The 240409-nt window shown below is 41.7% G+C and overlaps 8 protein-coding genes, 2 long non-coding RNA genes and 1 other non-coding gene across 18 annotated transcripts; 7 read left to right on the plus strand and 4 right to left on the minus strand.

The window, feature by feature from the left end:
- Positions 1-72302: 72302 nt before the first annotated feature.
- DUSP26 (dual specificity phosphatase 26) lies at positions 72303-83911 on the plus strand. Its single transcript, XM_039356582.1, has 4 exons — positions 72303-72459; positions 79294-79576; positions 80586-80800; positions 83285-83911. The coding sequence occupies exons 2-4, from the start codon at positions 79398-79400 to the stop codon at positions 83482-83484; spliced, it is 594 nt and encodes a 197-aa protein (XP_039212516.1). The 5' UTR covers positions 72303-72459; positions 79294-79397; the 3' UTR covers positions 83485-83911.
- Positions 83912-93824: 9913 nt separating this feature from the next.
- RNF122 (ring finger protein 122) lies at positions 93825-125276 on the plus strand. Of its 3 annotated transcripts, none has more exons than XM_039356439.1 (6): positions 93825-94204; positions 106687-106843; positions 114824-114869; positions 115943-115984; positions 118652-118731; positions 121888-125276. In XM_039356439.1, exons 1-6 carry the CDS (start codon positions 94180-94182, stop codon positions 122000-122002), a joined length of 465 nt encoding a protein of 154 aa, XP_039212373.1. In that variant the 5' UTR covers positions 93825-94179; the 3' UTR covers positions 122003-125276. The 3 variants fall into 3 exon arrangements, with proteins under 3 accessions (XP_039212373.1, XP_039212372.1, XP_039212374.1); XM_039356438.1 differs by having other exon boundaries at positions 93828-94204; positions 118649-118731; XM_039356440.1 differs by lacking the exon at positions 93825-94204 and adding an exon at positions 103037-103465 and having other exon boundaries at positions 118649-118731.
- A 302-nt stretch (positions 125277-125578) lies between these two features.
- Positions 125579-125676, minus strand: LOC120314028. Its single transcript, XR_005558320.1, has one exon. It is a non-coding gene; the product is annotated as a small nucleolar RNA U13 (small nucleolar RNA).
- Positions 125677-126355: 679 nt separating this feature from the next.
- Positions 126356-132798, plus strand: TTI2 (TELO2 interacting protein 2). Its single transcript, XM_039356434.1, has 7 exons — positions 126356-127307; positions 128432-128618; positions 129397-129489; positions 130972-131159; positions 131258-131401; positions 131865-132027; positions 132591-132798. Exons 1-7 carry the CDS (start codon positions 126646-126648, stop codon positions 132759-132761), a joined length of 1608 nt encoding a protein of 535 aa, XP_039212368.1. The 5' UTR covers positions 126356-126645; the 3' UTR covers positions 132762-132798.
- On the minus strand, positions 132793-140787 carry MAK16 (MAK16 homolog). Its single transcript, XM_039356437.1, has 10 exons — positions 140685-140787; positions 139467-139516; positions 138554-138663; positions 137529-137593; positions 137021-137172; positions 136820-136874; positions 136308-136382; positions 135456-135569; positions 134030-134086; positions 132793-133171 (listed from the first exon to the last, which is right to left on the minus strand). The coding sequence occupies exons 1-10, from the start codon at positions 140697-140699 to the stop codon at positions 132983-132985; spliced, it is 882 nt and encodes a 293-aa protein (XP_039212371.1). The 5' UTR covers positions 140700-140787; the 3' UTR covers positions 132793-132982.
- A 50-nt stretch (positions 140788-140837) lies between these two features.
- On the plus strand, positions 140838-154401 carry LOC120313932. Its single transcript, XR_005558295.1, has 4 exons — positions 140838-141185; positions 142391-142457; positions 149942-150061; positions 154160-154401. It is a non-coding gene; the product is annotated as an uncharacterized LOC120313932 (long non-coding RNA).
- On the minus strand, positions 143606-164547 carry SLC18A1 (solute carrier family 18 member A1). Of its 2 annotated transcripts, XM_039356435.1 has the most exons (18): positions 164443-164547; positions 162350-162521; positions 161572-161621; positions 160926-161116; positions 159411-159753; positions 158671-158729; positions 157288-157371; positions 155815-155907; positions 154467-154556; positions 154155-154198; positions 153824-153884; positions 152018-152113; positions 147974-148052; positions 147371-147422; positions 146626-146689; positions 146136-146255; positions 144985-145118; positions 143606-143912 (listed from the first exon to the last, which is right to left on the minus strand). In XM_039356435.1, the coding sequence occupies exons 4-18, from the start codon at positions 161065-161067 to the stop codon at positions 143799-143801; spliced, it is 1575 nt and encodes a 524-aa protein (XP_039212369.1). In that variant the 5' UTR covers positions 161068-161116; positions 161572-161621; positions 162350-162521; positions 164443-164547; the 3' UTR covers positions 143606-143798. The 2 variants fall into 2 exon arrangements, with proteins under 2 accessions (XP_039212369.1, XP_039212370.1); XM_039356436.1 differs by lacking the exons at positions 161572-161621; positions 162350-162521; positions 164443-164547 and having other exon boundaries at positions 160930-161059.
- Positions 164548-167243: 2696 nt separating this feature from the next.
- ATP6V1B2 (ATPase H+ transporting V1 subunit B2) lies at positions 167244-185463 on the plus strand. Its single transcript, XM_039356505.1, has 14 exons — positions 167244-167452; positions 175301-175356; positions 176236-176334; positions 177435-177528; positions 177680-177757; positions 178775-178914; positions 179669-179770; positions 180001-180098; positions 180626-180749; positions 181409-181559; positions 182069-182151; positions 182360-182464; positions 182823-182952; positions 183594-185463. The coding sequence occupies exons 1-14, from the start codon at positions 167269-167271 to the stop codon at positions 183734-183736; spliced, it is 1587 nt and encodes a 528-aa protein (XP_039212439.1). The 5' UTR covers positions 167244-167268; the 3' UTR covers positions 183737-185463.
- Positions 185464-185949: 486 nt separating this feature from the next.
- LOC120313980 lies at positions 185950-197454 on the plus strand. 2 transcript variants are annotated; one of them, XM_039356546.1, is made up of 11 exons: positions 185950-186045; positions 188434-188522; positions 190157-190247; positions 191654-191742; positions 192583-192715; positions 192939-193056; positions 193910-193974; positions 194481-194572; positions 195466-195544; positions 195622-195745; positions 196201-197454. In XM_039356546.1, the coding sequence occupies exons 3-11, from the start codon at positions 190202-190204 to the stop codon at positions 196826-196828; spliced, it is 1374 nt and encodes a 457-aa protein (XP_039212480.1). In that variant the 5' UTR covers positions 185950-186045; positions 188434-188522; positions 190157-190201; the 3' UTR covers positions 196829-197454. The 2 variants fall into 2 exon arrangements, with proteins under 2 accessions (XP_039212480.1, XP_039212478.1); XM_039356544.1 differs by having other exon boundaries at positions 185957-186917.
- Positions 196628-202362, minus strand: LOC120313981. Its single transcript, XR_005558309.1, has 3 exons — positions 202262-202362; positions 199502-199715; positions 196628-196750 (listed from the first exon to the last, which is right to left on the minus strand). It is a non-coding gene; the product is annotated as an uncharacterized LOC120313981 (long non-coding RNA).
- On the plus strand, positions 201931-238717 carry LZTS1 (leucine zipper tumor suppressor 1). Of its 4 annotated transcripts, XM_039356540.1 has the most exons (5): positions 205377-205421; positions 211148-211342; positions 228641-229128; positions 230384-231205; positions 232482-238717. In XM_039356540.1, exons 3-5 carry the CDS (start codon positions 228784-228786, stop codon positions 233148-233150), a joined length of 1836 nt encoding a protein of 611 aa, XP_039212474.1. In that variant the 5' UTR covers positions 205377-205421; positions 211148-211342; positions 228641-228783; the 3' UTR covers positions 233151-238717. The 4 variants fall into 4 exon arrangements, with proteins under 4 accessions (XP_039212475.1, XP_039212476.1, XP_039212474.1 ...); XM_039356541.1 differs by lacking the exons at positions 205377-205421; positions 211148-211342 and adding an exon at positions 201931-202541; XM_039356542.1 differs by lacking the exon at positions 211148-211342 and having other exon boundaries at positions 205294-205421.
- Positions 238718-240409: the final 1692 nt, after the last annotated feature.

Consider the following 240409-nt stretch of genomic DNA (forward strand, 5'->3'; position numbering starts at 1 on the left):
TTTCACTTCATGTAGAACAGATTATGAGAGCAGAGAGGAAATTTGAGAAGGGATTGTTAGATTTCCTCATTCTCACTCAACATGTTGGGTTATATTTCTCATTATCCCTGAGTACTGGCCATAAAAGCAAGTATTTAAGGAAATTATTAACTAAAACATCTGGAGAAGATCATGGATGGTAGGCATGGATGTTTGGGTTGCATAAACCTTCATACATGAATAATGCCATTGGGCAGAAAATTGAAATGGCTCTCAGGATATAAAAAGAAATCACGGATATATCAACAGGTAAAACTATCAATAAAATAGACTATAAAGAGTTTAGGGTTAGGGTTGTTAAACTTTGAAGAATCATCTGAGAGAGGAGAAAGAAGAAATGAAAAGAAATCAGGCTTTGTTATTTGGATGGATTAATTTTAAGTTTGTTAGACATAAAAGGAATATAAAGTTGATTTATTTGATCAAGGTTAAAATAGATATGTTATTAATTTTGGTAACCCTTAATGGACTTTTCCTGACATCAAGACTGAAATGATCACACTTTCTAGATTTGTGTCTAGAGATCAGATGGGCTATGAGAACAAGTGTTCATTTGTTATAATTTAAGAGAAGATGAAAAGTTACTAAAATTGTTTGTACTTGTGATAAAGGCTGAGTCACGTCTTTATACATTTCTTTTCTTTATTACGTTCATATTTTTCTTTTCTTTTTTCTTTCTATTTTTTACATCTTTCTTATTTTTTTCCCTTTGCATCTTTTACTTCTTTCTATTTTTCGATCTTTCTTTTAGTTTATATTAGTTTTTACTATGGCAATTATAATCTTTAATAAAAATTACTTGAAAAAAGAGAGAGAAGGGGAGAGGGAGAGGCAGTGTGTGATTTGGTGGCTAAGCTTGAAAACCTCCAAGAAAACAAACCTGTTGTAAAGTCTAGGTCAAAGCAAGCTCTAACAGAAGAGTGCCAGAAGAAGGGAAAAATCGTAACTAGCTAAATACACCAAGAAATATCATCCTAATACAGTGAGGCAGCAGTTAAAGCTAATGGTTTTATTAACAAAGTAATGGGGACATTCTTTCTTTCCTCAAGGCTGTTTTGAAGGGAACTAACATCAGGAACAATATCCAAAATGGGAACAAGGGCACTCATTGTTCACAGCAAAATCGTGATACTCATAAGAGGAAGAGGAGAAGGAAGAGTAGCAGTAGTATTTTGCCTCTCTGTCAAACATATAAAATGATTTAAAAAAAAATCTATCACCGGTATTTACAATCTTTCCCCAGACTGGTCATTTGTGAGAAAAGAAGGGGACTTTTGTTCCCCTGACAGCTGTACTACTTGTTTTCAACAAGATGCCATATTCCCATAATTGCTGAGAAGCTGCAGTTCTTTGCCCTGCAGGTACAGCCATTCTGACCTGGAGACATTTCTGAAATCATGAAATCTGTCTTCTGATTTCCCTCATATTTTCTTTCTACATAAAGGAGATCTTTGGTTTTTCAATCTTGCTGTCCAGGTGCTGTAGAATTTCTTTACAAATAGTTTGTGGAAGCTATTTATTTTTGTGAGATGATCAAGGTTGTTGATACAAGCTCTCTCTCTCTCTCTCTCTCTCTCTCTCTCTCTCTCTCTCTCTCTCTCTCTCTTTCCTTCTTCCTTCTTTCTTTTTTCCTTCTTTCTTTTCTTCTTTCCTTTTTCTTTCTTTCTTTTTCTTTCTCTCTTTTTCTTTCTTTCTTTCTTTCTCTCTCTCTTTCTATCAATCCGTATCGTTCCTAAACACTTATGGGAAGAGAGCCTTCATAACATTTTCCCTTGAGATTTAAAATAAAGGAAAGCCAAGAAAGCTAGAGACTGCCAAAACATTTGGACACAATTACACATATGCCTTACCTATCTCTTCACCAACATAAGGATGAAAACATCACACCCAATTCATATGAATTTCAGTTATTTTTCTTTTGGGGAACTATATTAAGCTTAGTTTCTTGTAAACAAGTTGAATGACAGCGTTATTTTTTAAAGCAATTTTTTTTTATCAATCCAAGGTTCCAGCTGTTAATGAATCAACACATTTGTTAAAGGCATTTGTTATTTAGTACTTTATGTATTAGATTTATCACCTTCCAGGAGCATTTCCTCCTCCTTAATTTTCTCAGCAATAATAATCCTGAAGTACAGCTTGACTGCTCTTTAGAAGGCCAGATCCTGAAGTTGAAACTCAAATACTTTGGCCACCTAATGAGGAGGAAGGACTCACTGGAGAAGGGCCTAATGCTGGGACAGATTGAGGGCAATAGAAGAAGACAGAGAATGAGATGGCTGGATGGAATCACTGAAGCAGTAGGTGTGAACTTAAATGGACTCCAGAAAATGGTAGAGGACAGGAAGACCTGGAGGAATGTTGTCCATGGGTTCGCGATGGGTCGGACACGACTTCGCAATTAACAACAACAATAGCTTGATACTGATTGACTATCCATGGCTGAGAATACACTTGAACCTGGGTCACTTAGCTAACCATTATCCTGGGTAGAGTTTCAAATGCTTCTTTCTACACCCATTTGGCTCGTTCTCCTAAACAGGGATGTTTTGGCACTGAAGGAATCTTATGTCTGATTATTCTGCTGCTTTAGCATTCCTCTAGCTGTCAGCAAAAAATGATAATTAGAAAGACACAAAAGCAGCTCTGGATTGGAAAGTCTGATGAAATCTAGCAATCACCATATTATGAACGTCAGTTTACTTGCTGTGAATGCCAAAATCTCTTCACAACGCTGTGCCAGAGCTTTAACCTTTGTAATGGGAGTAGACTGTTTTTCACTCAAAGTATGATTGATCCATTAGCCATAGCCTTCCAGTTACTGTAATATGGATGAATGCTAATTATAGAACCAGATCAGTCAAGGTGGAGCTTTGGGCAAGTGAAGTTGGCTCATTGTAAAGGCAACATTTCAGCCACAGTGATGTCTGGAGGCCCATCGCCTGTGTTAAAAACAACACCTTAAGTTGTCTTTAGTCCCCGTCTTCTTGTCTAAAGGGTTGAGCAGATCTCTCTGGCACTGCACATGAGGGAACGTATGTGTCTGTTGTTTGTAGATGATAGAACATATAATAACAGAGTTGGAAGGGACCTTGGAGGTCTTCTAGTCCAACCCCCTGCTCAAGCAGGAGAGTCTATACCATTTCAGACAAATGGCTGTCCAGTCTAATTTTGAAAGCTTCCAGTGATGGGGCACCCACAACGTCTGAAGGGAAGCCCTTCCACTGGTTGATTGTTCTCGCTGTTAGGAAATTTCTCCTTAGTTCTAGATTGCTTCTCTCCTTGATTAGTTTCCATCCGTTGTTTCTTGTCTTGCCTTGTGGTGCTTTGGAAAATAGTGTGCCTCCCTCATCTTTGTGGTAGCCCCTCAAAAACTGGAACACTGCTATCATGTCTGTCCCAGTCCTTCTTTTCACTAGACTAGACATACCAAATTCCTGCAACCATTCTTCATATGTTTATGAATAGACGGTTGTGTAGCTGTTACATTCATACATCTGCAAATTTTAATGTTCTGACTAGGGGAGCACTCAAACATCAAAGCACAGAACAGGAAGTTAGGACAACCAATCAGCACATAGGATGCACGCCTCCACACAGCACGCTGTTCAGATTTGGGAGGTGTGCACTTCAACCCACCTGCAGCCATTTGCAACCTACACTTCTGTCAACCCCTTCGAGGTGTAGGCATGTGGCAACTCCAAATCAGCCTTAACTGGGAAATGGAACCATCCAGCCAATAGCAAAGTGTAAGCAGCATGGGTCCATGCATGGGGCTTCCCTTTTGGAAGGCTCCAAAATAGCCATGATATAAGAGACTCAAGAATCTTTATATTCTAATTCAGGTATCCCTAATATGGTGTTTTCCAAGAGTCTTGGAAACTAATCAAGGAGAGAAACAATCTAGAACTAAGGAGAAATTTTCTGGTAGTGAGAACAATTAATCAGTGGAATGGCTTGCTTCCAGAAGTTGTGGGTGCTCCACCACTGGAGGTTTTTAAGAAGAGATTGGATGGCAATTTGTCTGAAAGGGTATAGAAGAGTGGTTCTCAACCTGTGTGTCACGACCCCATTTGGGGTCGAACGACCATTTCACGGGGGTCGCCAAACAACACAGTCCGCCATTTTTTCCCCCTTTTCCTTAGCTGTGCTACTCCCTTTTATTCTATTGGCTTTTGAAAGCCAATAGAATAGACTCTCTTGAATAGAGTCTAATTCTATTGGCTTTCAAAAGCCAATAGGAATTGTCCAGGCTGTCTCTGGCCTGCTGAGCCCGTCAAAAGTCCCATTCTGCAAACGGTGCTGCACCAGTTGAGTAGTCCTCGACTTACGACCAGTTGAGTAGTCCTCAACTTACGACCGGTTGGGGGGGGTCACGGCATTAAAAAGGTTGAGAACCACTGGTATAGAATCTTCTGCTGGAGCAGTGGGTTGGACTAGACTAGAAGACCTCCAGGATCCCTTCCACCTCTGTTATTCTGTTATTATTCTAGAATTCTGGGGGCTGCGTCCCAAAACACTTGGAAAGTGCTAGGCTGGGGAAGGATTAGAATTCAGTGTAGAGAGAAACTAAAATTAAGTAAACTATCTCCCCAAGGGCAACTGCATTACTGGATTTCAACAGTCCAACTGCAGAAAAGTCACACTGTGGTGACTCCGTGAAACCTAGAGGGAACACAGTATAAGCACTAAAATATGCACAGCTAAAAATGCAGAGAAACCCATCATAATCATACTTCTACTCTCCAAAATTCTGGACGAATAGAATATCTTACATGGTTTTATGTTGCACTTTTTATTATCAAATTTTCCAAAAATTATTATGTGCAACCTTAGGTAATTGTCTACCCTTAAGATAAATTACCATTATTAAGCAGCCCTCTTATTAGAGTTACAATTTTTTTAAAAAAAATCGGTGTGCTGAAAAATATGTTTTATGAACCCCTCAAGGGTTACTGTCACTTTGATGTGCGCTTCTAGTTAGCAGACCAAATAAAGTTTAAGAATTAGTTAAGAAGCTTTATATAGACTCTCAGAAGCCACTCTGATCCCTCAACTTTTTCTATATTACTTTCTCTGAGTTTTCATGTCCCCAGGGCATGTGGCTGAGAAAGCTTGTGATTCTTTTCTCACTAGCTACAAATAAAACTTGTTTCCCTCCACACCACAAGAAAGATGGAGAGATTGTTTCACTAAACAGATCTTGAGAAGCAAGCTATATTGTGGCCATTTTTCTAAGCATCCCAATAAGTCATTGCAATCAGATTTGCCTATGACAACTTTTAAAACTTGTGAAAATATTTTGAATGTGAAGTGCTGGAAGCTCGAGTTGATTCAATGGTTTTGGAATTGGTCCAGCCTTGAAATTCTGCCATCAAAACACATTTCTGAACTAGTTATTTGACCAGATGGAGACCCAATTCTTCCACCAAATTTAGCTTTTAATATTAGTATTATTTTTAAGCTTTCACTTTTCATTCTGTATCCTGTTTTAATTAATAGTTAGCAACCATGAGCACTCATTAGAAAAGCGAGATATAAATCAGACCACAAGAAGAGCAAGACAAATGTATATTCCATCAGCTTTATTGAATTTGGAATCCCACAACTGTATTTAACTTAAATTCTAAGATTCCAGTGATGCCACTCTAACACATGTTGAAGAGAGATCTATTGGGAAAGATTATGTTAGATCACAGATGTGAATTTCTGCTTGAGGTCTTTCTTTCTTGCCAAAGCAGTGGCTGGTTTAACCCACGCAAGTAAAATTCTTCCAATGTACTTACAAAATATCATATCTGTTCTTGGATCATTGCTCTTTCTATTAATTAGAAACACATAGCCAGCCATTACTGAATTTGATGTCCAAATCATTGGGCAAAGTTCTCTGAAGTTTAATTAGCATGCTACCTTCCTTTACATCTTCATATCATCTCTTATTTGAGTTCTGAGAACCATATTTCTATGCTGTTGCCGCGATCCAGAAAAACTTCAGATTTTAACTTCTTCAAAAGAGGTAAACAGATGTGTCTATAATGTTGTGTGTAAGATGCTTGCTCCCTCTAGCAGAGAGCAATGGAAACTAATGCTTCACTAGTTAATGAATTAACATCAATACTTCAGTGCAAATATGCACTTGACGCAGTGGCATTAAAGTCGAGTATGTTTATGCAGGATAATTTTTGATGGGGCAGGATACTTTGTGAGTTTTATTGGAGGTATCATTCTGAGCAAAACCAATAAAGTGGATGTGGCCAACCAGAAAGCTGTGCTTTCTCAAGCATAATTTTGTTTGCTATTTGTTTATTTTCATCTCTGTGTTCTCTACATCCAGCGCTAATATTTTAACTTATGGAAAATCCAAACAAGAGTAAAGATCTGAAGATCTGTAAAAGGATTTGGGGGAGTGTAGAACATATAATCATAAGGCTGGAAGGAACCTTGGAAGTCTTATAGTCCAAGCCCTTGCTCAAGGCAGGAGACTTTATACTATCCCAGTCAAATGGTTGTCCAGTCTATTTTTGATAACCTCTCATGATGGAGCACTCGCAGCTCCAGGAGGCAAGCTATGGTTGATTGTTCTCATGTCAGAAAATTTCGCCTTACTTCTATATTGGTTCTCCCTTTAACAAGCTTCACTCAGTACTTCCCATCCTGTCCACTAGTTGCTTTGGAGAATAAGTCAATTTCCTCTTTTCTGCGAAAGCCACTCAAGTACTGGAAGACAGTCATCATGACATCATGGACACTGATGTACCATTAGCTAGGAATTTAGGTTGCGTCCACCTACTGTAGATAGCTCTATTGGAAATAAGTGGACTATGTTGATGTGCGCATATCAGGTGCATACCTTATGCTCAAAATACTAACAAAAGGGGCAGCAGTGAGATATTTCAGTAGAACACTTATGCAAATACAAGACACTGCATGCCAGTAGGAACGGGTAGTAAGACAATCTCTCCCTCCCAACTTTATAACAATGGTAGTTTCATACTTCGTTACATCTTGTCTGTAAATAAGCAGATTTGGTTCTTCTTAGCCAATCAAATGCAGTAAAAATATACATAATTTTATCTTTCCAAATGTGTTCTAATTGATTACAGTAAAGACTTTCATATGTGAGATAAGATTGCTACACATATACATCATCATCATCATCATTATTATTATCATTATTCCTTGAGCCAATAACCAGTAATCGATAGATGACAGTATTAGACAACATTTTATTAATGATCTATCAATTCTTGACATTTTGTGAGTTCTCATTTCCTGTGGTTTTAGTGATGAATGTACTGTAATTATTCATTGATAATCTATGATCTTGGTGCAGAAATATCAAATCTTTCCTTATGATATAAGCCTTCCTATATCTCAGCCATGCTATTGATTTTTCATTGTCAATGCAATTATAATAGAGCCTGGTGGGCTATTTACCATGTTTCCTTGACATCTTTACATTTTGCCCATTTCAGTGAATAAAACAAGAATTCAATTAAGGTTAGGCTCTGTTAACAGCTCAATCCATAGTGCCTTACTAAAAGACAGAAGTTATTTGCAATAGAAATAACTTTCAGAAAGTCAATTGTTTGGACAAGTCGTTCCAACTTTTGGTTTTTCTGTCTCATGACCATGATGATGATATAAATGGATACTGCACATCACTGAGAATACTTGCCATTTCTGAGTTGTTTTCATCCCCAGGCCCCCCCCCAAAAAAAGGTTTTCATTTTTCTTCCTTATTTTCACATTTATCTTGGTGGTATTTTGATCTAATTTTGTGGGAAATGATGAAAAGTGCTACTTTTCCTGGATTTGGGGTGATTTTTTTTTTTTTTTTTTTTTTGCTACCCATCTATCACACTTCAGCCTTCCCTACCCAAAAAAAAAAAGCCCCAAAGGAAGGAATTTTCTTATGATGTCTTCCACTGGGATTTTTTCATATGGGAGAGATGCAGTACAGTGAAAGAATGAGCATTCATATACACATCCCTTAGGCGTCTTATAAATAAAACAGCACAAGAACTCCATATTCCACCCATGAGATTTTCACTAAATTTCTTTTCTCCTATCGGAGAAAAAATAATAATTCTTTTCAAAGGCAAATTGTCATCAGGTTGAAAGAGAACCAGAATAAATAAATTTGTCTGCCCCATTTTATGCTGGGCCTCAATTCTTGGGAATTCTTCTGAGCACAAAGCGATGGCTGCCACAGAGCTGACCTAAAATCTGGAGAGCTACTTCTGCTAGTCATTACTGACAATACTATTATTTATTCATGTATTGATTTATTCAGTTTGTATCCCACTGCAGCCCAGCAGCTTATGTGATATGATAGAGGAAACCTTAAAGCATCCGTGGTTCAGTCTTAAAATAAAACAATATAAAATGAACAAGGATCATAAAATCAAATAACTGGATAAGATACACTGTAAGACTAACTTGAAACTGTCTGGAATGGCTCACTTTTTAGCATCTTACTAAATGCCATCAAGAACAGTGGGAGTTTAATTTCTACTGGGAGATAGCAATGGCACTTAGACTTGTATACTACTTCATAGTGTTTTATAGCACTCTCTTAGTTGTTTATAGAGTCAGCATATTGCCCCCCGCCTCCAACAATCTGGATCTTAATTTTACTGACTTCGGGAGGATGGAAGGTATAGTAAACCTTGAGCAGTCAGGATCGATCCCCAGACTGTGGGCAGAGTTAGCCTGCAGTACTGCATTCTAACCACTGCACCACCGGGGCTCTTATAAATAAACCACTGTTTATGTTTATGTGTCAATAAACCAGTGCTAGCCCTGAAAAGCAGCTTTAACTCTATTCATTTCCTAGAAGTAATGAACTGAGACATGTTGCTTCCTAATCAATCTGGTAGGTTGGGACATCTAGTTGGAGTAAGCATGGGTGCTCAAGTTCCAATCCATAAAGATTTTTATAGGGCAAAAGTAGCACTTTAAGGGATGTATTTTCAGAATTGCAAGATTGATGTCAGCTTTATGAGGCACAAAGCACAGCTAGTTGAGCTAATTTTATTTTATTTTAAGACTACATTATCAGAATCTTACAATCTCCTTCACCTCTGTAGCTCAAGAAACTAGAGAAGGTCCTTTCTCAGATGCTTGCCCCATTCAAATTCCTTCTGTGGGCTAATTTGCCTTTTATCTGACAGTTTTCTTTGGCTGAAGCTCTTCTTCTCTTTCTCTCCCAAAATCATTCTCGCAGATCAACAACAAATCCTCAGTGTGAATTAAACCAACTATTTAGGTGAAGACTGCAGCCTTGCTAAACTATTCCCACAACTGACTTGGTTGAGGACATCCATGGGAGGAAGACACAAATGTTAAGAGCACCAGCGTGGTGTAAAGTTAAGATGTAGCTCTGGTCTACTCTGAGACACTTAGTGATTTGGGGTCCAATCTTTTTCTCTCAGCCCAACCTGAGAGAGGTTGGAATGCCATGTGTATTGGGGTCTAGGCCAACTAGCCATGGCCACCTTGCTGCAGGACAATTCAATGCTTGTATCAATCGTTTTGTTCAGGTACTTTTTTTATTGGTGACCATGTTTTTGTCAAAATTATTGTAACTTTTGTATTTCTGGATTGCCTTTCTTTATTTTATCACTATGGGCCCCAGTTCCGATGAAATTAATATAACCTTGTATTTGTTTATTCTTCCATGGCAAGTTGTCATGCAGTGAGATGGCCATGGCAAGTTAGCAGCAACAAGTTTGCCATGATGAGCTGGCCATGGTGAGTTGGCCATGGTGAGTCGTCCCATTCATTGTGTACTGCTAGGGACCCTTAATAAAAAGTAAAGATATAAATACTTGGAATACTGCATCCAGTTTTGGTCACCACGATGTAAAAAAGATGTTGAGACTCTAGAAAAGAGTGCAGAGAAGAACAACAAAGATGATCAGGGGACCGGAGGCTAAAACATATAAGGAACGGTTGCTGGAATTGGGTATGTCTAGTTTAACGAAGAGAAGGACGAGGGGGGACAGGATAGCAGTGTTCCAATATCTCAGGGGTTGCCCCCCAAAAGAGGGAGTCAAGCTATTCTCCAAAACGCCTGAAGGCAGGACAAGAAGCAACAGATGGAAACTAAGCAAGGAGAGAAGCAACCTAGAACTAAGGAGAAATTTTCTGACAGTTAGAACAATTAATCAGTGGAACAACCTGCCTCCAGAAGCTGTGAATGCTCCAGCACTGGAAGTTTTTAATGGACAACCATTTCTCTGAAATGGTGTAATGTTTCCTGCCTGAGCAGGGGTTGGAATAGATGATCTCCAAGGTTCCTTCCAACTTTATTATTATTAAATCTAACAAATAAGTGAAATATTTTAGCAGCTTCAAACACAGATGCACAGCCGTCGCAGTTGCTCCAAATGGGCTATTTTTCTTGCATTTCCTCAGGTTCTTTCTAACTCCTTTTTAGGATGTTCACCAAAAAAGCATTTCTTTATATTGACATTTTAAAACACAAAATTGATTATCTACAAAAGACTTTTTTTAAAAAAATACTTTTTTATGATGATAAACAGGGAGGTTATGAAAACTAAATACATCGGCTCTTTTTAGTTTGAGCCATATTAATTACACGACAAACCTCTATGAGAATAAGGCAGTGATTGTATCTCCAGGCCTAAATAGCACTTTATGAGGAGTTGGCGCTGAATGGATTTCAGCTGAGACTACAGCTGAAATTATACCCTTTGTGAAAGTAAACAGATTACAGTTTATTGGGAGAGGATTTGAATGATGATGCTGAAAAGCAGCATCATTTAAAAAGAAACAAAGTCTGGTGGTTGGAACCGCAGATAGAGAGTGACACCAGCAGATGGAGAAGTGGCTGGTGATCTTGGAAAAAAGCATCATTAGCCGATGTGAAGAATCGCATCAAATGTCAGCCCAGGAGGAGATGACACAGTCCAGGCAGCTTTCATAGATCCAGGAAAAGAATCGAGGCTTTCAATGGGACAGAAATATTTAGCAGAGTGGGTCTTCAGCAAAGAAATAAAAAGAAAGGAGGAAAAAAGAAATTGTCCAACTGTCTTGCAATTTCTCAAGTTCTCTTCCTTGCAAAAAAAAAAAAAAAAAGGATATTCTCTTTCATTAAATTCAGTGTTAACCAATAGCAATAGCAATAGCATTTAGACTTATATACCACTTCACACAGCCCTCTCTACGCAGTTTACACTGTCAGCATATTGCCCTCAACAATCTGGGTCCTTCTTTTACCAACCTTGGAAGGGTGGAAGGCTGAGTCAAGTTTGAGCTGGTGAGAATCAAACTACTGGCTGTCGGCAGAATTAGCCTGCCATACTGCCTTCTAACCACTGCGCCACCACGGCTCTGATAAGGGGGAAAATGCAGACCATTTCTCTGGATGGAATTCATCTGGAATGTGTTTTCATCTGCAATCGGTAAGATGTAATGGAAGTAAGTTTTGCACATTAAGCTGTATGTTATATTAAATACATAAGCTGTGTGGGTGAGTGGGGTATAAACTGCATGGGAGTTCCTCAGAGTCACACTAGAAGCCCACAATAAAGCTTTATCTTTTTTTATCTATACTGCAATTTTCATATATACATAAATGTACAATTTTTTAAAAAATGTTGACATTCTTCTCAGGAAGAAAACTTCCATCTGTGCCAGTGCTAGATTCCAAAGCAAACAAAAGCTGTGAGGCAGGTGGAAAGGTGTGGTGTGGGTTTTTTTAATTCACAGCAATATGATGAGTCCAAGCTTAACCAGCCTGTCCTGTCACTGCCAACAGAATTGAAAGGGACCTTGGAGGTCTTCTAGTCCAACCCCACCCCACCCCACCCCCGCCTCTGCTCAAGCAGAAAACCCTATATCATTTCAGACAACCTTCAGGGTTGGAGCAACGTCTGGAGGCAAGTCATTCCACTGCTTCATTGTTCTAACTATTTTTAAAGGAAAATATAAATATTAATAATGGCAAATCATCATTATGCTGCGATTCTATCCATGTTTTGTAGGCGATTAGTTTCCTGATCATTCGGTGTATACAATCATGCATAAGACTAGTTAAATTAAGATTGGATTAAACCAGTCACCCCAATCTGATATCATATCACATGTGTTGTTTTCAGAATTCGTGGTAGCACATAGTTGTTGTTGTTGTTGTTGTTAATTGCGAAGTCGTGTCCGACCCGTCGCGACCCCATGGACAATGTTCCTCCAGGTCTTCCTGTCCTCTACCATCTTCTGGAGTCCATTTAAATTCACACCTACTGCTTCAGTGACTCCATCCAGCCATCTCATTCTCTGTCGTCCCTTTCTTCTATTGCCCTCAATCTTTCCCAGCATTAGGCCCTTCTCTAGTGAGTCCTTCCTTCTCATTAGGTGGCCAAAGTACTTGAGTTTCCACTTCAGGATCTGGCCTTCTAAAGAGCAGTCGGGGTTGATCTCTTCTAGGACTGACCGGTTTGAACGCCTTGCAGTCCAAGGGACTCGCAGGAGTCTTCTCCAGCACCATAGTTCAAAGGCCTCAATTCTTTTGCACATAGTTAGCAATTCAATTTTCTCAAGATTTCTGGTTTCAAATAGGTCACATTTAGCTCATTCAAATAACATTCACAGGAGGAGGAGGAGGAGGAGGAGGAGGAGGAGGAGGAGGAGGAGGAGATGGATGGATGGATGGATGGATGGATGAAATATATGACGGGAAGGGAAGGGACTTAAGTGAGGAAGACACATACACAAAGAAAAATGTAAAGGAAAAGAAATGTGTTTTGAAAAGACATGTGCACATCACCCCCCTTGGGGAAAAATCTTGGCTTGTACAATGCAGAAGCATTTATTCATCACAGATGAACTTCTTCCTCCACATCTCTTGCATTGGAGGGAAATATATGCCCTCTGCACAAATATGTGAAAATTTCTCTAGCTAATTCTTTTGTTCTATAGGGGGATGATAGACGGATGATAGACAGGAAAAAAAATAATACATCACAAGGCCATACGTTAAGTTTCCAGAGGTCTCTAGAGAAACTTATAGAATGGCTGTTCACCTGCAAACTGACCAGGAGGAGTGAGCTGTTCCAGATCCTTACATCTTAATTGCTAACAGTATAACAAAGGAGAAGCAGGTCAGGAGACAGAGTGATTTGTCAGGCTTATTACTTACGCCGGGCAAGTTGAGCATGTAGACCTCTTGGGGAGCTAACATGTTCTGCACAGAGTGAAGGAGAGAGAATGGATGGAGCCAAACTGCAAATCTAAAGATAAATGACTTGTGAGCGAGCAGGCAGCCAAGATCTTTCCCTGAAAAATTACAGGAAAAACCTGGGAGTAAGTAAAGTGACAAGGATTGTCCAGGAGAAATTTTTTTTTTTAAAATGTAAAGAGGCAAGGCTGCTGTTTTCCTTTACGGGAGTCATTATTACCTAAAATCAAAGAAAGAACATCCCCAAAGAAGGAATCCGGCATTAAAGGAGGTGTGTTTTTCAATCACATCCAGCTAGAACGCTGTGGATGTTGTTCATCATTTCATTCAAGTTGAAGTCGCAAAGTGAAAGATGGATAAGTCTTCTGGTTGCTGGATTCAAGGGGTTAGTTATCACCTTTAAAGCCCTACGTGGCTTGAGCCCTCGTTATCTGAAGGACTGACCTTCCCTTATTATATCCACCTGGCCCATGAGGATGGGAAGGCGGTGCATGTTACAAGTCCCATCATTTAGGGACTGTCATCTGGTGGGACCATGAAAAGGGCCTTCCTGGTGGTGGCCCCTTCTGTAAGGAACATCATTCTCCCACAGGCATGGTTGGCCCCCATTCTGCTGTTTTTCTGAAAGGCCTTAAAACATGGCTTTGTCCACGGGCCTGGGAGCTATGAATGGAGCCGATCAAGTGGTGATTTGATTGTGTTGTTGCTGCCATGGGGAGTGAGGTGGATTTCTTTTAAATGGGTTTCATTATGGATTTTTTTTTTAATTTAAAGATGCCCAGAGTCACCTCTATGTGAATTGGGCAGCTACAGAAATTTGCTTAATAAAGAAGTAAGTTTCTCACCTTTAGGTTCATTCAGAAGACCTATGCACAAAAAAAAAAACAATTCAGCAACTTGGCCGTTAATTTTAGATATCCATTTCTTTCTGCACCTGGGTGTGGTTATTTTGGTAATATAAGATGGGAAATATGGCTTAGACCCACTTTAATAGACAACATTGTCCCAAAGACCAGTTCTAACCCCTTTTTTCTTTCAGGATCAGTTTAAAGGTAGAAACAATCTCTTTCCCTTCATCAAATGATTCTGACTGGGCGACAGAGGGACAGAATCAAGATCACATGAAGTATTAATACCACTTTACAATACCTTGGTAAGGTCACACTTGGAATACTGGATCCAGTTTTGGTCACCACGATGTAAAAAAGATGTTGAGACTCTAGAAAGAATACAGAGAAGAGCAACAAAGATGATTAGGGGACTGGAGGCTAAAACATATAAGGAACGGTTGCTGGAATTGGGTATGTCTAGTTTAATGAAGAGAAGGACAAGGAGGGACATGGTAGCTGTGTTCCAATATCTCAGGGGCTGCCACAAAGAAGAGGGAGTCAAGCTATTTTCCAAGGCGCCTAAAGGCAGGACAAGAAGCAACTGGTGGAAACTAAGCAAGGACAGAAGCGACCTAGAACTAAGGAGAAACTTCCTGACAGTTAGAACAATTTACCAGTGGAACAACCTGCCTCCAGAGGTGGTGATTGCTCCAACACTGGAAGTTTTGAAGAAGAGACTGGATAGCCATTTGTCTGAAATGGTATAGGGTTTTCTACCTGAGCAGGGGGTTGAACTAGATGATCTCCAAGATCCCTTCCAATTTATCATCATCATGGTCATCGTCATCATTATTGTTATTATTCTTATTGTTCTTATTATTATTGTTGTTCTTATTGTTATTATTATTACTTCTTCTTGCACAAGAGAAAATCCACTTTGTTGGCTTTCAAATCAGCTCTCACAAATCAGTTTCAATGTCCCCGGCGACATTAACAAGATATTATTAAAAGGTGGGCACTGCCAGCCTGCCTAGGCAATCATGAGTGTGAAGATGGACTATATGGCATAGTCTACAAACCTTAAAATAGCTTAATAAGGATCCTGCTTGGCCGCTGCCATTAAGGCTGGTATATTAAAACACAGATGAGGCAATGATAGGAAGGAATCATAATTGTTATACAGGAGCTATTAAAATGCACTATTACAATGAGTTTAATGAGCAGAAATTAATATCTGTTAGGGCCGTTCTGACCTCCTGTCATGCCGTTTCCATTTATGTCTTGTTTGGTGAAAGTTCTCAGAGGCCAGGAAGGGAAAGGCCAGCCCGATTTATGAACAAGACTTATTGTCATAGAGGCAGATTTCTATAATGAGAAATATATTAAATCTAATGAAGGGAGCGCGTGCTTACCAAACCAGTAAATCTCCATGATGATTAAAGGATTCTATATTCCCCAATGCTTTCGTTTAGGCAATATAAGGGAGGGTGGGCAGGGTCTAGGCACCGCTGGAGCCTTCTTCCATGGTGGCGACAAATGGTGACACATTAGCAACTCTTTGTGGTCAAGTCAGCTGAAGCTGAATGATGAGCTACCTCTTAAGATGACAAATGTCAGGAATGCTAATTCAGTGCTGACCAGAGAAAAGCCATCAAAAATCACCCTGTTCCATTTGCTCCAAGACACTTTCAGGACTGTGCACTTCATGGCCATTTGATTACTCTACACATTGTCCTCAATGTACAACTCTCCATGTAGTGAGCATTCGAATTTACAATGACACTGAAGAAAATGACTTCTAATCATTTTTCATACTTACGACCGTTGCATCCTCATGGTCACATGATCAAAATTCAGATGCTTAGCAACTGACTCATATTTGTGATGGTTGCAGTATCCCGGGGACATGTGGTGACCTTTTGTAACCTTCTATGCTGTCTCCCTTGGACGGCTTCCCAGACACCTCCTCAGAGCTCAGCTCAGTGGAGGACGAGCCCATTCCTGGCATGTCAGGAGCTGAGTTGATTGAAGGTTCTGAACAGCCATCTGGGAGAGATTTGGAGGAGGCTTCAGCTGGGGAAAGTGTGCAGTGGCAGACGGCCAACGAAGAGGCGGAGGAACTGCTTTCTGCACCTCATCCGAAAACACATAGGGCAGAGAACAGGCAAGAGCAGCGGATGTCAGACAGACTACTTGAAAGGAGAAAGCCCCACCCATCTTGACTGGCTGCACTGGAAGCTGGCTATTTATCACAGCAGACAGATGATGGCGTTGCTGGGAACAACGTGTCAGTTGTCTAGCTCTGTGGTTTTTGGCCATTGTGTTTCCTGCTTCACTCTGGATTGACACCGTGTTTGGAACTGGTTCATGCCTTGGGGACTCTGGACTCTTCTTGCCTTATGAGCTCACTTGCATGTGGATTTAAGTTTGTCTGGTGAAGTTATTCTGTTTGAGCAACTTTCAGTTGCTTTGGGGACTATTGGGCCATTGCTCTGTGGGCTAATCTTGGCCTGCTCGTGGCTGGGTTTAATGGGGACAATTCTGAGTTTTGGTGAAGGGAATTGCTGGGGAATATTAATAAACTCACTAAGCCACAGTTGGCTGTGTGCATGAGTGAGCGCGGCAGCACACCTTCTGACAAGCAAAGGTCAATGGGGAAGCCAGATTCATTTACAAGCCATGTTACTAACTTAACTACAGTGATTCACGTAACAACTCTGACAAGAGAGATTGTAAAATGGAGCAAAACTCGCTTGGCAACTGTCTCACTTAGCAATAGAAATTTGGGGCTTAATTGTAGTCGTATGTTGAGGATTAGCCATAACTGACTCAAAGTGGCTAGCAGTGTCTATAGCAGGCATGTCCCGCTTTTGGGCTTGCCTGGCCTCAGTGAGTGAAAAGGAATTGTCTTGGGCCACATATAATATGTATATAATATAGTTCATGTATATAAATAACAAAGTTTATTTTTCTTATATTTTTTTATTATGATTTTGTGGGACAGCATTACCAGCCGTCTGGGGCTGCACAAGCCCCATGGGGTCATGGGTTGAACATTTCTGGTCTATAACATGGAAAGTCCTCATAGATTCTGGATAATGTGTGTGTGTGTGTTTTATGGCAGAATTGTCACATCAAGGAGGTTAGTGAACAGCACTCAAAATTTAGTTTTACGAGAGAAAAGGCTGCACGTACCTTGGGCGTAAAACTGGATGACAAGTCAATTTATTCCTGTTGATAGGTAAATCACACTTTTTAAAGACTTCTGTGTCACTGTAAACACAAAGAAGCTTGTAAATGCTCATCTTGCGCAATGGATTAACTCAATCATGGAAAGCACCTTGTTGTTACAGCTAGTGAGGGATGACCTTCAGTGTGTATGCTGATCCTAGTCTCTACCCTTTCCAGTCAAAAGAGTCAAAGGAGACCTATACTCACTTTTCCAAGTGGGCACATGATCCAGAACCGTGCTAAGATGAGGCGATTTGTTGCACCACGAACGTCACTCATGTTCAAGTAAACAGGATGACAACCCTTCTTTGGATCTCATGGATGAACGCAATTAGTATGTTTGAAGAGTCTACCTGCAACTATTTCCAAGTCCTCACACCTATAGATGAATGCCCAAAGATAATTATTTTTGTTTAAGTAAGCCTTGACCTCCACTTCTGAACTGAATGTTCACCCTGAGATTATACATCTTTCACTATGGGGAAAACTCCCAACCGTACAAAAACAATTCCACAAAGGGTTGAGTTTTTTTCCAGAATTAAAATAGAGATGAAGTGGTGATTTAAGTCTTGCCAATTTCATTTCCTTAAATTCTGGGGGGGGGGGAATGGTTTCTTCCTTTTGATCCTGTCAGATTCTTAGAGATTACCTAAACAGATCTCTGCAGTTTCCTTGGCAAGATTTTTCAGAAGTGGTTTGCCATTGCTTCCTTCCTAGGGCTAAGAGAAAGTTACTGGCCCAAAGTCAGCCAGACAGCTTTCATACTTAAGGTGGAACTAGAACTCACAGTCTCCTAATTTCTAGCCTGATGCTTTAACCACTATACAAAACTGCCTCTCTTTACATTCTAAATTCTGTTAATTCTCTTTAAATATTCATTCATTCATTCAAAACTTTTGACACTGCCCTATGTAAAATAATCTCAGAGACAAACAGGTTAAACCTACAAACAACACACAGTCTAGCACCACATTAAAGACAAACACAATCAATAAAACCTCAGTTCAACAGCTCATGCTGAAAGATAAATAAGATCAATGCTTTCCTGTTTCCAGGAAGATATTCCATGACAGAGAGACATCACCCAAAATATCATCACTTCCCATTATTCCACAAGGAAGAACAAACATTTAGCAACCTCCTATGTCAGCTTCATAAACTTATATTGGCTGGTAAAAAGTAGCACCAAATAAATACCGTCACTGGCAATTAACAGCATTTAATTTTGAGGACGAGCTGGTATAATCAATTATGTCTTTTAATTTGCTAGATAGCATTTTACAGAGCTTAATTTTCTGCAACTACACCTTTCAAATTATCTTCAGGTGGTGTTCAGAATATAATCAAACATTTCTTCCAGAGCATTTGGCACCAAAAATGTAGCGTCTCCTTCCTCTAAACGAAGCCAGATTTATATGTACAGTTGTTACAGCTGGAGGCTAAGGGATTCTAGGAGTGATCTATTACATCCCTTTGTTTCGGATTTTTGCATGAACTTTGGATGGGTATTTTATCTGATCCTTATAGACTCCTGAAAGTTGTTTTGGCTGCAACGCTATGGATAGATCCACGACGTATTTAAAATATTATTTAAATTTCACTTGCCCTCCAATCAACTTTTCTATGTGTCAAAGTTATAATCAGACATCCTGTTGACTAGCCTGCTATTAAGGATTTTTAAATCTTTAGGAACTTAAGGTTTCCTCATGACCCCTGAGCTGTGGATTATTATCCATCCTGTTATCACTAATACCATTACTCCTATCATCTCCACATAAAGTGCTATTTGGGGAAGAGAAAGGCTGCATTAATTCATTCTTCAATACATTTAAAAGTGATTTATGAACTTGTTATACCGGATATACAGGCTTGAAAGAGGATTAACTGGTGCTTTAAAAACATTAGAGATATACATATGATTTTTACCTTGTCCACAATTAACTTCAGATCGTCCCAAGGTTATATCTGCTGCTTTTAAAGAAAGGGCTCACACTAGAGATCTGGTTGAGCACACAAGCCTAATGCTTTAATTATCACAGTGAGCATTCTTCTAGCCCAACGACACATAAATGTGCAAAGCTAATAAGTTTGCAGCCAGGAACATTGCTCATGCCCAACAACAGAATGAATGAATTGGCCCCTCTTAAAAGCATTCAGAACATTGGCACAAAGTTGAAAGTATGCATGGAAGTTAGTAGTTGGATGAAGTTAAATGGTAATATTTGAAGGGCTGAAGATCCGGAGAACAAGAAAAACAGTCCCATTGCTACAAGCTGTCCAATTGTAGAACAGATTGACTCTGAGTGGATTGAAAAGATGGTAAAAGTCTTTCTTTAAAGGGTTTAAACAGCCTAAATAGCTGCCTATCAGATATGCTTTTCCAACAAACCAAATTATCTTTGAAGATCATTCCAACTCTATTATGCTCTTACAGGAACTTGAATTGGGAGGCTGTTTTGCCCAAAGAGTAGGATGTATCTAATATCCATTAAGCCTCCTTGGTGACATATTTTAGCACTGTGATGGTATCTTTAACACTATCAAACAACGTCTGCCTATCTCAGATTGTTGAGAAGGACTCTATGGTTGGATTAAAATGCCAAATCCAATCTAAACATCTGGTTGACTAACCATAATAATAACAATACAAATAATATTGACAATCGCCAAGGTTAATTCTATTCTTCAGTGGGTTGAATAGAACAAATAGAGGCACAGAAGAAAATCAAATTTTAAAAAGTGTTTCTCAAACTTAGCAACTTTAAGATGTGTGAACTTCAAGTCCCAGAATTGCCCAGCAAGTACACCGAAAAGAAACTCTGGTCTAGCATGAATAGTTGCTTCAAGCCAACCGTTGACCAACCAAGTTTCATTTCTGTTTCCAGCCCTTTGTCTTGACGAGCTGCAAGGTTGCCCTTTATTGTCTGTCTCAGTCTTTTCAAATGTCCTGTTCTACTTGGGGAAACAGTTTACAGCATCAGGAACCTCACCAAGTTATTTATTTATTTAGTCCAAAAGAGAGAGAAATGCTGCTTTAGAACAATCCTGCTTATGTCAGGACATCAGAACCAATCGGGTAGTTCTAATCATTCTGAAAAGAGAATTTCAGAGCATTGCATCTTTGTCACACTGGCCATTAAACCTTGCAGTCTATACCACTTATTTTCTGTCTATCGATCAAATTTCTTTGCATTTTTATCTTCATGAAAACAAATGTGCCTCAGTGGATTTCTTACCTGCTCCTACACAATCTTTTGCAAAGAGACCAGAGCAGCCAAGATAAAAATGTTAGAAGTACTCAGAGCAAATTTACAAAAGTGATTTTCCCTTTTTTAACAGAGAATAAAAGAAGCTCTGCGTTTTTATAATAAAATCAGAGGTTTTTAGACATGTTCTATCTAGTGGCTCTAATGATCACACCCCAAGAAAAGGCTAGCTGTCTTTTCACTGACAAACTAACAAGTCAATCGTCCTTTGAAGATGAGGCAATGAATAAAGAGTGAAGAAGAAAGATGTTTAGCAGCTTTTCACTTCATATCAGATTGCTGAGAAGGACTACACAACAAATGTTCCTAAATGTTATAAAAAAAAAAAAAAGAACACAGAAGCTGTGGGGGGGGGAATTATATAGTCAGTATTGCTAAATTAGTTTACCTAAAATTGTATGTGTGAGTGATTTTAATCAAAATCTAATTTCCTCTCTTCTTAGAGCAACTGAAATGAGGATTTTTTTTTTTTCTAATTTGCTTTTTGCGGTTCAAGTTTCTCATAATTTTTCGAGGGGAGTGACGGGACCGTGAAAAAGTGTCTACCTTACAAAGCATTAAAAAAAATTAGATTTTCAAATTGATGTGCTAAATTAAAAATGTTTAATGTTTCTCATCAAAAGCTATCGAGTATGCATGAAGCCTTCAGTACAGTTAGAGGCACCAGCGTTTGTGTGCATGTGCACACATGTGAGTGTGTGTGTGTGTCTGTGTGTGTGTGCGCGCGCGCGCGCGTGTGTTCCTTTGGTTCTCCTCCCAAGGCAAGTCTGCTGTGAAAATTAACAAGTTGTAAGCAAAGAAAATGTTGTAAAGCAGCACCGTTGAGGAAACCACCTTTTTCTTCTGCCAGCGGTGTGAACTTTAAACATATGGAGGAGGAGGAGGAGGAGGAGGAGTCTGTGAAGAGCACTGGACAGTTGTCTGGTTTCATTCTTCCTTGCTATGATGAGAGACAATATTTAACATATAGTTAATTTTGTATCACCCATTGCCATTCCAGGGGATGCAAAAATGGGCTAAATTAACCAGGTATTCCCTAAGAACTTCCTGATTATTACAACTAAGATTAACTCTGGATTCTACATATCCCATGTTTCAAATCACTCTCATCTGTCCCATTCCTGGGTAATATATTTCCACTTTTTCTGATGCTGAGCAAGCAATTACCCAATTTGACAGGCCCTGGCGAAAAATTGCAGACTCTGGAGCTACATATAACATACGTCTCCCAATTTGCTTTCCACATTTCGCCTGGTAATCATTTTTTTTAAAATGTGAAAGCCATTCTCCTCTCAGTTTTGAAGCAGCCATACCTCCAGGCCGCTGCCTCACTGTCTAATTTGCTCTCTCGTCTCTCCATTTCAATCAACTAACATTCCACTTCAAAACACTTTTTTTTCCCCAGTTTTATTTTCCTACCGAGTTAGTCCAGGTAATCTTCGTCTTACAATTGTATGTGTAGTGACCGTTCAAAGTTACAATGGCATAGAAAAAAGCAACTGATGTCCCCTTTTCAAACTCATGACCGTTCCAGCATTTCCATGGTCACATGATCAAAATTACGTGACCTTGTTATTTTCACAAACCAAAACCATCCCTTGATCCCAGTAGATGGTGAAGGTGCTGATTGTACTTGCTACCTGTAGTAAACTGCTTCTTCACAGGATCAGGCCTGGAATGTGCACTCCTAGCAGAGGTCAGTCACCCAGGATAATTGCAGATTGGAGTTCCAGAATTAGAGTTCTTGAACTTCAGAATTATTTCGCCTAAAAAGGAAAAAAATAAAAGATAGGAAATGCCTGTCTCCAGCATCTCTGCTCTTATTTTTCTGAAACTGGGTAAGGATTCTTTCTCCTAAAAGGATCAGTTTGCCTGAAAATTTTATCCTATTCTTTGAACTATGGTGCTGGAGAAGACTCCTGCGAGTCCCTTGGACTGCAAGGCGTTCAAACCGGTCAGTCCTAGAAGAGGTCAACCCCGACTGCTCTTTAGAAGGCCAGATCCTGAAGTTGAAACTCAAATACTTTGGCCACCTAATGAGAAGGAAGGACTCACTGGAGAAGGGCCTAATGCTGGGAAAGATGGAGGGCAAGAGAAGAAGGGGACGACGAGGTGGCTGGATGGAGTCACTGAAGCAGTAGGCGTGAGCTTAAATGGACTCCAAAAGATGGTAGAGGACAGGAAGGCCTGGAGGAACGTTGTCCATGGGGTTGCGATGAGTCAGACACGACTTCGCAACTAACAACAATAACAACAAATTAAAACAAAAACCACAATCAAGTCTGGATTTTACATGCAAGCACACATTTAATTTTCCAAATCTCACTTCTGAATCTGGCTACAAATCCAGCCAATGAGTCTCTAATGTTCAGGTGAAAGAAGAGGCCACAGGAGGGTCCCCAAAAAATCAAAATGATAACCTCACCCCCTTTTTTATGTGTCTCAGAATGCACATTTTTAAAAAGCAGGGCTTTGCTCACTTGGTTGTGCCTGCCATATTGACTGTTTCACCCCCCTCCCTGTGGATACCCTTATGCGCAGACTATTTTCTGAACGATCAAACTGTGGCTCATGCCAGGTTTTAAGGCCAGTCTCCCTCTTAAAATTAACTAAGATAGTCATTTTTAGAAACAAGAGGCATCTGAAAAGGGAATTGTGAGTCACATTCCATGGAGGGTGAAATGCTTTCGGATGCAAACCAAGCACACTGGATGCCAAACATAAACGAGAACTAATAAAACATGGAATATACATCACCCATTTACATTTATTGCACATTAAACCTCAGCACACACAAAAGATAATGACAGATGCAAATTAAAAGCTCCTGAACAGTTCATTTGTCAATGGGGAACTGGCACAATGCCACAGACCTAGATTTTCAGCACAGCCAGGGAAGATCTGAGCTGTACAGACAGTTCTATTAGATCAAAGATTATTCCCACTAAGAAAATGCCAAGTGTCCCTCTTCTTATTAGCAATACAGAGATTTCTGGTAATCATTTATATGTTCTCAAAGGTAAGACTACAACTGTGTCCTGCCTGCAAATCGTGCTCATGACATCTCTGACTCATCTTCCAAATATACGTTAATTCTTTGAATTCTCCTCTATACAATACTAACTATAAAGTCAGTTATATAAATGTTTATCTTAGACAGACAGCCAGTATGGCATCGTTTATACACAAGTGGGGGGGGGGTAGTACCAGATCGGAGGGGGGAAGGTTTGCGGAGGTGTAAAAAAAGAGGAAAACTTAATGGGAGAGAAGAAAGAGAGAAAGGGAAGCTAGAGGAAGCCTCCAACATTCAATAGCCCAAGTTGCTTTATTATTATTATTATTATTATTATTATTATTATTATTATTTGGGGGGATTTGACAGAGGTGTTTATAAGAAGCAAAAACATGCACAGTTTAAATTGAGTACATTGAAGACCTACAATGCATTTGCAATATTGCTTTGTTTGCAAATGTTCAAGCAGAACATAAAAACACAAACATACTGATCACAATTTATTTTATTTATTTATTTATGAGACTTATATACCGTTTTAAGTGCAAGCACTCGAAGTGCCACAACTGAAGCATTGCTGGGAGCCACCAGAAGCCAAGAACACCCAGACGAATCTAAACATCAGAACCATTGCACCAAACCATTGGGGTTTTTTTTCACAGCTAAATGCTTTGGCCACAAAAAAAGTGTAACTCTTCTTTTTTAAGGCTTTCCTCTGTTTGGTTGCATCAGCCTCTCAAGTTATGCCAAAGACAAACAGCCCATCAACATACAGTTGGAAGGACAGTGAAAAGGGAGTGTAAGTTGTTTAATTACTGTATCTACTTGTTTTGGGAATTGCAATGAATGCTTCTTGTGACACATGACTCCTTTTCTATGTTTTCTCCATACATCAGGATATATTGCCCAGTGGATTAGATGAGTAAGGAAACTTTGCAACAACTCCTTTGGATGTCTATCAATCCCAATGGCTAGAGGAGAAAAATCCAATGAAAGTCAAGTGTGTATTCCCTGGAAATGTGTATGTCTTGCAATTCCTATGATATGTTTTATGATAAGATAAAAGACACCTTGTCAGTTCCTGACACTTCTTCTTGATCAATCTACCCTTTTTCCTTTTTTCTTGTTTAAAAAGTGCATATTTTTTTCACTGTTCTCACTCTCTTTTAATTGCTTTCTATTGGTTGCTTTTAGTGATTACATTTTCTTTTGTTGGTGTTTTTGGGATTTTTTCATCTTTTTAAACATTTGAAAAAAATATAAAATGTCTTGGGATTTTTTTCTTCTTTCTTTTAAAGACTGCCTGCGAATTCTTAACCATCAGTTATTAAGGAAAAGATATTTCCTTCGCTTCCCCTAAAAGAGAAGAATTAAATGGTCCTTGGACTTCAGTCTTTCACTGTGTCTTTCCATGGCCTTTTTTTCAGCTGGGAAATATGGATGGGCAAAGAAAGCTGAAACTACTGTTCAGAGATGCAACAAACAAGAAGGACAAGAAAAGAGAAATCCCTCCTCCTAATTTTCAAAAGGGAGGGCAAAAAGCAATGGATGGAAACTAATCAAGGAGAGAAGCAACCTACAACTAAGAAGAAATTTCCTGACAGTGAGAACAATTAATCAATGGAACAACTTCCCTCCAGAAGCTGGGAATGCTCCAACACTGGAGGTTTTTAAGAACAGACTGGACAACTGGACAACCCTCTGTCTGAAATGGTATAGGGTCTCCTGCTCGAGCAGGGGGTTGGACTAGATGACCTCCACAGTCCCTTCCAACTCTATTTACAGAATAATGGTGTTGTTATTATAGAATAACAGAGTTATTCTATTACTCTGTTATACACTTACAAGTTTAGTTTAAGAAAAATGAAGGTAGATAATAATGTATTACTAAAAAAAGCATAAAGAGGCATAAGCATAGCTTCCTTGAAATATATGGAGTATAAAATATGTACCATAGTAAGACATAGCTAGCTTAACCTTGGTTTTTTAAAGAAGCCATAACTGGCCTGACTCATGCTATGCAAAAGCAAGGTTCAGATACCACGCTAATTAGGTGACATGTGAATCTAGCCAAGGAGTGTGCTGACAACTAAACTTCACAGAAATTAATATACTGGGTTTACATATTATGCTATTTTGTGGTCTGTTTAAATTTGGCTTAGAGCAATATTGTTGTGGCGTATTTTTTTTTTATGGTTATGATTATGTGTGAACCAGTCCACAATAGCTTGTTTAGTGCCTTTCTCTCAACCCTAGGAAGAAGGCAGTGGAAAAACCACTTCTGAAAAAAACCCTGCCAAGAAAACTACAGGGATTTATCCAGGCAGTCTCCGACAATCAGACACAATTGAGCAGAAGAAGGAGAAACGTGATTCTGATGCCAAATTCTAATCACTGCTTGTTTTTCCAATTCTTTGCTCCTAACGAGCCTTAGCCAGTAAGATCCAAAGTAATCAGAGGAAAAGCAACTGGTCACTGGCTTCCAATTTTGCCTCAGTGTGTGCAAAAAAAAAGAGAGAGACAGTAAGTAGAGTTGCACTCTTTGCTCACTGTTTCAAGCGATCATCCCTGTTCATTGAGGAGACTGAGATGAGAGAACGATGTACAGACAAGTAACGTAACGAAGTGAAGTCAGAGCTAGTGCTAATCCAATTTGATGAAAGGGAATTTGCATTCAGCATTGGTGAATGGGTGGATTATGATTGTCTTGTACTTAATTACAAGATGGTCAAGGAGCACAAGAACTTAGGACTGTTAGCTTAACAACCATTCAGAGTTACAATAGATTTCCGCAAAGGTTCTTACAACCCAGTTCTGAGGTTGCAATGCCTGGTTCCCCCCTATCGTGAAATTGCATTCTAGGCCCTTGGCAAATGGCCCACATTTACAGATGTTTGCACTGACACAGGTTAACATAACTACGATGTACAACCAGCATTTACTTCTGATTTTCAGGGAAACCGCCCCATAGAAAAGAATGGGTTTGCATAACAGCCAAGGCACAGTCCCTTAGAATCCATGGTGATTCACCACCAAAAACAGCTCTCAAAATCAAGTCTGCCACATGATGACCTGCTTTACAGCCATCGCGACTTATGACCACAGTAGGTAGGGTCCGTTATAGCTGTAAATGACTTGCATGTCTGAATGTCCTGTCCTCTCTTTGATTCCATAATCCTATCTCGCTACTTTGTGAGCTGCTTGGCTTCTCACTCTTCCCTTAAAAGAAAAATCCCAGGGAAATATTTGAAATAAAATTTTGTTTGCAAACAAGACGTTTCATCCAAGAGACTATTATGTCTATATTTCCATGGGGGAGGAGGAAATTTTCATGGGCCAGGAGCAACATCGCCTTTTGAGCAGCCGGTGGTAGCTTCAGGGGTGGGATTCAAATACCTGAACAACCGGTTCTCTGCATGGATGCAGGCCTGGGGCCTCTGAGGCTAGAATTGACTTCCAGAAGTGACATCCATGCACTTCCTGTGGGGTGTTCTAGGCTTGGGAGGCCTCCTCCAGGCCTTGAACGGACTTCCGGAAGTGACATCCACGCACTTCCTATGACAAAATGGATCCTTATCTCTTTACATATCATTTCATTTCAAATGTCAGCTACATTCAGTAGATGGAGGGAAGGGCAGGCCACAAATCCATTCTCCAATAAATGAAGTCTACTTTTATGCAAAACACCTAACCAAATTGATTACAAACCTCGTGATTCAATTATCCGCTATATTAACTTTGACTCTTTGTGGCTGTAAGAACTCCGTGTATATGAAATCCGAGTAAGCTGGGTTTGTACTGACTCTTTAGAATGTAAATATAAATTCCAGAGATGAACACTGAAATGTCCCTCTATTTCAAACCAAGTTTATACATGGTACAGGAAGGCATAGCTGGTGCTCCAGAATAACACATCTAGACTTAAAACTAGCACCTAGTTCATTCGTTGCCTGGTACATAAATGGTGATTTGAGCAAAGCAACATCAACTCCTGCGCTGGCATCCCTGCCCAAAGAAGAATGAATTGCTAAACTGGGATGGTGGCCTAATAAGGAAACAGGCTCAGAATCTGATGGTAAAGATTAGGTTGCAAACTGTTTTAATCTACCAACTGCATGATTTGCTGCACACTTTGTTTTTAAGGCAATTATTATCCGCACTTAGTGACACTTTGACAATAAGTGCAATAGCGCCACCTAAGGCATCCAACGATGATTGCAGGACCAGCATGGTATTCCCTCCAGTTTTTCAAACGGAATAACATATTTTTTCTTCCTCGCCCATGTATAAAGTTAGACTTTTTCTCACGAGTGCAACCTAGAAATAATAGGTAAAATATATCAATAAGTTTTATACAATGCCTGATCATTGTTCCTTAAGTCCACAGTTATCTATGAAAAGAAGAAGAAGCTCTATAGAACTTCAGCCAGGAACCTTTCTTATGCCAATCTAGTTCACCTTAAAGACTGGATATGAATTTCAAACGTTCTGAATATCAAAATCTTCTTCCACACTTCAGCATTGCCCTTTCACCAGAAAGAAGAATAGTTAGTGAGCGAAGAGAGGCAAACATTATAAAAACACAGTTTAGGAATTAAAACCCAAATACATTTGCCAGAGATGTTTGTTTGAGTGTCCGGATTAGTGCAGGAGAATATTTATTTTTAACAAATGTCACTTTTTACCTTCTTAATTTGCAGAGGGTTACTTTCACCCTGTCTCATAATGTTTTTACCTGAGAAGGTAAAAAAATATCCTTTGATATATATATTTTCTTGATAGGTACATTAATGTTTTAAACACGATAGATGGATTCTATTATTTTTTTAAATATAATTTCCACTAGTCTTACACAATGTTAAGTCACTATGTCTTTCCCTTTGATTTCTTTCCTTTTGTTGAAAATATTACACCTTGGTAGCCTTCCAACAAAGGCTCTATTTTTAGACATAACTTCCACTATTTCTATACAACGTTTGGGTCATGTATCTTGTTTTAAACTTTTTTCTGATAAGTGTTGCTGAAAAATGACATCTAAGTTGCTGTGATAGTTAGAATCCTCTTTCTGCTGAATTCTGGAGAAATAAAGGAGCCTTTCTCAGCATTGTGATAGACTTCAAACAGAAACAGAAACTGGCATTTTTGGTATAAAACTGGAAAAGGAATATATTTCAAATGTACAAAGTTCTATTATTGCACAAATAACATTCCTTCCATAGTTTGTATTTTATTTATTTTTATCCCGCTTTTATTATTTTTACAAATAATTCAAGGCAGCAAGCATATTCAACACACCTTCTTTCTCTTCCTATTTTCTCCAAAATAACAACTCTATGAGGCAGGGAGAAGAGAGAAAATGTCTGGTCCAAAGTCATTCAGTTGGCTTTCCTATCTAAGGTGGAACTAGAACTCATGGTCTAGGCTGGTGCCTTAACCACTAGACCCAACTGTTTCTTGTGTTTCTTCCCTTTCTTAAAGGGGCTCCCATTTCTCAGGCATGTCAGCTCTTCTATCCCAATGTCATAACATCTTGGATCAGTCCCTGCACAAAATAACTACAGCTGTGAGCTGAATCTTCCAAGATCCCAATTGCTCCTTGGACTTGAAAGGCTGGGAAAATAAAGAGCGAAGCTAACTTCATCAAGAATTGGTGTCTGTTAGCAAGTGAAAGAATGAATGATAAAATGGACTAAAACATTGTTGTTGTGATATACAAATGAAACAATGGGAAATATTGTATGTGGCTGAGAAGACTGAAATTTACATTAGGTGGTAACCTTAAGGAGAATGTTTATAAAATGATGCAATATTAGTTTATGTAATGAGAGAAATTATAGCAATAGCCATAGCACTTAGATTTATATACCGCTTCACAGTGCTTTACAGCCCTCTCTAAACAGTTTGCAAGTTCGGCATATCGTCTCCAACAATTTGGGCCCTCATTTTACGAACCTCGGAAGGATGGAAGGCTGAGACACCCTTGAGCCAGTGAGGATCAAACTGTCGAACTGCTGGCAGTTGGCAGTCAGCAGAATTAGCCTGCACTACTGCATTCTAACCACTGCACCATCACACTTCAGTAGATTATAAAATATATAAAGGTGTCTCAGATTTATATTGGAAAAGTGAGTGACATGAAGGGACATTTATCATGTTTGGTGGACATGTAAAAAGCTAGAAAGTTTTGGATACAAATACATTTGCTAATTCAAAGGATCTTAAAGATTAATATAAAAATACAATCAGAGGATTTTTGTTTGTTTGATGGTCAATCAACTGAAAAAAAAATTATGGAACTTTGTTTTTATCTATAGGCCTTTGAACTTTTTCTTTGTTTATTTTTTCCTCTTTCTTTTATTTGCTTTATATTAGTTCTTGTTAGTGTTGTATTTCCTTTTTAAAATTCTTAATGCAAATTATATGAAACAAGAGTTGCTGTCTGTAATGGTCTCTAAAGGATCTACTAGTAACTGCTCAGCTGCCATTCTTTAAACCTCTCAAGGTCAGAACTCATAACACATCTCTTTTATTACAACCCCCCCCCCCCGTTTGGAATAAGGAATTAGAAGTTATATTTTCAGAGTATCCATCACTTAAATTATTATCATTTTAAAAGCAATCAACCCCAAAGGGCAAAACACCAGAACTTCAGAATCACATAAAATTAATACTTTTATAGCAACCACAAAACAATTGGTTACAGATGTTCAAAAATGGAAATTCATTGCAGCTTTTTCATAATTGCCTTTAATTTAAAAGCCAAATGACATTTAGCTATAACTCCCACAGTTTGTCATTTTACAATGATTATTACTCTGAAAGAACCATAACATTATCTTTCTTTTAAAAACGATACATCCTATATGTTTTTATTTTGATTTGTTTATGTTGCTTGTGCATTTTTTTTGTAAGCCATGTGTTTGTTGTAATAAAAATATCACAAATTATGAACATGAAAAACACATTTTAAAGATATAATTCCCTAAAATAAAATCCTACTGATTTCAAAAAAGCTAAATTATGAATCATTAAGTATTGGCTGATGGCATTCATCTCTCCCAGCCATGGTTTGTTTGATCATAGTTCACTGAATAAAAAATATTGGCTGGATTTGCACATCTTGCTAAGCTATAATTCATGTTTACTAACCACTAACTAATACCCTAACCCAAAATGAAATCTGCCATATTCTGTTTGTGCAATATGTAAATGCAGCCTTAGCATATTATAGCCAAGGACTGCTTCCCATAGAACATACAGGCAACTACTAAATGATTATATCTGTTTTCACAGGCAAAAGTTGGAGTTTATAGAGAATTTGAATGCAGTCCTCAGGCTGGCATGCTATCAGTATAGTCCCTCTGCCTTTCAACTCTGCTTGCATAAAAATAAAATTAAAAAACAAGGCAAGCTTCTTGAAAGGCTGTTTTTAGTAAAATAAAAAATAAAAATCAAATTACCTTGAAGAACATAATGCAGGATTGTCTCCTTGCTAAGAGGAGAAGGAAGAGTATGTAATCATAATTGGTTGAACTTTATTCTGGCATCTTGCTCTGGCAGATAGCAACGTTGCTAATCAGAGGGAATTAAAAGAGGGGCATATCACTAACATGATTTCAAATTCCCAAATGGCCACATCTCTTATTACTGAAGGCTTTTTTCCCTTCTTAATTTTAAGGATCGTTTTTTTTAAAAAAAAAAATGTTTGTGTATGAATCTTAATACTAATTAAACCTGGTGAAGATTAAACTTAGCACAAGTAGCTTAATCACCATAAACCACAGCTTCTGTTTCTAAAGGGCCAATGTATATATAAATCCCTTGGAAATTCAGAATAATAGAAACATTTGGAGTAGAGCAGAGGTGGAAAAAAGTTTGTAAATGCATTAACAGGCAAGCTGTGCATGGGTTGGAAGATTTAGTGTACTAGCTGATTCAAGGTCTTGCTAGAATCCACTTTTCTTTAAAAAAATAAAAATAAAAAATAGCTTCTCACCCTTCTCTGATTTTCCTTCTTAGTTCACTTCTAAGCCATAAGGGCAACCTGTTATCTTTCAGAAGAAGCAGAAAGACTTGATTCTTCAATCATGGTCATTCTAAAATATGCCCTTTTGCACGAGATGGATGCCCCTCACTTAAGCCCCAAAACCCAGGCAATAGAAGATAAACCAGTAAAGAAGAGTACGTTGAGAATTGTACGGGTTCAGGACCCTGGACAGCTGCCACAAGGAGCCGGAAGATACATTACTAAGGGGAAGTAAATTGAGAACTGGGAAGGTTCAGAACCCTGGACAGCCGGAACACAATTTTTTATGCAGAGTGCAAATGGAGTACAATTCAATTTGAACGTTCAGCTGAATTGTTCAGATTATATGTCCAGATCAAATCTAGTCTACATCAGTTCAGCTCCTTAAATACATGTACACCTATGAGAACAACTCAGTAATTTCAAATCCATATATTGTATACACGATTAGATTAATGTTGAACACAGTCCTATTTTAGAGTCTTATCAGCAAAGACATTTTAGTAGCTCCACCTTTCAGAATCATCCCAAGGACTCCAAGAATTCCAAGGCAGCAATCTTTTCCTGGATTAATGGAAAAAATAGTATTCTAGGTATGGGACAGCAATTTCTATTGGGGAACTAAGGATTGTTCCATTTCTTCCTTGAAACTGCTGTCATCATCTTGTTAAGATTCTTACTCCTGGATTAAGACAAATACATTTTATTTCAGGACTGATAATGATGCAGTTAAGGTAAAATCCTAGTTTTGTTGCCGTAACTCTAAATTCTTGCTGTATATGTCGCTTGATCACCGGTTATCAAGCTTAATCAAAATCTTATGCCAGCTAGAAATTGGAGAGACCATTGGATGCATTTTTGTGCATAAACCTTCACCTTAAATTATACCTCCAGTAAATATTACATGTTAAGTAGCTAAAAAAAATATTTTTCCTCTTTACAGATTCATTTCACTGCCATTCTTACAAAAAAGGAAGACAAGAGAAAAGGAAAGGAAAAAAGAAAAAAAAACCTATCCCCTGCATGTGCATATATCCTTCAATTAATTATGCTTCTCCCTCTTCCTCTCCTACAAGGAAGTTCATTTCTCTTATAGGTACATTATTATTTTTTAAGAAAAGACAAATCAAATGAAGACATTCAAAGAAGACACAGTCATCTTAAATTTACTTCCTCCGGTGCGTTCTTTTATTCTAAATTAGAGGGTACAATACAAGGGAATCAAAAATTGCCAGAAAGGCAATGTCGTTTTACAGCATCTGGGACAAAATTCAAACAGAAATAAAGAATTGGTACAATTAATTGGAATTAAATGGTGCTGCATAAACAAGAAAAGCAAAAAAAAAACCTGTCAAAGAGGTAACAGGGAGGTGTCGTTTTACAGCATCTGATGCTATTTCATCTTTTGATGTTGTTTTTCCAGAGCAAGCCAGTTCTTGTTGCTATCTCCGATGTGCTTGCCAAGGCTATTTTGCAGTAGAAATTCTGCTTTAAATATTTTTAGCAATAGCAGTGGGTTTTCAAAAACAACAACACAGAGATTCTTTTTTTCAAGAATAATCCTTTCATGTAGAGCCACTTCAATGTCCTTGCCATAATACTTTCACAACTGTGTGATAGAAAACATGGAAAGGGCTCCAGGATTTAAATTCAAGAAAGTAAGGACTGGGTTCGACTTATTTTTAGACATGATGGTCAATTTCAGTTCGACACATGGATGAACTTTGTGGCTGAGTCATCTAATGTTCACACTGAATCTCCTAAAGTATATTTTGTGGTAATGTTTATCTAATCATGCTACTGATGTAATTCTGGAAATTATCAGCATGATTCCTTACTTCTTGCATGTCAGAGCTAATGCTAGACAATTAAGAAAACATGCTATTTGTTCTCCTCTTAAAATGTATGGAAAAATATCTTGTACCATTTGTGAACCCCATAGTAAAAGCTTTGGGGGAAAAAGCACATTGAACACTGTTACCTTCCCACCAAAGTAGTACCTATTATCTACTCACATTTGCATGCTTTCTAACAGCTAGGTGGGTAAGAACATACATACATACATACATACATACATACATACATACATACATACATATTCAAATGGATATGCATATACATATGGGTATATATACGTGTTATAGTGCTAAGATTATTTTTAGGTTGAAGTGTTATAAAACACAGTTAAATCAAACATTTAACAAAACTGTTCCTATATGTCTCAATTAGTACATGCAAATGCTATGCACATTTATGTCTTATTTTATTCTCTCTTTGAAAGATAAGTTTTTTTCTTTGGGGAGTATCAAGCAACCATCCTTATTATAAGAACCTTGATGTGTTCTTTTCCATGGTTAATAATGGCACTAGAGAATCAGCCCAATTAACTTTTCTAGGCATGGGTCCTGATCCAAAAGATTCAGAGCTCCAGGTAATTTTAGAAGATGAGACTCTAATTCTCATCTCACGTGATATATGTCACTTGAGTTCAATGGCCCTTCATTCAACATCACTTAAAATTTTGGATGTGAGGTATTTCTTGTGCACCACCACATGGCTTCATACTCTTATTCTGACAACAGATAGTTCCACTGTCAATAATCACTGGTGGCCACAGCACAAGCAAAAAAATATTTCTTCCCAAAACAGACATCCCCACATTCTAAAAACCCAACAGCCAAATGAGACTCAGCAGTGTCAATCAAAATGAATGACAGTTGAATGTTAGCAACATCATAAATAGGAAACCACCAAGAGATAATTGGAATATTTTAATTTCATTTTAAAGCTGAGCAGAAAAGAAATTCTATTTTCCCTCTGTATTTTTTTTTTAAGGACAACTTTCTGGAAACATACTCTGGAACGGTTGCAATGAAACAACAACAAAAATGACAAAAGTTTGCTTTATTGAATAAGGCTGGCAAGAAATTTTAATTTTGGTGGGGTTTTTTCATATAATTTTTATTTTAAAAATTTTAACAAGATAAAAACAATATAAATGTTAGAAAGGAAACAATGAAAATAAGAAACAGTAAAAATAGAACAGAAATACAAAATAAAAAAGAAAAGGTTATTAAAAAAAGTGGCTTCTGGTCTTTTTCATAGTTGTTAAATGCATTTGTATTTTACCCTCTTGCAAGAAATTTAATTTTAGAAATTAAAATGGTTGCTCCCAGAAACTATTTACATTTCCTATAATGCCCTGAAGCACTATGTCAGGAAATTATAGAAAAGATAAATGACAATTTTTAGAGCACCTTAGGAAAATTTATTCAAATTTCTTGCAATCTTCGGAACTGCTAGCCTGGGTGCCCTCAAGGTACTTGGACCACCACCCAGACTTCCACAGCCAGTATGGCCATTACTGAAAATTCTGAGAATTGAAGTTCATATATCAGATGCACATTTGAAAAATGGAGAAAAGGAAGAAAGGAAAGAGGTGGAAAAAGCAACACAAGGACATATGTTTGGGACAGTGGGACAAAATGGAGAGGCAGATTTTAGAAATATTCTTTGCAGATCCCTTTCTGCTTTTCCGTGTAGTAACTGCAAAAAGAAAAATCAAACTATGATTTTCACCTAGAAGTACGATAAGTGAAGGAGTGCCCTTCCTGTATCTTAGAGAAGAAAAGAGAATAAATGTGACCATAGTTTTGTACTGCAGCCTCTGGTCCCTTCTTATGCTAATATTTCATCGTATTTTTCTCTACCCAGAGAGTTAGTTGGGTGCAATAGCTAGAAACTGGGTGACTGAGAGTTCTAGTTCCGTTTTAGGGACAAATTCACTGGGTGATCTTGGGCCAGTCACTGCCTCTCAGTACATACGCATACATACACATACAGACACCACACATGCAATTTATCTTTCCTGATTTTTAAAGCCTCCCCCTGACCAATCAGAAGTCAGGTCCTCTGGCTATACAGATAGGAGCCCAGTCAGTCTCTGTTCAGTTGCATGTGGATTACGTAGGAGACTACCTTGTCTCTGAAGATGCCAGCACAGTTGCTGGCCAAATACCAGGAAATCTGTTGTCTAGAGTCTACCATAGTCACAAACCCTGAAGCCTAACACTGCCCTTTCATCTTTATTTGCACTAATACTGGACACAATACCTTAGGAGACTATGCCACTGCAAATAGTCACACAAGGGAAAATGAAAAAGAATCAGCAGAAAAGCCAGGAAAATGCCCTTATTCCTCCCTATCCTTCCCCCTCCTTTGGATGGGTTATTATGTCTCTTTGACTATTTGCCATCATTAAATCCGAACTGGCTCAGCAGAAAAACATCATATCAAGGTAGTTAATGCGATAATGTGGCTAAGCAAGCAGAGACTCGCAGGACTGGCCTATCATCAGCCAAATTTACTGCGGTGGAAGCAGCAACAAGAGAGTGTTTTGCCAAGAACAGACAGATGTGCTTGTAAATGCAAGGAACACCTCATGTAATCTGCATCTTGGCAGCTCAAGCGTGAAAAGAAACTTTGTTGTGACCTTGTCAGATAACCGAATCGCTAATCCAATAAAAGAACTTCTGAGTGTGGAACATGTGTGGCTGAGTCAGTGGCATTGGAAGGTAGGATTCAGTGCCTTCCACTTTTCTAACAGAATGATGGACCGTAAAGGAAGGTCCTCTCCTGATATTATCCCTATCGATGCAGTCTAATTGATTTCAGTGCAATTGACTCCCCCATTGAAGGTCTATATTGTTCAGTGTTCAGCTTGTTCCCATATTGGAAGGGCTGTCACAAAGCACCTGAAGGCAGAACCAGAAACAATGGATGGAAACTAATCAAGGAGAGAATCAATCTAGAACTAAGCAGAAATGTCCTGATAGACCAGTGGTTCTCAACCTTTTTAATGCCGCGACCCCCCAACCGGTTGTAAGTCGAGGACTACTCAACCAGTCGTAAGTCGAGGACTACTCAACTGGTGCAGCACCGTTTGCAGAATGGGACTTTTGGCAGGCTCAGCAGGGCAAAGACAGCCTGGACAATTCCTATTGGCTTTTCAAAGCCAATAGAATTAGACTCTATTCAAGAGAGTGTATTCTATTGGCTTTCAAAAGCCAATATTTATTTATTTATTTATTTATTTATTTATTTATTTATTTATTTATTTTTATATGGAATAAAAGGGAGTAGCACAGCTAAGGAAAAGGGGAAAAATGGCGGACTGCGTTGTTTGGCGACCCCCGTGAAATGGTCGTTCAACCCCAAATGGGGTCCCGATCCACAGACTGAGAACCACTGTGATAGACAATTAGTGGAACAGCTTGTCTTCAGAACATACAGGTACTCCATTACTGGAGCTTTTTAAGAAGAGATTGGACAACCATTTGCTGGAATGGTATAGGGTCTCCTGCTTGAACAAGGGGTTAGACTAGAAGACCTCCAAGGTACCTTCCAATTCTGTTATTCTGATGTCATCAGGATTAATACCACTTTACAATGCCTTGGTTAGGCCACACTTGGAATACTGCATCCAGTTTTGGTCACCACGATGTAAAAAAGATGTTGAGACTCTAGAAAGAGTACAGAGAAGACCAATAAAGATGATTAGGGGACTGGAGGCTAAAATATTAAGGAACAGTTGCTGGAATTGGGTATGTCTAGTTTAACAAAGAGAAGGACGAGGGGGGACATGATAGCAGTATTCCAATATATCAGGGGCTGCCACAAAGAAGAGGGAATCAAGCTATTCTCCAAAGGGCCTGAAGGCAGGACAAGAAGCACCAGATGGAAACTAATCAAGGAGAGAAGCAACCTAGAACTAAGGAGAAACTTCCTTACAGTGAGAACAATTAATCAGTGGAACAGCCTGCCTCCAGAAGCAGTGAATGCTCCAACAATGGAAGTTTTTAAGAAGAGACTGGACAGCCATTTGTCTGAAATGATATAGGGTTTTCTGCTATTATTATTATATTATTATTATTATTATTATTACTTTTATTCTGTAAGAAAACTGTTGCTAAAAACAGAGAAGTTTAGACACCACACTCTCTCCTGAGCTATTAATACTGACTCCTTCTTTTAAGGCCATTAGCAAAAATGTACATTTCCTGGCCACGTAGGCAAAATTACACTACAATAATTTTTTCCATCAGTCTTCCTGTAATTTCTTTTTCCATTTAGACATTACATTGGAAAAGAAATAATTTGTGTTTTTGACTGCAATACTTTCACTGGTACCCTTCTTTATTTATACCAAGCTGCATAACATCTGAGAAGGAGCTTTGCTTCGACTTTCTAGAATCGGCTGCCAAAGAAGCTAACATCAAAACTTTGTTATTCTCTGCAAAGTCCATCTGTTTGAAGCAATCTGTATAATTGGGGATCTGGGTAATATTACATCATCTTCTGGATTGAAACAGCATATTATATCCTATCGTAGATTTTCTTTACCCTGAAATATTGTGACTTCTAAAAAGAACTTTGGAGTGAACAGAATCTGTTGCCATCCATTCCCAACTAAAACAAAGATTGTCTAAAAATTAATGTAACTTGGGAAAGTTGCTCAGAGCATCTTTGGGAAAGGTTATATAATAATGAATACCCTTTGAGTTCTTCTCTTGCAAATGCTTTAAGTGAAAGTAAGGTCTGTCTAAAAGAATTTTAAGCTCTTGTTATTCCACATCTATATCTCATGTCTATTTCTGATATAGCACAAGTTGCCAGTGCCATGCCAACAGTCACTATGGCACTCACACATGCCTAAATTATGCCCATAGATTCCACAAATGTTGCATATTGCTATGCATGGCACTGCTTTGTGTTCCACTGCTTATACACACATGTATTTTCCCTAAGGTATACGTGAGTGTATATGTGTGTGCATAACATTTTTCTTGTTCAAGGCACTTTATAGACTTTGTTTAGAAGTGCAAATTATGGAGGACAAAAAACATTGTCTTGGGCTAAAACTACAGAGATACCTGCTATGGCCAGAAAAATTCACCAGCTAATTTAAGCATCCTTGGTGTCAGAGAGTGATAAAGCCATAACTACTTAACATGTGTGCACATTAAATTAAAGTAATTGCACTATCTCATTAGCATTTCGTTACAAGGCATCTTGGGAATACGTATTCTCCATGTATCAATAGGCCTAAATCCCTTGGATTAAGGATAAAAGAAAATGCTTAATACAATCATGATTTGGGGAAGAGGTTTCTGATTTTCTTGTAATCGAGTAATAATGCAGCAATACTAGAAAGGGACTAGGCCTGTGTGAGGTTCCTTGGCCAGGAAGCTTCGTGGCACAAATGGAGCATCATTCTCTTGATTGAGGTGCTCAACCTGATTCTCTGGAATGAGACATTTTGAGTTGCTTCGGCACCTCAACTGAAGGTCCCAATTGTTAAGTCCTTCCAACAACGGCGAATGATGAAGACACATCTTGCAAGGAACAACTCTTTATTTCGTTTTCAGCCAAAACACCAACAACGAGCAGGCCTCTTTTTATATGACCAGATCCCTGGACACAATGGCAACAAAAGAGGGCACTTTTGCGCCTTGCGCATGCGTGAAAAGCCGGCGCCACTCAGTCTGGTCCCGGGCAGCTTCTGGAATGTCCAGGACCATTGCAACATCCCGAGCCTGCATTTGCAGTGCTCAGGACACAACAGCGATCATTAAGAGGACTTCTGGATATGCGTTGCCCACGTGCAGAAATCTGTTCTTCAGCCTCTGATAAGTCACTGGTAATCTCAGAAGAGGCAGCACGGTGGTTCAGCAAATAAGATGCTGCACTTGTCAGCTGGAAAGCCAGCAGCCCAGGTTCGAGTCCTGAGCTTCACACGATGGGGTGAGCTTCCGTTCTTGCCTAGCTCCTGCCAACCTAGCAGTTCAGTACAAAAACAGTTAAGCTCGGAGAACACCAAGGATCTCTCAATAAAGCATTTCCCACACTGTAAGGAACCCCATTTTGAACTCCCATGCCAAGGAGTCTGAACAAAGGCTCTCAAGGACGTTCTATTCCAGTGGTGATGAACCTATGGCACAGGTGCCAGAGGCGGCACTCAGAGCCCTCTCTGTGGGCACGCGCGCCATCGCCCCAGTCCTAGGCCTTCAGCTGGGTTTTACAAAACCTTTTCGCTTTAGGCCTCCACCGCCGTGTGCAAGAAAAAAAGTTCAATCAGTCAATTTCAACTTCTCACGGGAAAAAAAAGATCTTGCAAAGTTGGAATTGATTGATTGAACTTTTTTAGTCCCAACCAGTCTGCCGTCACCACCACAGCCACACCCACCCAATGGGCCACACCCAACCAAAGGGCCACACCCACCCAGCACCCGACAATGCATAAGTGGGTTTTGGGTTGCAGTTTGGGCACTTGGTCTCTAAAAGGTTTGCCATCACTATTCTACTCTATGGTAAGAGGACAGTATTATTTGTGGCCTCAGAGTTCATTTTAAAATATTACAGACTGCAGGCTTTTTTTAATGTTTCTTTGACACAAACTCTTGTATGGCCTAATTTGTACTTCAGACTGCCTAATAAAGCCCCAGGTACATGAATGGAATTGTATAAATTGCCTAATTGGCCTCATTGTTTCTTCTGTCCTGAAGCTACTAAATATTACAGCATAATGTTTGTACCCCATTACACAACAGTGGACATCCATTCTCTGTTGAGGTCAATGTCCCTGCAGGGGAATTCTTGAAGGCTACATGCCAAAAGGAAATACAGTTGGAGCACAATATGTATATGGGGTTGCTTACTTTTAAAAAAAAAAAATCCTCTTTTCTCCTTCTTGTTTTTCCTCCTGATTTACTCAGAGCTCAGCGTAGTTCTCAGATCACTGCTTGATGGATTTACAGTGACAATTAAATACTTTGGGGGGAATCTTCAGAAGGAGAACTAGATCAAGCCTGCTCCGTTCCTTCCCCTGTTTCCATGATGTGATTGACTCATCATATTACATAAAATCAAAGCTTTCCTCTGCACCGTCTGAAAATCTGCATTAAGCAATAGATTATGGTTCTGCAAAGCTGTTTATCTATTTGATTATGCAGTAATTTTTTTATTACTTCTATAGTACCAGTAATGTGCTTAGTGGCTCATAGATATAACCAACAGAAACCGGCTCACAAATGTTGCAATTTGCAACTCAATGTAGGATAATTTTTAGTTCATATGTGGCTGAGCATTCATCTAATGTTGTAATTATTTACAGTAGGTTTGTTTATGCATTTGAGTGAGTCTTAATTCCTGGATATGCCCCTGAGGTTTTCTTGGCAATATTTTTCAGAAGTGCTTTGCCATTGCCTCCTTCTTCCTAGGGCTAAGACAGAGTGGCTGGCTCACGGTCCCCTAGCTGGCATTGTACCTAAGGCAGGACTAGAACTCACAGCTTCCCAGTTTCTGGCCTGGTGTCTTTGCTAACCCAAACCAACTCTCAATTTTGTATTTATGAGCCAGTAATTCAATATAATTATTCTAAAATTTTTAGTACTTCACATTTTGAAACACTCCAATAAATAAATGTATAATAGGGAAAGATCTTCATTAACTCATCTGACAAAATATATTAAGGAAGTATATTGCAAAATCTGCATGTATAAGGCAAAACTGCAAAGAAAAATTTGCATAGTCTGGAAAATATTCACCAAGCCACTGTACAAATCTTAGCCTTTTCTTCTTTTAAAAAGAAGAAATAAACAAAAGTGGCATAGCCTTAAATACCAAGATGGACAGTTTTACTTGCCCATAACAAAAAGAAAAGAGTGCCAAGGATAATACAGAAATAATATGCCTTCTTTTGCATTTTATTTATTTATCAGATCAATTTATATAGTCTCCCAGTTGATGTGTGACTCGGAGCAGTGTACACAGTTAAAATCATTATTTCACTAAGAGAAGTTATGCCCAACATTAAAATAACAAAAAATAATCTTGAAGCAGAGTTTGAAAGTAAATTTAGTATCCCTCATGAAGATTTCCCAGGAAGAATGTTTCAGGAACAAAGGATAGGAAGTCAACCACTGGAGGAGCAGGATATTTTTGAGCTAACAGACCTGAGATGATAAAAAAGCAAACATTTTGGAAAGAAATTTGGAGATCATCTAGTTTATACCCTTATCCACTGCAGGAATCTCTTTAAAGAGCCGTGATGGCACAGTGGTTAGAATGCAGTATTGCAGGCTAACCCTGCAGATCCACTGCAGTTCAATCTTGACCGACTCAAAGTTAACTCAGCCTTCCATCCTTCTGAGGTTGGTAAAATGAGGACCCGGATTGTTGGGGGCAATATGTTGACTCTGTAAACTATTTAGAGAAGGCTGTAAAGCACAGTGAAGTGGTATATAGGTGCTATTGCTATAGTATGTCTGTCTGTCTGTCTGTCTGTCTGTCTGTCTATCTATCTATCTATCTATCTATCTATCTATCTATCTATCTGAATGAATCTAAAGGAGGACCCAGATTATTGGGGGGCAAACAGCTGTAAACCACTTAGAAAAAACTGTAAAGCACAAAGTGGTAAGTGTAAGTGCTATTGCTATTGCTATTAAATCAGAGCCATCTAAACTTGGTTTGGATATCTAAAGTGAAGGAAAGTGATCTGTTCTAATGTTAAACATCTGGGATGATCTTGCCTTCAGCAGCTTTTCATTTCATTCAGGTAAGAGGAGACATGCCCACCATGGTAGTAACATAATAATAATAATAATAATAATAATAATAATAATAATAATAATAATAATAATAATAATAATAATAGTAATAATAATAGTAATAATAATAATAAAAGCTGGAAGGGACCTTGGAGGTCAACGAGTCCAACCCCCTGCTCAGGCAGGAACCCTACACCATTTCAGACAAATGGCTGTCCAATTTCTTCTTAAAAACTTCCAGGGTTGGAGCATTCACCGCTTCTGGAGGCAGGTTGATCCCTGTGAGTTTATGGCAGATCAGAGATTTCATCATTTTTGCTTCTTTTTAATGGCAAAACAGGAGGAAGAGGATGAAGAGAAGATGAGACCAGTGAGGGAAAAGGATGGAAGGAGAGTTTTAGCAACTATTGGTCCTGTTGGAACTGTTTAAATGCCCATAGCGTATAACCTAAAGTTATAGCTATAGTTCAGCACTATTTATCCAGAAAGTCACGATTTGATACCGGTAATAATTTGAGCTATGAAGGTTCCACCTATACACATCCAATTCACTCTTCATTTTTAGATATTTAGACAAAGCACATTTGAAAATGCCACATAATGTATGATCAAGCAGGTGCATATTTCTAAAAACAAACCCAAAATAGCTCATAAATACATAAGACTATAAAAGGGGGGAAAGCACTTCCCAACAAGCTGCAATAAAATAGATCAAGTGATAACTCTAATGAAAATATATTTTCTTTAGTGTCACTATGTTCCAAGCAGGCTGCGATAAAACATGTTATTTAAGATGGAGTAAAAATAAGGAGGAAAGCCTAGCTCACCATTAAAAGCGATGATGTAGTTCACCCCAGGGATCTAAGAAGGACGATGCTTAAAATTATGCTGATAAACCAAGATCTTGGCAAGTAAAAAGTCATACAATCTGTTGAAGGAAAAATCTTCATCGGGGCCCAGTCCAAGCTGGGAATAAACAAACATGGAGACTGCTTTAGAAAGAAGGTTGTAGTTTATTGAAGAGGAGAGCCAGACAAAAAGATGGCTCAGGAAAAAAAGAGAGAGCACATGTAGCAGGGAGTGGTTTTTTATACCTTCTTGGGCTTTTGTTTGGAGTTGTTCCAGTGTCATGAACTTTGATCTGAGTGTGCCTTTCTGGTATTCTGATGGTGGTGGGTTAATTTTAAGAGTCTTTGTCTTCCTGATCTCTTTAGCTTCTAGCTGGAGGGCTCCAACCTTCCTGAATGGATTATTACATCTGCATTTCTAAAAGCTGGTTTCTGCTGAGTTGTCTGGCTGGTGTGTGTGTGTGTGTGTGTGTGTGTGTGTGTGTGTGTGTGTGAAGACGTTTCTGCCTTTTTAAAGATCTTCTCCATTATTCCTTTGGGGAAATATATTCTGCCTTCTTAATATTCCCAAAAATATTTCTTTCTCTGGATTATTCCCACGAATCCATGATTTAAGAACGTGGAAAGAAGAAACATTATATTTGTATAAAATGTAGAAACCAGCTAAGATACCAAGAGCCCAAATAAAGGTAGACTTGATAGACAGGAGCCAGTCAAATCAGAGAGCCACCTCTTCTACATAGACAAGTCTTGTCTGCTCCTCCCACAAGGTAATTCTTTACTTTTTAGCTGATCAAAGTGGCAGACAGAAGTAAATCCAAATGTACTTGCTGCTATCAGAGCCACGGTAGTTATGCTCACCACATCAGAAAGTAAACTTTAACTACAATACGCTGAACAAGTTAGAGTGAGCTTTGCAGACAAGCAAAATAGTAATGGCTAGTATAATTTCATTCCTAACTTGCTTTCATTCCTTTTTGGATCCTTCTTGGGTTACTTTTTTGTAGATTAATTACAAGCTTGGACAACAGGTAAAAAGAAACTAGGAATAGGTCGGGAAAGTCAGTAAGAAATTGCACATTTCTGTGTATACAGTAAATGAATCTAGACCGCAACGTATAAGCAAACAGGTATGACTTCAAACGGCAGTTTACTGCCTAAAAATAAACCACAGTTTATTTACTGACTCCATTCTTATATTATGCTAAAGGGGAGTGTCGTATTATAACTTAATGCTGCATTGAAACTGGAGATTATGAGATTATGATATGATTCCTGGACTGAGCTAAAATGCCGTCTGCTGCTAAGTAGATAGTAATCATGCAAGGCAGTTTCTGTATGGATGAGAATGGAATATGCACTTCGTTTTTCTTTTTACGATACTATAATCCCTTTTACTGGGTGGAGTTGGGGTGACTGAATGAATGCCCTTCCTAATGCCTACGTGGAGTTCGTAGCAGATATTTTATCTTTGCATCCTGATAGAGAACAGAGAAACGTCTGCCCACTGCCTAAGATTGAAAGCCTTCTGAGTGGGAAGCAAGTGTCTTCACCTCTAGCCATTGCACTGCTCAGGGAAGTTGAATTCCCCTGATCCAATGAACAATATTTGAAAAGCCCAATAACAAGAACAATATAAACTATTGGAAGTTCTATTAGAAGCTTCGATTTGAAAGAAATCTGATTTAACCAAGCCTTTTTATTGAATCTTCAAACTGAATCGATATATGTTGGATTCAAGCTATCCAAAGATACAATGGACTTTTTCACACATAGTTTAATGGACTTGAACCTTCAGGTCGAATATATTCAATATAATGATATTAATCAAAACTTCAAAGCAGAGAAACTTTTCAAGAGACTCATAAATCTGAATAAGTTTTGGGTCAACCTGTTGAAATTAATTACAAGTTTGAATCAGCTTGGGGATGATTTATGCATCCTACTTTTTGCTTGATTTGAGCTGCAAGATTTCCTGTATTGCTTTTCAGGCCCACATTAACATTCTGGAGGGTTTTTTTAAGACGTAATTTTTAAGCCCAATGGCCGGTGTTAAATCTACTATTTATTCTCATCTTCTATCTGCAAATGCAAAATATTTGTGATTTTTTTAAAACAAAATCTGCACTAAGGATCTTGAATTTACAATCCAAGATTTTAAATCTGTATAACCCATTGATTCATCTCTAAGATGGAATTCTTAACAAACATCATTTCAGAATGAAAAAAAAAATCCAAATTTTTGTAATTTACTATCGTGGGACCAGATAAACAGAAAGAGTTCAGAACCTCTATATTTCCCCCATTTTGTGCTTCAGAAGATTCATTTTTATATTTACATTTGCTAACACCTCCATTATGAATGTGAGGGTATGCTGGAATTTCAGAAAGTTTGCTGGTGAGGTTACTCAAGTGGACTATCAAATGACTACAACTTCTTGAAACTTCTATAAAGAAAACATCTAAACGAGATCGGGAAGAGTAATGAATGATCATAACTGTGATTATAAGGTATAATTACAATTAGCTGAACAAGTGTGTTAATCATGGAAATAATTATGTGTCAGCTCCATTCCTAAAGAAATGGGAATGTAATTAAGTGGGCCAGAAGAGTAACAGCCCACTACTTCTCACTCACAAATCTTACACAGTGGCAGAAGTGGTGTTAGTTGCCTTCAGGGAAAGACAAATTATATAGCCAAGAAACAGCTTGGATGGTGATGTTTAATATTCCTGACTGCAAAAATCTGCATGAAGGGAGGAGCAGAGGTCAGAACTAATAATATGCCTTTTGTAGTTGATTGTGCCCATTTTAAAATCATCCAAAAGGTATAGAATAAACACTTAAGATTTTCTCAGCTGGTGCACAGCAATCTAAGTATTGAATGTAGGGCACAGCTGGTCCAGGAGAGGCGTACAGCCCCCAGATCCTGTTTTTGTGGCCTGGGAATCCCCCTTCCAGGGTAGCGCGATTGAAATCTGGCAGCAAATAAGTCATTGGCAATAAATCCCCCCTCAGCGTTGAACTGTGGAATCCTTGGTGCTCTCTAGAGTTTCCTGGTTTTCCTGAAGATGCTTCATTAGCCAACTGATAATGTAGCACTGATGATGGTACCTAGTTTGGTAGTGAAATGTCTGCAAGAAAACCACCAAGCTCAGAGACCGTGAATAGAATAGAATAGAATAGAATAGAATAGAATAGAATAGAATAGAATAGAATAGAATAGAATAGAATAGAATAGAGCTGGAAGGGACCTTGGAGATCTTTTAGTCCAACCCCCATCAAAGACCTCACATTAGAGGCATGGTTTCCCCTAACTTGAATTAAAAGGGAAGAAATAGAGTGTGCTAAATCTTCAGACCATTACTAAATTAGGGGAAAATTTGGAGGAAAAAAAATAAGTATATTCATTTGTTGTCCAGCTTCAAGCCTCCTCCACAACAAGCAATTGCAGTCCCTGGCCACCATTCTTCTCAGGGGTGTATTAAGACTAATGTATCTTAATCATAGAATCATTGGGCTGGAAGGGACCTTGGAGATCTTCTAGTCCAACCACCCTGCCCAAGGCAGGATCAATATGTTATCAATATGATCCTGTTATCAGTATAATAGGAATTTGCACTTGCATTTTGGTCTGTGACTGTAAAACAAAAAATTATTATTATTATATAATAGGAATTTCTGTGCATCTGCAGAAACCCTCCATAATAATGGAAAGGCAGTGTTTCAAAGAGCATTTCAGTCAAAAAGATCCAGCAAAGCGAAACAGCCCTTGGAAGATTACTACATTTATTGGAAGTTTGCAATACACCCTTGGAAACTCAGCTGAATGAGCTCACTGTTCAGCACTGAATTTTCTCCTGGCCAAGTTGCACAGAGTGTCAGGGCTTTCCCCTTTCAACATCCTCTTCCCACTGAATTCACAGACAGCTCTGGATGTTTGCTGTAAGGCACATATTGGCTAATGACTTCTTACACTGTGACATTTTCCTTTTTCAGAAATAAAAGGGGACTCCTTGACGGCTGACAGTTCATCTCAGATGGAATTAGCCAGATGACTTAATGGGATAGAAAATCCAACAACAAGCCATTATCCTTCCTAGCCAATCTCGGAGCCCTTCAAGGTTAGAGTTACAGCCGCTGAATGTGAATGCCTTCAAGGTTATTTCCATTATTTGGTATGGTATTATTCTCTTTGGGAAAGGGTTTTTTCACCCCTCCAATTACATGCTTGTAAATACACCCTCGCATTACAAACCATTTGGATAAAGCCCACTGGGCAACATTTACAATACGCAAAATCTCCCTTGCACGCACACACTCGCTCTGACACTTTGGGGGAGTCTATAATGCAGTCTAACAGCCTCTGCAACATCCCATTTGCTGCCACTCCTCAGCAAGTCAAGCGACTGCAGGTGCATAGCTAGAACAAGGTGCGCCGACAACTTCAGAGTTGTGGTCTGTCTGTCCGTCTGCCAGCCTGTCCGTCCCTCTTTCCCGTCCGTTCGTCAGCCTGGAAAAGGCAGCTCCTCAAGGACAGGTACTCCTCAACTTAGCCCACCTCAAGTGAGCCCAGAATTTCTGTGGTTAAGCGAGACAGGTGTTGAGTGAATTTTACACCCATTTTGCGACCTTTCTGCCGCATCGGTTAAGTTAGTCACACAGTCGTTAAGGGAATCAGGCTTCCCCATTGACTTTGCTTGTCAGAAGGTCCCAAAAGGGGAAATCACATGACCCCCCCCCCAAGATGCTGCAACCATCATCAATATGAGTCAGTTGCCAAGTATCCCCGGGGGTGCCGCAATGGTTGTAAGAGTGGGAAATGTTCATAAGTCACTTTTTTCAGTGTTGTTGTCATGTCAAACAATCATAAATGAACTGTTGTACTTAGAAGCAAAGCTGCCTAACGCTTTCAGAGTTAAAAACAACACTGTCAACATCCGGCTGGAGAATCCAAATGAATCTCCGTTTCCAAAAATCTTACTGTTTATTGAATGCTTTGATATTACCATGCCGTCAGTGGTGGGATTCAAATATGTGAACAATCAGTTCTGTGTGTGGATGCCACTTCCAGAAGTCCGTTCTGGGCCTGGGCAGCAAAAAATTAGCTACCAGTTCTGCCGAAGTGGTGTGAACTGGCTGAATCCCACCACTGCATGCCGTGTATTCTATAAACAATAAGATTTTTGGAAACGGAATAGACCTGGCATTTCATTTGGATTCCCGAGCTGAACAAACACTTGGTATAGCCTTTCAAAACCTATCGGAAGGCGAATCTGCGACAGGCTGAACAGCGTCCCACTCAAAGTAAGTGCCAAGTAAATTTGACCACCGCGTGATTTGGAAAAGTCTACATCTTGCTCTCTCCGACTTCTGCTAAGTTTGTTACACATCTTTGATGGCCCACGTGAAGCAGTTCTGTCAACAGAAGCAAATATTTTTCTGTCATCATTTCTGCCGCAGATCTTAATAAACGAACTCTCACTTGTGTTTTCATGCCTGTCAACTCCAATGTTTGTATAATCTGGTTAGAATAAGGCAGCTGTCCTAGATGCTAAAATCTTTCCAGATAGGTCTGGGTTTTATACAGTGTCAGCGCTTTCCAGCCTGAATAGGTACTCCCCATTTCCTCCCTTGGTTTTTAGCTTCTTATTAAAGTACATTCATCCTGAAATCCCATCTTGTATGCTGCCTCCCCCAAATGAGTCTTTTCCTAATAAAGGAAATTAACCAAACTGTTTTCGATTCCATGGTGAAAGAAGGTTTTAGACATCACCCAAAGCTATGAGGAACTTTTGCTGAGAAGGTCCTCTTAGTTTTAGAAGACACGAAATTAAAAAAAATCAGTTGCACAGCCTTGCTTAATTCAGTTTGCAGAAGTGCTGGGAGCTGCTTTTGTATATACCAAGTGGGTGAAAGATAAATAGACAAAGGTTTCCCTTTCTTGATGCTCTGGGGGTATCAAACTTGAGAGCTTGTTCAATTGCTTTAAATGTTTACACAATTCTCAGATAAAGGAAGCTGTTTTTTTCTCCCACTTTAAGCAATCAAGATTTATCTGCAGTCTTTCAAACATTTGCCTTTTATGTCAGCAACTGAAGCAAGTCACTTAAGGAAAGTTTCATGTTTAAGCTTAGAAACAACTACGGAAACTCTACAGAAATAGTAGCTGTTGTACTATTTATGTATTTGTTTATTTTTTTCTATATCCATTTTTGGGGTGGGCTAACAAATCTGGGCTGCTTTAATTTTATGACCACTAGTGGGTAGCAAAAGATATTTTCTATTTCTTTTTGCTGACATCTAGTGGTGATCAGAAATTATTGCAGATCAATTCCAGAACTCATATGTGCAGCTTTCTCTATTATATTAGTCCTTTGCATACAACAATTTAAAAGAAATATTTTAGACTTTATGCTACTTAATAACACTTCTGTGCTAACCATTGACATGGTCCAGTTTTTAATTATTTTTGTCAGGATTCCATAAAAACCTGAAAAAAAATAAAATACTGCTGCTTTAAGAGTTACATTCATTGTAATATGTGGATCTTGGAAAGCAACAGCATATTTAGTGGAAGCCTGAAAATATGGCTTTCAGTGTCATTTTCCCTAATACAACTTTATCTGATAATTCGCTTTTTATGCTAATGGAACTTTTATTTGTTTTTATCTTTTTCTTTTCATAAAACCACATAATGTCCATTTCAATATCTTCCTGGGCATTTTCCAAGCTAGTGGTATATAATTCATATGATTATAGTACAAGTAGCTAAAGAATACAGCAAATTTTCCAAAACAAAATAAAATTTAATATTTTATTTATATTTATAATATTTTATTTGAACAACTGTCTTGAACAAGCAACTGTACTATGGAATCACATCACAAGAACAAATGTAATACTTGGCTTTAATCAGTAAGGGTGCCTTGAACCATGGACCACTCGTCAATAAAATAAAATAGAAGCTTCTTGGAGGAGAGGTGAAAGATCTTCAAGGAAAAACAAGAAAGTCCACTTGCCTCGTGAAAAAGCATCTTTGGGTTTTCAGGAGGACCTTGAAGAAATCAAGTTCTTTGCTATCTGTGTGCTAGGAATATTCAGATCAGGTAATTACAGTTGCTTTGAGAAAGTCATGAGCTTCCTGTAACTGATCACTGAACCTAGAAGTTATTGGTTTCATGTCACTGCTTGCTCTTTCTGCCAGAAGATTGCTGATTACATTGATATGGCTTTTTTGACTTATGAAGGCATTGGATTACTATGGAAACCATGCTGCGATTATATTCAAGAAGAAGATACTTCAGAGGATTCCTTACAACATAGCTCTTTAGAAGGCCAGATCCTGAAGTTGAAACTCAAGTACTTTGGCCGCCTAATGAGAAGGAAGGACTCACTGGAGAAGAGCCTAATGCTAGGAAAGATGGAGGGCAATAGAAGAAGGGGACGACAGAGAAGGAGGTGGCTGGAGGTAGTCACTGAAGCAGCAGGCATGAGCTTAAATGGACTCCAGAAGATGGTAGAGGACAGGAAAGCTTGGAGGAACCTTGTCCGTGGGGTCGCGATGGGTCGGACATGACTTCTCAACTAACAACAACGACAAATTATGGGATGAAGTTGGTGGCCATTCTTGTTCTATTCTAACTTATGCCACCCAGTGGAACTCACTTCTAAGCAAATGTACTTGAGCTCTTTTTCAAAATCCATCCAAAATGTTAATATTATGCAGTCTCGAAGTATTAAGACTTCTGGGGACAAAATGGTGAACTTGACCATGGCAGAATGAACAGCCAGCAAGTGGAAGCTCTTCATAATTCCTCCCTGCAAAAAGGAGAGGACTTAACATTGTCCATAAATGCTCCATACAGTTGCTACTCATGAAAAGAATGTGAGACAGCAGTCTCCTCTGAGTTTAAAACTATAGAAAATGAAGGAATAACCACCAGATGAGTTTTCTTCAGTCCTTAGCCAAAAATATTTTAAATACAAGTTTAAGGACTTTTTTAAAAAAAAATTATTTGGGAATAAACAGCAAAAGCATGATTAGAACTTTAATTTTGGAAAGTTATATGGATCCAGATGGATTTGAAATAAGATGTGTTCTCTATTTCAAATAACTGGAAAAAGATGCAAATGGTGTTTTAATAAGAGTGAACCTTGGTAGTTGATTGTGGCCTTAGCATCACTGATAAGTGACTATCCAGTTCCTCCTTAAATAACTACAGCAATTAAGAAATCATTCATTGGTGCTGTTGATGAGAACGTGGCATAAAGATGTTTCTCCCAAAGTTTAGATGAATTGTGTCGCATCTATGCTTTGGGGGGTTTTTTCCGCCCTGGAGCATCACCAAATTAATTTTCAAATTAGGAGTTACCAAATGTTCAGACTCCTCTCTTACCTTCTGTCTCACAGAAGTACCAACCATTTCTGGCATTTACAAGAGAAGCAGAGACGTGCACCATCCAAAAGGCTAACAAATTTATTCTGGCATCAGTTTGTTATGTTTTTTCTGTTAGCCACAGATGCAAATGCTTTTATGCAGATATACTCAATTTGCATACTTTGTTTCATTCATGGAATCTGATGTCCTATTGGTAGAATTTGAATTTGTCGGATCTTTAGAATGTTCACCATTTCCTCAGTAAATTCCCTCCAGATTTTCAAGGCATGTAAGGAGCAAGCCAACATTTAGTTGCCCAAAACCACATTTTCGTGAACAAAGCTCTCTCTATTTTCATTCCCAGAGACTGTTTCCTCCCATCGTGTGCATTGTTTGTTTTAAATGACCGTCTCCAGTGTTTTGTTAATTATGTGCTTGCCGCCAACGACAATGAGAAAATTAGAACGCCATGCTGCCTTTCAGACCATATTTTATTATCCACACAAAAGAAGCTGGCTGTGGTGCTGAGCTGTGGATGTGATGAGCAGCTACAGTGGTCTAGTTCCAATAGCTAGCTCCTCTCTTTTTTACATACTGTTTCCCCAGAGACAATAAGGTTTCCAAAAGCTCAGTAAAGTAGGAAATAGGTGGGAAATGAACCATCCGTTATCCCAAGTTCTGCAAATCCAATTTGATTGTTTTATAAAGTCAAAGCAATGGGAGATACTGAGATACATCCTTTATTCCAGATAAACAAATTGGAGAAGCATCTCCAGAGATTACTGGTCCTTGTATATGAGCATTAGAACGCTAGTAGGAATATTGACCTCGGGAAGTTTGTTTCTATAAGGCCGATGTTCATACCAAAATCAAAAAGAAAATATGGCTGTAGGAAGAGGCTTGGTTCTTCCCAGCTGCCAAAGAAGAAATGTCCAAGGAGATTTTGAAGACACATTCTAGACCAGGGGTGTCAAACTGCCAGCCTGTGGGCCAGACGCGTCACAAGGAAACCGCGCCCCCACTGCCAGCAATAAGGAAAAAGTTCTGATATGTCACGTGACATACGTGAGGTCATGAGTTTGACATGTCTGTTCTAGACAGGGAGGACTGCTACTTTGAAATAGGGGTCAAAGAGGCCAGCTACCTTAAGACTGAACAGCCCTTTCTCAACAAAGTGGGGGCACCACTGATATCTTGTTTACAACACAGTCCTTTCAGCAGTTCCAAGAAGGTTCCATGCCCATTTGCACTATTCAGGTGATCCTCTGGGCACAGATAAACTCTCAAGTGGCCTCAATGATTCTCAGAAAGAGTACTAACGACCAGATGATTGCAAGGAATATAAATCCTTCCATTCTCCACCATTCCATCAGAACTGAGAAGGCTTCTTGGATGAGAAATGAAATCTCTTCAAGCAAAACAAAGAAAGTCCAGTTGCCTTTTGAAAAAGCACCTTTGGGCCAAGGAGGTAGAGAGCCACTTGGTTGGGTTGAAGGGAGTAGTCCAGCAGCAGGTCAATTGGAACCATGCAGATCACTGACCTCTCTCAAGCTCTTTCTCCATGCAAATTAGAATGTTCACACAGGACAAAGCTTATATTCTTGTCCACAGTAAACACTAAGTTCCTACCAGATTTTCTGTCAGCTTCAATCTGCTTTGACAGCATCAGGCCCCAAGATGGAGGCTCTGGTGCATCCAGAAAACAGGACCATCTCAGAGTTGGATCAAGCAATCTGTACAGATGACCCCTTGATGAATGGCACTAGTTCCTCTTTCATCACCACCTCCACCGCATTCTGGAGGAGCCTGTTTCATCAGCGTAGACATTCCAAGGGTACTTTTTCAAGAGGCAACTGGATTTTCTTGTTTTTCTTTGAAGATGTTTCACTTCTCATCCAAGAAGCTTCTTCAGTTCTGACTGGATGGTGGGGAATGGGAGGATTTATATTCTTTGCAATCCTCTGGTCATTAGCACTCTTTCTGAGAATTGTGGAGGCCACTTGGGGGTTTAACTGTGTCCTCAGGGTCACCTGAATAATGCAAATGGGTGTGGAACCTTCTTGGAACTGCTGAAAGGACAGTGTTGTAAACAGGATATGGGTGGGGTGCCCCCTTTATTGAGAGAGGGCTGTTCAATCTTAATGTACATGGCCTCTTTGACCCCTCTTTCAAACCAGTGGTCCTCTCTGTGTAGAATGTCAAAGAGGCCATCGACATTCAGACTGAATAGCCCTCTCTCAACAACTGTTTACAATACAGTCCTTTCAGCAGTTCCAAGAACGTTCCACACCCGTTTGCAGTATAAATCTTTCCATTCCCCACCATCCAGTTGGAGCTGAAGAAGCTTCTTGAATGAGAAGCAAAACCTCTTCAAAGAAAAACAAGGAAGTCCAGTTGCCTCTTGAAAAAGCACCTTTGGGACAACCATGACCTGGATGACTAAGAACCTCCATAGACATTAGAGTAGAAGGTTAACAATGAACTTTCTCAGTTGGTCCTACTTTGATGTTCATTTGGTGGGTCTGCATCATGTTCTGTAGACAATATCTTTTGTAAGACCAAAGGGGCAGAAGTGTCATTGGAAACATATTACCGAGCACTGAGGACAGAGCCACGTACTCAGCTAGGAAAGTGCAGGAAACAAGAGAGTTATTGCAAGACTCTCTCCCTGCTCTGGATAAAACAGATTTTTGAGCTGAGAGTTCCTAATGCTTTTCAGTACAAGCCGATGGGGAAAAATAGAGCCACTTAGACTCAGAAATATGCAAAGAGAAAATGCATTTTTAAATATGTATTTAAATGCTAATTCCCTGTATAAAAATTATAGGCTGCTGAGGAAAGGGGATGGAATAAACATGCAGATGAACACATGCAAAGTTGTATATACTGAAAATAGGCTAATTTGCACATCTCCAAAGAAAGAAAGAAAAATACAGTTGCTTTGCTGTACCCCCTCCCTCCCCTTCACACATACACCCATGTTTATTGGTATGTCCTACAGATTGGCATTAAGCCTCAATGGTGGCAGCCTGGCATTTTTTTAATCAGCACCCCCAGCAATTGTGTTGGGAGGGAGGACATGAAAAGGTGAGAGCCAAACAAGTGTTTCAAGTTCTTCCCAAATAGGCATTTAATACTTTACCATGGAAACCATCAAAAGGATCTCTCTGTTATTTTGTATGTGCATGGGGTTTTGGTTTTTTTCTTTTCTTTTTTACAATAATCCCCCAAAGGGGGGGGGTTAATTGAAATCAACTACAGCTTTTAAAATGTGTTTTAAATTGGTGGCAGACAACAAAAGATACTTAAAGGGTGTTAGATAAAAGGGAGAAAACATAAAATCCAGGGAGAGGGGGACAAGAAAGAAATTTTAAAAATATAAATTTATGATAAGCAGCAAAGGAAGCACTGGATGACAACCAAACTCGGCTTAATGTCTATTTTATATAAGTCCAGCTTGAAGCCAGGCTTAGCCTGGTTACTTCAGGTTTTGGTACAGACATGTCAAACACAAGGCCCGGGGGCCAGATGCGGCCCGCGAAGTGGTTTCATGTGGCCCGCGAAGCCATCCTGGAAACAGTGAAGGAACGGCCCCCGCTGCCTTGGCCCTGGCCCAGGCCAGCCAGGAGCCAATATACAATTTTGTGGTGGCCATCTATGCTGGAATGCATTCAGTCTTAGCTCCACAAGGCCGTCGAAACAGCGAGGAACCAGCCCTTGCCGTGTTGGCCCTGCCCCCTGGATGCATGCTGGGGAGATGTCACCCTTTGTGAGGAATGAAGAAATACACCATGCCTTGGCGCTTGTCCCGGTCCCACCCCCTTCTGCCAGAGACCCTCAGATCTGTCCCATTCCTGCCCAGGCCCCCACAGTCACCCTTGATGCGAACGATGTAGAGTTGGCCATGCCCACCCAATAGGCCACACCCACTCCATCCACGCCCACCCAGTAGCTGCAGCCACTCTGGCCACACCCACCTGCCCCCCCAAGGGCAACCGCAATGCTAATGCGGCCCTCAGTGAAATTGAGTTTGACACCCCTGTTTTAGCAAATACCTACAAATTCCTGAATTAGGGAATAAATGTCATTGTCTGGTGACTCCTATTCAGGTCTTGTCAAAGACAAAGCGCCCTTTCAACATATCAGTAAATGGTTTCCTGCAAAACATACCTATCACGAATTCAGACTTTCTTTTCCAACGGGAATTCAGAAACATCACGTCATACGTACGACATCACAAACAAGAACACATATACTTCACGTCATGGCCATCTCAGAAAATTTTAATCCATGGGAAAAAAAACAAAACACTAGACTTCTTGTATAATAAGAAATAGGAAATAAATAGTGGAAATAAGCTTCTTCAGCTCTGACTGGATGGGGGGGAATGGAAGGATTTACACTCCTTGCAGATGACTTTTTTTCAGTGCCATTGTAACTTTGAATGGTTGCTAAATGACCTGTTGTAAGTCGAGGACCACCTGTATATGCTCAGAAATAAATTCCCACACACTTATCCCAGGGAGGGCTTTTCTTGTGGTTAGCCTTAAAGTGGTTCACTTAATATCGGTTCCTGAATTCCCTCAAATGATTAGCAAGTACACACATACACACCACACACACACACACACACACACACACACACACCCATTAAACTAGACATACCCAATTCCAGGAACAGCTGCTGGAATTGGGTATATCTAGTTTAATGAAGAGAAGGAGGAGGGGTGACATGATAGCCGAATTCCAGTATCTCAGGGGCTGCCCCAAAGAAGAGGGAGTCAAGCTGTTCTCCAAAGCGCCTGAAGGCAGGACAAGAAGCAACGGATGGAAACTAATCAAGGAGAGAAGCAACCTGGAATTAAGGAGAAACTTCCTGACAGTTAGAACAATTAACCACTAGAACAACCTGCCTTCAGGAGCAGTGAATGCTCCAACACTAGAAGTTTTTAAGAAGAGACTGGACAGCCATTTGTCTGAAATGGTATAGGGTTTCCTGCCTGAGCAAGAGGTTGGACTAGGTGACCTCCAAGGTCCCTTCCAACTTTGTTGTTGTTGTTGTTGTTATTATTATTATTATTATTATTATTATTATTATTATTACATAGGCATACACCCCTCTGGAACGGGTGGTATGAAAATGGTGGCACCAATCAAACCTGATGAGGAGGCTGGCTTGAGTTTTGCTTCTTCGTGGGGGAGTGATGAATGGGCACCCGTCCTCCCCCATCCTCACCATCCATCCTCATCTTTGCAAGAGAGCTTGACATGAACAAGCACTTCTGTGCAAAAGAAGGCAACCAAGGGACTGCGAATCAGTCACTGGGAGATTCCTGAGGTCTCCCGTGCCTGTAATAAATTGCCCTCGCCACTTGCAAGAATCTTATGAAGAAAAATGGTAAAAGCCGAAGAAGCAGATTTAAAAAAAAAAAAAAAAGAATCCCCTTTCCAGGATTCCACCGACCTTGTTTAGGCACCAGCATTTTGTAGTCAAAGATTTGATCTGACTTTTTTAAAAAAAAAAACAACAAAAACCCTCATTTCTGTGTTATACCCTGATGAAAAGCTGGGTAGTGATCCTGACTTGTTTGTTGGTCTGTCCTTGAGAACGACAACTCCTCAAAAGTCAGGTGTTGATCTTTTATTTGTTTGTTTGTTTGTTTGTTTTTCCCCCCCTTATTACTACCCAGACGCAAATACAACAGAGATCTATATTCCAACCGGCTGGTGTTGTCCTTCACTACTTTCCATTTGCTCTTGACTAAAATCATTCCCTTACAAAAGTCACTGGTGGGGAAGGGGGCTTTTTTTTTTTCCCACCTGGACTGAATTTTCTCTGTTTAAAGGTTACAGCACTCATAAGTGGATCATGTGACACCGCCTGACAAGCTGTGCCCTTTCTCAAATTCAATTATCCATTCTAGTTCGTTTTCCCTTTTGTGAGTGTGTCAGAGTTAAGATACCCCTTTTTTTTTTTATTCCTCCTGAAAAAAATAAACACTTGCTATTATTGGATCTGTTTACTCTGTTTGTCGCTTAATTTTTAATAACCGATGCAGTGGGCTGAGCGAACTACTATGGTCTCCATGGAAATCGGAATGGCGGTTCTAGTGCCTACTTCCTGCTTTTCCCTACTGAAAAACCTAAGGAGATCATCCTCCTGCAGTTCTGATGCTCAGGCTAGTAAACACGATTATTTGCTTTTAAGTTTCAGCCTTTTTGGCTTGTGGGTTCCGTGGTGCTCTCTAGTACATAGCATAAAATGAGAGCAAGCACCACTCTCTACTAACCCTGATGATGCTACTTAATGAAATGTCTGCAAGGAAACAATCAAGCTCAGAGAACAGCCAGGACCCCTCATTTCAGCCCTGAGCTACAAATGTTATCTTCCAGCAGTACAGTTTGGTTTGCAACAGATCAACTCCGGATGAAGAGATCATTCCGAAAAACCGTGTTAAAAAATAAATTAACAAAAAGGATCACAGTAAGAGAAGCACAACGGGAGTTTTAAAAATGCATCTTTGGGGGGGGGGAAAGCTTCCTAATTTATTTCACTCAATGTTTAAAAACAAATTAAGAAAAAAGATAGAATGGGGGGGGAGAATTCTATAGTGGAGGTATCCTTTTTTTTTTTTTTTTTTTTTTTTTACATTATGGAAGCTTCCAAACAGAACCCCTTGCAAAAAATAGTCCTCTGGATGGTTTGCCAGGGATTGTATTCCAAAAAAGCTCACTTGGCCCATTCATAAATTAAACATGGTTTTCATTCATTTTGACAGAAAAACAAATACCAAATACTGCATTCTAACCACTGCCCCACCATGGTAGAGGGTTTCCTGTTTGAGCAGGGGATTGGACTAGAGCACGTAACTGTGAGAGGGATCTCAGAGTCCTAGTGGACAATCACCTAAATATGAGCCAGCAGTGTGCTGCAACTGCCAAAAAGGCCAACACAGTGCTAGGCTGCATTAACAGAGGGATAGAATCAAGATCACGTGAAGTGTTAATACCACTTTAAAATGCCTTGGTAAGGCCACACTTGGAATACTGCATCCAGTTTTGGTCACCACGATGTAAAAAAGATGTTGAGACTCTAGAAAGAGTACAGAGAAGAGCAACAAAGATGATTAGGGGACTGGAGGCTAAAACATATAAGGAACGGTTGCTGGAATTGGGTATGTCTAGTTTAACAAAGAGAGGGATGAGGGGTGACATGATAGCAGTGTTCCAATATCTCAGGGGCTGCCACAAAGAAGAGGGAGTCAAGCTATTCTCCAAAGCGCCTGAAAGCAGGACAAGAAGCAACGGGTGGAAACTACTCAAGGAGAGAAGCAACCTAGAACTAAAGAGAAATTTCCTTACAGTGAGAACAATTAATCAGTGGAACAACCTGCCTCCAAAAGCGGTGAATGCTCCAACACTGGAAGTTTTCAAGAAGAGACTGGACAGCCATTTGTCTGAAATGGTATAGGGTTTCCTGCCTAAGCAGGGGGTTGCACTAGATGACCTCCAATGTCCCTTCCATCTTTACTATTATGATTATTACCTTCAAAGTCCCTTCTAACTCTATTCTGTTATTCTGGGAGATTCTAGAATGTGGCTACCCTGACCCTCTTCCAGCTCGGGATCGTGCAGTTTCTTCATCTAGGCCTCCTTCTGGGAAAGCTCTGTATTTCCAAAACTGCCCCCCCACACACACACACTTATTTATTTACCAACATGTATGAAGTCTGAGGGTTTCCTAAGCAGGATATCTTCCAATTTTATGGTCCTGGATTTCTGTGTCAGGACCACTTGAATGCATGCAGAGCAACAGACCTCTGTTTGAACCCACTCTGCCTTAATTGAAAAAAGGAAAGTTTGGAAGCTTCATTTGTCCTGGGTATTAAACGCGATGGGCTTAATAAAGCAAAGATATACTTATTTGCAATGCTTAGCAGGACTTGGGCAATGAAGTCGGCAGATACTGTAGGATACATTTTGCAAAAGTTTTCCATCCATATCCATTGTGATGAACAGGAACCGCACAAGAGAACAGTGTTCCTGTGCAGCTCCCATTTATTTACACAATCCATGCCCAGCGAATAATCACAGAGGATTTTGTCCCGAAGGGACTAGAGGAACGATTAGTCACCAAATCTTTCTGGAAAGATGCTTCCTGATCCCCTTCAATGTGGCTATTCTGAGCTTTTATTCCCCAAGCTATGACAGTCACGATCACGGCTCTGCTGTGTCCCTAAGGAAGAAAAAAAAAAGCTTACTTCTTGATGGATGTGCTCTGTGCTTTCCTGGTGACATTTAAATCTCTCTTTCTGCTCCATTTGAGGGGGGGAGAGGGCTGAAGAAAAGGTGGTGCGTTGGTTGATTTTTATTCCTGAGAGTGTTATTACAGCGAATGCTGTTTAAGGTACAAAAATGTCATCAGTTGGAAAATGTTCCACAGCACAACACAGAGGGGCTGACAATTGAGAAAAATGGATTGTAAGGTAAGCAGGATCTTGTTGGATGAGATAAAGGTGAAAGAGGAATGTTCTTTCTTTTCAAACAAGTGGTGGGACTTTTGTTCTTTGGATGAGAAGAGAATGGAATTCAAAAGCAATCTTGCCTAATGCTAACATGTCCTAGTGGCTCACAGGGGTTGTTGGACTACAAATCCTATAACCCTCAGCATGGCCCATAGCATGGACTTCTGGGAGTTTTTAGTCAAATCAAGTTCAGTCTAAATGAACTTCCAAAGGCTCTCTTGGACTTCATCCATGGCTTTCTGAGCCTTATATTTAGAGAAGCCAAATAGTTATTTATATTTTATTTATATATCAAATTTGGAGACTGCCTGTGAAGTCCAGGAAATCAGGAGTCTAGGCAGTTCAAATGAATATAGGTTTATGGTATGCTAATACTGTCTATAACAATCTGAACTACTAACAGTCAAAGCAAAATGGCGATAGATAAGAGTCAATGGAATTCAAGATGGGTGGCACTTTGATCTCTTGCGGGCATGAAGGGATTCAAAACTGATGACGGGCTTGACCCCTCCCTCAGGCTTAGGAAGAACTTCTCCAATGGATAAAAAAAAATGGACTTAAAACACCTATTCATCCAACAACTGGAGACAATGATGAGCATGAATCATTTTCTTTACTGTAAGGAATCCAGAAACGTCCACTTTGTCAGGAATTTTCAGGAAAGGGAGATTCAACAGCCAAGAACTGACCCTCCTATATCAATTTCACTGAAAATATTTGATCTGCCTCCCATTTACTCCCCTTAACCTATTCAAGCCTAGGCTTGGTGTTGGACTCTCTGCCTTCCTGTAATCAAAAGCAGCAGGAGGTTTTCCACCTCCCCTGGGTCCAATATTTGAGAATAGTTACTTGAATTGCTTCTCTCATGAGGGCAATGCTAGAGAACTTTCACCTCTGAGGTTATTTAAGCTCACAACTGACTTTCAGGAATTGCTGGAGGAATATTCTTAGCTTGGTGCTTAGCTTGCTTGGCATCAGGTTTTTCAGATACAGAATAGTAATGATGATGATGACGATGATGATGATGATGTTGAAAGGGACCTTGGAGAGCATCTAGTCCAACCCCCTGCTCAGGCAGGAAACCCTATACCAGTGATGGCGAACCTATGACACGCGTGCCAGAGGCGGCACTCAGAGCCCTCTCTGAGGGCACACCTGCTGCCGCCACCAGCTCGCGCAGGTCCATTAGGCCACCACTGGCGCCTAGAGCAGCAGCCCCACCCAACACAAAGGAGGTGATGCAGCTGGCTAGCAAGCTCGAATAGAGGTGGTAGAGCACACCCCCATGCGCTCGCTGGCCTCGCCTTGCCCCGCAGCAATGACCCCCACCCTACCCCCTGCCTCACCCCGCAGGATGAGCCTCCTGCTCACCGCCCCACCCACCAGAAGACTAAACCTCCGACTCAGATTGGATCTTGACTAGGGTAGATCTAAACAAATCTTCATTCCACCTTCCAATGGAATAGAAATTCACTTCCATTTCAAAGTATATAATGGAAGAGATCAATAGGAATGAATGCATCAGAGTACCTCTCTTTCAATCAATGATACAATAAACTCTATTTACTGTTCTAGAATAAATAATGGTGATTTCTCCAAATGGTGAATTATCAGTGATAAAATAAGTAAATTGTGGATGCACCATCATTTAGATATTTGTATTTATATCGAAATCTGTATGTATGACATCTTTGGGAACCTGGGGCAGGATTATTTTGGGTGTTACCTTCACTCACGTGTCTCCATGCCCTGCAGGTTGGATTGCAACATTAGGGATAAATGTAATTTGCAGAGCTGTGGAGAAGATAAAAAGTTGTGTATGTGAATGAGAAGAAGGCATCACAAACCATCCAGTGTCCTCAAGGCATCGGTAAGCTTTATCATCTAAACAAAGATCTGAGACTCTAGTCAAAAACATATAGTGCAACGTTTTCTTGAAGCTAAACAAGTCTGAGCAATCAGCGTTTGGCAGAAGACTGGTAAAAACCGGAAGGAGGCCATTCTGGATTATGTAATTGAAGAAATATGGGATGAATCTAATAATTACATCGTAGTAGCTTGAATACCAGCCCACGGAAGAATAATTTTGCAGAGCAGTTCCACTCAAATGCACACACCTGAATTCTTCCCATTCCAGAGTGAAAACACAGAAATGTCAAAACTAGGAAAGAAAAAGAACCAACCAACCCAACTATCAATCGGTGAATAAAAAAAATCAGGTTTCAGGATGTCTTGGATCATTTTCAATGCACAACATCTTCCAGATCAGCATGGATTAAAATATTTAGTTAGCATGGAATACACCATCTGTGAATGTTGACCTTTAGCTACTCACCTCACGACTGAGTTCTCCGAACGGTACCATCTGCAGAAGCTGTGCTACTTTCAAGAGATCTGACTTTATGACACCACCTCACCACTGTTCCTCCACATATTCCCAGTGAGATTTCTCCTGAACTTTAGGTAAAGGGCAGGGGCTTTAAAAATACTCCTGCCAGAATAACATTTTCTCCATAAATACAGCAGCTCTCCAAAAACTATCTTACCAGTGGTGTGCAGAGCAGGTATGTCTTGAGAATAGAAAACAGAAATGTCTGGAAAAATTCCTTTACTTTTGTTTGTTTCCTCACGTTGGACATAGTTGTTTATTTTGATTTTGAACTGCTGAAAACAGAAAGGAGATTTCTGTATCATCAGAGCGGCTCCTAGTGGTCACACGTTGTACACCTTCAGCAAAGAAAAAACGTAGAAATGTAACAAAACACACATTTGAAGTGGACTCATAGCACAGGAATTGTTGAATCTTAGTGGGTTTTACTTTCCTTTTGAAAAGGAGACAATAGATCGCCTCTAGTTTGGGATCTTCTCCAAACACGTCTATAGTTCTGTTTCCTAACACAGCCCCATATCCTGGAAAAGAAACTACTGCTGGAAAGGTGGGAGGAAAGAGAAGAACAGAAGGACCAACAGCAAGGTGGATGGACTAAGTTACAATGGTGATGAGCGAACCATTGAGATACAGGTCAGGGATAAATCCTTATAGAGAAAATCTATCTATGTGGTAACTAGGAGTCGAAAATGACTTGATAATAATTTATAATCAAACAATCAATAAAACTGTATATTTCACATGTCCCAAAGATGCTTTATCAAAAGGCAACTGGACTTTTTTTCTTTGAAAATGTTTTGTTTCACATCCTAGAACAGGGGTAGGCAACCTTGGTTCTTTTATGGCTCGTGGACTTCAACTTCCAGAATTCCTGAGCCACCATGGCTCAGCTTAGAAACCTCTCCCTTTCCCCTCAGCATGGCTGGCTCAGGAATTCTGGAATTGAAGTCCACGAGTCATAAAAATGCCAAGGTTGCCTACCCCTGTCCTAGAAGTTTCTTCAGATGGGAAGCTTCTGAAGAACTGAAGAAGCTTCTTGGATGAGAAGCGAAATGTTTTCAAAGAAAAAAACAAGAAAATCCAGTTGCCTTTTGGAAAAAGCATCTGTGGGACAACCATGACCTGGATGGTTGAGAATCTCCATAGATATATCTCTTCCACACATTTTTCCCAATATTAATATCAAATAACTGGAACTGGCATGCAGTTTCTAGATATAACGTGAGGAAGAATTGGACTCAGTCTATGATCCAAGGAGCGCTTGAGTTTTAGGCTGTAATGACTGTGATCCACTTAAAAAAAAAAATGAAGTTGCCACTTGAAATCTCAGGATATTGTGATGCCCCTCACCAAAATCTCACAAGATTTCAAGTGTCAACATCAGATTCTTGCAAGTCTCTTCAAGACTACATCAGATTCTAGATGTAGTCATCTAGAATGATCCTGGCCATTTTAAAAAATATCATTTAATTTAGGGGTCCCAATGATCTCATGGAGGGGGAAATCAAGTGTCCTAGCTCTGTGTTTATCAGCTGATTGTTTATGAGGAGGTCCTCAAAAGCTTGTGATGATTTTGTAGAGTTCTCCCAAAGATGTTTTTTCACGAGGCGACTGGACTTTCTTGTTTTTCTTTGAAGACATTTTGCTTCTCATCCAAGAAGCTTCTTCAGCTCTGACTGGATGGTGGGGGTCAGTTAGAGCTGAAGAAGCTTTTTGGGTGAGAAGTGAAACGTCTTCAAAGAAAAACAAGAAAATCCAGTTACCTCATGAAAAAGCATCTTTGGAATAACTATGACCTAGATGACTGAGAACCTCCATAGACATTTATTTTGTAGCATTTAATCTCAACGAAAAGACTGGGAATACTGATTTATGAAAAAAAAATCTGGAGAATAAGTAATGCCAAATGAATACAATGCAGACCAACAGTGTTTTCATACCCTCAGGGGTCCCTTCCCCAAATTTTCTAAAATATCATGACATCTGCTACCTCACCATGAGATTTCTTCAGATTTCACTCAAGGTCCTCTGAGATAGGTTTTGCCATTCACAAATGAGGAGATCTTGAGAGATGGAATGTTCCCTCAGGAAATCTCATAAAAATGTAAACAAGAACACCAAAGGCTCAATATATTTCAGCCATGTATTTTCAAAATCATTATTTTAAATTATTTTGGGTGCCCCGGGTGTCACTTGGGGCATAAGAGTACTTTAGCATATCCAGGTCTCACCTGACAATCTTGTATGTGAAATGCATGGATGTCTCTTTGATCTGATTTGATTTCCAGAATAAGTAGCTGCAAAAGACTTGGCTTTCTAACTATACCTTGTATACCAAAAGATCTCTGCAGTGACAGTTGTCAGAAACTATTCAGTAGTTGGATAATCTTTTTTTGAACAAGACATCCCTCTTTTTCTACAAGTGTAAGCAGTCAAAGAAAAGTACTGTGATTTTAAATCAGGGAGAAAAACCAATGGACATTTTTTTTTAAATATATATAGATGATCCCTGAGACTGGTGCTTTGCTTAAAGTTATCTAAATAAAAATAAAATCTGAATCTCTGCACTATCGCCCAACTGGATTTCCAAACTAAATCAACAAATTCATTTGGAGCATTGGTTTGATGATCCGCTGCCTTCTAAGCATTTTTCTCATCTATTTAGCATTCTGAATCAATTCAGTTCAATAATTTTCAATAATCTTAATTGGACATCCAAACCAAATCAAATTTGCCTGGTCAAATCAAATTATATGTCAGAATTCGTATGAAAATCTAAATTAACAATTTGAAGTGATTTTTGTCTGATTCATGCATTCCCATCAGAAAATATAAACCTTGGCAGTTACCTTGGGATATGTCATTGGACATATTGATTCATTTAGATGCCATGATAAAGCTTCAGGAATGAAGACTCTAGGCGCATAACCCAACAGAAAAAAAATGCCAATCACGGAACATTCAGCTAGACAAGGTGTTCTACCTCATCCCTTGCTAGTCCATTATAGGATTAACTTAATTAGTATTTTGCATTTAAAAAGAGAAAGAATTCTGCCCACGTTCTTCCTTCCCCCTAAAAAAGAAAAGAAAAGAAATGTTTAAAATGTGCAGCCATGTGCTACAAGAGCAATATATTTGTGAATAATGCCAGTGACATGAAGTTGTTGCTACATCCAACAGGGTTGGCAGGAAAACCATTTGTTATTCCAGTTTTGGAACACAGTTGCTTGTCTTCTGACTTTCTGGCTGGCTGACTTCTTTTCAGCTGCTGCTCGAGCTTGGATTGTAGAATTCAGTTGGGCAGCGAGGGTGAAATTCTTGTTTCCTCATAACTGTGCAAAGAGACGTAAGCAACATCTTTGCTGAGATGGAACCGTAGGATCCCAGGGTTTACCTGGAGCTCCAGGTCTACTTTTCTGCAGCCGATTGTGCAGGTGGATGGGGGGGGGGAGAGAGTTTGGTTTCTAAAAAAAATATTTCTGCTGTTCATTTCCACCAACATTACTAGGGAGAACTTTAAAAAACTGAAAATGGTGGGCTTTTTCCACCACATATACTCCATAGCCCACAGGTCAGCAACCTGCGGCTCCAGAGCCACATGAGGCTCTTTGAGCCTTCCCCTGTGGCTCCCAGCCTCCTCTGCTATTTGCAGAGGGGGGGGAGGGAGAGAGAGACCGACAGACAGAGGCACTTGTGCTTCCCTGTTTCTCTCTCTCTCTCTCCGTGTGTGTGTTTGTATTTGTGTGTGTTTGTGGTGTGTGTGTGTGTGTGTGTAAAAGAGAGCTGAAAAGCTTTTAGGGTGGGGCTCCTCCTTTTGCTGCGTCTCTGCAGGAAACAGGAAGCCGGAAGGGCAGGAGAGAGCTAGCTAGTCCAGCTATTCTGGAAGTCCATGAGTCATAAAAGAGCCGAGGTTGCCTACCCCTGAGCTTGTTGGAGAACAGCTTGAAGCCAGCTTGTCAGGTGAGCAGAAGACAGGAGGGGGGGGGAGAAAGAGAGAGAGAAAGAGAGAGAGAGAGGGAGAGAGAAAGAGAGGAAAGAGACAGAGAGAGAAAGAGAGTGAGGGAAGGGGACTGGCAGACCAAGGGCAGAAAGAGAGAGAGGGTGGGAGAGAGAGAGACCCTTTTGATATCTAAAATGAAGATAACAATGCATATATCCTTTTTTACCTTTATGTTATATATAATGTAAAAAAGGATCTATGCACTGTTATCTTCATTTTAGATATCAAAAGGGTTTTGCGGCTCCCAGTGTTTTGTTTTTGGTGGGAAACGGGTCCAAGTGGCTCTCTGAGTGTTTTGGGTTGCCTACCCCTGCCATAGCCCCACAAAATGGAGGACCTGGAATTATAGTCTTAGGGTTACAGATCCGGGGAGGCCTTCATCAAGGCATCCAAATGGAACAAAATCCCAGGATATCAGCAACATCTTCTCAATAGTAAGAAGAGTCAGAGTTAGGGTTAGGGCTAGGGTTAGGGTTAGGGACCCCTAACCAATAACCTAGAAAGATAGTGGGAAAAGGAACAGTTGTTTCTTATGGATGTTTTAATTGGGATTGCTACACTAAACAAAAGCATAATTTTGTTCCAAATCCAAGAGTTTTTCATTTATGGATATTCAGTGTCTTCTGATGCTTTATCTTGGTCAAGAGAAGCAATGACCTATATACATTCTCAGTCATCTTCTCAGGGATTCTTCCATGGTTTAATTCTACTTCCTTCAGAATTACGGATTGTCCACTTGTTAAGACACATAACCAGCTTAGCAGTAGAGAGTACATCATCTCTTGATCTCCCTCTGTCTCGCTCTCTCCTTCTGATGGAGCTTTCTTGGTTGCCTGATCTACATGCCAAGAAGCAGGGCTTTTTTTTGTTACAGAACGCCCAGAACAGAGTTCCGGCACCTTTTTTGGATGGAACCTTGTAGGGTAGGCAAGGCGGGTTGTATGACATGTGTGTGAGTTCCAGCACTTTTTTTTTTTTTTACAAAAAAAGCACTGCCAAGAAGGAACATTTAATTAAAACAATGGCCTGATCCAGATAGCCAGCAAGCCAGCTCTCTGCCCTCCCTGAAAGTGGCTAAGCTATTCATCACTGAGAAGACTGGGGGATGAGACAGAAATAGCTCCCAATTTTCACATCTGCCTGACTTTCCTTCGTTCTGGAGACGAGCCGTTGACATGTGGTGCCATGCAGCTGCCCAGCCATTTCAAAACACCTCCATTTTCATTAACCAGTCAGAATGGTAGCTTGCTGGTTCCCTTTAGGGAACCTTCCTAGTTAGCATCCAGTGAAAATCCTACAGACGAGCCTGTCAATGAAAATGACCAGCAAGTGGGTGGCTGGCTGGCAGCACAAAGGCAAAACATTTATCCACCTAATTTCATTTCTCAAAGCCTCTTAGCTTTAAATGCAGATTTACAGTTGAGTGATAGGATTAGACAAACTCTTCTTCTGAATATAAGCAATATGCTGAAGAGTGTTCAGGGCGCAGAAAAACAGCCTTTCGACTAACCAGAGAAATAAAAGCATAGAGCAGAAGGGAGTTAGCCACCCTGGCTAGGATTATTCACCCAGGATAATCTGGCGGATTAGAATGATGCCTGCAAATACAGTTAATAAACCAGGTAGGATTTACAATCGTCCAAGTGTGCTGCTGCTTCTTCTTCTTCTTCTTCTTCTTCTTCTTCTTCTTCTTCTTCTTCTTCTTCTTCTTCTTCTTCTTCTTCTTCTTCTTCTTCTTCTTCTTCTTCTTCTTCTTCTTCTTCTTCTTCTGCCATATCCGTTATCAGACATTGGCGATCAGGTTGGTGATCCTGTTTTTATCAGCAGCTGCACGAAAAATTCCCTTAGATTTTGAAGCCATGATGTTCTTCTTCTGCCTGGACCTCGTTTGCCTTCAATCTTTCCCTGGAGGATTAAATGGAGTATGCCATATTTTTCTGGGTGTTGCATCACATGTCCGAAATATTCTAATTTTCGTTTTTTAATTGTTTTGATGATTTCCCTTGGCTTTCCCAGGCGGCTTATCACCTCATTTCTGATCTTGTCATCCCAGTTTATACGTAACAGCCGCTGTAAATCCACATTTCTAATGCTTCTAGTCTCTTCAGGTGGCCTTCTGTCAGAGACTAACTCTCTACTCCATAGAGCAGGATAGAAAAAATATAGCATCTGACAAGCCTGATTTTCAGGCTTATGTCGTGACTGCAGAAGATCTTTTTCATTTCAACAATGCTGTTCGAGCTTTCTCTATCCTTGTCTTTACTTCAGTGGTCATGTCTGCTTATTTCCACATAAATATACTCCAGCTCAGGGTGCAGGATTTCTCAATAGCTCTTGACAGGGTGCAATGATGTAAGTCAAAGCCCAACAGGGGTGTTTTTTTTGGTAGCTAGAGGGCAGCCTAGCATGCAAGATGATAGTCCCCATCACATGACTAAGAGTGGAAAGTTTCTTTTTTTGTTCTTGCTTGTGTGTTTTAATTGTCCTGTGCCTATTTTAAGGTTGGCGTTATTATTTTTAGAGCATTATTTTCCCCCTACAAAAATGACAGGAAACCACACTACTGATCTGGAGTAATTGAATACCAAAATTCAACTGTAGAACTAGAGAAGGCTTAGAAGCCTTAATCTTCTCACTTATGGTATTAGCACAACAGTACAATGGATCTTAGATTGCACTGTGGATCACTCAATCTACATTTCACTGCATCCATGCTGCAACACACACTCCCTTCTTTGGTTGGGCCCACCTTTAACGAAGCAGATATTTTATTATCTTCAGTTAGATGTCACATCTGCATCGTACATTTTTCCAGGTCTAATAACTGAACGTCTATAGAGATTCTCAGTCATCTAGGTCAGGGTTGTCCCAAAGGTGCTTTTTCAAGAGGCAACTTGGACTTCCTTGTTTTTCTTTGAAGATGTTTCACTCCTCATCCAAGAAGCTCCTTCATCTCTGACTGGATGGTGGAAATGGAAGGATTTATATTCCTTGCAGAAAGCTGGTCATTTGCATTCTTTTAGAGAGTTGTTGTGGCCACTTGGACGTTTGTCTGTGTCCTCAAGCTCACCTGAGTAGTGAAATGGGTGTGGAACCTTCTTGGAACTGCTGATAGGGCTGGGTTGTGGAGCCGTGCTTTCTGCAGGATGTTTTTCTGCCCTGTGTTCCTTCTTGTTGAACACAGGCGCAGGCTGTGGGGATGAGTCTGTGTTGTCTGCATCTCAAACTGAAGCACAAATGGTCTTAAAAGACAATTTAAGGAGAATGTTAGAAATATGTTGGACATTCTGGAATATTTGGGGCATCATATTGAAAAGCAAGCCACATTAATTTTTTTTTAATGCAAAGAAGGTCTTTGGCATTTTGAACTGGGCTTTCTCATTCAAGGTTTTGGAAGACATGAATTTGGGGGAGAACCTTATAAAAGAGGTAAGATCAACTTACACTTCAGAGAAAGGACAAATTGTTGTTGATGGAAATCCAACAAATGTTGCCGAAAAAAGGGACAGGACACTGATGCCTACAGTAGCCTCCCTGCTTCATTTTGGTTCTTGAAATGTTGACCAGAGATGTAAGACAAGATGGGAGTGTTGTAATAAGTAACATTTTAAAAAAGATAAGAACTTCTGCAGATGACTTGGTGCTGGTTTTAGAAGATCCTTTAAAATTAAAATAGTAATGGGCAAATTAAAAGAATTTAACGTACTAGCAGGTTTCAAGATTATTAAAACAGAAGTTGAAGATGTTAGCATAAAATGCAGAGATAGAAAAACAGAACTGATGAATAAAACAAGTTTTAAGACTGAAAAGGTAAAATATCTGTATATCACTATGACAAATAGGTATTGTATGTTATTTCAAAATAACGTTAAGACATGAAATGACATTTTTAAAAAGCATATTAAGATGGGAGAAACTACAGCTGTCACTGTTGGGGAGAATGTCTTGCCTAGAATGGTGTTTTTGTTTCAGACAATACCAATTTTGACAACTGATGCACCGTTTAAACCGTGGCAGAAGGATATACCTAAATTTGTGTGGCAAGGAGAAAAATTGTGTGTCAAGTTAAACACAGGGTGTTTATAAGATGCAGAAGAAAGAGGAGGATTGGTTTTACCTGATTTGTAATTATATTTTGCAGCTTTCTGTTAGATTTGTGTAAAGGAGTGGATGCTGCTTGTGGAATTAGATGGCATGGATATATGATAATGATAATGATAATGATAATAGAGTTGGAAGGGACCTTGGAGGTCATCTAGTCCAATCTCTTGCTCAGACAGGAAACCCTATACCATCTCATACTGTCCAGTCTCTTCTTAAAAACGTCCAGTGTTGGCGCATTCACTGCTTCTGGAGGCAGGTTGTTCCACTGGTTAATTATTCTAACTGTCAGGAAGTTTCTCCTTAGTTCTAGGTTGCTTCTCTCCTTGATTAGTTTCTATCTGTTGCTTCTTGTCCTGCCCTCAGGTGCTTTGGAGAATAGGTTGACTCTCTTCTTTGTGGCAGCCCCTGAGATATTGTAATATCATGTCACCCTTCATCCTTCTCTTCATTAAACTAGATGTACCTAATTCCAGCAACCATTCATTATATGTTTTAGCCTTCAGTCCCCTAATCATCTTTGTTGCTCTTCTCTGTACTCTTTCTAGAGTCTCAACATCTTTTTTACATCGTGGTGATCAAAACTGGATGCAGTATTCCAAGTGTGGCCTTACCAAGGCATTGTAAAGTGGTATTAACACTTCATGTGATCTTGATTCTATCCCTCTGTTAATGCAGCCTAGCACTGTGTTGGCTTTTTTGGCAGCTGCAGCACACTGCTGGCTCATATTTTAATGATTGTCCACTATAAAGTCAAGGTCAACATGGATATTAAAAATCATTGTTTCACATGTCATATTAAGAACATGGAGTAGGTACAAATCTAGGTTGTGTCCAAAAACAACTTTGCCTCTCTGAGCACAATAAGCATTTTGTAGATATTGTTGTCTAATGAAAAGAAGCACTAAGGTTGACATGATAGCAAATTTTGTTGTTGTAAAATAACAAAAGCTGACTTTTTAATTGCACATTTTTCCATCAATTTTTGGTTTCTAGAGTGGCTTGTACCAGTATTAAGTGATCTGAAAAAGATCCATATGGACAATTCTGTCTTCTTTATCTTTCTGTGGAAGATTTGAATGCCAGAGAGTCTGCCCAACCTTAAAGAGATAGTTATACAATGGAAAACATGCATTCTTCACCTTATACTGAAGGCTACTGGAAGATCCCTGCATTCAGCCATGATAATTTCACCAAAATACTGTATTCTTCCCCTTTGCAAACATTAAAAAAAACATTAAAATTAAAATAATTTTATGTTCATCAGATTGAGAGTAAGAGGTGGAGAAGAACAGAAAGAAAATTCTCGTTCCGGATTGTTTGGAAATCCGTGACACTCTATCACCCTTATTTTTTCTCAATTTTTCTTAGTCCTGTTCTGTTAACCAAAACAGGTATTCCCTACTTGACTTCAAACCTGACCTAGCAACCAAGACCTAGCTTGAATTTGCCCTTTGGGATCATGTTCAAGTGCCCACTTCCCTGTCGGACAATGGGCCCACCATCATTTGTATACTTGCACATACACTTCCCAGGAATGCTTTGCAAAGGGCATTTCTCTTGTTAAGCCAGCATGAGCAACCCCACACGCTTGGAAACACACAGTGGGTGGGAGGGTAGCTGTGCTTCTCCCGTGTGGTGTGTGCTTCCACGTGTCTCTCAGTCAAAGCAACCGCCTATTTGCTGCCTCGACTCCCTCTCCCTCCATCTCTCTCTCTCTCTCTCCCTCCCTCTCCTCTCTCTCTCTCTCTCTCTCTCTCTCTCTCTCTCTCTCTCTCCCCCCTCTCTCCCATCCATTGATGGATAGGAAACAAATGTGACCCTGGACATGCCAGGGCTTAAAATAGATGTGAAGACTGCAGCCCTTTTTCTTTCTTGCAGCCACAGTGTCGGGAGCAGCAGCAACAGCAGGAACAGCAGAGACGGGGAGAAATGGCTGGCTAGATCTGCCAGCTGCCTGAGAAAGAAAGAAAAAAAATCACAGCTTTGACAAAGGTAAGGGAACTGGGCTGTCTCCCGCCTCGTGTTCTGCTTTTCTCTCTTTGTTGACGGCCAAGCATGTAGAATTGATCACTCCCTTCCTCCCCGGGGGGCCCAAAGAAGTCTATGTCTGATTCTCTTGCCTCTGAGTAGCTTGCTGTGTAGTGCATGTTTTCGTCTGACTGGGGCTGAACATCAGGGTTTGGTTGGGATGGAAGGTCAAGGATGGCGAGGGAGAGGGACAAAGATCTGGGTGGTGCTCCAACAACTGTGATCTCGGTCCTCCCTTTCAGTCATTGAGGGACGGGATTCAGATCATTTTGACAGATACCTGGATGGGACTTTTGTAGGTCACGTCCCTCCAGCCTCCCCTTCTCTCTAAGGCATGAAGGAACTGACTTCATTCCTAACTATCTCAGCCTTCTCAGTGACTTTCCTTTCCCCTTAATGCCTGTTGGAGCATGAAGGGCCCTTAAATATCTGAAATGTTCATTGGGCCAGGAGACAGAAAACATTGCTGGAGGAGCAAAAGGGTGACAGAAGGGTGACAGAAGGTGGAGACCTCTGACCTCATCCATAGGTTGAATTGAACACTGAAGACAAGATGCCCCTGATCCAAACTGTACCTCGTTATTCTGCCTGTGTAAAATGAAACTGTGAATGGCCTCCCATAACACCGTGATTGTAAAGCTAGATCAGATAATCCCTGCATCAGGTGCTAGGCTTGCAAAAGAACCTTGTGTAATGCACAGGGTGGAAAGATGGCTCCTTCGCTTGCACACACGAGGCTGTAGGAGTAGGAAGTGAGGCAAACTGAACAATGAGGAAGGACGAGTGAGTATTTTTTTTTCCCTCTGCTAATGATCTGTGGGTATTGTTAAGAGAGAAATGCATGGCACGTACAACACACTGGAACAGAAGAAAAGGTGGAGCTGAACGCACACAGCCAAAAGCCTGGCCTTCAGCCTGTTGCAATGGTCACCGGTTTGAAACGTGCTTTAAAATAATGAATAAACAAATGTACAAGCTAGCATGGCTACAGAAGATGCCGTTCAAAAGACACCTGTTATGATTTGGGAGCTGAATGTTGATGCGGAAAAATTGCCACTTTAAAAGCAAACGCTTAACCTTCATTAAGAATTCACTAGCAAGTTTCTGCACAGCTGTGCCAGTTTTGGTTCTCATTTGTCCGTATAGAGAGAATGGCAAAGATCATTACAGTACCCACGGATGTTTGATAACTTAGAACAAAGAAGTATGTGTGAAACTTTATACAACTGTTTTTGTAGAAGGGTGATAAAGTGGGTTAGAATATTCCTAAATGCTAAAGATTTGTGCCTGTCCGGTAGATCTGACACAGTAGGCATGGTGTAGTTCTCATCATTAAAACTGTGTGATCTGAAGACACCTAGGTGGTGAGAAGTCATCTTGGCCATGGCATCTGCCCTCTGGAATACCACCTCCCAGAGATTTGAATTGTTCTGACCCTGTTGTGCTTTCAACAGACTTGAAGACCTTCCTTATTCTCCAGGCCCTTGGAAAGGAGGTTTGGGCTGCTATGGAAATTTTGATACCTTCTTTAGTGTATGGATTTCTGGGTTATTGCCTTCTTTTCTTTGTATCATATTAGATTGTTTTTCTCTTATACACTATCCAGAGTCATTGTGAGTTGGGCAGCCTATAGCAGTGATGGCGAACCTTTTAGAGACCGAGTGCCCAAACCGCAACCCAAACCCCATTTATTTATTGCAAAGTGCCAGGGCTGCATCAGCATTGTGGTTCCTTCAGGGAGGGTGGGGTGTGTGGCCCACTGGGTGGGCGTGGCCAGGGTAGTCACAGCAGACTGGGTGGGTATGGCCAAGTAGGCGTGGCCACTTCGATACTCTAATATCTCTACTCAAGCTTGCTAGCCAGCCATTTTGCCTGCTTTGTGCTGGGCAGAGCTGCTGTTCCGGGCAGCGGCAGCCTAATGGACTTGTGTGAGCTGCTAGTGGCCGCAGTGCGAGTGCCCATAGAGAGGGCTCTGAGTGCCGCCTCTGGCACGCGTGCCATAGGTTCGCCACCACTGGCCTATAGATTTCATAAATAAACTATATTTATAAAAATATAGATTTTTATAAATAAACACACACCAACATCTCCATATGGTCTCCATTACTAAAAAGTGGATTATACTCACCAATTCCATTAACGTGATTTTGGCTGGTGGAGAGGACTGAGAAATGGATCATTGGATGTCGTCTAAGCACAGAAAAGAGATTGCTGGCAACAGCAGAGCGATGCTAGTAATTGAATAACTATGGAAAGGATTACATATATCCCCAGTAACAGCAGTAGTCTTTGGCAGATTTATGATGATGTGATTATTAGGAACAATTACTAAAATGAGGAAGATCAAAGTCCTTTAAGCTTGTGGATCTATAGAGGTTGGATGCAGTCATTCAACAGGGAGAAAACAGAATCTCATACATTCCAGAGTTATCTGTCTCCTGTATGACTTCACACATTCTCTGGAAACATTCTCAGCTGAGTTCCCCAATAAGTTCTGAATGACCTCAGATGGTCCCACTGGAACTCTGTTCTGTTATTCAGAAGTTGATTGTGCAAAACAGATGTTTTATGTACTCTATCACAACCGATGTTTGGACCAACTAGACAAGGGTAGATAATTTGGCCCTCTTAAAGTCTTGAGTATGACTCGTCAGAAGACCTATAAAAGCTACCATTGAACTTTTAATCATTAGAAGATGAAAACAAATTAAATCACATGAGAAGGCTACATTTAATTTTTTTTCTTCTGACATATTTGACCTGACCTTCAGCATTTTTTTCTCTGAGCCCACCATGTCTTTACTTGAAATCTCCCTGGCCTGGGACAAGCAACTCAGTGTCCTTGAGATGCTTTGGACCACACTTCTCTTAAGCCCTATCCTGTATGGACAATAGTCAAGGATTATGGAAGTTGAAGTCTAAAACATTTCAAGCAGCCCAGTATTCTCCAGAGGCTTTGGACTAAACCTTTTATAAGTCCTATCTTTATGAACAGTGCTCAAGGATTATGGAAGTTGACATCTAAAACAACCCAAGGACACAACTCTGCTGATACAGTATCTGGAATCCCTCTAGCTATGTTCATGTCGCATCTTTAACCGGATAGATTTAGGTAGATGAATTTGCATCAGTCTGGATAATGTCAACTTTAGTTAGGTGGTTTTTTGTTGGCTTGTTTGTTCTATTTTTGTTTTGTTTTTTTTGTTTTGCTTAGCCTGCTGGGTGAAACTTGCCCGTTTAGTTAGTTTATAATTCACTGTATCATGTGAACTCAGAAAATCCAGTAACCAGATTCAGTAAATATTCAAGAGTGTGTCTTCGTGAACTCAAGTGCATTTTTCCTTAACACTACTACGCCATTCTTTACTAAGTGAAAATGCCAGGAACTGAGTCTCTAAACTTGCACTTGAATCACACTGGCTGCCATTTCTGACCAAATATAGCAAGCCAAGTTTCATAGAAGTCTCCCCTTCCTGGAATACAATGGGTTTCTTCAAAATCTTCTCCAGGTCCTGCCAGGAAGAAATCAACATTATTACAAGACCTAGAGCTTACACCAGAAGAAGAACATGATTTCTGCTCCTCCCTAGCACTTCGATTTTCTCCTCCCTTGCTCTTAGCTCTCTGTCCAAAGTGTTAGCACCTGCCAGACCTTTTCATGTACCTTGTGCCCTTGGCAGCCCTCATATTGGCATAACTGTGCCAGCAAAAACCTTCTTTTGAAGGAAAGCAACAACTGAGCCCACACAGATCCTGATTCATTCAACTTTGTCAGTTCGGGCACTGAGAGAAAAGAATCCACTCCCCACCTTCATGTCAATTTCATTAAAGCTGATGCAAAATATTAGAAAACTCATTGATGAGTCCAGGGGTGGCATTTAGAGCTCAGCTTTCTCTATTTGTTTTAACAGAAGACTGTTAAATTTGTCTAAATTGGACAGCAGCAACTCTGCATGGAGTTAAAAGAAAAGGAGACGTTCAGTAGATGGAAATAGACAGACTGAAGAACAGTGATTCTGTAGGATTCAGCCGATAGTATTTTGTTCTTTGATCAGCCTTCACTTTAGTAATATGTGAAGGGCATCATTTGGGGGAGGGGGGGTTGGCCTAAGAGGTTGTCAGCATAATCTTATAGATCTTTTGAAGATCAGAACAGATCTGTTCTAATTCTCCTATCGGGCAAAAGCATCCTGTTTTTCTGACCTCTTGTTTTTTATGTTCGCAGAGAGCCTCAATCATCTGTAAGTTGGATGCATCTAACAATAAGTGCAGGAGTTGGGATTGCTCCCAAGGGCATCAGTACTGAGCATTTGGCAGGGCTCTAGGCCAGAAGAGAGTGCAATGTTTAATGTATCTGATGGACTTTTCTGCTTGCAGAAGAGAAGTCCCTTTTCCTAGCCCAGTACATAAAGCACTGTCCTATACTACACTACAGAATCCAAGACATGTGTGGGGGAAAAAATCCAGTTTTGGTCAACATGATGTAAAAAAGATGTTGAGACTCTAGAAAGAGTGCAGAGAAGAGCAACAAAGTTGATTAGGGGACTGGAGGCTAAAACATATAAAGAATGGTTGCTGGAATTGGGTATGTCTAGTCTAATGAAGAGAAAGGCGAGGGGGGACATGATAGCAGTCTTCCAATATCTCAGGGGCTGCCACAAAGAAGAAGGAGTCAAGCACCTGAAGGCAGGACAAAAAGCAACAGATGGAAACTAATCAAGGAGAGAAGCAACCTAGAAATAGAGAAATTTCCTGACAGTGAGAACAATTAACCAATGGAACAACCTGCCTCCAGAAGTTGTGAATGCTCCAACACTGGAGGTTTTTAAGAAGAGACTGGACAGCTATTTGTCTGAAATGGTGTAGGGTTTCCTGCCTGAGCAGGGGGTTAGACTAGATGACTTCCAAGGTCCCCTTCAACTCTATTATTATTGTTATTATTATTATTAAAAGATTATTATTATTATTAAAAGATTGCTGAAAAATCAAACTAACTACAGGTCGTCCTTGACCTGGAACCATTTGTTTAATGAACTTTCAAGATTATGATGCCACTGAAAAACGTGACTTATGACCAGTTCTCACACTTAAGACAATTGCAGCAACCCTGCAGTCACAGATCAGACTTTGGCAACCAGCCTGTATTTACGATGGTTGCAGTATCCCAGGATTGTCCTTTGCAGCCTTCTTAAGGAGTTTCTGACAAGCAAAGTCAGCTGGGGAAGCCAACCGCGTGAGTTGCTTAACAACCATGGAAAAGAATAGGGTATGACCCACTTAACAACTGCCTTGTTTAGCAACAGAAAATTTGGGTTCAGTTGTGGCCCTAAGTCCAGGACTTCTTGTATTCTAGCAAAAAAAAACAAACAAACTTAACTGATTATTACCGCAGTTCAAGATGCTGGTTCGTACTTATAAAACCCTTCCCAGTAAAGGACTAAGGTTTTTGCTGATCTTCAGTTATTTCTGCTTATCCGGTCAGATCTGACCTGGGTGGCCTGCAGAGCCTCATCAGCAGGACTCAGGAAATATGCCTTCTCTGGCACTGCCCCATCTTTTGGAACATCTACCTAAGATTTGGTTGATTCTCTCCCCTGCCTTTCCCGGTCTCATTCAGCAGCGGCTGAGTAGTATGATTTCAGGGGCTGATGATTCCATGGGTTGAATGTTTTCCACTATTTTTCGTCCTTGGGTCTTCCTAGTTTTTATTGTTTCTCCATCGTATTATTTCTGTCAGGATCTAATTGATATTTACCGAAGATGTACTTTGTTCTAAGTTGAGCAATCGATAAATCCTTCGATCCGTCAATCGTCAGAATGAAGTTTGATCTGCCAGCTCTTGTTCTGCTAACAGAGGAATTGATGTAACTCAAGGACTGAATTTCCATGGCTGCCAGCTTCACCCAAGAGAACTATGGTAGCATCTGCAAAACTATAGGGAAAGACACACTAAGATGACTTTGTGTTCTAAATGCATGCACTTGCAGCAATAATTTTATCATATACACACAGCTTTCCTACATGGAAGCAATGGTTGTGTTCCCATAATTGGTTGTGTTCCCATCATTTTAAATCGAGTGGCTGCAGTGACACAATATGCCAAGACTGGTGAGTTTGTTTGCATGAGCCTCAGTGCTTGCTTAGATTCTGATTCACGATATTTTACAGATGGGTGTATTCAGAAGCTACAGATAGTCTCGACTTACCACAGTTCACTAAGTCAGAGGTCCCCAACCTTTTGAATACCAGGGACCAGTTCCATGGAGAAGGTTTTTCAGCAGACCGGAGCGTGTGTGGTTTTATGTGCTGCCTGCATCCCGCAGATGGGGCTTTGCTTGTTTGTGTGTGGACCGGTTGCTGGCATGATGTGGCCCAGTACTGATCCACGGACCAGGGATTGTGGACCCCTGCACTAAGTGACCAATCAAAGTTACAATGGCACAGAAAAACATTCACACTGGAGGTGACTGATTAATTAAAATCTAATCCCATGATTTTCATGATTTTATCAGCTTTGTTCTTTTATAATTGATGATTTTAATGGGTTTTTTTTAAAAAAAATGTTTTATATTGTAAGCTGGATGCAAGATGGGTGCCAAACCAATTTCATAACAAATAAATAAATAACAAATAAATGCCCTGGGTGGTAGAAGAAGGAATCTTCTTAAAAGTACTTTCTTTTAATTCTCTTTGCAGGATCAAGATCAACATTCAGAATGCATCCAATATAGGAAGTGCCCAACCTCATAAGAAGCTCAGGAGACGATGCTTCGGATAACGTTCTTCTTTCTTTTTCAGACTAGAAACCGACCGTGGGTGGTGGGCACAGCAGAAATACTGTCCGGGCTCCAGCCCAGTGCCCTGAAACGGCCCGGGATGCAACAGGGGGTGCAGCGGCACCCATGTCCTTCATGTCTCTGTTCTCCAGGAACACATCCAGACCTCCTGTCTGGAGGACTCATGATGACACCGTCCACCACCCCATCCTCAGTGTTTTTGAGCTGGAGAGACTCCTGTACACGGGGAAGACAGCCTGTAACCATGCCGATGAAGTCTGGCCAGAACTTTACCTGGGAGATCAGTACGTATTGATCCCAATATTGGAGACAGGCCAATTCCAGGAGGTGGGGAAGAAGCAAAGAGGCAACATAGTGATGATCAGGGAAAGGATTCAGATGGGAAAAGGAAAGAAAGAATCCACCAGTAGTTCCCTCCTTACAATCATAACTGAAACCAGAATCTCATCTCTAAGCGATGAGGTCATTAAGGGAGTTACCACGTGACTGCATCTGATTTTACTGCCTTTTTTTTTTAACTGCACTCATTAAATGAGTCTGGGTTTCCTCGTGACTTTGCCTGTACGAAGCTGGCTAAGAAGATCGTAAATGATGGTTGCATGACCAAAATAATTGGTCATGCACCTGAATTTTGATCACATGATTATGGGATGCTATGACTGTCATAAGGGGGAGGGCCAATCATAAGTCGGTGCTGTCATAACTTTGGTCAATAAACAAATCTGCCTCTCAATAAATCAAAACTCCCTGTCCTATATTACCACCAATCACTTGTTGAATATACAACACAACCTAATTTGCAAGCAGGATTCTATCATCACCGGTTCTACTATTAGTCACTGGGGCCCCAGGTGCAGATTCGGGGAGGGAGGGAGGGAGAAAGACACTGATGGAGGAGAGAATTGTCACAAAAGTTGCTGGGTGCAAGGGGGAGAAGATACTCTCACAAAATTTGGGAGACATTCAACTGGATAAAAAAAAATATTGTGTAGCTCAGTCTGTAAGGCTCCTCTATCAACGATCATCAGAAAACAGCAGCAATCAAAGATCAGAGGGGATATTTGCACCGTGGTTTCTGAGCTTTTGTGTCAACTGGTCCCAGGCATGAACCTGACCACAAAACTACCATTTTGCTAGGAATTGGCTTAGCAAAACTCCCACCGCATATTCTTAGAACAGGCCAGCTAAGTGCAGATTGGAAAAAAAAAATGTGAGAAAGAATGGACAGAAGCGGTGATTCTGGGAACAAGAGAATTTCTGAATGACCCTGACTTTATTGTTCCCTCCATATAGAGATATAGCAGCAAATCGACGTGAGCTGGCCCGACTGAACATCACTCACATCCTCAATGCTTCTCACAGCAAGTGGCGGGGAGGCGCAGAATACTATGACGGTATGGGCATCTGCTACCTGGGCATCGAAGCACATGATTCACCCACCTTTGACATGAGCCCCTACTTTCAGCCTGCTGCAGATTTCATCCACAAAGCCCTAAGCAAGAGGGGAGGTGAGTCCACAGAAAAGGGTGACTTGACCCACGACTAGAAGAGGTATACAGTATGGGCATGTTTCTGATTCAAACTGTACAACCCATTGATATTCCACTGTTTACATAATAGAGCAGGGGTGTCAAACTCAAGTTCATTGAAGGCCACATCAGCATTGCGATTGCCCTCAGGGGGACTGGGTGGGTACGGCCAGGATGGGTGCAGCCTACTGACTGGACATGGATGGAGTGGGTGTGGCCTACTGGGTGGGCATGGCCAGCTCTACATCATAAGCAGCAAGGGTGCATGTGGGGGCCTGGGCACAAGTGGGACTGATCTGAGGGTCTCTGACAGAAGTAGGTGAGGGCTATTTGCTGGCCACTTCCAGGTGATGGTGCATTTCTTCATTCCTCACAAAGGGTGACACCTCCCCAGCATGCACCCAGGGGGCAGGGCCAACATGGCAGGGGCTGGTTCATCGCTGTTTCTCGACAGCCTTGTAGAGCTAAGACTGAATGCATTTCAGCATAGATGGCCACCACAAAATTGTACATTGGCTCCCAGACGGCCTGGGGCAGGGCCAAGGCAGCGGGGGCCATTCTCTCCCTGTTTCCAGGATGGCTTTGCGGGCCACATGAAACCATTTCATGGGCCACATCCAACCCCCGGACCTTGTGTTTGACATGTCTGTATAGAGTATTTTTCTAATGCAATGTTGCTAAGATCCAATTCATATTCTCAGGTTGTCCTACCTGTATATCCAGCTTGAGTTTCCCAAAATATATCAGTTTATATTTAGTAGATTTAATTTCTTCTCCTCTTTTGCTTTCTAGGTTGTTGTTGTTGTTGTTTCAGCTAAATCAGAGCCATGGGGGGAGGTGGGAGTGGTTCGAACAATGGAGTGCAAACTAATGTAGCAGAAGGAAGTAAAGACTCCTTGAAATCAAGCTGGACCTCTGATGATGAACAGGTTTAGGCAAAGTACTGGTAATCCTCAACCAGAATGTGCATTGCTAAGCAAGGTGGTTCTTAAACAAGTTGCATCTGATTTTACAACAATTTTGCCATGGTTGTTTAGAGAATCATGGCAGTTGTTCACCAAAACATGTGGTTGTTAAGCCAATCTGCCTTCCCCAACAACTTCGCTGGTCAGAAGCTGACTGGGAAGGTCACAAATGGTGATCACACAATACAGGATACTGCAGCCATTGTAAATACAAGTTGGTTGTCAAGCACCTAAATTTTGTTCACATGAGTGCTGCAATAATTGTAAGTGTGAGGACCAATCATAAACTGACAGTATGTGCATGTTCTGGATCCTCTGTCAAGGTTCTGACTGACAAACCCAAACAAACAAACACCTTCGAGGCATTCCAATCTCTTAATGTGAAACTTTATTGAGTACATCACTTCAGCATTAATGAAATCAAAACCAGCTCTGGCAAGACCCCTCCCAAACCCATATAGTAAAAGCATTGAATTCTCTCTTCTCCCTCTGGGTCAGGTCACTTTGCCCAATCATGTGAAAAAATATTGTTATGAGAAAGCATAACAAAATATTGTTATGAGAAAGCATCTCTAGGTCTGGCCAGACATCTGGTATAACGTCCTTGAGACTCATTGTCTGGCTGGCTTCTTAATCTTTGAAGTCTGCATTCCAAACCTCTCTCCTCCCCCCAAGTTTGTTGGAAAGCTGAGAAGCAATATTTGTCACATTAGCAAAACCGTGCTTCAAAACTTGACATCCTCTTTATAAAAGAGTGTCATCTGGTGGGATTCAGGAAGTGTACTATCTCTGTTTTGGTTCCTGCCACCTGGAATGGCCTATCCCTCACCCACACCCTAAAATGTGGATAATTCAAATTTGTTGGTGTTCTGTAAAGCCTTGAAGAGTCGGTTTTGCCTCCCAGATATAAAGCCAGAATATTGGATGATCCCATCGTATGAAATTGAAAGACTGTAGTGTGGGGTCGATAGTGGCATGTTGTGATTTGTGTCATTTTCATTTTGTTTGTTTCTGGTTTGCAATTCTGTGCAAGCTGCCAAGAGTCACAGTTGGTGAATTTAGTGACCATGTAAATGGATCGATTAAATAAATGTCAGGGACAAAGAATCAGGACTATACATTAAGTTCCAGTTAACCTGATTTATTGCTCATACCTATACACAAGAATTTAGTCAACTAATGGTCAGCACTAAATTGGTGCTAGATAAGGGTTAATGGAATTCAAGAAGGGTTGGACTGGGTCCACTTATGGGAACGTAAAGACTGCAGGCTGATTCCTCTCTTGACTCATCCCCAGACTATCCCTCTCCTTCTCCTACAATAAATAAATAATTTTGAATTATGCTGGGAAGCTAATAAGATGTAGTGTAGTATCAGGTTCTTTGTCAGGGCAGGTGACGAAAGTCTGAAATGAATTACTTCCCCTGAATCTCTGGGACTCAGATTTCTTTGTGATGGTCGATACTGACATTTTCTTAAATTGATCTTCTTTCCATAGGGAGAATCCTTGTTCACTGCGCTGTGGGGGTAAGCAGATCAGCCACCCTGGTCCTTGCTTACCTCATGATTTACCACCACTTGACTCTGGTGGAGGCCATAAAGACCGTAAAGGACCATCGAGGCATTATTCCCAACCGGGGTTTCCTGCGCCAGTTGACCACCCTGGACAACTCCCTCAGGCTGAAGAGGAGACCGTAAGCAGATGAATCGTCGGGAAACCACGATAGCATAGTTTCTGTTGGTAAACATGAGGCATTACTAGCCTTATTTGGGCTCAGTTAACCACGACCTTCCACAGATCCTGCCTCACAGAAGAACAGCTGTAACCTTTCAAGATGTACCGCCAATGTTCTCAGAGGTTAGACTCAGGAGTCAACTGAAGGCGAGCAAGTTCAAGATTTCTGAGAGGAAGAGATTTTCTTTCTCTCTCTCCCGTTGGCTTTTGAAAGCCATTTTCCAAGACAATGTCCCAACCTCACACTGAGGAAGCTTTTAATGCTGAAGTTCCCATGGAGTGATATGTCTTGTAGCCCGTTTCCTCCTGTTTGCTTCTAGCTTTTGTTTTAAAAAGTGGCAAGCCTCAATGTATTTTAACTTTATCAGAATAAAGTTCTACAGAAGAGAAGGATGCTGAATGGTCTTTATTTTTCACGTCCAAGCTGAAAGAACCTTTTAGAAATTTCTACCCGCTGAATTAGAAAAAAGAAAAGGTTCCCCATAATACCACCACTAAAAAAATCCAAAGGGAGAACTTGGTTTATGATCTCTTCCCCTGGTATTTAATAGAAACAGAAAGGCTGCAGATCAGGGAAGAGAATGCTATAAAATAGTCCTCAACTTATGACGTTAATAGCAATGGTGGGATTCAGCTAGTTTACACCCCTTCGGCAGAACCAGTAGCTAATTTTTTATTGCCCAGGCCCAGAATGGACTTCCAGAAGCGGCATCCACACAGAGAACCGGTTGTTCACATATTTGAATCCCACTTTCAATGCTGCTAACATTGGATGTTCTTGCTTTTACAATGATGGAGATGCAGCCTTTTTCTTTCTGTTGTTTAGAATTAGATGATACTGGGGGGAGGAATGTGATGGGAATTAGTTAGTTATTGTAATAAGAGCTGATAAGGAATGGCGGAATAGAAGAACTGGGCGGAAAGCCAGCATTTCAAACTAATTGGAGAATGTGATTTATGACTGTTAGTTGTAGGAGGGAATTGTGCTTTGATCTATGTGCTGAAGGGAGGGGAAGTCAGATTTTGGCTTCAATTATGTACATGCTGAAGCTATACTGCTCGAGTAAAGATTCTTTAAGGTAAACAATGCCTCAAAGTTCTTTGAAGAGTTTCATCTTTCAGAACCACGATACCCACCACTGGTTAATAGAGTCAAAATTTCCATTGCTAAGCAAGACAACTGTTAATTTTATAGCTGTAAAAAATTTTGCCGGATTGCTTAAGTTAACCATTTCAGTTGTTAAGTGAATCTACTTTCCCCCTTGACTTTGTTTGTCAGGTCGCAAAAGGAGATCACACGATCCCGGGACACTGCAAACATCATAAGTAATGAGTCAGTTGCCAAAGGTCTGAATTTTGATCAGGTGACCATAGGGGTGCTGCAACAGTTTTAAGTGTGAAAAACAGTCCTAAAGTCACTTTTTTTGGTGCCATTACAACTTCAGTCACTAAAGAAATGAGGGTAAGTCGAGGACTACCTATTGGTTAAAAAGAAACAAAGACAAAACCCTCCTTCAACTCAAGCTTAACTCCTGATGCCTATAAGAACGCGTCCATTTTGTTTCTTTGGTGGCATGGTGGAAATAGTTTTCCGTCGCTTTTTTTTCTACCATAGTTTTGGAGTTGTCAACTTAATCTACGGTCCTGAAATTGTCACCCTTCTAAGTTCCTATCCAGTTGTGACCCTACTTAGCTTTGGAGAATCTGTCAGGTATGCAGGGAGGATATGTATTAAGTAAGAGGAAGGGCACTAAAGTTCCCCACTGAGAATTTCAGTGATTTTTTTTTTTTTTTTTGCTTCTGAAAGCAAATGTCCTAGGGTTGAGCAAAAAAAGCAAAAGAACAGCAGGTGTATCATTCCATTGAAGACGGATCATGGGGTGTCTGGTTAAAAAAAATAGTTTTGGGTTGGGTTTTTTTGTTTTTTGTTTTGTTTTTTTTTGTCTGCATGCTGATTCTAAGCTTTTTCTATACTGGAGTCTTTCTGGCTCCATTTAGCCTTAAAATAAACTGGAGGATGGATCATGGCACATCAGCATCTCTAGTGCAATAGTTTTATGTGCATAAATTGCCAGATTTAATAAAGAAGCAGCTTGTCATACTTCAAAATAAACACCAAGGGGCGGTAGAACCTGGAGAATTAATGATAGCAGCTAGGCAGAGGAACAGAAATGGGGAAATACGATTCTATTTGGCCTCCATCTTTCCCTGTTGAAAATAAAGTCCTTCTGTTCTTACAATCCCAGAAGCCCATCTGATATGTGCCAGGGGTAAGAAACACTGAATGGAAACTAATCAAGGAAAGAAGCAACCTGGAATTAAGGAGAAACTTCCTAACAGTGAGGACAATTAACCAGTGGAACAGAAGTTGCCTTCAGAAGTTGTGGGTGCTCCATCACTGGAGGCTTTTAAGAAAAGATTGGACAGCCATTTGTCTGAAATGGTATAGGGTCTCCTGCTTGAGCAAGGGGTTGGACTAGAACAGGGCTTTTCAAACTTTTCACCCATTGTACCACTTTTAGGATATGGCAATATCCGAGTACCACCAGTCACCTAGCAAGGTGTCAAAAACTTGATGACCCCTCCCCCCCAAAAAAGGAAAAAAGTGATAAAGTACAGGTAGTCCTCGACTTACAACAGTTCGCTTAGTGACTGCTCGAAGTTACAATGGCACTGAAAAAAATGCCCCCCCCCCAAGCCACAGCCAAGCAAGACACCTGCCTGCCCACCCGGTGGCGCTCTTCCTCCTGTCTGAGGTTTTCATTGTTGTGAGCATTTCTGTTGAGGATTGGCAGCAGGGGTGGGGTGGGGGTGTTTGGTTTTTATTCCCCCGTCTGCTGGGTGGTTGCAGCAGGTTTTGGTCACTTCACATGATCCTGGGACACTGTGACCGTCATAAATATGAATCAGTTGCCAAGCATCTGAATGTAAATCACAAGACCCTGGAGATACTGCAACATTCCAGCTGATCGGCGCTTCTTCTGGGCTCAGCAGAAGCACCAGGATTAGCGCCAAGCTCCAGATGGAGCCTAACGCTGATCCTGGTGCTTCCACTGAGCCCTGACAGCCCCGAAGAAGCACTGATCCTGGCGCTTCCACTGAGCCCTGACAGCCCTGCAGCTCCAGCCATCTCTCGCTCAGGCTTATGTGGTGCTGCCACCAGTTCAGCTCATTCCCCTCCCCACTACTACTTTTCTAGGATGGTCACGTACCACCTGCCAGGTGCCAATGTACCACAGGTGGTATCCATACCACTGGTTGAAAAGCCCTGGACTAGAAGACCTCCGAGGTCTCTTCCAGTTCTGTTCTGAGTGAAAATTGGGACAATACTGGGAGTTGTCACTTCTGGAGGACCACCAGATCCTCACCCTTGCTATGGAAAAAGGTTATAGGGTCAGTTGAATAAGTCATGTACACCAATAAATATACACAGAGATTTTAGCTTCTGAAGTAGCCCTGTGCACCTCCATTGACCAAATATGATAATCACAGAATTGATCTGGGTTATCAGTGCAGACTAAGTTGCCAAGAAAAGAACTATCAAAGCCTGCTGATCCCAGCAGCTTATATTACATTATATTTCAGCTAGAATTGAAGGCAGGATATCTTAAATACCGATTGTCCACCTTCCAGATTAAAAATCCATTAGGCTGGACACTGGAAAAGCTACATTGGCCTTATATCGTCACGTGAACTTGGAAACAAACATTGGGAAATTTGGAAGGGGTTAAATGAAATCAAAATCTCCTCCATATTCCCTGATTTAATTGCCTAATGAGAGAAAATGTGTAATAAAGATCTGGAAACAAAGATTAAAGCAGTTCATGGAATACAATATATCACTTTCAGCCCACCAGCTTAAAAATACAGAACAATTTTGATCCCCAATCTGTGTGCACTGAGATTATCACAAAATATGCCTCATCCTGTTTACAGACATACTCGTGTATTTTGTACTTATCTCTCAGAAAGCTCACGAGATCAGCTTCTCCAGAAGATATTGATTTTCTTGCCTTCATACCTTTTTGCTGGCTTTTTAAAGTCAGCTGACTGAAACTCTGACAAACATCCATAAGACACCAGAATTTTGTTCTGATACAGCAGTACAACAATAGAGTCATATTACAACGACGATCACTTGAGATAGTTTCATTTTGCAAAATAACCTTTGATCCAAATCCCTGAAAGAGCAGCCCGTACCTATATAGAGGGAATAAAAGATGACCTGGCTAGAAGTGTGGGCATTGTAGTCCATTAATAAATGAAAGCCTCATTTGGGAGAATGTCTAAACAATGCCAGACTGGGCTACTGGCAGGCAGTGCTTAGTTCTTCTTGTGTGTAGTAATTATGCACAGTTCTGGACACCAAGAAAGAGAGGAACTGCAGATTTGGTGAAATTTAAGGTCTTCTTCAAAGGGCTGGATTAACTAATATCCAGAGTAATCTGATGTCATCTAATGACCACCTTTCTATGTACAGCCAATATATTGAGAATTCCTCTTAGTGTGACGTTGGCCTTGCAGACAGGACATTTTTGTAACAAGGAACCTTAACTAAGTAGTGGCTGATAGCAGAATATTAAAATAACCAATCCTTAATTGTTACAAGGTCTGAAGAGTTAAAAGCAGAAAGTTAGGGTTCCAAATCAGATGTTCCAATCGTTACCTCTTTGTTGAAAATGTTTTACAGTCCTCTCTTCATCCTAAAGTGATCCACAAAATAATAAAAGCCAGGTGATCTCTGCCTTTTAGCTTAGAAGCTAAATATAAGATAAATGCAGACGGGGAAAGGGGTGGGAAGGGAAGGGGGGAAAGAAAAAAGAAAACAGAAGACATTTCACATCTGTCAGACAGCTGGAGACAGAGCAGAAGAAGAAAAGCATCCGTGTGATAAACTTTACCTAAACTTTTTGTTATTTTTGCTTGCCCAAACAAAATTAAAACAGTGGCAGTGATATGATCCCATCTGACTCCCTTGTTGTTTCTTTCCGTGTCTGGATAACAAAACCGAATGGAGGAAATTAGTTTACATCCTTCTTAGGCCCTGGATTATAGTGTTCATACAACACACCTAAACACGTGTGCCAACGCTGAGAGTAAAAGAACATTGGAGGCTTCCTCCAACATAAACCATGCTGAATTTAAGGCTAACTCGGTTATAGTGGAAATGGGCAGGCTGGCAAACCAAGTTCCTTTTTGTTTTCTTTAATATGCAACTTTTGCATACACTTAAATGTTTCATTTACCGTATTTTCCGGCGTATAAGACGACCCCTGACTTCAGAGCCGATTTGCATGCTTTAGAAAGTCGTCTTATATGCCAGAAAATACGGTACAGTAGATGGGCAGCAGTTTCCTGGAAGTTTGAAACTCCAAGTGGGGAAGTGAATAAGAGAAATTGTCACACCCCAGCATTTATCATTTTCTTTCAAAGAGGTCCTTTCCAGACGCATATTTATTATCCATTCCAATTTTAAAATATTGTAAAGCCTTCCCTTTAGCCAGGATGGATACTTTCTCCTCAATCCTTCTTGGATGTTTTAAGGGTATTCCTATATACCACAGAAACTGTAGATCATGGGCTATTAAACCGTTCCTTGTATAAGCTCCAAACAGACCTTTACATTTCCTGTCTTAAAGAAATTTCTAAGTAGGGAGTGTGACTTCTATTTAATGCTACTTTTCTCAGGCAGGGCTATACCTCTCACGTCACCGAGTTCTGTGCTACCATTTGTACAGTTCACAGTACCATTACTTAGGATTGGAAATTATTATAATAGTATTTTATTTGGATTTAATATCTATGTTCTCAATTATTTCTAGTATACTTATTGTTTTTCTCTTATACACATACTGTATATACACATACGTGCACATACAGTATATGTGTGTGTATGTCTGTATGCATGTAGAAGTAGAGGTATACCAGTAGGTATAAGTACAGGTACAGTATATACAGTATATATGTATCTACGGTATGTATAGGTATAGCTACAAGTACAGGTACAGGTATAGGTATAGGTAAAGGTTTCCCTGTCCAGTCATGTCCAATTTTAGAGGTAGTGCTCATCTGTTTCTTAGCCAAGGGTGTCAGGGTTGTCTGAAGATGCTTCCATGGCCATGAGGCCAGCATGACACTATAAGCCAAGGTACCCAGAACGCTGTTATCTGCCCACCGAAGTGGCACCCATTTATCCACTTACATTTGCATGCTTTCGAACTCCTAGGGTAGGAGCGGAGGCAAGTAACGGGAGCTCACCCCACTGTGTGGCATATATTAAGTGTTTTCCAGTGAAACCGGCCTAGTAGGACACCTACTAGATCTGCCCAAATATTACTTTTGCCTTTCAGCCCCAATCTAGGAGCATCTTGCAGGCTAAAGTCGCTACTGTGACAAACTATTTCTGTGTTAAATTTAGATTTTTGCCAACAAAGAATTAAAGGGAGATTAGTAAAGCTATTTCCGGCTGTTTAGCTCTCATCAGCTAGCCATACCCTTCTGAGATTCGAACCTGGGCTGCTTGCCGCCTAATGAAATAGCTATACTAGTCTCCCTTTAATTCTTTGTTGGCAAAAATCTAAATTTAACACACACACACACACACACACACACACACATATATATATACATACATACATATATATACATATATATATATATATATACATATATATGCACAGATATACATACATATATAATGTATATACATATACATAATGTATATAATGTGTATACATATACATACATATATAATGTTTATGTAAAGAACCACATAATATTTCTTTTATTTAGGATCTTGTTTATATCTGGCCCTAGGGCTGTAATAAATAAATTAATATTAAGGGAGATCTACCGCTCATAAAAATCTATCGTTTTCCTTCAAAACTGCACAGCTCATATTTCACAGGCAATTCTCCTGTTTTGCCAAAACAGAAAGGAAAGGGTTAGGGGAGAGAAAGAGACAAACAAGAGGGAGAAACATTGCTGCAGATAAATAATGGAATACTGGTTTAGCCCAGCCTTTGTTTGAAATGGCAACATTGCTCAAAGACACACAGCCACTAGCATATGGCAAGTCCCTCCTCAAACAAATATTTGAAAGCAATGTCACATATATATTGTTGTTCCAAAATACCCATTGTTTTCAGTGACCCTTAGGGTTATGTGCTTAGGGCATTAAAGAGTGCAGCCTCAGACTATAAATCTATATGAATCCAGTTTGTGTAGGTGCAACCAGGAGTAGGGGAGAGACATTAGGAGGGAGAGGAACCCTTCTTTTTCTTGGGTACAGTACTTCTTGTAGCAAGAGACCTATGTTAGTTCGTGGTGGCAAAAATCCCTTTTAATAAAACATACTGGTCAGAAAAGATGCGACTAGAGTCCCAATTTTTTGAGGAACCAAACAGGACATTTGCAGTGCTGTAAAGCGTAGCCTTTTGAGTCAGGTTCCGACCGTTGATATTCTATTACAAAAAAAAGTTAAATGCCTGTTTACCACCTGGATATAGACATGTGCTTTTCTAACAGGCATACAGAAATAATCCACCAGCACTTTCTTCTGAATTGTTTTTCAATTTCTTTGTGGTCCCCTGTCGAAGCATTTACCAAGTCTGACCTTCTCAGAATTAGCTCAAGTTTGCTAAATTCGGTCACCCGCAGTGATTTCACTTGTCTTGTCTTCTCCAGCCCTTTCCTCCAACGTCAGCATGTTTGGTTGGATTTTTAACCACAGTTGGGGCAAAAACCGTGATAGGAAAAACTTTTTTTTACAAAACCTTCTAGAGTCAATGCATTGATCAAATTCTTTGCTGTAGCAATTTTTTTAAAAAAAAACAAAAATGAGAGAACTAATCACACGGAACTATCCTAGCTGTTGATAAATATCACTTCGAATTGATTTTAAATGTTGCAATGCATGAGCCATATGGGAACTGCCTATACATTAGAATGTATGAGACATAAATATTTATATACATAAATAAAATATAAGAGATTAGGGATTTGATTTCAGGGCAAGTGAACCCATCTCAAGAATTTTATCATCTTCCGTTAAATATAATTTTGCCACATGAAAGATTCAGTGTGCAAAGGATTCGGTTGTGACCTTGAGAAACAGGATGCTATGATTTAGGCCTTTTAAAAATGATTAATGCAATGTTTGCACTCCAACCCCCTAAAAATTCTTTCCTCTTATTTTCATCATTTGCCAGAGTTGGTGATGGTGATGGTTTTTCCACCAAAATTACTGAACCCTTGTGGTGCAGAGGGATAGGATAGGATAGATAGGATTCCCTGCCTTTGTGACCACTGTTGATCCATCCAATTTTCAACCTTCCTTCAGTTCTCCCACACATACACACCCCTCTAACTGTGGGTCCCAAAACCACTAACTCCCTTCATCTTTCTCCTAGAAGAGAGCCAGGCCTTGTACAATACATAAGCAGCAATTACAACCAGGCTGAGAAAATGTATGCCAGACAGTGCCACACAGTCTCTGGAATGAGACTAAACAGATGGATTTGGAAACGGCAAAGAAAGATAACAGAATAACAGCATTGGAAGGGACCTGGGAGATTTTGTAGTCCAGCCCCCGGCTCAAACAGGAGATCCTATACCATTCCAGACAAGTGGCTGTTCAGTTTCTTCTTAAAAACCTCCAGTGTTGGAGCATTCACAACTTCTGAAGGCAGGTTGTTCCACTGATTAATTATTCTCACTGTCAGGAAATATCTCCTTAGTTCTAGGTTGCTTCTCTCTTTGGTTAGTTTCCATCCGTTGCTTCTCGTCCTGCCCTCAGGTGCTTTGGAGAATAGCTTGACTCCTTCTTCTTTGTGGCAGCCCCTGAGATATTGGAAGACGGCTATCATGTCACCCCTCGTCCTTCTCTTCATTAAACTAGACATGCCCAATTCCAACAACCGTTCTTTGTACATTTTAGCCGCCAGTCCCCTAATCATCTTTGTTGCTCGATAGAATAAAATAAATCAGCATAAGGGGAAAAAGGATTTGACGAACTGCATGGCTTTGTGGCGGTGACCTTTCTTGCTGTTTATTCTGCAGCTCATTAGATGGGACACCATTGTTTGCCAAAGCTGAGATTAGCAAGGTATGACCCACCCGGGTCAGATTTGTTTGATGGTGGATTACAGATGCAGCCCAGTAGGTAAAGAGCAAGGTCTTATATGGAGGGGTTGATCTCAGTGAACAGTTCGCTGTTCACATGTGGCGTCTGCCATCATTTGTCGCAGTGAAGAATCTTCCATTACAGGACATTTCAGGCATTTATTACTTTCTCCCATGCAGTCCACTGATTTGGGGGGGGGGGTGGATTAGATTAGTCCTATGTGACTTAAGACCATGTCACTCCTTTATTAGGGCTGGCATCCACCAGCAGACATCAGCAATCGGACTTCTTCCAGCTTCCTTCAGATCTACCCGCTTCCTTCCTATCTCTTTTCTTTTAATCCATAGAGGTTGCACACTTCTATCTTGATGGCATCACCTTGATGCAGTTGAATCCGCCAGAAATACAACACGTATGATTAGATAACAACAACAACAACAACAATGCAGCTCAAAGGAGCCCTGGACTTGTTTGGTTTGGAAGTGTGTCCACCTCCAGAAAGAAAAGGCAATGGGAAACAGGGAGGGTATTCAGAGTCAACTGATGGGATGCAGGTAAGAATTTGACCAGGTCATCTCTGGGTATTGTTATTGTATGGCAGAGGGTGCAGGATGCAACTAACTTTGCCCTATACAAAATAAAGGAGGAAAAGAAATGTAATAAAGAAAGGAAGATTTGCCACGTCCTTTGGGATGAAGAGCGGGAAGGGTGATCCTTTTAAAATATTAATAAAATCGGGCTTCAGCCCCTCCATCGGCCAAGCTCTGCTTTCCGTCGAGCGATCCTAGGGAGCAGCGACGATCTTTCTTTCTTTCTTTCTTTCTTTCTTTCTTTCTTTCTTTCTTTCTTTCTTTCTTTCTTTCTTTCTTTCTCCCCCCTCCCTCCCTCCCTTCCATCTCTCTTTCTTTCTTTCTTTCTTTCTTTCTTTCTTTCTTTCTTTCTTTCTTTCTTTCTTTCTTTCTTTCTTCCTTCCTTCCTTCCTTCCTCTCTCTCTCTCTCTCTCTCTTTCTTTCTTTCTTTCTTTCTTTCTCTTTGGGTCCGCAACGCTATAGGCTGGACCCCCTTCCGAGCCAGCCAATCCCGAGCCACTCCTTGCCCACTTCAAAAGCCAAGATGCTAATCGGCTCCTCTCCTCGAGAGGCCCCGATTGGCTGGCGGACTGAAAAGGGGGAGGAGAGGGGGCGTTGACCAGGCGGAGGGTCGGTCTCCTAAGCCCTGTGTGTATGTGTGTGCGTGTGTGTGAGTGTGTGTGCGTGTGTTGGACGCAGCCCCGAGAAAAGAAGCTGCAGCTCGGGTCGCTCGCTTCGTTCCGCTCCGAGCCGTTCGAAACAGCCCGCGCCCGAGCTGCAAGATAGGACTCTCTCCCTCGGATAGACTGCGACGGGCGAGGGAGGCTCCCCCGCGATTGGAATGTTGCTGGGCGGAGGACGCAGTCAAGGCTGGTAAAAAAAAGCGAGGTTGTCATCGGGGGCCCCGCGCAGTTCGGGGTATTGTTTCGCTTTTCGTTCCGCCAGCAGCTGCTCTGGGGCCTCTGATGCACCCCTTCCAGTGGTGTAACGGTAAGTCCGCCCAACCCCTCCACCCCCCACCCCGGGCAGGGATGGGGAAGGGGCAAGCAAGCCACCCTCCCGTGAAATCCCCCTCCTCTTTGCTCCGTCCATGGGGGGGGGGAGGCAGATCCACTGGTGGGCTTCAGCTTCTCCTTTCTTGGTAGAGCTGCTGGCCCAAAGGGGGTGTGCGTGGAATCCTCTCCCACCCACCCCCCACCCCGCTGTATTTAGGAGATCAAAAGGGAGCTGCTGCGGGTGGAGGGGCTGTGATGAGTCCGCCCCCCTTCCAGAAGCCGATCGGCCGGCCGTTCTTTGTCTCCGCCGAAGGAAACAGCACCGCCTCGAGGTGCCCCAACCCCGTCCGAGCAGCCAAGCTGGAGTGGGTCGATGCGTCGCCAAACGGAGGGGGCTGAACGCCTTTGTCTCCGACTGGTGGGGCAGGATGGGGGGGGGTTTCCCTCTCCCTCGCATCCTCTCCCTTCCCACCCTAAACGCTGGCTTGCGTGGGAGCCCCACGACCCTGCCGTTGGAGCCTCCGAAGCCAACCCTGTGGGATAGCGACCTTAACTGGGTTAGGATTGCAAAATCTGTACAGTTCCTGGCCGATGAAACCCACCTCGGAAGCCTGCTTGCTGGCTTTGGGCAGCAGACGAGCTCTTGGATTGGGTGACCTGGTATTTATCTTGGTTTGTTGTTAGCTGTTATCACCTTGTGCAAACCCAGCCCCTTCCGTTGATTTAGCATTCGGTGTCAGTACAAACCCTAGGTTAATCCAGTAACTGGGTTCTGTCGTTCCAATGTAAAGAAAGGTGGTCAGATCATTAACCAGTCCCACTGAGGTTCACATTATTCTTCCCTGTTGAACAGTGCCTAATGCTACCAGTTTTGGACGATGACTCTCATCAGCCACGGCCAAAATGTTTACAGAAAGTGAACACCGAAATAAAAAGCGGGCACGGGGCTGCAGGCTGCCTGCGCCGATTCTTCCAATTACAATTATTTAGCCCCTCTTGATAAAAACAATGAAGCTGGATTTTCTTACAGGGAACTATGCGCAAAACTTTTTTCTCCCATCCATGGAGGCAGCAAAGCCAAGCAACTTTGAACAGATCCAACAGCCACAGACGCAAAATGGCAATCTGGACAGTAAAAACAGTGAAACGGGGATCTAATGAGATCAGCCAATCTTGTGAATTTTATCCTGGCACTTTTTGCTGTTTAACTACTATCCATATTTCCCCCACCCCACCACCACCCCCAAAAAAGTTGCTCAGCTGATCCCATTTTGTGGATGTTTTTACTTCAAGGAAGGTTGCTTGGCTGGCTGGCAGGCACATTCCTTTTGCTCAAACTTTTTTTGTATTTGGGATGTTTCTTTTCCTCCCTCCAAATGAGGAGAGGCGGGTAAGCACAGTTTAGCCAGGGAAGCTTCTTAAAATCCTATTTTCCATGTTGCATTTTGTGGCTGGGTGAAGTCTGGCTCCCTTCAGAAGCCTAGCAGATGGTGACTGCTTTTTATCATTAATTAGAAGAGTAAAGCTGCGCTTGGGATGAATTGCTTCAAGCAGCTTTTGTTTGTGTGGCTTCCTTCTTCATTTCCTCTTTTTCTCCCCTCCTTCATCTCACCCCTCTATTCTACTTACGAAATTTAACAAACCCCCAATCTCTGGGCCATGTGCTTCCCAGACAATGGCAAGGAAGGGAAACGGGAGGAGGAGAGACGGTCTACTCTGAGTACCCACCGAGACACAGAGTCAAAGTCAGAGATTCACTTAACCTCTTCTGCTTTGCTGGAAGCAAAGTCAGCTTCTCCTACCACCTGCAGCTTCATGGATAGAATTAGAACAAAGGTGGGGTGGGATAAAAGTCCCATCTCCCACTGTCAAGACGGTTTGCAAAAAGATGCAGTAAACAAAGTTTGTTTTGGAATCTTTTCAGTAAAGTCTAAATAAAACAGAATTGCTCTTCAGTTGTAGGTCTGAGGGTCTGCTAGCTAAATCAATTCCATTTTACTTCTCAGTAGGATCTCTATTTCTTTGTGTTAATCAAGGACTTATTGTATTCTTCCAATTTTGATTGTGGATCAGCTGATAATGCTTGAACAATCTTTCCTCTTCCTCTTCCTCTTCTTCTTCCACCTTCCTCTTCTTTCCTTTTCCTCTTCTTCTCTGAATGATACAAATATTAAGATCTGCTATGTGATCAAGACTATGATCCATCACTATGTGTGTTTCATGTACAACAATCCTGCAAGGTAAGCAGGTTATTTCTCATTATTAAAAACCAAGATAAACATACAAGAATTTCATTCTATTTTTTTTAAAGAAAAAGAAATAATAAGAGCTTATCAAATGAGGCAAATTTCTTTTATAAACAGGATGAAAAGAAACAAAAGATTTGGCCATTCCAGGCAGAGCATTTGAAGTCTAATTTTTAAAAGTCAGAAGCTGCTTCTCACCTTCAACAGCTACGTGTCAGGCAGGAACACCCTGGCCCCTTCCATGCTGAAAGCAATTGTCACCTATGCCACTTGGCACTTCAGGGAGGGTGAGAATTTGATCTTAAGATACCATCATTCAGAAATAACTTGCAGCTTTAAACATTTCTTTGTCCCCAACTACAAACTGAGGGATGAAGAGAAAGTTGCTTAGACTAAAAACTAGAATTAGCTTGTCCATGGAGATCCTCAATCATCCAGGTCATGATTGTCCCAAAGGTGATGTTCAAAAAGCAATGGGAGTTTTTCCTCCTTGAAAATGTTTCCCTTCTCATCCAAGAAGCTTCTTTGCTTCAACTGAAGAATTGAAGAAGCTTCTTGGATGGGAAGCAAAACATTTTTCAAGGAGAAAAACCAGGAAAGTCCATTTGCCTTTTGAACAGCACCTTGGGGATAGAATTAAATTGATAGAAGTCCAGGCAACAGACACTCATGAGTCCAGATGATGTTCACACATTATATTTAGTTTGGGGTTAGAGTAGTATTCGATTGATTCATTGAACAATAAATTCATTGAACAATTGAACCGTAAATCTTGACTTTAAACTATGAGTAAGCCAAGCCAGATTCATTCACAGCCCAAAGCTGGTATCAACAACCTTGGAAGTGAGAGTGTAGGGCTTCTATTATGCCAACCTTTTTTTTTTTTTTTTTTTGATCCAGAAAAGGCTACTTACAACTTCCAGAGATCAAGACAGTGACCAGACTTTTAAACACAGGCTCTCTTTTGCTCAGGATTGGCGATCAAATCAAAATCAAAGTTCTCTATGGCTGCTTAAAGAGGAAAAAAAAACCTCTGGCTCTCCTCTTATAGATTATTCTTCGCACATCTGGTGAGGCTCTTACAAGTAAAGTCCTGGATAAAACATTTTGGCAGCATCTAAGGAGCTATGAATAATTGAGTGCCCTGGTCTGGAGACTGTAAATCTGAAGGACTGGGGAACAAATGGGCTTTTAAGAAATAAGATGAAGCTCCGTGATAAAACAGCAGGTTTCCAGGCTAGATCTTGGCGGCTGTAGATCAAAAGGATAAGACAGTAGGAAGATCTAACAGCTGCTGCAGTTGAAAGGGTTTGAATTGGGTCAAGTTGGTATAATGCACCTTCCAAAATGCCAAGATAAGGAATTACCAAACCAGGTCACAGGACATGTGTCCACCACATCTTGCCAGCATCTTCATTTTGCATTTCATTTTGTCCAAACAAGCTATTCATCCCCTGATTTTTGGCAGTAAACATAAGAGGCGCGATGGCACAATGGTTAGAATGCAGTATTGCAGGCTAATTCTGCCAACTGCCAGCAGTTCAATCCTGACCAGCTAAAAGTTGACTCAGCCTTCCATCCTTCCAAGGTGGGTAAAATGAGGAGCCAGATTGTCGGGGGCAAGAGGCTGATTCTGTGAACGGCTTAGAAAGGGCTGTTAGGCACTGTGAAGCGGTACATAAGTCTAAGTGCTACTGCTATTTCAATATTAGGCTGGGCTAAGATGAGCTGAACAAGTATATTGAGTATATTGGCCAGTTTTAAAACTTTTGATAGGTAATAAATACAATTTGTGGTATGCCACAGCACTAGGCATCTTTACGAGGAAGTCACCTCTCCCTCAATAAAATCAGAAGATTGTAATGTTCAGATGAGGACCATTAATGGGTTGGGGCCTCAGTCAAGCTACTGTCCTGATCCATTAAGGAACGGGCTTCTCACCTCGTAATTTTTTTTCTCAAGAGGTAAGATTTGCTTTAGGGAAATCAAAATGCATCACCTAACCACCCATGGATACACCTACTGTATCACTGTCCATCTTTTTTCAGGCTTTCTTTTTTTTTAAAAAAAAAAAAAAAGCATATGGTTCATTCCTGGTATTGTAGCAAGCTGACTTTAAATTTGACATTTATTCCATCTTAGGTTTGGAATCAGCCAAGCTTATGCTGTGTCTGAGTCTGATCTGGAGTTTACATGAAATTACTGTCTGGATTATTTAGTTCCCACCCCCAACCCCCATTCTGTTGGGACAGAAGCAACTGGCTAAGATTGCCTCCCTTGACCCCTAATTTGTCAGTTTCATTTGAGAAAAGAGGGAAAGAAGAAGTTAACACAGGAATGCTCAGTAGTTACATGTTGGCTGCAGTCATGCTTTGCAATACATACATACACAGCCCCTGTGTTTTCTGATTCACCAACAGATCCGATTCATGCTCTTGTCATTAAATAGGCCGATATCAATTTCTCATCTCTTGGCGAGATCAATGTGCACAGATGCCTTTGCGAAGTCACTTGGGGACAAGATCAACTTAAGAGCACCTTTGCCTTTACAGTTTACATCAAAATTGTACAGCAATTCGGTTACCCACTTTTTTTTTCTCTTAAAGGTGATAAGCAACGAAGACAGACTATGCGAAAGCAATCATGCAAACTTCAGAATCCAAAACAAAAGGGGGGGGGAGAGAATGTTGTTACTCTCAATACTGTGTTACTCTACACACCGGTTGACCTGAAAGGAACTCTTATTTTCTCCCAATTAATCTACTTTTAAGATATGTGTGGGAGGAAGGTGGTATCTTAAATTTTCTGGAAATATAGAAAAAGAAAGCTATACATTCTCTAACTTTCCTTTAGGGGGGAGGCTGATCTTACATTCAGTTCTTTTACCCCGAATTTCACAAGGTAAACTTTATTGTTGCTATTAAATCATGTGGTCAAACTGTGTTCAAGCTGGGAAAAGAAGGGAACTGCTTCTTGTTTCTTGAAGCTCTGCTTCTGGGCACCTTCTTTGCATGCTAAGCAGCCAGGTTTCCATCCGTGCAATCCTCAGTGGACAGTCTTAGGCATCAGGGGATGGAAGAAACCTCAGTCAGAGGTTAGTAAACCAGGTATCAGGACCAACTGTAGCCAGTTAGATGGAGAAACAGTCTGAGGCTTCTTCTAATCCTTCTCAACCTCTCCTGGTAGACTAAACCCCACCATCTTGTATACCAACCCCCAATCTTTCTGATAGCCTACCCTATCCTTCTCCTCCTGCCTCCTTGGCTGCTAACATCCTTGAGTTTTTGCTCTCTTCCTTGCCTGGAACAAAGCAGTTGTTTTACTGCATGCATGGACAAAGACACCTGAAATTTACATATTTTGATTGAGGCATAGAGTGTGTTTGGAATGTTTTTCTTGCTCTTGCTGGGAAAGGATCCTGCTTAGTGGGTCATTGCTGTTCGTGCAGGCAGGAGGGAGAGAGGTAGGTCAGTGCTATGATGTAATGATGCAGCAAGGCAAACATGGCGAATCTTCTACTCCTTTATTTTGTTATTTACAGTTAATCACCTGTCATCCCTGACTGCATAACAAACGAACAAGAGAAGGTTTCCTCTGGCTATCTCCTTGAGAGTAATAGTGGAACGGGCCCAGAAACAGGAGAAATACAGTTTTGTTTTTTTTTAGAACATACCAGAAATGGTGGTTGGGGAAACCAACTTCTAAACCTGCACCCTTCTGATAAGACTGACTTCTTCAAAATAAAATAACTTTCCCCCTTCTGGTTTGACATGGGAGCAATCAGAAGCAGTCTTAGTCATATTAGTAACATCTGTCTTAATGGAACATAGCTGTTTTTAGTCTGGGTATCCGTGTTTGTCAACCATGGCAACTGAAGATGTGTGGACTACCGTTCCCAGAATTCAAGCTTGCCGGGGGAGTCTGGGAGTTGACATGCATGCATCTTCAAGTTGTTACCGTTGAGAAAAACCGCTGTGTATCATCCAAACTCTACAGCAGTTGGAAAAATTGTCTTTAGTATGAGACAATGGATCTGAATTCTGTATCAAGCTGTTTCTGAGGATCTGCTGTAGAAGATACTACAAAGCTTGAACTAATCTGTGCCTTAATCTGGGTAACATCCTTAATCAACTTTTACTGAAGTGGCCTATTAAGGAAGTAGCAATTTTCTCTTCATTGTGCAGTTTCCTAAGATTATCTGGATATTCATCTTAAGAGGACAGGTGTAACTTCAAAACAAACCAAAGTAGTTGCATGGAAATAGATCTGATCTATTATGAATTCAGTGGTATTTCCTCTATAGTCATTTTCCAGCTTGGGTTAGGAGATCATGCATCCTTTAAATAGCCATTCCCCAGTTAGGTACCTGCCACAAGTGCTGGGCTTTTGGCCATGTTGATTTAGATTTTGGAGAACCATAATCCTAATTGGCTTGGGTGTTTTCTCTGGATGCAATTTCTCCTTCTCAGATTCCCTGTAGAGGTGATCTTAGACAGGGGTGTCAAACTGCTGGCCCGCGGACCGGATGCGTCATGGTGAAACTGCACCCACCTCATTGCCGGCAATGGAAAAAAAGTTGTGATATGTCGCGACACGCCACATGACATTGCAAGTTTGACAGCCCTGTCTTAGGGAAATCAGGAAGTGGTTCAGATGTGAAATAGACTTATTATTAGTCTTGCTCAACTATGATTAATCTGATAGGCAGTAAATTCAAGCTTACAGGAGAACATGCAACACTCTTAACAATATAATGTAACCTCAAAACTAATAATCATAACAATGCAATTAAAAACAAAGAAACAGAGGGGAAAGGCCTGGAAAGTTAGCTTATTTACTCCTTATTAGCTTATTTACTCCTTATTACTTTCAAAAAAAAGTAATCATATTTGCTGTTCCTTGTCCTTTTGCTGAAGAATTTTAAAAAATCACCTTTGAGAAGCAATTCATACAATTCTGTAAACGGTATTTGCTTCCTTTTTTATTTTTGATTTCTTCCCCTAACTGTACTACTGAATGATATCACAGCTTCATGCTTTTATATGTTGGCAAGATCTAGCAATTGAGTGATGCACAATACCAAATTTAGCATTTGATTCATTTATTTCATCAGTCAAGTCATCCAACATGCGATGTGTCAGCCTGAAAAAGTTAATGCACCCCTAGATTCATTGAGTAGTTTGCAGCATTCGAACTACAATCAAACCAACCTTTAATAAGCATTTTCTGAGGTGGTCCGTTACACAAACAACATTTTTGTTGTGTTTATCTCAGTTTAGGATCTCAGGAGACCAATTACACACTCTTTATCAGGAACAAGAACTTTTCCAGAGGTTATTCATTTTCTTTAAAATACAAAGCTTGGGACTTTGTTCCTCCAGAATCTCAAGCTTTCCAGAACCAGCAATAGCACAAGGGGCCAGTCAAGCTAAAACACAATTGCTGGAGCTAAAGAAACTGTCAAGAAACACTAGGAGATAAATCAAAAGGGTTTTTTTTTTTTTTAATTCTGTTTGAGCCAAAGTCAGTAGCAGCTTTCAAGTGACTTGAGTAAATCTGTGAGGCATTTTGGTTTCAGTTTACTCCCTTGAGCTTGGGACCTGTCATATCATTTTAATAAATACATGTAAAATAAAAAGATGTCTTTTAATTAGAGAGGGGAAATGAACTCCAGGAACGTTGTTGTTATAGGTGGTGGCCACAAATTCACAAGAGTTGTTCTAACCCAGTGGTTGTGGAAACAGGACAGGATTAGGCCCAGAGAGATGTCAGAACTGGTTGTAACTTTTGGCCTTTGGAGATTCATCATCCTGGCAAGCCCCAAAGGTGCTTTTTCAGGAGGCAAGTGGACTTCCTCGTTTCTCTTTGAAGACCTTTCGCTTCTTACCCAAGAAGCTCCTTCAGCTCTGACTGGATGGTGGAGAATGGAAGGATTTATATTCCTTGCAGACAGCTGGTCATTTGCATTCTTTTAGAGCAGACATGTGAAACACAAGGCTTAGGGACCAGATGCGGCCCGCGAAGTGGTTTCATGTGGCCCATGAAGCCATCCTGGAAACAGTGAGGGAACGGCCCCCACTGCCTTGGCCCTGGCCCAGGCTGGCCGGGAGCCAATGTACAATTTTGTGGTGGCCATCTATGCTGAAACGCATTCAGTCTTAGCTCCACAAGGCCGTCTGGAAACAGCGAGGAATCAGCCCCTGCTGCATCAGCCCCACCTCCTGGGTGCACGTTGGGGAGGTGTCACCCTTTGTGAGGAATGAAGAAATGGACCATGCCTTGGCGCTTGCCCCGGTCCCACCCCCTTCTGCCAGAGACCCTCAGATCTGTCCCACTCCTGCCCAGACCCCCACAGGCACCCTTAACGCGAACCATGTAGAGCTGGCCATGCCCACCCAGTAGGCCACACCCACTCCATCCACACCCACCCAGTAGGCTGCACCCACCCTGGCCCCACCCACCTGGTCCCCCCAAGGCAACCGCAATGCCGATGCGGCCCTCAATGAAATTGAGTTTGACACCCCTGTTTTAGAGAGTCATTGAGGCCACCTAGAGGTTTACCTGTGTCCTCAGGGTCACCTGAGTAGCGCAAATGCGTGTGGAGGCTTCTTGGCTGCAGGACCTTGGATGAGAAGTGAAATGTCTTCAAAGAAACACAAGAAAGCCCACAGCCGCCTCCTGAAAAAGCACCTTTGGGACAATCACGATGACCTGGATGACAGAGAACCTCCGCGGACATCCTGGCGAGCCTTTGCGATGGTTGAGAAAAAGCAAGCTGCTGACTCCTCTGTTTTCATTTCATCAGCCTGCAAATTGGCTTCTGCTACCAAGGTTACTCCCCAGCAGCCCTGAGGAGATAGCAAGAATGTAGAAGCTCATCCAAGGGAAAGCGTTTTGGAGAAGCCTCTCTGTTTTTCTGCAAAATAAGGCCTTTGTCAAAGGGGGAAACCCCTCTTCCCCCCCCCCTTCCTTTGGAGCTCAAAGCATTCCTGGACTCGGCACCTCTTGAGGTACACACGTTCTCCTTGCTTTTAAAATTCCTGCCTGATTTCTGCCACCTCCACCCTCTTTGGGGAAAGCAAAGGTCAAGTGCTGTGTGTATCTATGCTTGTTGTTGGGATCATTAAGACAATGCATTCATCCTGGAAAATCAGCTCTTCCCTCCATCTGTTGCTTGGTGCTGAGTGGCCGGCATTTAATTATCTCTGCATTTTCGTACCTTGCTTATGGGTTTCTGCCTTACTACTAACCCAGCGTTGATGTATTGAGTTGTGTTTGTAGGGTTTTTGAGAGCAGACTTCCTTTTACTGCCCGCAGGTGTGGTCTGTGTTTTGCATGAAATCAACAAAGAGTTTCTACTTCTGTAATGCCAATGAAGGAGAATATTGGTAGCTCAGGACTGAACTGAGGGGTCCTTGGTGCTATCTGAGCTTGCTTGTTTCCTTGCAGACATTTCATCACCCAACTAGGTAACATCATCAGAGCTAGAAGGGAGTGCCGTTTGCTGTCAGTTTATATTCTGCTGCCTTGCCTGTCTGTCTGTGTGGGTGAGGCCGGTCCTAGGGATTCTATTGATGGCTAAAAATGTGACAATCCTAGACCAGGCCAAATCCAAAAATGCCAGGGAATTTCTAGAAGCTTGGCAGACTGACAAATCAGCCCTCAAGAGACACATAGACATTAACAGCATCTATGGATTATGCAAAAGAGACAATCAAGCAGCCCAAAAGACAAAATACTCCAGCACCTCTCCACCAGTAATCAGCACTCAGATCAGCATAGATTAACTCCAACAATCAAGTAAACAATACCTGAATCAAGAAACTGCCAAAGAGCCGTTAGTAAAGGCTCCCAACCAAAGAATCCCTAAAGCTCCAGAATATAAACCAACAGCAAACCGGTCTCCTTACTAACACTGATGATGTTACCTAGTAGGGTAATGAAATGTCTGCAAGAAAACAAGCAGGTTCAGAGAGCACCAAGGAACACCTCCCTCCCTTATTTCTGTAATGATTCTTTAAATAGTCCATTCGATTGGGCTTTCATCGTTTCAGACTTTGGGCTGGGGGGGGGGAGGCTGACTCTATTGGCTTCTGTAGCTGCTTCCCAAGCATGGGAGTCTACTTTCCATGGTCTTCAGCCAGCGTGCTCCTTACATCTTAGTTGGTGAAGATGAGAGCTTAATCCAACATGTCCAGATTGGCTGTAACAAGAAGAGGCAAGGTCTTGTTAGCCTTTAAGGGCATTGCCTGCCGTGGTTAAACTGATGTTGAGGGAAATGCTATTTTACTTGATGTCCTCCAATGCTGCAGTTCTCTTCAAGGCATGGCCATCTGGGTCTGGTTTTGTGGTTAGAAGATATAAACTCCCCAACATATACTGTATGTTGCACTGTTTTGCTGCTGGGCTCCTTGAGGAAGGAATTGCTTGGTGTTTATGGCCTCTTCCAGCTGTCTTTTTCTTTGCCTCTTTAAATGTCATAATACCCTGAGCACCATAGGACTATTTAGCTAAATGCATGAAAATAAATCCGCATCCATCTCTGCTTAACATTATAACTGCAAGCTTGGGGCCCTCCACTTGTTGATGGATTACTATTGCCAGCAGCATCTGTGAAAATGATTAGTGATGGAGGATATGGAGGATGTTCTACAATCGCCAGAGGGCCACAGACTCCCCATCTCTGCTTTAGAAGTTGCATTTGTAATCAATGGCTGTCCCAATTTCACAAAATTCTTTCCTTGGTTTCTTAACGTATTAGCACAAGCAGATTTTCTGGGCATTGTTGAGAGAAAGCTTGTTGTGTTGCTACCTCTTTGATCTTTTCTTCCTAAGACACACTTTCTGATTTGACTTAGGGGCAATAGAGAGTTATCATCCTACCTGTGTTAGTCATCAATCTTTTTCAAATTTTCCACAATAATCTGGATCCACAACACTGTAAAGCACTGTGGGGAATTTACATGGTTACTTTCAATCTGTTTGTACTTGGTGCCAATGAACCTTGTACTCGCGTTGAGTTCTCACTAGCTACATAAGGATGCTATGCATGGATATCAGATGTAGCATCAATATAATTTTCATTGTTCCCTGTAAGTTTTAACATCTGAAAACACTGATATATATATATATATATTAAAAATTACATTAAAAATTGAAGAATAGCGATTCCTGGGTACATACATTTCAGTAAAAAAGGAAGCGATCACCAGGAAATAAAACACCAAGGTTTTAATAAATAAAATCAAGCTTTCGATGGCTAACATCTGCCATCATCGTCAGGATACGACTTATAAGCAGGTTTCCTCACTAACTGGCTTGTATCCTGACGATGATGGCAGATGTTAGCCATCGAAAGCTTGATTTTATTTATTAAAACCTTGGTGTTTTATTTCCTGGTGATTGCTTCCTTTTTTACTGATAGATAGATAGATAGATAGATAGATAGATAGGTAGGTAGGTAGGTAGGTAGGTAGGTAGGTAGGTAGGTAGGTAGGTAGATAGATAGATAGATAGATAGATAGATAGATAGATAGATAGATATAGATATAGATATAGATATAGATATATAGATATAGATATAGATAGATAGATATAGATAGATAGATAGATAGATAGATAGATAGATAGATAGATAGATAGATAGATAGATAGATACTAATAAAATAATACGCACTAGGAGTAGTGAGAAAAGTTATTACAGTTTAGATTAAGTCTTCTCCTCTTTTCTTCCTTTTTTCGTTCTTCTGTGTCCCAGGCCTGATTCACCTATGATGCTGTATAAGCCATGTTTCTCAACCTTGGCAACTTTAAGATGTGTGGATTTCAGCTCCCAGAATTCATGGCTGGTTGGGGAATTGTGGGAATTGAAGTCCATGCATCTGAAAGTGGCCAAGGTTGAGAAACACTGCTATAAGTTATGCCATAAGGTATTTTGGTTGAATATGTTGAGAAAATCCATCCTCCCCAAACACAGCGTTGGGATATCCTAGTTTCTTTTCACTCTGGCTTCTTCTCCTTTGCTTTTGTGCCACACATTTCTCCTAGCACCAGCAGAAGAAATGAAGAATCAATTCTAAAATTCAGCGCAACAGGCTCCGAGAACTTTGCCCATCTGCAAGCTTGAGCCTGGCTTATTCCAGGCGTGTTCAACCGATAGTAGTTAGAATAGCTCTTGGTTCAGCATTAGATACAAATGCAGCCTTTAACTCCTTCTCTTTCTCATTTCTAGGATGCTTCTGTGGTCTGGGATTGATCTACACCAACAAAACGTGCACCATGCCTCCCATCACTTTCCAGGACTTGCCACTGAACATCTACATGGTGATTTTTGGCACAGGTGTCTTCATCTTTGTGCTCAGCCTGATTTTCTGCTGTTACTTCATTAGGTGGGTCATGTTTCCAAAGGGAGTCTTGAGTGCAGATGGCAAAAGAGAGGAAACTCAACAAATGTGCCTAGGCTACTGGCTACAGTTGTGTGTTCTCTTGCTATTTCCAACTGAATCAATTACTTGAAAATATTGATTCTTCTTCAATCTAACCCCCAGTTAGACTGAAGAAGAATCAATACTTGCAGTAATTTTAAACCTCTTTGAATTGGAGTAGTGGATTTCAAACTTAAGTTCCAAAGTCAACAGTACAATTCCTGGGAGCCTGTTGTGGATTCTTCCATAAAATATTGGGTTGGGTTTATATAACGTACGAACCCACTCTTTATTTTAATCATGACTTACTAAGCAGAGGGTCTTTACAGTCTCAGGCAAAAGCTCTGTTGATTGCTAATCTACCTGATTCTTCTAAATGTCAGGGCTAGAACTGAATCTGGATATTTTTGCATGCAAAGGGGTTGTCCATGGAAATGTATGATCCTTAGGCATTCAGATCACAGGCTGGAGGGATCACGACATGAAATCAGCCCTGTTCATTCAGGATAATCAATTATGCTGTTCTTGATTTTGTCCCTCTTCTCTGCTGACTTTGATTGAAGCCTCCATTATGAAAAATGTAAGAACTGGTGGGCAGAACGATGGAATATTACAAAATTTTGCCCTTTGTTATATGTCAGTTATGCTAATTGGGTTAGATAGAGAGTGAATGTATCCAGTTCTGCAAGATCCCTTAGTTTTAATGTTCCCGAGGCAAATACAAAGTAGAAACTTCTGGATGTAATTTGGAGCCTTTTGTCATCTTAAATCAAATCTGGCTCATAAAATTTCCAGGGCAAATCCTGCTACATGCTGGCAAGCCATTTCTGGCTAAGCAAAAGATGTTGCTTCCGTTTAGTTTCCTCAAATCAAACTGTTGTTCATCAACACCCGTCCCCCCCCCAAATATACATAAACAATACAGTGGCTGGAAACTTGGTACAAATCTTAAACTGACAGTTCAAATGGTTGCTAAGTGGACAGTTGTAACTTAAAAACTTCCTGCACTGTAACTCAAGAGTTCCCCAAACTTTTTTGGCTTTGTAGACCAGTAGGGGGGGGATGGTTCTGCACAAGTGGCAGGCACGCACACCTGCCACTCTTGCAAATGGAGGATGCACACACGCTCGCCTGCCGCTCGGTTGTGAAAAGCTCATGGCCTAATAATGGGGCCGGGCCCAGCAGTTGGGGACCCCTGTTGTAACTTATTATTAGCTGGCAATACTACTCCTGAAAAATTACTTTCTTTTCTTTGCTCACTGATTTAACTGGACCGCTGTAAGGGATAAGCAACTCTGCTATCCATATGGTTTGGATTTCAAGTCCCACCAGGCCTCAAGGGACTGTAGGAAATATGGTTCAAATCATCTGCACACACATGCATTCTTTTTCCCCTCTGTAGCTAATTCCATCTTTCTGAACTTAAAAATTCCGAAATATTTTCATCATCATTTCTCAAATGAATGGTGACTTCGTCGTGAGCCTGGAGTTGCACACTTAAACCTTTCCATGGATGTAATTGTGATCCAATCCTGAGAATAATAGCCAGCCATTTCAGAGGACCGATGCTGGTTCAAAAATCTCGCAGGAAATGATAGGAAGTTGGAGGAAAGGGTCTCATTCCAAAGGCTGGGATAGATCTATTGTCTCTATGGAAGATGTACTGGCTCCTTATCTATTTATGGAAAGCTTATTTTTAAACTCTGCAGTCATCTGCAGCCAGAATGTCTAGAAGGAGCCTGGTGAATGACACAGAACTGCTGTCTTCCAACTCACTCTGGAGCTTTGGGACCACAGAACATTAAATGGAAAGATACAGGAGAGATGTCAGGTTTGCCTTTTTCCCAGCTAATCAATGAGTATTAGCGCTCTCTCTCTCTCTCTCTCTCTCTCTCTCTCTCTCTGTGTGTGTGTGTGTGTGTGTGTGTGTGTGTGTGTGTGTGTCAAGGTCAAACTTCAGCTGTTCTACTTTTGAAGTATCAACACTGAGTTGTCAGGCTAATAAATCATGACTGAAGTTTCCTCAAGAATATTGACTGCTAGCTTTTCAAAAGCTGTGTTGCTCTGTCAGGGGGCTTAGAGTGGCTTTGGTTCCTCAGCTCAGATCTTAGGACTTGAAAGTGGATCAAGTGGAGACTATCTGTCTCTAACCTGGTATCCTTTGAATGCAATTGGGCTGCAGTTTCCCCAACTGTGGATGTTGCAATCCAACTGTATAATGCACGCTGCAGAACTGTGTCGACCTGTGCTCCAACATCTAAAATCTGATATCAGCACTCTCATTCCTTTGGTTAAGAACCGCAAAGTTCTTCCTTTTTCTCTGATCGTAATCCATATGGCTGAAAGCCCAAGGTGCTCATCAAAATGGCTGGCCTTTCATCCTAAAGTAGGAAGTGGAGGCACCTTTTCCCTCAGAATGCCTTCCAGATGGAAGCTGTTGCAGGGAAGTACAGATTATGATTTAAATATGCAGAAGGTCCCAGATTCAACCACTGGCAGCTGCAATTCAGTGTCTCAGAGAGCAGGTGATGCAAACAAAAATAGACGGTCTTGCTCAAGATGGACCGGTTTCCTGGACTGATGTAAGGGAGCTTTATAACTCTGTAATATAGCAGGATACATCTGTGCAGGCAATGGAACAGCCAATGCACATTTATCCTCGTTTCCCTAAGTTCTGTATGCCAAATAGACCCACAATGCACAAACAAAAGCAGAGAGGGAGGGAGATCTTATCCAGCAATCCATGGTGAAGAGAACCAAGGGCAAGACTCTACTTTGCTAGCTGTGATATCATCAAGATCTGCTGGAATAAATACAGTTGCCACATCCTGTGCTTCTGTCTCGAAGGATTGAAATTCCCTGCATGAAAAAAACATCAGGAGGCAGGGAAAGTGCCATTTCTGGAGCCAAGGGTGGCAACTCCCACCTATCTCAGCAGTTGTTTTGTGTTGTTTGCCTACTTTATTTGCTAATCACACAAACAATGCAGGAGAAGGGCATTCAGCATGCTTGCATTGTAGACATCCCCAGTATAGAATTTTGCTAAAGAATATATATAACAGAATAACAGAGTTGGAAGGGACCTTGGAAGTCTTCTAGTCTAACCCCCTGCTCAAGCAGGAGACTCTATACCATTTCAGACAAGCCCAGTCTCTTCTTAAAAACCTCCAGTGTTGAGAGCATTCACAGCTTCTGAAGGCAACTCGTTCCCCTGATTAATTGTTCTCACTCTCAGGAAATTTCTCTTTATTTCTAGGTTGGTTCTCTCCTTGATTAGTTTCCATCTGTTGCTTCTTGTCTTGCCTTCTGGATGTTTGAAAAAAATAGGTTGACCCCTCTCTTCGTTGTGGCAGCTCCTTAGATATTGGAAAACTGTTATCATGTCACCCTTTAGTCCAAGGGTTCCCAACCAGGGGTGCTCACACCCCCTGGGGGTGCGAGACGATATTCCAGGGGGTGCGAAACTTGGCTTTTCAAAATTATCGTGTATATGCATAGTTTGTTGTCATTATTTCGAACTTTTGTAAGGGGTGCGAGAATATATCAGAAGTGTTCTAGGGGTATGGACTTAGAAAAGGTTGGGAGCTGCTGTACCTAGTCCTTCTTTTCATTAAACTAGACACCTCATTGTACGCTTATAACCCTTTTAACACTAAGTAAACCAACTATTGCTGCTTGTATCCTTCCTCATGGATTGATTAACATTTTAGATGTGAGTAGGTCAAAACATCTCCTTGGCATACAAAGGTGCCTGATCTAATGCCCAAGACCTCTAGGTATGGTTGGGAAAGCTGAAAAGCAACTCTGAAAGGTGCAGTTACTGTCAAAGAAATGAGCTGAGTGAAACAATCCTTTGAGTATTTCTCAAACTCAGTTCCATAGGCCAGGTATAGCACTCATCCCTTTGGGGCTACACTTAGCGTTTCCAAAATCTTACTACTCAAGTTCACTGGCAACCTCCCATCTCTACCCCCAAAATAACTCTGGTGTCCCCACTCCACCCCCGACACGTTTACTGCTAAAATATGACATTTGTAGCTAAAAAGCCAGTTAAAGAGACCATTTTCTTTTGAGGGAAAAAAAAATAAAAAATAAAGGTTGATTGCACCTCCTCCTTTAAATTTTACTGGTCAGTTTCAGGATGAAACATCAGATTATTCATCTAGATTATTCATTTAACTTTCCCCCCCAAAAAGCTGTTCTTTCCAAAGCTGCAGAACGCAGCTTTTGGTCTGCACTCTCTCTCTTTTTTTAATTTCCTTCAACAATCCTGCAGCCTCACAGAGCAATAGTTTAAGTTCTTCTTGAAGAGCCATATCAACAGCGTCAGTGTTTTGTCTCTTATCCTGCCCGATCCCAGTTTTGTGCAGCTTGGGCACAAAGGAATCTCTGTCCACGCCGAACAGAACGATGATTCAGAGTCGATTTTCTGCTTCCCGCAGCTCAGAACAACTGGCTTGTCTTCCTCGGCAGCAAATGGACATTTGTCTCCTGCATAATGTAACTAAGCATTGACCCAAACTTTCAAGCAGCAGAAGAAATGCCGGGTTCACGGTTAACACACTTGGAAGCTTTAACTGCCCTGTGGCAGCTGATTCTGGCAGCGTAAAACTGAAGAAAAGCCAAATTCTTGCTGACTCATCTTTAGCCATCACGTTGGCAGTTATTGGGAGGGCACGGATAGTCCATGCACCAGATGCTATCAGCTATCAAGAGGTGAACATCAACCACCTTCTTTTTTAACCTTAACGGAACTACTCCAGCCGTTGTCTCTGGAGGTTCTCAGTCATCCAGGTCATGGTTGTCCCAAAGGTACTTTTTCAAAAGGCAACTGGACTTTTATTATTTTTCCTTCCCCTCCAAGAAGCTTCTTCAATTTTTCAGTTGAACTGAAGAAGCTTCTTGGATGAGAAGCAAAGCGTCTTCAAGGAAAAACAAAGTCCAGTTGCCTTTTGAAAAAAAGAACCTTTGGTGTATTAAAAGAAAAGTCTTCGTCCTGGTTCATCCAAGCTGGGGATAAACATGGCAACTGCTTTGGGAAGAAGGTTGTAGTTATTGGAAAGAAGAGCCAGACAGGAAGATGGTTCTGGCAGCAAGAGAAGTGGGAAAAAAAAGGGCTGAGCACATGTAGGGAGTGGATTTTTATACCCTCTGGAGCCTTTTGTTTGGAGTTGTTCCTGTGGCGTGAACTTTGACCTGAGTCCGAGTATGCCTTTCTGGTATTCTGATGGTGATGGGTCAATCTTATTATGTCCAAAGGTCATATCCTGCTTCCCTGGGGCTGATGACTCTTAGAGTTTAGATGGGGTATGTAGATTTTAGGTCTTTGTCTTCTTAATCTCCTAGCTCCCTGGATTTACATCTGCATCTCTATAGAGCTGGTTTCTGCTTGGGGCTAAGAAAAAGTGGGCATGCTTTCCTGTGTTTTTAAGATCCTTTGAGGAAATATATTTTTCTGCCCTTTTAATATTTCCTTCTCTGGAGGGGCTGACTTCCCACAGGTGCTCCAGCCAGTTGTAGCAATTGGTCTCCATCTGGATGTTGGTTTGTTTGTTTGATGGCATTTATAGCACTTCTGAGCTGTCCCGCCCAACCCCCCACCCCACCCCACCCCGAAAAATGAGATTCACAAGTTACAGGTAGCCCTTGAGTTACAAAAAGTTGCTTAGCAACCCTTTGAAGTTCCAATGGATCTACTTGGGGGGAGGGGGTTACTTACGACTTGGATTAAAAGTTCTGATGGTCACCACCACCCCCTCAATCACTCTGGGCATTTGGCAGCCAGGCCACATTTACAGACCTTTGCAGCATCCTGCAGTCACATGACCGTGTTTTTAGGATGGTTTTGCTGAAAAAACTGGCCTTTATTTCTGGTTTTCAGCAAAACTGGTCCATAGCAAATCACGGGCTGGCTTAACGACTGTGGTATTTGCTTAACCACCACTACCCCTTCCAAAAAAAGGGTCACATGACCAACCCTCTTTATGACCATCACCAATTCCAATTGCGGTGGGCAGGCTCCATTATGGTCGTAACTTGAAGACTACCTTTATAGGCAATACATACTGTAGATGCATATGCTTCTTCTTAAGAGCTCTGATATTTCATGGTCTATTAGCCGTATAAATGGATGCAAATAATATTGCAACCTTAACGATAAACATAGAACTCTTTGACTTCTGAGGTCCTGCAGGTTGCTACTAATAGCAGAGGAGCAAGGTGCAAATATAAGTAGACAAATGTGTGTTTTGTTCCAGCCACTTCCTGCTTTGTTTTGTTAGTTTGCTTTCCCACCACGAACCGCAGGGTTTGTGGATAGAGTGGAGCTAGGAGCAGACCTGGTGTAAATAGTAGCAATAGATTGCTACTTTGCAGTCATGAGCAACTGCATTTACAATATAAAGGTAGCCCTTCACTTATGACCACAATTGAGCCCAAACCTTCTGTTGTTAAGTAAGGTGTTTGTTAAGGGAGTTTTGCCTCATTTTACTAACTTTCAAACCGGTCAGTCCTAGAGGACATCAACCACAACTGCTCTTTAGAAGGCCAGATCTTGAAGTTGAAACTCATATATTTTGGCCACCTAATGAGAAGGAAGGACTCACTGGAGAAGAGCCTAATACTGGGAAAGATTGAGGGCAATAGAAGAACGGGATGACAGAGAATGAGGTGGCTGGATGGAGTCGCTAAAGCAGTAGGCGTGAGCTTAAATGGACTCCAGAAGATGGTAGAGGACAGGAAGGCCTGGAGGAACGTTATGCGTGCGGTTGTGATGAGTCGGACACGACTTTGCAACTAACAATAACAACGCTAACTTTCTTGCCACAGTTAAATGAATCACTGTAAGACGGTTGTTAAGCGAATCTGGCTTCACCGTTGACTTCACTTGCCAGAAGGTCACCAAAGGGGGTCACAAGACCCTGGGACCCTTCAACCATCACGAATACATGCCAGTTGCCCAACATCCGAATTGTGATCACATGACCGTGGGGATGCTGAAATGGTTGTAAGTGTGGAAAATGGTCGTTAAGTCATTTCTTTCAGTGCCGTTGTAACTGCCAAGGGTCACTAAACAGGATCACCTGTACTATAAACGCTCATGATCTGTAGTTCCTTTGGTTCTCCCTTTGCTTAATGGTGATTTATCCCTTTGAGTCTGTTTCCTGACTCGGAGTCTGCCCCAGAAAAGGAAAGGAAAGGATCTCACAACTTTTACTTTCTGTTGTATATCTAGCCATTATATTTACAATACCGCAGTCCGAAAACATGTTCTCCGGCATTTTTTTATAAAATCCATTATGATGGTTCCTGTATAATTTGCCTATAAACTTGATTTTATTCGTGAGCAATTGCTCTGAGAATTGGGATTAAATAAGGCAAAATGCATATGGAATAATAATAGAAGTCGAAATAAATCAGGGATCGTCTTTTCCATGCTGAGTGCGTACTATTACTAAACTGAGGAACACATTCTCCTTTTTTTCTAAAAATTCACAAATGTCTAATAGGATGTTTAAACCCACAATGGATCGTAATGCTGTCATCATTGGAAAACTGCAATCCATTCAGCAATATTTGCCATCAGGGGAAAGTAGCTATTGAAAGCAGGGTGGGACTGGATATATATTTTAGTGATTTTCCATGACAGATGGCAAAATCGTCAGTTACTGGAACAAAAATGTTTTGCCAGGATTATAAAAACTTCAGGCTAGCTGGTACCTCCTACCATATAAAACAAAGTTTTCAAAGGCAAAAATGAAAACCCACAATCTAAATTCGGCAACTTCCAAAGAAACTCTTGTTTCCAACTTTAGTAGCATGGCAACAACAAGAAAAAGTTTTGCAATCCTGAGTTCCAAAAACAAGAACCGTCCTCATACATCAGGCAAATTGGAAGCGTGCATTGATGGTTATTAAAATTGTTCCATATTTTTTTCCCCGCAGCAAACTTCGGCATCAGGCACAAAGTGAAAGATTTGGATACAAAGAGGTAAATGAGCAATTTGAGTCATTTTCCTTTATTTATTTTTTTCCCTTTCAAGAGAAAGGCTTTGTTTACAAGCGAGCCTAAATGTCACCTCCTTGGCATAATGTAAGAGTTCTGTTTGTAATTTTGAGATGCAAAAAACCATTGCATATTTGTCTTTAAAAACATCTGGCTATTCTGACCTTCCTCATGCAGTTGGTGCCTGGGATTGGTTTATTTGCTTGTTTATTTATATTCTGCCTTTATTATTTTTATAAATAACTCAAGGTGGCAGACACTCACAATATTCCTCCCTTCTTCTGTTTTCCCCACAACAACGTTGTGAGGTGAGTTGGGCTGAAAAAGAGAGTCACCCAAATTCACCCAGCTGGCTTCACAATGGGTCGGATATGACTTCACAAATAACGACAACAAAGCCCTGCCATTCAATTGCCTCTAATCTATCATATGTAGGAAATTCTGAAGCTTTTGCAGACTACCTGTTTCAGAAAAGGGAGTATGTTCACATTTAGAAACTCAGGCTACATAGTCAGGATCTCTTTAGCATGGTCTCTTTTTCCCCCCACCCCCAATCTGCTGCTTTCCAGACGCAGTGGGATTACAACTCCTGGAATTGTGAAACTGATATTGACTATGCAGAAATGATTAAACACCGTTTAATATTTAGAACATCGATAAAATGATCTGGCTAGCTTAGGACAAGAAATCTCACGCATCCTTTTGGGGGAAGGGGCAATTTGTCCTGCAACCAGCTGTGCTGCAAAACAGAGCCTGAAGAACCATGAATTTCAAGCAACGCGAGGACAAGATCAAAATCATGGACTCTGCTGGAGGGAGGGCAGGAAGGCTTGAGAAGTGAGAAACTCAAATAATGCAAATGTAAAGAATTGTATCGCCTGGGCCGGATCTCCCCGGCTCGGAAAGTGTGGTTGTGCTGCGGTTTCTGCATCAACCAAAACTGTTCCAGTTTAGCAGCTGCGCTCTTTGTCTTTGCAATGTTCAATGGGATTAGCTGTTTTGGTCATTCAGCACCTGTGCTCCGATCCTAATCTAGTACCTTCCTTCCTTCCTTTCAGGTGGTTTTGAAAGGTGATGCCAGAAAGCTAAACTTACACGGGGTGAGTAAAACCACCGAAGAATCAAAAGAGTTGATTTCTCAGCAATAATGAAACCAAGACGTCCTTTCATGTATTTACGGTTCAAACATATACAGGTGTGGTTATGCAAATATATGTCTGCAGGAGAGAGCTTTGTTGTGAGTTAGCTCCTGGATTCTGTCCTGGCCGTGCAATATTTTTTTTTAATAAATGAGATTAGGAGAGAGAAGGGATGTTTAGCAAATCGGCAGATGGCCCAAAACTGGGGACAATTGTTAACTTCTCAGAAAACAGGTTCAAAAAGATTTTAATAGAGCTTAATTCTGAGTCCTTTCCAGCAAAATGTGATGAGGAGAAATGTATGGCACTGCACTTAAAATAGGAAAAAATGAGATGTGCAGGTACCTGGCTCAACACAACCATATCTATGGCCGTTTGCAACATGCAGGGTGAGATGAAAAGCATTTTACAACAGTTGTGCTGAAAACTAGCACAGAGTTTTTTTTGGGGGGGGAACGCACCATAGCAAACAATAGGTTTCCTTAATGACCATGGAATTCATGCTTACAACTGCTCCATTCGCTTAACAATGCAAAAAACGTAGTAAAAGGGTAGTAATCTTTTACTACTGTTGTGACTTACAACCATAATGAGCAGGTTCCATTAAGTCCAAACCAGAAGATTATCTATGCAGTGAGATTCATATAAGGAGGACATTTCTGAGACCTATTAAGCAGCAATAGGTCCAGCATCATGGAATCATGGGTGTTCCATCACCCTGGTTTTGAAACAATAGTTGGACAGACATTTGTTGGGGATAGTTTGAAAATTTCTGACTTGGACAGGGAGTTGGACTAGAAGACCTTCAAAACCGCTTCCAATGGTATGATTCTATCACTCCATTTTGTGACCAGCTAACAAAGCAAAATCCATAGCAGAAAAAAAAAGAAGACGAAACCCAACATGCCAACATAGTTGACAACATGAGCCGTGGTGGCGCAGTGGGTAGAATGCAGTATTGCAGGCTAACTCTGCCGACTGCCAGCAGTTTGATTCTCACCGGCTCAAAGTTGACTCAGCCTTCCATCCTTCCGAGGTCGGTAAAATGAGGAGCCAGATTGTTGGGGGGCCAACAAGCTGTCTGTAAACCACTTAGAGAGGGATTTAAAGCACTGTGAAGTGGTATATAAATCTAAGTGCTATTGCTATAGTTGAGTGGAGAATTGTATGTAGTTGAGAAAATTGACAAAAAAAAGATCACACGTTGGCATCTCTAGCTTAAAAGATCAGAAAGCTCAGGGTCAGGCAGATTATACCCAGGTTATATGTGTTATTCCTTTACAAGATATCTGCTCTCCCCACCAAAGAGAGTCTGTTGCAAGAAACATAGGTTATCTGAACAGCCTGTTTAATCCAGTTATTGAATTAACCTATTTTCTAGCCTTTCCCAATACATTCCTCTAGCAGAATACACCGAGTTGCAAAAAGCATAATCAAGGTTAACACTAATCAGGCTTAAGTGTTGTACAAATACAGCTACTGCTTCTTCACCTGAAAAGAGTAGGTAAACACAGGCCACAAAGGATTCTGAACCTAGGGTAGTTGTTTTTTCTGAACTCTGAAACTGAATGCCTTTTATTGTCTTTCCAAAAAAAAATAATAATGATCTTCTGATGACCCATAAAAGCAGGATAATTTAGGAGGTTAGTGAGATTCATATTATTACCACTACTGTTGAAATCAGAAATCTTCAACAATCTATTGCAAATTACTTTAGATTTAATCAACCTTTGAGATGGTAAATGGTAAGGAAAATCTTTTCCAGAAACTTGTCAAGAATTGTTGCACGCTGGAATCCACTAGCCTTCTCCAACTGATCCATATTGGAACTGCCATGTCCAGAATACCCAACATGACCAAGCTAGTTGGACATTCTAGATATGCAGGACCCATAAACATTAAACTGGGAAAGGTTGGGTTAGAATGATAATGCTGACCCATAATCAAATACGATAGAAAACAATTTCCTAGGACTATTTGAGCTATAACAGATGTTCTCCAAGATCTATACAACCCCACATTCTCAGAAGGTTTTATAGACTGCAAAGATAAGTTTCTGGACTGTGGAAGACATATTTGTAAATTGGTGTTATTGAATAAGCCCAGATAAATGCTGACCTGCCTTGATAGCCAAAGAACATTGAACTGTGAGCTAAGTAATTTTGCATCCAACAAATCATGATTAGAAGCAAATGACTCAGCAGAACATTGCCTCTTGATAACCCTTCTATTCCAAGGTTTTCCTTCTGTTTCCCACAAAAGTATTGATGTTTCCCCCCCCCCCAAAAAACAACCATAGTTTGCTGTGGAATCTACAACAGGTAAGCATGTGTAATTCCTGCTTTGAGGGGTCCTTGGTGCTTTCTGAGCTTGGTTGTTTTCTTGCAGACGTTTCATTACCCAAACTTAAGTAATATCATCAGTGTTAGTCTCTGTTATGACTAGCGTTGATGATGTTACCTAGTTTGGGTAATGAAACGTCCACAAGAAAACCACCAGGCTGAGAGAGCATCAAGGACCCCTCCTTCCAGCTCTGAGCTACAGATATTCTCCTTTATTGATTCCTGCTTTGTGATGTTTGCCCGTTCTCTTCTTCTCCTCCTCCTCCTCCTCTTTCTCCCGCAGCAGACTTGTGCCGTCTGCCTGGAAGACTTTAAAGTGAAAGATGAACTGGGAGTGTTGCCATGCCAACATGCCTTCCACAGAAAGTGAGTAGATGCCAAGGACAGCCCCAAAAAGCTGCTTTGTGCCTCTCATCTTGGCAAGCAGCCACGGTATTCATTCAGCATCCGCCATGCCCGTGGTGGAGAGAAGAGGGGGTGGGCGCCCGGGATGATAAAGAGGGAGGCTATTTGTTGTATTTTGAGATATTTGAGCCAAGGGACAGCAAATGGGGAAGGAGATTAAGCACAGACCTGAATTAAATGGATAAAAACCTATCAGAGCTAATTCATCACACTCAAGAATTGTGCCAGGTTGCTGTAGCCAAACGCCTGAAGCAAACACTGACGCCAAGAACATCTAGGCCTAGGCCTATTTTGTCTTCAGAGTTCATTTGAATTGGGTGGGGAGGCGTTTGGACTCAGCTCCAAAGTAGAAAGGATGGGCAAGTTGGATTGTGGAAGAAAAAAAAATGTTCTTCTTAAGGCAGGGGGTGAACCATTAATTTTCCAAGGAGCTGTATAAGGAACTGGGACTGTTGTGGAGGGATGAACCAATAGGGCTGTGGGAAGGTGCATTAGGTACGCATGCACGTACATACATAAATTAAAACAAAAAGCAAAGCAGCAGTATCCTTCAAAATAAAAGCAATCCACATGGGCCAGGCAGGGGGAGTCAAAGGGCCAGATGTGGGCCGGGGGGGGGCATAAAATGCCCAGTTCTCTTCTAAGAGAATACAAATCTGCATTTTCTGCTTCAGGACAGGTTCGTGCTTTGCGTGTATCCAGCAGATCCAATTTAGAACCCATATTTTTAGGGTGAAGTGTCTATGGAGATTCTCTGTCATCCAGGTCATGATTATCCCAAACGGTGCTTTTTCAAAAGGGCAACTGGACGTTTTGCTCCTCATCCAACAAACTCCTCCAGTTCTGGCTGAATGATGGAGAATGGAAGGATTTCTATTCCTTGCAATCATCTGGTCGTTAGTGCTCTTTCTGAGAGTCATTAAGGCCACTTGGACGTTTATCTGTGCCCTCAGGGTCACAGATTTAAGGTGAAATAATCCAGTTTTGTTGTGTTTTTAATTTGGTGTCCCACTTCTTCTCCACAACAGAACTCAAAGTGACCCAGGCGGATGTTTCCCATCTTAGCACATACCAGACTCAAACATGCTTAGCTTTAATTACTAGCAAGATCAGATGTTCTCTTTGATATCCATGATACTGACAACAGCAGCTGGGGAAGGGGCTTTTCAGTTCACCCTCGTCTGAAACCAGCATGGATGGCTGTTACTTTCAGCTTACGTGGTTTCACGTGGAAGTCCAGATATGGAAGATTTAACCAGAGCATGTCCACCTATTATAATAAATCTTGCTCCTGTCTCTTTTGTTAAAAGGAAGAGAACGTTGGCTAATTGCTGGACTAAAAGCAGGTTGAGAGTAAATTACAAATTCATTTTAGGGTTTTCTTTCCTTCCTTCTTTCCTTCCTTCTTTCCTTCCTTCCTTCCTCATCCATCTTATAAACCAAGTCCTGACAGCTCCCAATCAAAAGTAAAAACATTATAAAAACCATAACAAAACTTTAAAATTAAAACACATTAAAAACAACGAAAATCTGGTGCCAAGCCATATCACCTCTTATCCCAGCCCTTTGGGGGGGGGGGGGCGAAGCCATGTCTTCAAAGCTTTACTTATTTATCTTGCCCACTTTCTCATCTTTGGTCCTTATTCCTATGGATTTTTTTTCCTCTCATATGCAGTCTCAAAGAATGTGCAGTGGAATTTTGTCCCAAGGAGGTAACAAAGTTTGTCCATCTCTGGAATTCCAGCACCTGCTGCACTGGGAAAACTTAAAGAGTTAAATGATAGCATGTTTCCTGAACATTTTTTTTTCTGACTATAGCCAACCTGGGCCTATTTTATCAGAAACTTTCTATGTTCCAACTGGGAAACCTTAGCTATGTGCAGCTGACTTTTTCAGAGCCATCAGCACTGTCATTATTTTAAAGCATGTTTCTGGGCCATCAAAAGTTAAAACACATGACTAGCTTGCAATTGGGCCTGCTGGGCTGAAAGACCTTTAAAAATGTTTTCTTTTTGGACCAAAAAACCTGCCCCTAATGCAACAGTTCATGTGCAAATGTGGCTGTTTCAGTTATCTGTTTGACCAATTTTTGCATAAGGCTTCTCAGCCCTTTGAAGTAAAAAATCAGAGAGAAAAAATACTATAAGGAGTATTAGAACTCTATTTTATTGTTGTTAGGTGTCATAACAGAATTTCCTTCTGCCTTTTGTATATTAAAGAGAATCAAGATGGGGTTATCTTGAATTTCTTTCTCATCTACTCTTCTTTCCCAGGACCAAATGCACTCAATTATTCTTGCATTCCTTCTTCAAAGTTAGCTTCCTATTTCTCTAGAGGGCTGCAATATGTGGTTTGCAGTACTCTCTGCACTGGTGATGTTACCTAGTTTGGTAATGAGACGTCTGCAAGAAAATAACCAAGCTCAGTGAGCACCAAGGACCATCCTTCCTCCTAGTCTCTTTATGTATATAATATAGCTAAATAAATCCTTAACTTCTAGGAATCATCTAATCAAATTAATAAGCTCTTTACATTTTGCTGACTGACCGCACAGATTTTCTTTGTCGAAAAAGCAAATACTGAATTGATATTCATCTCAAAGTAAAAATGGCATCTGATGTTCAGAGCATTTAAATACATTTTTTTTTCTGGGATAGTGATATAAGGAAGAGAGAATAAAATGGTAACATTAAATTCTGGGCACAGTCATTTACTGATGCTGGGTAAATCTAATCTAACCTGTACATTGGCTTCCAAAACGTGAGGCTTAGGGAATTGTAATGCAATACATTTGAGATCAGGAAATTAAGTAAAGCTGCTGCAAATTAAAAAAAAAACAAGAAAAAAATACTCTATAAATACAGTACCGTCATAATTTAGCCTTTCAGACAAAATAACGTAATGTTAATGTGTCACCAAGAGCAATATGTCTTTGGGAGCACTTTGATAGGCTGTGGCCCAACATCAGTTAGCCCAGGTAAGTGTAAAATTGGGAAGGGATGCTGATCAGAAAGAAGATGCTGCTATAGGGTCTTCTCGGAATGTTAGTTAAGCTAATAATATTTTCAAATTATACCTCCCCGTCTCTTTACACTCCTACCCCTACTTGGGCTGCAGGTGCCTTGTGAAGTGGCTAGAAGTTCGATGCGTTTGTCCCATGTGCAATAAACCTATAGCGGGTCCCTCAGAGCCTCACCAGAACATTGGGATTCTCCTGGATGAACTAGTGTGACTATCTTCCTGCCCACATTTCCCCACAAAGAGCCTTTACTGATTATTGCCTTGGGATTGTGGGCTTCAACAGTCTTGAGATGGTTTCCAAGTGGATGTTCATCTTAACCTTCTTAGAAGGCAGCGTGGACCGTTCCGAGTGCCAAGGTGGAAAGCAAGCTGGCCTTGTTCTCCATCTACCACCTGGGAGCCATTTCTGGGGAAGACTGATCAGAACTGCAGGGGAATCTCTATTTGGGATGACTAACCAACAAAGGACTTGAAACAAGAAAGTCTGAACTTTCCCAGGATGACTCTGGTGAACAATTGAACTTCAGTACCAAGCGTCCACAACTGCTTGTTGTGATCCAACTGTGAGATCAAAGTCTTCCCTTTGTCTAGGGCTTGCTGGTCCGAATGCACAGATGGCGATATAGCCTCTCTGATTTCTAATGAGCCCTTTCTTTTTATAGTAAGTCAGCTCCTGCCATTTGGGCTGTCTCGATTTCTGCTCCTTAGGGATCCCTTCTGCAATTTGAAAACAAGAGCTATTGCTGGCTTCGGCTAGGCCCTTCTCTGCAAAATCTACAGTGTTTACATAAGACTTAAGCAGAAAGCCTCCCATGGGCTGCAGAAGGAGCACCAATTCAGCTATACACCACTGACCCAGCAGAGCTGCAAAAGAGCCCCTTCTTTTCTTCAATATTGTGGAGAAAGGGAGCACGTTGTGGCATTTGGGTCACCCTAGAGGTGGCAAACAGACGAAGACAGGGGCATGAAAAGGGAGAGAGATCAATCCTTTCTCTTAGATTTCAGAAGATGAGTGAGACTATTTTCGTAAGTGGCCTTCTAACTTTCTTTTTGCCTATTCTGTCCTTGTATAGAAAAATTAAAAAAAAAAGTACTTTCTCTGAAACCAGACTTTTTTTTTTTTGTCCTCGTTTGATTATGTGTTTGCAACATGAGTAATCCACTTAGCAGGAAGGGGGGGCTGAAGGCAACATGGTAGATTAAAGGGTTGTGGAAGCATTGTGTAAACATCCCTCCCACATGCATACACAAACGTGAATGTACCTATTAGGGATATGCATAGCTTCAGGTATGATACCAAGAAGATACTCTGGAGCAGTGGTTCTCAACCTGTGGGTCGGGACCCCATTTGGGGTCGAACGACCATTTCACGGGGGTCGCCAAACAAGGCTGTCCGCCATTTTTTCCCCTTTTCTTTGGCCACGCCCCTGGCACCCGGTGATATATAAGTGGTTGGGGGTTACCACAACATGGGGAACTGTATTATGGGGTCGCGGCATTAGAAAGGTTGAGAACCACTGCTCTGGAGCATATGAAGGTGAGAACATAGCTATGCACACAACTTTAATACCCGTCCATCCCCAGAGATAGAAATGAAGCTCAGCTCTCAACATTTCCTACCTGAAACTTTGGGAAGGTCCTACAATTCTGACTATATTTGCATAACACACTGACAAACTAAACACATTTTAGCCTAGGATGTTTTGCAAATTCAACCTGTGATGGGTTTTTTTTTTAATTTAACATAATGTACAATTGGATTAACAGACTAAACTAAGGTTATGTTAATCTTGTTTTACAAACAGCTGTTTTCCTCTAGTTGAGGTCAACATCTCTGTGGGCACTGGGAGTCACGCAACATATAAATTTGAAGAAATAAACTTTCATTTTTCTTGTCAACAACGCAAAAGTGTTGATCACTGCTGCTGCCTAGAAATTTTTTGAGATTTTCAATTAAAGTACTTCCCTCTTTAACATCCATGAAGCTGAGTTAAATGCTGTAGTCAGTCATGACTACAAATTTGATCCATGAGAGAACAATGCAAGAAATGAATCTAGGGGAAAAATGTCTTACAGGCTTGGTAACAGAAATTGGAGCACAAATGCTTAGGCACTAAAACTTAATGGAAGAACAAACTATGAGAATACATCCAGTGACAGAGCATAAGTCATGAAATTCCCAAAAACAATATTGTTTTAGAAAAAAAGGTACAGAAGTGGATGAAAGAAAAATCAAAACAATAGGGTAGGGATATATTCGATTATACAGTATGTACCGTATAAAGGAGAAGAAAAATAGAAAATTCAGGACTATAAATTACAGATCTAGATGCTCTTCAAGACTGTTTCATGTGAACTTGGGATCTTCAGCAAAACCTTAATAATAAAAAAGTCTGCTTAATACTGTGTTAAACTTTAAATTGTAGGGATCAGTTCTGTTTTACTCTAGATATTACACTGTATTGTTAAAAAAAACCCTAAAAGACATATAAACATGAAACGCAGACACCTCAAACAGGAAGCATGGTGAAGACTGGATGTGACCGTCTTTAAATGAAACATGGAGATAGAAATTCTGATACACACACACACACACACACGTACATACTCAGGAACACAGGCGCAGAACCAGAGGCCGTATATCTTAAACTGCATTATCCTGTGTATTGGGACAAGGGAATTGCTTTATAACCATGTTAAATTTGTACTGGGTGTTCTGTGCAGAACAATGAACATGGCAAAAGTTATTCTCTCCTGTTATCCTCCCCAAAACTTCAGATAGATTTGATTGATCAATATCCCCTGGCAAAATATCAATTCTCCCCTTGTAATTGCTAGAAAGCCTAATGCAGATAATAGCATATCTTCCACACTTTTTCTGCCTAAATGTAGATGCTTTTCTTTCATTACCAGTAGTGCTTAAGTCTCCGTGTCACCATAAGTTTTTGTTGTTTTAAAGGATTTGTATAAATACAAATGACTCATATAAAGATACCCAGTCATTTCCAGATTAAGCCACATTTCCCTTGGTGACAGCTTGGATTTACTGGGTCCTGTTGCACCCATCGTGCTCAGAGAAGCCACAGCAGCCAAAAACATCAACCAATTCACACACTAAAGAAACAGTATGAAGATGGACACAACCACAAGCACCAATAATCAACTAATTCGCATGCTAAAAGAAACAATATGGACACACGCACTAAAAATCAACTATATTCACACACTAAAACAAACAGTATGAAGATGGACACAAGCACCAACAATAAACTAATTCACACACTAAAAAACAATATGAAGATGGACACAAGCACCAACTAATTTGCACGCTAAAAGAAACAATATGAATACATGCACTAACAATCAACTAAATTCACACACTAAAACAATATGAAGATGGACACAAGCACCAACAATCAACTAATTCACACGCTAAAAAACAATATGAAGATGGACACAAGCACCAACTAATTCGCACACTAAAACAATATGAAGATGGACACAAGCACCAACAATCAACTAATTCACACGCTAAAAAACAATATGAAGATGGACACAAGCACCAACTAATTCGCACGCTAAAAAACAATATGAAGACAGGCACAAGCAACAATAATCAACTAATTCACAGGCTAAAAGCAACAACATGAAGATAACACAAGCAACAGTCAACTAATTTACACTAAAGAAACTATGAAGTTGAGCACAATCAGAAAATATCAACTAACTCACAGGCTACAACAATAACACAACCCTATTTCACAGCTGGAACAGCTCCCTAGGTTCCGATCAGATGGGTTCTGTGCCCCGTCGTAACATTTGGGACGGCACATCTCACGCATGCGCATGAACACCCCACTCATCACATGGAAGAACCTGAAGGACCGAAAAAAAGACGCCGGAAGCCGAGCTAGCAAAGCCATTCCGATGGCTTCCAGGTTATGATGAACCCGCTCTTAACTACCTTATCTCAAATTTCAGTTCCTGATTTAAAAATGCAAGCAACGGTCCTCGTCCCTCTTTCTCTGACCCTTTGTCCGTCTTGTTTCTCCCACAGAAACCAGAATCGGGCGCTCTCATTACCTATGCTAATATATTCACCAGCAGCCCCGCCCCCAGATATTCTTGGCAACTGGGGGTCTGCTTTCAAGGCAAGGGTCCGGTGATTAAGGGGAGTCGGAAGGGTCAAACCTTTGCAGTTCTAGGAAGGAAACTCTGCCATAGAACCAGCTTCGACTGAGGAAAGCGACATAGGAAAACAGTGAAGAGAAAACGGCGGCGCCACCGAGAAGGCCGGACGGATGCCTAGAGAGAAAAATGTAGACTGGCCCAAAGTCTCAACTTCCGGTCAAATCCGAAAGAATCTGTTACCACAGTTACGGACCCTGATTCACGAAGAATGAAAAGAAAGTGCCTCTTTTCCTTCAGTTTGGGAATAAAGGCAGAACGTAGAGCGTGCGGTGGCCGCAAGGTGCAGAACTACCGCTCGTCAGAGCCTCCTGACCATTCACGTAGCCCTTTCTTACCTCTTGAGGAAAGAAGATTAAACTTCCGCTTCCGGCGGAAAGCGGAAATCCGCATGAATTTTCGTTCTGCTGCAGTCGGGCCGCTTCTGCGGTTCTCTCCCGCGGGCATCGTAGGGCGGAGGCCTTTCTGACGCCGGATCTGTCACCGGCTCGAGTCCCGATGGCGCTGAGAGCGATTCGAACTCAAACCCAGGAAATCCAAAGAAGGAAGCCGGAATTTTAAAGTTCAGAGAGAGCCGGGACGGCCAGGCCGGGAGTCGGGAGGAGAATCAACGGGAGAGGCCGGGAATCGGTGCAGAGAGGGGCCGCGAGGCCTTCGCAGGCCGCTATGTCCGGGCGCAAGGCCCGTCCCAGCCCTGCGGGGCAGCACCCCTCGCTGGGTCCCGCCAAGGGGAACCTGGGCGACCCCGCTTCTTCCCCGGCAGACCAGGCCCTTCCCCGGTTCCTGCGGCTTTTTGGAAGCGGGGCGCCCTGCCCAGCCAAGCTGGGGCTGGTCAGAGACCTCTCCGCCCTGCTGGAGGCTGCGGACTCTCGGTGGCTACTTGGGGCCGCCCCAGCCCTGCTTCAGGAACTGGTGCTTGCCCTGAACCGCTACGCAGCGCCTCTCCAGTGGGAGCCCGAGGGAGGACGATCCCCCAGTGAAGACCCTTCTGGGGCGGCAGGAGCTGAGCGAGCAGCAGAAGTCAGCCTGGTTTTCTGCAACATCCTGGCCAAAGTAGAAGAGGCGAAAGATTTGGAGGGGTTGGACTCTGCGGGGACTGGCGCGATCCTTCGCCAAGTGGCGGGACCCATCTTCCTCTGCGCAGTGACCCATGGGGCAGAGAGGCCGTGGACCCGGCCCAGGAGTCAGCGTGGGGCTCAGGAGCTCTTGGACACTCTGTTACGTCTTTTGGGATATAAGTCGATACCCGAATTCCTCAGAGGTGCACATGAAGGCGAACCTGGCTGGTTTGGGGTGGTGATGCAGTGCCTGAAGCCAGAGCTGACCAAGTGAGTCAGAGCCCCGTGTTAATCTCTGGAAGGAAAGATACCGGTCCCATTGTAGCCTAGAATAAAATCTGAAATATTCTTCAGTAATCTCCTAACTGAACCTGCCAGTGTGATTGAGCTTTTAGATCAGGACAGGTGATTTGTACAGTTTTGCTTTGAAAGAGATCACTGAGAAGAATTACGGGAATGATGATTTAGGATTAGAAGTTACGCCTTTTTTTTTCTGGGCTAGGATCACGCTTGCCTTCAAATGTTCTGCCAGAAATTGTCTTCTTAAAGTGGACGGGGCCGGTGCTCAGAAGTGAATGTAATCAGAACAAATGGAGTTTTGATTTTAAACTGAAATTGGGTGAGAAATCTCTAGATTGATAATACCACATAGAAAAATGAATATGGCAGTTGAACATGTCAATCGTGTTTTATAGTTGCTAAAAAAGGCAAATGTGGTTCTGCATCAATACAAATAAAATTCATATTTTCATTATTTTCTGCAGTGGTTAAATAATATGGTCCCTTTTAAATACATTTTCAGAAAACATCAGAGAAACTGAAACAGGTTTCAAAAAAATGGGTGATCTCTGGACTAACGAGAAATTGAGAACTGGATGTTTAGGCTTGAGAAAATTCAATGAAGTTGGAATGCGATTTCAAAGTATCTGTGGGAACATCATCCATAGGTTCAAGACCTGTCTGTCTATCATCCCTGACAGGAGGATTCAGAATAGTAAACTTAAGTTATAGGAAAGCAGGGTTGAATGTTAGAAAAAAAAACTTCCGACAATGAGAACAGTTTGACAGTTAATCCATTGAAACAGAGATTGGACAGCCATTGGCCAGAGATAGTTTACAATAATTTGATTTCCTTCATGCCTACTGTGATTTTGAAGCCCAATTAAATCAATTTCAAATAAGTAATTATTTTGGTCTTCATCTTGGCACTATTACCACCTTCAAATGTAATGAACTCCATGGAGAAGCAGTCCCACAAGTAGAGCTTTAGTTCACTGACAAAATCGGTTTTCAGGAAAAATAGGAGGCTCTGCCATCTCAGGTTAAAAGAGTCATGTAGTAAGGGGTGGGGAATTCTCTTTGTCTAACTCGGCTATCTTCTTTCTCTGATTCAGAGAAACATGGCAGTGTAACCCAGCAACAAAGTATATGTTTTGCTTCGTGCTCCAGCAAGTTCAGAGACCTTGGCTTGGTGATCACCTGGAAAAAGTTCTGCCACCTTCACTACTGCTGTCAGATGACTACCGAGTAGAAAATAAAATTCTGGGTGTACAGTGCCTACATCATATTATTCAAAATGTGGTAAGGAGAAACTGCATGCCTACGCCAATTTGCCCTTTTCCTGCAAAAACAATGCAGAGGCCATAGTCTCCTAAATCCTCTCCAGACAGATAAATTACCTGGGAGATAAATGGCTATCAAATCTCACCTGATTAGAGCAAAGAATTATTCTCTTATATCAGCCTGAAGCAGACACAACTAAAAACATTAACATGATTTGAAAAGTGTTTTATGGCACTGAAATAGTAGTGAGAATAAGCAGCATTAGACAGATAATACAGTTAGTCTTTGATTTAAATCACCTATTCAGCTCAGTTTTTAACATCCGTATTTCACTAACTCAGTGTCTGTGAAATGGAGAAGATATGTTTATGGCTGATACACATAATGGGGATAACATGCATAAGCAGGAGCTAATCAGTATACAGTATTAATGGAGATATTGTTTTTATGCACAAAAGAACTTTATGCACTCTGCTTATTTCCACATGACTCTTCCTCCTTGGAGCAGGAGTTTAAATAAGCAAAAGGGAAAACAATACGCAAAGCCTACCGTATAATCCAATGCTCTACTCTAGCCTGCTTTGCTAAAAACTGTGATATGAAAGCCTCAGTTGCCTGTTTAGTGTCTTTGTAGTCTTTTTCACTATTTAGCATAAATATAACAAAAAGGGAATGATATTAACAGTGTATGTGCATGTACCTGTGTAAATTTTGTAATGTCAAAAAATGATTCTGTTGCATAACAGCTAAACATACCTCCAGCTGAGATAATCATATGGATGTACTCTTGTTGCAGCCAGCAGCTGTCCTCGGCCAATTGAATAGAGTTCAGGTTGTGTATCATGCTCTCTTTAACCATCTCTACAGCAGAGAGGCTCAACTTGTGCAGGTAACATGCAGCATAATCCTCTACAGCAGGGGTATCAAACTCGCGATGTCACGTGACGTGTTGCGACGTATCATGACTTTTTTCCTATTGCCGGCAGTGGGGTGGGCGCGGTTTCATCGTGACACATCCGACCCACGGGCCTGTACCTCTGCTCCATAAGTATTTATTCAAAAATAACTCATTGATTTCAGCTGGGCTCATTCCTTACCTAAACAACCCTAGAATAGGCAGCCTTAACTTTGCTTTCACAAGCCATCCCATCCCAACATACTCCAGTCATACGGTAGAAGAAACGATAAATCTTTAGATTGCCTGCTCTCTTCTCAACACCTCTATTTGAAAATGATCAGTCCATATTTATCATGTAACTGCCGTTGGGCAGAATTTGGACCCATTGAAAGAAATGCCCTGCAACTGTGCTCTTTGTTGACGTAAAACTTGCTTGTTCTTTTGGTTGCCCAGTTAACCAAGAGTTGTACGGAGCATGGCATTCTTTAAAACAAGGCCCACTACGGTGTTTGCTGAGGCGCAAAGCTGAATCTTGGATTGGTTTTTTTCAGAATGGGTAATGTAGTCATGCTGTTTGGTTTTTAATTTTTGACTTTCCAGAGACTCTGTGAATTAAATCTGGGACTTTCTGCACATAAACATCTAAGGAAAACAAGTATTTGAGGTTCCATTTTAGTTCTGGGTAATTGTGATCAAGGTCTATGCCAGCGATGGCGAACCTTTTAGAGACGGAGTGCCCAAACTGCAACCCAAAACTCACGCATCGTCGGGTGCCGGGTGGGTATGGCCCATTGGATGGGCGTGGCCCATTGGGCTGCGGTGGTAATGGCAGACTGGATGGGACTAAAAAGTTCAATCAACCAATTCCAACTTTGCAAGATCTTTTTCTTCCCGTGAGAAGTTGAAATTGACTGATTGATTGAACCTTTTTTTTTTTTTTTTTTTGCACGGTGGCAGAGACCTAAAGCGAACAGGTTTTATAAAACCCAGCTGAAGGCCTAGGGCTGGGGCGATAGCACACATGCCCACAGAGCGGGCTCTAAATGCCACCTCTGGCACCCATGCCATAGGTTCGCCACCACTGCTCTATGCAATAAAAAACGGGGGCTGAGTTCACCCAAGATGAATTAAAATATACTGTGTTTACTATGTCCAAATTAACTCTGTTGGGGCTTAGTATAATAGCCTGATTGACCCATAAGTTGCCTAACTGTTGTAGATGAGTCAGACATGCTGTGCTAACCCAGGCAATATATTGGGAGGTCAGAGAATTTGGTGGTGGTCTTTAGCTATATATATATAATTTCAACCATCTACTAAGTACATCAGGCTAAGAGAGTGACAAGCTAGCTCAGTATCCTGGCAGAAAATCTCATGGCAGAATAAAAGAAGAGAATCCACTTCTCAGCCACTCTTTCTGTCCATCTGTAAGACAGATGCTCACAGATCCAACTGTTCCCATCCTTAAACTAGGTTGTGTTGCTGTGCATACTGGACTTGCTGCCAGTCCTGGAGAGAGCCCCACATCAGTTGTCCCACAAACCCCCACGTATCACAGCCTCTGACAAAGTCCTCCAGCTGTTACTGACCCACATGGAAGCAGAGAGCCAGCTTTCTTTGCGGAGAATATATGCCAACAGCCTGCCTGCCTTAGTCGAGAGGTAAGGAATGCCCCCTCCATTCTGCTTTGCTGCTTGGTAAGGAGGGAGGGCCTCTCCTCACAGGGCTTCTAATTCTGAACCAATTTGTCTTTTGAGAGGCTCGGCATCCGGATTGTTCGTCATCTGAAGCGGCTGCACCGAGTGATTGTGGGGTACCTGGAAATCCCCGATGGACCAGAGGAAGCCGCTCGGATTGCAGCTTTAGAAACGCTGAAGTGTACAATAGAGCACGCCTGGCCTAGGTATCTCAAAGGACAGGCGTGAACCCCCCCCCTACACGTCTTAGGTGCCTCCCCCAGAGAGCCTGAGAAAATTGCCACAAAACTTGATAGATCGGTATATACGCCTTGCATATCAGAAGGGGAGAATTGTGGAATACATGAGAAGCAATCCGAGGAGGCAGAAGCATTTTGGGGTGCAGTTCAGTGGGGAAAAGACCCCCAAACTGCTGCTTTAGAGTCAAAGGAGCATTCATGCCAAGAGAACAGGCAGAAAAAGTAGACCCTTCTATTCCCGTTCAGTAAATGACCGGCCACGGCTATGGTGGTAATCTTCATTGTTATAACGCTCGTAGGCCATCCCGTGTCAGTAGATCCCAGGCCTGTAGCTTTTCCATCTAGGTTGGGTTTGGGTTCCCAGGTTTACCAGGGCATCATCGGTCTCCAGGGATAGTCCTTCCAACCAGTCTCCCATCTTCCTGCGCAGAATGACTTGCCGCCTTGCTATAATTCTTGAGGCTTTGCTGAGAATGATGTGGGATGTGATCACCGACGAGAGCACCACCCCTGAACCGGTGAAAACAGCTCTGCTTCAGAGAGCCACCAAGTGCCTCCTCTTGCTGAATCACTGCTCCCAGGGACAGGTGAAGGTGAGCCAAAGTTTCATTCCCAAGGTGAAGCGCAGGTGCGGAAAAAGCAGCAAAGGTTTTCAGCGGCGGAGGACGAGCCTTTGGGGGATAAGTTCCATTTTGTCTTTTCTTTGCCAGGAGCCAACATACTCAGAATTCCTCTCATTTCATAGAAGTCTGAATGTACACATGTCTATTAAAAACCCATTTTGGAAGCATCCTTAATATTCTCCTTTTCTTACCTGAACTTGCAAAGGGGCCTGTGAGGATATTTTTCCTGGTCTTTAAAAGTGTTGCCCCCCCCCCCCAGGACAGAAAGCATGAAATCTAATGCCAGGGCATAGATAGTTACAAGCTAAGTCAGTATTTTTCAAACTTGGCAGTGTTAAGATATGTGGACTTCAACTTCCAGAATTCTTCCTCCACCAGCATGGGGAATTCTGGGAGTCCATCTTTCAAAGTTACCAAGTCTGCAAAAACACTGAGCTAAGTTTATCAGGGGTCTAAGCGTGTGATGCTACCTGGGAAACAAACAGGGCAGAGCAAGAAGCAACAGGTAAATCTCTTTCTCTTTCTTCTGCCAGGTCCTATTGCAAGGAATCTACCAGAGCTGTGAAAGTGAACACCTCAAGGAATGCCTACACCAAATACAAGAGGACTCTGTCACAGGTTTGCCTGCCGAGCGACTCCAGAGAGAGGTTGGTGCAAGGGACACCTGTTTTTTGAACCTGGAAGGAAAAACTTCAGCTTTTTAAGAATGAGAGAATACTCTTGCTCTTCAGCAGATTTAAAGAAATTGACTTTTTTTTGTTTTGCACGTCTGCTTGTCGGGAAGAACAGCAGAAGCAAATGTTAAAAACAGGAAGCCACTTGCCTCGCTTGTTCTACTTTGCTTATTCCTTCGTCTCTTTTATACAAAAAGCCTCCAGGCAGTTTCATTATTTCACAGTCCAAGTATTATTATTTTTTTTTGTCCTCAACTCCCAAGTAATGTCTCCTTGGACAGTGGTTCCACTTCCTGCTCGTACTCTATTTCAACGTAAGCTCGTTTCCGCCTGAATGGCCCTTTCAGTGGAGTTTTCCCCTTAGATTTGGGTTCTGATTCTTTCTCTTCTTCCTCGCTAGATGCTGCCTCCTCGCTACTTGTCTCCAGTTTATTCATTTCCTTCAACAGAAAAAAAAAATGGAAAGTTAAACACAACTGGAAGGCAATCCAAACACATTTTCTTTACTCCCCACCCTCTATATTTCTTTGCTGCAACGTTCTCCACCAAATGGCTGTGCTGCAGGAAATAGCAATTCTGAAAGGCCTTGCTTTTAATTTGAGGTCTCTGCTCCCCAGAGACAACAAGATTAATTCCAGCTTGACTAGAGTATCCTGATCCTAGCTTGACTCCCGAGACTGGGAGGAAGTTGCTGGTTTCACTGTAGTTGTGAACTACCCAGAGTCAATGGAAATCGGGCAGCGTACAAATTTAATAAACCATTGTCCTTCTACTCTCCTTGGTCTGAGTCCTTCTCTCTAAGGAACAGCATGCCTTTTACAATGAAGACTGCAGGTTTTGCTATCTCTGCCTTCAGGGAATACACAGCCTTGAGAATCCCAGAGACCATATTAGAGTCAGTATTGCTGTAACATGAGTTTGAATTTCTAGCCTTGCTTGGTGACAAGATAAAAACATACTGGGCAACCCATCCAGGCAAATATAAGAAATGCCACTGAAATATGACATATCCTGCTATGTTTATCTATTAGTGAAAAGGTCAGCACTTTGCTGTAACTTAAAGAGATCCCAGTCTCTCCTTGTCCGGTTATCCATGGAGTAATATTTTCTATATTTCCACTCAACAATAATTCAGGACCACTTAATATTCAGGTCATATCACAGAATAAATTATGAACAGACTCCTGACAGAGAAGGCCAGAGTATACAGGCAAACTTTAAATTATTTCATTGCTGATCTTGGACGATTTTGGCGTCTATAAATTCCTGACTTATAGGCTTTAACAGGCCTCACTCACCTCAAAATCGCTGAGATCACTCTCATCCACCTCTACATATTCCCTCTTGTTCAAATCCTACAAGGAAGGCATAAAAAAAAGATAACTGATCCACAGAGAAATACCACATTTTCATGCATAACAACCTTTTTTTTTCACACCTGGATTTATTATCTCGGCCATCTTTGCTCTTTTTCATTTTCTATTGTTCTCTTTTATTTATTTATTTTAATAATTTGTAAACCACTGGAAACCGCAATTTTTGGGGGGTAACTAATTAGAAAAGGCTCATGGACTGGTTTTATATGCACAAAAATGGAAGATTCCAGACATACCCATAATGGAGGGAGGGATTGTGAAAATGGCAGAGTCTGCAGAGATGGCTAAATTGATTTGTTTGATTAAGGAGGGAACTAGAGTTACTTTTATAAAAGGCTGAAAGCCCTTTATGGACTTTTTTTTTTTTTTTGCTGAAAATGGATAAAAATGAAGTGAAGATTTCATGTTTAAAAGGCCAGTCTATGGGAAGAAGGGAATTAAGATATGCAATTTGAAATAGTGGAGATGGCAATTACTATGAAGACTGAAAGTTGCTTTTTTAGATTTTGTTTTATTTCACTTTTTTACTTTCTTGTCCTACATTTTATGTTTCTGTAGGTTTTTTTAAGCCTATGTAAAATCTTTTCACGATAAAATTATTTTTAAAAAATAATACCATCCAGATTTGTTCAGAATCAGGCAGCGTATAAATGTAATATGTTGCATATTGGTTTATTTAATATGGGAATCTGTGGGTTTTCCTACCTTTTATGTGCAGTTTTTCAAACTTATGTAAAAGGTTCTTATAATAAAAATTATTTAAAAACAATTTGTAAACAGCCCCCCCCCCCGAGTTGTTCAGAATCAGGCAGCATATAAATTTTATTTATTTATTACATTTCAACCCCCGATTCCCAGTCTTCAAGCAAGGAAATATGAGCATCTTTGTGGACACTTTGTCTGGGGAAGCAGGATGCACCAAGGTCATGAACCTGTTGTAATCCAGTCATGCCTTGAAGCTTGGCTTTTTTTAACACAATCCGAAGTTCTGGGTTAGCTATGAAGCAGGGCCCACAACACTTCTACCATCTTACACTGCTCTGAAGTTCCGAGCTAGGACTACAGCTCCTAGAATTCCCAACCAGGCCATCTCAGCCTTCTGGAGAGTGCAGTCCTAATTGATGGAAAGCACATATCCTGACTGGATGCTTATTCTTTCTCTTACTCTTAATAAGACTTCCCAGAAGAGCAGATGGTGATGCAACAGAAAGCTTTATGTTGTAGATTTTTTCCCCCCAATACATACATGCTGCAATCCCCCACTGCTGCAGGCATATATATATATTTGTTCAGCATTCTTCCCCACCCACTGGTTGGAGCAAATCAGCAAGAGTTTTTAAAGCATTACTTGTTCCTCCTCCTCTGCCTCTTTTTCCACCTCTGAGTCGCTTTCGCTTTCGACTTCGTGCTGCTCCAGAGCTTTGTCAAAAGCATGGATGGGGAAGTTGTAGATATCGCCGTACTAATGAGAAATACATCAAGAATAGGAACACGTTAGACAAGATCTGCAACCATAGTGCTAATTTCCACTGAAATCACTTTAGTGGCCATTGCGACATCTTGCCTTATAGTGAAACTTTGATTTAAGGGACTATTTTGGGGGTCAGGGAGCGCTCACTATTCCTAAAGGTTTGTTAAATCAAGTAGCATCCTTCACAATGATTTCCCCAAATTGCTACAAATAGCCTAAAATTAACTGCTTCCCCTGGTCTACTTTGAAGACAATAAGGTTATTTTAGGGGACATCCAGCTCAAAATTTGATCTGCTGCACCTAAGTCAGATAAATGGGGGGTCATTAAGTCAAGGTTCCCCATATTGTAAATTTCTAATGGTTAACTATGTGCTTCATACTATTTCTTCCCCCTTTTACGTATCCTTTATTGGAGGCTTTTGGATTCCAGAATAGATTTCGCCACCACGATATCCTAACTCTTATTTTTCTCTAACATGGAGGAGGCCCAGGAATCTCCAGCCCAGACTACTTGCAAGCCATTGAGTAAAGTTAACTCCTGCTCCTTGAACTCCAGGGATTATTTTCTGCTCCCTCGCAGAACCTGTTGCTTAAGCTAAATATCACAATTCAGCTCCTGCCTCTGAGACCTAAAGCCCAGAGCAGGTAGCTGAGCGCCCTTCCTCCACCCTCTGGAAATGGTCTGGCAACCCAACCCCTTTTCTGATCTTCCTGCTAAGAGATCATACCGTATCCTGCTTGAGCCGCTCCAGTAATTCCTTTTCAATCGCGTTGTCCAGCTGAGCTGCAATTAGGGCTTTTTCCTGGAAGAAGGAAACAAGGAACAGTGGAAGATGAAAGATAGTATTATGTGAGAATGGGCTGGTTCCTTCCATTCTCCTAAAAACAAAACAAAAAAAAAAAAACCAGGATTTTACAAAGGCCGTTTCCCCCTCCAAAAAAACTTGAGAATCGTGTTGGTTATCATGCTCAATGCAAACTAAGTATAAACAGATCCATCCCAAAGGGGTGGACAGGGTGAATCTTAGCGTTGCTCTAAAGTGGATCACCCTCTGAGAATTTGCTCATCTGGTGGGGGGATCTCTGGACTTTCTAGGATGAGGATATCCACTGGATGCTTGAACATCTTGAACATTATGTTCAAGATGTTGCAGCAACCAATGCAGACAGCAGCAGGGGCTGCTTTGTGAGGCAAAACAGCAAAGAATGAGGAATCTCCGTGGCAGATACGGTGCTTTACCTCGCGTCTCTTTTCGCGCCTTTCGATCTTCTTGCTTAACGGAACAAGTTTCCTCCTGAAAGAGACAGAAGATTTTGATGGAACAGCTGGGCCAGCCAGGTGCCCAGAAACTGCAGCTCTCTCAGGCCAGCAACAAGCCCGTCTGGCATTCTGCAGTGGTAGCCCCTGCTGAACTGAGAAGGCCTGGACAACGCCACTTACTGCCTCTTCAGCGTCAGCTTGCGGATCCGGATCAGGTACTGGGTGATCTTGGTGAAGCGCTGCTTGCATTTGTGCCGGATGAAGCGGGGCCAGTAGATGAGGTTCTCGTCAATCTCTTCTAATGCTTTCTCGTAGTTTTTGCTCAGCCGGACCTGCCAGAAATGAAAGCGGAGGAGGCAGGTAGCAAAGAGCTATGGTGGCGCCGTGGTTAGAATGTAGTATTGCAGGCTGACTCTGCCCACTGCCAGGAGTTCGATTCTGACCAGCTTAAGGTTGACTCAGCCTTCCATCCTTCCGAGGTTGGTAAAATGACGACCCAGATTGTTGGGGGGGGGGCCATAGGCTGACATTTGTAGACCATTCAGAGTGCTATGAAGCACTATGGGGCGGTATATAAGTCGAAGGGTACCATTGTCTACAGGGATAGTCAACCCCAATTGTAAACTTAAAGGAATGTTTTTAAAAAGGTGTCAAATTTAGTCCTGGCACATACAAAAGGAGAACTTACTCGTTCCCAGAGCCGATTGGGAAAAGCAGACCGTTCGATGGTCTTCATGTAAAGGTAACATTGTCCTAAAACATGAGCAAAAATAAGCAGAGATGTGAAACATCGTTAGGCTTGCCACACTCATAGTTACAGATACAAGCTATCTGCCCCAAAAGCATTAATCCAGGAATCTTCAAACCTGGCAACTTCAAGACTTGTGGACTTCAACTCCCAGAATTCCTCAGCCAGCCCTGCCTCAGGAATTCTGGGAGTTGAAGTCCACAGGTCATAAAGGGACCAAGTTTGAAGACCCCTGCATTAACCTATACATTCTACAAGTTCCTGTGATTGATGCTCACAATATCCCAGCCTTTTCCCGGGAAATTATCCTCAGGGCGAGCACATTATTCTGGGGCCCATCAATTAAAGAAGGCACCTGCCTTCTGGAATGAGGTTCCCCCTGAGATCTGAAGGAGTGCCATCCTGCTGGTATTTCAAGGGGCCTTAAAGCAGTGGTTCTCAACCTTTCTAATGCCGTGACCCCATAATACAGTTCCCCATGTTGTGGTGACCCCCAAGTGGGTGTGGCCACCAATAAGAGGGAGTAGGACAGCTAGGGAAAAGGGAAAAAAATAGCGGACAGCGTGGTTTGGTGACCCCCATGAAATGGTCGTTCGACCCCAAATGGGGTCCCGACCCACAGGTTGAGAACCACTGCCTTAAAGACTAACTCTTAAAGACCAGGCTTCTGGTGAGGACACCCGACATCCTTTTCTTTTCCTTGTTCCCCTTCATGTTTGGTTTTTTCCCCATCTTCTGTCTTGAGCTGTTTCTGTATTTTTGTATTATTCTTTGTTTTTAACCACAGTAATCACCCAGACTCACTGGCAGCATATAAATTTATACACTATTATAATTGTTTTTGTAGTAAGCTAAGCAGTTCTTCAATCTTCTTCCAAACTTTCCTGTTGATGGACCTTAACAGGTCCTGCTCCATTAAAGAAAAAATACTGTGATGTTGAAAAGCCACAGTAAGAACTCTTTACCTTTCTCCTCCTTAATAGTAGCATATTGACTGTTGGCTAAGGGACACGATGAACGATTGCACAAGCCTGTTATGTTATATTCATTTCGGCAGAAGCTCTGAGTTTTTGTTCTGTAAAAGAAACAGTTGTAAAGTTAGCCCCTTTTAAACACCATGCATTACTTCTCATCCCCATTACTGAATATTATCATAGAATCACTAGGCCCAACATCAGGCTACAATCCAGGTGCCTTGGGACTGCCCAAAGTAGAATCCCCATGGCCCAAATGCATCTCTATGCCAAGAAAAATAAACCCTTAAAAATTCACTACTGCTCCCTATGTAGATTTATTGTAATTTGAGTAATGCAAAAAACAGTATTTCTGGATTGTATAAAGATTCTAAAAGGTAAAAATGTCTTCAGGTCCTGGTCCCTGTCTTTCTGCAAATTCTTCAGCAACGTAACAAAAGTGATTTATTTCTCCATTTCTTCAGGATGGTTTTTCAACTCCCCGTTTCAGCAAACAACCCTAGAATTCACAAGCAGTCTCCATAAAAGTCCTAACAAAGGCTGATCTTTCTTAGCACTAAAATCAGCAAATAGCTGATTCAACTCAACTGCAAACAGATTTTTTTGATATTTTTTATAACAGCCTCCTTGCAACATGCTGGTGGAAAAAAACCATGGATATTAAAAAGTTGGAAATGTGAATGAATTTGTTATTTAAATTCATTGTCCAAAAAAAGATCCACCCCAAGAGAAAACCACCTGGAGTTTCCCAAATATTCTGACCACAAACCCCATAAAACCTAATCACTGGCATGGTGTCTGAGACAGATTGATCATGTAATCCAGAATATCTACAAGAGATCAGTTATCTCCCCTTCAGTTCTAACCCTTGAATTCAGCACATATAGTAAAGATAAATACTAACTTGATCTTAAATGAGCAGAACTGTTTGTTGCCAAGAGTATCCCAAACAATCTAAAAGAAAAAGATCATGTTAATGATTATCTTCTTTTTGGCTCAAAATGTACACACCTTGGGGAGGTTATTTGGGTGAACCAAACAAGCTCTACCTTAATGATGCACAACTGATGCCACTGTTTCAGTTTACTGATTATTTTAAAATTACATTAACTATCGTGGCTGCTCTACTAATAAGGACATACAATTTCCTTAATAAATTAAATTAGCAGGATGATAACACGTAGCTATAACATTATTGAAACAGAAGAAGGAAGCGATGTAGTTCTATGGATCTATTAGTGTATTAAAATACCTGTGTGGTATGCACTTGGTAATATGTACAAACAGGGAGAGATATAAGAGACTAAAAGCCCATCAAAGCAAGCAATTCTATATAAAGCATATCTGTATCTTGTATAGTTGAGTTTTCTATTGAAATATAAACATGTTTTGCCTTTTTTGTTTTGTTTTTTGTCTCCAAATTTCCACACTCATATTCTGCCCATGCTCAGAGGTTGCCTTTCCCTACTTTTCATGCCCAGAACTTAATGCTGGAGTCAGAGATATAAAGCAATGACCATTCTGCATATGCCCAGAGGTACTGTCTACACCCAGATCCTAATGCTGGAGTCGGGGATGAAGCCGGGGCATTCTGCACATGCTCAGAGTTGCCCTTCTCTACTCTCCACACCCAGATCCTAATGCTGGAGTCGGGGATGAAGCCGGGGCATTCTGCACATGCTCAGATTTGCCCTTCTCTACACCCAGATCCTAATGCTGGAGTTGGGGATGAAGCTGGGGCATTCTGCACATGCTCAGAGTTGCCCTTCTCTGCTCTCTACACCCAGATCCTAATGCTGGAGTCGGGGATGAAGCCGGGGCATTCTGCACATGCTCCAGCATTCTCTTCTCTTGAGACTTTAATTAGGAAGAGGAGGACTCATGGCAGGTACTCTCCCTAAAAGCTGAGCACGTGTCCCAAGGAGCGGATTCCGACGCTCAATGCAGCCCAAGCGCGTCCAGCCCCAACAGCCTCCGCTCCCACGTGGAAGGAGGAAGCTCATCCGGGAGCGGCGATTCCCCTGAACCCCCGAACCGAACCACATCCGTTTCCCAGAATAACTCCTCCCCACACTACTCGAGACCCACCCCCAGGCACCTCTCCCCCCCCCCCCAAACTCACGTCGTCTGAATGCATCTCACCGCCGCGAAGCCAACACACGCGTCGGACGAGCGAGGGTGGAAACCTCGTCGCGGAAATCTCGCGAGACCTCCGACGACCAAACTCCGCGAGCCAGGGCGACGACTGCGCATGCTCCACCCTAGATTTTTTTGAAGACGTGCTAGCCGCGGTGCGCTGACGGGTTCAAGGAAAGTTTCTGCTGCTCGCTTCTTTTTAGTTTTCTTGCAAGCAAACTCAGTCCCACCTGGGGACTTCTCTGCGCTGACCAAAAATATCCTATTTAGGGCATCTCAAATTAAATTAAAGGCGCTTCTTTCTCTTAACTTGGAGTCAGTGTTGTGCCAGGATAAGAGGGAAACACCAGCTGGAAGTTGAAAAGATTTTTAAAGCAATGGCTGAGACCGGCTGGGAAGGAGACAGAGGCAGCTTTCAGAGAGACGGAAGGAAAAAGCAAACCGGGGCGCCTTCATGCCCTGGTTAGGAGCAAGTGTGGATGTGCAGGTAGCGCTTGTTCCTGGGAAGATGCAAAAGAGGGCTCCAAAGTTTTCCATAACTGGGCAGAGAAGAAAGCTACCTAGATCCCAAAGATGCTTTTTCAGGAGGCAGCTGGACTTTCTTGATTTTCTTGGAAGACGTTTCACTTCTCCCCCAAGAAGCTTCTTCGGCTCTGACTGGATGGTGGGGAATGGAAGGATTTCTATTCCTTGTAGACAGGTGGTCATTTAATCCAAATCCTTCCATTCCACAGTATCCAGTCGGAGCTGAAGAAGCTTCTTGGATGAAATCCTTGCAATTGCTGCTCCTGCTTAGAGTTACTAAACCTTTGGCAAAAAGAATCCATGTTCTCCATCCGGCAGGCATAGCCTCAAAGTCAAATATTGTCCAGCTTTTTGAGTATCTAACAAGCTGCATGAGCAACTTTTCTCTGAGGGGCAAATCTTTCTTAATTAGTGCTAAGGCAAGTTAATACTGTAAGGGTCCTTAAATCAAGGGGTCCTGGATGCTCTCTGAGCTCAGTGGTTTTCTGATAAATGTTTCATTACCCAAACTAGGTAACATCATTAGTGCAAAGACTCTTTATTTCAACCCTGTGTCACAAATAATCTTTATTCTTCTTTATGGGTAATGCTCTAACACAGTGGTTCTCAACCTTTTTAATGCTGCGACCCCCAACTGGTCATAAGTCGAGGACTAAACTGGTTGTAAGTCAAGGACTAAACCGGTTGTAAGTTGAGGACTACCCAACTGGTCGTAAGTCGAGGACTTTCCCTGCCCGGGAGCGCCACGCATGCGTGGTGCTGCCCCCTGCGCTGGCCGAGGCATAGCTGACAAGCGGCAGAGATGGAGCAGGCCGACCACCGGCTGGGCCACCAGCTGACCCAGCCCAAGGGAGGTAAGGCACCCGCCGGAAAAGGGGAAAAAAATGGCGGACAGCCTTACTTGGCGACCCCCGTGAAATGGTCGATCGACCCCAAATGGGGTCGCGACCCATAGGTTGAGAACCGCTGCTCTAGCACCTTTTTTGGAATTGAAAACCCAGTCTTTCTGGTGCTGGAAAAAGTAATTTCTTATAGGTCTTTGAGAGGGACAGTTTTCCACATAATTTTTGTTGCAGAGGCCAAGAAAGTTAAAAGCGTTTGAGCATCCTCCTTTTCTCCAATTTCTCCTCTTTTCTAATTGTCCACATCCTCTTTTGCTTTTTTCAGATCCCTTGAAACCCTACTGGTGCTTCACTTCTCGAACCAAATTGGCAAAGGAATCATAAGGCAACAGGTTTGAACATGTTGTGTTACAAGTATTTTTTTTTTTAATTTCAGGAACAAACAGTATAATGCCGGGGTGTCAAACTGCTGGCCCGTGGGCCGGGTGCATCATAGCAAAACCGTGTCCACCCCATTGCTGGCAATGGCAAAAAAAGTCACAATACGTCACAACACATCACGTGACATTGTGAGTTTGACATCCGTGATATAATGGTTCTTTCCCTCTCTGCTGCACATGCAAGCAGCCCAAAGAAATTAATGAGTGCCTCAGAGTATACCTTCTTTGCTTTCCATCAGCTTGGGTGAGCATTCACATTATAAGCTTATTAAAAGTTAGCTCACTAAATAGCTGATACATACCATAGGTTTGATGAGCCTGCACTGATCAATTCATCCACAAGAGGACCTAAACACACATTTATAGAATATAAAAGGAATTAACAAAGAATTAAAAAGGTGGGAGGGGAAACATAACTAAGAAATATCTTTATTAGGATTGCCCAAAATATCACAAAAACTGTGCAAGACGAGATGTTTGAGTACGAGAGAAATGCTGCCTCTAACCTTCAAGTTTGCTTCCAGCATCATTTATACATGGGCATCTTCAAGGAGAGAGAATCAAAACTGTCAGACTTTGCACTTCCAATATCTTGCACAATGACATTGTGAGCCATTTGTTGTCACTAAGAGATCATGACAATCTTATGACACTCTGCCAATAAATGCTTGGAGCTGGGTTAGGTTGCGGCATTGATTGGGAAGTGGACAAATAGCTCAGTCTGTTGCTGAGAAAATTCCAAGGATATTTAAGAGCTGAGCTCCATTTGAGGGCAATTTTCTCTTTTTATAATGCATATTTTGCTATAGTGCTAATAATCACGTGGAGAGCTGTCTGCAAGCTCCTGTTAAAAGCAGTGAAGCAGCTAAGAGTGTTAAGAAAATTTTTTTCTGGCAAATATTGTTTTGAGATGAGAGAAGAAAGGCCTAAAGTACAGTAGGCCTCCCTCTCAGAACTGGAAATAACTCCATAAATCAGGGATCTTCAAACTTGGCCCTTTTATGGCTTGTGGACTTCAACTCCCAAAATTCCTCGACCAGGCATGCTGGCTGAGGAATTCTGGGAGTTGAAGTCCACAAGTCATAAAAGGGCCAAGTTTGAAGACCCCTGCCCTAAATAAACAGAGAGCTTACAGCCCTAAAATTCTGAAAGAAAGGTCTCAAAGATTCTTCTTATTTGGTCACTCCGCAAGCTACAACAATGGACTTTGCCAGGAAAAAAAATACAGGATACAGTTAATAGAAGAGGATTTGAAAGAGAGAGAAAAAGAAAGGGAGAGGTGGATCCCTCTTTTTAGAAATCAGTCTCATTTTCTTCATCGCTGTTGTCTGTGAGTGGAAACTCTGGAAGTGTCTTTTGAGTAATGGAACGTCTGGATTGCACAGTACACTCCTGGTTTAGAATCGCCTGAAAGATCAGAGACAGGGAGACAGGAAGCAAAAGACCAGCATGAGCATCATTGTCATACCCGGTGATATCAATCTAGAATTTGTTTTTCAAAGGACCTGTTCTGTCAGGGGTCTTCAAACTTGGCCCTTTTATGACTTGTGGACTTCAACTTCCAGAATTCCTCAACCAGGCACACTGGCTGAGGAATTCTGGGAGTTGAAGTCCACAAGTCATAAAAGGGCCAAGTTTGAAGACCCCTGTGTTATGGCATCTAAATCGCTCCCTGATCACTTATTTCCTCAGCCCTTGAACTTCAAGGCAAGATGCTTTAGTAGCACAGTCATCAATAGGCTCAAAATTGAGGAAGGAAACAAAATGTGAGGGAGAAAATAACAACCACAGTTGTTATCAAAGGTGTGAAGTAATTTGTGATATATCTTGCAAATAGTGAAGCAAAACCAAGTGTGAGGGATTATGTTTGCAAAGGGGGGCAGATGGCGTGAAGGTGGCAGTTTCTCAGGATGGAGGGAACGCATTCTGAGGAGGTGGGGGTGGGAGAGATAAGACACAACACAGCCTGGATCTAGATTGGAGAAAGAGGAAAGGATTTAGGGTAGCCACTCTCTAGAATCTGCTGGGATATATCGGTTGGGATGAGAGTAGTAGAGGCTGAAGTTCTCTCTATATGATATGAGCAAATAAGGAACTAAACTTTGGCTGGATTGCTCTATGGCAGGGATGCTCAACCTTGGCAGTTTAAGACTTGTGGACTTGATCTCCCAGAATTCCTCAGCCAGCATATCTGGCTGAGGAATTCTGGGATTTGAAGTCCACAAGTCTTAAAGTTGCCAAGGTTGAGGACCCCAGCTCTATGGTCATTCTTGGGCTGGGCCTGGCATCAGTCTTAAAGAGATTAGATAATTATTTAATAATTACAAATGATACAAATGCCTTAATTATTAAGAAAAATAGTTAATTATTATCAACAATAAATAGATAAATACACAAACCATCCTTTGGATATTTTTTTATTTCCCCTTGGGATTCAACCACCAGGAACCCACCCACTCCCATTTTGGGCCAAACTCACAATCTTCTCCTCTTTGGCTGGGGGGCTCCGTAGAAACCAACACAGAGGCGCATATGCGAGGTTGATGCCTGCAATGATGACCATGAGCCAAGGGAAGCCAATGGCTCTTACTAGAGCGCCCCCTGTGGAGGGACCTGTTAAAAACAATACTCATGTTATTCTGACTAGGGAGAGCTAGCCTTAGTTTGTTCAATAAAGGAGGTAGAGGAAGATGCATTTCTCTGTTGTTGTTGCTTATTGGCTTGTTTTTTTGGCAGCAAAGGGAAAATTAAAAGGTGAGAAAAAGGGATTTTTTTTATAAAAAAAAAAAAACTAAGTAGGTTTAGGGTTCAGGATCCTGTCGGAGAAGAGAATCACCAATCTTAAAAAGAGTAAGTGCTGTGATCAAGAGGCAGCCTCTATGCCAGGGGTCTTTAAACTTGGCCATTTTATGACTTGTGGACTTCAACTCCCAGAATTCCTCAGCCAGACACGCTGGCTGAGGAATTCTGGGAGTTGAAGTCCACAAGTTATAAAAGGGCCAAGTTTGAAGACCCCTGCTCTAGTCTATACACCGACCAGAAGAATCAGCAAATTGGGGAGAGCTGTAAAAGTGCTGAAGTGCAGATCTCCTTTAGAAACTTCTGTTCTTCTCGCGGAGAGACAATGGACTAAGCATGAGGAGATCAGATTCAGTCATTGGATCAACATGGGATTGACTTTGGGCCAATCACTCCCTCTCTGCCCAGCCTACTTTTGTGTGGGGAAATTGAAGGAAAGAGAGGACTTTCAGCTGCTGTATGAATGGCAGGATGTAACCAACACAGTAAATAATTCATAATAATTCACATGCCTCTGTCTTCCAGTAAATTGCATCTTATCAATTCAAAACTTACAAACTTAGTTCTAACAAATTAAACTCCCTCCCTAATGTATGCATAGACTGACTGAAATCCATTTTAAAAAGTTATCCATGATAACATTCTGTGTTGATTGGAATGAGTCTCCTCGAAGCATAACTAGATCTGGCTGTTGCTTTCATTCTTTTTCTGTCATGCACATGTTAGAAAAACCTTATTTTTGTAAATAAACAATTAGTCTCCTAGGAATTGCCAGCATATAGATGCAACAAAAATGCAGTTTACATCACCATGATGCATATTAGTCCGTACCAATAGCAAAGCCCAGACAGAAAGCCACGTCAGCAATGGCATAGACGCTGCCATAAACAGACGTGTGGCGAAGATCCACCAAGTACCCCATGATAGGCATCATTGACGAATCCACCATGCCTGTCCCCAAAATAAAACAAAAAGATGTCATAAGAAACAGCATTTCATCTCCCGTTCATGTTTCATGAACAACAAGCCACGATGCTTCCAAAATATTCTCTGAGGCTGGAATGAAGTAGCCATCATAAACCATCTGAAATTGTGTTCTCTTCAGTTTTCAACCTCAAAAAAGTTACTCTTCCCACCCCCATAGTGAAATCTTCTGCCAAGAATTAATGTGCCCATAAAATCCCTCAGCTGGGCTTGACTGCAGGAAAGTTTCACTTCCTTTTCTAAAACAATTCAGCTCGATCTGTACCTAGTAAAATTAGCTGAAGATAATTGTCCTGAATTGGTTTGATGCAGGCTACCAAGTCTTTGAAAATCTTACCAAGGGCCAAACCAAGTCCACTGTTAGGTCCAATGAGTCCGTAGATATTCTGAGCCAGGGGAATCTAGGGGTTATACAAGAGAAAGGCTGGATTAAGACTCAGAAGAAGTCATGACAGTATCTCTTATTTTTGATGAAAAGGCAGCGGAAATATTGATGCAACATTCAATCCTTAGACAGGATAAGGTGAGGTCAGCTCCAGCCCTTAAAGCCTTTTGGGAAATCCTTCAAAGTGTATTTTTTTCTATCAGCCTCCTGGCATATCACACCTTGATATGATTTGTTTAGCCATGGTTTAACAAAGCTAACTAGAGTACACAATAAATCATGGTTTCTAAATTATAATGAGTAGATTTGCATAAGACACTAAGCAAAATAAGCCATTGTTCCTTAGTTAGGTTTATGTCCTAACCAGGTCAGATTCTAGTTACTTTGAAGGAATTCACTGGACTAGAACCATGAAGGTCCAGAGAAAAAACGTATAGGATGGGAAAATCACACAAGAAATGGTTGAAAGATTGGGAAGAGTCTTTTTTCCTTCACTTTTCAATTTTCCCATGTTTTTCCATTGTTTACTAGTATATGTCTTTTCTCATAAAATTCTGTTAGGATCCAGGCTGCCACCTTCATATCTTCTTTGAAATTCCTGTGCTACCTGCAATAATGTTGGCAGATATTAAGCTGGAATTAGGGCTTTTGGCCTGGTTTCTTCATTTCTGGTTATGCAATGTGTTGTCATACTCACACAGAGGAGGCTGACTCCTATGACCATCATCCCAATCAATGAACACAGCCAGCTGCCAAGAAAGGCAATGAACAAACAATATCAAAAGTTCCAAAGGCTGTTTGAATGTTTCATCTTGCAAATTCAATAAAGCCATCAATACGGGGGTGACCTTTCTTTGCAGAAATCAACAATAGATTCCCCTATCGGAAGTGTCCTGAAATACCTGCAATAATTCTCTGTGGAATTCTAACCAATAGGTAGGTAAGTAGGTAGGTAATTAGATCTTTAGGTAAGCTAAATATTGCAGGATAGATAAATAAGGGATGGATGGATAGATAAGTAGATTGGGGTTGGGTAGTTGGCTAGGGATGAATGGAGATAGATAGATAGATAGATAGATAGATAGATAGATAGATAGATAGATAGATAGATAGATAGATAGATAGGATTAGATTAGATTAGATTAGATTAGATTAGATTAGATTAGATTAGATTAGATCCTGATTTAATCTACATCACAAAGGAAACACTCCCCAAAATTACTCCTTCCTCCATGACAACACCTTCAAAAACTGCAACAATAGTTCAAGTACTTCAAAATTCAAAAACCTTTTTACTTACCGCCCCATTTTATTGGCCAGTATCCCAAAGAGATTGGTCCCAATTAGATAAGAGATACTGGCAGGCAGAAAAGCTATCCCTGCAAAACAAAAGAGGACCCATTTGAAAAAAAGGCATCAAAGCATTTCAAAGGACCAAAGTCCCTCCTGAACCTTTGCTTGGAATCCTATTGTATAGGTGGGTGTTTGTGTGTATGTACATCAATCGGTCTTACACAACAGACATATTCTTCAATAAAAACAAGGAACCAGAGTGTGATTGCAGATTGTCCTATAAAAAAAACTTGGTGTTCAATTGAAAATAGACAAGGTATGGAGCAAAGATCTAACAAAAGATACTAAGCATGATGAATCTTTAGAGCAGGGCTTTTCAACCAGTGGTACGGGTACCACCTGTGGTACATTGGCAGCTGGCAGGTACTACGCGACCATCCTAGAAAAGTGGTAGCAGGGGAGGGGAATGAGCTGAAACGGTGGCAGCACTGCATAAGCCTGAGCGAGAAATGGCTGGAGCTGCAGGGCTGTCAGGGCTCAGCGCCAGGCTCCAGCTGGAGCTTGGCGCTGATCCTGGCACTTCTGCTGAGCCCAGAAGAAGCGCCGATCAGCTGGAATGTTGCAGCATCTCCAGGGTGATTTACATTCAGATGCTTGGCAACTGATTCATATTTATGACGGTCAGTGTCCCAGGGTCATGTGAAGTGACCAAAACCTGCTGCAACCACCCAGCAGACGGGGGGGGGAATAAAAACCAAACACCCCCCACCCCACCCCCACTGCCAATCCTCAACAGAAATGCTCACAACAATGAAAACCTCGGACAGGAGGAAGAGGTCAGGCGGGCAGGCAGGTGTCTTGCTCGCCTGTGACTTGGGGAGCACTTTTTTCAGTGCTATTGTAACTTCAAACAGTCACTAAGCAAACTGTTGTAAGTTGAGGACTACCTGTACTTTATCACTTTTTCCTTTTTTTTTTTGGTCAAGTTTTTGACACCTTGCTAGCTAGGTGGTACTTGGATGTTGCCATATCCTAAAAGTGGTACAATTGGTGAAAAGGTTGAAAAGCCCTGCTTTAGAGGCAGCACCCAGTTGCTAAGAGATAGCTACTTCCTGCCTGAACTGCGAAATTTATCTAGTGCTTCATAACATCCATTGTATTCAAAACGAGTTTCATGGTCAGGTCCTTGCAGGCATTGACCTATATTAAGCCCATCCCTTCCTCCCTTATTTCTACTTTACACGTTGCACCAACTGAAGAGTAATTTGCTTTTCAGTTATAATTGAACCAAAATTAAATATTTGACAGGCAGTTCCTTATCATTAATTTATTCTCCTGCAGATGACAGATGTTATCACCAGCATCTCTGTTTGCCTGAAAATGACACAATGGGCTTATAGAAACTCAATCATTGGTGTTTAATTTCCTAGATTTTCTACTTGTTTTGCAGGTCCTCTGGGGAAATTTACGCTCTTTTCATTTTGCTAAGGAACAGCAGGTTGAGCAAATTAAAAACAAAAAATGTACTCAGTATGTAAATGTCAGCCAATCGTGCCATCCTGATTTTATAGCATACTTTTTCAATGTATTTACATTTCATATTGAAGATCTGTTGTATATAATTATAAGGTTTTTTCCAGTAAAGGAACAAACAAAAGTGTTTTGATATTTATAATTGTGGATTGGAGATCCTTGAATATGAGATGAAATATGATTCTTTTATAGCTAAGATGGTGCTGAAGCGCAACTCATATCTTTCCCACCCATTGGAAAAAAACAGTCTGAGCTATATGAGATACCGCTTTGTGGAAGGTTTTTTTTTTTTCAATTAGTCTGCCCTAAATGGCATGAAATCTAGATCCCATTCATTGCTCTTTCAATTGTTAAGCAAAATTAATACATGTTTAGTTTTTCCTTTCTCCAAGAAATTCATCCTAGTTCCACTCTCGCTTTTTTTTTCATCTTCACTCTATAGATTAGAATTAAGAAAAACCATGGTTCCGATCACTCAGTTGAACATGGTAACAAGCAAGGATTTGGACCCCTGTACAGGAAACAATGACAATTGGTGGACAAGGGCCAGGAGTTTCTGAAGGTGATGTGCCTGTTGTTTAAGAGGTTGTTGTTTTAATCAGGGTGTCATGGGTTATAAATAGTGGTGGTGATCTTAATCTGTGTACACTATCCAGAGTCACTGCTGTGAGATGGACAGTTTTATAAATCACGCAAACAAATGAATGCGCCATTTGGCTCAAAATCAAAGCATTGCTCCATTTTCCCCCAAAGTTTATTTAGGAAGAGGGAAGCACCAGAGAGAAAAACTAGGGATGCAAGTTTTCACTCTGGGGCTATCCATGGTCCTGAAATATCGGCTTTCTCAGCCACCCTTAGATCACGGGTGTCAAACTTGCCACGTCACCTGAACTGGGGCAGTTTGACAGTTTGCCTTAGATGATTAATGCACTGCAGAGAATGTTCCTTCTGGCAGTAATCAAAGGAACTGCTCAGAGACTTATTAATTGGGGACCCCAGATTTATTGTTTTCATTTTGTCTGAAATGGTATAGGGTTTCCTGCCTGAGCAGGGGGTTGGACTAGATGACCTCCAAAGGTCCCTTTCAAATTTATTATTATTATTATTATTGTTGCTGCTGTTATTGCTGTTGTTTTGCTGTTGTTGTTATTATTATAAGAAAATCAACATAGATTCTGCCAAAACAAAGGATAAAACAAAGATGCCATGCACAAGTGGAGCAAAGCAAATATCAAGGGACATAAAAATAGGGAGAATGGACATGCAAAAAATAATGGGATGGTGTTACAAAACCAGGGGAGTGCAGATCTAGGAAGACTATGGAGAACTTTGCCCAGCATGGATGTTGCCTCCAGGCTTAGAATGGGCATCCCTTCACTATCACTACCCCTATTTTCTTGCCATCCTCTTGACAACAACCTCACCCACATCTCCCCTGCTGTTTTTCTGAAAGGCAAAAAGAAGATGGCAAGTCATCCTCACAGATCCTCCACCTTATCGAGGGTTCCTCCTGGCTGGCTTTTTAAACTGATTAGCAGCCCTCAATCACTCTGCTGAGCCAAGGTAGCAATTCAATTGTTGTGGCAGAAAGTGTCACAGAGAAAGCATTGTTGCTCCATAAATTCAATGTCAATGCCTTTTACAGCACAAGACAGCTATTTCATCTCATTATTCCATCTCCATGGTGGCACATAATTGCCATAGGCTGAGTCACCATCCTTCTGCCTCTAAAGAAGCATTTTCTTTAATCAGTAAGGAACTCTTCAATGGCCATAGTCCCAGATTTCACTCTTTCTTTTTCTTTCTCTTGACTGAATCAGCTTTCATTAACAGATGACGGAAGACCCTCTTGTTTTAGTTAATACTGCACTATTCATGTGCATCAGAACACATGAGTCTACCTGTGCTGCTGCTAGGGTGAGACTGAAGGATAAGGCAGACAGCTATGAGGCTAGGAATAAAACTGAGAGACACACAAACTCATACAAGCATTAGAAAGATTACTTTGGTTTGGGCAAAGTTGCAGTCCAAACAGGAAATCTATTATAGTACTTCCTGTCCAGATAAAGATAATGGCCAACCTTCATGGACAGTTCCCATTTTGAGCCTGTTTCCTATAGGAAGGAAGACACGGTTCTTCCAACTTGCTCAAAGCTGATGCATCAAAGATACAATACAATGCCAATCCCAGAGTTCCTTTCCAGTTCCCACTGAATGCTTTTCATTGGACAGAAGAGGAAATTATCTTTTTCATAAGCATTATTTTCATTTTAATTAAATATAAACCAAATTAAAACAAATTTGACTCCTGACCCATCTGCTAATTTTGAAGTATGGCTTTCAGCTTGCCATTCAAAGACCAAGTCCACCCCAAGGAACACAAATGGTTTTGAAGTCCTCTTGAACTTATTTTAAATATATAGTGTATTTAGTGTAAAATTTAAACGCTAAATTAACCTAAACATATTTTTATCACCATCCAATTCCTATGAAAATTATTTTTTTTAAAAAAAATTACCCAGTTGCCATTCTGGGGAGCACATGGTTTGTATCATCCATATGGGCAAGGTAGCCTCCAAAATAGCAACTCCCATGTTTCCAAAGCAAATTGAACCTGGAGGGAGAGAAAAGATGCAGAACCTTTGTGAGTTTTCTTCCAGTTGGCAGAGCATCGGCCAGACTCCCACCCCAATTACAGTGTGCAGTTGAGAGCATTACATCTGAAGAAAGATGTGGGGAAAGTAAAACATAGCTGGAAAGAAAGGCTGTATTGGAATGACTGGGAGACTGGAGGCCAATGACAAGGGATGGGAGGGAACTGAATGTTCTTGGAGTTGCAAAACCCCAAGTGAAAGTGGACATGATAGCACTTGTTGAGTAGCTAAAGGAGTATCCTACAGAAAAAAGCCAAGAAATGCAGTCATTGCTTAGCCCAAGAGGGCAAATGTAAAATAGGAAATAATGCCTTTCGGGCAGAGAGAATTTTAGGAAGGACTTCCTTCAAATTCTTCTGTTAGTTTGACAATGGAGTCTTCTACACAGGCTGAGCTCAACGTTTATTGGATGTGCTTGAATGAGAAGTTGGACAGCAATTAATTTGGAAATCTGCACTATACGCAATGACCTAATACGGTTAGGTGCAAAGAATCAGGACCATAAGTTAAGTTGCAGTGAAGAAGATGTATTGCTCGAGCTTATACACAAAAATATAGTCAACTAACATTCAGCACTAAATTGGTACTAGATAAGAGTCAGGAGAATTCAAGACAGGACGGATTGAGACCATTTGTGGGAACAAAACGACTCTAGGCTGATAACTTGCTTAACTCTGCCCCTGGCTCTGCCTGCTCCTCTCCTACAAATACCCCCTTTAGACTCTCTGATTTGCTGCATGGGACAATAGAAAGAGTAGGGTGCGTTTTGCTTGGAGAGGTGTAAAACCATCTTCAACTGTACGGCAGCCAACCATGCATTTATGCTGTGTTGTTCCAGCAGGCAGGACCAGAAACAATAAGCAATGGTGGTGCTGATCAGAAGAATCTTTTCTAAACCCACCACAGTTCTACAGAAGCTAAGTTTAGAAGACAGGTAGCAACTGTGAGAGGGACAGTGGACAATCACTTAAATATGAGCCAGCAGCGTGCTGCAGCTGCCAAAAAAGCCAACACAGTGCTGGGCTGCATTAACAGAGGGATAGAATCAAGATCACATGAAGTGTTAATACCACTTTACAAGGCCTTGGTAAGGCCACACTTGGAATACTGCATCCAGTTTTGGTCACCACAATGTAAAAAAGATGCTGAGACTCTAGAAAGAGTACAGAGAAGAGCAACAAAGATGATTAGGAGACTGGAATCTAAAACATATAAGGAACGGTTGCTGGAATTGGATATGTGTAGTTTAATGAAGAGAAGGACGAGGGAGGACATGATAGCAGTATTCCAATATCTCAGGGGCTGCCACAAAGAAGAGGGAGTCAAACTATTTTCCAAAGCGCCTGAAGGCAGGACAAGAAGCAACGGATAGAAACTAACGAAGGAGAGAAGCAACCTAGAACTAAGGAGAAACTTCCTGACAGTTAGAACAATTAACCAGTGGAACAACCTGCCTCCTGAAGCGGTGAATGCTCCAACACTGGAAGTTTTTAAGAAGAGACTGGACAGCCATTTGTCCGAAATGGTATAGAGTTTCCTGCCTGAGCAAGAGGTTGGACTCGATGACCTCCAAGGTCCCTTCCAACTTTATTATTATTATTACTATTATTATTATTATTATTATTATTATTATTATTATTATTTATTAATGCCCGGTAAGAAAAACTTACCTGCTGCAATCAAAATATAGGGGTCCCACAACAAGGTCAACAAGGAGGTTCCTTTGATACTCTGGAAAATACACAGAGAAGAGGAAGATATTAGTTGGGGGGGGTTGCAGAAAAGATTCTGCTTTATTAGAGTAAAATGCTTGCTTTGCTCTTGCTTTTATAGCTCCTATTCTGATAGTTTAGATTATTCTTTTTTTAAACAATCATTTCATTTTGCATTGAAAAAAAACAGAAGGAAATAGATGTGTAGATCCTTTGCATCAATAAGTAGAGTTAAAAAATATTTCAGTACATACACGAAAGGAAACATGAATGGGTCTTTTTGCCCTACCTCAGGTGAAATCTTCGTTGGATGCAGGATACAAAGCTGCAAAGCTAAAACAGAAATATTATTATTTCGGGCTTGGAAATATCCTTCCATCTTTCCTACTAATTATGCTGAACCTTACCTCTGTTCCTGTTCCCTGCTTCAGTAGCTCAGTTCTCCCTTGACCCTGCCCTCTTCTTCGGATGTTTTCTGAGAAATAAGCCCCACTATGCTGGGTAGTGTTTATTTCACAGAAAAATTGGCAGCTGGAGCCGTCCTTTTTAGCTTAATGATTCAAGGTGGGCCCTGACCCGACCACTTCAAAGGATGACTTACCTCCATCTAAGAGAGCCAAGATTGCCAGAATCAGAAAAGGAGATGATTTCCCAACAAACTCATACATCACACTTCCAAATGGAGCTCCCACTGCAAAGAAAACACATCAGCAGGGCTAATATGAAAATACACATAATAAAAACAAATCTATGAAGATAGAGCACTTTGCATTTGGGGTTATTTGCTTGGTAAACGGTTCTTTTTCCTGCTTCATTTCTCTTTTCTAGGCCACGCAGTCCAACCCCTTTATTTTTTCCAATAGAATCATACTGTAAAAAAACACCTTCTTTGTAGGATGTGATTGAACTTGACCATAAAACTCATCAACTTCCTTGTCTTCCGCATCAGTGGATAACTTAGGCAAGGGTTGTCCACAAAGTCTACCTGATAGTATTTGGCCATTGATTGCATTGTAGCCAAGAACTGTCTTTTCTACAGTATATCCTTTCTGGCGATCGAAGCTACAACGTTCCTTCTTTGTTATCATTGTTGTTGTGCTATGTAGTAAACAGTCTGGTCTTCTGACTAAATGTTTCCAGCTCCGATCTATTTCAGTTCATTGATACCTGTCAGTGTGTGGTCAATTCATTTTATCTTTGAGTGTGTTGAACTTCCCCATGTTCATGCTTCTAACATTCCATGTTCCCACCTCAAGTCTGGTTTCGGATGGTTTGGATTTTCTCTTCCTGCATATCAACATAGCCCTACCAGAGTCACCTTGTCAGTGACTTTAATAAACAAATAGATAAAAGTATCACCAACAATATGCATCATAAACACCACTAATACTCCAAAAGAACTTCAGCTGCTCCACAGTAGCGTGTTGAGCATCATCCAATATATTGTCCAGGAATTTAGTTTTCTTGGTCAAATACAGGAATGGCTTATCGTTGCCTTGTCCCAGCAGGTTGAAAATGATGCCTTTGCTATTATCACTAAGGTGCTCAGCTTCCAGTATTTTCCTATAGCCTTGCCGCTCAATATAGATCCCTGTTTGTGTTTGGGGGGGAACTAGAGTGAGCTTCATGGTTTGGGTGATCTTATTAGGAGTATCTACTCTGAAGTACACTCCAATGTTCTTCACTTGTTCTCTTCCAGGCATGCTGAGCAATACAGTAATCCATAGTAGGTCGTGCTTACATGCAGACACCTATTTGGATGTACAGCAAATCTACATTTTTCCAGCTTAGCTATTGGGAAATGTCTTACTTGCTACCAGAGAACTACAGACAAAGCCAACTGGATAAAGAACAGAGTCCTAAATGGTAGTAGCTGGGGAGATACACCAGAGTGAGCTCTGCGTCAGTTCCTAGACGCCCTAAACAATATTAAGTGTACATTTACTCACCAAGCACTCCCAAAGCCAGACCTCCCAATGCTATTCCCATTGCATTTCCCCTCTCACAGTCATCGGGATACACACTTGCAAGCATCCCCAGACCTGCAGGCAGAGACAGAGCAAAGCCGATCAGTTCTGAGTTGCTGGAAAAAGCCACAGGTTAGTGTTAGCATTATTGTCACTGTGCAGACGTGAAAGACTGAAGCTACCTATGAAACACGGTTTATGGAATTCTTTTTTTCCTCTGCTCTTCCCCACCAGCTGTTGTGCAAGCTGTAATTTCATCTGCAATAAGGGAGAAAGTATGCTCCCCTAATGTTCCCCCCAAATCTGCCCCAATATTGAAGATTTTCTTTTTTTTATTTCTTTCTTTAATTACCACAAACTTTTCAACTCAATAGATTTTCCCATTTATAATTTCAGCATCACTCCCTTTACTCCAAGATGTAAATGTAGAAATTATACCTTGCCGGAGGCATATCCTTGTCGGTCCCTTATTTGAGAATAAGGAAGGCTGTTTATTAGAGTGAACGAGATCTTTGGTCATCCAGCTAAGTGACGTGAATAGCAATAATTCAGGAGTCCAGCCTGGCAACTTTCCTATCCATGGCTGGAGATACCAAACTTAAACAAGGATTTTCACTTTCAAGATGAAAAGAGGGACTATCTTTTCCCCACTTACAACCTCCTAACCCAGTGGTTCTCAACCTTTTTAATGCCGCGACCCTCAACCGGTCATAAGTCGAGGACTACTCAACCGGTTGTAAGTCGAGGACTACTCAACCGGTTGTAAGTCGAGGACTACTCAACTGGTGCAGCACCGTTTGCAGAATGGGACTTTTGGCGGGCTCAGCAGGGCAGAGACAGCCTGGACAATTCCTATTGGCTTTTGAAAGCCAATAGAATTAGACTCTATTCAAGAGAGTAGAATAAAAGGGAGTAGCACAGCTAAGGAAAAGGGGGGAAAAATGGCGGAGTGCATTGTTTGGCGACCCCCGTGAAATGGTCGTTCGACCCCAAATGGGGTCCCAACCCACAGGTTGAGAACCACTGTCCTAACTCATCACAGTGGGAAGGCACTGTTGCAGGCCTAATGGAGCCTAGAAAAAAGGCTTTCTCTGTAGTGGCTCCTTCCCTTTAGAAACATCATCCCCCCCAGAAATAAGGTTGGTTCTCTCCTTGCTACTTTTCTGGAAGGCCCTGAAGACATGGTTTAGTCAGCCAACCCGGGGACTCCAGGCTGATTCGTAGCTGATTGTGTGGCTTGTATGATCATGTTTGCAGCGAGGAGTGGGGACTTCTAGAGGTTTTATATTGTGGATTTTTAGTGCAATATGCTGTCCGGAGACACCATGTATGAGTTGGACAGCCGCATAAATCTATTTAATTAACAAATAAATAAGTGCCTCCTGGCAATCCAGGATGTTGTCCCAGCTGTGTGAGATTTGCGGCATTGCCAGTAATACCTGCCAGTATGTTTACCTGCAACAGATGAGCAGGCAGAACCAAAGCCTTGCAGGGCGCGAGCGATGAACATCAAGGTGTAGCTCCTGGAAAAAGCAAACACTAAAGGAAGAAAAAGGTGTAGAATCGGATTACTGGAATTGTGCGTGTTTTTGGGGGGGGGGGGGAGGACATTTGGCAAGAACTTCCATGCCTCGTTGCTAAATGATTGCACTCCATGAATTGGTCTGTTTTAGGCCAAAGCAATTCACGAACTGCAATACCTTTATGTGTGCGAAAACCTGCATTTTTCAGATTTTGTTTTTTTACAATGTTTGGAAAAAAGCAAAAAGTTATATGAAAGGAAGTAAGAATAAAAATGTATTACATTAGGGGAAGATTACTTGCAAGAAGTGTTATATAGGGAGAAAATTACATACAGCAATGCAGATGAGAAGAAATGTATAGGCTGGAATTTTCAGGTAGAGTTTCTGAAAATAAATTGATGGAAGCCTAAGCCAACACTGATTTTATACTGGGAAATGAGAAGTAAAGCAGAAACTGATAGCTATCCATTCACATCAATAGACTAATTGAGTAATAACAATCCTTTGTAAAATAATAAACATTTAAAGACAGAAAGGGCATTGAAATTCTGATTAAATATTTTATTGAATTATATTGGACAAATATCAAGATGAAGCAAACTGAGCTGTTCTAATGTTTTAATCTTCCAGCATCTCCAGTCAATATAACTAAGGCGTAAGATATTATGGGTTTGGAGACCAAAAATATTTACAGGACGCTAGATTGCCTGCCCCAGAACCAAAACTATTCAATATTATTCCAGGAACATAGAATCATGGGACTGGAAGGGGTTTCAAAGGTCTTGTAGTCTAGTCCAATCCCCTGCATAAGGCAGGAGACCATTATACCATTATACTATCCCAAATGATTGTCCAGTCTATTCTTTAAAACCTCTAGTGATGGAGCACCCAATAGTCCAGGAGGCAAACTGTTCCACTGATTAATTGTTCTCACTGTCAGAAAATTCTTACTTCTAAATTGGATCTATCCTTAACAAGCTTCCACTCATTATTTCTTGTCCTGCCCTGTGGTGCTTCTCAGTGACAGCTCCCCAAGTACTGGAAGACATTATCATGTCCCTCCTAATTCTGCTTTTAGATAGGTTAGCTAGATCTAGCTCCCTCAATTATTCATCGTACGATTTAAACCTCCAGACCCTTCATCATTTTTGTTGCTCTTCTCTGCACACTTTCTAAAATAAAAAAACAGGCTTCTGTATTATTCACATCTCCATTGGATGGGATAAACAAAACACTGTTGTATTCTACTCCCATATGTAGAGCAGATCCGGCGACACTGGAAGAGACACATGTTGTGTAGGTGTTCATAACTTACAGAGCGTAGAGACGAACATAATAACAAATCCAAGAAACATGGGGATGTGGTATCCTATCCTACAGGAACCAAAAAAAATGATTTTGAGTTTACTGTCCACCAACACAAGCTACTTCACAACATTTCTTGAACAACAGGGAGGAAGGAGGAAACAGAAGATTTTCCACTATGTGTCTGAACACCCATCATAGTAGGGGACACGATTTTCATTTCCTGAAATCCTTAGGTTGATCTAACATCAGATCAAATGAGGCATTGGAGATGCTTTAAAGCCTCAGGTGGCAGTTGCTTCCTTTAGTTGCCATTACGCATGTCTTTTGACTCTCCTAACTTCTGACTCATCATAGAGGCCCTATTGCAAATATGGCAACTGTAATAGGCTTAAGAAGTAATCTTGAGAAATAGGAAGAAAAGCTGCAAGATAATGGTCAGATAAAAGAAATCCGGGTCCAGGGCAGAAATATAATTTGAAAAAGCATCTCAGACAGAAACCTCCCTAGTTTTTGCTAAGATAACAGGAAGGTCCCGAGAAGTCCTGCCTTGGTAAGACTTCAGAACTGACTTGCCATTATCACCTTCCTGAGAATGAATGACTGGCCTAAGGCGAGACTAGAACTCGGAGCTTCCTAGTTTCTAGCCTAGGCCAAACTGGCTCTTACTGGGTGTTTGGAAAGTTTGCAAGTTGAGTATATTGCAGTACAGAAAGTCTTCCCAATTGGTTTGTTTAAAAACTGACCTACCTGTTGGTCAAGGGTCCCACAAAGGGATTTGCTAGGAGCTGCATCAAAGCTTTTGAGGCAAAGAGCAGCCCAACGCGAACATTTTCCTCTGAAAGAGAATCCGTTCTATCTGTACAGCTGTGGTTCAAAGCATCCATGGGGAAATGAGGGGCAACCGTTCCTTCTTGGCTCCCAGTGACACTGGTTAGAGCATCGTGGCTTGAGACTGTCATTGTGATATTGTCATAGTCCAAGAAGCCCAAGACAGAGGGATTGGTTGAGAAAGGCACAAGAGCTGTGGCCCGAATTGCAGAGTGGCTGATATTTTTGTGTGTGGCATATAGAAAAGAAGGGATGATTGGCACTAAAAGAAAGAAAAAAGTGAAAAAATATTTGTCCTGCAAAAACATGTTTGCTTTTTTGGTTTTTATCTTTGTCTTAAATGTATTGCTTTCTGCCTCCTACCAATTGCTTTTTTTTAATCTATGCACACAAACGCATGCACTGGGGTATCCAACCTTGACAATTTTTAGACTTGTGTGTGTCTGGCTGGGGAATTTTGGGAGTTGAAGTCCACCAGTCTTAAAATTGCCAAGGCTGGCCACCCCTGATCCACACACTCACAATATTCCAGGGCAATCTGATTAGATTTGGGAGGATGGCCATCAAATACTATCTAAACATGCCGATAAGTTGAAAATTTTAAATGCCAAAATGCACCCCCAAAATTGGGTTTGGCTTATTTACAAATGGGTTTATCCACAAGTACATATGGTGGCACTTCTTTGAACTACACTACCCATATTTCCCATGTAAGCCCATCCACAGATAAGCAGACTCTTGATTTTTTAACCAATATACTGTACCATGAAAAATGTGGCTTGGCATGTCTGCCTATACACAAGTATATACAGTAACTAATAAGGTTATCTGCTTGTACATGAACATATACGGCAACTAATATCACTCCCACTGGCTGCCATATTATTTTTCCCAGAATGCCCTCGAATGATGTATCAGGGAATTCTGGGTAAATTGAATGGCTACTACTAAGAAGTGGCTGTTAAAATAAGCTCTTGCAGTGAGGGAAAACACTATACCAGTGGTGGCGAACCTATGGCACGGGTGCCAGAGGCGGCATTCAGAGCCCTCTCTGTGGGCACGTGCACTGTTGCCACAGTCCTAGGCCTTCAGCTGGGTTTTATAAAACCTTTTCGCTTTAGACCTCTGCCGCTATGTGCAAAAAAAAAAAGGTTCAATCAGTTAATTTCAACTTCTCGCGGGGAAAAAAAAGATCTTGCAAAGTTGGAATTGATTGATTGAACTGCCCAAACCCAGTCTGCCATTACCACTGCAGCCACGCCCATCCAATGGGCCACGCCCACCCACTGGGCCATGCCCACTTGGCACTCGACGATGCACAAGTGGGTTTTGGGTTGCAGTTTGGGCACTCGGTCTCTAAAAGGTTCGCCATCACTGCACTATACGGTAACAGTGATATTAAAAGCCAACTCATTTAACCAAAACACTACATACCCACCACTGTGAAAAGCATATTGTCTACTAGCAGAGCCACAAACACAACCAGTAAAACCAATTTCCGGGATTCTCTTCTCTCTTTTAACCAGAGCCACAGGGAGCATTCAGTTGCTAGCTTAGGAAAGAGTGGAATCTTCATTTTCTGAGTTTCTTTTTACTGCTTCTTAGAATTTAATTTTGGGTGTATCCTGTAAGAGAAAGGTTTTAGCAAAATGTCCACTCAAACTCCAGCATCAACAATATATTTGAAAGGACAGTTCCAGAATCGACTGAAGGACAATCTATTTTTGAAACGAATCACAAAGCACAAAACTGCATGAAAACTTTCCGGAAATGTTTATCAAGGACGTAAAAAAAAAAATATCTTGCATTTTATTTTGTGCCGTTGAGTTGAATAAAGATATTGACCTAACAGGGATATTGATTCCACACACACTCTGCAGATATTCGGACTGCTCTCTCGCCCAGTTTTCCAAAATGAAAAAAGACAACAGAAAACTCTGTCAGTCAGTCAACAGCTGCTCTCTTTACCTCTGATTCAAGTTATTGTGAAACATCCTTATAAAAGTCCAAAGTGATACCTGAAAGAATCTTCTGAAAAGAGCACATTAGAAGACAAAAGTGGAAAAGTAAATATACATACCTGAATGATTGCTGAAGTATCATTTTAGACTAGTCTACTTGTTCTGGATCCTGAAAGAACATGGAACATCACCAAAATATGTGTGGGGTTTTTTTAGAATTAACTAACAATAAGAAAGTTGAATTTCAGCTTCTGCTTTCTTCTGTTGTTCTCGTGTGAATCAAACAGCATTATAGCCAAGTACACACTTACAAATATACATACACACACACAAACACACACATACATTCGTATTATTGTTTCTTTGATCTTTGAATCAAAGCACCAAGCAGTTAGCAGAGGCTTCATTCTTTTATATTTGATCAATCCCTCCAAAGTTACAAGGGGGCAATCACTGGTCTTCTCCATCATTACAGTTTACAAAACATTCAATCAGAGAAGAATCTCTATAGAGCTTGAAAGTTTGCATACTAGTTGTGCCAAATTAATTCAACTTACTGTACTGTCCTAACATGGCCTTTCTTTAAAGAAGGACTCTAGTAAACACAAGGGTGTCTAGAGTTGAACAACTTAAAAGCATTCTCTTTGAATGAGATTTGTTTTTTTAGAAGTTTCATAATATTCCTCATAGGGAAGCGAGAGAAGTTAGTACAACTCACTGGATTTGAATTTATGCAGTTGTCAAATTGCACTTTTAATCTTCCTTCCTTCCTTCCTTCCTTCCTTCCTTCCTTCCTTCCTTCCTTCCTTCCTTCCTAAATTTAAGGCTTCAGATTCTAATAGCTTCATCATTTTCCACCCAGTCATACCTCCCAATATGGAGAAACAGAGTCCTTACCATTCTTGAATATATCACTGTTTGTCTTCCTGGTGCTTTCTCACAGTGTTCAGAAAATGCTTCACCGAGTAAATGTAATATTCCTTTTTATCTGAAGAGGATATGAGGATTTCTTGACCAGGAAGGCATAATTGATAGCTCAAACATGCCCCAATCAGCTCAGCAGCTCCATCTGCGTCAAAGCCAGGAAAACAGAGGTTGACTACTGAGATTATTGGCATTAAGAGCCACCTGAAACGTACCCAATTTTAAACTCAAGGTTTATCATTCAAAAGTACATACTTCTATCCCAGCTCAAAGAGGGACAGATAACAAAATCCCAATTCCCATAGGAATATACAGGGGAATCTGATAATCTTCCCTGTACAATATTCTTCGTTTAGATCGTCTTTCTAAATATTTCTAGCAAAATCTCTGATGTACAGAACTGAAGGGAACTGAACAATCATATCTTAGACATTCTGGGAGAAGGAACTTAATTAATGGAAGATTGTTGGTTTTTTTAAAATCACAATAGCATAGTAGAAAGTACAGATGAATGAAGAGGAGATATCCAATATACATCTGGATGACTTCTGAATATAAGACAGCAAATGCATATCTGAGTAACAGTTACAGAATACAGCCTAAGCTTGTTTTAATAGATTCCTAATTGGAACCAGGAAACCATCACATATTAATTCATTTTTATTCTCACAATTTTAAACACTTCAGTCTACCAGAAACTGATCATTTCTAGTTGCCCCAAATAATAAGGGCAGGGGTGAGCAACATCTGGAAGTAGTTTAACTACTTCAATCTAGTAGTCCATTCCCTTCTTTGAAGCAGCAACCATTCTCCCCAATTCATTCTGCTAGAGTAGCCTAATCCAAGAAAAAAAGCATGACACCGGAAAGCCACAAAGGGCTAGGAGGAAGTACTGGTCAATTTTAAATCACATCCAGCTCAAACAATGGACCACATTGTTTAGAAATTCCAAGAGCAAGCATATCAAAACATCTGGACAGTTTTGCGTTGGGAAGGGCAGCCTTTGACAAACAGATTGTGATGCTATTGTTGTTTTCCCAACAGAATTGTGTCTTTTAACAGTCATTCCAGAAGGAAAAAGGAATAGCAGAGTCCTCATCAGCTCTGCAGAGAATCAGCGTCAATGGATTTTGCCTCTCCATAATCTATTGGATTTGATGTTTCTCAACCATGGCACCTTTAAGATGTGTGGATTTCAGCTGGTGCTGTAAATAATCCCCCTCTTCGCTTTATATTTATATTGCTCACTCTGCACTAATAATAATAATAATAATAATAATAATAATAATAATAATATTATACCATCAAACATTCACATCTGCCTATCCCAGGTCCTGGGTAAGGACTCGATAGATAGACAAAATGCCAAATCCAGTCTGAACATCTGGCTGACCGTGCGATGATCCATATCAATAATAATAATAGTAAAGTTGGAAGGGGCCTTGGAGGTCATCTAGTCCAACCCCCTGCTCAGGCAGGAAACCCTATACCATTTCAGACAAATGGCTGTCCAGTCTCTTCTTAGAAACTTCCAGTGTTGGAGCATTCACCACTTCTGGAGGCAGGTTGTTACACTGGTTAATTGTTCTGACTGTCAAAACGTTTCTCCTTAGTTCTAGGTTGCTTCTCTGCTTGATGAGTTTCCATCCGTTGCTTCTTGTCCTGCCTTCAGGCGCTTTTATGCTGTACATAAAAAGTTCTGTAGGACCCTAATAATTCACTTCTGATTTGGGTCCTTTTCCTCGTCCCTCCTTATCTCTTTTTCCTTTTGTGGTTTTGTTTGCTTCAGACTATAAATGCAGAGATACCCTTCTCCCCTCTCCACTCCATTCTTTTATTAACTACGTCCAGAAAAATAAAGAAAAAAAAATAGACCCAATTATAAAGAAAAAAAGCTAAAATTGCTTTAAATTTGCTTTTTTTTTAAACAGGTTGTATATTCACAGACATAAACAGCTAAGTTACATTGGTAAATTATTGAATTGTAAATTGATGGTAACATCAAGGCATACTGGCCGAAGAGTAGGATAGAAATGCTTTGAATCAATCATTTGAAATCCTCTTACCTGTTTTGGAGAGGGACAGGCTGCACAATATCTGCCTTTAACCCAGTGTAGACTGAAAAGGGTAGCACTGTCATTGCAAATTATAATAGGAGCCAGACATTGAACTGCAAACTCCTGGGCTGCTGTTATTACTCAGATATTGGATTAGATAACAGTCATAAGAATAATAAACCTCTGAAGAACAAACACTGCTGTTATAAATTGTAGACCAACGTGAAAGATAACCTGGAAGATGACAGCCCATCTGCCCGTAAAGAGAAACTACATAAATTAAAGTGAGGGAGGAAATGAATTTGCAAAGAGAATCATATCCTGCTGATACTGTACATAAGCTGGGTTGCTCCACAGGAGAAGCTGCATTTGAAAGAAACAAAATCATGGCTTATATTGTATCTTTTTCCGTCTGCATGAAAATGAATATGGTTGTGTGAACCTTATGTGCAGTTGCTGTTGATAGGCAGATCTAACTTCTCTACCTAATTCTTAAATTTGCTCCAGGAATCATATACACACAGCACTTCCTTTTCATCCTTTCCCACATCAGCTAAGGGTTAGATTTGGCTGAAAGAGAATGATTCATCTTAGGGTAATATTATGGGAGTAATTAATACATTTGCATGAAGGGGGATTAGACAATATTGTGTTTTTTGTGTTGTTGTTCAGTCACCAAGTCGTGTCCGATTGTTTGCAACCCCATGAGCCAGGACACACTATCCCTTATAAGATACTTATAAGAAAACTATCTTACCAGGATAAATGCATTGGAAAAATTGATTACAATTTATAAGCAGCCTGCAGTGGTCATAAGTGTAAGGACCCATCATAAGTCACTTTTTCAGTGCTGTTGTAAATACGATTGTAAATTGAGGACTATCTATATTTTTCAGACTGAAAGTATGAATATTTATTCCATCAGGACACAGTTGTGAGTCTGCAACATGCCCATATTAATCACCCCTCCAGAGGAAGAGGTGGATGACACTTAGATAGTTGTCCATCTGCAAATTAAGGGAAGTAGGATGATGCTTCATCCTTTCCTTTTATGAATTTGTACCATTGAAGAATTCTGCTTGAGTGGATCAAGCCTACAGCTCAAGATCTAAAGGCCTGCTTTGAATACAGAAAGTCCTAAATTCAATTTCCATCTTCCACAAGAAAGTTCCCTATCTAAATCCATTCAAAACATCCTTCTCAACAGATACAACCCCCCCCCCCATATATATATAGCGAAGTAGATCCTCATTATGAAGGCTCATCAGGATGAGCGTTATATTCCAATGCTTCTGAAAAGCTTAAAGTAGATGGCTTTAGGAAGCAATATTGACCTGGCATAGGGAAGCTTTATAAACCTATTTGCTTCTACTCACTGCTGAATGAGGTTGGAAAAGGCATAGTTTTGTACATGTGTAACCGGCTAGAGAGGAGGCAAGTGCAAAAACACGAGAGAAAAGGGAAAAGACCTTGTAGCCTTTACTTTTAATGCTAGCTACAATAGGAATTTATTAGCAATGGAGATGTCAGTATTTCCTCAACTGGCAAAGGAAAAAAAAACTTTTGAGATTTCCAAGGACCAAAAGGCTAAGAAAAGTTTATTATGTCAAGACATCACTGTGAAAGAATTCCAGTGATTGCTATGTATCAAATATGAACCCTATTTGTATTCTAATTTTTATGCTGCTTTCTCCTGCTGGGCAAATGCAACAGACTCAAAGACCTTCTCTTCACCCAGTTTCCATCTGTCTCTTGATTTTGTGTCAGGCTATTTACTTTTGTTTACTAGCTCTCAGGACAAAAATGTGCTCTGTGCTATCTCTTTGAAACAGTTTTCCCAAACCCGATAAACTCCCATCAGCCCCAGATAACAAGGTCTCTGAATACAGTAGAAGTCATTGTCAATGCTTGCTCTAAGTCTAAGACAAGGATACTGAGACTGGCAGTCACTGCAGTAACCTGCTTATCTCTCACCCTATTCTTACCTCTACCTAAAGAGCCATTGCCATAGTAGACTCTCCAATGACAAAAATCCTAAAATATTTCTTTTTCTCTCCTATTATTTGTACTTTAATTTGCAACTGTTTATATTGCTTATAAGCCACTTTGAAAGGATTGCTGCTAACCTGAGAGATAGGCAAGGCTACCTTAACCTATCTTACGACCCGAGTTTTGCCTTTCCTTTCAAGGGGAGGACATGATCCTTGTTCCTTTATTTGTTTATAAAATGTATTAGCCATCCATCCTGCCTCACAGTAATTCTGGGTGGCTTACAACATTATAATGCACATCTCCCTGCTCTATGACACAGTTTTAAATAGCAAAATCCAGATTGGGAGCTTTGCCTTCTCTATGCTGCGCAGGTAGTGCTTGGAGAAGCCCCTCCGCAAGTGCTCAGAGGTCCTTTCATTGTTGGGCGACACGGATTTATACAACAGAAGCTAAGTTCAGCCACTTTGCAGTACCAGGGATTGATGGAAAACCAAATGCCCCAGCTGTCTAATGCCACTTGATCCCCAATTAAGGCGTGTTTGTCTTTGCAGGGGCGGGCAGAAAACACCCTGGTCCCAGTCTGGAGCCGTTCCTCGCTCTTGGGGTTACTGTTATAACTTCCAGATGTGGGAACGTCTGTTCTGCGCTCTGCACACGCTCAGGGGCAGCTTGCCCGCTCTGCGGCGCGCCCTGCGCGTCTCCCTCGCTCTTTCCCGGCCCCGCCCTTCAGCACCCTGGCCAGCTCCTCTCCTCTGGCTCCGCCCCTCTCCCTCCTCCCTTCCCGCCGATTTCCGGGTCTGTCCCGTTCGCGTGAAGAGAGAAAGGCGGGGGGGAAGAGAGCGGATGACGCAGAGCGCTTATATCAGCGCCTGCGCAGTCACGCGGCAGTCCAGACGGGGCAAGATGGCGGCGATGCGGGGGTTGCGGGGGTTGGTGAACGGCGCCGTCTCGGAGCTGAGCGGCGGAGGCGCCATGCGGGAACAGGCGGCCGCCGTCAGCCGCGATTACCTCTCCCAGCCCCGCCTCAGTGAGTACCGCGGCCCGGCAGTGCCGAGGGAGTCTCTCCTTTTAGCCCTCGGTGGAGCTGGAAAAAAGACCGGAATGGGGGGGGGGGTGGTTGGGGTCACCTCCGCCCGGGATCCCCCCGGACGGGCTCGGCATCTTCTCTCCCGGAGAGGGAAGTCTTGTCCATTGGGCAAGAGGAGAGGCTCCTCCAGGGTGCAGCAGATCCAGCCTTGGTGCCCTCTAGACCTATTGGATGGCAAGCTCCATGTCGGCTGGGGATGATGGGCGATTTGGTCTGTGCGTTGTGATGATGCTGGGGGGGAGGAGGAGAGAGAAAGAGAGGGCGATGCAGAAGCTCTTCTTGAGGGGTGGGTGGGGAGGTTGGGATGCAAGCTTTCCTTTTGCAGATCTCCTCGCCCTGGCATCAAAAAGGAGACTCCTGTCCTTCTGCTCCTCTGCGTTTGCTCGGGAGGAGGACGCAAGCCCCGCGGCCAGGGGTTTCCATGCCCCAAAGCAGGCAAGGACCAGACGTTGCCTGCACAGCCAGCCCAGCTTCTGCCCCCTTTTCCCCCTTCTTGGCCGTCATCCTGCAGAAGGAGCCTCTGGGTGACCTTTCAGTGCCGTTTGAGTGTCTCTTGAGTGCTCCCTAGATTGGCATCAGACCCAACGGGCTCTCCAGGCTAGGCCCTCCTTGCACACACAAAGAGCACTGCAGTGCCAGCTTCTGCGGGCAGCCTTTCCTTCTAAGTAAAGCCAGCGAAGCCCAGGATGGCGCTCATTTTCAAGTAAACCTCCCTTTGGTTCTAGAACTGAATGTCCAAGGGTAGGGGAGATTGCAGTCTCTGCCATAAAGTAAGTCCTAAGAGAATGATTTTGGGAGTGGCGAGGCCTGAAGGGGTCTATATTGCAATGCCACCATCACCCTGCAGGATCAGACAAGCTTCCTTGTGGCACTCCATGCCCATTCTCTTAACAGCAGATACCCTTCAATAAATGGTTCTGTAGTTTCCTTGGTTTTAATCACATGATTTTTTTACTATTTCTTATCCCCTTCATGTCTTTCTCCCTCAGATTTTTTTTACTATGGACTGCCTTCTCTTTTCTTGGTCAGCTTATTCCTCTGTGCTGATTTGGGCATGAAAGAAACCACTAGAATGCCTTCATTTCCCCCCCCCTCCCCAGAGACCGATGGTCCTTGCCACTCTTACACTATTGCTGCCCCTTGAAGAGGATACTGTCTCCCTGACTGTTTGTTTTTTCTTCTATATCTCTCTATAAAATATCTTCTATATTTTTTTCCTATAACAGAACCATCCTGGTTTGTGATTAAAATGAGAAATGAGAGTAAGAGATTGTGAAACCTTCTGACTAATAGATTATGGCTAAGCCTCAAGATCATGTGACACACTGCAGGCTTGCGTGAAAGCAGTCAGTGGAGGCAAGATGGCTCTGGCACACAGAGGTTTCGCTCTCACATCCCAGTGTGTGAAACGCTCTAGGGATGAGACACACTTTTAAGGTCTTTTGGAGTGTAGATTTATTGTTGCCGGGTGAAATGGAGGAAAGATAGAAACAAGAGCCAGTTCTGGAAAAGTTTTGGCATTGTTGCGTAAGAGAGCTGGGTTTTATTCATTTCAGCCTGGTCTGAAATTGCCTGGGTTGCCTTTAGGGAGAAGAAATTTAGAAGGCTGACTCGTTCAGATTGTTGAGCTGGATGGTTATTTTATCAACTTCAGCAACTTGCCACTTAGTTATTATGATCCTCCTTGAATAAGATGGTGTGCACGTTTAATGTAGGCGATTAAATCAGATGTAAGGTGAAATAGGCTCAGTTATTCACTAGGAAATTAAGCTTGGTTACTACTATTCAGATCAGGACAGACATGTTCCTGATGCTGATTTTGTTGCTGTAAATCAAAGGTAGCGTGACCGCAAATACAGTTTTGCAATTGTGGAAGTCCCAGAATGGGGATATCCTGTATTATAGCAGTGAAAAATAGCTTCATGGATCCCATACAGATACGAGAGTGGAATGAGCAGATAAATTCAAATAGCAGAGAAATGTTTTTTAGAAGCATTACCTTTATATAGGTAATTTCCAGGCAAGGATAAAGAAATCTAATTAGGTAGATGAAAGGCAAGGTTTTTCTTTTTTTAGTATCTGTTTTCTCCCTTTGAGCTTCCAGAGAAGATGTTGCTGAAGAATATTTCCATTAGAAATATTTCCTTAGCTGAATAGATTAGATACCTGTGTATCCTCCCATCCTATCTTTTCAGCACCCCCCATAGCCCTGCCAGAATCTGTACCAGTAATAGTTTATGTCCCTGTGCTCAGGGTTGTATCTTGGGTTCTCCACCAAGCCACCTGTCCCTCCTGTGTTTTTTTTTTTTAATCCCGCCTTTATTTTTTTTATATAAATAACAAATGTATCTAATACTCCTTCCCACACCTATTTTAATTTTTCTAAAAAGGTAAATCTTTCTGGTCTTCAAGCAGATCACAAACACATAGATGCTGTGCTGCAAAGCCACACATTTTAGCCCGCAGAATTATTGTTTACTTCCAAAGTGCATTTCTAAGCATTGTTAAATTTTTAGCCCTGGGCTTCAGTTGCAAGACTGCCACGTGGGAAGGAAGGAAGAGTTAAGCTGAGGTAGTGGGGAGCAGTTTAAGACATGGGTCCTCAACCCCCAGGCTGCAGCCCACTACCGGACCATAGCCCATTTGGAACCGGGCCGCATAAGCAGCAGGCGAGTGTGCAGGCGGGCACAGCTCCACTTGCGCCAGTAGTGGGTGAGCGCACTTACAAAGCTCTGTTTATTTGAGAGGCAGGCGCCTGTGCCTGCCACTCACGCAAATGGAGCTATGCACGCACTCCCTCCCCCACTCATGTGGAATCATCCCCTCCCCCATCCCATGCCCATCAATCCGTAAAACAGGAAAGATTGGGGACTGCTGGTTTAAGAGACTTTGGGCAGCATTAAATAACCTCAAGACTTTGCTTTCTGGGGAATACATTATTTGTGGCTATCCTCACTCACGGTTGCATTTGTTTGTAAGAATATGTTAAGACCTTCCTGTGGCAGAAAAATGCCATGCCCTCGAGATTTAAAATGTGCATGTCAGCCAAAAACTGTAATCTTTGGCCAATCCTTACGTGCCACCAAGCATCAAGATATCTTTAGTTAAGGGGTATGCTTTTAGATATGGTTTTTCATCTTCAGCAGAATGAGAAAAAGAGCTATCCCTGGAAAGAGTGAGGAGACATATGCAGATGTTGAGTGTGGACGAAATTCATTCAAACAGGAGGTAATCCGCTTCTTTTCTCAGATAGTACTGCAGACTAAGATATAACTAAAAAAAACTAAGCCTGGAGTAGGATATTTGAGGCTCATCTGACATGCCTGTAACTCCCCTTTGCTGAAAGAACATCAGTGTATTTGCCAGCAACGTTAGCCAGCTTTGGAAGCATTAGTTGACATGGATTCTGGCTTGGTCTTCTGTGACTGGTTAGTGCTTTCTTAGAAGTGCAGGGTCCTTATTATAGGCAGAAATTTGGATTTTTGTATGGGCAAACACACAGGAAGGAAATGAGATTGTTTGGAGCATGACGGGAAGTATATTAAGCCCTTCTCCCCCAAAATGTGGGAAAAGAAAACAAAATGTTCAGGAGTTAACCATAAGATTTATATTGTAGTTGTACCAAACTGGACTGGAAAGCCACGTTTTAACTAAACTTGAAACTCTTATTTGGGGAAAAATTGGACACAATTCTTTGTACATTTTTTTCTGCAGTTTCAAGGGAATATGTTTTCTAGGATAATATATGTAAGACTGTCTTTGTGTTATAAATATTATCTGAAAAATAGCAGTAATTTTACTGTTACCAAGTTAATAAATCAAAACAAGCCTGCTTTCAAACAGCATCCTACCGTAGATGTTATCTTTTGAGGGACCTCTGAGGAACTGGGATTTGCACTTTGGCAAGATTTTAGCAGAAATATTTTGCAGTTGTGCAATAGCTGTTAAGGACATAGCTCAACGCCCAAATGTGGTCGAGAAAGAAGGAAAAAATATTGTTGATTGGTCTCCAGTTGTGATGAAACACACACACACACACACACTTTGTAGATATCTGTTCTATCACACACATCCTTTGAGACGCAGAAAAACAGGTAGAATATATTATATATATTATTTAAGGTTAGGGTTAAAAAAAAACCCTGGACCAATTGTTTTAAAAGATGTACACTTTAATACTGTTTTGATTTAAAACTCAGATAGTACCAACATAATTGGTGACATTGTAAAAACGTCTTTACTATACACCAAAAACTTTGTAACATCTCCACCAGCCACGTAGGTATTACTGTGTTGACACAACGCAAGTAACATACCAACCTGTTTACTATAAATATTCTCATATAGCTGTTCTTCCAGTTCAGTTTGAGACATCCTCATGGTAATCCCTAGCACAAATAAATGAGGATAAATTTTAGTTACGTACATAAAATGTTTTAATGCTAGACACAAACTGTACCATTAAAATTATGACTGGGTTCACACATTATATTAAGCCAACTACCAAATAGACCATATTGTGTGAAGCCTAACAAAATGGTTCAATGCTGTAGTTGACCTTCTGGGACATTTTGGATAAATAAGAATCTGGGTTTACCTGTCCTGACACAAGTAATCCTTAACTTACGATCACATGAGACATTTACTAGGTGACTTTTGCCCCACTTTGCAACCTTTCTTGCCATGGTTGTTAAGGAAATCATTGCAGCTGTTAAGTTAGTAACGTGGTTGTTAAGTGAATCCATTTTCCCCATTGACTTCACTTGTCAGGAGGTCACACATGACCCCAGGACACTGTCACTGGTCATAAATATGAGTCGGTTGCTAAGCATCTGAATTTTAAACACGTCACCCTGGGGATGTTGCAACGGTCATAAGTGTGAAAAGTGGTCATAAGTCACTTTTTGCAGTGCTGTTGTAACTTCAAATGATCACTACCATTTGAAGCTATTGTTAAGTCGAGGACTACCTGGTAAGAATTTTTGACCAAAATGTTGGAAGCCACCTTGGTTTAAATTGTCACAGAGACAGATTTATTCTGTCCTTCATCCAGTTTGCAAATAGCAATAACAACAGGAGCAACATCTCAAGCAGACTGATAACATGGCTAGTAAATCTGTGAAAACCACTGAGAAATGGCTGATCTCTACGAATCTTTCATCAGACTTGAGTCTTGTTGGATTCCAAGTTGGATTCCACGAAGATTTGTGCTTAGATGTGTCCTTGACAGGACAATCTCTTTACTTGGAAATAAGTATCGCTCCTGTCTAATGAGATTTATTTCAAGATAATTGTGGATTGGATGCAGCTTCTTACTCAGTTCTTCTGTTTTCCTGTTCTAGAAATAATCTGGTTTGTTCAGCCTTTCCTTATTTTTCGGGAACAGTGATTAATGATTACTCTTTTGCCTTGTGAGTCTGATAAAGCCCTTTGAAGCGCTTCTCTTTTTACAGTCATGTGGGGTTAAATTGAAGCTTTTGCTGGGAAGGATAATGATGAAGGACACTTATAGCTTTGGGCGTGCTCTTTTTCACTTCCCCCCCCCATCCTTTACTCATATAGGGTCTCAAACTTCCTCTCTGAATAGATTATTATAAAATAATTCCTGCATACTTTTTGGCTGCATCTGTGAGCCCAGAGTAGATGAACTTCTTTGCACATCACAGAGATAGTTGAATTCCTTGTAGCCACCTTGAAAATGGGAACAGGCCACCCTGCTTCACAGAGGTTTATTTACAAAGTGAGCGGATATGTATTAAGCTAAAGTGTATGGTTGGTGGAGGTAATGCTTAAGAGTTAGCATGATGAATGGATCCGGGTTCTTGAGGCACTACAAGCAAACCATGGCTTGGGCTTGCTGTGAAATCATCCATTTTCATTTTGAAACCTTGATTTAAGGTATAGCATGTTATACAGACTCTCCTAATTGCTACTTGTTCGATAAATCTTGGTTTACTGTGATATAAGAACCAGGTCATAATATTTCTGAGCAGACAAATATAAGAAGACAACTTCATGCTATATAATGTGGTAACCCAACCTGCAAGTAGTTAGGCCATGCACATTCTAATCTTCAGCAGCTTCTCATAGGCAAGCTAAAGTAGAAAGCATTCCTAAAACCCACTTCCCTCATCTAGTCAACAAGAAAGGAAGCTAAGGGTTGTCAATGAGAGTTGGTGCTTGTTTCTAGTTTCCAGGTGTTTTTCTTTAAAAGACAAATGAGAGAGATGCTCTAGAATTATGAACTCCTGAGAATCCAGGAGTTTATCGGCATGTCTCCATTTTAAAAAAAAAAAAATCCTTGGACCCATTCAGGAGAAGCCGGTATAGTACTTTGCTTTATAGGGTACAAATGGATGGTTTACTGCAAAGCATAAAGAACTAAGTGCCCAATAAAATAACTCTGTTATTATAGGAGGGATATAAGGGTGGAAAAACATCTTTGGCAGAAGGATTGAGCCAGAGGAGGGGTACAGGGATCGGATTCATATCTGATGTTAAGTCATGGCATCCTGAATTTTTTTTTTATTAATTTCATTGTGATTTTCTTGCTAAGAAGCTGCTCAAAATCATTGAGCGTTTATTTATTTATTTGACTTTACAAGACTCCTAAAAGTATCTTTGGAACTCCTAGGGCTTCCCAGACCACACTTTGAGAATTACTGGTTTAAACCAACATGTGAATCAAATTTCTGTTTATGTGGGATTATTCTCCTTTCCTCTGCTCCTTCTTTGTAGGCAGGGCTAGTGTCCTTTTCACATTTTCTTAGGAAGTATAAAATGCATACATTGGTTCAGGCCAGTTGATCCTTGCCATTGTTCAGATCGTGAATAAGAAGCAAAATGGAATAGTAACACATCCCCCAGACATGTGTGGGCCCAACTGAGCATAGTTCAGATCTCCTTAACCCAAAGTAAGACACTCTGGGATGTCAAGTGTCTGCCTCTGATTTCTTTCCCATTGCCAAGCGGGTGCAGGTAACCGGTGCCAATGCAAATGGGCATGCTGTTTCCCAGCTATTCATTGAAATAAATTCTGGCACAGAGCCTTAGCATGCTCTGAGAAGACTGCAGCTTCTGACTTACTTCCGTGTGCCAAAAAATTTTGTTCTAAAGATTTAAGGATCTGCAGCTTTTAAACTTGCAGTGATTTTTTTCCCCCATCATTGTAGCAAAGTGTGAAACAAAGAAGGGTTTTATTGAACTGCCATAATGGGATACGTGATTTTATGAAAATAATGTTATCTGTGCTAGTATTACTATGGTGCTGTGTCTGTAGCCTTCTTCATGAAAGTGGTGTCCTTAAATTCCTTAAAATGGTGGTTCCTGTGTTTTGGATCATGGTGTTTGGGTGTCCCCCCCAGTTTTTCTGTAGTTTAAATGAAAGCTGCTATATATAGTGTAATTCATTACAAGCAAGACTAGTGCCTGAAAATATAATTTCGGTATCTCCAGTCTTGACAGACAGTCTTGACCCTTTGAATTAGTTGTCAGCTTTAGAGTTGCATCGCAGGTTAATAGTCTATTTACTTGATTTTATATTTTTAGAGTCGGGAGGCAAAAAAACCAGTGACATAAAAAAATCTCTCTTTAGGGAATTATCTCACAATAATTGGCACTCCATATGTAGCATATGACGCAAGCTCTTTTCCAGAGATGATCTATCAAGCATAGCATAAGAATGTGTTTGATGTGGCTACATATCCTGCATTACTATTTAGTAAATTTGTGTAGGTTTTCACTAAGCATGCACTAGATTGTTTAAACGTCTTCCTTTTGGCTTTTCAGCATATAAAACAGTATCTGGAGTTAATGGACCGCTCGTAATCTTGGATCAAGTGAAGGTAAATTGGAGATTTAATGGCTCAGTAAAACACTTGGTTTGAACTGCAGTTTCCTGTGGTTGTCTTTAAATACAGTAAGCATTAATGTATTTGTAAATGTATTTTGCAGTTATCTGTTTCAGTGCTAGCTTGGTGGATATTGCAATGAAAATTACATTCAAACTGATGTATGGACTCTTTAGACATAGCACCCTTTTGGCTATGGAAAGCATGTCTCAACATGTTCAAGGCAGATATGCAAATCTCATCCCATCCTTTGCAGTGAAATAACATCTGTAGACAAGTAACTGATGGTTTTATTTACAGAAGCCTTTGAACATTCTCATCAAATACAAACGCATTATCAATCCGTAACTTCTGGCTGGGATTTCCAGTTTCACTGTGGAATTTCAAATATGAAAAAGTTAGACCAGCCTTTCTGTTTCTTCCATCTGATGTGGGACTAGCAACAGCACCCCAGGCATATCTTTTTTTTTTTTAATCCATCACATTTAAGAACATCAGTTTGGGGAAGCTACTGAATAGATGCCAGCTTTTTTTCTGGGGTGAGAAAGCTAGATAATTTTATCCCTTATTCAAAAAATGCCATAGTAAATTTTCACTGATAGGTGGCTGTCAAGCCATTGCTGTGGCTATCAGAATTTCAGACTGAGTCCTTGTAGAAAATGGTATTGGGGGTGGGGGGAAATCACTGGTCTATAATTATGTCCAACAATTCAGTGTTCCCCTAAGTTTTTTTCAGGTTGTAATTTAACCTTTAAACTTTAAAGTTGAAGAAATGAGCTTGATCAACCTTGATGTTCTGTGCACTAATTTTGTGCCTCTCCTGCTCTTAACAAAAATACCTTGGCTTAGTTGACTGTCGTTATTGTCATTTAGTTTCCCAGGTATGCAGAGATTGTGCATTTGACACTGCCCGATGGAACAAAGAGAAGTGGACAAATCCTAGAAGTCAGTGGATCCAAAGCTGTAATTCAGGTAAATGGCTTCCCAGTCATTTTTTTCAAATTTTTGCAATGAAAATAAGCCATCTGAAGTAACAGACACATATTTTTACAGGTAGTCCTCGAGTTATGATCACAATTGAGCCCAAAAGTATGTTGTTCAGTGAAACATTTGTTAAGTGAGTTTGCTCCATTTTACGACTTTTCTTACTGCAGTTAAATGAATCACTGCAATTGTTAAAGTTAGTAACCGGGTGGGCTTCCCCCAACCATGGGGATGCTGCAACAGTTGTAAGTGTGAAAAATGGTCATAAGTCACTTTTTTCAGTGCCGTGATAACTTAGAACAGTCACTAAATGAACTGTTGTAAGTCAAGGACTACCTGTATTCTTACCTGCTATTCTAGGGTCCAACATCTTTATTACATAAGATTTTACAATGGGCTTGTTAATATTTCAGAAACCATGTGTGCCTCCAGGCTTCCTATGAAAGCGAAGTACATTCAGTTTCTGGTCTCGCAATATTTTTGTCCCAGGAAAGCTTAACCTAATTTGCTTTCCTGTTGGGTTAGGAGTTAGTTTCCCATCGAAATAGTCTTGGGACAATAAAGCTATTTTTGAGCTGTTGTAGCCGGAGCCTCAAATAAAGAACAAGTGTAGTAACTACCTTGATTCTTTTTAAATCAGTGGTTCTCAACTTTTTTAATGCCGCGACCCCCAACCGGTCGTAAGTCGAGGACTACTCAACTGGTCGTAAGTTGAGGACTACTCAACTGGTGCAGCACCGTTTGCAAAATGGGACTTTTGGCGGGCTCAACAGGGCAGAGACAGCCTGGACAATTCCTATTGGCTTTTGAAAGCCAATAGAATTAGACTCTATTCAAGAGAGTCTATTCTATTGGCTTTCAAAAGCCAATAGAATAAAAGGGAGTAGCACAGCTAAGGAAAAGGGGGAAAAAATGGCGGACTGCGTTGTTTGGCAACCCCCGTGAAATGGTCGTTCGACCCCAAATGGGGTCCCGACCCACAGGTTGAGAACCACTGGTTTAAATGTTTGCTAGGAAGCCATTTGCTGACCATGGATAGTGCTATTGTTGAAATAAAAACATGCAGTAAAACATTTTCCTTTTTCTAGGTGTTTGAAGGAACTTCGGGAATCGATGCTAAGAGAACATCTTGTGAATTCACCGGGGACATCCTTCGAAGCCCTGTGTCCGAAGATATGCTTGGTAGTACCAGATTTTGTCTATTGGATGGAAAACTTTATGTGTGATTTGTTCTGATATTTATTTTGTATGCAGGGTTTGTGGTAATAACGCATCTCTCCCTGCTTCCCTCTCCCTCTTTCCCTCTCCTTCTCTTTTGTTCTGATCTTTGTAGGACGTGTGTTTAATGGCTCAGGGAAACCTATCGACCGAGGTCCTGTAGTCTTGGCTGAAGACTACCTTGATATTATGGGTATGTTTAAAATGTTTACTATGACATGAATATAAATGGTTCGCAGAAAATGGGCGTGCAGCTCTGTGTAGGAAAGTAGTAGGCTAGCATAATAAAGCATCAGCTCAGGGAAGCAGAGTTGCTAATAGGACATCAAGTGAAGTATGATTAAAACTAATCATATTTTCTAATCAAATTGATGCAATCCCATCCCATCAGTTGGGAGTTGGCAATGGATTTGAAGATTCGGTGAATAAAGTGATCAATTTGAAGATTGATTTGACGATTCAGTGACTATCTGTGCACGCACCATTGCGCTTTTCCTTCCTCCAAGTGTTCAAATCAATTCAAAAAAATTGGCATGTGGAATCCAAATCATATCACAAATTAAAATCAGATCTTGGCTCATGTGCACATCCCTACACAGGCTAGAAAATCAACAGACTTCTTGCCCTGTCTCTTTTCAAAGGATACTAGGGGTAGGCAACCTTGGCTCTTTTATGACTCGTGGACTTCAACTCCCAGAATTTCTGAGCCAGCATGGCTCAGCTTGGAAACCTCTCCCTTTCCCCTCAGCATGGCTGGCTCAGGAATTCTGGGAGTTGAAGTCCACAAGTCATGAAAGAGCCAAGGTTGCCTACCCCTGCCCTAACCCAATGATAGCAAGATCCAGTTTTAAGGCCTTGAACTTTTAACCTGCTTTAAGGGATTGTGAGAACTGGACATTTCTTGGGTGAGGTCTTCAAGAAAGCGGAATTGGATCGTCACTGTGTAGTTATTTAATTAATAAAAAGGCAGTGTGGCCTCAAGCTTTGAAAGTACCACCCTGCTTAGAGGCTGTCAGTTAAGAAGGAGTTTGCTGTTAGTTACTCACAAAATACCTTGCTGGGTACAGATGCTTCAGAAATATCCACTTCCTTAGACAAATGGCTTGAACTGTAACATGGGTATGTTGGATTTTAATATTCTTTGTGGGAAATTCTGGCCTTGAAAAATGCAGACTAAAACGGATTGTTTTTCTCCATTAAAATGAAATAGGTCAGCCTATCAATCCTCAGTGTCGAATCTACCCAGAAGAAATGATCCAGACTGGCATTTCTGCTATCGATGGGATGAACAGTATTGCCAGAGGCCAGAAGATCCCCATTTTCTCAGCTGCTGGGCTGCCCCATAATGAGGTAGGGGTTTGAATAGCATTTTATGGAGCAGTCCGCTCACTCCCTCCACTCGGAGAAGACCATATGGTCTAATTCCCGGACAGATCTGAAAGAACAAGAAAAAAACTGGAGGCCACTCTAGCAAGTCCTTTATGAAGCTCAAGAATAAAAAAAAAAAAGCTTAAAAATAAAATAAAAATAAATCCAGACGTTAAGCTAAAATCAAAACATTAAGCTAAAATCTTACTGAAAAGCTAAACTAAAAGATGCAGGAAATCTAAGGATGCCTTCTTGGAGATGTGGAGAGGCAATTCAAGTAAATGCTATCGCTCTCCACAGAATGCGGTCCGCAAATGGAAGCATCCTTTTACAGCCACCTCATCTCCCTTTGCAGAAATTCTCGGAGGAGATGAGATGAAGACTATGATCTCCAGAGATGTGCCTTTCTCTGTTCTTCAAGCATCTCTCAGTCTAGTCATCTTTTGATGGAGTGGATTGCTTTATAATCCATTTTTTTTCGATTACTCATAGATTGGATAGATAGACTACTTATATGCCTACATACCTGAATTATTACTCTTCATTCTCAAGTGTAATCAAACCAAATATAAACGGTCCTTGACTTACAATCAGCTGCTTAATAACCATTCAAAGTTATGATGTGCTGGCTGAGGAATTCTGGGAGTTGAAGTCCACAAGTCTTAAAGTCGCCAAGGTTGAGGACCCCTGCTTTATTACACTGAAGTCATGTGCTGCCATTTTTTTTTTACCTCAGATAGCGGCTCAGATCTGTCGCCAGGCAGGCTTGGTGAAGAAATCCAAAGATGTGGTGGACTACAGTGATGAGAACTTCGCCATTGTATTTGCTGCGATGGGAGTAAGTAATTAAATGCACACAAAACAATTTTCTCCTTCGTTGCCAAGAACAATGGCCACCTCCTTGGGAGAGCAAATTGTCCCCATTACTCTGGCAATTTTGGGCAGCAGGTTTGTTTTGTTTTGTTTTGTTTTTTGGGCTAAAAGAATAATCAGGGTGGAAAGGTCAAAACTTAAGAGAAGCACTTATGTTTGAACTGGTTGACTTTATCTCCTTGCTTTACTCTCTAGGTGAACATGGAAACAGCCCGATTTTTCAAAACCGACTTTGAAGAAAATGGGTCCATGGACAACGTGTGCCTGTTCTTGAATTTGGCTAACGATCCGACGTAAGTGGGCTGGACTCTTCTTTCTTGGATTTCATCTTGGATATTAATCGTATTACTTGGAAGTGGGGCCTTGGATGTCCCTTTCATGGAACATCTTAGCTTCTATTGGTGACTGAAAGAGGGATGACGCTCTTGGGGCACCGGACAAATATTGTCTTCTCATTTAGTTCAGACAGTCCCAAAGGTGGTTTCTCAAAAAGCAACTGGATTTGTTTTTCCAGGAAGAGGTTTTGCTTTTCATCCAAGAAGCTTCTTCAGTTCTTCAGAGAAGCCCCAGAGAAGTTTTGAGAAGCGAAATCTCTTCGAGGAAAAACAAAGTCCAGTTGCCTTTTGAAAAACCACCTTTGGGTCAACCATGTCTTGGATGACTGAGAATCTCCATAGACATTCTTCTTTAAGGAGACCATGGCGGAATATGCATTTTCGGTCTCCCAGCGTTAACGCTTAATTACTCCAGAGGATCTTGAATCTTGTTTCAAGGTTTTTCTTAGCTGCCATTTTTTAATGGAGCTCATTATTTTTCCCAGCATTGAACGGATAATCACTCCTCGCCTTGCGCTGACCACAGCAGAGTTCTTGGCTTATCAGTGTGAGAAGCACGTACTGGTCATTCTGACAGATATGAGCTCCTACGCAGAAGCTCTGAGAGAGGTACATATTTAGTCTGTTGATCAGACAACTGTTGAACTGCACAGCCAAATATTTCCTCCAGCTTGAATTTTCTAACTTGTAAGGCACAAAATTAGAACAGTTTACCAGTGGAACAACCTGCCTCCAGAAGCGGTGAATGCCCCAACACTGGAAGTATTTTAAGAAGAGACTGGACAGCCATTTGTCTGAAATGGTGTAGGGTTTCCTGCCTGAACAGGGGGTTGGACTAGAAGACCTCCAAGGTCCCTTCCAGCTCTGATATTCTATTCTAAATTAACTAAGAATCTGAAGGTTATGGTTTTTTGAGAAGAAGAATTACTGCAGAATATTCTGGCATTATTGTCTTTCATAGATAGCATGAATGAATTCAAAAGGGCACGAAACGAGTGGTATTCAGATCCTCAGCAGATACGGAAACCCTTTACATGCCCATCAGCTAGACTCTGTGGGTTCAAGAAACTATTTCTTTATGTTAAGGAGGTGGCCACAACCTTCAATTTCACAGAAAGATCAGAGGGGTGAAAACTGGTGATCTTCTGGACAGCAGTGACAAAGGCTAAATCAGAAAAGAGTAGTTTTGGGGACAGAAGTTTGAAGGCCCCTTTTTACCTTCTTGCTTCTGCTGATTATTCCAAGCCATTTGCCTTCATTTCCCAAAGGTCTCAGCTGCCAGAGAAGAAGTCCCAGGCCGGCGGGGTTTTCCTGGCTACATGTACACAGATTTGGCCACAATCTATGAGCGAGCTGGGCGAGTAGAAGGCAGGAGCGGGTCCATTACACAGATTCCCATTCTTACTATGCCCAATGATGGTAAGTGTTCTTTCTGGCTCGTTTTTAGTCCTGCAGCTTCTCTCAACCTCTGCATCTGATGCCAGATACTTCACCCCGCAGGCTAAGATTAAATGCATTAAGTCTAACGGGCAAACCTTTCACAACAATTCAGACACCGCTGCCATCAGCATCTGGGCAGCTGCGTTTTGTAACTCCAGGAGTTTCTTGCATAGCCTCCCTAAGCAAGGCAAGGGTTTTTTCTCCAGCATTTGGTGGTTCTTCCTTCCCCCCAGCAGTCTCCTTTATTAACAGACCTTCGTACTTGGATTGCCTTTTCAGTTCCTTCTGCTTAGGCAGGTGTGTCACAGTGGGTGGATGTATAGTTTGTGTTCCACCCTAAATCATTAACAGCGGGATTCGTACAATACAGTAAGGCATAAATCCGACCAGCCATCTTGAGGTTTAACAGAGTGTCTGTGAAACAGATCCGCAATCGGTCGCGTAGTTTGCACAGAAACTGGAAAGCTTTAATGCAACTTCTCTTGCAGACATAACGCATCCTATTCCTGATTTGACGGGCTATATTACCGAAGGCCAAATCTACGTAGACAGACAGCTGCACAACCGGCAGGTTCGTAGTTTACGTTGTAAAATATTACTTTGTGCCTGTTATACGTGAAGTCGCTGTCCAGGAAGGAATTATCGAAGAGCCGGTCTATTTGCCATCTCTTCATTCTGCTACGACTCCTGGCTCCACTTCTTCAGTCTGCCGTTTTTTCCCCGGAAGTCACAATTCCATTTTTTCAGAGCTGCCATTAAAAACCTGGTTCTTCTTCCAGATTTACCCACCCATCAATGTACTTCCCTCTTTGTCTCGATTAATGAAGTCTGCTATTGGTGAAGGAATGACCAGAAAAGATCATGCTGATGTATCAAACCAGCTGGTAAGTGGAATTAACTAAAAGAGGTCTATAGTTCCTCCATTGTCTTGTGTTAAAAAGCTTCTCTTCCTTTCTTTGACCTCTTTCCTTTTTCTCTTTCCTTTATGAGATTCGTATTTTTTTTAACTTACGGAAAAAGTATTTAATAAAAATAATCTAAAAAAAACAAATTGTCAATTTTTTCCCGTGAGAGGTAGGCTCCCAATAAACCCCAAGTATGTCTAATTGCCTTTCACGCCAGAAATGATCTCAAAATTCCTATGAAGCTCATATGGCTTGAAACACGAAGACGTGCTTCTTAATAAACTTCACACTTCTTAAATTTAGGTTTTTTTGTTTTTGCTTTGTTTTGTTTGCCTAGTATGCCTGCTATGCCATTGGGAAGGATGTCCAAGCCATGAAGGCCGTAGTAGGAGAAGAAGCACTTACTTCTGATGATCTTCTGTACCTTGAATTTCTGCAGAAGTTTGAGAGGAACTTCATTGCTCAGGGTAGGTGTTGTCCTTCAGATTTATTTATTTATATCCTGCCTTTATTATTTTTATGGGTAACCCAAAGCAGCAAGCACACACGATACTCCTTCCTTCTCCTATTTTCCCCACCACCACAACCCTGTGAGGTCGATTGAGCTGAGAGAGAGTGATTGGCCCAAAGTCACCCCGCTGGCTTTCAAGCCTAAGGCAGGATGAGAACTCACAGTCTTCTGGTGCTTGGGCTAAAGTCACCCAGCCGGCTTCCATGTCTAAGGTTGAACTAGAACTCACAGTCTCCTGGTAATTGGGCCAAAGTCAGCCAGCTTTCATGCCTAAGGTGAGATTAGAACTTACAGTCCCCTGATCATTGGCCCCAAACCAGCCCATTAGCTGGTTTTCATGCCTAAGGTGGGACTAGAACTTACCGTCTCCTAGTTTCTAGCCTGATGCCTTAACTACTAGATCAGGGGCCTTCAAACCTGGCCCTTTTATGACTTGGCTGGCTGAGGAATTCTGGGAGTTGAAGTCCACAAGTCATAAAAGGGCCAAGTCTGAAGACCCCTGCACTAGATGAAACAGACTCTCAAGATGATTGGAGAAACTGTTGCTCTTTCCTCTGGATTTCAGTGTTTTGACCCTGCTGTCCATTATCATTTCAGGGCCCTATGAAAACCGCACTGTTTACGAAACGCTGGATATTGGATGGCAACTGCTACGTATTTTCCCCAAGGAGATACTGAAGAGAATTCCCCAGAGCATCTTGGCAGAATTTTATCCCCGAGACTCCACCGCAAAACATTAGCTTGCACCCTGTTGCTCCCCCAAAAATACTTTTTTTCCTTCCCTTGTGTTGGTGTTTACTTGTCAGCCCCTGTAATTAAACCAAGAATAAGTGACATATTTGTGCCAGTGTTGCTGATGTTTGAAGCTGATAACAGAGTTTAAAATATGCTCCTTTTCAAACACTGGTATCTTGAGTGGTTTACATATGCTGGGAAGAAATAGTTTATTTTTAGAATTTTCTTTGCTCTCCTGCAAGCGTTTTATTTTTTTTCTTCCCTCCTCCCCCCCTTTATGTGGTCTTGAAGGAAGAAAGTACACAGAGCTGGCTGCTGTGCCATTTTCGGACTGTTGGGAGCATGAGAAAACTCATCTAGTCGTGGAGGGAAAATCTAGACCCATCCCCCCAAAGTTGAGAAAAGTTGCATTTCTTGGTCAGGCCGTCCTTGTCCACTTGGGAGTTTTGGTCCACTCTTAAACCCTCCGGCTGACCAACGGGCAAGAGAAAGCCACTCCACAGTTTACGATGGTTCCTGGTAGCATTACAAGCCCACAAAGCGCCATTCGCTTCAGCTACCGTATGGCTAGGAAATCGCCCAACAGTGATTTTGCAGTATTTGCACATCCTGTTGCTTGCCCAGGAAAAGTACAGGATTCCTACCTCTTCTGTGAAAACTTGGCATAGGGACTCCTTTCCAGGTGGTCAGTCCCGTTGCCCAGTTGCATCTGCACGTGTATGCAGTTGTGGACGTAAATATGAAACAGCAGCAAAACGGGGGAGGTTTCCTCCCCCCCCTGTTTTTTTTCTAAGCTTCCTTGCAAAGTAATCAAGGCAGAGGACAATGTTGGCGAGGGTGAGGATGCCTGCAGCTAACGAGTATCTTGTTTGGTACATCAGTCTTCAGAATACTCTGAAAAGGACCCCAAGTTTTCCAAGTGCAGCACGCCCTTATGTGTCTGAACTGAGGAGTGTTTGCTTCAAATATGCGTAGATTATGTCCAAGTTAGAACAAGGGGTCCTCACGTTCAATTCCTCATGATCCAGAAAGTAAGAAGCCACATTGAACATGGCAACGGGCTATTTTAAATTCTGTTCCTGAGAAACCCTTGGGAAGGTATTTAGGTTTGAACCCAACCCCAAGCTTGGATTTTTTTTTTTATAAACCATCTTCTGAAGGTGAAGCTCCCTAGCTGTTGTGCACAGTTCTAAACATTGCTCGGGCACCAGGTGGTGGATGGCGTTGACAACCCAATGCTTCTGTAGAATGGGGTTGTGTGGATTTCCAAGCCCAGAGGCAAACATGAGGTACCTTTTCACCTTGATTCTGGTTTCCAGCCTATTCCTGGGGGCTTCTCCCACCGCTCCCAATTTGGGTGATCCAGATCGTTAACTACAGGACAACAACCCAGATCCCAGCTAGGTGTTGCTTGGAGAGGTTGGCGATGGTTCAGGCTGCAAAGACTGTCGGTTCCAACGTGTCACCCCTTCGATCCTCTCACGCTTTGTCCTACGCAGATCTTTGTACTGTTTCATTCTGTGTGCTCTGTAACTTGGGTGCAGTAGCCTTTATTTTTTTCCCCTCCCCCTGTACTCTGATGCATTCCATCGAAGTTGTGTCAATTCTATTTTTCTCTGAATCTGAGGAGGGTTGGGAATCACGGGGAAATAGCATGGAAATATTTTAATGTAGAAAAAACTGTGATACCTGAATAAGTTAAACATGATCAATAAATGTTAAAAGAAAATGGGATTCTGTCTGTGCTGGTCATATGGAGGCTTCTTGTTTTCTTTAGGGATGGGCCTTTCCAAAATCGCAAGCCTTTAGGGCTTGACGCTTCTCAAGAACATTAATTTCATACGCCCAAGTTGGGCCCCCGCCATGTAAGTCATGAGCTCATGGTGGTTCACCTTTGTCTCCGTAGATATCCAGGTCTACCAACTTCAGAGCTGCTAGAAGGACATCAGCTGCTCTTGCAAATTTCTGCTTTTCATCTGACAGTGTCCATTGATCACGGATTTTCTACATTCGAGTGGAAAATCCTTTAATCATTGAACGTTGTGAGTCTGCTGTGGCTGACTATTAGGATTAGCTTGGCCAGACATCAGAAATGCAGTTAGTCCTTGACTTAATGACCGTATAACTTGAGCCCCAAATTTCTGTTGTTAAGCGAGACATTTGTTAAGTGAGCTTTGCCCCATTTTTTCTTGCCACAGTTGTTAAGTGAATCACCGCATGGTTACTAAGTGAATCTGGCCTCCCCATTGACCGCTCATCAGCAGGTCGTGAAACATGATCACATGACCCCAGGGATACTGCAGCCGTCATAAATGTGAGTCACCGGGCATCTGAATTTTGATCACGTGACCATGGGGATGCCACAAGTCGTTAGTGTGAAAAACGATCATCAATTACTTTTTTCAGCACCGTCGTAAGTTTGAACGGCTATTAAATGCACCATTATCAGCCAAAGACTTACTGTATCAAGCAAAGTGGCAAGATTGCTCCATTCACCTATGGTCACCTCACCCTGATCTTCCTCCCATAAATATATATATATATTTGCCAGCTGGGCCTCTGGAAGGAGGGATGAGGGGTCTTTCTGAGCAATTATGCTAAAGACTGGTGCTTTGCAGCATAATTAGCTTCTGAAAGAAGAGTCTTCTAAAAATTAAGTCAGGAGAGACAAGAATCTGGTGGGCCCTAAGGGAGCGTATGTGTTATTCCAGAGGCCACCAAGTTGTTTAACCTAGTTTACAGACTCACATGTCAGCAGCTCAGCAAAGACGCAGGTGGCTTGGAACTGTAGTAGGAGGCTGTGTAGTAGATGTCAGATAAATGGAATTTTAAACGCATAGACCAGGGGTCTCCGACCTTGGCAACTTTAAGACTTGTGGACTTCAATTTAAGGCTGATGGTCAAGTAGTTATGGAGGTTTGAAGAACTGAAAGCACAGCTCTTCAGCAACCTGAAGAATTGCTACCGTAGTAGCAGTGAAGAACACAACAGTGTTTGTAATAGTCCTTCACAGTTTTCTCGAATGCAAATGATGTGATGGAAAAAATGGCTATTATTTATTTGTGCACAGATAGTACCAGAAAGGTAAATCACACAGGGTTGTCATGATATCTTTTTTACGTTTCTCAGTCGTCCAGATCATGGTTGTCCCAAAGTTCCTTTTCAAAAAGGCAACTGGACTCTCTGGTAGGTTTTTTCTTTGAAAATGTTTTTGCTTTCTCATCCAAGATTTCGCTTCTCAACCTTTGGGACAATATCTTTTTACAATCACATTGTAAAATGTCATTGTAGAAAGTTTTAATTCCATTAAGGCATTGCTTGTTCCATGCAAAGCATGAAAAACCCTAGTCAATAGGCCATTCTCCAGTGCTGGGATTCAAATAGGGGAACAACCGGTTCTCTGTGTGGATGCCGCTTCCGGAAGTCTATTCTGGGCCTGGGCAACAAAAAATTAGCTACTGGTTCTGCCGAAGGGATGCGAACCGGCTGAATCCCACCCCTGCCATTCTCCCATAAGGAGGGCTTGGGGAAACACATAACCTCACAATAGACTTATTTTAGGCAGAAAAAAAAATGGTGGGCCACTTTAAAGCCAAACCGGATCTTCTGCTAAAAGCTGCAAGGAAGGTTTTTAGAAGCCTAGCTGCAGGGGCTAATTCAAACCTTGGCTATCTTAGAAAACAATAGGTGGTCAGCTGAGACCTCAAACCAATTAGTAAGCAGCGCATGTTCCCTGATTAGTTTCTCCAATGAGAGAACAGCAAATAAAGATAAAAAGGAAGGATAGAAAAGTTCGGGCGTGGGAGATTTTTTGCAAAGCTCAATTATGCCTAATCAAAGGAATGGCCGGAGAGCTGGAATAAGAGAAACACTTTGTTGTTTGAAAACTAAAGGTTTGTTGGGGGAGTATTTCCTTGGAATGATGGATAAATGTAGATCGTCAGTAATAGAACATTAGTTCTTTTTGGGGAAGATTTTTTTTTTAATCAAGTAGGGCATTTTGTGTTGAAATTTAGCAATAGGTGAGAACCCTCTAAGACGTGAACTGTGGTTTCAGTTATTGCTGCTTTGGCTGGGTTGAGGAAATAATGATTCAAAGGATTAAATGGGATATTTCAAGTAGTCAAAGGTAAATTTGCTCCTGCTTGAAGCTCCACAGAGTGTTAGGAGAATAGGAAGCTTCCAGAGAAAACTCTGTGGACGTTCTCAATCATCCAGGTCATGGTTGTCCCCAAGGTGCTTTTTTGTGCAAAAGGCAACTGGACTTTCTTAGTTTTCTTTCAAAATGTTTCACTTCTCATCCATTAAATCCTTCCATTCTTAAGTCAGAACTGAAAAAGCTTCTTGGAGACCTTTTCTATGCAAAGCGGGAGTGTGTTTTTCCCCTCCTCTCCCATGGAGCTATAATTCATTCTTAAGAGTTTGTGGGCTTTAAACTTCTGATAATTAGTTTTTATACAGGAACCTCAAGGCTACTGAGAATGTTTTACTCAGGACTTCATCTGCCTGCACCTAAACCTGGCTTGTGTTTGCCTTAGAAACCTTTAAGCTCCTTGCAGATATTCAGCAACTTTCAAAGACGTTAACACCTTGTGTTGTACTATATTCAATTCTACGCCGTTACAAAAACATTAGGGGCATTACATATGCTGGGAAAGTGGAGAATGTTCTCTGTTTTCCAAGAATTTTTTATTCTCCGCAGGGAGTGTTCTTGAGCCACCACAGCAACAGCAGCAGGAAGAATTCCATACAAATGATAATGGCTGCATTGCTCCAGGAAATGATATCCAGGTAAACTTGAATTGTATTCTTAATCTATGCGCTTTGGCATAAGCAAAAATGCCATATATACTGAGTAAGACTTTGAGATGACTAAAGATCTCCATTAGATGTGACATGAAGTAGGATATGGAGATACTCGGGGTCAAAAGTTAAGCTACTTGTTGAAGTCTGCCATTTGAAACCTGTAAATATTGTGGGTTGTGTGAATTACTCATTGCCCTATTGAATTACACCCTGGGGAAATGAAACCATTAACTACTCAGTATTTGGCAATTGTTATACCAAAACCAGCTTCTTTTCCATATCCTCATTATCTAGCTTTTATTCTGATGAAGGATCTTGGAGAACTTGAAAAACTACTTAATGATTTTGTGACCTGTTGATAACAGGTTCTTTGTCAACTTATGGTCAGAAACAATTAACACTGGATGCGTGACCCTGGATGCATTGAGTCTGTTGAAACTGTAAAAATGGTCAAAATCAGATCTGGCAAGGAACAGAACATATGAAAAACAACAGATGGACCTTGTCACTGGAGTTCTGTAGTTGTGATTGCAAATGGAATGTGTTCAGAAGAAAATAGTTTGTTAACTGTAATAATTATTGAAAACTAGTGTTTTAGAACCACTGGCTACTGGTGTTTTAGAAAAGGATGGATGTAAAATGGTTTCTCATTTATTGGATGGATAGCAACACAAACTTTCTCTGAGCTGATGTTGGGGTAGTGAAATGAAAATTTTCTAAATTCCAAGCAACTAGCTAGGAAATTCTAGACCCTAGCAAGAGGAAGCTGAGGTAGGAAAGCAGTTAGTTGGAAATCACTATCAAATTATACCCATGGCTAGTTGCCCAGCAGCAAATATAATTAGACAATTAGCTGATGAGAAATTGCAGGGAAAAAAATGTACTAGCTTATAACTTTCTGGCCCTTTTAGGCATGCACCCAAAAGATATTGATTTCCAGGAAATATAGGGTTAACCACCATGGCAGGAGATACTATTCAGCAAAGAGTCTGATCTGACCAAAAGTGATAGAAGATTACTAGATTACTAGACAGCATGTGCCAGGTTAAGTCATTGTTTCAGATATACAGAGAAGAACGGTATGACCAAGGGTAAACCAAGAAGAAAGGGGAGCAGTAAAGACTTCCTACTTGCTTCCCCATTGAGTTTCCTTGTGGGAATTTGGCAGGGAGCATCAGAACTCTTTCCTTCCCTTTCTTTTCCAGCAGGCAGGTAAATGGCTTTTTTTTTTTTTTTTTTTTTTGAGTAGGGCAAGCGGTGAGGGATTTCAAGAGTGGCTGGGAAACTGTCAAGGAAGGTTGAAAATGAAAACATGACCCCAAGAGCACAGCATTGCAGCAACTGCCAATAGCACTGAAAGGGCTACAACTTCCCCAAATGTTATTCCTTCAGGAGTCATGGGTCCTGGATTTAGGATGCATTCTGTAAGTTAGCCCATTTGAGGTGACCCTGGTTCAAAAATGGTTTCCCTATAATGCATCTTTTCATCCAGTTAAAGGCATTTCAACAAGGGCTTCAGTAGTTTGTAGTTAAAGGTTCTTTCATGGAAATGGTGACTATGACCTCTTATGGGAAACATAAGATGGATATTTTTAAAAAAATAAAAACCTCCTTTCTAGCAAGTCCAAGATTCTCCATCCCAAAGAGAACGCTGGGCCAAGGACATGGCCACTGAAGATACCGAAGCATCATATCAAAGGCGTATCAGAGGTAAAATGATTTGGTCTGACTGCTGAAACTTGATGGAACTACTAGACTATGATCATTTATCCACTAGAGCTTACAGCAGACATGTCAAACACAAGGCCCGGGGGCCGGATGCAGCCCACGAAGTGGTTTCATGTGGCCCGCGAAGCCATCCTGGAAACAGTGAGGGAATGGCCTCCGCTGCCTTGGCCCTTGCCCAGGCCAGCCGGGAGCCAATGTACAATTTTGTGGGGGCCATCTTGGCACTTGCCCCAATAGACCATGCCTTGGCACTTACTCTGGTCCTACCCTCTTCTGCCAGAGACCCTCAGATCTGTCCCACTCCTGCCCAGGCCCCCACAGGCACACTTGACGCAAATGATGTCATGCCCACCCAGTAGCCACACCCACTCCATCCACGCCCACCCAGTAGGCTGCACCCACTCTGGCCACACCCACCCAGTCCCCCCAGGGCAACCACAATGCTGATGTGGCCCTCAGTGAAATTGAGTTTGACACCCCTGGCTTACAGCATCTTCTAGAGCAGTGCTTCTCAACCTCGGCAAGTTTAAGAGGCAAAGATTTCAAATCCCAGCTAGTTTTTGAGTATTCCACCTATTGTGCTTTATACTGTATATCTGATATTATATAAATATTGCATGTAATAGGGAAATGATCTATTCTGTGAAGTTCTTTGAGCAAATGCACAGATCTTGTTATAAGGGAGATGACTTTCAGTTCATTTCCATTGGCTCAAGTAAGTTCTACTGCTTATTCAGTGATATTCAGTAATAAGTTTGCTTAAAGTTGCAGTCCAAATGTCCTAAACATTGCTATTTTGAAGAAAAACTTTTATTGGCTTTAAGCAAATATGGGAAGAATGAGTAGCATTCTTTTTTAATTTCCGCCACCAACAATAAAGAATAAATGGAGGTCCAACAAAAATTTCTTCCCCCTTTCTAATTCAGTAGAAGGTAAGGCTGGAGAAAATATTTTGAAGACAACACATAAACACAGAAATTGTGTTTAGACTGGAATAAATATATGTGGTAGCATATGAAAAGTTACAATTACCCCCCCAAAAATCACAAGTTCTGGGAGGGAGAAATATTGAGTAAAATAGCATCATGCAAACAGATTGGGAAGGGCCTTGCATACTGCACAAGTCAGCCACATATTTATTTATTCAATTTTTTTAGCCACCCAACTCCACCAAGTGACTCTTGGACCGCCTACAATTCTAAACAGCAAATTAATTAATTGGCAAATTTATTAGGTTATCAGGGAGGGAGGAAGTTGATCAAATTAGAGGTGCTGCAGGTTAAGTCCCATCTTTATTTTTAATTTGGAGGGCATTCCGGGGGTGAATGTCCCCGTTCCAATGATATGAGATGTCTATGATGCTGACCCCAGATCCCTTCTTTGTTTAGAACTTGAGCGTGAACTGGATCATGCCAGGAAGGACAACCACAAGCTGGTTTGCCTGCTGAATGAAATAGATCAACTTGTGTTACCCGAGGTAGAGCTGGCTGTTTGGATTGGGGATTTCTATTGAAAACACATGATTGGGATGCTTGCGTGGCATAAGATGCTTGGATATAAACCTAAGATTGTACAGTGGTATCTCGGTACTCATCATTAATTGGTTTTGGGAGGTGTGATGAGTACCAAAAATTATAAGTACCACACAAATATTTCCCATAAGGAATAATGTGAGTCACAAGGCAGCCAACACCAATAAGTTCTAGTTTGTGCATTGAGCATTAAACAAACAATGAAACATATAAGGAACGGTTGCTGGAATTGGATATGTCTAGTTTAACGAAGAGAAGGACGAGGGGGGACATGATAGCAGTGTTCCAATATCTCAGGGGCTGCCCCAAAGAAGAGGGAGTCAAGTTATTTTCCAAAGCGCCTGAAACAATTGGTGGAAACTAATCAAGGAGAGAAGCAACCTAGAACTAAGGAGAAACTTCCTGACAGTTAGAACAATTAACCAATGGAACAACCTGCCTCCAGAAGCAGTGAATGCTCCAACATTAAGAAGAGACTGGACAGCCATTTGTCTGAAATGGTGTAGGATTCCTGCCTGAGCAGGGGGTTGGACTCTTATTATTATTATTATTACCACATTTGATAAGTTGCAAAGCAGTTGAGTACCAAGGTACCACTATATGTAGGTCTATGTGGATAAAGCACCTTCTAATACAGAAACTGCATCTCCTGAATATGCCTCTGACGCTTCAACACTTGCTATATTTGGGTTGTTGTCATTGTAAGAGACTCACTGTCTTTGATTATGTATCCATGGGAAGAAAGCCTAGGTTTGACTCCTGTTTTGTGCTTCCTTTGGATGGAGCTGTCTGAATGTACTGAGCTAAGACTCTCGGAGAGGCTGAGAGTCTACCTAGAATGCCTGTTGATGGAAAAGCAGGAACTAGAAGGCAGAGCCTTCGTGGCAGAGAGGACCATGGTGGAATTAGAGCATACAGGTAGGAGAAATTGGAGGTTAATCTTCCCAAAGAATTCAGAAAGCAAAGCTATGACTAGTAGTAAAAATCTATGCTGCAAATCAAGTCACTTTGATTTGAAGGCCAAGTCGGCAACGTAAGAATGGTTTTAAATTTGAAAATGTTAAAATGTCTATTTCAAAGGGAGGTGATATACCTTTGTTTAAAGACACAGCTAATTCGGAATCTTTTGCCTGCTCCAAAGTGGCTGTTCTTCAGAGACAACTGCAAGATACTAGCTGTTCTTCAGCACAGACAGGAGAAAGCCAGCAGCCTGCACCCTCACCCTCTCAGCCTTCTTCTCGTATCCAGGCTTCTAACAGGTGAGCTGCATAGGCCTAAATAATGTCAGGTCCTAGCTGCAAAGTTCGTCCATAGCAATGCTATGGTTACACGATTCTGTTCCTAAGACATGTCTCTTCTCAAATCTGTTTAGCAGCATTCATCACCACCTATTCCTATTGACTGAGCTGCTGCCACAATTATAGCTTGAAAAAGTCCCATCGCTAAAATGGATAACTATAATAATCTCCTCTGAAATAATAGAGACCTTTTTAAACACTGGAAACCAGCATTCCACAGACAAGGGATAACACCAGCTTCAAACACAGGCCATGCTGGCTGTAGTTGAAAAGGACAGTGGACTGCAAAGGTTGGGTAATAGTGAACTAGAATTGAGATTATGTAAGCAACTAGATTTGCGCTACTAGCTTACATAAACCAGATTAATGCAGGAACTCAACAGTCTTCCATATCCTGTTGCTAGGATAATTAGAAGAGCATTTTTTTATTCAGCTCCTGGAGCCAATGAACAATCTTGCTACACCTGTTCCTGTCAAATGCACTACTGTATTATCCTTTGGATATGTTAGGTGGTCAGAAATATGAATGGGTATGAATGTGCTAGCTCAGACATCTTAGAGGCCCTTTCTATCTCAAACCATCAGCCTGCTGGAATTTTGGCCAATTTTTCTACAGAAGTAAACAGTAAATTCCACAGTGATTTAAAATCTCTCTTTCATAAAAGGAGCATAATCCTCTCTTTCCTGTTGGGTGTCCTTTTGTAGTAATCTTAATTCTGACATGCTTTTATGAACAGAGTTAATATCTGTACATGTTGAACATCTCATTATTTTTTTTTAATGTTTGGCTCAACTGTTTGTTTTTTTACTCCAGATTCTTCTTTAAAATCAACAAGAAGTCTGCAGAAAAGATCACAGCCTCAAACTTGCAAAAGCAAGGTAGCATTTTTGATACTGTACTTAATATTTAGCTTGCATTTGACTCAATGGGGAAGGAGGCTGCCATACTCAATTTAAAGGAAACGGAAGAGAAGGGATGAGGTTTCAAAATGACATTTTTCTACCACTGTGAGAATCAATCCTCCAAGATCAGCTAGGAATCTGGTCCTGCTCATTTCTACTCTACGTCAAACATTTGTTCCACTTATTCTGGCTGCCATTTTAGAAGATGAACTTATATAATAATGGAAGAGCATGTAGCGGCTTAAATTAAATTAGAAAGCCTAGATGACACACTTGGATCAGAAGTGGGCAATCTTTGTGCATTATATGCTTTCTAGTACCTTATTACTAGTGCTGAAAGCTCCCTCCAACCATGGTTTGGGCGAAACCTTTAGATCCATTGGGTCTTCAAGGATTGTAAAGGGCAAAAGAGGTGTTTTATGTCTTGCAGTGGGGAAGAACACCCAAAGCATTTTTTATGACAGTAGCCTAAATCCTTTTAGGTGATGCTGTCTTGCCAAAGCAGAAATTTAAGAAAAGACTAGTCAAGATTCATCGGCAAGTTTTGTCAAAACCAGCAACCAGGTCTAGAAAGGTAAGAGCTTGTTTGCTTTTCTAGTCACATATAGCAGAGAAGGTCAAAACAGTCACACTTGGACAGACCTATTGACCCTAATTAGAATCCTGGATGTCTTCTTAGACTCAATTGATCTTCCTTAATTTTGCCTCCATGTGACCATCTCCTTGTGAACACTACCAAATGAAAGAAAATTGCAGGAATAAAATATCTGGCTCTCTTGACAAATTTATGAAGTAGTGTACAAAGAAAAGAAGATTTGTGTGTGTGTGTGTAAATGTGCAAGAGCCGCTACTTAGGCAAGTGGGACTTTTTTAAAATCCAAAAAAATGAGAGAGCATTTGGAAAGGCATTAAGCAAATGCTTGCCCTCGTTTACTGGAGTGTATGGGAGGAGGTGCAACACAATCAGACTTGGAGAATTCTATTACTGTAGCCAATAAAAGTGTAGTTCTGGTCTTCCTGCAGAGCTGATTTCCCAGTATGGGCTGAAAGGTAGAGGTTTTGCACTGTAAAATGTGTTATTACCATTCCAAGGAATATCAACCATAGCATGGTGGCTAAGACTCATAGAAATATTACAACAGATGACTTTCTTAGCCTCTGCTTGAATAGATGCATTGGAGGGAACTCCATAAACTCTCTGTAATTAGTTCACTCTCAAATTGTTCTGATTCATCAGAAGATTTTTTTTTTTTTAATGTTTGACTGCAATCTTCTTTCCAAGTACTTAAGAGCATTATTCCGTATCTTGGACTCTTAGGCCACAGCACAGGTTGTGGCTGCTTCTGTGTGACTTTCCTTTGGGGAACCTGAAAACTGTTATCAGATCCTTCCTCGGCAGTCTTTCTTCAAAGTTACTCTTGTGTTGAAAATTGATTGCTGCTACAGAGTGTAACTCTTGCTTCGCAGGTTTGCTTGTCAAAGGGAGAAGAACAACTTACTGAACACACGCAAGATTTATCCCCAACTATGAGCAGTCCTGAAGCAGGTAGGAGCGATGGATGGTTTGGGATATATGAGGAGGTAACGGACTTTGATGTATTTTTGTATCATGTTTGTTCTCAGATTCCCATCAGAGTATGCTTCAATTTCCTGAAGCTTCCACAGCTGGCAAGCATCACAGAAGTGAGGCTTTTGGCGATGAACATACAGCCCTTCATAAAGATGATGGCGTCCATGTCCATAAGCGGTAATTACTAACTGGATGGCTTCTATAGCTGTGAAACAGGTTTCTTAGTTTCAGTGAGAGGAGAGATGGCTTGTAAGACTTTTATTCTTCCATATGATACAAGCAGATGCGTTTGCACTCTTCTCCATACATATGCACATAGAGCAATATCAGCTTAAAGAGTCGTGGTGGTGCAGTGGTTAGAATGCAGTATTGCAGGCTAATTTTGCTGGCTGCCGACTGCCAGCAGTGTTGGCAGTTTGATTCTCATCGGCTCAAAGTTGACTCAGCCATCCCTCCTTCCAAGGTCGGTAAAACAAGGACACAGACTTTTGGGGGCCATAGGCTGACTCTGTAAACCACTTAGAGAGGGCCTGTAAAATACTGTGAAGCAGCATATAAGTCTAAGTGCTATTGCTATTGCTAAAATGTTCTACATAGCTTGTTTTTCAAATATATGTACGTATGTTTACTAGAGTACAAGAAGAAGATACTCTGAGCACAGCCAGTACTCTTTCAATGACCATCCCACTGAATTTTAGAAGCAGAGATGATGTTCATGAATTTCTTAACCACCCTTCAGTCAACCAAGAGTCTCATACTAAGAATCCAATGTTGGAGAAATCTGAAGTAGAAAACGTCAGCGGATCATCAAATGATGTCTCTTTGTTACGTGGAGAGGGATGCAAGGAGGATGAGAATCATGATTCCACTGATCACAACATTTCTCAAAAGCCAGAAGTTCCAGCAGATTTTCCACAGCCTGCTGCTGAAACGACAAAGTCCGCCAGAAACCCACAACTCACTTCTCCTGTTGCAGGGGAAATTCTGGAAGATGGTAGCCTGAGCTTTTCCACTATCCACAAATCTGATGACACAGTGGCTCTGAAACCAACCATCAGCCACATTTTGCCTGCTGAGGAAATGCCACACAGCTTTGGTCTTCTCCAAGAAAAACCAGAAAAAGCTGCCTCTGTGTCTAAGCAACTTGTATTCTCCAGCCAAGACAGAGGAGAGGAATTGTCTCTGGAAAAAAATGAAGCAAATGTTCAATTACCATCCACTTCCATCAACTCCTCAGAAACAAAAACAAACTCTATTTGAAAGGTGTATCCAAGGTTAGTGAAGAGCAAGATGAGTCATACAGTACATTTCTGCAAAGCATGATTCATGCAGTTCCACTGAAAATGAGCTTGGGGGATAGCTCCCATCTTAGATTTACACACCAGAGAACTGCTGCCACTATTAAAAGGCCTCTCTTTGGAAAAATATGGAATCCTCTCTGCCATCTTACCCACTGAAGCTAAGATTTAACCAGGGAAATGAGCTTCCAGGCACAGCACTAAGATGAAAGCTGAAGAAATAAGCTATAGCTTGTTATCCACAGAAACCATGCACTGATCACAATGCCGACCATCGGATGGCATCTACCTTGAAAATTTAAAAGTTATCCTCACCTTTATTGTATTTAATAGGGATATATGCTGACAGTTAAAGTAATTGTGTACCTATTGCAAGAGAATGGGATGGGGTGGTGGGAAGCCTGTTTAATGTTTAGCATACTGTTTAATGTTTAGCATCATTAGCAAACTCGCACTGCATATGTAGCATGTTATATTCTTTTCTTAGATATGGGAAATGGGTAAGCTGACAATTAGGAAAAATAACAAACTGTTTCCTATGTTGTCAACTTAAAAATGGGACATATATTTACACTTATTAATAAATCATTTTTCAAACTGATGTTACTTTCTACATATCATTCAGTATAGGTGTTATTCAGGAACTCGGCACACAGTGGTGCTGTTTAAACTTACAGTAGCTCGTCATTACACAATATGGAAAAATGAAGTGGATTTTAGATTCTAAGCGCCTGTTTAGGGGTTATGAGAATCAGTTAAAATTTTCAAGGAGCCATTTTTTTAAATTGCTGTGTGCCTAGACCAGCCTTTCTCCACTGGGTCCCACAAAAGAAGTGATTGGAAAAAAACATGTGGTTGAGTTTTTTTTAACTTTGTGTAGCAGTAGTGTTCTCACTGATGGGAATTTTTATGGCAACCTGTCACTTTGCCTTTATAAATGTTGGAGAACATGTATGATAGAGGTTAGAAGTGTACAGTATTTAAAATTTTGTGTAAGTTTCATTATTTTTACCCAGGTTTCCCTAAGACCTTGGAAAATTATTTCAAGGGATCCTCCAGGGTAAAAGAGTTGAGAAAGAATGATTTAAACTCTTGGGAATAACATCCTGAAAGTCAAGATGGGGAAGAGGGCTATATGTAGCAACAAGGATGGGAACTTAGGATCCTTCAAATGTCAAAGTTCCTCTTAAGATCAGCCTTTGTGCTTAATGTAAATTGGACTTAAAGATATAGTACATACACTCAATATAAACGTAAAGGTTTCCCTTGTCCAATTGTGTCTAAATCTAGAGGGTGGTGCTCATAGCCAAGGGAGACAGTGTTGTCCTAAGACATCTTTTGTGGCCATGTGGCCAACAAGACTATATGACAAAGGAGCACAGAACACTTCCCACCGAAATGCTACCTATTTATCTACTCGCATTTGCATGCTTTCGAATTGCTGGTTGGGCAGGAGCTGAGACAAGTAGCAGGAGCTTACCCTGTTCCGTGGCATTCAGGTCTTGAACTTGGGCTGTCAGCTTTCCAGCTGTCAAGCTCAGTGTGTTTTACCCCCTGAGCCATTGCACACCCTCACACTCAGTATATGACATAACAATTCATGAAATTCATGGTTTGGGTAAGTCCATTTGCACCTCTCTGAGTGTGTTCAGGAATCTGATATAACCGTGAGGGCAATAACGCGTGCATTCCCCCATTAACAAGACATTATCCCCAAATAAAGGGATCCTGCAGTTTAATCTCGGCAAGATCTGCAGCTGACTCAGCCTGTAAAAATGTCTCGTGGAAAGTGGAAAAACACTGAACAGTCAGTAAACCATCGGAACTATTATCACTACAATGAATTGCTCAGAGAATGTTTCAAATTTAAATTTAATTCCTAGGAACAGACCAGAATCCCTGTTGCCAAGCAAGATGATTAAATGACTTGTCCCTGATTTTACAACTTTTTTGGTGCGGTTATTAAGTGAATCACTGCAGTTGTTAAGTGAATTGTGTAGTCACTAAGCAAATCTGGCTCTCCCCCCCCTTGCTTTTACATCTGGGAAGGTCATAGAGCAGCGGTTCTCAACCTATGGGTCGCGACCCCATTTGGGGTCGATCGACCACTTTTCGGGGGTCGCCAAAGGCGGCGATCCGCCATTTTGTCCCCTCCGGGGGCGCCGCCGCACATGCGCGTCACGCATGGGGGCGGCGCCGCGCCTCCAGGGGGGGGCGCTGCGCATGCGTGCTGCGCATAGCGTTTGTGTGACGGGGGTCGCCGTCACACAAACGTTGAGAAACGCTGTCATAGAGGGTGACCACATGACCCCAGGACTCTGCCACCATTGTAAATACACCCTGGTTGCCCAGAGCCAGAATTTTAATTGCATGACTATGGTGATGCTGCAACAGCCATAAGTCAGTTATTTCAGTGCTATGGTCACTTTTGTGTAAGGTGTAAGTTAAGGATTTGTGGTTTTTTTTTTTTTTTGGAATGCTATCCTCAGCGGTTGCCATTGGAGATAATTTCATTCATCTAATGATTCTGATTCTTTATGTGGCCTACCATTGCCAAGTTAACCCAACTCTGAAACTGCTCGCTGATCTCAAGGACCTACTTGTCCTGATCCTTTCACCTGGGCCGTCTTCTTACCTGAAAGCTGCAGGGCTGCCACTCCCAGAGAAATCCTCCAGGTAGTTTTCAGAGCAGACATACCTGGAACAGCCAAGGCGGAGGAGGCGGTGAGTCTCAGAGAGACAGAGCAAGTTCTGACTTGTGAACTGCAGGTTTGGGAAAGAAATGAACTTCAGAAAGCAAAGCAGGGGTGGAGGAATGCAGATATGAATCTGCCCATTTCTCAAGAAACCTGGAACAATAAAGAGAAAAGTGCTCAGCCCAGCAGGAAAAGACAAATTGGGCTGCTATATTACAGAGATGCTTCAAAGAGCTGTTCAGAGAAACCACCCTACTGGATTTTGACTGTATAAGAAAGTAGGATCACCGTGTGATTGGACCCACCACTTTTACAACTTTTTATTGCAGGGGTCCTTAAGTAAACCCATTGTTCACTATGGGACAGTTTCTGCCCAAAAAAAAGAAAAAACCCCAGAAGCAACTGCTGGTTTCTGTCAAAAATATCATAAATTGAAATCATGTGAGCAGGGGGTGCTGCAAACCAGGCTGGTTGCCAAGCACTTAAAAATACGGCTGCGTGATCGCATGGAGACGTCAGAATTTTGAAATTGGGTTCTAAGTCTCTGGGGGCAAGTAGTCATAACTTTAGACGGTCGCTAAGCAACTGGTCATAAGTTGAGAACTACCTATATTTAGCTGAAAGAGAACTCGGACATTGGATGCCCAACACAGGGATCTTCTCTCAAGTAGGCAGCACATGCAGCAGTGCTATCTACACCATACAGCATACCTAGGCATTCTCAGACATCCAAGATGGCTACCTTTTTCCTCAAGAAAAGAGAAACGCAACCCTTGCCAGCCTCCTCCTCATTAGTCCCACTAGCTCCTCTGCTCCTCCCACAGATTGAGCTGTTGTCTTGTCCCCTTCTGTTCTACAGCTCCAAAGAGCAAGTCTCTACTGGCTACTTTCAAGTCATCAAACCAAATGAGGTCGTACACACCCTCTACACCAGCCACCATCAATGAATCAGGAAATTAGCCAGGCTGCAGCAACAGGAACCATAAGAGGCCGTATACGGTGATAAATATGGATCCCTTGCCAAGCATCTGAATTTTGATCACGTGACCATGGGGATACTGCACCAGTCATGTGACATAGTCACTTTTTTCAGTGCCACTGTACCTTTGAACGGTCACTACAAGAACTGTTGTTAAGTCGAGGACTGCATACAGTCCGTCCATTTTGTTCACAGTAACGTTGACTGTATTCATTGGCAATGGCTTCCTAGAGGATATTCTAAATTAAAGTGAGATCTGCCCCTTCAGCAAGGTGTCTCTCCCTACTGATCTCAAGACTTGATTAAGTGGGGTGGGACTGAATGCTGCAAACCATGTCAAGATATCCCTTTGCCAGGGGTGTTGTATACCTGGTCAGGGAAATGCCGGCGCAAGGCCAGAGATGCTGTTTGCATGCACGGTGCCTTTGTGCATGAAGTTGCACCCCATATCCCAAAGGTGCTTTTTCAAGAGACAACTCGACTTCCTTGTTTTTCTTTGAAGACGTTTTTGCTTCTCATCAGAACTGGAGAACCTTCTTGGAGGAGAAGCGAAACGTCTTCAAAGAAAAACAAGGAAGTCTGGTTGCTTTTTGAAAGAGCACCTGTGGGACAACCATGAGCTGGATGACTCAGAATCTCCACAGACATTTGCACCCCATATCCTTGCCAGAGGGGATTTCTGACTTCTGCTACCTGATCAGTTCCACCATAACTCTGCACTGGCAAGACTGGAGGCTAAAACATATAAGGAACGGTTGCTGGAATTGGGTATGTCTAGTTTAACAAAGAAAAGGACAAGGGGAGACATGATAGCAGAGTTCCAATATCTCAGGGGCTGCCCCAAGGAAGAGGGAGTCAAATTATTTTCAAAGCACCTGAAGGCAGGACAAGAAGCAACGGATGGAAACTAATCAAGGAGAGAAGCAACCTAGAACTAAGGAGAAACTTCCTGACAGTTAGAACAATTAACCAGTGGAACAACCTGCCTCCAGAAGCGGTGAACGCTCCAACACTGGAAGTTTTTAAGAAGAGACTGGACAGCCGTTTGTCCGAAATGTGTAGGGTTTCCTGCCTGAGCAGGGGGTTGGACTCGATGACCTCCAAGGTCCCTTCCAACTTTATTATTATTATTAAGCAAACCCCAATGCATAAATGCCAGCACACTGCCATTTGCTTAGAAGGGAATGACGGCTTGCTTCATGGCCAGCATATGATCAGCAGGAAAACAATAGCCGTGCATTCCCTTTTGTTTTCTATCAACAGGAGGGAAGGTGCTTTAGCACTGAACTCAAGGTGGGGGGGAGGAAGAAGAGGACCCACTTAGTTACCAGCCCACAAAGAAGCCCCCATTGGCTGTCAGTTTCTGCCTCCAACAATTGGCCAGGAAGGGCAATCGCTGATTGGCTGGCGGTTCTCTGCACGCGGGCGACAGACTCATCCAGATGCCAGCGCTGATGCGGATGGCTTGAAAGTAGTCAAAACAACCCCGAGGAGCCTTAGATGCACGTTTTGCTGGCGTCAGAAGGATGGAGAGGCGGAAAAACAACTTGAAGTGCTCTAGGACAAGGTAGAGGGAACCAGTCGAATAATTAGGAGCAGATGAATTAATGGGGTGTGATAAATGAGACAGACAGATCACGAAGAGCTGCTGGCAACCAAAGCAGAAAATGTGAGCCTAGAGAGGACAGCGCTATGACTTGGTATATAGTCCTCTACTTACCACCAGGACGAGGACACAAATTCCCATTGCCAAGTTGTTAAGGGAGCCACATCCGGGTTTTATGATCTTTTCTGCCACAGTGGCAAATCACTGCTCTTAAGCAAATTGTGCATTCGTTGAGCGAATCCAGCTTTCCCTCTTTGACTTTGTCTGTCTGAAGCCAGTTGGGAAGGCGGCAGTTGGGGATCACACGATCCCAGGATGCTACAAAGATCACAAATACATGCCTATTGCTGAGTGCCTGGATTTTGATCACCTGACTGGGGATGCTGCAACAGTGGTAAGTGCAAAAGCCAGTCGTAAATCTCTTTTTTTTCCCAGTGCCGTTGTGACTTTGAATAGTTGCTAAATGGTTGTAAGCCAAAAACTACCTGTTAAGGTAGCTTTTGCAAGATGCCTCATGTGGGATCAAGCATGCAGGCATCGTATTATCTGCAGGATTTGCGGCGCTGTCTGAGCGGGAGTGGTTTATTTGAGCCTTTATTCATATGCATGACTTTACTAGTTGGTTTTGTTGGCATGACCTTTGAAGGCGTGTATGGACAAAGCTTCCAAGTAGTAATTCCACAGAATGCAGCAGGAAGTTGGTATTCTGGATCTTCTCTACCTTCTCTCCCAGTGTTGCGCCTGGCAGCTGAGGTTGCTATAGAAGAATTGAAGTCCTCCACGTGGAAAGCAGAGGAGATGCAAGGGACCATCTGCCTGGGCTGAAAGCAAACCAAAATGGTAGTGAATATGGATAAGGCTGGGTAATTTTCAAAAGACGTTGGGGAGAGGCATGACCTAGAGCATTCTGGGAGTTGAAGTCCACAGGTCTTAAAGTTGCCAAGGGTAGACACCCCTGGCCTAGAGCTTGGATATGTGGTGGGATGAAAAAGAAGGTGCTTTCCTTGCTTAGACTGGAATCGTTCCTTGAGACCTGCACTCAGCAGCATTTGCTTTACGCCTTGCCAACTCTAGCACTTGTAGTGCAGATAATCTTTTATTTGACATGTTTGCTGTTTGTTAAACGTGCTCCAATTCTATGCCTTTCATCTTTTATATCTTATGTTGTGAGAAAAGGTCACTCAAGAGCTGAAAGGCAGTGCAGGGGCAAAGGGGTTGGGCCAGCTTCCTGAAAAACAAAACAAAACAAAAAAACCCGCATAAGCTGTTTATGAAAAGTAAGCAATTTAAGAAGAGCGAAGGCATGTGGATAGTAAAACTCACTGGGGAAAAATAACAATCAACAAGCCAAAGGCAGACCAAAGGGAGACTTCATCATTTCACTGTTTAGTTCTGGCAGCATTTCCATTCTGAGTTTGGAGTTCCAAGAATTTTGTTTACCATGCTGGCTAGGAATTGTGAGAAATGTAGTCCCAACGTAGAATGATGATACCAAACTTGGCTCCTCCTATTTATTTATTTATTTATTTTAAAAATGCATAATAGAAGGTTTTGAAAAGTGACTTGACAAATCCAATCCAGGAAGAAAAATCTATCAACCAGAGCTGTTGCTATTGGAAATCTTGACCTAAAGCCAAGATTTCTTTTTAAGTACTCAAGAGTCTTCAAATGGCATTGGGACTTCAGGGTACAAAATGTCCATATTAGAATATTAAGAGACTGATAGAAAATGAGAGGAAAGACGGGAAAGTCTGCTGGAAAGACTGTTTTCATCTTGAATGTCTTCTAGCAACCACAATATATACAAAAACAAAGATACTTCTTGCACTACAAACTTGTCTTTACAATAAATGTAGAGATAGATTTCCAAATGTCAAAAGCTGGTTCACGCAAAATGTAAAACTTGGATCAGTTAAAGACTTCACAACAGTATGCGCAGTGTAGCGTCATCCTTGGATGGGTTGAGCTGGGTTACAGTTTTGCAGCTTCTTATGTTTCATGAATCCAAACGGTTTCATTAGTTTCCAGTTCAATGTGTTATGCTGTAACCGAGAAAATGGTTAATTTAGTAAACAGGTTAGGAAGGTTGTATAAATCCAGCTCAAATGACCAACATAAAGAGATCACAAGTTAAATTGTTAACTATTTCTAGCTGGATCTCAACAGTCGCTGGCACGAATCCCTCTGTGGCTTCACCAAAGATCCCAGACTGAGTCAACTAGATGGTAACGTTGATGTCATGTTTTGTCTGGACATCATGTAAGACTCAAACAAAGCTTGCAGGCGGCAGACCTGTCCTCTCTTTCCCCCCCCCCCCACTTCAAGGTACACGTCTCAACACGGAGGCTTTATTTTGCAGCCTAGAGCCAAGCTGATGCTCACGGCTGTTGTCCCCCAATTCGCTCGTTTCTCTCGCCCACCCCCGCCCACCCACCCCCCAAAAAATACCAGCTTAACCACAACCTCGCGTCCAGCCTCGCTATTCAATCTTGGATCAGAATACCGACAGCCGCGTACTCGCACCTTTAGGATCGGGTGCAGTTTTGCACAACTGATAATAACTCGCATTTGCTAGAAGACCGACTCGCGCTCTTCTCACGCCGCCCAGGACAGAAGGCGGGACCGGGGTGGAGAGAAAGGAGGGGGGGGGTTTGCGGAGAGCCGCAGGGCAGGGAGACGGTGTGCAAATTTGCAAAGCCCCTCCTGCCTTCGGAGCAATTAGCTCAGCTGCCCCGGGGACACCTCCCTTTCCCCCCCCCCCGCTCTCTCCCATCCTTCCTCCCACCCCCTCAGGCGTCCCGAGGAGGGGGGGGACGTGGGGCAGCGGCGCGTGCCGTCCGTCGGCGACACATATCATTACAGCCGTCTCTCTCTCTCTCTCCCCCCCCCCCGCCCTCGCCCCCCCATCTCTTCCACCCGCCTGGCAGCTGCCAGCGATCGGCGCAACAAAGCCAATCTTGGCTCGCCCCCCCCCACACACACACACACCGCCCCCCGCCGCCGCCGGGCCGCTTTCCCCGCGTGCCCAAACAGAGCTAAGCAGCCAATTAGCGCTTCGGATGCCCCGCCGCGCCCCGCCCTCCTCGCTCGCCCTCTCCTTTCCCCCCCCCAAGTGCTGCCGAGCGAGCGACGATGCGCGGCGCAGCGGCGCGGCGGCGCTAAAGCAGCCCGGCTGGCGGAGAGACGGCGCTGGCCCGGATTTGCGCCCCTTGGGGGGGGGGGGAGCGGGGGAACACGGAGCGGCCGGGCAGGACGCGGGGCAAGCCGGAGCCAGGTGAGGGCGGCGGCGGCGCGAGGTGGCAAATTCGGGGAAGGGGCGCCAGGGTGAGGACAGGGCGCTTCTGGCGCCCCCGCGGTGCCCGTGCAAAAGTAGCGCAGGGCAGAGAAACGGGCGTGCAAAGCCGGTCGTTAACGAATGCCCCATCCGGGACTGTTGGGAGATGGGGGGAGACGGGGGGGGGGGTTAAGAGACTTGAAGGAATTCCGGCTGGCGGTCGCGCAGCTGATTTTGCCACGGCCCGGAAAATCAGTGTGTGCAAAACAAAGGCTTGGGCGCTCACACAGCCCGCTTGCTCGGGCGTATTGTTGTGCGTCTGCCTTCCTTCGCCCGACGCAGGAAGTTTGGTTGGGGGTAAGCCTGCTTTTTCTCCCCCCCCTCCCCGATTTAGTGTGTGCTCCGAATGCAACCAGTTCTGGTTAGTTGTGGATCAGTACGTTGTGTGAAGCCAGGCAGCGGGTTAACACAAGTCAGTAAAGAGTGAACGGTTGTGGGAATGCAGCTCATTTCTTGCAAGGCAAGGATGGCCTTGCAGCTTGCTGGAAGGAGGACAGGAGGCGGGCGGGAGGACGGGAGTACCCGGGACAGGGGACAGAAGCCCCGCTCAGCGTTGTCAGCCATCTAGTGATTAAGAGAGTTGCAACCCGAGGCGTTCAAAGGAGGCTGGGTGGTTCGATCCTGCTTCAGCCTTACGGGACACGAGTCCCCCTGGCTTCAAAGTGTTCAGGAGACAAGTCTGCGCATGTTGCCGTGCGAGTGCAGGACGCCATTCAGGGTTGATAAAGCCAGAGGCAAAATTTACAGGTAAGCGACTGAGCGCCTGTTTTGCACGTATGAGTGTGTTCGGTTGTACAGTAACCACCTCCGCTTGAGATGAGATGCTCTGGCAGCTGGAGAGGTGAAAACTCTCTGCTCAAACTTCTGGAGAGCTTTTGGCAGAATGGAAAGTCCTGGGGAGGACAAAAGAAAAGAGGAATAATCTAATTGGGTCAATTCTACCTTTGTAGGATGCTGCCATAAGGCATCTTTAAAAAAAAAAAAAACCAGATATATGCATGGTGCTATAAAAAGATATCAGCCAGTGCTGCTCCGTTGCATGTCTAAAACTCCAACCAGAATATCTGGGCTTTAAAATTCCAAAAAGAGGGAGGGAGGGAGAGACTTTAAGCAGCAACAGTTTAACATTGTGCCCCCTCTGGAAATTGCCACTCATGCTGAAATAATGCAAAAGAAAGGGGATTTGTACATGCTGGTTTATATATATAACAACCAAGGCTTTCACATTTTCCTTCTCTCCATGTGCCTGAGCATTATATTATTTCTGATAACAGTGCGTGCCAACTGAAGTCAGCTGGCTTGTTCTGTGGAAGACCTTCCTCTCTTAAGTGCTGGACGAAATGAAAAGCTCACATATCAGCGAGGCCAGGAATAATGCACCTGGAATGCAGCCGCTGATGTGATCAGCAGTGACCCTTTGAACCTTGTTAAAGAATGGCTGATTGGGTTTTGTGTGTGTGTGTCTTTTTGCTGATTTGTACGTCCTTTGGTGACAGAACCAGTACTGCTGACTGCTTGCATGATGCACCTTGAAGCATAGCGTCTGGTTTCTTGCATACAGCATGTTTCTGGTTGCATACGGCATTTATCTGGGGATCCTAAACACTTTTCACAGTTTCTCTCTTGGAGCAGAATTCCTTAGTGTAAACTCCACGTGATCCCTCGAAAACACAGCCCGGAATGACCTGGCCGAATTGTAAAATTGAATGTGTCACAGAGAGAGCAGGCATTTTGATTCAGGTTAATGAGATGGAAATACTAATGACATGACACTGAATTTCAAATTTGCTCTGAGCTTGCTTCTTCTTCTTCTTCTTCTTCTTTTTTTAAAGTGCCTCCCCCCCCCTCCCCCAGCAAAACAAATGTGGCCCTCAATTTGGAAAGATTTTCCGAAAGGATATTTTGATTCCTATTCCCTTCCCGGTCTCTAGGACTTTCATACTATTACAGACATATCAAACGTATTGCATTGATTAGTGACTGAACACAGATGAAAGCTCTCTGGAGCTTCTGAATAAGCCCCACGGACTCAAACCAGATGAACTTTTGCACGAGCATTGATCAGATATGTAGTAGTGGTGGGGCCTGTTAACCTGGGGGCCTGGCGACTTTTTTAGGTGTCCACGAGATTTTGATTATTTTGGTAAAAAAAGAAACATCCTTTATGATTATTGTGGGGGCCCAGGTTGTTGGCCCCTGGTTGCTTTTCGTTGTGGGGAAAAAAGTGCACATTCCTGTAATAAAATGCTTTCATAAGTGCCTTTAGGGGGAAAGTCAGCATCTTAGGAGTGGCTAAAAGACGCTTTTTATGTGGCTTTTAGATTTTATCCATGGTGCTCTTGTTGCTTTCTGAGATGAGCAGATTGTGGAGTTTTTGCTCCCTGTTTATATACAGGAGCTTGCCCTGCAGTTTGGGTAGGGGTGTGGTTTTTCTCCTTGATGGTTCCTTAATTAGAGTAATTTCCTCTCTATTGGAGTTTAAGGTTGCATACATAACACTCCCTCCTGTTTTTTTCCCCCAGAAAAACAACCTTGTGAGGTGAGTTGGGCTGAGAGAGTTTTCTCATTGTCAGCCCTCATTCATAGGCAGTGATGTCTTGTAAGGTCCATGAGGAGAGGGTCCTCAGTTGCACTACAAAATAAAAAATCAGATGGGACCCTGGAGGTCGTCTAGTCCAACCCCCTGCTCAAGCAGGAAACCCTGTAGCATTTCAGACAAATGGCTCTTTTTAAAAGCCTCCAGTGTTGGTGCATCTACAACTTCTGGAGGCAGGTTGTTCCACTGGTTAACTGTTCTCACTGTCAGGAAATTTCTCCTTAGTTCCAGGTTGCTTCTCTTCTTGATTAGTTTCCATCGTTGCTTCTTGTCCTGCCTTTAGGTGCTTTAGAGAATAGGTTTAACTCCCCCCACCCACACTTCTTTGTGGCAGTCCCTTATATATGGAAGGAGATATATGGCTACAATTAGCTCCCCTGTACAAACGCCATAGAAATAAAACCAGAGTTCTCTTAAGACCCATAGATGAGCATTTCTGAGATACCAACTCCTTGGAAAGTTTTATTTTGTGAGTTCCTAATACTTTTCTTAAGCAGGATGTTTTTCTTTTGTGTAATTTGATCATCAAAGAGCCCTTATGTGAAGGCAAAATGATAGCTGTTGAAGTTTCCTGAGTAGCTTCTTTTTCTTGTAATGGTCCAGCAAACAAATAAACACCTTTGATGTGTTAACTTTTACCAGCTTTTTCATGGTGACTTCAGTTATAAGGGGGGAAAATAAAGCTTCCAAGCATAGTCTTAGCATTATGATCTATTTGATTTGTCTAAAGCAATTGGTCAAGCAGAACAAAGCTTAAATAATGCCTATCTGTATGTCACTTTGTAACTAACATAAAGAAACAATGGATGGAAACTAAGCAAGAAGAGAACCAACCTATAAATAATGAAAAAAAAAATTCCCCGACAGTGAGAATTAATTTCCAATTAATCAGTGGAATAGCTGGCCTCCAGAAGTTGCACGTTCTCCATCACTGGAGGCTTTTAAAAAGAGCCATCTGTCTGGAATGGTATAGGTCTCCTGCTTGAGCAGAGGGTTGGACTAGAAGACCTCCAAGTTCCCTTCTGATTCTGTTACTCTGTATTCTAAATACAAGGTGCAAGTAGCTTATCTCCAGAATATTTTGATTCTTCCAACTCTTGGTAGAACAGCGTTCCATTTCATGACCCGATTTACTATCTCTACAGTACGTAATGCAGTGGCCCCATTGCATCTTGCCTTGAACTAATTTGTGAGGATGAGAGTCAGAAGTATACAGAACATTTTGATTCTGAAACATTTTGCAGTCGAAAGACCCTGTTTGCGGCTGTAGCAAATTCACAGGAAGCCTTCCATACTGTTCCAGCCAACTCAGACATGTTTCTTGCTCTGAACGCCTCCAACGAGGTCAGAACAGCACTAGGACACTTGCCAAGTAGTTGGAAGTTCCATCCAGACATGAAACATTTTGAATACAAAATGTTTTGCAAGATTAATGCCATTCTACATTACGAGGGCATCTCCTGCTTTTGAAAGGCACCATTATTGCACAAGTCTCTTCTCCAGGGCTGGCAACTTTAAGACATGTGGACAATGCTGGCTGGGGAATTCTGGGAGTCGAAGTCCTCAGATCTTAAGTTTGCCAAGGCTGGACACCCTGCTCTACTCCAAGCACGGTGTTGAGGGTGTGAGAGTAGGAGCTTGGTGTATTTTGTGTCTATGCTGATGGTTTTTTCCAACAGGTAGGCTGCTAAGCATCTTCACCTGGAGCACAGTTAGACTATGATGGCCAGTGAGTATCCTTAGCATTTTTTGGTCAACAGGATCAGGGTGGATTTGGCAAAGTGGCTAAAACAAGACATTAGTGGTGAGGGTAAGTTGTGGCCTTTTTTCCCCACTCCCCAAACTAGAATAAATCTATTTTAAGGAATACATTACCACCATTTAATTTGTTTCCTCATTCCGATGTGAGCCATAAGAAAGAGGTTTGGGGGACACCCTGTGGTTTGTTACCTGAACTTGAGCAGTTATAGCAAACTTTGGCACTCAGCATATCTATAATGTAATATTTGGTTTGCCTTTGAAACCTGAATCTTTCTATTCAGATCAGTGATCCTCAATCTTTTTAATGCTGCGACCCCCAACCAGTCATAAGTTGAGGACTACTCAACCGGTCGTAAGTCGAGGACTACTCAACTGGTGCAGCACCGTTTGCAGAATGGGACTTTTGGTGGGCTCAGCAGGGCAGAGACAGCCTAGATAATTCCTATTGGCTTTTGAAAGCCAATAGAATTAGACTCTATTCAAGAGAGTCTATTCTATTGGCTTTCAAAAGCCAATAGAATAAAAGGGAGTAGCACAGCTAAGGAAAAGGGGGAAAAAATGGCGGACTGCGTTGTTTGGCAACCCCCGTGAAATGGTCGTTCGACCCCAAATGGGGTCCCGACCCACAGGTTGAGAACCACTGATTCAGATTCATGTTAGGCTTTCAACTGCCCTACTGGAGAAAAAAAGACAGCCAAGATTGTATTGTCTAAGAGTGGCTCCCTTGGAGCTTCTGCTGTGCAGAGGACCCTTTCCACTGGAGATATCAAAACTGTCTCATAATAGACCTCGTTTGTTGTGTAGCCTGGCTGTGGCTTCTACCCAAGTTCTTAGCAAAGTTGTGTGGGTTTTGCTAATTGTATTCTTAGACCTGTTTTTCTTTGGCTTTCCTCTCCTCCTTGAATGCCAACAAAATGCAGACAATTAAGTCTAAGCTGCCAATAGTCTTTGTGATGGAGATGAAGGTTGTCTAATCCAGTATTTCTCAATCTCCGCAACTTTAAGAAGGTGGACTTCAACTCCCAGCATGCCGGCTGGGGAATTCTGGGAGTTGAAGTCTATTCATCTTGAGGTTGCTGAGGTTAAGAAACACTGATGACCAGTCACACTGCTGGTACCCAAACGCAGGACTGGAGATTACACCCTGAACAACACTGCTAATTAGAGCTGGACCATCCAGAATTTCTCACAGAGTTGTACAAGATGCTGCCTGAATAGTTTTTCAGTTCCACATGCTTGCTGGGGTTCAGTTTGCCAAAGATAACATTTTCACTGAATTCCTTTTTTCTTCTTCTCTTAAAAATAAAAGAGAGAAGCGAGGTGACCAACTTGTGCGTCCTTGCACTTCTTCAGACCTTCTCTGTGAGTACAGCCATCGTGCGTGATATTAGCAATGGCAAATCCAGCCTGAACGTTGGAAATAGAGGCTGCCTCTTCCCAATTATATCTTTTCGTCCTTCCAAATCCAGCAAAGAGGACTTACTGGCTGCTGTGCCTTAGAGAGGTACGTGTGTTGGGTCCTAGACAGATGGGCCTTTCCTGTGGTAGCTGCTTTGTGGAATTTTCTCCTCCTGAAGTAAGGCTTCGCTTCATCCCTTTTGTTTGTCCAGAAGTCCCTCAAGACGTGGTTGTACCATCAACTCTGGTTGCTGGTTCAATATTGAGATAGCTCCCTGTTATTATTATGTATTTTTTATTTTAGTTTTATGCTCTTTATAATGTAAGCTTTTAATAACGACTACAACAACAGTTTTGAATATAGGAGCCATAGTGGTACAGTGGTTAGAATGCAGTATTGCAGGCTGATTCTGCCTGCTGCCAGCAGTTCGGCAGTTCAAGTCTCACCAGCTCAAGGTTGACTCAGCCTTCCGAAGTCGGTAAAATGAGGACCCAGATTGTTGGGGGGCAAGAGGCTGACTCTGTAAACCGCTTAGAGAGGGCTGTAAAGCACTCTGAAGCAGTATATAAGTCTACGTGCTATTGCTATTTAGTTTTGTTGTACACAGCCCAGAGCCCCTCGTTTGGAAGATGGGCAGCCATATGCATTGGATGAATAAGGTAAATCGGATGAATAAAAACAGGCTGAATGGTTTGGGGAGCGCTGAATGGAGCAGGTACTTTTTAGAAGATACCTGCCAAGCAACGGTTCCTTCAACCTGCTTCTCATTCACCCACAGATGGGCTGTTAGGCAGCCTAATCTTGAACTGGCTCCTGCTGCTGCTGTTACTCTTATAGAAACATACAGATGGAATTGATCACGGGGCGGAGAGTGGTGGGCAGAAGGATTATTTCTGAGGAGTCAGAAATTAACTGGCGTGATGCAGCACATGACCCAGTCTCCCTATCCGGCGTACGGAATGGAACTGATTTCCCTCTGGAGCTCAGCTCTAAGCCTCAAAGCATGTATAAGTTGGCTAGTTGCAAGCGGCCTCAATGACTGTCTCTGTGCCAAGATGGCACCCGCTTGCACGCTCTGTCCTTCTCCGTCTTGCACATGCTAACTGTGCTGTACTGTACCCTTTATCCTAGCAGCTTGCTCGCTGTGGAAACCACTCAGCTCCCTGCATGAGGCAGCCCAGTCCTGACAAGACATACTCCAGTTTGGCACTACAAGCTGCTAAATTTGGCTTGTAACTCAACGCACTTCCGCCCACTACCTTAGTCACTCCATTCTGGCAGGCAGGACTGGAGCGAGGTGGGAGGCTGATGAAAGCTAGTGTTCTTGTGTTGAAAAGCTACTTGTTAGAGGGGAGTTAGGTGGGGAAGAGAAGAGAGAACAAGAGAGAGCAACTAAGATGATTAGGGACCTGGAGACTAAAACATATAAAGAACGCTTGCAAGAATTGGGTTTGTCTAGTCTAGTGAAAAGGAGGACGAGGGGCGACATAATAGCAGTGTTCCAATATCTGAGGGGCTGCCACAAAGAAGAGGGGGTCAGTCTATTTTCCAAGGAACCTGAAGGCAGGACAAGAAGCAATGGATGGAAACTAATCAAGAAGAGAAGCAACCTAGAACTAAGGAGAAATTTCATAACAGCGAAGACCATTCATCAGTGGAATGGCTTGCTTTTAGAAGTTGTGGGTGCTCCATCACTGAAGGCTTGTAAGAAGACACTGGACAGCCAGTTGTCTGGAATGGCATATGGTCTTCTGCTTGAGTAGAAGACCTCCAAGATCCCTTTCAACCCTGTTATCATTCTGTTATTCTGTTAATCTTGCAGACTGAACTAGAATCAAAGGGCAGCAAAGCAAAGAAATCTTTCTTCAGTCCTGGGGTTTTCTCTATTGCTCTATGTTTTCCCCTGAGATTACTTTATTTCTAAACTTGAGCCAAGTAACAGTACCTTGCTGATGTTGGCTAATTCCTCAAAATTAAGAGGAATCTTGGTTAGGCCCTGAATGAAAGATCACCAGTTCATAACAAGATTTTAGATTGGACTGGAAAATTGAGAGAAAAAAAAATCGTTTTGGGGAAATACAGAGGCAAACCAGTCCTTTATTACTGTACTAATAAGGCAATTACATGCATGTATCCATATAAAGTCCCCGAGAATTCTCTGTCCTTTATTCAGATGCAGTGTAAGTCTGTTACATTTCTTTTTTCTGCGTTCTTCTGTGTGTTTCCCCCCTCCACTCCAGATTCGGATTTCCGATCCGTTTTATTTTCTTGCTTTCAGTAGGATGTAACTGAAGTGTAGCTGGTACAGGCTGTATGTGTTGGCTGGGGAATCCTGGGAGTTGAAGCCCACTCCTCTTAAAGTTGCCAAGTCCCGAAATATCGGGATAGACCAAAAACTTTCTTTTAGGGTCCCTTGCCTCCTAAACTCAATCCACCATTCAACATATGTTTTTCAATCTGTCACTCCCAAAATCGAATGAGAACAGTTGCCTGCATTCTGAATGGCATTCCATTTTTTGTGTGTGTGTGAAAATATGTTGGTTTCAGCATGATTCAAGTTTATTTTTATCTTCTTTTTCTTTTGTTAAAGTATATATTTTAAAGCAGGCTTTGCTTTTTGGTTTAATACTTAAAATCATTGCATTGATTAATCTACTTTCTGAACTACGCTGACCTCCAAGAAAAGAAAGGCGGGATATAAATATTCCTAGTCAACTAGATCTATTCTAAGGATTTATGTGCCTTTAAATTAAAGGTTCACCGCTTGCTAGATCTGCTGATTGTAAGTCTTTGGTACTGTCACACAGACCTTTAGTAGTGACTTGTTCTTTGAATAATGTTTCTGATTTGCCCCCCTCTCTATTTCTTTTCTTATGGTGAGGAGGCTTTTTAATTTTTAGAATTACTCTTATGAAGTAGAGGAAAAAAAGGGGGAGAATTGGCAAGAAAAACTTCATTTCTTGCAAGGAAAGAAGCAAATAATAAGGCAGGTAAGAGAAAATTGAAATGCCATTTATAAACAAAAACAAATTCTCATTTCTAAATCTACCGATAAATAATAAAATTAGAATCTAAGGCAGTGTTTCTCAAACAGGGCAACTTTAAAATGTCTGGACTTGAATTCCCAGAATTCCCCACCGAGCATGGCTGACTAGGCAATTTTGGGAGTTGACGTGCAGACATCTTGAAGTTGCTCAGCCATAAACTAGGAAGTGATGGGAGGATGCTGAACGCCAGCTTTGGATCAGAGCACAAGGGAAGAAAAAGTTGCTACTACGTTCCTTCAATATTTTGTGGTGGCAATTATTTATGTTTGTTTTTCTTTAGTATTGTGTTTACTAACTATATTTTAAAAGGGCAATGGTGTTTTCAAGTCAGTCTTGAATCTTGGCAACTACTTGGCCTCTGCAGCTTTTTTGCAATGCCTTTTTCCTAGGAGTGAGAGGGAGGAAGTAGTCCAAAATCACCCAGGTGGCTTTGTTTAAAGAATCAGGACCATCTGTTAGATTCCAGCATAGAAGATTTATTCAACCCCATACACATGAATCTAGTCAATTAAAGTTCAACACTAAATTGGTGCCAGATAAGGGCCCACAGAATTCAGGAGAGGTTGGAGCAGTTTTGGGAACGCAACAGCTCTAAGCTGATAACTGGCTTAACTCTGCTTCCCCCAGCTCTGCCTGTTCTTTCCTATAGTTTAAGCCGAACGAGAATTCACAGTCTCCAGATTTCTAGCCAAAGTGACTGAACCGCTATGCCAAAGTGATTCTGAAAATTATTGAGAGTTGAAGTTAATGTTCCATGCGGGGTTCAGACTCTTAAACATTCCTCTGGCCATTCATTGCAGAAATCTAGATTCAGCTAGTTTTCCTTGCCAATGAGCAGTGTGATTCCCCTCAAAAGAGGCATATCAAGAACAGTTAATCCCTATCATTTTGATGCTAATTACCTGTTGGCAAATATGGAGTGGTTGGGCAATATTTCCAAAATATACACTAGCCAGTAGATGTTTCTGTTTTGATGCAATCTAATCAACCAGAACAAACCACCCTGGTGGTGCCCTCTCAGATGCCCAGCTCAACCTGTCCACCACAAAATGATGCAGAGGCTTTGCCTGTCGTAGAATATCTTGAAGGAGAATTAATTTTATATTGCACCCAGATACATGATAGATGCATTTGGCCTGCTTCCCTATTACATAAGCAAGTAAATGCTGTCACTGATTCTAATTCAGGATGAAAACTGCAGAGCCCATTTAGAACTTATACATTATATTTATAGGCCATTAGTGGAGGTGGTACTGTAGCCAGAAGATTGCCGCTTTAGCAGGATGTTAACTGACTTTGTAAGCTAATTCCATATTTAACTGTAAATGGTTTACAGGGTACTGCTGGAATTAACCTTCTCAGTGAATGTTCTTCTGTCATGGGGCACTTCTGAATTTCACAATAATTGTTCACTTTTAGTAGACAATTGAAAAGGGAAGATGCACATCGCTTAATAGACCAAGCTAGCAGGGAAAAATAATGGAAGTCTAAAGTAATTCTGGGAGGAAAAATCATTCCATTGTTATCTTGAATTCCATAGAAATAATAGTTCCAGAGGAAGAAGTAATTGATCTCATATTAACAGATGCCAGGGTATTAATAGACTTGAAGTAGTTGCTAACTGTTTTCCAAGCACAATTAAGGAAATTAGTTTTAACTTATCAAACCCACATTGCCTATTTATGGCATCTCTTAATGCATCATGATAGCAAGGCATTAAAAGTCCAGAGTCAGAGTAGAGCTAGGCAACCTATAAATAATGTAATTGATTTCTTAGTTTATGAATTAATAAGCTTTGCTAGAGTGGCTTCTTTCAAAAATCCAAAGCATGCCCAATCAACATATAGCTGAAGGATTTGCCTTCTGCGGCCATCAGTCTATAGTGGGGGTTAAGAAGAGCATTCTATAGCCCAACGGTATTCAACTTTGGCAACTTTAAGAGTTGTGGACTTCAACTCCCAGAATTCCCCAGCCAGCATGACTGGCTAGGAATTCTAGAAGTTGAAGACTAGTTGCCAAGATTGGACACCCCTGCTACAGCTTGAACGTCATGGAGAACAAGACCTTAAGGCTGTGTGTATACCAGGCATCCCACTTTCTTGTATATCTTGATTTTCTATCCCAAGGGAATGCTATCTAGATTCGCTTCCTGTTCCCTTTGCACATATTCTCTGTTGCCATCTAAGCTTGTTCAGAAATTCCCACCGCAGGTGCCAGGTGCTCTGATACTAGAGGTCTGTAGAGAAGACTCCTATAATGCCAAGAGTGTTTAAAGGTGGGATATCAGAAGCTGTTCTCCAGCCAAGATTTTGGAAATAACTCGAACGGTCCTGTTGTAATGCTTTGGAACGCATAGTTTGCACACCATGTAAGTGGGAGAGAAAACGGTGCTTGTAGCAGGTTGAATGAAGAAAGACACCTGAATGAAAAGCTACACTTTTCACAGACATCTAAAAACAACATTGTTTGTACTATCAAAAATGGGGCTACCACTAAGAAGGCTTCATCAGACCAAAGGAAGATACATATTGGTTCACATGCTGTGCTGAAACATAGCTTATGTTAACCATAATTGATAAGCCACATTGACTGGGTTCAATAGCATACTAAACCCAAATCAAACAAGCTACACACATAGCTGTGTGCATCCAGTCACAATCACCTGCCCACATTCCGTATAACAAAGGATTGGTGTACCATCTCTACACTAGGGTGACCTTCATTGGTTCATAAGATACAGTGATTTTTCCAATGGGAAGAGTAGAACATGTGAATAGTGACAGAGAATCCGAATTTGGATTGTGGGAAGATTCCTCCATGGACTGATTCCATGGTCTGAATGTGTTTTACAGCTCAAGGCCTGTCTCCCTATTCTAGAAAGGTGGTTGTCAAATTACTTTGAGGTGGAAAGGGAGAGCTTGCAAAGAGGACCTAGTTTCCATAGCAACCTGGCTCAGCTACTAATTTCTCAAATCTAAAATTAAAAGGCTCTTTCTCCCTGCCCACCTACCCCTTTTATACTTCAAGTGGGTAATTTGCAGTAATGACAGGGGTGGGGGAGAATGGGCCATTGGGCTCCCTGGGAGCTGGTGGCCCAGAAAACCTCTGAGTCCTACATGCAGGCTTTGCTGTAGAATTCCTCCATTTACAAGAGTGTTAGATGCCACCAGCTTACTTGGGAAAAGAAGTCAAATTCAAAGCAGCAGCTTCTGGTCCCTTCTTTCTCCAAGAAAGATTCTCTCTTCCCACCCCACCAGCTGCATCTGGCCCTCAAGAGATTGTGACGTGGCAACCCAGCATACGAAGTTCAAGATATCTAGATCCGAGGTTGGCCCATAAGATACAAAGGGGAAATAAGGATCCCGGAGAATAGGGCCACATCTCATACGTAGAGAGGGCTGAGAATTTTTTTTTTCTCCCTTTTTAAATCATTGTTTTGATGAGACAAGTGTTTTCTTTGTGGTTGTTTTTTAAAGGCAAACCATTCTAGAACTTTTACTTTTGTGTATTTTAAGAGTCCAATTGATTGTGGCTGGATATAAATGCAATGAATTAAAGTGACATCTTTCATGGTCCAGAAGGGTGTGGAGGGCAAAAGACGGAGGGACTTTGGGGCCTTACACTGTTTGAGGTTGCAGAGTGTTTTCTCTACTTCTATAACGGGAAAAGAACACATAGTAAGTGCCAATTTAGTTGTAGCATCAGTTGGTACACTGGCTGGAACAGGGCAAGACTCCCTGTAATTAAATGGATGGAAAAACAGCTCCTTTCTCTGAAGCATTTAATTTAGTCTCCCAGACACACTTTTTTTCTGCTGCATAGCTAATGCAGCTGATGGAAGTGGGTATAATGCTTTGGGGATAAATTAGTGGCCAAGCTGAGATTTAATGCACCTCTGAACTCTCTAAACAGTGATAAGAAGGGGAGCATCCCTCGCAGTTGGATTTAATGGGAATGAATTTCCCTTTAGAGCACTGCATCCATCCAGCCGTCCATGTGGATTTCTTTCACTTCTGTTTCCAACTGGGGGGCAGCTTCTGGGTTCAACTGATACCACAGTGAGGGCTGTGCAAGTCCCAGCTAAATTTCCTTGTCCCGTACTTTCGTAACTAAGATTGGTCAAATAATCCGCAAATGGCTGGGTTTGCACAACAGATCCATAAAAGGCAGACAGAAAGCTCCTCGTGGGCTGTATTTGCAAAGATGCTGAGTCAGAAGTAAGCAAGCAACATTATGGCTAGTGGTAATGGGGGAATCAAGGCATTGTTGTACCCCAGGAGAACATTGTGCACTGATGCTGAAAGATGCAGGGCATCGCCGCACAGTGCTATAGGTGCAAAATTCACCGTGGCTGTGATTGCACGTGGGATAATTTGAACTAGTGTCTTTCCATTACTTGGGATTTTCCTTTCCCTGTGGAAGCGATGCAGTTTCCCATCTCCTTCCCCCAGGGTGTTTGAGATTTATTTATTTATTTTAAAAAGCTTACATTATTAGTGTTTTGAACTTAGTTGGAAATGGTAGGAGGGACTTTGCGACTGTTGTGTCCTGGTCCAAATTCTCTTCAGTGCTCACAGTGGAGTGAATGTGAAGGACAGTGAACTTCCAGCTGTTAAGATATAATCATGTCTTACGCGTTCTGTCTAACAAATGACAAGCAGGTTGTGGTATGTGTGTGTGTGTTTGTGTGTTTGTGTGTTTGTGCACACATGCAAGCAGAAGCAGGAGCTTTGTAATGCCACAGTTGAGTGTTCTTTTCCCCCCACACTCAAGATCATCCTAAAAGTTGTCAGAAGTTGTCATGAATGGAGATGATGAATTAGAATGAATGAGGTCTTGTGTAATGAAGATCTTTGTCCACGTGGAGAAAGAATTGAGCCTCTGCCCTTTCAATGGGAGCCTGGCTCTATGTTTTTCTCATGAATGCCCCACCAGAAGAAGATGAGAGAAGAGGGGCAGCAGTTGCCAAGATGAAGTCTCTGCTTTGGCTCTGATTTCTTATCATCACTTTGATGAAATTGCTTGGCATCCCTTAGTACGGATAGACAAATGCTCTCTCTTAAGTAAAATGAATCTTGCAGAGATTCAAAAGTGCTACTTGGCAAAGTGACTGTGACACCTTGAAAGCCTCCTTCCTTTTTTTTTTTCATGGCCTGCACAGAGAGTGTAGGCATATTTATTACATAAAATTTGCAGTAAAGCAAATAATAATGGAGGAAGCACACCAAGGACTGAACAAAACCTTACTATTTATTTATCAAGAAAATTTATATGGCCTCCCAACTCATTCACGGTGACTCCAGCAGCTGGTTTACAGAAATAAAACTCCAATACAAAATCCAATAAAGTCACATCTCTCTGGCAACAACCAATCACTTTATGGGCTTCATATATATCACTTTGGACTCCCAGGCCCGTTGGCAAAATTATGTCTTCAGAGTCTTTTGAAAGCATATCAAAGTGGGTGCCAATCTTATTTCTGCAGGGATGATATCCCACTGGGAAGGTGCCCCTTCTTGATCCCACCAGATCGACTTTAAGAGAGGGGGCTCCTAACATACCCCATCCCCCTGCTCTGTTGGGTCGGGTAGATATAAATGGGATAAGATAATCCTTCAAAGAATCTGGCCACAGGTGATGTATCCATTTATCTAAACAAATTTATTCCTCAGAGAAGAAAAAGGTTTTATGAAAACCTCTTACGTTTCAGAAGCTTTAGATTCAAAGGAGAATTGTCCTGAGTAATAAAAATAAACTGTTCTTTGGTTAAAAGTTTGAACCATAGGGACTTCATGGACATATCCCTGTAATTTTCTTAATAATATGAAGATGGTTTGACACTTCCTTTTTCTGGGATTTGTTTTTTGTTTTTGTTTTTCAATTTCCCTGTATTGCCTACAATCCTAGGAGTTTTATTGGTCTCCCATCCAAAAACTAACCAGATCTGCCTAGGTTTCTGAAATTAGGCAAGATATGTAAATACTTGCAATAATAAAGAGTTGGGCCAAAAGGTAGATAAAATACAACGGGCATGGGCAGTGATATCTATCTGCCAACAGTGGCCATTTACAAAACAGTTGTCTAGATGCCCTGGTTAGCTATTTAGCTCATATGGTACGATACAAGCTCCCTTTCATTTTGTTTGTCTGATCGTACTTAGTTTTCTGAATGGCATCCTTTGTCATTCTTTTCCAGGCATGGTCATTTGAGGTTAGTTATTAAGTACCCAAAGGAGTTCAAGCATTCCCCTGCTATTTTGGGTTACTGCCAGCTGTGATGTCAAATGTATTCTTACTTATTCTGTTACATGGAGATTGACCAGACTACCTTATGTATAAGGTAATGATGGCATGGATCATATTGGAAAATGATCCCGTCCACATTTACCAAGTCTTGTAAGATACAGAACAGTGCTGGTGTCTGGATCCATCTCAGGCTTTGTTTTCTGTTGGAATAGAGTAGAGTAGAGCAGAGCAGAGCTGGAAGGGACCTTGGAGGTCTTCTAGTCCAGCCCCCTGCTCAAGCAGGAGAACCTATACCATTTCAGACAAGTGACTGTCCAGTCTCTTCTTAAAAACCTCCAGTGATGGAGCGCCCATAATTTCTGAAGGCAGCTTCTGTTCCACTGGTTGAGTGTCCTCACTGTCAGGAAGTTTCTCCTGAATTCCGGTTGCTTCTCTCTTTGGTCAGTTTCCAACCATTGTTTCTTGCCCTGCCCTCTGGTGCTTTGGAGAATAGTTTGACACTCTCTTCTTTGTGGCAGCCCTTCAAATACTGGAATACCACTGTCATTTCGCCTCTGTTTCTTCACGATGATATGCACGATATAAATACTGAGCAAGCATAGGACCAATCTGGTGGCAGTGTTGCCCGCTTAATTTTAACAAGGGTCTACCGAATGAGGTCAATTTGAATAGGTGTGTTGAAGTGCCCTTGGAAATAAGGAATAAGGGGAAAGCTTTTTTCTAGATATAGGTAGTCCTTGAGTTACAACCACAATTGAACCCAAAAATTTATGTTGGTAACTGAAACATTTGTTCAGTGAGCTTGTCCCATTTTAAAGACTTTTCTTGCCACAGTTGTTAAGTGAATCCTTGCATTTGTTAAGTTAGTAACCCGGTTGTTAAGTGAATCTGGCTTCTCCATTGACTTTGCTCATCAGAAGGTTGCAAAAGAGGATCACATGACCCCGGGATGCTGCAACCGTCATAAATATGGATCAGTTGCCAAGCATTCAAATTTTGATCGTACGATCATGGGGATGCAGCAACAGTCATGGTCATGGTCATCAGTCACTTTTTTCAGTGCCGGTCGCTAAATGAACTGATGTAAGTTGAGGACTACATATTCCCTACAGGCAACCTTGAAGTGTCCAGGATGAGGATCTAATTCATAGTTTTCCTCGATCTTAATTCCGTAGCTGAAGGAACACATACAGTAGTGGCCCAGATTGTGGAAACCTTTTGGGAAAAGTGTATTTTTGAGGTTTGATGGCTAATAACACCACTTTTTTTTGGAGTAGTACCATAAAATTATATATCAATGGAAAGATAATTTAATCAAGAATGTAATGCAACATAGTTTGTTCAATTATCAGTACTGTATTCTATGAAAAGGTGTAGTCAAATAACCAGACAACTGTGCTTAGGTTGATCTCAGGTAGCTTTCCTTCATCTGATTGTAGCCAATGAGCATGAGTGTTTAGAGACCCAATCAGGTGTCATCTTGTTTTGGCAATGAGCCAGTCAGATCACAGTAGGATTCAGTTATTGATGTGCTGTATTGAAGCTGAGAGGAGGACATTTGTCAGTGTGTTATGTGATCAGTATCAAGTTTTTGGGGGTTTTTTTGGTGTTCTTTCATTGAGCGAGCTTGTAAAACGTAATAAAATTAAAGTCATGGTGCAAAGAGTTGACTGGTCGCCCAGAAAGTGATGTAAAATAGTGTTATGAAGCGAACAAGGCTACAGTTATAAAGAAGTTAGAAGAAAAATGGGTGGAAACTTAACCAAAGGTGGCATTTCTACCGTACACTTTTCCCAAAAGGTTTCCACAATTTTGGCTACTACTGTAGTCAAAGCCATGAAAACACCACGAAGACCCTGGTGTCCACAGCATCACAAGTCTTCAAGTCCACTAGAAATATCTTTCTCTAGAAGAGGTCCCCAGCTCTGACTCTTTGATGTTTCTTTCTGTTTTTCTCTTTCTTGGTGCTTGAGCAACAGCAATGACATTGAGAGAGGAAAAACACCAGCCTGAAGCTGTCTTTGCCTGTTTTCTGGACAAAGGAGAGCGCACTGGACAGAAAGAGAGAGCTTTGTGGACAGGAGAGAGAGGGAGAGATTGGCAGAAAAGGGTTCAGTTGGGAGCAAAAATGAGTTCTTTCACCGGACAGAAGGAGGGCGCACTGGACACAGAGAGAGCTTTCTGGACAGAAGGAAAGAGAGATACTGGCAGGCAGAGATCGGTTGGAAACAAAAATGGGTCCTTTTATTTTTCCAGTGAAGCCTTCTAAGCCCACTCATTTACCCCTTTGCTGAAGCCAGAGGGAAAAATGAACTCTCTCAAAATGTTCCCACTCAGTCATCTACGTTTAATAGCTTGCATTTCATGGTTTTGCATCTTCCCCCTTTGAGATGCTAATGGGTGTTACTTCATTAACTTCAAAATGTGATAATAAGCTGATTCTCCAAGCGAGCCGAATCCCTCTGAGTCATTCTGCTGAGTGGGACCCAGGACATCTGCCCTGAAATTCTACCCTAGATGTGCCACTCCTCCCTTATAAATAAATGGGTCCCAGCACCCAGTCGGGAAGAGATCAGCATTCTGGCATTCGTGGTGCTGCACAAAAATGAGCAGCAGGACTTCCAGGGACCTTCTAATGAGCCCCTCGTATGTCCCCATTATCCTCTTCCTCTCCAACTTTGATTAATTTAGTTAACAGGCTCTTGAATATCTCGTTAAGGCCCCTCCAGCTGGAGGCAAAGGCAGTCCTCGCCCAGAGAATGGGAATTGGGCTTTCCCCTTTTGTAATAACTGGCTCGCTCCACTGCCAGGTGCTTTCCTGGTATTAATGCCTCTCGAGTTGCAGGACTCCCATATGCTAACAGCCAGCCAGCCTGTGTTTGCCTGCCGGGCAAGGAAAAAACACTTGCAAATCTGGGCATTGTTTGTTCCCCTGGGGCAGGGGTTTGCCCCCTTTTGCATTCAAATAACTGGGCTGCGTCCCACTTCCTTTACCCTTTACCCTTCTCCAGATTCTGGGCCACTTTTGAAGGTCAATATCCCACCACCACCACCACCACCTGGAGATTGGCCAGTCCCTCCTCAGGCAGATGGCACAAAACAACCAGCCACTTGCTTCCCACTCCGGTTAATTGAATTTAATCCCACCAGTTGGGCCAAGCCAGGTTGTGTAATGTTTAAAATCCACGATTATGAAAAAAATAAGACTAGAGGGAAAAAGAACCGTATCTGTTCTGGAGTAGAAAGACTATGTGATCATGGTGGCGCAGTGGGTAGAAGACAGTATTGCAGGCTCACTCTGCCAACTGCCAGCAGTTCGATTCTCACCGGCTCAAGGTTATCTCAGCCTTCTGAGGTCAGTAAAAAGAGGAGCCAGATTGTTGGGAGGGGGGCCAATAGGCTGACTCTGTAAACCGCTTAGAGAGGACTGTAAAGCACTGTGAAGTGGTATATAAGTCTAAGTGCTGTTCCTATTGTGAGGGGGGGTATATATACTGACTGCCAGCTGCCAGCAATTCGATAGTTCGATTCTCACCAACTCAAGGTTGACTCAGCCTTCCGTCCTTCTGAGTCAGTAAAATGAGGACCCAGATTGTTGGGGGGCCAACAGGCTGACTCTGTAAACTGCTTCAAGAGGGCTTTAAAGCGCTGTGAAGCGGTATATAAGTCTAAGTGCTGTTGCTATAGTTGAGTGGAGAATTGTATGTAGTCGAGGGAATTGATAAAAAAAGATCACACTTTGGCATCTCTAGCTTAAAAGATCAGAAAGCTCAGGGCCAGGCAGATTACACCCAGGTTATATGTGTTATTCTGCTTAGAATGGGCTGTAAAGCACTATGAAGTGGTATATAAGTGTAAGTGCTATTGCTACAGTTTGTGGAACCAGCATGGACCATTTCCATGGTAGGAAAGATAGAACTGCATATGGGGGGGGGGGTTGTCTCTTGAAAGGCAGCACATGTTGAATAGTAGTCCTTGAATTGCAACTATTTGTTTAGTAAACATTCAAAGTTACAAAGGCATTGAAAAAGTTACTTACAACCGGTCCTCACATATACAACCGTTGCAGCATGCCCATGGTCATGTGGTCAAAATTAGGATATTTGGCAACTGGCATGTATTTAATATGAGGGTTGCGTCATCCCAGGGTCACGTGATTGGCGTTTGCAATCTTCCCAGCCAGCTTCTGACAAGCAAAGTCAAGGGGATTTGCATAATAAGTGCGTGATTCACCTATCAATTGCTGTGATTCACCAACAAACATGACAAAGGTGGTTGTAAAATTGGGCATGATTCACTTAGCAACTGCCTTACTTAAACAATGGAAATCCTCATCCCAATTGTGGTCACAAATAAAGGACTCCCTTTACACCACACTGCATTTTGCTCTTTTCATATTTAGGCATCTCATTTCTATGCTGGGCTTCTTTGTATAGCCTAAAATCTTAACATCTATTCATACAGTTTAAGAAACAAAATGTAAAACACATCCAAATAAAAGGAAACCTATCAACCCTGGAAGTATTATTATGAGATGCCAGGTGTTAAGATAAAGAAACAAATGTTTTCAGCATAACCAAAGTGGCCTCTTAATGGAGTGATGCATATTGGTCTCTGTATAAATATTGCTAGGTGTGCATTTTGACGCAATGAAGCATTTATAAAAGTTTGATGTACTGAAATGTCTTATAAAGGGATGGCTGACTAAATTTTTGTGGGCTTTCTCAACATCCCCAAAGGAAGAATTACTCAGTCCAACATTCCAGCTTCATTTCCTTCTCGGTCAGCTCAAAAATACGTCCATCCATTCAAAATTCTCTCCGTGCTTTTATTCAGCTGGAACCCCAACAGATCTAGCCTTCCTTTCCTGATCTTCTTCCAGTCGTGGTGAGGTCTCATTCAGGAATGAAGAGAGAAGCTCAGTGGATGCTTTCTAGACCAGGAACCCCTAACCCCCAGCCCATGGACCGGTACTGGGCTGCAGCATGCCAGCAACCAGACCACACAATCAAACAAAGCCCCATCCATGGGATGCAGGCAGCACACAAAACCACACATTCCGGTCTGCAGAAAAAACTCCACGGAACCGGTCCCTGGTGCCCAAAAGATTGGGGAATCTCTCTTCTAGACCATTCGTTGCCTGCATGCATTTGTAGTCTTCATGGAGCATTTGGTGGATGGAAGATTAAAGGGAACTATCTGTTAGAATCCACCAATGGGCAGCAGAGAAAAGCAGAAGAGAAGCTTGGGTTGGGTTGGAGGCTGAAAAATCTGTCTTCACAAGTGGGCGAGCAGAATCTGTGCCCTACCATTTCCTCTACATAATGTTATTTCTGCCATCAGTCGCAGCCACCCTTTTCCTTCAAGTCTCTGTGCAATCTTTGTTCTCTCCCACGCAGACCTCTGCAGCTGCTTGGCTGGAAAATGTTTGTTTTCAAACGGGGGGGGGGTGGATGAAGGCATGGAGGAGGAGGAGGAGGAGGAGGAGGCGGGTCATATTTTCTACCTGCACTTATCTCTTTGGAACTTGAATGTTGCTTCTGTGGAGTAAGCAGGTCAAGCATCCACTAGGACAGTGGTGGCGAACCTATGGCACGGGTGCCAGAGGCGGCACTCGGAGCCCTCTCTGTGGGCACATGTGCCGTTGCCCCAGCCTCGCCTCCCCCCACGACCTCCTCTCCAGCAGCCCCCCTGAAGGAGAGTCGCCCTTGAGCATGGGCCACCCAGAGCAGCGCAGCCAAGGACATGGCAGCCAAGCAGCGTAGACAAGACTCTGCCCTCACACCCCATCATGCACAGTTGATGCTGCAGGGCACTGGCAGAGGGCATGACCGCCATGGTGCTGCTGGGCTGCCTGAGCAATCTGCGATGGGCCCTGGAGGCGGTGAGTGGCCCTGCGGGCAGGCAGGGCGAGGGATAGAGGGTGGAGCAGGGACGGGGCCAGTTTTTGGGCACTCGGTCTCTAAAAGGTTCGCCATCACTGCACTAGAAATATAGGACCCCAGCCTCTCAATCTCCATCTCCATGGCCAGCAAAAAGCAAAGAGCTTGAATTGTCGGCTTTACTGGCACATTAGTGATCCATTGCCCTGTAACGGTAGCATCAGTTCCACATTTCTAAGTATGCATCAGGAAAAGTATGTTCCTCTATTTCTAGGCCAAGACACATTGGAATTGGAAGGGACCCTATCTTTTTCACCTCAAGGAAATAAGATTATCTGCTCTCCAAGCATTTTCTGAGCTATGATGATGATAATAACATACTGTGTGCATTTCAGGCCACTTATGTTCGAGACTGCTACTCCAGACATCATTTCTAATTAGGTCCCACTTCAGTAGCTCTGTTGAGATAGGTCAAAAAAAGTGCAGGAAAATACAGGGGAGGCAAAGGGGTTGTTAACTTGGTTCAGCCCAGCTTACAAGATCTACTGAAACAAAAAGAAATCGGCTGGGGAAAATTGTTTTTGCTGGAGGGAAAGGGTTCAACACCCCATCGCCCACTGACAGCTACCTGATCATTATCAGCCCCACCCAATAGCTGATGTTTGCATTTTTTAAAATTGCATGTTAATTGCAAAATACGGCTAATGTTGTGTCTACGTGATCCTTGGGTTGACACCCCCCGTTCATCTAGTCTGCCAGTATCATGAGTTATCTGTCTTGCATAACTTTTGCGTCCTATGTCGTGTGAACTCACGAATCTGCCTCGTGATCAGTGCCAGCCCCACACAGTTTACTGTGTAGATTGAAGAACATATTGCCCATCACCAGCTCCTTGCATTTATAGATGCCATGTGTGAATCCTTCATAGGCATCATCCTCTATCACACTGAAGGATGGAAGTGTAGTTTGAGTGGCAGAAAGGAATGGCCAAAGGTGGCTATCTGTGGTGGAATCTCCAGCTAGACTGGAGGGGAAGGTTGTTAAGAGGGGGCCAAGCTCAGAGTCCTGAATGCTGCTGACCTCATCCAAAATCCCTTATCTAACCATTCCCAAGGAAATGCATTCAGTCTGATCAGTTTCTTGTAAAATAGGTGACTAACAATAAAGCTTCTGCTTGAGACTGTCTACTGTTCTGGTTTCGCTCCTGACATTATCACAGCCTTTTCCTCTCCTTATAGCATCTTTTCCTTAACACAGTGTCCTTATTGTCTAATAGCAATAGCACTTAGGTTTATGTACCACTTCATAGTGTTTTACCCTCTCTGAGTGGTTTACAGAGTCTGCATGTTGCCTCCCAATTATCTGGGTCTTCATTTTACCGATCAAGGAAAGATGGAAGGTCGAGTCAACCCTGAGCTGGTCAGAATCAAACTCCTGGCAGTGAGCAGAGTCAGCCTGCAATATTGCATTCCAACCACTGCACCACCACAGCTCTTCTGCTACAGCCGCCCTGATATAATCTATCAGAAAGATTGCCACCTGGTTCCGTATGGTTGTATATTACTGATACGGTCGTCCAGCACTTCCAATGAACTCCTTTTATCTTTTCCGAGACCTTTAATATGCAAAGCCACGCTTCACTCAGCTATATGGAGGGAGAGAAAAAGATTGCTCCTATAGCCTTCCAGAAGATTGGGAAGCTAAGCTTTGTTCAGAGCCTTCAAATATTACTTATTTGTCTGAAATGGTATAGGGTTTCCTGCTTGAGATCCCTTCCAATTTTATTATTATTGTTGTGCATTATTATTATTATTATTATTATTATTATTATTATTATTATTATTATTATTATATGTGAACCTCAGTCAACTGAACATTCAAATTGATTGGTGCTTATGGTTGACACGGGTTGCTACTAGCATCCTAGGTGTCAACCAGGTACCTCCTTAAAATGTAAGATGTTCCGAGTAGCGCAGTTTTTTGTAGCATTGCTGGAGTTATTGCAGGAAGCTGCAATTTCTTGAAATATTTTGCAAACGTTTTTGGACATAGTTCCCAGTGCCCCAATGACAATGGGTATCACTGTTACACGTTTCATCCATAATTGCGCAGTTTCGATGGCCAGGTCGCGATATTATTAATAAAATAATAATAATAATAAAATTATTATTGTTATTATTATCTGTCTTTCTCTCATTTATTCTCATGTTCTTCTTCTCATCCACTCAGGGTTGCTGCTTTTCAGCACAGTAAGGCTTTGGCTATGACCACACCACCTTTGCCTCCCATCAGTCTGGACAGCCTCGTGGAAAACAGTACTTGGGTGGTCTTTCTTGGACACTCTCTCTGCTTCTCTGTTCGAGGATATCATCATGGGAAGTGTCAGTAGCCTCATCTCCGGACACAGCTTCCACAGTAAACATTGTCGGGCCTCTCAGTGCAAGCTGCGTAAGTCATCCCAACTGAAGAAGCTGAACAGGTACTCCGATGGTCTGCTGAAGTTCAGCTTCTCCCAAGAAGCTGGCCACAACAAGTCCAGCTCCAAGGGCAATAAGAACGAGGACTTCTTTTACATCAAGGTGAACCAGAAGGCACACCGAACGGACTATGCTCCACTCTCAGGTGGCGAGCTGGAAGGTCAGGCTGGGACCAGCAGCGTGGATTATGGTACCCCAACACCCCCCAAAGTGAAGCCAGGCTCCAACCAATTGGAACTAGTGAGTTGAGTTAAACTTGGTCATTAGAGTTCAGGGGTAGGAAATGGGTAGCCCCAGACTCAGCGTAGAATACTTGGATCCCTGCTTCTGTAGACTTCAGAGTCCTCGTTAATCAGAATGGTTGAAAACTGAAAAGCCAATTTCTAACTATTTTGAAGTAAGGCCATATGAAAACTGTATGACCTAAAGTGGTCATATCAACATTTAAAAAAAAACAAGAAAACCACCCAAATTTTGCAGTCCTTATTCTCCAAACTATATTAAGGACAGCCTCTGAATAGATGGACTCTTGGTTTTGGGAATCAAACGATGAAGTAATGTGGAATATACTCAAGATTTATCCTGTGGGTCGGTCAGCCTTTCAGACAACATCAGCTGACTATTGGATTAGCCAATTTTTCTGGATTTGTACAATGCCCCGAATGTTTAATTAAATAAACGGGTTAGATGCACACGTAATATTCTAGACAGTTAAGAAAAACAACCTAAAGCTCCTTGGCGCAGCGTGTTGTGTAAATACAACGGCTTCATTTGGGAAGCCTACAAACAGGATAGTAAATATAAAGGGGGGGGGACTTCCAAAAATGTAAGAGTGAAAAAATTAAAAATGAAAACATCAATATCTCCCCATCCTCATTCAATTCAAATCAAGTGCCTGCACATCATGGCTATAAATGAGGTCACCCATGTGACCAACCTGATTTTAGGACCTCTTTTGTGACAGCTGATAAAGCAAACACCATTGAGTAAACTAATGGTTCACTATAGGCCAGTGGTTCTCAACCTGTGGGTCGGGACCCCATTTAGGGTCGAACAACCATTTCATGGGGGTCGCCAAACAAGGCTGTCCGCCATTTTTTCCCCCTTTTCTTTGGCCACGCCCCTGGCACCCGGTGATGTATAAGTGGTTGGGGGTCACCACAACGTGGGGAACTGTATTATGGGGTCGCGGCATTAGAAAGGTTGAGAACTACTGCTATAGGCTGTTTTTTCCAAAAACCAGAAGTAGCCCATCATCAAACATGGTCACATGACTGTGGAACTTTGCAAATGGCCATAAATGCAGTCCAGTTGACCAGCAGTTATGTGACTGTGGGGTGGGCAGGGCTGGCCATTGTAGCTTCAAAATTGGGTCGCGAGTACTTTTAGGAAGGGCCATTGTAACTTCAAATAATTGCTAAACAACTGGTCATAAGTGGAGGACTACCCCTAGCCATAGAGGAAACCGCATTAACTAATCTCTCCTTCTCCCCAGGCTACAGAGAAGACTGTGGCAAGGCCCACTGCTTTTAAACCAGTTCTCCCTCGCTCCAACACGGTTCTCCATTCTTCTCCTGATCACGGCAATGCTGCTCAGCAGCTCCCATCTCAAGACAAAGCCAAGGATCTGGAGAGTAAGCCTGCTCTTTGTTCTGGAGGGCTTTCAGATTCAGGGAGAAACTCTATGTCCAGCCTACCCACGCACAGTACAGCCAGCAGCTACCAGCTGGACCCCTTGATCACTCCCGTTGGCCCCATCAGCCGATTTGGAGGCTCTGCTCACAACATCACTCAGTGTGCCATCCTGCAGGAGAGTAACATGATGAGCTTGAAAGCTCTGTCTTTCTCCGATGGGGGCACCAAGATCCTCAACCCGGGCAAGTCTTCCACTCATCCTCACATGACTGAGAACAGCGTTTGTGTTCGCTCACCCATCTCTACAGAGGAGTCCGCCATTAAAGAGCTGGAGCAGAAGCTGATGGAGCGGGAGGGTGAGCTGCAGGAGCTCCAGTGCAGCTTTGAAGAGAAGGAGATCATCTCCTGCCAAAACTATGAGGAGAAGCAACGGCGCTGCCGGGAGGAAATGGAAGGGTTGAAGCAGAAATGCAATAACAGACTGAAGCAGACCTCGCAGAAGAACCAGCGGGCGCAACAGCTCTTGCAGCTGCAGGTGTTCCAGCTGCAGCAGGAGAAGAAGCAGCTGCGGGAGGAGCTGTCCAACCTGATGAAGGAGCAGGACCTTCTGGAGAACAAGCTGAGGACCTATGAGAAAGAGAAAACCACCTTTGCTCCTGCTCTGGAGGAAACACAGTGGGAGGTAAGACTCTACTCCACCTTTGTAAAGAGGTAACTTTTTCAGTCTTCTGTATTGTCTAGTCAAAATTACAGGTAAAAATAAAGATTTTCCCTGTCCAGGTATGTCCAACCCCTGGGGGTGGTGCTCATTTCAGTTTCTTAGCCGAGGGAGCCAGCATTGCCCAAGGACATTTCCGTGGTCATGTGATCAACATGGCTATATGCCGGTGGTGGCGAACCTATGGCACGGGTGCCAGAGGCGGCACTCAGAGCCCTCTGTGGGCACACGCGCCGTCGCCCCAGTCCTAGGCCTTCAGCTGGGTTTTATAAAACCTTTTCACTTTAGGCCTTCACTGCCGTGTGCAAAAAAAAAAAAAAGGTTCAATCAGTCAATTTCAACTTCTCACGGCAAAAAAAAGATCTTGCAAAGTTGGAATTGATTGAACTTTTTAGTCCCACCTAATCTGCCGTTATCACCGCAGCCACGCCCACCCAATGGGCCACACCTACCCAATGGGCCACACCCAGCCAATGGGCCATACCCACCTGGCACTCAACGATGCATAAGTGGGTTTTGGATTGCAGTTTGGGCACTCGGTCTCTAAAAGGTTCGCCATCACTGCTATATGCCAAGGTGTATATAGTATACGGAACACTATTACCTTCCCACCAAAGTGATACCTATTTATCTACTCGCATTTGCATGCTTTTGAACTGCTAGATGGGCAGGAGCTGGTGCAAGGAACAGGAACTCACTCCGTCATGCAGCATTCAGGTCTCAAACCCAGGCTGTCAGCTTTAACCTCTGAGACTTCATCCTTCCTTAATCAAAATTAATACTGGTCTAAAAATGTTTTTAGTACAAAACCAGGACATACGATGATGATGCTAAATGGAATTCCCAAAGCAGAGATGTAACAGCCTGCGAATTGCCATATATTCCCTGCAATGGTAATTTAGATAAAAATGAAACAAATTGAAAGTTCCCTTTGGATGATTTTGTCCAGCATGAGCAATCTATGCTTGTCTCTCTGATTTTAGAGACCTTCTCAAGCAATGAGCTTGTTCACCAGCTCCCTGCAAAGAGAGAGAAGGGCCTTTTGCCTTTCACTGGGGCTCTGCCTTCTTCTTCTAGCTTCACCTTTATAGTTGATCCATGAAGAGATGCAGTCTTTGACCTGAAATAAAGCTACTCCATACTTAGCCCCACCCATTTTCCTGCTGTGCTGCAGACTGAATTGCAATACAATCTAGATTTCTGGAGGTGGTCCTGATTCTGATATTATGTGTTCCTACAGGTTTGTCAGAAATCTGGTGAGATATCTCTCCTGAAACAGCAACTGAAAGAATCCCAGGCAGAGGTCAACAGCAAGACCAACGAAGTCCTCAATCTGAAGGCTCAGCTGAAGGATGTCCGGGCCAAGATGGAACTGATGGAGATGAAAATCCAGGATTTGGAAGATTCGTTGCATGCCAAACCCATGGAACTAGAAGTATGTGAGAATGAACTCCAGCGGAAGAAGAATGAGTCAGAGCTACTAAGGGAGAAAGTGAACTTGCTGGAGCAGGAGATTGCAGAGTTGAGGACTGAACTGACCATCCTCAGGGAGGAGATGAAATGTGGTGTGGCTTCCATGGGTCTTGAGGAAAGCATGGCGGAGGATGCCCAAGTCCTGTGGAGGGAAATAGAGAAGCTAAAAAAAGAACTGCAGGAGGAACAGGACAGCAACAAGCAGATCACGGTCAGCTTTCAGCAGGAACGGCAGACCTGGAAAGAAGAGAAAGAGAAAGTGATCCAGTACCAGAAGCAGCTGCAGCAAAGCTACCTTCACATGTACAAAAGAAACCAAAACCTGGAGCAGATGCTTCAGCAGCTGGCGGCTGGGGAGGATGGTAAAGACCCCTTAGATCTTGATCTCCATGGAACCGATGTCCCTTATGAGGACATTATTGCCACTGAAATCTGAATCTGAAAGGCGCCTGTGTTTTCCTGCCCACTGGAGAAAGATCTCACTTGGGGTTGTATGTATAATTTCACAGAGCACTTTTAATGGAGGTCTTTTGTCTTGGTCAAAACAAGTCACCAGCCATTGTCCATGCATTCCCCCCCAAAAAAACTTCTTGATTCAGATGTATCTGACTGCTCTTGCAGGGCCTCCCATTGAGAAAAGGGAAGGGGAAAATTCCCAACTGACTTTTTCCGTCATGGAGCAGCTCTTACAAGAACCTCTGAGCCATAAGTAATATGAGATAAGACCTGCTTGTACTCTTAAGACCTTCTCAATTCCCCTGTGAGAGGACTCCGGGGTGGGGGGAAGCACACCCATTAAACTTTTAATTAAGGAAGAGGGACTTGCACATCCAGCAAGTGTTGGTCAAGGATAACCAGTCATTCCATCTTTGCAGAACATGGTGCATTCTACTGGAATATTTAAGCAGCCTATGGAACAGATAGTAGCATTGTTCCATAATTCTTGTCTGTGAAGGACCTGCCTCCTTCAGAAACGAGGGGCTAATATTTTAGAATTCCGGAAGCCATAATTTGTCACGTCAGCCACTGGATCTTCCTCATCCTTTACTCTTCTTTTAGCATTTGCCTCCTTCGTGAACAGGCTGAAGTTTGGGAGAGGCACGTTTTTATTTATTGTGTGAGTGCATGTGTCTATAATTGAGATGGACATTGGATTTTAAAATGCCCTTGTGTTCTTGAAGAGGAATGTTCAGAGCTGTTTATTTAAAATGTGAATATTTGTATGTGCTGTATGCATTATTCTTTCGCAAATACCTGGCATTTATTTTTCCACATTTCCTATTCTGGCCTGGAGAAAAGGCACATTGGATCTTCTGAGCCCAGTTCGTCTATAGATATGACTGGAAATATAGGTTTGCCTAAAAGAGATGCTGGCTTCCATTCCATGTTTTAAAAATTAAAATCTTTAGAGAAGTAAAGGAGGTCAAGCAAAGAGCTTGGAGGGAACCGAGGAATATACTATATTGACAGGCATGTAACATTATTTACTTAAAACATACATCTTGCAAAAAAAAAAATCAACACCAGTTCAAAGCAGCCAACAACAACAGTAAAACCATTAATAAACAATTTTTACATATCAATTCCTACTATATTAAGGAATTAAGAGAACCGTAGGGAAATGATTAAAAGAAGAAGCATCAATAAACATTGCTATAATAACAGTAAACAATAATACATGAATAGACTGCCTTACTAAAAAAAAAAGGTTTCTTTCTTACTTCCAGAAGTTTTAAAGGAGGGACAAGGAACAAGGTCCTGTTCCCTATCAATTTTGAGACTGCCACCATACATGGTAAACCATAATAAACAAGTATTTATTTGATTCTGTCTTCAGTATTTTTGGATACATAAACTTCCTCCTTCGCTTCCAGCACCAAAACAAAATAGCCATGAAGAGAATATTGATAAATAAGTGTTCTTGAGACCTGATTTCTGTTTAGGTAGCTTTGAGTTTCTCCTTCCCACCAAGAGGGAATGTTCCTTGTAGAGTTAAGAAAGGTCTTCACGGAATTTGGTCTGAAAGAGATTGAAAACATGGCTGCCATCCTATCCCTTGCCAATGACAGCTTAAGAAAGCAGAACAGAAAAGCACTCATGTCAAAGCAGCCACTAAAGGGCAACCAAATTATTTTGTCACTTGAGTCACAAAAAGAACCTTGTTAGTATTACAATAATAATACAAAGCAACCCAGACTGTAACCATTTTAGATGCCTAGTGTGACATCAGAAATGGAGCGCCACAATACCACGTCATGCTGTTCCACAACCGCATTCCTCGTGACTTTTAGAGCAACCTGCCGTGAAACATCACGTACAATAAAATGCCGTATCAAAAATAGACATGCAAAAAGGGGAAAGAAAAATCTGCCTTCAACCAGAGAAATTTAAATAAAGTTTAGAAGCTTTTTGAACTTGAATAGCAATAGCCTTTTACTGCCACCTGAAAGGATGTATATTTGAGTCCTTTGATTCAGAAAAATTATGTATTTCAAAGCCATATTTCAAAGACTATAATTCATTGGCAGAACAGATGCTTTTCATGCAGAAGAGTCTCAAGCTTCGAATTCAGTCCCTGGTATCTTACGGTAGGACTTGCAGACCTCTCTTTGAAATGCAGTCCTTGAAAGAAGTACTGAGTTTTGTGGGGCACTGGTTTAGCTTGGTGAATCTAACTTGCTATGTCTGTATAGTGAGGAAACCCAAAAAGCGTCCTTTTGTAGTGATTTCAAAACATTGGTTCGGTATCTAATTCTTTTCTACTGTTCCTATGAAATAGCAGAACTTTATATGACGCAAGCAGCAGCACCCAAGTCCTATCCATCTTCAGAAGATTCTCACATTCTCAAAATCTTGCCTTAACTAATGTTGTATTGGATGAACAAGGCCTAAAGCATTTGCCCTCAATACCATTTGGACTTTAAGATGCTCTAACTGCCATGTGAGAATTCCAGGATATAAAATAAACTTTGAGCCACTGTGTTCAACTAACGTGACATCATCTTGAGGCTAAATCCAGGGGATGCAAACTTGTCCACTACATTTTCTCTGCTACATATTTGCACTGAGTAATAACTTTCCTGAAGAGATTTAATATTCTTCATTTAAAGATTGTTGGGGAGGGAGATAGTTTAGTCTGCTCTAAACTGGATTTGTTTAAGTCTAGAAAAATTAACTTCCAAATGTCAGAATGTATGACTTTCTTCCATTCAAAGAGAATACTTCTTCTTCGTCTTCTTCTCCTCCTCCTCCTCCTCCTCCTCCTTTTTTGCAAACCTATTTGCAACCAGCAGAGTGGCTAAGAATCCTGTTTCTCTATGTAACTACAAACAGCAAAGCACTCTTGTGTCGCTGCATATCAAGTCTACTAGCATTTGTCACCCCCTGCCTTCCAATCAGCTAATTGGGTTGGTGCACATATGCTTCTGATTAGCAAAATTTGCATTGTTAATTGCAGTTAAACACCAGCCCGTTCCCTAGTGAAACAACCTATGGGGGCTAGGGAGTTAATTATCTCTGAATGGGAGGGACTCTGGATGGCAGTGGTTATTTTCCTGCTGAGCTGATGAAAGTTCCTCTCCTCCGTTCTGTTTGTTCTTCCACTCATTTTGCATTTGGGGCAGGATCCCAGCTGTTGGCAGGCACAATTAAACGGAGTTGTTGTGTTTTCCAAGGGGTGAAAGGTTTTTTCCCCTCCTGTGGTGAATTGTTTGGGGGCAGTGAAGACAAATTGGATATCACTTTTAATTGTAAAACGGATACCCTGGTGCCCTGCCCACCATTAACTGTCTGATTTTGTCAGTCAACATATATACAAGCCCTTAGCGCAGATCCACATTTTAGAAAATCTTCATGTAGCCAATAAAGTTTACTCCCTTGTCTCTGTCTTCCAATTCTGTCAACAAGCACAAGTCTTTACTTCTCCAGAACCCCAGTCAAACCCCAAGAAATCTCCGCCAACCTGGTATCGAGATTCATTGGAATCTTCTGTTTGGGGATCATATTGCCTCTTAATCTTCCATTAAGTTGTAAGGCAGGTTATCCATCTTTATTAAGGAAGGGAGTGGGTTATTAAGTGTGTTTGGCAAGAAAAAGGAGTGGTATGGACTACAGCTATCTAACATTTCTATGGTGGATTTTCCTTCTTGTGCAGAATTACTTATCTCTAAACAAGACAGACCTTAATATGTCAGTTTGGATGACCCAATAAATAGTATATATTTGCCTGTCCCATTTTATCCTAGCCTGGTAGGTAGACCTAGGCAGTGTCATTATTCACTATAGTAGATTGTGTATATTCAGTAAATTGGGACAATGGCTTATTTTTGGATTGCCCTTGGGAAGCATTTTAGAGCAGTGTACAAGTTCCACCCAACTCCCTTAAAACAATTTCAATCTAACACTGCTATCAATACACCTAAAAGACAGTAAACAAAGCAAAACTTGAAACAAGATTCATATTTTCAAAACTGAACAGACTGAGACCTATAATTGAGCAATTGAGACCTATAATTCCTTAGGCATGTCTTCAGTTCTCATTAGAGAAGATGGGACTAGCCATACGTCTTCAGGACTGAGGTCTATCAGAAGATGCCCACCTCTGGCTATCCCTTTACAAACCAATGTTATAAGCAGAACTTCTTCAGCTGGTCTTACTGCATGATATGGAGGAGTACTTGAGGTCCAAGACAATAAACCATGGATAACCATAGACAAACATGTTAGACAAATATAACTGATAAGCCTTAGAGCAGGGGTCTTCAAACTTGGCCCTTTTATGACTTGTGGAGTTCAACTCCCAGAATTCCTCAGCCAGCGTTGCTGGAGCAGGAGACCATATGAATTCGCCTTCAAACATGAATCTGCATTATTGATTTCTGGCAGTGGAATAACTTCCATGTTGCAGTCTCTTCGTGATATTTTTGTTGTTGTTTTATTTTGGAATCCATGTTCCATACCAGCACTTCTCCTATGAACTACAGTTTCTCTCTTTCTCTAACCTTATCCATCTATTGTCTTTCTCAGTCTCAAAATAAGCTCCCTTCTTCTTATATTTATCCATCTAATCAATTCATTGGCCAAGCTCATAATCTTGCGAAACCATAATTTATTTTAAACATGCTTTGTTGACTGTCGCAAGAGCTGGGTCATATAACACACTAAGATACTTGGGACTTCTGCAATACCAATCACAGCGGCTGGATTCATACAACCTATTCGCAAAAAATGGACAAGCTATACTGTGGCTTGCTGTGGTCTAGTTCATCTAATTTAGTCAGACTGCTCTGTTTTCAACATGGAAGATGTCAGGAATTGGATCCGACGTTTGTTGGTGAAGCTTATGCTCTATCTCGGGCTGGGGGAGTGATTCTAAGTGGTTCTCCCAAATCTGAGTGTATCTACCTCCCCTTCATCTTCTTCTATTTTACTGTGCCTAGTTGCTTGTTTCTCTCTTTGGATCTGACCTATATGATCTAGACAGAAGCAACAAGATGTGCAGAGATAATTTGCTTGGATGCGGCAAGTGGGCAATTCTGACCAATAGGATGTCCAGAAAGCTCCAAAATTGGTCATGGATCTCCCATAGATGATGGACTTCACGGGTGTCCAATGACATCTCCATCTGCCCCTAGTTCTGCTTCCTTGCATGGGAGTTACAGGCTACTAAAAGGCAGATAATTCACCATAATGGCTGTCAAGGAAGCCACTCAGCTTTCCATGACTTTGTGCCAATCCTCTGAAGCATTAGGGGGCCCATTTCATGAGCCATGTGGCCCCCTCCCCATTTAATGTGACAATGACTGCTGCCTCTGCACAAATATTGTGTTTGATCCGTGAGAGTCTGTATTGCCAGCATGTCGCTTGCCTTGTCCCACTGTGTGTGGGAAAAGTCACCATTTGGGCTATACACATTACTGTTCTTCCCATCCCACTGTCTTTTCTTCAATATAGCTCTTGCCGGTTTTTCATATATTAAAGTGTAATTTCTGGTGAGCAATGTAAACGGACTCCTATGTTTTTTAATGTAGAAATAAATTTGTAAAAATCAGAGTCAAGCTGTTGGAAAGCTCTTGTGTTCCATCCCCTGAATTGAAATAGACCCTATGCTTATATGCCAGGATAATCTCTTCTCCTAATTATCTCATCTACCACATGACAGCCTGAAGGACAAGGAAGCCACGAAGAAACAGGAACTAACACATTGAGTGTGATCTCCTATGGCAAGGGAAAGTACAGTTATGAGTCTAGCAAACTGTTACAATAAAGCTGAAGATGACAAGAGCTTTAGATATCTTCTCCTCATCCTTCTCTTCCCTTTCCCATTCCCTACCCCATCCCATACTTCAGTTGTTCAGATTCCTGATTTATGGCAGATGCTGCATTATGCCTACACACACAGGCTCCTCCATCTAATTCTGCCCTGCAGAAACTATCACTCAGCACACTAAATAAAACCAGAAGCAGTCCATCTGCTACCTGTGAAGTCCTTATGGGATAAATGAGAGCAAACTCTGTTTCAAGAATGTTGGAAAACCTTTGCATAAAGATTACTTGCTACCATGTTGGGCTATTACTGCCTCAACAATATGATGAAGGGGGGGAAAAGCCTGATTTCTTGATTTTTTTTTTCAGTTTTGTTTTTCTAAACCAGACTGAAGAATCCTTGGATAAAACAGGGAACAGCAGTATTTGACCTCTGGCCAGTTTACTGGGAAATAAGTCCTGGATGAACCAGAATAATTTCATTATTTAAACAAACAAACAAAAATCCCAGTATCTCATTAAGGGATCCCATTCAATATCTAAATGGAGATGTGACTCAGATCAATTTCATCCTATTGCTTTTCAGTGTGTTGGACTTCAGTTCTCACTATTTCTAACCAACATGGCTAAGAAACCAAGCCTTGGGTTTCTTTTCATTGGTGACTAAACACCCAATTTCTTAAGCTACATTTTAATTCACCTGAGTATCAGTCCTTGAGCGTCACTAAGTGACTCTAGTCTAGAACAAGCAAGAGCTGGAGAATCTTCTTGGATGAGAAGCAAAACGTCTTCAAAGAAAATCAAGAAAAGTCCAGTTGCCTCTTGAAAGAGCACCTTTGGGACAACCATGACCTGGATGACTGAGAATCTCCACAGACATTTAGAACAAGCAAGACATTTTTGCTCTCTCACTAAAGCAAGAGCATGGCGTGCATTTACTTCTCTCATGTGGTGGCTGGTGGTTTTTGTTCTGTAATTTTTTGATATTCATCGTGCATACTTGCACGAGCATAAATGCATCATGTGCCACTGCTGCCTTGTCTCTCTTCACACTTGCACGGTGCTTAGACCCTACCATTCTTTCTCCTAAGTCTTAATTACAGGCATCCAAGTATTTAGCAGCCTTTATAGAAGTGAGAGGTAAGCCAATTAGACTAGTGGGATCAAAAATAACAGGCCCATTTTCTTACTGTGAGGGTTCTCCTGTTAGCACTGATTTCTAAACGATGACTTCCGTATCATAGCCTAGGAGGTGATACAGAAGTGGAGAGGGAGGACAGATCTATACAGTTCTAAAGAAAGTCCAGATTCTTTAAAAGCAGTAGTTCTTTTTTCCTCCACTGGCATCATTTCAGCAGAGAATAAATCAGGGGTCTTCAAACTTGGCCCTTTTATGACTTGAGAACTTCTGCGTGCCTGGCTGAGGAATTC

The sequence above is a fragment of the Crotalus tigris genome, unplaced genomic scaffold (genome assembly GCF_016545835.1).
Source record: "Crotalus tigris isolate CLP2741 ecotype Arizona unplaced genomic scaffold, ASM1654583v1 scf7180000018825.4774228, whole genome shotgun sequence".
NCBI lineage: Eukaryota > Metazoa > Chordata > Lepidosauria > Squamata > Viperidae > Crotalus > Crotalus tigris.

Bases quoted from the DNA above. Each gene is read 5' to 3' on its own strand.
- DUSP26 (XM_039356582.1), top strand. From the start codon at position 79,398: ATGTCCTTCATGTCTCTGTTCTCCAGGAACACATCCAGACCTCCTGTC. The intron at 79,577-80,585 runs GTACGTATTGAT...CCCTCCATATAG, and splicing joins GAACTTTACCTGGGAGATCA to AGATATAGCAGCAAATCGAC. The intron at 80,801-83,284 runs GTGAGTCCACAG...TTCTTTCCATAG, and splicing joins AGCCCTAAGCAAGAGGGGAG to GGAGAATCCTTGTTCACTGC.
- RNF122 (XM_039356438.1), top strand. From the start codon at position 94,180: ATGCACCCCTTCCAGTGGTGTAACG. The intron at 94,205-106,686 runs GTAAGTCCGCCC...TCTCATTTCTAG, and splicing joins CCCCTTCCAGTGGTGTAACG to GATGCTTCTGTGGTCTGGGA. The intron at 114,870-115,942 runs GTAAATGAGCAA...CCTTCCTTTCAG, and splicing joins AAAGATTTGGATACAAAGAG to GTGGTTTTGAAAGGTGATGC.
- TTI2 (XM_039356434.1), top strand. From the start codon at position 126,646: ATGTCCGGGCGCAAGGCCCGTCCCAGCCCTGCGGGGCAGCACCCCTCG. The intron at 128,619-129,396 runs GTAAGGAGAAAC...CTCTTGTTGCAG, and splicing joins ATCATATTATTCAAAATGTG to CCAGCAGCTGTCCTCGGCCA. The intron at 131,160-131,257 runs GTAAGGAATGCC...GTCTTTTGAGAG, and splicing joins CTGCCTGCCTTAGTCGAGAG to GCTCGGCATCCGGATTGTTC.
- MAK16 (XM_039356437.1), bottom strand. The intron at 138,664-139,466 runs GTTAGTATTTAT...TTTCTTTTACAG, and splicing joins TTCTGCTCATTTAAGATCAA to AACAAAAACTCAGAGCTTCT. The intron at 136,383-136,819 runs GTAAAGCACCGT...TCCTTCTTCCAG, and splicing joins GGCGCGAAAAGAGACGCGAG to GAAAAAGCCCTAATTGCAGC.
- SLC18A1 (XM_039356435.1), bottom strand. From the start codon at position 161,067: ATGAAGATTCCACTCTTTCCTAAGCTAGCAACTGAATGCTCCCTGTGG. The intron at 155,908-157,287 runs GTAAACATACTG...CTCTGCCTGCAG, and splicing joins TGCCTGCTCATCTGTTGCAG to GTCTGGGGATGCTTGCAAGT. The intron at 154,557-155,814 runs GTGAGTAAATGT...TTTTCTTTGCAG, and splicing joins TCTGGCTTTGGGAGTGCTTG to TGGGAGCTCCATTTGGAAGT.
- ATP6V1B2 (XM_039356505.1), top strand. From the start codon at position 167,269: ATGACGCAGAGCGCTTATATCAGCGCCTGCGCAGTCACGCGGCAGTCC. The intron at 178,915-179,668 runs GTAGGGGTTTGA...TTTTTACCTCAG, and splicing joins CTGGGCTGCCCCATAATGAG to ATAGCGGCTCAGATCTGTCG. The intron at 179,771-180,000 runs GTAAGTAATTAA...TTTACTCTCTAG, and splicing joins TTGTATTTGCTGCGATGGGA to GTGAACATGGAAACAGCCCG.
- LOC120313980 (XM_039356544.1), top strand. From the start codon at position 186,836: ATGATATCTTTTTTACGTTTCTCAGTCGTCCAGATCATGGTTGTCCCA. The intron at 191,743-192,582 runs GTAGAGCTGGCT...CTTTGGATGGAG, and splicing joins ATCAACTTGTGTTACCCGAG to CTGTCTGAATGTACTGAGCT. The intron at 195,746-196,200 runs GTAATTACTAAC...TATGTTTACTAG, and splicing joins GGCGTCCATGTCCATAAGCG to AGTACAAGAAGAAGATACTC.
- LZTS1 (XM_039356541.1), top strand. From the start codon at position 228,784: ATGGGAAGTGTCAGTAGCCTCATCTCCGGACACAGCTTCCACAGTAAA. The intron at 229,129-230,383 runs GTGAGTTGAGTT...CCTTCTCCCCAG, and splicing joins GCTCCAACCAATTGGAACTA to GCTACAGAGAAGACTGTGGC. The intron at 231,206-232,481 runs GTAAGACTCTAC...GTGTTCCTACAG, and splicing joins TGGAGGAAACACAGTGGGAG to GTTTGTCAGAAATCTGGTGA.